Source organism: Manis pentadactyla, chromosome 9, assembly GCF_030020395.1.
Source record: "Manis pentadactyla isolate mManPen7 chromosome 9, mManPen7.hap1, whole genome shotgun sequence".
Classification (NCBI taxonomy): domain Eukaryota; kingdom Metazoa; phylum Chordata; class Mammalia; order Pholidota; family Manidae; genus Manis; species Manis pentadactyla.
In genome coordinates, this window is record NC_080027.1 from 10728827 (window position 1) to 11009743 (window position 280917).

The 280917-nt window shown below is 49.7% G+C and overlaps 11 protein-coding genes and 3 long non-coding RNA genes across 45 annotated transcripts; 7 read left to right on the forward strand and 7 right to left on the reverse strand.

Moving 5' to 3' along the window:
- Positions 1-3476: 3476 nt before the first annotated feature.
- LOC130684785 (uncharacterized) lies at positions 3477-9920 on the forward strand. The gene is made up of 3 exons (XR_008999114.1): positions 3477-3518; positions 6011-6184; positions 9489-9920. It is a non-coding gene; the product is annotated as an uncharacterized LOC130684785 (long non-coding RNA).
- Positions 9921-9923: 3 nt separating this feature from the next.
- On the forward strand, positions 9924-12762 carry GSTP1 (glutathione S-transferase pi 1). The gene is made up of 7 exons (XM_057506785.1): positions 9924-10045; positions 10342-10377; positions 10651-10757; positions 10844-10931; positions 11304-11407; positions 12214-12321; positions 12494-12762. Coding segments are annotated over exons 1-7 (633 nt in total). The 5' UTR covers positions 9924-10044; the 3' UTR covers positions 12683-12762.
- Positions 12763-21416: 8654 nt separating this feature from the next.
- On the forward strand, positions 21417-26696 carry NDUFV1 (NADH:ubiquinone oxidoreductase core subunit V1). Its single transcript, XM_057506782.1, has 10 exons — positions 21417-21592; positions 22652-22734; positions 22808-22978; positions 23641-23824; positions 24595-24784; positions 25196-25408; positions 25578-25744; positions 26023-26104; positions 26309-26454; positions 26552-26696. Exons 1-10 carry the CDS (start codon positions 21521-21523, stop codon positions 26636-26638), a joined length of 1395 nt encoding a protein of 464 aa, XP_057362765.1. The 5' UTR covers positions 21417-21520; the 3' UTR covers positions 26639-26696.
- A 313-nt stretch (positions 26697-27009) lies between these two features.
- Positions 27010-32281, reverse strand: LOC118933172 (double C2-like domain-containing protein gamma). 2 transcript variants are annotated; one of them, XM_057506783.1, is made up of 11 exons: positions 30618-32281; positions 30347-30523; positions 29901-29980; positions 29754-29825; positions 29452-29561; positions 29233-29368; positions 29057-29107; positions 27871-28028; positions 27686-27767; positions 27404-27500; positions 27010-27328 (listed from the first exon to the last, which is right to left on the reverse strand). In XM_057506783.1, exons 2-11 carry the CDS (start codon positions 30399-30401, stop codon positions 27198-27200), a joined length of 972 nt encoding a protein of 323 aa, XP_057362766.1. In that variant the 5' UTR covers positions 30402-30523; positions 30618-32281; the 3' UTR covers positions 27010-27197. The 2 variants fall into 2 exon arrangements, with proteins under 2 accessions (XP_057362766.1, XP_057362767.1); XM_057506784.1 differs by having other exon boundaries at positions 30139-30432; positions 32116-32208.
- Positions 32282-32507: 226 nt separating this feature from the next.
- On the reverse strand, positions 32508-34480 carry NUDT8 (nudix hydrolase 8). 2 transcript variants are annotated; one of them, XM_036927177.2, is made up of 4 exons: positions 34154-34480; positions 33432-33564; positions 32911-32988; positions 32508-32814 (listed from the first exon to the last, which is right to left on the reverse strand). In XM_036927177.2, exons 1-4 carry the CDS (start codon positions 34345-34347, stop codon positions 32587-32589), a joined length of 633 nt encoding a protein of 210 aa, XP_036783072.2. In that variant the 5' UTR covers positions 34348-34480; the 3' UTR covers positions 32508-32586. The 2 variants fall into 2 exon arrangements, with proteins under 2 accessions (XP_036783072.2, XP_036783073.2); XM_036927178.2 differs by lacking the exon at positions 32911-32988.
- Positions 34481-34591: 111 nt separating this feature from the next.
- On the reverse strand, positions 34592-39586 carry TBX10 (T-box transcription factor 10). Its single transcript, XM_057506657.1, has 8 exons — positions 39445-39586; positions 38856-39150; positions 38673-38774; positions 38188-38359; positions 37161-37316; positions 36787-36854; positions 36475-36569; positions 34592-36054 (listed from the first exon to the last, which is right to left on the reverse strand). Exons 1-8 carry the CDS (start codon positions 39584-39586, stop codon positions 35780-35782), a joined length of 1305 nt encoding a protein of 434 aa, XP_057362640.1. The 3' UTR covers positions 34592-35779.
- A 5575-nt stretch (positions 39587-45161) lies between these two features.
- LOC118933175 (uncharacterized) lies at positions 45162-47654 on the reverse strand. Its single transcript, XR_008999115.1, has 3 exons — positions 47503-47654; positions 47307-47390; positions 45162-45274 (listed from the first exon to the last, which is right to left on the reverse strand). It is a non-coding gene; the product is annotated as an uncharacterized LOC118933175 (long non-coding RNA).
- A 3861-nt stretch (positions 47655-51515) lies between these two features.
- Positions 51516-61260, reverse strand: UNC93B1 (unc-93 homolog B1, TLR signaling regulator). The gene is made up of 11 exons (XM_057506786.1): positions 60988-61260; positions 60766-60907; positions 60093-60246; positions 57784-57945; positions 57446-57578; positions 57035-57128; positions 56339-56463; positions 55648-55830; positions 54904-55177; positions 52965-53083; positions 51516-52189 (listed from the first exon to the last, which is right to left on the reverse strand). Exons 1-11 carry the CDS (start codon positions 61081-61083, stop codon positions 51866-51868), a joined length of 1806 nt encoding a protein of 601 aa, XP_057362769.1. The 5' UTR covers positions 61084-61260; the 3' UTR covers positions 51516-51865.
- Positions 61261-67996: 6736 nt separating this feature from the next.
- Positions 67997-85328, forward strand: ALDH3B1 (aldehyde dehydrogenase 3 family member B1). Of its 10 annotated transcripts, XM_057506789.1 has the most exons (11): positions 68025-68140; positions 68672-68823; positions 73365-73527; positions 76549-76659; positions 76765-76885; positions 77156-77241; positions 77676-77757; positions 79536-79922; positions 80529-80695; positions 82884-82983; positions 84615-85328. In XM_057506789.1, the coding sequence occupies exons 2-11, from the start codon at positions 68741-68743 to the stop codon at positions 84803-84805; spliced, it is 1491 nt and encodes a 496-aa protein (XP_057362772.1). In that variant the 5' UTR covers positions 68025-68140; positions 68672-68740; the 3' UTR covers positions 84806-85328. The 10 variants fall into 10 exon arrangements, with proteins under 10 accessions (XP_057362777.1, XP_057362774.1, XP_057362772.1 ...); XM_057506791.1 differs by lacking the exon at positions 68672-68823 and having other exon boundaries at positions 68004-68140; XM_057506793.1 differs by lacking the exons at positions 68025-68140; positions 68672-68823 and adding an exon at positions 69129-69219.
- A 1241-nt stretch (positions 85329-86569) lies between these two features.
- Positions 86570-90701, forward strand: NDUFS8 (NADH:ubiquinone oxidoreductase core subunit S8). 6 transcript variants are annotated; one of them, XM_036927149.2, is made up of 8 exons: positions 86570-86669; positions 87757-87814; positions 87905-87955; positions 88508-88597; positions 88687-88859; positions 89597-89683; positions 90298-90426; positions 90512-90701. In XM_036927149.2, the coding sequence occupies exons 2-8, from the start codon at positions 87757-87759 to the stop codon at positions 90641-90643; spliced, it is 720 nt and encodes a 239-aa protein (XP_036783044.1). In that variant the 5' UTR covers positions 86570-86669; the 3' UTR covers positions 90644-90701. The 6 variants fall into 6 exon arrangements, with proteins under 6 accessions (XP_036783044.1, XP_036783048.1, XP_036783043.1 ...); XM_036927153.2 differs by lacking the exon at positions 86570-86669 and adding an exon at positions 86728-86796; XM_036927148.2 differs by lacking the exon at positions 86570-86669 and adding an exon at positions 86850-86873.
- Positions 90702-92490: 1789 nt separating this feature from the next.
- Positions 92491-103517, forward strand: TCIRG1 (T cell immune regulator 1, ATPase H+ transporting V0 subunit a3). 2 transcript variants are annotated; one of them, XM_036927143.2, is made up of 20 exons: positions 92491-92809; positions 94802-94924; positions 95274-95352; positions 96151-96371; positions 96456-96541; positions 96726-96852; positions 96937-97019; positions 97134-97227; positions 97302-97514; positions 98166-98310; positions 100602-100741; positions 100809-100966; positions 101065-101155; positions 101608-101726; positions 101818-102031; positions 102342-102470; positions 102616-102717; positions 102788-102905; positions 103107-103284; positions 103359-103517. In XM_036927143.2, exons 2-20 carry the CDS (start codon positions 94808-94810, stop codon positions 103435-103437), a joined length of 2493 nt encoding a protein of 830 aa, XP_036783038.2. In that variant the 5' UTR covers positions 92491-92809; positions 94802-94807; the 3' UTR covers positions 103438-103517. The 2 variants fall into 2 exon arrangements, with proteins under 2 accessions (XP_036783038.2, XP_036783035.2); XM_036927140.2 differs by having other exon boundaries at positions 92494-92809; positions 94802-94895.
- Positions 103518-105462: 1945 nt separating this feature from the next.
- On the reverse strand, positions 105463-159934 carry CHKA (choline kinase alpha). Of its 4 annotated transcripts, XM_036927146.2 has the most exons (13): positions 159438-159933; positions 141942-142053; positions 132191-132220; positions 131127-131180; positions 123143-123256; positions 120127-120260; positions 119668-119772; positions 118648-118706; positions 117052-117139; positions 116453-116561; positions 113597-113703; positions 111335-111416; positions 105463-106718 (listed from the first exon to the last, which is right to left on the reverse strand). In XM_036927146.2, the coding sequence occupies exons 1-13, from the start codon at positions 159737-159739 to the stop codon at positions 106659-106661; spliced, it is 1356 nt and encodes a 451-aa protein (XP_036783041.2). In that variant the 5' UTR covers positions 159740-159933; the 3' UTR covers positions 105463-106658. The 4 variants fall into 4 exon arrangements, with proteins under 4 accessions (XP_036783041.2, XP_036783039.2, XP_036783040.2 ...); XM_036927144.2 differs by lacking the exon at positions 132191-132220 and having other exon boundaries at positions 159438-159931; XM_036927145.2 differs by lacking the exons at positions 123143-123256; positions 132191-132220 and having other exon boundaries at positions 159438-159934.
- Positions 159935-160109: 175 nt separating this feature from the next.
- LOC118933157 (uncharacterized) lies at positions 160110-170721 on the forward strand. 4 transcript variants are annotated; one of them, XR_008999116.1, is made up of 4 exons: positions 160110-160695; positions 165726-166014; positions 166259-168440; positions 169371-170721. It is a non-coding gene; the product is annotated as an uncharacterized LOC118933157 (long non-coding RNA). The 4 variants fall into 4 exon arrangements; XR_008999119.1 differs by having other exon boundaries at positions 166259-167968; positions 168235-170721; XR_008999118.1 differs by having other exon boundaries at positions 166259-167631; positions 167802-170721.
- Positions 170722-181272: 10551 nt separating this feature from the next.
- KMT5B (lysine methyltransferase 5B) lies at positions 181273-242513 on the reverse strand. 9 transcript variants are annotated; one of them, XM_036927120.2, is made up of 11 exons: positions 240904-241092; positions 216159-216394; positions 208284-208431; positions 204597-204665; positions 200157-200322; positions 199655-199764; positions 198023-198189; positions 197721-197740; positions 197503-197639; positions 192217-192413; positions 181273-185501 (listed from the first exon to the last, which is right to left on the reverse strand). In XM_036927120.2, the coding sequence occupies exons 2-11, from the start codon at positions 216316-216318 to the stop codon at positions 184030-184032; spliced, it is 2646 nt and encodes an 881-aa protein (XP_036783015.2). In that variant the 5' UTR covers positions 216319-216394; positions 240904-241092; the 3' UTR covers positions 181273-184029. The 9 variants fall into 9 exon arrangements, with proteins under 9 accessions (XP_036783015.2, XP_036783013.2, XP_036783014.2 ...); XM_036927118.2 differs by having other exon boundaries at positions 240796-241092; XM_036927119.2 differs by lacking the exon at positions 240904-241092 and adding an exon at positions 240524-240772.
- Between the last annotated feature and the right edge of the window lie 38404 nt (positions 242514-280917).

A 280917-nucleotide genomic window follows, 5' to 3' on the forward strand; every position in this document is an offset into this window, starting at 1 on the left:
CTCCTTAGGGTTGCAATATATGTCAAGTTCTCAACAATAGACCTCAGCCCCTAAGGGTTTGCTGCTATGATTAACATGGACAGAGGTTGTGTAATAGATTTCAATTGAAATTGCATTTTCACGCAATAAGCATTTTTTTCCTGAGCACCCGTTGTGCGCTGGTCCTGGGGACCCAGCAGCAAGCCAGGTCCTCCGTCCTGGCCATCTGTGGATCACGAGGAGCTTGTGTGTTTGGGGGTGTGTTTGGGGGAGGTGTGGTGACTGTCACGCTCAGTGTGGGTGCTTCTAGTAAAGCCACTGCCCTGAAGGCAGGGGACACCCACGCAGAGGAGCAGGTGGGCCTCTCCGCTCCGCCCCCGCCACACCCAGCCCTGCCCAAGACCAAACTCAGGGCGACTGGGCGAATTCCTGGGATGAGCTGGAGGGAGGTGGAGCAGAGCCGCCTGAGTAAGGTCCCTGGGCTCCTCCCCCCTTCTCACTGGGCTTCCCTTCACTGCTGGCCAGGGAGCTGCACTGGGCTGGGGGCAGGTCCAGGCTGAGCCCCCTTTTCCTAGAGGGCTGACCCCGAGGCTGCCGGCCTCTGGGCCCTGCAGCCCCACGGGGGTCCTCCTTCATCGGCCTGTCTGTCTGTCTGTCTCTCGCAGTGTTGCCCTACTCCCCAGTCTGCTGCCCAGCCTGAGGTGCTCTGCCCCTTCCGGACGGTGAACAGTGCAGACTGTGCCAGGCCGCCAGCTGACCAGGGCCAGAGCTGGAAGGAGGAGGTGGCGACCAAGGGCCCCTGGCTGCAGTGCCCACTCAAGGCCTCCTGCGTGAGTGGCTGTGCCCACACGGGGGTCAGGGGCTGGGCCTTGGGGGACACTCAGTCCACAGCCGCGTTCTGTCCAGGTCCCACACACAGGCCCCCCTCAGGCCTAGGGAGGTGCACACCAGAGGTCTGGTCCTCCCTTGCAGGGGCCAGACCTGGGGTGGGGGCCTTGGGCCATTTGGGCCGAGAATTCAAGTCTCAGGGCCCTGGGGCGTGGCCTAGAAGCAGGCGTGGGCTTCAGCGGGGCGTGTCCCCTTGGGCTTGTGGAGATGGGGGCAGCACACTGGGCAGAACGGGCCCTACAAAGCAAGGGACCTGGTTGCCCAGGCCTGAGGCCCACGGCCTTTTGCGGAAGCGGGGAGCAGTGGGCCACCAGCCTGGACAGAACCTGACCAGCTGCCGGGCCACTGACCCAGGGCTCTACGGCAAAGACCAGCAGGAGGCGGCGCTGGTGGACACGGTGACCGACGGTGCGGGGGCCCTGCACGGCCCGCAGCCTCCTGGCCCAGCAGTTACGTGGCTGCGGCGGGGCTGGAGAGCAGCGCCGGGGCTGGGGAGGCCCTCGGCCAGGCGAGCCAGGCAGGCCGCATGCTGCCCCGGGATGGCTCCCGTTCCCAGGAGGAGGACAAGGCCCGGTATGTGCAGGGGCTGCCGGGGCACCCGAAGCCTTTCGAGACCCTGCTGCCCCAGAGCCAGGGGGCCGGGCCTTCCCCGTGGGTGACCAGGTGGGTGCTGGGCCTGGCCCCCCGGAGGGGCATTTCTCAGAAGGGCAGACAGAGCCAGAGCAAGGCCGTGGCCGCTTCTCTGGAGCAGCCAGTGGTCTGGCTCCCAGCACCCCTCTCTCTCCTGGCCCCTCTGCAGCCCCTTTGTGCCCCCCGCCCTGCAGACCTGCTTCACGGAGTACCACCTGCTGGACTTGCTGCCGAATCGCCAGGTCCTGGCCCGGCTGCCCGGACTCCACCCCCCCCAGCCCACGTGGCGCGCCTCACCTTCTGGCCCCAGCCCAAGGCCTCCCCGGCCTCCCCTGAGCACGTGAACCAGCCCGTTTTTGCGAGCTATGGGCCTGCTTGGCCTCCCCTGGGAAAGGGGCTGACTTCGGTGAGAGGAAAGCTGTGCTGTGCTCACGGAGGTGGCAGGGGACTGGTGTGAGCTGGTGCGAGGTATGGGGTGACAAGATGGCTAGGTTGCGGAGGCAGGGGGCTCCTCCAGCTGGAGAGATGACAGATGACACCCGGGTCTGAGCTTCTCCTGGCAATGCCCCAAGCATTTACGTGAATGAACTCATTTGATCCTTACAGAAGATCAAAGGAGTAGAGATGATTAGAATCCGCGTTTTACAGGTGAGGAAACTGAGACACAGAGAGGTGCAGCAACCGGCTCAAGGACACACAGCTGGAGAAGAGGCCAGGCCAGGATTCGAACCCAGACTCCCTAGTTCCAAGCCCTCTTTGCCATAGGTCAAGCTTGAGCTACTATTTCTTGTATCCTGGTACAGGGTAACTCTGGTGACCCCCTAATTACATGGGGAACAGGAACCCTAGAAGAAAGGTTGAGCGTCTGGCTATCAGAGTGGGGATGGGAGTGGGGCCGGCTCTACTCTGAGGGCTGTAAGTTTAGAGACTGGGGGTGCGGTGGGCTCCCCAGCTGGGGAGGGGGTGGGACGTGCCCCTTACAGGTTGGAAGCTCTGTCCTCCTGGGAGCTCCTGGTTCTCACCTGCTGCTGCTGGGCCAGAAGGGGTGGCGCCCAGGGGCTGGGAGAGCAGCCTGGGGAGGTGCGAGGCGGGGCGCAGGCCGTGGCCCCAGACCCGATGGACCCGGAGGCGGCTCCGGTCCACACAGCCAGGCGGGAAAGCTGCTGCAGGAGCTGCGGCTCCGTTCCCCTCGGGGGTGTAGGTATAGCTCCTTCCCTCTCTTAATGTTCCTGGATTGCTGAGGTCTTTCAGACTGGAGATGTGTTTTCTTTAGTTCACAAAGCGTCTCACACTATTTCTTTGATGATGTCACTTTCTCAGCTCTATTAGTTGGATGTCAGATCTCCTGGTTTCATTTTCCATGTCTCTTGTCTTCGTTCCCTTTTTTTTGTTTAATATTTTACCTCTTTTTAAAAAATATATTTTCCCTCTTTTTAAAATGCTATAAAATGTTTCATTATATTCCATCCCTCCAGTTAGATTTTTATTTCGGCAATCATTTCCAATGTCCAAGAATTCTTTCTTACCCTGTTTTTCAGTTTTCCTAGCTGGGGAGATTCTGTGCTGCACTGCTGAGAACCTTCTGAACCAAAGGACTCACTCCCCAGTCCCTGCGTACACTGGTGGCAAACAGCCCTGGCTGTGTGCCCATGCTGGAGCTGCTTTGGAAAATATTCACCTGCCCAAGGTCATACCCTCCCCTAGGCAGCCCACATCCTATGACTGGTTGACAAAGGAGCATAAGGGCCCAAACGTCCCAGTTTAGGACCATCCTCCAGAAGCATCCAGCCCCCATGCTTCCTGTGGGACGGCTGAGGCCCTCGCTGCTGCCCCACTGCAGCCCCATTTCTCCCTCCACCCAATCTGGTTTCCTCCCTTTTTCTCCGATAGGTGTTGTCTCCAAGGAAAGAGGCCCAAGAAAGCAGACACTGAATGGGAGTTTGGAGCAGGATCAGTCACCACCCAGCTGGCAGTGAGGACTGTCACTGATGGCAGGCTGCTCAGAGAGCTTCTGGCATAAGGTAGCAGAATGACCACCACACTCACTGGGCAAGAGGGACGGGGAGGGCGATGAATGGGATGCCAGTGGGGAGGAAAGGAATGTGCTGGCTGGCACAACAGATCAAGCATGGGAGGAATATGAAGGAAATTGTCCCTACAAGAACAGTAGAATTAGGTGTCCTTTGCTAAGCTTGACTGACACTTTGGAAAAAAGGTGGCAAAGGCTAAGAGTGATGAATTGGCACGAAAAGCTAAGTGGCATGAAGGAGGATAGCCAGGCTTCCACCTCCCAAAGCTAGTGGGCAGAGCGGGAAGACCAAGTCTGGGACTCAATCCTAAAAGAGGCAAGATTAAGGAAGATGAAGCTTCCAGCCAATGTTGATGTGCTGTGCTGAGGTCAGGGGGCCCTACCATGTGGAATGGCAACATCTGGGCTGATACCCCCACATCTTGAGTACCCAGCTTCTCCTGTACCCTGGAACCAGAAATGCCCCCTGTCCTCCATTAAGGGCTAATGCCCACCCACAGCCCACTTACTAGAATGCCTTCGCCCTGCAAGATAATACCTAACCCCTCAGCCTCTCCCAGCCACTGTGCAGATAACCAGGTTAAGTCACCATATGACCTGGTGGGACAGGCTGGCTGATTAGGGAGGTAAGAGACCACATTCGAAGGAGCTGAGGACCCGCCAGTGTGTATGGGGGACAGACCAGGGGCTGGACTCGAAAAGCATGAAACCAAAGGCGGGCAGAAGGCATTGCTGAACCGAGTTTACTTGCCTGGGAGCACTCCCCAGGGACACAGGACTTAAGTTCTCTCAAGGACCCCAGGAAATGGCACAGTGAGGCTGCTAGGGTGGCGCTAAGTAGCCATGGCCACACTCAGTGACACAGGAAGGCCAGGAGTGCCAAACTCAGTGGTGGAAGATGCAAGTAAAAGGCTCGGAGAAGGCGGCACCCTACAGTGGGTACTCTGTGCAAGGCCGGAAGCCTCACATCTCCCAAAGCAGCAAAGGATGTGCCGGTGGGGGGCCCCAGGGTCACTGGGGAACTCAGTGCAGGGCCCCTCTGCAGGCCAGGACTGATGGGGACACTGTATAGAAAGAGCTCCTTACGGCAACCCCCAAACAGTGTAGCCAGGTGGGAGCTTAATCTCCTGAAGGAAGTGGGAGCAGTTACTGTAGAAAACCAGGCAGAGCAGAGGGCAGCCGCACGCCCTGACGCAGAGGCCTCAGTGTTCCTAAGGGCAAAGCAGGCGGCTGACCGACAGGATTACTGCCCGGTCGGGACCATCCAAGGACATCAAGAGTAGACGGTTAGGGGCTGTGGCAGTCAGCCCAGCAAAGTCATGACCCCTTGTCCAGTTTGCAAACTTGAACCTGTTTTCAGATCCAAACACCTTCATTACTAACACGACACCCATTTCACCTTTATGGCTCTAAAGCATTTTCAGGAACTGCGGCTAACGACCACATACATCTGAGAAACATATTTTGCTCATCTGAATGACCAAATACACACTTCCTTACAAATCATTGTATCATCCTGCCCTTGTGGTACAAAAGGCAGAACACAGATACTGTGAGAATTAATTAAGGGAAACCTCACTGACAACAGCACTGAGAGGTCCACAGGAGAGGCTCGCGTGCCGCTCCGCGTGCAGCTCAGGTGCCCCCGCGAGGGAGGGCCGCACGGGCCTGGGTGCCTACCGCCCCGGCCGGAAGAAGGCCGCGCCCCCCTCTGCCTCCCGCCTCAGACCGAGCCAATGAGAGACGCTCACAACTCAGCGAATGAGAAGCCACAATACGTGGGACTCCCAGTCTCCCCCAGGGGCCGGCTTGTTTGGAAACAGCCCCTCCTAACTCCGTCCCTTCCTCTGTATCTACGAAGACTGTTCTTTATTCTCCAGACATGCCTGTGGTTCTGCTGTAGCCGTCCTGTCCTGGGTTGCAGTTCTCTGCTACTCCTGAGTCAACATGTTTTTGCTGATAAGATAACTGACTGTTTTAATTTTAAGGTTAACATTATTTCTAAAATGAACAAGCCTGACTTGGTTCCACTAAAACGTTATTTATAAAAGTAGGCGATGGACGGCCTGAGGTCCATAGTGCACCACCTATGTTTGGATGGTGAATGAGCACGCGCTGCTGTCTCCCTCTCTGATGCGACCACTGGAGAAACTGCAGAGAGAAGTAAGGATTTCAGGAACAAACAAAACTACGGGAATAAGTGAGACATACCCCCTCCCGGAGACGATGGCTGCTCGAACCTACGTGTGTGTGTGTGTGTATAGGATGTGTGGGTAGGTGTACATGTGCATGTGTGTTACGTGTGTGGGCAGGGGCTGAAGTGGCAATAAGAAGATGCCAGGGGGAAGCAGTTTGCCTTTAGTTCTTCCACTCCCTGGAGTTGTTGAGGGGCTGTCATTGCTCCGCCCTGCATTTGTGCCTTTCGCTGGTTAGGTATTGGGAACAAAAGTGGACACCACCGACCTCGGGCTTTCTCCCTTCCAGGCAGCCCACCCCCACTCCTCCTCCCCGCGCTGCCAACACACATTATGAAAATGATCCAATTAAAAATGGACTTGACAGACACTTCAACGAGGAAACACTGATGGCAAATAAGCACATGAGAGGGTTCTCATTCTCATTAATCATCAGGGAAATGCAAATTAAAACCGCAATGAGGTAAGATTACAAACTTATCATAAAAGGAAAATAAAAAGAACCAAAGGTCAATAAAGAACGTTAATAAAACCAAAAGCTGGTTCTTTATAAGACACCAGATTTTTGTGACAAAACTAATTAAGGTAAAAGAAAGGAGGTAAGTAAAAAAAATTTCTTTTATACATTATTCCAGATAATAGAAAGAAGAGAAAACATTTCCCAGAAAATTTTATGAGGATAGTGAAATTAGTGAAATGTTTTATTCCCAAACCAGATAAGGACAAAGCAAAATTACATTTTCATTTCATTTGTAAACAGAGATGCTGAAGTCCTAAACAAAATACACAATATTGTAGTAGAAATAATACACTAAATACAATAAATCAAGTAGGGTTTATTCAAGGAATTCATCAGAAAATGTATCAATATAATTCTCAACACTAATAAAAACGAAGGAGAAACAGCATGTTGATAACATCAAGCAATGTAGAACATGCATTGGAAAAGATGTGTTACTTATTATGATACAAATTCTTACTAAACTAGGAATAGAAGAGTATTGGCTGAACTAGATGCCAAAAAATCTAGCAAATGTTATACATAATGGCCATCAGCCCAGACACCCTGACCAAGGCAATGGCGAGCCTGAGCCCAGGAACAGGCATCCCCTTTCTTCATGCCCACTATGTCCCTTTAAGGTCAGAAACAAGGCAGTACAATTTTGTAAAAGTGCACTTCAGTATTATGGAGGTTCTGGTCACTGTGTTTAAGAACTAAAAAGAAATATAAGGTATAATGGCTGGAAAGGAGGAGATAAATTCTCATGGACAAATGATGTGCTCATTTACCTAGAAGGACCTCTGGAAACAGCACATTATTAGAATCAATAAGATTTCAGCAACATTGCCAGATACATACCTATACAACTAGTAGTATTTCTAGTATTTCTCTGTGCCTCCCATACCCAACTAAAACATAAAATATTCACAGCAGCAAGATACCAGGCATTGAGAATTTATAAGAATATGGGGTGGGCAGAGGGTTCCTAGCACAGACTAGTGACGGCAATGCACTAGGAATTGAGCACATGCATGTGTGCACACTCGTGTACACACACACATACACGTGCAGTCCAGCAGACAGGAGGACTGGCCTAGGACTACCTTGTGACCATACCATGGGAGGAAAGGGGGACAAGTTAAAATGAACCTCAGAAATCTATGGTCCACAAGGCAAAAGGATAGACGTGAGGGACACTCAGGGCAAACAGGGCGGCTGAGTCAGGCTAATGGCCACTCAGAGAGGTGGGAAAGGAACAGTGGCAGGAGGGCTGGGGGTGGAGAAATACTAGCCATGACCAGCCCCCTCCCCTTAATACAGACCCAGGCCCCTACCTGCACAGGAAGACCCTGAGGCTGGCTGTCCTTGTGAGGCCCTGGAGAGGCCTCTGCACTGCCCAGTGAGCTTCCATTCCCTACAGTGTGTGTGTGTGTGTGTGTGTGTGTGTGTGTGTGTGTGTGTGACAGTGTGGAAAGTATGGTGTGAGTGTGAACGTGCGAGTAGCTGGGGAGTGTTGTCTTTGACAGGGCTGTAGATTTTGCTGCAAGGGAGAATGTAGCAGAGAAGGACCTCTTCACAGGTTTTGATATAAAATTGCAACTGTTTCTTTGCCTTGTTTCTCTTTGATTTTTTTGCAGCTCATTGAATACCAGACATTGAGACTGGGAAAAGCAAAGTTCAGGTGGCTTTTGCTCAGGTCAAATGAGAAAATTAAGCTTTTCTGGAAGAGGACGAAAAGAGATTTGTGTGTCAAGGGATAAAGAAGGTGTTTGTGGGACCAGAGGGAGAAGTTTGGGGTGGGGAGGCAGTGACCCTGGCCCAGGCCGCTGGGCGGGAGCCTGGAGCACATTAAGGCCCAGGCACTGTGCTGATGGAGACTTGGCCTGGCCCTCATGTGGGCCTGAAATGCCGGCCCCAGAACAGTGCCTGTCCTTGCCTAGACTACCTGTGGCTGGGTGAGTCCCAGAGGGGGCCACCCTTCCACCCTACCTGCAGTAAAGACATTGTTTTATTGGCCACATAAAAGTTATTGATATACTAATGGTGTTCTTCAGGCTTCTTATTGCCCCTGCAGAATCACTGTTCTAGTGACCCGTTGGGCAGGAATCCAGTTCTGCGCACTCCACCCCACTGCACTTCTGAGCTCTCATCTGGGTTTTCTTTCTGCCTCCTGGAAACCACCCCTTCTCCAGTCCCTCTGATGCCTAGACTCATGAGGCCCAGCAAGGAACAGTGTCCCCCAGGGGCGGCCTCTCCTCCTAGGTCCCCATCTCAGGGAAGGAGGGACCCCTTAGTTTCCCTTGAGGCCTCCTTCACTGCCACCAAGTTCAGAAGCTCCCACCTAGGTGTGTTTTGGAGAACTTGCCCAGGGCCCAGGCCAGGTGAGCCCCGACGTGGGGGGCCTGGCTCCCCTGCAGCCGTGGCTCACTTTGCAGGAGGGGTCTTGACAAAACGCTGCCTGGATGCTCCCCACTGCTGGGCTCTGCATCACGGCCATCAGGGGGTCCTGGAGTAGGGCCTGAACTTCTGGAAACAGGTTCCGAGGCAGACAGATGGGGTAAACAGCACTGAAGCTCTTCCTGGAACCCTTTGCAATTGTCCTCAATCCTGATGACACTGAGGGACACAGCTCAGTTGGTGCTACTGTGCCAGAAACATCCAACACCTGCTAATGGTACTTTTGAAAGGCTTTGGATTGGGTGGAGGGGTTTGTCTAGTGTCTCTTGGTCCAGATAGATTTCTAAACACCATATCATTCTTATTATTTTTACAGTGACTTTCTACTTAAAACAGGTGGTGCCCATTTCCTGTTAGGGGAGTGACAGGTAATGTGTTAATAAATAAGTGTATTTTAGTTGGAGTGAGGCAATTCAGAGAAATTTCAGAAGTAGGAAACATTGAGGTACCTGACAAGAACCAGGAAGGTGGAATCCAGATGACTGGCAGGTATGAAAGACTCTACCTGGATTGTGTGTGTGTGTGTGTGTGTGTGTGTGTGTGTGTGTGTGTGTGTGTTCAGGGCAGGGGGTGTGTCCATCTCTGTGTGGCGTCTATTGTGTCCTTTTCTGCAGGCAAAAATGTCTACATGCAGTGTGAAACAATAAAGGGCACCTCGTTTAAATTAAGACTTGGGAGGCAGTGGGAGGGGCGCACCACCACCCCACGCCAACTACAGACCCCACAGGAAGGGGTCACCTTGTTCCCCAAAAGGCGGGATCCGACTGCACTTCCCGGCAGGAGGATAAAAGATTTTCTTCTTCAGCAGCAGCCGCCCAGTTGGGGACAGACTGTCCCAACTCAGCCAACGCGAGGCCATCGCCACCCTGGCCTCCCAGTTTCCTCCAAAGCAGCGCCGCCCAACTTCCTCCTTTTTCTCTCTTTTATTCTCCAGACTCGCTTGTGATTTTGTCACAACTTGCTTACCCTGAACTGCAATTCTTCGCTACTCCTGAATAAACCCATTTTGCTGATAAAATGACTGGCTGTCTTCGTTTTAAGGTAGACACCTGCGTTTGTCCCTCTGAGATCTGAGACCCAAGCAGGGACAGGGGCTGGACGGGGTGACCCCCAAGGCATCTGGAAGACGCTGGAGCCCGTCCCGCAGCCCCTGCGGGAGCCCCTCGGCCCCAGGAGCATGTCTGGCGAGGCCGACAGGCGACCCGCGGCGGGAGCGGGGGGCGGGGCGGGGCCGGGGGCGGGGCGGGCGGGGGCGGTGCTCCGCGGCCTGACTCACGCTGGGCGGGGCCACACAGCCTTCCCAGGCGGGGCGCCGCCCTCCGGGCCAGAGCTCTGCGACCTGCTGCTGCGTGTCCTCCGCGACCAGTGAGTCGGCGTCCCGGGCCTGGGGGCACTTCTGGGGCTGCGGTGGGCGTTTCCCGAGGGCTCGGAGCGCTCGGCGAGCGCGGACCCCCAGCTCCAAGCGGGGCTCCTGGAGGACCCCGGCGTCAGGGTGGGGACCCACGGGGCCCACGATGCCCTCGGGGGGACGGGGGGAGGCGCCCCCCAGCGCAGAGACCTGCCCGGAGTGCCCAGAGCAGGGCATGAGGCCCCAGGGCGGACTTGTGATGACTCGCGTCACACTCCTCTCCCGGACTAACGAGCCTCTCCGTCTCCTCCAGTGCCGCCCTACACCATTGTCTACTTTGCTGTTCGAGGTAGGGGCCTGTGACTGGGGGGAAGGAAGGCAGAGGGGTGGCGATGCAGACCACGCCCCTCCGCCATCTGAGGGGGGCCCTTACCCCCCATATCCCTTCTTCACGTGCAAAGTGGCCAGTGCCTCCTACCCTGCGCCCCTGAGCTCCCTAGCCCACAGTATCCAACCTCCCCAGCGTCCAGTGAGGTGGAACCCCTGTTCCCATGGCCCCTCCGCAAGGCCCTGTGGGGCTGCGGTCTCTGCCCCAGCCCCACAGCCCTGTCCCCTCCGCCAGGACGCTGCGAGGCCACGCGCATGCTGCTGGCTGACCAGGGCCAGAGCTGGAAGGAGGACGTGGTGACCAAGGAGACCTGGCTGCAGGGCCCACTCAAGGCGTCCTGTGTGAGCGGCTGTGCCCAGACGGGAGCACAACTAGGGTGGGAGGCCACTGAGCTCAGCATCGCTCACCCAGCTTTGTCACCTCGCAGCTGTATGGGCAGCTCCCCAAGTTCCAGGACGGAGACCTCACTCTGTACCAGTCCAATGCCATCCTGAGACACCTGGGTCGCACCCTCGGTGAGTCGTAAGGCTGCACGTGGCCCTCGGCAGGGGTGGGTGGCATCGGCCATCTGCTCAGGCCAGCTCCCTGAGCCTCTTCCATTTAAACCAAACCGCTCAGAGCGCTGCGGTGGAGGAAATGAGGCCACACGGAGATTAGGTAACTTGCCCAAGGCCCAGCCCAGGTCTGCCTGCAGGCCTTGCCCTCAGCCAGGCTGCCTCCCACTGAGCTCCGAGTACCTACTGTGGGCGGGACCACCCCTTCCATCCAGAGCCTTCTCCCTTCTCCCTCCTCCTGGCTGTGGCCTGCAGACGCACTCATGGCCTGTCATTGATCAGCCAGCAGTGTGTCAGGTGCCCACTCATGCCCTCTGCTCTCCTGACCCGCAGGGCAGTATGGGAAGGACCAGCTGGAGGCGGCCCTGGTGGACATGGTGAATGATGGTGTGGAGGACCTCCGCTGCAAATACGCCACCCTCATCTACACCAACTACGTGAGCGCGGGCAGTGCGGGTGGCCAGAGGGATGAACAAAGAAAGGGACTCCCTGTGCTCTCTCCCTACACCATGCCTAGGCTGGGCCGGGCTCTGGTGGGGGCCAGGAGCTGCTACGGATAAGACACAGCACTCACCCTCACTGCCTGGGGGATGGACTCAGTCAAAGGTCAGTGGCAGGACAGCGTAAGGACAGGGGACGTCAAGCCGGAGGTGGATTACCTTGGCTGGGGGAAGTCAAGAAGGCTTCCTGGAGCAGGTATAGGAAGAGGAAAATCTATAGCCAACTTCTGGAAACGGGTGCTGGCACTTTCAGGTGCACAAAGTGTGCAGACAGAGAGCACATCTGGGGACCTAGGGCCAGTTTAGCAGAGGCAAGGCGTATGTGTGCCTGAGGGTCTGAGGGAGAGTGTCTGGTGATGGAGCTGGAGGAGCCGGCAGCAGGCCCAGGTTCCGAAGGCCCTGACCTGGCTGTCTTGGCATTCTCCTGATGGCAGTGGGGAGCCATCGAGGAGTCTAAGCAGGGTGGTGTCCAAATGTGAAATCTAGGAGGATCTGGGTATAATCTAGTGAGAGATCATGGCAGGTGGAAAGGCAGGAATGGGGTAGAGCAGACTCAAAGCCGAAAGGGACAGCATGTGGCAGCAGCCTGGGGGAGCAGGGGAGCCCTGGGGCTCCAGCCGGGTGGGTGGGGGTTCTTTGAGATGAGGCAAACGGACGGATGTGTCTCAGAGGCTGGGGCAGGGGCTGGGTGGGCAGCATTGTGAGGACCAGGAGGGTGATTTGCGGGGCTATCTTTCTGGCAGGAGGCGGGCAAGGAGGACTATGTGAAGGCACTGCCGGGGCACCTGAAGCCATTTGAGACCCTGCTATCCCAGAACCAGGGGGGCCAGGCCTTCATTGTGGGTGACCAGGTGAGCACTGGCCCTGTCCTGCCCCTTCTGCACTGCCATTTTCTTCCAGATGGGACATAGGTGCAGAGAGAGCATGTGAGCCATTGGCTCAGCAAAGCTGGGCTGACTTGGGGAGGGCTCTAGTTCCTGCCCACACCCCCATCCACTGAGACCTGCACCCCCTGCCCTGCAGATCTCCTTTGCAGACTACAACCTCCTGGACTTGCTGCTGAATCACCAGGTCCTGGCCCCCGGCTGCCTGGACTCCTTCCCCCTGCTCTCAGCCTATGTGGCGCGCCTCAGTGCCCGGCCCAAGCTCAAGGCCTTCCTGGCCTCCCCTGAGCACGTGAACCGCCCCATCAATGGCAACAAAAAACAGTGAGTGCCTGTGGCCCCCTCAACAGGAGGAAGGAGGCTGCCTGCTCTCCTTTCCTCAGGACAATAAAATTTTCCAAACAGAAAGCAGTGCTGAGAACATTGAGTTTCCGGGGCCAGGGCTCTTGGGCGGGCCAGGGCAGCTGGCTAGGGTACTGGAACACTAAAACACAACTGAAGCATCTTCCTGGAGAACTCAGCGCAGTCTGTGTTTACTGAACTCCAGAACCAGGAAGAGAAATTACCATGGTCCTTGCCCTGGAGGTCCCCCCGGTCCAGAGGGAGAGAAAAGACTCAGAAACATGCTCTCTTGTCCCAGCAGGCCACCTGGCAGCGGGCCCCAGTCCAGGACCAAGCAGAGGGGTCCTGGCTGAGAGGGGTGGGGCGGGAGCCAAGCGCTCTTCTGCCCTAGGGTAGATGCTACGGCATGCGACAAGGCACCCCACGGCCCCACCGGTACAGGTGGCACCTCACACATCTCTCCTTTGGAACCTCCACCTCCCTCGCAGCTGATTCTGCTGCCCTCTGAAAATAAGCCAGAACAGCAAACGGGTGCAGGCAGCGCTGTTTCCTCAGAGCTAGTTAGCAAGGGGGTCGGCCACCACCCCTTGCATCTGCAGAGACTCAAAGGTGGGCAGAGGGCGGAAAGGGAGGTTCAGGTGCGCCTTGATGGAGGCTGTCAGCTTGGGGGACAGAAGAGAGGCGTCCTATGTCATTGCTTAAAGGAGCAGATTTGGCTTGGAAAGGGAGATAAAAATGAGGGAAACTGCCACTTATTAACCGAGTCCTGGACACTTAGAGCAGTTGTGACAACGGTTATTTTTTGGCTTCCTCGGATGTTTCTAGAGTTGGCAGTTTGACTTCCTATGAGTCTGGCTTATAATGGGCTGGCTTCCTGGCTGGTCTGGTTTCCCAGGCCAGTTGCTGCAGGTGTGGGTCAGAGTTCTGTTTTTGTGCATGGTCTGACCATAGTCAGCTGTGTACCCAGTCACATGGAGACATGTGACCCCAGCCACACCAACTGGATGCCTTTCCTAAGGCATCTGAAACTCGAGTGGAGAGCCATTTGTGGGGAGAAAACAGAAGCCCACACACTCTCCTTTTGGGAAACAGCTCCCAGCTCTTTGCTGGGCCCTGGGAGACTGGAAACTTGATCATGAGGCACCAGAGGGCCAGCCTGAGTCACCCACCAGAACGCCCAGATACAGAGATGGGGTGCCAAACAGCATTGCCGCTAGGAAACGTAATGAATGGCAGGACCTACTGAGCAGGCCCTGAGGCCCTGGGAAACGGAGCAGGTGACTCATGTGGCCAATGTGCCTGCACCTGCCCCAGCTCTGCCCAGAGGGCCCTGGGAGCTAAACCCCAAGAACTCTGCTTTCTCCAGGCCCTGCCAGCTGGCTCCAACCAGGGTGGCAGACCTGAAGGACCCTAGAGAAGGAGCTCAATCCGGGCAGACCTAGTGGCACATCTCACTGTCCACTTCTCCAGGAGAGACAGAAGGCCAAGGTCAGCATCCTCTGCTGACAAAAGCCAGCGATCAGGAACTTGGAAAAGGCAAGACGGGGAGACTGGCATTGGGTTGTTTAAGGGAGGGGCTTGGGGGAGGCCTGGCACACACACGTGCTGGTCCCGTGGGAATGCTCCCCGGACAATCAGCTGCAGAGTCTCCAAACAATCGGGACGGAAGGCACCGGGGGTCTGCGCTGCGCCCCCCTTCCCCAGCCAACCCAGTGCCTAGTCAGCGGGTTCTCAGGCATCTGTTGCCCTATAACAAGCTTGGTGGCTTCAATCACCATCAGGAATGCAGGCAGAGCACGTGGATGCCTGGACTGCGCCTGGTCCCTCGGCGCACTCAGTGGCCGGGGCTGGGCTCCTGCAGGCCGGTTCGGCGTCTGCACTCAACGCCGCCCGCCCCGCACCATCTGCCGGGTGCCGGAGCATGCGCAGGGAGACCCACACCCCGGCGGGAGACTGAGCCTCTGCGAGAAGTGGAAAGGGTCCAGTGGCTGGGCCCGTGTCCAGTAAACCTGGGGTGGGTTTTACAAGCCCTTGTCACCCAGACCTTCCATCAGCTTTCCTGCTCGTAACGCAACAAGTATCAATGGACAATGAATAGCTGCCAGACATTTGAACGTTAACAGAAAACATAACATAAAAGAAAAATAATAAACAGAAGAAAAAGGAAACAGAGAAGATAGAGACCATGTAGGCTGCATAAGAAAACTTCAAATAAACTTGAATCATTATCCTTAGGGAGACAAGATACTATCATTCAGAAGATCAGAAACGGAGGCCATTATAGAGAAGGTCAGAGGAGAAAGAGGACCTCCTGGAAATTAAAAATTGGACAGAAATGAAAACTGAGAGGATAAAGTTGGAAAATACATATGAAAATAGGACAAAAAGACAAAAGCATGGAAAGATAAGAAAACGGAATATTATTTGAGCAGTCCAGAGAGAGGGAGGGAGAAGAGAGTAGGGGGAAAGAAAGCAGGCAGATCATCAAGGGAGTAAGTCAGTAACATTTCCCAGCACTGAGGGTGAGCCGTCTGGGTAAAGCTGGCAGAGTCCTGAGCACGGTGCCTGAGGAAGGACCAGACTGACGGCTAAGCACTCATGACATTCCAGGCCCTCACAAAGAAAACGCAGACGCGGCAACCCTCCAGAGAGAAAAACAAACCACACAGGGATAAGGGATTAGGAATCGCCCCAGATTTCTTGAGTGACTTTGAACGTGTCCACAAAGTCTTGAGACTCGAGTGGCTGCCCTGATGAAGAGAATGCAGCGGAAGTGACACTGTGGGGCTTCCCAGGCTAAGTTAGACAAGGTCACGGTTTCTCTTGAGACGCTCACTCCCATCATCGTGCAAAAAGTCCAGCTACGCTGAGGCTGCCACAGGGAGAGCCCACGTGGAGAGAGAGACCGAGGCAGAGGGGGCGTGAGCCTTAGCTGCGGCAGCCTCCGGCTGTTCTCCCTGCCCCGTCCAGCCAAGAGAGGGGAGAAACCCTCAAGGTGGCCCCAACCACAGCTGTGACACTTCTCTGCCACATTCAGATGCAAGGGGCGCTGTGCCAGGAGGAGGAAATGAGTTTGGGATGTCCAGCCAGTCTCTCCACAGATCCACCAGCAGATGCCTGCATATTCAGGAACTTGAGATAACTTGGTATGTAATAGCAGTGGCATCATAGATAGGTTTGAAAAGAAGCGTTATTTAGTATTAGTAAAACTTACTCATGATAATGAGAAAAATTACTGGATCCTTACCTCATGCCATATACATCAATAAACTCCAAACAGATCAGTGGTTCTCAACTGGGGGATGATACAGTCCCCCCGATTCCATTTGGCAATGTCTGGAGATATTTTTGTTGTCACAACTTGTGGGGTGCCACTGACACTTGGAGTGCTGCCAAACATCCTACCATGCTCAGGACAGCTGCCCACAACAGAGAATTACTCAGAACCAAATGTCAAGATAGAGAAACACCGCAGAACGGGTCACCCACGTATGAACGAGAAAGATAAAATGCTAATGAACAAAATTTAAGAGATTTCTTTTGACCTTGGGCTGGGGATGTATTTCTTAAAACAAGTCCCCCAAATGAGTGAACTTGACTACATCAGAACTGAGGATTTCTCTTGTACAATGCTGGTTCTTATTTATCAGATAATCTAGAAAGATGATAAACACCAAGGAAATATTTGCCACATCGATGAAGGGAGTGAGGATTGTGGTTTATAATGCTGGAGCTGGCGTTCCCACAAATCTTGCAGAATCTCCTGAACCACAAAGTTGACAAAAAAGCAAAACACACTCTGTATCTCATGAAAGGAAGAGACATCTGAAATGATAACTGTTTGGAGCTTCTGTACCCCAAATAACATACCCTGACATTCATAAAGTGAAAGTGAATAGGAAGACAAGGCGGCTGGAAACAACAGTTTAAACTCCACAATAGGAAAACAGAGAAGGTGCTGTCCTTTCAATTGCTCTTGAGACATTTTACTATAACAAGCATATATCATGGCTCAGAGAAAAATTTAGAACATTCCAGAGGGAGGGAGAAATAGTACAGAAAACAGTGTCTTGTTATAAGGCAATAAAACAAAAAGTAACACCAGGAAACAAAAAGATCCTAATGTTTACAGTTATAATACATATTAATGTATAATATTTATATGTGTCTCTTAATATGACTCATGTCAAAGAAAAAATCAAAACCAAAATTGCAGAACTCCTAGAAAATTATGACAAAGAAGCACCACATATTGGAAGCATTGGTCTGCTTGTCTTGAGTACTCTGGCTTTATAATTAGTCTTTTTCATTAGGGCAGGTTCCCCTGCACCTTGTTCTTCTGCAGAACTGACCTGGCCATTCTTGGCCCTTTGTTCTTCTAATGTAAAACATACATTTTAGTGTCTGTTTTCCCAGTTCCATGGAAAGGCTTGATGGGATTTCAACTGGAATTCGCCGTGAACTTACAGATTAATGTGGAGAGGCGACATGTTTATGATACTGAGTCACCCACCTGGTAAGGCCTCCTGAGCAGCTGAGGTGCTGGCTGGAGGCAAAGGGAGAGCTGGACTCTCTGAGGAGGAAGGAAGCCGTAAACGCTGGCCGTGGCATCATGACCCATTGCAGCAGCACAGTCCATACGTCCTTTGTGGCTCTGAGTTTTCTAAATTGGGAGGAAATTATCTTTGTGCGGTGCAAAGTGAGCACGGGAGGAAGAACACGTAACAGAAGACTAACAGCTCAACCTGTTTCTAATAATAAACACTCAACAGGCTTTTTTCTTTCTTTCTTTTTGCTGATTTACAAGATAGGGACTGGCACTTCTAAGATCTGGGCTCTTGAGGAACGGGAAAGATGAGTCTCGCCTTGCTAACAGTGTAGGACTAGGCAAGGGCACTGTAAGCTCCTCTGTCATCCCAAACAGCCATCACAGGCTCCACTGGGTGAAGAAGAGACTAGAGCTGTTGTTCTAAGGGACAAAGGGTATGGAGAAAGGACTCCGAGGGTTGACTTGGGGATGGGCAAAGGATCGACGTGGAGATGCTCCAGATGCCTAGACCGGGTCTGCTGGCTGTCTGAATGTGGGTTTGCTGTCAGGTTGGTTCCGGGATGAGAAGCTGAGGGGACTGTGCTGGTGCCTGGAGCCTGTGCCCAACGGAGACCTCCCAGATCCTCCCTGACAGACACTGCAGACAGTGTCCGGTGCTTCAGGATGAGGATAAGCCAAAGAGGGACCTGGAGACTCTGGCAGGCTGACAGAGAGTGGTTTTCATGCCAGAACTAGAGAGCCGCAGAGTGTGTGGGGTGCCCACCCTGGATAGCAGGAGGGAGACCGGGGCCTTATGCGTCGTTAATTGTGTTGTTTGTGTTTGACCCAAATGCACTCACCTTGTCTTATAGGTACCCCACCAGCCATGAGTGATTGACTTTACTTTCTCAAATTTAATGTAATGGGGAAAAAAATTGGGGGATTTCTAATTCAAGACAGCAGAGTACAACCTAATATCCAACCTGTTCTCCACAAACACATCAAAAATCAGGGAAGAAAAAAATGTAATAATGGGACAGCCACACAGGAATGAAAAGGAGAATTCTGTGTAGACTTAAAATAAGCCTCTCCAGACCCACAGACCAGTGGAACAGAATAGAGAGTCCAGATATTAACCCAAACATATATGGTCAATTAATATATGACAAAGGAGCCATGGTCATACAATGGGGAAATGACAGCCTCTTCAACAGATGGTGTTGGCAAAACTGGACAGCTACATGTAAGAGAATGAAACTGGATCACTGTCTAACCCCATACACAAAAGTAAATTCAAAATGGATCAAACACCTGAATGTAAGCTATGAAACCATAAAACTCTTAGAAAAAAACTTAGGCAAAAATCTCTTGGACATAAACATGAGCAACTTCTTTATGAACATATCTCCCCGGGCAAGGGAAACAAAAGGAAAAATGAACAAGTGGGACTACACCAAACTGAAAAGCTTCTGTACAGCAAAGGACACCATCAATAGAACAAAAAGGCATCCTACAGTATGGGAGGATATATTCATAAATGACAGATCTGATAAAGGGTTGACATCCAAAATATATAAAGAGCTCATGCACCTCAACAAAAAACAAATAATCCAATCACAAAATGGTCAGAGGAACTGAACAGACAGTTCTCCAAAGAAGAAATTCAGATGGCCAACAGACACATGAAACGCTCCATATCACTCGTCATCAGAGAAATGCAAATTAAAACCACAATGAGATATCACCTCACACCAGTAAGAATGGCTACCATCCAAAAGACAAACAACAACAAATGTTGGCAAGGTTGTGGAGAAAAGGGAACCCTCCTACACTTGGAGGAAGTTTCCCTGGGAGGTAACCCTGAGTGGAGCCTGGCTAGTGGGTGCTCTAGCTGGGTGGGGCCTGAGGGGAGGATGTAGGGTCAGGAGACCTCAGGCCCAGTTCTGGCAGCTGTGGTGTCTTGGCCAGGCTGCTCAGCATTGCTAATACACTCTGTCCTCTTCTGAAAGGGGCTCAACATTCCTACACCCTGGGTTGTGGGAGGATTAAGGAAATAACACATGGCAAGTGCTTGGCATGGAGCTTGGCACAGGATGAACAGGAGATCCTGCCCCTCACTCTCCACTCTCTGTCACCCAGCACCTCCTCTCCACAGCATCACATTACCTTTCCCCCATAACCTTGGTGTTCCTCTGACACAGAGAGGATGCAGAAGGAATCCTCGCTCTTCTCCCAACCCAGAGGGAGGGGCCCATGCACTCAGATCTGAGCCCTGGATTAGTGGTGTAATCCCCAGCTCTGCCTGAACAATCTCCTTCCCTTCCCAGGAGAGGGGGCCCGGGGCTGGGAGCCAGGACCGCTGGGCCCTATCTCCGGTACAACCCTACCCGTCTGTGAGACCGCAGACAAAAGTGCGGATACCAGTGACATCCTATAATGACTGTCATGTGTGTCACTTGTTCTGTAGATTTGCTGTGTGGGGGGCACTCTGGGAAGAAAGGCAGGCCTGGGTTTGATTCCAGCTCTACCACTTGGCAGCTTCATGCCCATGGACAAGAGATGAAACCCCCAGGGGCCTGTTTTTTAATGTATAAAATGGAGTTAACACTATCCAGGGCTGTTGTGGGGAGTATATGAGAAAATAAGGGTAAATGCATTTTGTAAATAGCACATTTCTTGAAGGTCGCAGGGCCAAAGGGCTCCAGAACTGATAAAGACTGAGTTAATCAGGTTTTGAAGATTTCACCAGCAGGCAAAGAACGGAGGCCCTCTTCAGGCTAGGGGAGCACAAGGTCGGCCACACAACTATCCTGAAGCTCTAAGAGGAAGGGGCTCAGGAGAGCCATGATGTGGCGTAAACCTGGTGACCCTGAGGATGAGGGGCCGAGTCCGTAAATGCCCAGCGAGGGCCTGACTGCGAAGGCAGTAGAAGCCGCTCCAGGATTTTGAGCGTCAGGGGCCGAGGAGGGAATGGTTGCAGAGCTTAGCAGTGCCTGCAGAATTGAGTGCCACCCACTGACCATCTCCTCCCTCGCAGCCTCACCCCAACCTAGGAGTCTAGGCACAGTGTTGCAGATCGCATTTGTTCTCATCAGTTCTCTTCCCGAAACAAAGAACATAAAGGCAGAGACAGTATCAAAGCAGAACGAAAGTCTTTTTTGAATATACGCCAAGGAGAAGCGGGTCAAAGTCAAGGTAAACAAACAGCACCCCCCACCTTTTAGGGAGGGTCTATTTATCACGTCCTAGAGGGAGGCGCCTCTTTGATTGACAGGGTAGGTCATTCGATGGACAGTTCCAGTTTTATACCCATTCCTCTTGGTGTGCTTGTCTTTCCCCAAAATGTACACAGAAAATGGGGGGGGTGTCCGGGGGAACCGCCATGTAAATTTTAATGAGAGGAGGAGGAGGAGGAGGAGGAGGAGGTGTGGTTTCGTGCCGTCACAGTTTTCTTCGTTTGCGCCTGCATGGTGATGGGGTTGGGACTGATTTGGCCTGGTCCCAATAGGCAAGGAAGTTATCTCCCTGAAGAGCCTTTGTTGTCAAGTGGGACTCCCTAACTGGGCGTGGTTTGGGCGGTTCTTTCCTTGAACCTTATCGTCCCCTTCCCCAGCTGCCCCTGGCAGCTACTTACCACCAGCTCCTCTAGGAAGCCCTCACCAACAGCCCCTTGCCTGTCTCTGGAACTGCCCGGCTCTCCGTGGCCAATGAGCGATCCTTCCCTGAGCCTGGGGGCGGGTGGGGGGTGGAGACCCCAGTCTGGGAGGGCTGGGGCTGGGACAGAGTAATTACAATGAGGATCCGTCTGTTACCGGCCTGATTTCTCCTCCTCCCCCAGACACTAGTGCATACAACAGGGGCACACTAAATACGGAACCTGTAGAAAGTGGAAAACACACCAGAACACACAAAAGGAGACGTTCGAAGTTTGCTCACTTGCGGTTTGAAAGACCTGGGTTCCGGAGGCAAACGCGCAAAAGCCGGGCGGACAAGCAAGGCAGGAGGTGCCGCCCCACGGAGGAAGGAACCCTACCCCGAGGACTGCCGAGGCCAGCGGGACTACATCTCCCAACAGGCTCGGCGTCAGTCGAGCCACTTCCGGCCTCTGCGCTCTCCTACAGGGAGCCAGGGCCGAGAGAGCGGGGAGGAAGCGGCGCAGAGAGAAGCCTGGGCGCGCCGCAGGCGCCAGGACTCCTGACGTTCTTCCTGTGCGCCGCCTAGCGTCTCGGTCGCGGCGGTTCCTCAGCTTCGGAGCTGTGAAGGTGACAGCGGGAGGTGACCGGGCCAGCCCTCGGGATGCTGGCGGCACGGCGCCTGCTCGGCAGGTTGTTCCCCGCGCGGGTGTCTGTGCGTTTCAGTGGAGACACGGTGAGGCCCATCCTGGCTCGGGCCAGGGGTGTTCGAGGGCCGGGTTTCGCTGCCGCGCCTCTGTGCGTGCTGTCCTGTGGGTGCACAGTTCCTTCTGGAGAAACCTCATCTTCCCAGCTCGGCAGGAAGGTTGCCCCTTCGCCCTGAGTGTCGTAGGGGGACTGTCCCAACGAGAGGCCGACTACCCCGCAGCCCTCCGGCTCCTTGGCTTCCCTTATTTAATAGCCGCGCTACCTAGCGGGAAATTTTGCGAGCGGAGGAACGTCTTGTCTCATTACTTCCTTGCCACAGACTTGTAGGGCGCGAAGGGGTCATTGCCTCATTTTACAGTTGCTTTGGAGAGAGATGTGCGCCTCCTGATTACCCACCCGGCGCTCTGCTCCCTGTAGTGGCTTTTAAACGGATGGGGAGTCTGGAAGACAGGTCCTCTTAGCCCACAGCTGGGTTGCTCGCCGCTGGGTCATGTGGAATTCCAGACCCCACCTCTTCTCATCAGTTTTATCTCAAGTGGGTTCCCATCATCTTTGTGTCCCAGACACAGTGAGGTGTTTCTTTTCCATCACTTAAAGGTAAACACACTTCACCTACAGCAGAGTGAGTAATACAAGGTCCTGTCCTAAGCTAATGTTGGTCCAGCAGGAGTGCTGGACAGGTAAAGGGATACGACATCACAGGAGGCTCAGGGAGGTGGTATGGTGCTGTGGTTCAGGTGTGGACTTTGGCCACTGACAGACCCAAACTCAAATTCCAACTGCTGCTTTTGGCTGTGTGCATCTGTAAGTTCATTTGGCTCTGAACCTGGATTTCCTCCTCTGTAAAATGGAGGAAATAATTCTTGTCTCGGGATTATGAGAGTGAAATGGGGTTTGGGGTGTAAAATGCTTGGCTTGATGCCTGCCAAGCAGGAAATGCTTGTGGTGGTAGCTACAATACTGTGAAGGGTTCTGAGGTTTAGGCTCCACCCCTCCCAGCCCAGTCCCCTCTAATCAGGGAAGCCTGAGAATCTATAGCTTCTGGCCATAGAGCTCTGCTGGACCTTCTGATCCTCTGTGTCCCCAGATAGCACCCAAGAAAACCTCATTTGGCTCACTGAAGGATGAAGACCGGATCTTCACTAACCTGTATGGCCGCCATGACTGGAGGTGAGCTGGTACCCTTAGCCTGGTGTGTCCCAGGTCACAGCCTCCCTTTCAGTGACTTCCCCACTCTGTCCAGGCTGAAAGGTGCCCAGAGTCGAGGTGACTGGTACAAGACAAAGGAGATCCTGCTGAAGGGGCCTGACTGGATCCTGGGTGAAGTCAAGACGTCAGGCTTGCGGGGCCGTGGAGGCGCTGGCTTCCCCACTGGCCTCAAGTGGAGCTTCATGAATAAGCCCTCAGATGGCAGGTGTGTGTAGGAAGGCAGAGATGGGGTTGCAGGAGAGACCTTGGGGGTGGCTGTTGCTTACCTGGGCCTTTGGGCTGCTTCCCTAGAAACTAAATGAATGAAGTGGGAAAATGTCACCAGAACTTATGTAGGTGGTACTGAGTTCTCTCTGGTCTTCCTCAGGTGAGACTTGAGAGATAGAGAAATCAACACAAGATTTTGACTCAGGCAGACTTAACTGATTAAGTCCTAGCTCTGCCTTGTAATCATTTGGTGTCGACCAGTCTCCTGGCCTTTTTGAGCCTGTTTTCTTTTTTGTAAATGGATATTATGTTGTGCAGGGTTGAAGAGATGATGTTCGTACAGCTTTTGGCCATAGAGATGTGGTGGAGGTTCAGGAAGGCTCTTTGTGGTCAAGTGCAGAATTTGGGCACTTAGAGAAAGCACAAAGAAAATATGTGAACTGAACAGAACAGAGACTTTTCCTGTGGTCATAGCCACAGGATGGAATAGGCAGTGTCACTGGTGATGAGCCAGCATTGGTGGTGATCATGCGGTGGGGCAGAGGGATTGGCTGTCAGTGGAGACATCTGTAAGGCTTTCCTGGGTGGAGTGGGGTGGAAGGCGGTTGAAGGCTCAGCCCTGGTAGCCCTGTAGCCTAACTGACCTGCCGGCCCCCACAGGCCCAAGTATCTAGTGGTGAACGCAGATGAGGGGGAGCCAGGCACCTGCAAGGACCGGGAGATCATGCGCCACGATCCCCACAAGTTGGTGGAAGGCTGCTTAGTCGGGGGCAGGGCCATGGGCGCCCGTGCTGCCTACATCTACATCCGGGGAGAATTCTACAATGAGGCCTCCAATCTTCAGGTGGGCAAGGGGAGGGGCATCAACAAAGGAGAAGGTGCTTGGTGTGAACGCAGGCTTGCTTCCCTGGCATAATTGTTCTTAAATTTTAGCGCCTGCTCTGTCTGGGGTCAAACCAGCAGAGTGGTGACTATTTCTACATGCATCGTGAGTGGGATGCGGCCCCAGAGCCGCCACCTCAGGGCTCTCCCTGTGTGTTGAGAGGCCTTCCAGGGCTCGGGTACTCACTCGGGCATTTTCCTGCAGAAGGGTCAAGGGGTTGTTTCAGGGGTTCTGAGCTCGGTGGTGCCTGTAGTGATGGGTCCAGGGCTACTCTTACACTTGATGTTAGGTTCCTTCACAACAGCCACAAGGACCGTGGGAAGAGCACCCGAAACAGTTCCTGGCACGTAGTAGCATTATGTGTATGTGTTCGTTAGAACATATTTAGAAATCAGCTTCTAGGGTCTTTTCCTCTACTGCAGAAGCGGTGCCTATTCATTATAAAGATAGGAGGTTACACACAAATCTCCCATAGAGCCACTACCTAGAGAAACTACTTGTTAAAAATTTCATTATTTCCCCTAAGTCTTTCTTTTAAAAATACATTTAGTTGGAGAATTTGTTACATGTTGTTACTACAAAACTATCACACGTTGTGAAAATCCCTTCCCTTTTCCCAGTGTCCTCCACTCATGTCCAAAAGGAGCTTTCACCCTGGATGTTGGTGGTGGGCTCACCAGGCCTCTACCCCTCCCTCCCACACACAGTGTCCTCACACCCCTGTCCCACAGGTAGCCATCCGAGAGGCCTATGAGGCTGGTCTGATTGGCAAGAATGCTTGCGGCTCCGGCTACGATTTTGACGTGTTTGTGGTGCGCGGGGCTGGAGCCTACATCTGCGGGGAGGAGACTGCACTCATTGAGTCCATAGAGGGCAAGCAGGGCAAGCCCCGCCTGAAGCCGCCCTTCCCTGCAGACGTGGGTAAGACCGGGCCTCAGTCCGGGCCTTGTGCTGTGTCCTGTGCAATCGAGGATCTGGCTTCAAGGCCCCACTGGTTGTTCTTAGAGAAGTGCCGAGTTCCCTCTGCCCTGGTGCCCTGCACCAGACACAGAGTGGTGACAACAGAGAGGCTACACCAGTGCCACCTGCAATCCCTCATCCTGCCTCAGCCCCCACATCAACACCCAAGCCCTCCCCAACCCTTGGGGAACTAGGGGTAGGGTGGTAAAAGGTGATACACCTGCTGCTGGAGTTTGGGGTCCAGTGGGGGATGAGAATAATAAGGGGGTGAATGGGGACTCTGCCACTGGAGCAGGGCCCTGGGACAGACTGCACTGCCAACCTTTCTCCACCCTGTGGCAGCCACTGGTTTCTCATGCCATTCCCCCACAGGAGTGTTCGGCTGCCCCACAACCGTGGCCAACGTGGAGACAGTGGCCGTGTCCCCCACCATCTGCCGCCGTGGGGGTGCATGGTTTGCCAGCTTCGGCCGTGAGCGCAATTCAGGCACCAAACTATTCAACATCTCCGGCCATGTGAACCACCCTTGCACCGTGGAGGAGGAAATGTCTGTGCCGCTGAGGGAACTGATCGAAAAGCATGCCGGTATGGCCTGGGGCCAGCTGGGTGGGAGACGCAGCAGGGAGTGCGTGGAGAGAGCTTGCCTGGGAGGCCTTGAGAGCTGGGCAGGGGCTGACAAAGGGCCTGGGTTTAGGACTAGGCAGCTGTGCCGGCCCCGTCCCTGACCATCTCCTTTTGGGGACTGGGGCCCTAGGGGGTGTCACTGGTGGCTGGGACAACCTCCTGGCTGTGATCCCTGGTGGCTCATCCACCCCGTTGATCCCCAAGTCTGTGTGTGAGACGGTGCTGATGGACTTCGATGCACTGGTGCAGGCGCAGACGGGCCTGGGCACGGCCGCGGTGATTGTCATGGACCGCTCGGTAAGAGCTAGCCCGTGCTCCCCACCCAGTCCTTGCCTGAAGCTGGCCTGGTTAGTACCCTCCCTGGGCTTCTGCAAGAACCTTTACCGGCTCCTGGGTCCCCATTCCTGAGAGACAGCAAGGTGGGGGGGGAGGGGAGCAAGGCTGCTCTGGAGGAGAGTGCCCGGCGTGTGGGCAGTGCAGATGGCCCGGAGGGCGGCGGAGGTGGCCAGAATGCCCCTGCAGTCGGAGGGTGTGCTGCCGGGGGAGCCGAGGCTCACCGCCCCCTGTCGCCCTAGACAGACGTTGTGAAGGCCATCGCTCGTCTCATTGAGTTCTACAAGCATGAGAGCTGCGGCCAGTGCACCCCATGCCGCGAGGGTGAGCACCCTGGGCAGGGTGGGGGTTCTCTCTCGGTTCACCCGAGGCTCAGGCCCAGCACAGGACACAGGTAGACTGGGATCTGGACCCTGAATAAACAGCGGCTCCTCCGGGCCTGCCATGGCCTCTCGTGGCCTCAGCCTCCCTGAGCGCCGTCCCCACATCCCGGCAGCAGATCATCAGGCCCTCTTGCCATGGCTGCAGGTGTAGACTGGATGAACAAGGTGATGGCCCGCTTCGTGAAGGGGGACGCCCGGCCAGCGGAGATTGACTCTCTCTGGGAGATCAGCAAGCAGATAGAGGGCCACACCATCTGTGCTCTGGGCGACGGGGCCGCCTGGCCCGTGCAGGTACTCGCTGCCTGCTTTGTGGCATTAGGGTGGGTGCCAGAGCCCGGGCATTGGGGGGTTTTCAGATCCCGCTTCACACGGTGCTCCCCCGCCCCAGGGCTTGATCCGCCATTTCCGGCCAGAGCTCGAGGAGCGGATGCAGCGGTTTGCCCAGCAACACCAGGTCAGGCAAGCCGCCTCCTGAGCCCCTTGCCTGGGACTGAGTCTGTCTATCTGGATAATAAAGCAAGTGCTGCCCACTCTCTTGCTTCTCGCCTGGCCTTGCTCGTCACTGTACCACCGCAGCCCAGTACCCATGGAGGCCCGTGTCCCAGACAGTCAGCTCGAGGTCTGTGGACCCACCCCTGGGCTTCCTGTGCCTCAGTCTGTCCTCGGTCATCCTGAGCACAGGGCCTCCGTGCAGGAAGCGGGGGCAGGGACGAGGGCCTTTTCCTGGTGTGAGGGGAAAGCTGGCCGAGGGTCCAGACCTGAGCCTGGCCCCGTGCACGCCTCTGGAGGGTGGGAGCACAGAAAACAGGGCCCAGTCTGCCCAGGGAAAGAACAGCCTCTGTCTGCTCTGGTTTGGAGGAGAGGTTTATTCTTCCTTCATGACTTGGCAGTGAGGGGAATTGAAAGGGGGAAAAGGAGGGAACAGTCTGACTAGAGAGGTGGGGAAGGCAGCCCCAGGTCCTCCCAGCCCCGTGGGGGCTTCTAGGGCCAGTGTGGGGGAGGGGCAATGAGCAGGACCAGGCCGGGCGCCCCTGCTAGTCGCTGAGCTGGAGGGGCACGCCGTCCAGCGGGTGCCACAGCTCCAGCCGGCAGTCACTGCGGCCCAGGCACTCATGCCAGTGCCGCTGGCGCTCCCCACCGGCCCGGCTACTCAGCTGCACCCCACCTGGGTTGGGGAATGGATCAGGAACTGTATGGGAGCACATTGGGCCCCCCCTAGCGCCCTTGCATTCCCACTCACCAATGAAGTCGTCAGCTGTGCCCAGGTCATAGTCCCATACAGACACCAGCAGCGTCTTCTGGGCCAACTCATCCCTTGGGCCTGCGTAGAAGAATTCCTGCAGGAAGAGGGCAGAAAGGCCGGGAAGGGCTGGTCTTAGTACGTCCCAGCTTCAGGAACAGCCTAGGCTCAGGCAGGTGAGTGGCTCCAGTTTACCAGGCCCTGTGCTTGCTGACCGAGGCAGGACACTGATGTCCCCTACCCCAGAGCAGCCAGGGCTGCCTCTGCCTGGCCCTGGCCTACCTCATTGAACTCGGGGTTCAGGGTCTTCTTCCGAACACTGGTCTTGTACTTAGATTTCTTCCCCACATTCGGATGCAGGAAACTGGGGAGGATGGGGCAGGTTAGGTATGGCCCTGGAGAGGTAAGCCCCAGACAGGCTCTGAGGAACTCCCACTGCCCACTTGTCCACCCCTGTTCATACTCACAGGCGGACAAAGGGGTCCGAGTAGCCATTGGTGTCCATGGGGGCAAGGTGGGCGCAGCGCAGCACCCCAACCAACAAGCCACCCCGCTGAGAGCTGTAGCACAGTGACAGCAGGATGCGCCCGCGTTCCTCCCCAGCCGCCTCCGCTTCCAGCTCCTCCTGCAAGGGCAGCCTGGGCTCAACGCCCGTGCAGCCCAGAGCCTACCCACCTACCCGTCCGTGTTGGCCGGCTGTGAGAACCGATGACTTGTCACGGCTCCATTTCCAGAAACAGTCACTGGCCTAGTGCTCTGGAAGGGACCTTACAGGACATCTACCCTCCAGGGCCTGACTCAGGCCATGTGACTGACCCGTTAGTGCATCTCTGTCATGGAGGGAAGGGAACTGGTATGTCTGAGTGTCACAGTCATGCCAAGAGCGTCCTGAGTGGCCATGACCGCCCTCCTGCAGGCTAAGCCCCGTGTCAGGGGGAAGCTGTTCTCGACCCCAGAACACACAGGTCTCCAGCTACTGCCCAGGGGACCGGATTCTGGATGTCCTTTGCCACACTCAGCCCAGAGGTGCCTCCCTCCTTCGTGGGCCTGGCCTGGGCTAATCGGCAGCCACAGCAACGTGCGGCTCCACTAGGTGGCAGTGCGGCAGCCCCTGGCCCTTCCGTCCAGGAGGAGCTGGGGTGGCCTGCCCTGCTGGGCCCTGCGCGAGCCCCTGCGCGCCCCTTCTCCCCCTCCTGACAAGGCCCTGTCTAGGGCTGCCAGCCCCAAGAGCAGCACCCACACTGCCCCCGGGGCTGACTAGCCAGGGAGCCCCAGCCCCATCCTTTCTCTCCTGGACCGTGGCCTGCTTGGGACAGCTCAGGCTATAGACAAATTCCACCAGTTTCAGCCTCTGCCTCAAGCCAGCCAGCTTCCCTGCCCACCGAGGGCTTTGCCTGTCCCAGCGCCCCAGCTCCTCTGGGCTCTCCCTGCCCAGCCACTGCGTCCGGCTGTTCCTCGGGGCTATGAGCACTCATGGGGACAAGGAGAGAGATGGACTCAGTTTCTCCAAGCCCTCCCGGGCCAGGACCACTCCTGGCAACCCTCCACACCCCACGTGCTCCCCAGCCCACCTTGGTCCCTGGCTGACGCACTTCAGCCTGGGCTGCCCGGGCTTGCCCCCTCACCCCTGCTTGGTCCCACCGTCCTACCCACCTCATACAGGGACATGCCACGGGCTGTGTCCACGCTGTTGGGCCTCTTGGTCTGAAAGAGCAGAGTGCCTGGTCACCTTGCTAGACACCACCCAGGTCCCCCTCCCAGCTCCTCCCCTTTCCAGCTCGCCTGTCATGAGGAGCTGGCCCCCAAAGCTCACCCTGTGCCCCACTCACCAGCCTCCGCTTCTCCAGACACACATCGAAGCTTCTGGCCCGGTTGGGAACCAGCTTCCTCAGGGGCACTCGCAGCTCCCCCAGGGGGGGCGCCCGCCGCCGTCGCCGCAGCCGTGGGTCCTCACACACGCACAGCCTGATGGCCGTCCGGGTCAGACCCAGCCAGGCAGGCCCCCCACGCCCCGGCCCTGCCCCTCCGTGGCCCAGGCCCAGACTCACCGCAGGGTCTTGCGCCCGGCATCCTGGTGAGTGAAGCCATGATAGGTGAGTGTCTCCTCCCAGACAGGCCTCCTTGAGCCCCGAACCGTGCGTGTCCGCAGCTGGCTGGCCTGAGGGCGAGGCAGGGTGGGCCAGGGCCTCCTGGGCTCCAGGGCCCACCCTGACCCACCTCCCTGCCAGGGCCCCAGCTGCACATCCCAGCGCTGGGGATCTCCATGGCTGAAGTCCAGGCTTTGGGCGGAGGAGTATGGTGGGGGCTTCAGGTGGGGTGTGTGGCCGAGGGGCCTGGGTCTCCCCCTTACCTTGCTGGCCCCTGGCAGCAGATTGGCTTTGACATAGGTGTCCACAGAGCCTGAGGCTGGTGGCTTGAGGCCCTGGGAAGAGACGGTGGATGAGGGCAGGCCTGGCGCCCAGGCCCGCGGCCCTGCGACCCCCACCCCCATCCTCACCTTAGCACAGTGAGCCGTGCAGTGCAGGGTACTGTTGTCCGCATCAAAAAGAAGTGTGAACTCGAGGATGCCCAGGGCAGCTAAGGGCAGGCAGCAGGCAGGGTCAGTCCTGACCTCAACCCTCCCATGGCACCATGCCTCCTGCCCTGCCCCTCCCAGGTCAAAGGCCTGGGACACCCCAGACCCTAGCCTGGCTGGGCTGGGCCCAGGCGGTCTCCCTCGCACCCCCCCCACTCACTGCTGTCATCTGAGTCGCCCTCGGGCTCTGGGTTGGGCTGCAGCTGGGGCGCAGTGCAGATAGCGGAGGTCACTGCATGGGGCGGGTCTGGGGTGCGCAGGGTGGGCTCAGCGAAGGGGTAGAAGTGCGGGAAGTAGTTGGAAATGAGGTGGATGGGCCGGATTGGGCCCGGGCTCACGTCTATGGCCATGTGCTCCTGCATGCTCACCCGCTGCGGCCGCCCCCGGCTCTCTGCCGCCGTGCCCGCCATATGGCTCAGACATGAAGGCCTGGACTCAGAGAAGCCCCTGTGGGCTGCAGATGAGGGGGATACACTGAGCCAAGGAGAAAGCGCAAAGAGGCATCACTGAGGGTGCCAAGGGGATTCTTGGGCAGCAGCCGGGACCTGAGGACAGAGCACAGGGTCAAGGCAGGTAGGGTAAGGGCTCCAGCCCGGAAGGCACCCAGCATGCCCGCAGTCAGGCTGCTTGGCTACTCACCTCTAGAGAGCTCCTCCGCCTGGTCTGGCTAGCTGGGTGTGTGCCTGAGAGGAGATGCTGACAGCAAGACTGTGGCCTCGAGGGGGCTGAACTCAAGGGGGGGGAGGAAGGGGCGGGGCTCCTAGGGCGGCACCTTCCCATCCTGAACCCCAAGGGTGTCCTTCCCTAGAGTGGGGGCTCAGCCTCCCTCCTCCTCCCTCAGCCCTCCATTCACACATTGTCAGAGAGTTATTTTTACCACTATCACGCGGCCCTGCTCCCCTGTGAGGAGGCTGGAGGGCCAGAGGTGACGCAGGGGTGTGAGGGGCAATGCGAGGGGTGTGGGGAGCAAGGACTAGGTGAGACAGGAGGGGGTGCCGAGGGCAGGAACAGGTAGGGAGGTGGTAGGCAGGGGAAGAGCACGGGTGCTCCGGGAGGGGTGGAGACGAAGGCAAGATGGGAGAGCCCTGTGGGGAGGGGAGGAGCGCCAGGGAGGAGGGGGGCACCCCGGGGCGAGGGGGACACCTGGGGAGGACGGCGTCTGCAATCGGGTCCCCTTGCAGCCCAAGCTTCTTAAAATATGACTCAGATCACTCTTAACACCTCTGCCCCCTCCCAGCTTAGAAAGTCCTACCCCGTCAGAGGCTCCGGCAGTGGTGGGGCCCCTGCCCCCCATCGCCACACTGCTTTTCTTGGCTTCTTTGAGCATCTGAAGATCTGTGCATGTGCTGCTCCTCCTGCTCAGACTTCCTCCCCAGCCCTCTGGCCTGGCCTGTTCCTACCTTGGTTCCAGGGTCCCTCTCTGTGGGGAAATCTGCCTGGTTTTCACCTGCTCAGTCTTCCTTTCTCTCTCCCTGCAGTAGTCCTTTGTGGGCCACCCCTTCCCTGTTCTCTGGGAGTTTCATGCTCCTCCCCAGGCCTGTGCCCCAGATCCTCCCAGTCAGTGAATTCCAATCCAGCAGGCCACATGACAGGTTCAATAAAGAACAATTCTGGGTTAGACTGGCTGACAAAGAGAAGCTATGCTCTCTGAAGATGGAACGCTGGTGCCGTAACATCCTAGAGCTGTTGTCCTCTCCTCACCACTCACCCCTGAGAGCAGAGAACACCCTGAGAGTGAGGCCAACAGAGTGGAAAGCACAGAAACACAAAGAGCCCCTGGATCCAGCCATACCTGCTGGTGCTTCTCTGGACTTTATAATCACCATTCCTCTTTCAGCAGTCGGCTAGTGCGTGGCATTTTCTCACTTGTCCTAGCTAATAATACTGCCCAGGCCACCATGTCAAGGCTGAAATACCCATCCCAACTCTCTCACAGAACCCTGGTCTACGTAATTGCTAGATAATTCCATGATTACCTGTGATTAAGTAGTGTGCAATCACAGGATTATCTGTGTGACCTGGTCTAAGGTTTTCCCCAACTGAGCCCCCCACCCCTCCTAAGGGCAGGGCAGCATCTGGCTGGTCCGCATTTGCGGCTCCAGCCCAGCACCTGGTGCATGGCGGGAGCTCAGTATACCGGAGATTGGCAGGAATGTGCAGGGCTCCTCTCCAGATCCTTGCAGCCCGCACAGCCAGGCACGGAGGAGGAGACTGGGACTCACACAGTGCAGTGGTTAGAGTCTGAAGTCCAGAGTCAGGGCCTGGATTAAATCCCAGCTTGGGATGACCGTGGGCAGGGTGTCTCCTCCCTGAGCCCATCTCACCAGCCAGGGCCAGCGCTGGCCCTACCCAACAGGGCTGTTGTGTGATGACAGAAATGACATCAAGTTCCTGCACACAGTAAGTGCCCGCTGCTGTGGCACCAGCACGATGCATGACTGACAGAGATGCCCCAGTCAGGAAGCCAGCTGTCCCATGGGGGTCTATCCGAGGTCAGGGCCCTAGTGGGGAAGATGCCATTGCCACAAAGTTGGTAAAGGCTCTTTATTCAGTCCTGAAGTGGAGCTGGCTGGCATAACAAAGGCAAGGGCTGCTTAGAGATAGGCTTTCAGCCCCTGGGCAATCCAGGGCTGGCCAGGTGGGGCTGATAGGTGCCAGGTGCCAGCAGCTGCAGGGTGAACTCGGTGATGATAGCTGTGAGCCCCCAGACACGGTGTGGCCCATGCAGGAAGACAGGCAGAGTGTAGCAGAAGTGGCCACCCTGGCAGAAGTGGGTATAGCCTTGGTTCTGTGCCTGCAGCAGGTGGGCCAGCGGCAGTGCGAACACCTCATCCACCTATGGGCGGGAGGCAGTGAGAAAGTGAGGGTGGACAGAGCTTGCCACTGCAGCCTTCTCTAGTGGCACAGCCTGGCCCCTAGCACCCCCACTCACCTCCTCAGGGCTGGGCCTCAGGCTCTGGGGATCCAACGGGCCCACGCCAGCAAGCACCGGCACCACAGTGGCCTTTCGCTGGGGCAGGAGGAGGGCAGGCAATCAGGGGAGGCATAGCCTCATGGGGCCTTGGGTCTGTGGAGCCCCCCCTACCTTGGGCTCACTCCAGCCATGTGACTGACTCAGGCCTCCCTCAAAGCACTAGACCCATTCAGGTCTCTGGGCTGTTACTGTTTCCTCCACTTAGAACAACTTTTCCTTACCCTAAAACTGCCCGTTTAATTCCCGCCTACCCTGTGAGGCCTTCCTCAACCCTTGTGCACCAAGCTGAGCAGAGCTGGTTCACCCCGGGGCCACCCCCACCCCAGGACCTGAGGCTCAGTATACCCCATGAGAGAGGGGTTGGGTGGGGATGGACCACCACTCACTGCCAGGCCGGTGTCTGGTGCTCCCCTGCACTCTATGCCTGACACAGTCCATGGCCAACAATCTCTGTTCCTTGCGGTAAGGGCCAGGCTTACCTGATCCTGCACAGGCCGCAGGACACCCCACACATGCTCCTCAGGCACAGCAAGGCCCAGCTCCTCACGGGTCTCCCTCAGGGCCGTGTGCACCACATCCTGGTCAGCTGGGTCACATTTACCACCTGGAAAACTGCACAGGCACAGGGAGACTGGTCCTTGATCTGTTGGGGCCATGGAGGAGTGGGGATGGCAACTGTGGCAGAGGTGTCCCTAGTTGGCAGTGAACTTGGGCCTTGGGCCGGTCACATGACCTCTCCAGGCTCAGTTTACCTCCCTGAACGATGGGGATAAGGGAGAGAAGCCCTGGGGCTCAGACACGCACATTCTGCCAATGGTGACCCTAGCGGCGCTGACATTGACCCTCGGGTGTGCCCAATTCCTGTCGGGGGCGGGGCAAGGGCGGGAAGCCAGGCAGCCCCGCCCCCGGGCTTTCTCTGCTCGGGGACCCGAATCTCCCCACAGCGGCCTGCAGGGGGCGGGGTCCTGCCTTTTTTAGAGACGGGGACACAGGTCAGACAGGTGTCCCGGCCCGAGGTGGTACGGAAGGCGCTTCGAACGCGGGCCGCTGAGTCCCCGCCGCAGACCGTGGCCAGCGGGCTCTCCCCAGACCCATTCTAGAGGCGGAGACGACGCTCGGCGGGCTAGGCGCCCTGGCCATTCCCCGTGGTGTCCGGGGCTCGGCGGCCTCCTAGAGGGACCGGAGTTTCCGGCCGGTGTACCTGACTTCACCCTTGTGCCTCCCGACCAGGCGGCTGGACCGCAGCGTGTAGAGCAGCGCCGGGACCCCGCGCACCGAGCACAGAGGCACCAGAACCGCGGCCGCAGCGGGCCGCATGCGGAGCCGGGCCGTGGCTCCCGCCAGCAGCCGCCGGCAGCGCCGCTCGCCCTCCGCGGACAGGCAGTCGGGCAGCATGTCCGGCCAGGCGCGGCGGGGTCACCGAGGGCGCTGGGGACACTGAGGGCGCCGGGCAGCGCGAGGGAAGGGGCGGGCCAGCGCTCGCCCTCGCGGACCTCCAGGGCAGCCGGGCGGGCTCGCGGGAGGGAGCGGTCCCGAGCGCGGCGCCCAGCCCGCCCGGCTCCGAGGCCGTGACCGCGGCGCCCGTGTGAGCGGGGCTTGGCCTCTGGGGGGGGCTTGGGGGCGGGGCATTACGTGGGGGCGGGGCTCCTCGTGAAGCGGTGGTGCGCAGGGAAGGAAGAGGCGTGGTCGGATGCGCCGAGCTTCCGGCAGGGAGGACGGAGCCGGGCCGGGCCGAGCGAGTGTGAGAGGCCGGCGGTTGTCCCCGAGCGCCCGGTGGGGCTCCCGTGGCGCACGACCCGGAGCCTGGACTCGGCCCTTCTGACCACGGGGGTCAGGGTGTCTGGCTGTTGAGGCCCCACCAGGCCTCTTGTCCTTCCGCGCTAGCGTGTGTCGGACCTTCGGAGTCGGCATTTAGGGATCCACTGGGCGCCCCTCCGGGAGGCGGGCGACCACGGTCCCGGGAGGAGGGCCTAGTCCCGCCCTTCCTCCGGGCCCTCTCCTGATTTCGCTCCAGGGAACACCCCGGCTATTGTCCTGCATTTCCCTTTTCCGGGAGCTGGTCTCCCTCCTCCCGTCCCCCTTCCCCGCGATTTCTACTCCTTCAGGTGTTGGTTTAAGTGTCACTTTCTCTAGAAGCTCTCCTGCTTGAGTACTGATGGCATTCGCAGACCCTTCCCCCCCACCTGTCCCGTGTGGTCACTGTCTATGGTGGTGCTGCACCCCTCCGCCAGACCCTGGCCCGTGAAGGACTGGAGGACCCCAGCCTTGCACACAGAGCCTCAACACGGAATGGCATGTTGTCGCCGTGCTTTGCTTTGAGCAGGCGCCTTTCAGATGCAGTTTCAGCCCTCAACTGGACACAAGGCGGGGGGCAGGAACCCCAGCCTCCCACACAGCCCTGCCCAAGGCTCGTCACCACCGTTCCCAGCATGCTGTGCTCTCAAGAATACCAACAGTACTGGGCAGAACTTTGGGATGTTTGCAGCCCAGACTTAGGGGTCTGGGTGTTCTGAGACCCTCCACCCAATCCCCAAGGACAGAAGTGCTCTGACCACCAAATGTTTTAATGTTGAGGGGAAGGGAGAGAGAAAGCAGGATGTGGAGGGGTCATCCCCAAGGCAGAAGGGGGCACGCTGTGGGTTATTAGGGGGCCTGGTTCCAAGCCTGGCACTGTCCCAGCCTTGCTGTGACTCTGGGCCGGTAGCCTACCTCTTTGGGTTTCCACCTGCCCTGCTCTCCTTGTGAAGGGAGGGAGGCGTCGGCAAAGGTGAGGCTGGAGGGGGTGGGGTCCAGGGTAAGAGGAGGACTCTACACAGGGCCCCTGCAGTCACTGAGGGTCCTGAACATGCCTCAGGCATATGGTTGTGGGGGACAGGAGCCCCAGCCTAGCTGGGAGGGGCAGGTCCCCCTGATCCCTGTCAGCCTGGATATTGGGAAGGGGGTATGGTGTTGGTCGGGCCCTTGGGATTCCAAGGGAACTTGAGGTTCCAGGATACAGGCCCTGGTAGGTGGTCCGGCCCAACAGAGCCTCAGGAGGAGCCAGCAGCTGATGGTGGAGCTGAGCAGGGGTCCTGGAGGTGGAGGCTTGAGTTTTGTTGGGGTCTGAAGGAGGACGTGGGGTCTGAGCGGACTCCGCAGCCCCTCTCACATCTTCAGCCCACCTGTCCCCTTCCCTGCCCCTCCCATCCCACGCTGCCCACTTCTAGCCTTTGATCTTGCTCTTCCCTCTGCCGGGAATTTCTTCCCCACCTTCTCCCTCTACCCTTCCCAGTCCTCCAAGGCCCAGCTTGGGAACCACCTTCAGGAAGCCCACTGGACGTCCTCCACCCCAGCTTCAGGCTCTGCTCCCTCGGCCCTGGGTTGCAAATTGCCTCAGAAACCTCTGCCTCCCCTTCTCTGTCCACACAGGCGCCCAGTAGGCTTGGTGGGCATGCCGAAGCCCCTCGTGGAGGCCCTGTGGCCTCGATTCGCTCCTACCCTGCAGGCTCTGGTCCTGCTGTGTCTGTAGGCCCATGAGCTAACCTTCCGCCTGCTCTGTGGAGCCCTTTCGCTGGCAGGGGCCGAGGCTGCTGTGACTCCGGGCAGAGACGCTGAGCAGGGGCCGTGGAGACACAGTGCTGAACGGGGTGGGGGGGCAAGGAGGAATGGGGGCAGGGGTCAAGGTGGAGATCCCGGGCCAAGGGCCATGGAAAGTCAGGCAGTGGGACCCCAGGACAAGTCAGTAGGCCTGACTCCAAGAGAAGGGTCAGGGGCTGTGCCTTAGGAGATGCATGGGGATGGGGGACAGGGACCGGATCAGGGCAGCAGGGCACTACTGTCAGGATCAGACAGTACCAGGAGTCTGGGTCACTCTCCCGAAAGCCTTTGGCAAAGGGGTTGCTGGCGATTTTCAACTGGGTGATCTGCGAGGAGAAAGTGCAGTTATGGGCCAGCCCTGAGCCAGGGAGGACTGTGGGGCCCCAGGCTCAGCCACCCTGTCCTCTCCAGACCCCGAATGAGGAGGCCCTGGGGCTCGGGCCCCTCAGCCCACACCCACAAAGCCAGAGGTTGGGACAGCAGGGGAATAACGGGGTAGATGCCCACAGAGTCCCGGGGAAGCAGAGGAGGGCAGGGCTCCGTGTGCACGTGGGGACTCAGGGCCTCAGGCCTCGGTCTCCATCCCTGTGAAATGGGCTGGCAGCTGCCTCACAAGCTGTGGCCCCACCCACCCGGTGGTTCTGATACGCAGTCACGGCCGTGAACTGGGTCTCAGTAAAAAGGAAGGACTTGAAGTTCTCCTGGGCGTAACGCTCACTGTCCTTGCGTGGGTCCACGAAGACCACATGGAATCGGGGCTGGTAGCGGTGCATGGAGTTGAGAATGATCTGGGGGCAGTGTGGAAAGGGGTGTGCAGGGGCGGCACTGGCAGCAAGGCCTCCCCGACCTGGAGCCCTTCTTCCTGGGACAGCGGCCCTGGCTCTGCCGCCCCTTCTCGTAACGGTGGCGCAGGGTCTGAACCCGAGAGCCTGCGGTTCTGCGCCAAAGGCCCCTTGCGGCCTGGGCCTCCTTGCTGCTCGGCCTCTCACGCGCACATCCCAGCTGCCCGCTTCACCTTCGGGACTCCCCGGCATCTGACCGCCTCTCCCCCGCCCATTCGGCCTCCTGCAGTTCCTGCCGCCTCCCCCACCAGGGCCTTTGCACTAGCTATTCCCTCCACCTGCATCCTCGCTCTTGTGCCTGTGCAAGCTCCTCCTCCACCTCCTTCACTCCGCTCCCACGTGTCTCAGCAGCTCCCTGAGCCCCCCGAGCAGAACAGCCCCCTCCATCTCAGCCCCATCTGGGTTCCTTTCTCACCATCTGGGAAAGGCATTTATCACCATCTGGGCCCCTGCACACAGTGTCTTCTGGATTCTTTGCTTACCAACTGCCCCAACCCCAGGTGGTGAGCCTGCTGAGGGCAGGATCTTTGTGCGTTTGACAAAGGGTTAACAATTCTGTGTCCCTGCACCTACAACACCCAGCCTGTGGGGGTGTGTGTGTCAGTAAACACACCCCCAGCCCACTTCCTGAGCAGTCGCCTCAGCTGTCCAACCCCCAGCCAGCTGAACCGGGCCCCCAGCCTTGCCATCAGCAGCGGGCACCAAGACCAGTGGGCACCAGAGGCACTGCCAGCCCCACTTTCAGGCTTCATCAAAATTGGGCCCCGGCGTCCCCTGCCCTGGCCCAACGCCCTCCCCACTGTGGCCCAGGCCTCACGTGGCCGTTGTCATCCAGCAGGTTGTTGGTCAGCTTGAGCTTGTCGAAGGACACGATCTGGCGCATCCACTGTGCACCCTTGGCTGGCGAGTCAGGGTGGAAGTGCACGCGGCCAGGAGTGGCTGGGTCGGCCTTGCCCGCCGCCAGCCAAGCGGAGCTGTGGAAGGCGTACCTGGGGAGCAGAGCGAGGTAGCAAGGGCGCCCTGTCTGCACCCCACAGCACCTCATCTGCTGCCCCCACTTGGGCCCGTTCTGTCTCCATTACTGCTCACGCACCATCCCTGTCTTGCACGGGGATTCGGAGGCTCCAGGAACGCCACCCAGCCCTGAGCGCCTGTGGCTGCCCCTGCTGCTCTGGGCTAGCCCACCGCTCTCTTCAGACCACCGGCTGTGCTGAGCTGGGTTCCCTCCCCGTACCATGAGGCTCCCTGCGGCCGCCCCAGGGCAGGCCTCCCTGCCTCTGCTTCCCCGGCCAGCTCCCAGACCTGTATCTCTTGTCATCCAGAGGCAGGAAGTCCACCAGCAGCGCATAGTCAGCCAGCGCGTCCATGCCCAGGATCGTCACCTGGAAGGCGGGGAACATCCTCCTGCGAGGCCGTGTGCTCAGCTGCCTGAGGGCTGCTCCAGCCCGGCCCCGCCCCTGCCACATGCACCCCCACTGCGCACACCTGCCTGCCTTGGTGACAATCATCTCTGTGCCCAGCTGGTTGAATTCCTCCCACAGTGCCTTCATCTCCAGCTGAACCGTCACGTTGGACACACATGGGTTCTTGGGTCCCTGCCCAGTGCGCTTGGCCTCGGCTTGGGCCCCTGTGGAGCCAGGGGAGGGGCCTGATGGGAACAGGGAGTCCGGCTGGGGCTCCCAGCTAGAGCTGGCTGTGGGCAGGGTGTAGGTCTCCGAGGGTGCAAGGACCCCAAGGCCAGCGGAGAGAAAGGCTGGGGAGAGAGGATGGAAGTATAGGTCTCAGCTCGCCTCACTCACCTCCACAGCACCCAGTCAGCCCTCATCCTTCAGGCTGCACCCAGGTGTCTCTTCCTCCAGGAAGCCCTCCCTGACTGCCAGGCTTGTGTTCCCACAGTACCTCTGACTCAGCATCACTTCATGAGGTAGACGATCACTTAAAGCTCCTGGAGGCCAGAGACAGAGTATCAGGCTCCCCAGGGAATCTTGGAGCCATCAGGTGGCCCAGTGGCCTGGAGTAAGTTGTCTCACTTCCCAGAACTTCAGTTTCCACATCTGCCACAAGGGGTTCTTACCTGCCTCATAGGGCCAGCGTGAGGATTTGTGAGGACACATGTGGGCCTGGCATACAGTGGGCCCTTCATAAATGGCAGCGGCTGTGGGTGTTGGGACGGGCGAGGCCATGGGGGCTGGAGTGGCCGGCAGTCTCAGCTCCATGGAGACTGCACTGCGCGGAACTGATTAAGGAGCTGAGAGGCGACCCCCAGATCACCACGGATGGTTCCTAACCCATCTCTGACCTTGAGAACACGCCCAAATCCTGCCTCCAGGAACCTGTCCCAACATCTTTCTGCTCTGGCCTCCTCACTTTGTCCCGAAGATCCCATCTTTGGGTCTGCAGTCTTGCACATGCCTGGACCAAAAGCTGTGCCACCCTTAGCCCTTAGATTAGAAAGTGATCCTCACCGCAGTGACATGCTGCTTTACACCTGTGAGGACGGTACTGCCCAAGACAGAACAATGACAACACAAAGCAGGAAATGACAAGTGAGACAGCTTGGGCACTGCTGGGGGGACGGAGGATGGTGCGGCCGCTGTGGAAAACAGCACGATGGGTCCTCAGAAAGTGAAAGATAGAATTACCATGTGGCCCAGCAATTCCACTTCCAGGAACATGCCCAAAAGACTCGTGAGCAGGGAGCAGAGCAGATGTGTGTGCATCAGTGTTCACAGCAGCGCTGCTCACAATATCCAAAAGGTGGAAGCAACCCACGTGTCCACCGACGGGGGACCGGGCGAGCAGTCCGTCCAGACAACGGAACCTGATCTGCCTACACAAAGGAGGAAACCCTGACGCTCCTGACGCACACTCAACACGGATGGGCCTTGAGGACATGATGCGCAGAGAAGTAAGCCAGCCACAAAAGGACAGATCCTGCGTCATTCTATTCCTAAGAGGTCCCTAGAGCAAAGTCATAGACAGAAGGTAGGATGGCGGGCGCCAAGGGCTGGGGGCACAGGGGATGGGGCCTTAGTGTTTAATGGAGACAGAGATTCAGTTTTGCAAGTTGCAAATGTCCTGGAGATGGGTGGTGGGGATGGTTGCACAACAAGGTGCATCTACTTGATCCCACTGAGCTGTACACTTAACGATGGTTAAAATGGTGACTTTTACATTATGTATATTTTACCACAATTAAAATTTTTAAATAAAAAAAACTGAAAAACAGACTATTTGTTTTTAGCAGCAAGGGCCTGGTAAAACCACAGATTCCCTGGGCAGAGGTGGAACGTCGGTGTTGGGTGGATGGACGGACAGACAGATGGGTGGGGGGAGTTTCCTGCCGTGGTATATCTAACAGGTAACGTTGTGATGAGCTAACAGGTGGGCAGTGCCTGGCCAGAGCTGGCACATCGTAGGTACCTAGTGGGCATGTGGGGCCCCATCCCTAGCAAGCCTGAGAGCCACGTGTGAGAAGCAGCACCCCGCTGAAGCCCCTGGGACCTCTGCAGTGTGGGGGTGAGTGGGCGTCTCTGAGACGGATGGGCCACATCCAGTCTGCATCCCCTGAGGGGCAGGAAGGGTGGATGGACCCAGCCAACAGATGGGTGACTGCCCGTCACTTGGTTGCCCTGCTGGGGGCAGGTCCGTCATCCAGGTGACTGAAGCCAGCTCCCAGGGTCCATGATAATGGGATCCCGGGGGAGAGGTTCATGGATTTGCTGGGCCTGGGGGCTTCACAGCCTGCTCTCTGGCTCCCAGGTCTCCTACAAGCCCCCCACCGCCCATCCCAGTCACTGTACTGCCCTCAGCAGTCTCAGGAATTCCAGGGAGGGCCCTGCCCCCTGCCCCCTGCCCCCTGCCCCCTGCCTGCTTCCTCTAACAACCAGCAGCCCCTCACCTCTTGGAGTCAGTTGACAATTTCCCACAGGTAGGGAGTCAGGTCTGGAGGGGAATTTAGAGGCTTCTTGTCCAGCCCTCCACCTTGGCAGTCAAGGGGTGAGGCCCAGAGAGCGGGGAGACATGCCCAAGGCCACCCACCCACACCCGGTAGGGCTCTCACCTCTCAGAACTGGCTCTGTCCCCCTGCCTGTCCGCACCCCCATTCTGGCACTTGTGGGCTGTGAGTCCATCAGCCCTGCCCTGGCAGGATCTGAGGCCCCAGCCTGGGGTGCCCCTGCCCCACCCTCTTGCCCAAGGCCTAGGTCCAGTGGCGTTTCCATGGTCCCCACGCCCAGTCCCTGCTGTACCCCACTTGCCCTGGAGCCTGAGCCCACCCGTGGGGCTGCCTCAGCTGCCTGCACCGTACCTGCCATGGGGATGGCCCGACGTCCATCTCCCACAGAAGCCCTGCTCAGCTGGGGCCAGGCCGCGGCTGCCCCCGAGGGCCCTTGCCTGCCAGGAGGGTGGTCAGCCGCCCCGGTCTCCTGGTCCACCAGCAGCTCAGCTCAGCTCTCAGGTGCTCACTCAGCCCCTTCTCCTGGCAGGACTGTCCTTGCCTCCTTGATTGCCCAGGTCTCGGCTCTACCCAAACCAGGATCCTGGTTCCTGCAGATGGGCGCACAGGGCTCCTTCTGCAAGCCCCCCTCAGACTGGACTGCGCAAGGCCACTGGCTGGGCCTGTCCAGCTCCAGACATGGTGCTGTGTGGGAGGAGGGCAGGTGGGAGGCTCTGACGTTGCACAGCCTCCTCTCCCCCTCCCGTCCCCCGTGCAGCAGCCTCCCGTCCTCGGCCAGGAGCCCCTCAGCCATTCCTGATCAATGGGCTTGTGTGCAGGGCGGGGGCCATCTAGAGCAGGGGCTGGTGGTCGGCAGGGCTTTGGGGAGGTCAGGGAGGCCGCAGCAGTGGCAGGGTGGGCAGGGCTGAAGGGCAGCCGTGGTGCCCTCTCACCAGGCCCCAGACCCCTGACCTGGGGCTGCTGGTGTGGAATTATCCAGGCGGCCTGAGCAAGGAGGCAGCCTCAGCAAGGGGGGCAGAGGCGGGGCACCTGGACTGGGTGGCAGGAAGCCGGGTTGTCCTGGTGGCTCGACCCAATGAGCTGTGCAGCACTGGCATGTCCCTGGCAGGCCTCCTGCCTCAGTTTCCCCAACTGAACTAAGTGCAGCATCTCTTCTGCCTGGGGTGGGCTGGCCCAGCCCGGGGAGAAGTAAGCCGTCCCCACCCTGGTTGACGGTGTCTACATGGTCGCCACAGGTCAAGGCCTGTGGGGAGCTTTGGCGGTCCGGCCCAGCCTGACCGCACGTCTTCTTCAGGTTGCCCCTGCTGGTCCAGGGCCGAGCATCCAGGGACGCAAGCATCGCTGGTTAGGAAGGCAGAGAGGGCTGGGATTCCCCAAGGCTTCTGCTTTCCGTTGAGGGGCTGTTTGGCCGCTTCCGCCTGCCATATGGCCCGGGGGTGGGTGGGGTCATCCAGCTGGACCCCAGGTCAGCCCACCCCAGGAGGAAGCATTCCAGGCTAGCCCTAGGCAAGAACACCCCAGGCTGGGCCGGGCATGCTTGACTGGGGTGCCCAAGGCTGGTTGGACGCTCCCCCCCAACACCTACTCCAGCGTCTGGCACTGGGGATGTGGGGTTGGCAGAGACGCATACCTAAGAGGGGACATGGAGAGGCCAAGGGCCAAGGGTCACACAGACTAACTCAAGGCCCAAAGACCTGCCACCTCTCGTGCACAGGTGCACAAGCTCCCATGTGCCTGATTACTCACATGCTCTCTTACACACACACGTACACACACACCATGCAGACGGCATGTCTCCCTGCACAGCGTCCTCCCCTGCTGGCTTGGCCCTCCTGCCGGAGGCGCCTCCTGGCCTCCTGCCCCCTCATCCATCTTGCCTGCCAGCCCGTCCCTGGTGTCCCTACATCCTTCACACCTTCTCATCTTGCTGCTCAATAGCAGGAGGCGGCATGGCAGCCATGGCCGCGGGGAGATGGATGGGCCAGGCAGGGGTGAGGAGGGGCCAGGGATGACGCCACCAGAGGATGGGCGCTGGTGGGAACTGTGCCCTGCCAGGCTCAGGAGGGGGCGGAAAGTGTGAGGCCGTGCCCAGGCCCCGCCCCACCCCATTCAATTTGGCCCTGCAAGGACACGCTGCAGAGTGTCTGGGTCAGGACTGTGTCCCTGCACCCAAGCGGCTGTCCTGGGTGGCGGGAGCCTTGCCAAGCTGCACCTCCTCCCTAGTCCTGACTCCTCCTGAGCCCCGGGGACACTGGGCTCATTACACACCCGGAAAGCACATCTGGGCTGTTCGCCCAGCCACACGTGCGTCTCCCCAGAATGCAAGGTTACCGAGGCTCTTGGAAATGTGTGTACATGGACGCATGCACATAGAGCATCTGAGGCTGGCACATGCAGGGACGCCCACACACGCGTGCTCGTACATTTCTTCCAGACCGACTCACAGGCCCTGGGAGTGTAGGCTGGTTGGGGCCCCCTCTGGGATGTGGCCTCCTCCAGGACCCCCTCTGCTGACCCCAGGATAGTCATTCTCCAAGTTTCCCCCACGCCACAGGATCTTCCCCTGGGCACCGACAGACAAGTGTGGGCCCAGAGACAGCCACCACTGGCCCTAGGACACAGAGCATGTTCAAGACCACCCTGGGCCAGACCTGCCCCAGGCCCTGAGGTCATGGAGAGGGGCCGTGCGGGATGGAAGACACAAACCGCGGACCCCCTGGACGTCTTCTATTTTATAGAATGGGAGACTGAGGCATGGAGGTGCAGGAGTGTGGCAAAACATCTGATACATAGCAGGGTGGAAGGGGGACCCCAGGCTGGAGATTGTGCCTCAGAACCTGAGGGCTGAGGCCAGACAGGTGTGGCCTGGGTTAGGGGTCCGGGGTGGGGGCGGGGCCAGCTTGGGCAGGGTGGGCACAGAGAATGTGCACCTCTTAGTCTGGAGGAAGGTGATGCCCGTGTTGTAGTAGGTGGCCTCGTTGATGAGTGCAGGGAACAGAGGACTCCCCAGGGGAGCATGTCCTCACCACTGAGCATCTGGAAGGTGGGTGCACCAGGCTGCAGCAGCTCGAAGTCTTGGCCCTGGGAAGAGAGCCACGGGCCAGAGTTGCCAGGGCCAACCTCTGCCCCAGTGGGAGCAAGCCCAGCAGGGGCTGCCCAAGAGATGCCCCCCACAGCCTCACCCTTCACTCCTTCATTCCTCAATTAACGAGACAGGGTGTCTGCTCATATGCCAAATGCCTCTATGTTGAGACGTGGAGACACCAGTCACCTTAGAAAGGCGTTTGTCATTGTGGAAGTAGCATAATGGTTATGGGCACAGATAGTAAAGCCTGGGCTCAAATCCTCCCTAGCTGTGTGACCTTGGCCAAGTCACTTAACCTCTCTGTTCCATAGCTGCTTCATCTGTAAAATAAGAATTATAATAGCTCTTCCTATCATTCTGAGATTTAAATGGCTAATAATACTTAAAACAGTGTATGTCCCATAGCAAATACAATATAAACATTTATTTTATTTTTTTTAATTGTGGGAAAAATCACCCAAAATGGCTGTTTTTCCTAAGCATCTGCAAGGAAGATGGGCCTGTAGCCTTAAACACTGAAAGGAGGGTAATGCCCCCACCACTGTAGTGTTGTTTCAAGTGACAGAACACCTCAAAACATGGAGCTGTAATGAAAGCAAGAAAATCCAACCAAATTCTGCTTTTCCTACAATTTTACTTTGGTCTCTAAAAATCTTTTGAAATATCAAACTTACAACATTTCTCTCTCTTTTGTGCCCACGATCTGCTGTGCCCACAGAGCGTGCTGGGCTTGTCTTCTGGGGGTCCACACTCGCTTGCCTTGGGAGCTGGGCCATGGCTGCCCCTCTTGAGTGGGCAGGGTGGGCGGAGGAAGGTGAAACCTATCCTTGCAGAGGTCAGCAGTACTGGTCACCTGTGACACTGGATGGGGATCTCTGCCTGAGTTCTCCCAGCAGCAGATGACCCTTCCGGCCAGCCCTCAAGGACTCACCATGAAGGAGGGGCCCCGGCTGGTCACTGGGCTCAGGACAGAGCTTTATGGCGAGTGGGGAGGCCAGTGCCAACGGAGCAGGTGGCCCTCTCTGAAGCCCCTCGCACCTCTGAAGGCCATTTGAGGGGCTTGGAGAACAGTTACTGAGGAAGCTGGGGTTAAGGTGCTCAGCCTGGGGGCCCCTGCTGCACTGCAGGCAGGTAGCAAAGGCCAGGAGGGCATGGACCTTGTTCAACAGCGCCCCCATGTGGCAGCATGGAGAGCAGCAGCTAGTGGGAGGCCCAGGGGTCCCAACCTCCTTTCTGCTGGGCAGCAGGATTGCCCAATTCCTATGGCAATCAGGAACTGGAAGCCTGCACAGGGAGATGCTGGACCCTCTGTTAATGTGCATAGGGGTGCTCAAGGAATTAACTGGAAAATAAAGGGGGGGTTCCATGTTTGCACCCCCAAGCAGGTGAATTGGGTCATGTCCCCTCCCTCCCTCTGCCTTTTGCCCAGGCTGTGCAGAAGCCCACTCCTGCCCTCCACAGGCACAGTGAGGATCACTGGCTCCCAGTGCCAAGCCTGCATGTAGGGTTCTGGGGGAGGGGAAGGCAACAGGGGTAGGACATGGGGGGCACAGCCTCCTGCTCTGCTCCTGACTCTGAGGTGCATCTGTGGACCGTCCCACTGGATGTCAGTTTCCCCTGGTACCCTAAGGCCTTGACCCAGGAATATCCCTGCAGCTGCGGATGCCCGGTTCCTGCCAGGTACCTGGCCTCCACGCATGGGAAGTCTGTACCACCCAAGGTTCTATATACTTCCATCTCATAGGCAGGAAAGGCCGGGCCTGAGCAGGAGGCTGGGGGTGGGAGCCCATCCCTCCCTCAAGGCCCAGGACAGAGTGGGCCTCATGGACTCAGAGCCAGTCCTCAGCCTGCCTGGGAGTCTGGCTCCTTGGCCCCTGGGCCAGGCCCTTGCCTCGCAGGCCTGGTTCCTGACAAGTCCCACCGGGCCTCACCCTGGACGGGGAACTCAGTGAAGTCCTGCTACAGGGGGAACACGGCCCCAGCGGGGCGCAGAGCAGGCTCCGCAGCTGCAGGCGGTCCCACAGCCCACCTGTCAGCCCCCACCCCTTCTGTCCCAAGGTCATCTTTTTTTGGTGTGTGGGACAAGGACCTCAGGGAGCTGGCAACTTTGACTTACTCCCCCTTTCACTGCCTCTGTCAGTAACTAACCTTGAATCCGAAAGCGGCTTGTGTCTTGATCAGCCACATCAGTCAGGCCTTGACCTTGGCCTGTCCTTGTCTTGTGTGTGAGCTTGACCTGCTGCTCCCTTAACTATATAAATACTTCCTTGATGCCCCAGTCCACTCCTTTCCAGATGAGGCCTTAGCCACCCTTGTTCATGCCACCGAGAGCCCCTGAACTACTCAGGAGAGCTGCCAACTGTTCATGGGTTTTTGGTGCAGAAACTGCCTGCTTCAGCACCCCGATATACTCCCTTAGAGCCGCTGCTGGCTACATGTCGGGCCTTGTGGGGAACTGAGCTCGCCAGTTTGACCTGATGACCCTTCGGACAGTTGCCCATTGCATCTTGGGTCACGGAGGCTGCATCCTGGGGGCTCAGCCCCGCTGCAGAAAGCTCCTTGCCTCGGTAAGGGTGACGTCTTTCAGATAAAGTCAGGCCTGGGTCATCTGGCGCATTCCTTGTGCCAGAAGCAGCAGTTTCCCCTTGTCCTCAGATCCTTGCCCAAGACTATGATGCCAGGAGAGGCCACCCCTCTCCCAGAGTCACCCCCCGGAGTCACTGACCACTTGGGGGTCCCCAGAACAAGTGAGTAAAGAAGAAAGGGGCTTCATGCACTCTGAAGCTCCCGCCATGGGACCCACTGGGGAGCGGCTGTCCCATTCCCTTGCGGGGCCCTCCCCGATCGGACATGGGACCCAAGCGCCAGCTCAGTTGGCTGAAGTGTGGCTAACCTTAGCATCAGAGCACACCCTGATCAACCAGCCGCCTCATCCGGGCTTTTCCTGACTCCTGGGCTGTCCTCATGCATTGGCCATCTATGAAAACACAGCTACAATGTGTACCGCCTCATAACATCCTAACATACAACACAACATGACTCAACCTGTGCCAGATTCTCCAACCCCGACAACTGTCGTAAGACCTTACCTTCTCACACAGTACAAAAGGCTCATCCCTTGAACAAGATCCTCAGGGAAATCCCACAGTTGCCGCCTTGCTCCCATCGTGTAAGGGATGAAGATCAGATTGAGGCTGGACGGGAATTCCACTGAGCGTGACCCTCCAATTGTAAATGCCAAGAGGACTCGCTCAATCTTAACTTTTGGTGTCCTGCTGATGCAGATCTACCTAAACTGCAAAATGTACCAAATATGGAAAATGCACAACAATCCTAATGAAAATTTCTCACAGGGCTGTTGACGATTAAAATTGGTACATCATAAAGCATCTTCCGGTAGCAGATGCTCCCAAGTCCTCCTGAATATGCAGATGTTAAATGAGGCCCCCAGTGTCTATTGCAAGTCAAGGCCTTCCAGGCCCTCGGGTCCTTAAACACACGCCATTGCGCAGGAACTCAGGTGCTCAGGTTCCTGGCTCTTCTTTGAGTACGGCTCGGGCCTAGGACTCTGCCGCCCACTGTGGGGTGAAATACTCAATGGGCCATCTTTTGGCCTCATTGCTGTCCAGTATCACTTGATTTATTCACTATTCTGCAGGGTCCACAGCTCCTAGGATCTAAGAGAGTAAGTCAATTCTAACACTTTATAATCTGTTGAAATTCTTCAGTTGACCACCTTTTAAATTTAAAAGAGTCATACTTTTGATTAGCTCAAAGGCAACTGATTGGGAACCTAATCACAGGGTGATCTGCCATGTCATTCTGTTGTCCTGCCCACACTCCTGGGAAGGCAGGAGTCTCAGAGGCCCACTTAACATCCTACTTCATGGCCAGACATACTCTCCTTATTAGAGAACAGTCACGAGGTCCCTCTCACCGTCGAGGGCAGGAGATGACACAGAGCTGTGACGTGTCAGGGGCCAGAGACCCCTGGGAGCACTTCAGAAGCTGCCTGCCGCACACGCCTACTCATAGCCTCTTACAGGGAGGGACGTGAAGGGGAGTCTAACCCTGCCCTTTCGGGGTCTGTCTTTCACTCACAGTGACTTGCTTCCCGTGCATGCTGTAACTTAGGACTGCGAGCGCACCCTCACAGGGGCCTTACCTGAGGGAGCCTGGCCTGCCAGGCTTCCGGGACCCCTCACAGAGGTTTTCCATGTGTTTTCATCAGGGGCACCACTAAGCCATGACTACTTTTTAATGCTAACTTCTCGACTTTGGAGCTCCTAGGCTGCATGGATGGGGTCACTCCATTGGAGGGCTCCTCACTCACATGAAGCCCAGCCTGAAAACACCCAGCGCTCATGGGAAGCTCCTCCCCCACACCAAGTCCAAATTTCCTTACATCTTTCTGGGCCCACAGGTGGAATTTCTCCTGCCCACCCTTAAAAGTGTTGCTTTTTTATGGTGCCAGCTTTCTGCGTGGCTTTATTACCAGCCTGCTGCCCGGCAAGGGGCCCAGCCTCAGCGTGTGGCCGTGGTCTCAGCCATCTGTCCACACTGTCCTGGGCTCCAGGGCCCTCTTTGGTTTTGGGCCTGGGGGACTTGGCCGACTTTCTTGAGAGCTCAGCTATATGTTTAAAAAGTGGTTTGTGTCCGGCATCTCTACATGTTTTCCAGAAGGAGACTTTTCAGGCCTAACCTGCTATTGAGAACTTAAAGATAGTTAAATCTTCTACTTAGATTCTTGGAACCATTCAAAAAATCTCTCTGGTGGATTGACAACATCACAGAGCTGTTGGAGCAGTGGTGGCCGTGACACAGTCTGACCTTCCACTCTGGGCTCCAGAGCTCCACCCAGTCACCTTATCCAGAGGTGACAGAGACCAGAAGAGGTGACGCCAATGTCAATGTCATAATATGACCAGGCATTTACATCTAACGGCTCAGTTAGCCCTGCCCCCAAAGAGCCAGGCTTCTGATGGGGGACAGAAACTATGTCCCCTCCCAAGTGGCCACCTTTGTGACTGCTCAATATCAGAGTGTCCAGTATCAAGATGGATGTCAAAAATGACTTTGAGCTCACTGCTTGTAGACCTGCCCCCACCCCCTCTCTAGCCCTGCCTGACACGTCCGGGGGCCCACACTTTTCCAAATGGCACTTGCCCTGCATTCAGAGGCTTATTATCTGAGTGTCTGATCGCCCAGTGCGGGAGCCCAACAGCTGCAATTCTGGAATTCCGCCAGGAGGATATGGCCACACGGTTCTCCAGAGAACCCTTCTTCCCTGCCAGGGGGAGAGCTGGCCCCTTTCTGCTCTGCTTGTCATTCAAAGTCTGAGTGGGAGGGAGGCAGTTTCCAGCCCCTCACCTGTCTGAGTGCACAAGCCACCTGGGGAGGGCCTGGGGGCAGGCTGAAGCCCTCACTGCCTCCATGACCGCAGGACCCCCGAATCTGCCAAAGACACCTTGGCACCTGGCTTACGCTGGTTTGCGGCAGGCCCGGGGGGCTCCCTTCTCAGGGGTCACAGACCATCGGTTTGATCATCTTCCCTAGAACTGGGCCCAGAAAGGACACAGCCAGTCCTCTGGGCAACTGGGGGCCACGGGGGCCCGGGAGGGACTCACTGTGGGTACCTAGGTTAAGAGCTGATGTTCACTGAGAGGTTTCCCTGGGCAGCTGTGTGTTCACACAGGGGTGCCCAGACTTTCTCAGTCCCTGGCACCCTTAGTCTCTCAGCCACTTTCCACAGGGCTCCTGGGCCAAAAGCAGCACCGAACAGTTCCGTTCAGGGATTATTTTAAGTCCAAAGCAGTAAGTACTTATGTTCTAATAACTTAGCGGTCATTTAGAAAATAGAATGCACACTAACAGAAAGATAAAATGGTCCTTCTGTTTCATTCTTCAGTGACCACTACTTACGCATTAGCTGCACGCTCCAGTCAGCTCCTCACACCTGGGAATGGGACTGGACACCCTCGCCTCATTTCCCGACTCATGGTGATTTTCACTTATTATTCCCCAAACCACAGGAAACCCAGCTTCTCAGAGATACCGTGTGAAAGGAGGGTGGCGAGATCTGGTGTGGAAACTGAACTGCTGGAACTGGTTTGCTTGGGGGGACAGACACACAGTGGCGGTTTTAAGCTGTCTTCTGCACCTCTGTGAGGCCTCGGGGACATTGCCCACCGTGCTGAGGGCTCTCACCCCTGCCTTCTCTCCCGGAGAGACACGCTCTGCAGAGGAGGAACCTGGGCCCTTGCCTGAGGCCACAGCGCCTCCGGGGCTCCAGGGGCTGCAGGCCCGGAACGCAGGTGAGGGCGGTGAGGGGCAGAGAGGAGAGACAGGAGCCGTGGCCGGTGCGTGGGAGAACCCAGGAGACCCAGCGCCGAGGTGGGTGTGCGGTATGGGGGGAAGCGGGTGTGCAGTGAGGGATGGTGCTGCCCAGCAGAGGCACGGGTGCACTTAGGGGTCCCATGACCCTCCCGTGGCCCCTGGCTGGCCTCCCCCAGGCTGCCAAAGCTCTTCAGTGAGGGCTCGGTCTCCTCTTCCGCCAGCGGGGGAGGGGCGCGAGAGGGGCGCCCTCCGCCTCCGGGGATCTGCACCGCTGTGGCCTGAGCCGGACCACCGCTCCCCCAGCCCATACCCGGCGCTGTGTGGCCCCGACACAGCTCAGAAGTGGACCCGGCCCCCAAGGAGTTGCTTGGGGAGCTGTGGGCAGGTGCGCCCCACAGACAGGGAAGGGTTAGGGTGAGCCTGGGGGCTGGGATGCTTGGGAGACTACAGGAGGGGCAGGGGAGCCGGGCCTTTGGAGTCGGTATCATTCCCTGGGCCCACGAGGGGCTGACAGCCGCGCCACTTTCCCTGAGGCCCCTGCAGGCCACCCCAGGCGCTCTGGCTTCCGTCCCGGACTGTGCCGGACCAGGGAGGGGAGGGGCTTCCAGGAGGGAGGGCAGCCCGGTGGGAGGGGCTTAGGGGAGCCCCTCCCCCAAGGGAGGGCTCAAGGTCTCCTCACACAGCGTCCCAGTTACCAGCAGCCGGGCAGCCAGGCACACATCTCGGGCACTCTCCGATCCCCGGTGGCCTGAGCCTTGCCAGTCAGGATAGTACAAAATATTTTTATTGCTCATTTTCTATAAAAAGTCGCGCCTCGGGGTGGGAAGTACAAAGCGCGCCCCCTGCTGGGTCCGGGCGGCGGAGCGCCGGCCCTGCTCGGGCGGGACACGCGCTGGCGCGGTGTCGGGCGGCCAGGGCGGCGGGCAGCGGGCGGCGGCTGCCCTGTCTCAACCTCGATGCGAGGCCGAGGGGTCTCAAGGCCCAAGCCTGCCCGGGAGGGGGCTGCGGGGCGGCCCCCAGGCTCCCGGAGGGCTGTCCCGAACGCGGCGGCGGTCAGGGGGTCCTTCCCCAGGACGGCGAGGCGGGACGGCCGCGACCCGACGGCGGCTGCGCCCCTCACTGCTCCTCAGGCCCGTCGCCCCCCAGCGCCTGCTCGTAGGGGCAGGGCCTGCGGCAGGGCCCGGGGGGCGCGGGGCCAGGCCCGGGCCCCACAGGCGGCGCCTCCTCCTCCGCGCCGTTCCCGGGACCGCCGCCGCGCGCGCCCTCCGCGTCGCTCTCGTCCGAGTTGTCCTCCTCCAGGTAGCGGTAGCCCCGCACCCTGTGCTGGGGCCGCGGGATGCGCGGCTGGCGCGGGCACACGCCCCGCCACAGCTTCTGCTCCATGCTCAGGTACGAGATCGAGGCCGCCACCAGCGTCACCAGCAGCACGGCCAGCTTGGCCTGGGCGCAAAGGGCGGGATGCAGGGGACCCGCGGGCCGCCTGCCCCGCGCCGTCCCGCACCGGCGCTGTCGCCTCCCTTACCTCCTCCCGGAGCCGCCCCCACCTCCGCTTCTCCAGCACCCGTCCTGAGCACCCCCCCACGCGCCAGGCTGAAGGCCAGGCTCAGCCCTATATGGTCGCCCTGCCTCTCAGGGCCTCAGTTTCCCTAACTGTAATAATAACCCTTTGCCTCATGGGGTAGATGTCAGGATGTTGACATGCCCAGACACAGGCCTGGCCCCTCTTTACAGGGGCTTACTCTGTCCCCTCCACACCGGGACCTCAAGTAATGCACGTCAGATTTTTCTGCATCTCAGATCTAACCCTCGGTCAGACATAACTCTACTGCATAACTCAGCGCACGCACGCACACACACACACACACACTCGCATGCACACTCCCTGTTAAACTGACACGGCAGTGGGTGGGATCAGAGCTCCAGGAACCTTGTCCCTGAAGGCATGGAGGGAGACAGGCCCTCGACATCCAGTGCAGAACCCCACATCTGACTATCAAATTGCCCACAAGGTGGCTGGGATGTGCCCACAGGAAAGAGCAAACTGACTCGTCTCAGAGACTGTAAACTGAAGGTGCAGGAGGTGAGGCAGGAAGCCAATGGTGCCCTTCAGGGGCTGTGAGGCCAGGGCGGTCACTCAGGAAGTATCTCTTGCCTAGGGGGTGGCGTGAGGGGTGCCTGATGCCCAGGAGTCCTCCTCCCACCCGCGCGGCCTTACCTTCATGGGCAGGCTGGAGCCCAGGTACACTGCAAAGATGGCCACGGCCTGCCACCAGTGATAGATGGTGAAGATGAAGTCTTGCCTCTCTTTGTCCTCATACAGGATTCCCAGGAGTGCTGAAGGCAGGTAGGACAGGGCAGGAAGGGGACAGGTGTCAAGTAGGGCCCAGAGCAGCTGATCTCCCACCTGCGACCCTCTTAGGTCCTGCCTGGTTAAAACCTTTGGCCCCAGAATTCCTAGAGAGCCCTTGTAACCAGGTCGTGGCCTGCTCCCTAGTGGAGACTCTGGTTATCACGCTGCGCTGGGTGCTGCGCAGAGGCAGGAACATGCGAGCCCAGCTGGGGGATGCAGGTAGGCCTTGCTGTGGGCGGCACATGCGTGGCCTCGAAAGTGGAAAGCCCTATGTACAGTCACATCCTGTCCTCCTTAGGACCCCAGGTCTGCAGTGCCAGGGGTTCTTTCTCCTCCTCATTCAGGGCTCAGGGAGGGCAAGCAAGCATTCTGCCAATCAAACCTGAAGCTCGGAAGTTTAGACTTATTTCCCAGAGAATCCTCCCTGGAGTGGGCAGAGAGCACCAGACAGGAGTCAGGAGACTCAGATTCTACTCTCAGGACTGTACACTGGAGAGAGCTGGCACAGAGAGGAGGATTCAAATGTTGGCTCTATGGGTAACTCAGGGTAGGTCAATTTCCCAGAGCCATTTTTCCCACCTGTAAAATGAGATGACACATATATGCTGTGTTGTGAGGTTTTAATGTGAGAAAGCCCGTACGGCACGTGGCAAATCATACCCTCGCCGCCCGGGACATTAACATACCCATTCTAAGGCCTGGCAGTGTGACCGTACCCCCCTGGGGCTATGAATGTACACAGAGCCCCCCGAGTCCCCAAGGAGGAGGCAGGAAGTGGAGCCTGGCAGAAGGGGATGCAGGGACCAGTCCCAAGTCCAGACATATCATGGGCACAAGGTGGCCAGGCTGGATGCTGCCAAGAGCTGGCTGCTCCTGAACAAAACAGCCAGATGAGTGTGGTCCCGAGTGTGGGACGCCAGCCCCATAACAGAGACACCCAACTCTCTCTCTGCTGGTGGGTGCAGGGGTCACCTGGGCCAGCTCCTGCCCTACCCACAGTAACATGACCTCCACCATGCCACACCCCCAGGGGTGATGTTGAAAACTGTTAACAGCACCAGCCCACCAGAGAAGATCCCAATGTAGAAGACCCAGATGGTTGCACCTGTGTGTATGGCTGTGTGTCCCTGGTATATGCCCACCTGTGGGCAGCGACTGCCATACAGCTGAACTCTGACCCACCCCCTCCTTTCTGCAAACAGGGTCCCACTCTCCCCTGCTCCCACTGCAGCAGCCTGGCCGTTGGGCCTGGACTCTCTCAGTCTACAGACCAGTGTTGGGGTTCCATGCTCATTCCTGCTCCTCTCCATATCTGCACTTACACCCTGCAGTGTGCTGTGGACAGGCCACTGCTGCTTCTCATGCTCCCTAGGGTGCAGATCAGAATCAGCTCCCAGTATCTTGAAAACTACGCCAAGGTGGGCTGTGTCCCCTGGTATGAAAATGAGGTATCCCCAACCATACCTACCCCACCAGATCTCACATAGACCTCCCAATGTCTGTAGGGCCCCATGCCCACCCTGGGGCATCCACAGGATGTACATGGCATGTGACCCTTCACCTGACCCCAGGGTGTCCCCTCCACATCTGTCCCTACAGGTCAATGGGACTTGCTTCCATCCCTGGAGTATCCACAGGGATCTCCACCTACCTCCCCCATATCCACAGGACCCCATGGACAGGCCTCCAGGGTGTCCCTGGGACCCCAAGTCTGTCCCTGGGATGTCTGCTCTCCTTACCAACCACTGTGAAGTAGCCACAGGAACCCCTGCCCAGCCACCCCAGTGCCCCCTGCTATACTCACTGCTTAGCCCAGTCTTGTTGAGGGCACTGCCCACACCCCAGAGAACAGCTGCTACATAGAGAATCCAGATGTGTTGCAGAGCCCGAGGCGTGGGGGCCCAGAAGAAGAGGCTGAGAGTAAGCAGCAGGTGCAATCCGGCCCCAGCCACCAGGGGCACCTGGCGCGGCAGCCACAGCCCCAGGAGGCCCAAGACTGAGGAGGCAGAGGCGCCCAGGCTGTAAGCCAGGAGGAGGTGGGCCAGGCGCTCCAGCCCCACTGAGCACACACCATAGCCCTGGAGGAACAGGGTGCATGTTGGAGGGTATCTGGCCCAGGCTCAGGCCTTCCCCACACGAGGCCTCACTTTAGGCCACACCCTGCCCTCTCCGGGACACAGGAGGTCTAAGTCCCTCCAAGGCTCATGGAAGGTTCCAGAGGGGCAATGAGAAAATGCTTGGACAGTGTCCCCAGACACCAAAGCTGTACCTGCGCGGAATCACTTTACGGGCTTTATCCCACCTCAACCGTGTAACACTCTGGGAGTGAACACCGTTATTACACGCACTCCACAAATGAGGGAACTGGGGCTTACAGAGGTTAAAATTACTTTCTGTAGGTAGAGGGATAATGGGGTTAAAGAGAGGGTAATATTTGGGACATACTTGTACATACGTATACATATATTTTAAATTTCATTTATCTGAAATTCAAATTTAACTGGACGTCCTATATTTTGTCTGGCAACCCTAGGCACGCTGTACATACCAGGGCGAGGCCAGTGCAGGCAAAGAGCACCTCGAAGCCACTGTAGATAAAGAAAGGCACGAGGTGGCGCAGGCGGAAGTCGCGGACGTGCTTGAAGGGCAGCTGGAAGATGTTGCCCCAGCCCACGCTGCGCAGGTCGATCTCCTCCGTGGGCCGGTACGCGGCGCCGCACAGGCCCAGCACCTGCCGACCGGCGCTGTGAACGTAGGGCAGCCAGGGACGCCGCCCCTCAGCCCCGCCCCCGCCCCAAGACGCCCTTGGCCCTGTCCTCAAGGCCCCGCCCCTGCGACACCCCGCAGACCCCGCCCCAGGCGCAATCCCTGAGATCTCGCCTCTCTGAGCCTCCTCCGGGCCGAGGCCACGCCCCTAACGTCTCGTTCTGCTTCCGGCACCGCCCCTGGGTTGGAGCCACACCTTCCGACACTCAGCCCTGGGTTCCGCCCCCAGCCCAGGTCACAGCCAATCCCCTCGGACCCTGTCTCCGGCTGGACCCCGAACCAGGCTTGGTCCCCCTCAGTCTGCAGCCATCAGCCGCGTCTCCGAGCCTCAGCCCCAGCTCCTAGGTTCAAGCCCCCTCCCCAGCACCCAGCCCTGGCTCCCGACTGAGACCACAACTCCGGGCGGCACCCCTTCTCCCCGCCCCGGTCCCCCGGCGTCACTGACAACGCCCGACCCCCGTCCCAGGCCGCACCAGCAGCATCGCCAGGAAGGCCACCGCCATGAGCACGCTCTCCACCACTATGAGGTTTCGACTCCGCGGTAGCGTCCGCAGAACAGTTTTGTTGAAGCCGTTGAGGATGCCTTCGCTGTTAGTACCTGAGAAGGGGCGGGTGGGGGACCCCGTGAGGGACCAGGGCACTGTCAGCTCAACCACAGAGAAATGCAGCGAGGGACGGGAGGGCCAGAGGGGATGGGCAGGAGCAGTGCCCGCAAAGAAAGGCAGGGTCTTTGGGGAGCAGTCTGGAGGTGAGGGCTCTGGGGCTGGATGTGCCCCGAAGACAGCAGCACCTTTCCCCTTTCCTGCCTTTGTGTCCAGAAGGCTGGGGAGGAGGGGGACACCCACCTTTGTTCAGTTACCCTGAATTGATTGAGCTCTGAGGGTAGGCTTGGCTCTGAGAGACATCTCATAGGCAGCCACAGCCCAGATGGCACCTCCTCCAGGCAGCCTTCCTTGATGCATTGCCCAACCCCATACCCCTAAGGCTGGGTCAGATGTCCTAACTACCTACTCCTACAGGGCCCCGTGCCTTGCCCATGAGAGCAGTGGGACACTGAGCCCTTTGAGTGAGGGCATCCTTTCTGTGTGCCCTCGACGGCCCAGCGTCTGCTGGATGACCCAGTGTGGGAGGTGAGAAGCCCTGGGGACCCCCTCTCCAAGAGGACTAACCGCAGTTCTGCACATGGTACAGCGTGTGGTTCAGGTCATGGAGGTAGTGGTTCAGGAAGTAGATCATGGGCAGCTGGGCACAGGCAAAGCTTAGCTGTGGACAGGAGGGCAACTTGGGGTAGGCCTGGACCCAGGCAGGGAGCACGGGCATGATCTGGGAGGAGTCTAGGCACAGCCTTGGGGGGACGGGAGCCCTCCCACCTCTGGGGGCAGGTGGAGAAGGGGAGTACCCAGTGCACTGAGGACAGGAGAGGGATGAGGTGTCAGTTGCTAAAGATAAGCAATCAGGGGTTGGCTCAAGAAAGGGTAGCGGGTCTAGAGGGCTCAAAGACTGTGGAATGGGCTCAAGGTATGGGTTCCAGGCCTGGAACCCCACCCTCCACACACACAAGGCCCATGTGTGGCACTCACGTGGAAGAAGCTATAGAAGATGGCTTGGAAGACCAGGAGATAGGGTGCATGGGAGCCCCGGGGTGGGCGCTGCTGGGGGCCCTGCTCATCCTGCGCCTTGTAGTGAGAGTACTCATAGTACTTCTGGGCCATCCTGGACCACAAAGGAGAGAAGACTCCCCATTCTGACCTCTGCCAGACACCTCTGCTTCCTGCACCCAGGGCTGCGGGCTGGCCAGCCCGTCTCACAGATGCAGAAACTGAGGCCCAGAGGGCAAGAGGGGCTGGCCCAAGGTCCCCCCGGCCAAGGTCACTCTGCCAGGTCTCTAGCCCCCTGCCCTGCTGTCCACCAGGCTTACCTAGTGATGTAGTTGCCCATGGAAGCCCAAAGAGGCACAATGGCCATGCCCAGGGCCACAGCTGAGGGCACAAGTGTGTAGTAACGTTCCCAGTAGTTGGTGGAGACGAAGAGGGCATAGGTGCCCACGGCCAGGAACATCATCCACTTGGTACCAAAAAACCTGTGGGCAGTGGGAGGGCTGCTGGTACCATGGGCCTACTGCCATGGCCTGAAACCAGAGTGGCCCCAACTCCTAGCTCACGAGGCTGTGGGAGTAGGGAGCCCCCCGGCCCTGGAGTCAGGGGCCCTAACGTGGAATCTCAGAGATACGGACTGCTGGTGGTCTCAGGCCAACCACTGCATCCACACACCTCAGCTTTCACAGCTGTGGTGCGGGCACAGAGCGACCCATGAGCCTCTCGTGGCCACTGCAAGGATGGGCAGAGATAAGGGGAGGGAGGGAGTCATGGGTCAGGGGCCCATGGGCGCACCCAGCTCTTATTCCTGCTCTGGGCCGGCTCCCAAGCCCCTTCCCTCCCCGAGCTCATGTGCTGCAACTGCAGGGCCAAGGGACATGACCGGGGCTGGGCCCCCTCCTGCTGCCCAGAGGCAGAGCTGGCACCCTGCCTCTCCCTCCTTGAGTTTCCTGCTCACTGGCTCCGAGGATAGCAGGCTTGCTGGCTCTGGGAAAATGTCACACGGTGTTCAAAGGGACAGAAAAAGGGCCCATTCAGAGCATGGAGGCTGGTCAGCCTAAAGGCACTTCTGGAATCTTTGGGGTTTTTTGAGTATTTGTGTTAATTTACTCCTTTCTTTGTCTCGGTTTCAGGAAGCTCAAAGCCAAGTGACCCTAGTTCTTTGATACAATTACTCTTTTCTATTGCAGGCTCCTGGTTCTTTTATCATCCTTAGTTTGCCGTATAATACATAAATAGGCAGCTCCCTCCAATCTATTTGGGGAAGGATAGTCCACAAAAAATATACTGTACATTTTGATGGAGTAAAACAGCAAATATAAAAGTACTGGACTCAGTGCTGGTGAGGCTATGGTTTCAAAATGACACACACAGCTCAGGTCATGCAGACTGGCATAGCCCTTTGGGAAATCACAGGGGTCAAGCATGGGGGCTTGAAGCCACTTTGCCAGATTCAAACCTGCAGTCTGTCAGCTGCTGCCAGGGACCCTTGTAAAAACTCTCGGTTTCTCTGTGTCTAGGATTAGAGTGCTTACCTGGACTGCAGGGACTGAGGTAACTCTTGTATACTGCCCAGCACAAAGGAAGCGAAATAGGAGTTCGCTGTTATTATTCATAGTGATAGGTTTCAAGAGCCAGAAAGCCTTTCACATGCCTCTGACCTAGTAAGGGGACTGCTGGGAAATTATCCTAGGAATTTTTTTTTTTTTAAGAAGAAACCAGCTATAAGCACAAAGTGAACATGTAAGACAGGAGAGGGAGCTGTCATGTCCAACTCTGAGCCACAGCTGGGTGCCGCCCTCTGCAGAAGATGCTACCGTCACAGAATCCTCACCTTGAAGACTGGAGCAGGCCAAGTTGTGTGCAGGGAAAAGAAAGGAAGTAAAAGGCAGCACCGCACACACACTCTGGGGACGAGGCCATAAACATCAGCCACGCATGCTGGGGGGACAACCAAGTTCGCTGACTTACTGCAGGGCTTAGGAAGGATTTTCTCTTGTCTGATTTCAGTTATGATTCTAATGCTATTTGTACAATTGGGGAAAAGGAGTTTGGGGGCTTTTTAATTTTTTTGAGATAGGGGAACTGAGAGCCATCCACTTTGTGCCCTGGTCTCTGGGTCCCATCTGAGCAGAGACCTACCACCTGGTGGGGAGTTCTGCCCTACGGGGAAGCTGGGCAAGATGCCTCCAAGGCCCATGTCTAGTGCAGACCCTCCAGGGCACCTGCTCAGGTGTGCCTTTGCAGTGAGAAATGTCCCTCAACACTGGCCGCAGCTGACTGGGCCAAGGGTGGGTGCCTGAGCCTTACTGGCTGAGCAGATTCCAGATATTCCACAGCCCTAACCCCAGAAAGTCACTGTGGCTCCAGGTCACAGAGGAGGCCAAGGGTAGGAGCCTGAGTGGATTTCTGTTACTTGAAACCCACTGTGCCCTAGGACACAGCTCTTGTTTTCTTCCCCAAACCCAGTTCCACCCTTTCTCGCTCACCCCTTGGGGTCGGGGAGCAGAGTCTCTCCAACCCCCTACTCTCCAAGAACACAGGGCAGCCAGAGACCCCATATTCCAGCAGCCCTTGCACCCTTTCAAGATCACGGTGGCAGCCAAGCCCTCATGGGACAGCAGCGCCACACCTGATGAGCACGGGTGTGTAGAGCAGGGCCGCAATGGGCGTCACGTTGATGCCCATCAGCATCTTCTTGTCGATGTCGGGCAGCCCCATGTTCCCGTACTTCACCTCGCGGTAGGTCTCATCGTAGTGCAGGATCAGCTGCATCTGCAGGAGGCCTGGGGACAGGGAGCAGCCTGGAGGGGGCAGCCTGGCTCTGGGGGCAATCAAGCACAGGCGGGAAGGCGACGCTGGAATTAGCGCCAGTCCCAGAGGGGTCCCCGATACCAACGCCCGTGAGGACGGAAGGGGACGCCAGGATGAGCCAGAGAGTCCCGCCGGCCAGCGGCGGCCCCAGCGACCTGACTCCGGAAGCCCTCGCCGCGCCCCCCATCGCTCGGCCTGTCTCTGGGTTCCAGCGCTCCTGATTCCAGGGCCGGCGGACCTACCCAGGGCGCCCAGCCCCTGCCCGCACCCCCAGGAAGGCGGTGGTGGGGCCTGGGGACGCTGCGCGGTCTGATCCCACCGGGGGAGGGGGCCTGGGGGCGGAGGGCGCAGCTGCGGCTGCGAGGGCGGCCGGCGGGGAAGTGAAAGAGGAAGGCAGGCCGCGGGCCCCTCAGTTTCTCTTTCCTGGAGGGGCCTGGGAGGGGGCGGGAGGGGCCAGGGGGCAGCGCCCCTGGCCGGCGGGCGGCGCGTACCCAGGTAGACGCCGTAGGTGAGCGTGCCGCCCGCGCTGGCCGCCAGCACGTTCCTGAGCACCCCGAGGCGCTTGCGGCGGTAGTAGCGGCGCTCCTCCTCCTCCTCGTTGTAGTTGGGGTACGCGCCCACCAGCTCGTCCAGCTGCGGGGCACGCACAGCGCTCGCACCCGGCCGGGGAGACCCGCGCCCCCGCGCCCCGCTCGGCCCCCGTCCCCGCTCACCGGGGCCTCGGGCCCGTCGGGGACGCAGCACCCGTCCTCGTCGCCCTGCGGCCCCGCGGCCCCCGCCACCGGGTAGAGCGGCGGCTCCGCCTCCATGGCCCGAGCCCGCCAGAGACTCACGGCGGCCCCGGGTGACGAGCCGCGACCCGGGAACTTCCTCCCGAGTCCGGGATCAGCCCCCGCCCGCCCCCAGGCCACCTCCCCCGGGAGGCGTGTCCTGCGCGGGGGGCGGGGGGTGTCGGGGCGCGGGGGCGCCCGTGTGTCGCGTCCGGCCAGGACTCGGTCTCAGGGCGAGGGGACGCGAGCTGGAGTCCCCGCTCAGCCACTTCCTGGTTTTGCAACTTTGGGAATTAGCTCCACTTCTCTGTGCCTCATTTTCCGGTAATAGGGAACATTCAGCACCTCTTCACTTCCTAGAGTTATTGACGGATAGTGAGTGAATACAGACCTGGTATAAGCTCCGCTCAGTGTTACCCCTGTCATCCGCAGCCCCGCCTCCAGGCCCCATTTGCGGTGTCTGCGGGTCAGCAAAGAGCCCGGCAGCAGCCCAGAGGACCCCCACCACGGGGCTCGGCGCCGTGCCCACCTCCCACGCACCCTTCAGCTTCAGTTCTGGCATCTGCAAGTGGGGGCTCTGGCAGGGCCCCTGGGAGGCTGAGGTTGTGGTGGCCGCTGGATCACGCCGAGGCGACCCCTTCACCAGCCTGTGGGAGAGTCCAGAGCCTCGTCCCCACGGGGCATCGGGTCCTGGGCTGCAAGGGTCACCCATGCAGCTCCCGTCTCGCTGGAGCTGGCACCTTAGCGCACTGACTGTCGCCCTGGTTAGAGACACCTGGGCAGCTTTCAGAACGTACGGCTCCTGGGACAGTCTCTTCAGCAGATGGTGTTGGGAGAGCTGGATACCACGTGTAGAAAAATGAAATTGGACCCCTGTCCCACACCACTCACAAAACAGAACTCAAAATGGATCACATTCTCAAATGTAAGATCGGATACCATAAAATCTTAGAAGAAAACACAGGGAGGAAGTTTCTTGACATAGGTCTTGGCAATGATTTTTTGGATATGATACCAAAAGCACGAACAGCACAAGAAAAAAATCAACAAGTGAGACTTCATCAAAGTTAAAAGCCTTTGCACAGCAAAAGAAAATAAAAAGGCAATTTATGGAATGGGAGAGAATATTTACAAACCATTTATCATACAAGGGGTTAATACCCAAATTTTATAAAGAAATCATACAACTCAATAACAAAAAAATCTGATTTTAAAATAAGCAGAGGAAATAGACATTTTTTTCCCAAAGAAGATATCCAAATGGCTGACAGACACATGAAAAGTGCTTCACGTCACTAATCATCAGGGAAATGCAAATCAGAACCACACCTGTCAGAATGGCTACCATCACAAAGACGAGGGGTAATAAGCATTGGCAAGGTTGTAGAGAAAAGGGAACCCTTGTGCGCTGCTGGGATTGTAAACTAGTCCAGCCATTTTGGAGAGCAGTGAGAAGTTTCCTCAAAAAAAAAAAAATAGAACTACGATACGATCCAGCAATCCCACTTCTGGGTATATATCCAAGGGAAATAAAAACAGGTTATTGAAGAGAGATATACACTCTCACATTTATTGCTGCATTCACAATGGCCAAGATATGGAAACAACCTAAGTGTCCCTCCACAGAGGAATGGCTAAAGATGTGATATATATGCAATGAAACACTATTCAGCCATGAGAAACAGGAAATCCTACCATTGCAACCACATGAATAAACCTCGAGGACATTACACCAAGTAAAATAAGTTAAAGACAAATATGGTATGATGTTCTTTATATGTGGGTTCTAAAAAAAACAACCAAGAGCGGAATGGCGGTTAGCAGAAGCTGGGGGGTGAGTGAATGGGAGGCTTGTTGTATAAGGGTCCATACCTGCAGCTAGAGTCCTGGAGATCCAACACACAGTGCAGAGATCACAGACAATGAAATTGTATGATAAACATTAAGCTTGCTAACAAACTAGATAGATCTCAGTTGTTCCCACCACTAGAAGAAATGATAATTATGTGACATGATAGAGAGATTAGCTAACCTAGTAGCTAAAGCTACAGTGGCAATAATACTGCAGTATAAATGTATCGGATCAGCTTGTTGCACACCTCGAACTTACACAATGTCAGGTGCCAATTATATCTCCTCCCTCCTCCCACCTCACCCGTGTTGTTCCTCCTGCTGCTCCCGGAGAGTGTTCCTCCCACTCTCAGCCCTCGGGATAAGAAACCATCCCTGCCAAGGGTCACAACCCCCAGCCCTGACTGCTCCCCTTCGGGTTTTCTGGGGTTTAATTGCCCATGACCCCCACACCCTGGCAATTGCTCACATGTTCCCTTCATGCAGAGGATTGTGTCAGGCACTAAGTAGGTGCTCAATAAATGTGAGTGGACAGATGGACAAGTGAACGCATGGCAAATACCACCCCAGAAGGGCTGCTGGGAAGGCGGACAGCTGGGGGCGTGGAGGGCGTGGTTTCCAGGAGCTCCAGGCTGTGAGGTGAGGAGCTTTCTCCAGACCACACCTGGGTACAGATAGGGGGGAAGCAGACTGGGGAGCCATGCCAGGGGTGCCTCCAAGTGGGAGACATGGAGAGGGCAGGGCCCGAGGTCTGGGGCAAGGAAGGGGTGGGAGAGTGGGGGCGCATGGGTGCCAGGTGACATCAGAGAATGGACGCCTGCTTCGTTACCTGGGGTGACAACAGAGTCCAGAGGGTGGCTGCATCTCTGGGTGGGGAGGGATGAGGAGGTCCAGAAGGTCATGGGGCTGTCAGTGGACGTGGGTGCCCTTGGGAGGACCTAGTCCTGTAGAGCTCAGCGGGCAGCAGGAGACATGGCCCTGGGGTGGGGCAGACATGGCCACCTGAGGTGGGAGGAGTGGCCTCAGGGGCGGGGTCAGCAGGGCAGGGGTGGGAGGCAGTGGCCGGAGCACTGTGGGTAAGTGAGGAGGACACCAGCCCCGAGTCCCTGCCCCTTCCATGAGCGCGCCGCTAGAATCAGAGTGTAAGGGGGCCCGCGGGCCTGGGTGGAGACTGGCACCTGCCCCCTCTCTGCTCTGGGCTGCCAGGGGAGAAAGGAAGAACTCAGCCTGTGCACCTGGCTGGCAGCCGCGGCTCCTTGGCTCCTCTTACGGGAGCCCAGGACCAGCCAGGGAGGACCAGGCTGGGGAAGGGCCCCCTTGGTGTGAGTGAAGCGGGATACCCAGATGCCCCTCAACTGGGCGCCTGGCCTCCCGCGGGCATTGAGCAGGAAGCCCCTCACCTGGCCTTGTGCACACCCCAATATTTCCTCACCTGCAAAATAGGAGAAAGCAGAAAAGGACCCGCACCAACTGAAATTAGGATGGGAGGGGCACGGGGGACAGAAGCTCTCAGGGGCCAAAGCAGTGCTCGAGGCGAGAGAGGAGATGCCCCAGGCTGAACAGTCAGTGGAGAGAGACAGGACGCCGGAGAGTTTCAGCTGTCACCTCATGGGAAAGAGGGCAGCCCACAGAAGTCTTATAAAGGAGGAGAGGGAAGATGGGGTGGTCTGAGGGAAGCTGGGAGCTCTGGGGTGCAGCCTCCTGAAGCTGAAGCCTGACAGCCCACAGTCCGGGGTGGGGCGGGGGCACCGCTAGGCGCCACCGGGCAGGGAGGGAAGCTCTCAGACTCAGTGGGTGCATTTCGAGCTCGCAGGGTTTTTCCACACCGTGTGTGGGTGTGTGTCGTCCGAGGAAGGTTAAAGTCTCTGGGTGGGCTTGTCTGCTCTCACGGGGGGTGGCGGGGGGGGGCAGGCTTGTTGAACAGTGGATGTCTTGGGCAGACTCAGGGCTCATTCGTTTTGTGTCTCCCACCGGAAGGGACCCGCAAGACGAAACCAAGTGGACTGTGTTTTAAGAAACAGCCAGACACAAAGAGAAGGTGGGAGAGGAGCAGGAACTTTGTTCCAGGGAGTGGTGGTCAGCCCTGCATAAGGAGGACACCAGTACCACTGTGTCCCCAGAACGTCCCCCAAGCTGACCCCCACCAGCATGCCAGCCTGTTCTCACTCAAAAGCGCAGAAGCTGCTTCTGAAATGCTGCCTCCCATGGTACCGCATGCTTCCTCTAAGGGGTGGGGAGGTGGGAGAGAGGTGACAGGGGTAAAGCGGCACAAACTTCCAATGCAGAATAAATAAGCCACAGGGATGAAACGTACAGGGAATACAGTCAATACGATCGTAATAACTGCGCGGACAGACGGCAACGCACATAGCTGTCAGATCCCTGTGCTGCACACCTGAAACGAATATAATACTGTATATCAACCATACTTCAATAAAATAAATAGATAAAATCGATTGCTTTATTAAAGCTTTATTTGGCTGCTTTATTTATTACCAAAAAAGATTGCTTTATTAAAATCGGTTGATTTCACATTTGTAGGGAGTCCTGGAAACTTGTTTCAAGACCTGATATTATGGCGCCCAGGGGCTAATGATGTTATTCTAACCTTATAAAAAGGAAATATATTTACGTCTAAATGACACAAAAAGTCGGTTCACTTTTTTTTTCAGACACCAATGCAAAGAACACAAATACAAACGTGCCAGGTCGAGTAAGGAGTACTTTCAGTCCGTTAGGGTTCCCACAGAGTGAAACCAGGTGCCTTTGGGAAACCTGCACTTTCAGCCCCAGGGCTCCTAAAATCTGCTGATGCTCAGTAACTCTGACAATCAGCGAGAAAACAACATCTCACGATCTGTCTGGACTTGGGGTTTGGATGTGACCTCAGGCAAAGTGCTCTTGGAGTCGAGAGCTTTCACGTACTTGAACAACAGGCTCCCTGATTAGATCGACCAATGAGGGGATCTGGTGGAAGGCTGGGGGGGAGGGAAAGCCAGGGCATTGTGCCCCGGGGGGCGTGTGGGCCGCGCCTGGGCTCCTCCAGGGTCTCTGTGCTCACAGGGCGGTCCCACTGCGGTCTAACGTCCCTGGCGACCCTGACGCTCTGGGGCCTGATAACACCACTTCCCGTTGACGCTCCAGCCTGGGAGTGCCTCTGAGGAGACCCACATAAACACAACAGTTGTGCCTGCAGGGCCAGCACACCCTCCCACCCCTCTGCAGGCTGCAGACACCCCCTGCCACAGCCGCGAGAAGGAGCAGCCCCATCCCCCATCACCATTTTCAAATGGTTTTCTCTATAATAAGTTTTGTTTTTTGTTCTATGAAAATAAAAGATGTCCTTACAAAAAAATCAAATACAAGAGAGAAATATTGCTCCCAGTTTGAACACCCTGAAAGAGACCTAAGATGTTGGGGAGCAAGAAAAGTGTGTCACCCCTGCATTGCATCCAAACAGGGCGAGCTGGTTCACTGCTCACTCACCTAACACCACTGCCCTGGTATTGAGCCGTATCTTTAGCTCTTTTTTAAGATAAAAGCCATGGGGATGATGATTCTCACAGACTACTGGGAGGTCCCAGAGCTGAGACGGGCCGAGGACCCTGCCCAGTGCCAGACAAAGCCAATGCCCAGGGCCCTGAGGGCCCTGGGGTGGGGTGACCCACAGGCTCAGGGCACCCTGTGAATGCTGTGGCCGGAAGTCAGGCCTGGCTGGGCTGGAACCCACTCCTCGCTGTGCACCTGGCTCGGCACTGCGCCTCTTCCAGCCGGACATCTCATCTCTAAAGCTCAGACCGTCACGTCTGAGAAGTACATGAGACTTTGTGTGAAGGGCTTGGCACAATGCTTAGCACACAGTAGGTGCTTAGTAAAGGTTTGCTGAGCAAGTAAATGAGTGAGTGCCAACTGTGTCCAGGGCACAGCACCCCAGTGGCTTCTGACTTTGCACCCTGGTATGGGTCCAGCTGGTCTCTAGTGGATGCTGCTGGGTGGAGGGGACACTGCAAGGGTGGTTCCCTCCTCCAGGCAGGGAGAGGGAAGGAAGACACGGGCAGGGCTTCAGGGATCAGGCCTGGGGTGGCTCTCCCTCAGGAGGCTGGGAAAGGGTCAGGAAGACATCCACACCTACTGAGTACCTGCTGCATACCAGGTGCTTTCCAGATATGCTCTGGTTTCACTCTGGCAGCAGCTCTCATTTCAGGGGAGGAAATGAAGGCCCAGAGAGGGGCTGTGACTTGCTCAAGGCCACTTAGCAGGTGGGCTGAGAAGCCGTGTCTGAATCTACTCAGCAGGTGAGGCAGTGACGCGCTCCCTGGCAGGGCTGAGGCCCTGTGAGCCAGGCTCCCTGGTGTCTGAGCGAGGGAGGGAGGGAGGGAAGGAATGCACCCACCTGATGCCATCGCCCATGACCGGCTCACCCTCCTACCTTCTACGCCGGAGAGGGAGGCCAAAGGCGAAAACAGTGGGGGTCTTTTCATCCAATGCTCCAAACCAAACCCCAGAGGACCTGAGGGACCTCTGTGCCCTCTTCCAACCTCCGTGCTTCCCCCACACCCACCCTGGTGTGACCTGGGGTCTTGGCAGTGCCCCCTATGGGGCTGGCTCTACAGGCGCCTCCTGATGGAAGCGCACACAGACAGTGCATTTACCCTGAGCTCTCCGGGAGAGGGCCGTGACTCCCAAGCCTACTGTACCCCTGCATGTACCCCCGGACCGACCCCCAGCTCAGAGGTGGGCGGGGCCGGCCTATTCTTCCCTGTGGTGCTGCACCCTGAGACTGGGTGAGTTCACTGCCTTCACTGCCAGTCCAGGTGAGGACCCCTGTCTCAGGAGGTCAGGCCTCTTTGGCCTGACAAGTTCAGCGGTAGCTCCTGCAGGGGAACCCTTGGCCACAGAGGGGCCCTCAGGATTCTGCAACACCCCTCCCACCCACCTGTACCTCCCCAGGTGGGTCCCTGATATGCTGTGTGACCTTGGACCAGTGGCTGCCTCTCTCTGGGCTTGGTTCCTGGCTGAGGGCTGCCAGGATCAGCCCCCGCCCAGCCCCGCCTGGCGCTGCCTCTGCCTCTGCCTCTGCCTGGCTCAGCTCCAGACAGCAGGGCAGGGCCGTCACATGCTGAGCCACGTGACAGGCAGCGGCTGGGGGCTCTGCCCCACACAGAGGCCAGGTCTCTGTAGCCTCTTCCCCCTGTTCCGACCGGCTGAAGCCTCCAGGTCTACCAGAGCAGGTGTGGCCTCCCAGGTAGGCCAGGGGAGCAGGGAGGGTGGGGGCTGTAAGGAGCATCTCCCAGGAGCCAGGTCGGCCCAGAGGCCCCGGCCCAGATCCCAGGCAGACCCAGGGCACCAAGACAGAGGGCGGGCTCAGGTGATGCCCCGAGGGTGTGCCGGCCCCCACGCCTGTAACCTAATCACTTGCCTGTCTGACAGCAGCAGCTGTTGGGGAGCCATCCCCCCTCTTGAGGGCTCCACCAGGTGTGGGTGGCGCTGGGGTAAGGCAGAAGACAGGCCCCCCACCACCCACAGCGCAGCTCAGACACCTGAGGGGCGGGCCCACAGGAACCACCTGGGGACACCTACCCTGAGCGCTGTCCTAGAGGGCAGAGGGTGGCGCTTCCAAGGGGGGTGGGAGGGGCATCTGGGGATGGACACAGCAGCCCCGCTTGGAGCTGTAAGCTTCTGGGGTGGGTCCCAGCCCTATGCTCACACCCTGTACGGTCAAGTCCTGTCCCCTCTTTGGGGCTCTGTTTCCTTATCATAAAATGTCGGGTTGCAGGGTGACAGGCTCTGAGTGGGGGCCACATACGATGGTGCTGATGGAGGCAGACACGCGGAGGACTAGGGAATGAGCACGCAGCGGGCGTGGGCCGTGGGACAGCATTTCTGGACTCCAGCCACCTTTGGATCTGAGGAGAAAATGAGCTCAGAGTGCGTGGGGGCAGCATGGGGGTCAGGGCTTTCCCTGCTATTCCAGGCCACCAGGACCCACCGCACCCTGTAATTCCCAGGGCCACTGCCCTGGGCTCTCCTCTTCCGGCTGGGCCGGGGTCCCTGTTCATCCGGCCTCGGGCAGGACCCCTCAGCTCAGAGCTCCCTGGAGGCCTGCTGTGTGGCCCTGGCCTGGTGCTGTCCCTCTCTGGGCCATCTCTGAGGGAGGTGGTAGTAAGATGTCAGCTTGCAGCCTCCAGCTGTCCCAGAGCCAAGTCAGATGAGAAGCCAGGGCAGCCCCGCCCCAGGGGCTGGCCAAGCCTTGGACATTTCTTAGAGGCAGGGTGCCGGGCAGAGGAGGACAGCCAGGAGGAAGGCCGCCTGGCGGGGCCTCAGGTACGGGGTCCTGGGCGGCGGGTGGTGTAGTAGTGGGGTCAGGGAACTGGCTGGAGGGCTGGCCCAGTGGCTCAGGCTGCTGGCCCCGAGGCAGGCCCGGCCACTCACAGCGGCGGGTGTGGAGTGGCTTCGCTCTCAAGGGCCCCTCCTGCCCGGGGAGAAAGGGGCAGCAGGGGGGGACTTCCCTTGTGCGACCCGAGAGGTCAGCAGGGAGAGGGCCCCAGGAGAGGTTGGGGGTGCCGCTGGCCGGCAGGCACGCTCGTGCTGCCTGAGCTGCTGTGCCGCCTTTCACCGGGGTTACTGCCTATCCTGCCAGGGAGGCGAGAGCCCCCCTCTGGCCCGGCTGCCCCAGGAGGGAACACACCCCCATCCCTGGGTTGGTGGGGAGGCTCATGAAGCATCCATCTGGCAACGGTATTTGCAGGGCACTCCAGGCTGCGGTGAGGGTGCACAGAAATGGTTCCAGGAGGCCGTGTTCTTGGGAATGGACTCTGCCGGGCCCGGGAAGGAGGGACGGGCCAGGCTGCCTGCCCCACGGAGGAGCTGGTCCTGGGCGGAGCCAGCGGCACGGCCTCTCTGTGCGGTGGGGCGGGGACTGGCTCAGCCACAAGCCAAAGGCTGGTCCCCGGCTCCCCTGGCCCTTAGGAAGGGAGGAGGCTGCTGTCCAGAGCTCAGGGGGAAGATCGTGAAAATTCAGGCAAAGGCCGCATGGAGGGAGGTCAGACTGGGTGCCGCGGGTCTTGGGACCTGAGGGACCTTCAAGATGGGCCCTGTGAGCCCCGCCTTCCGGCAGCCTGATGGGGGCCCCGGGCCCTCAGGCCGCCATGGCTACCTCCGTCACCTTTGCCAGCCCTACTTCCCTGCCCCCGTGTGGGTCTCTGGTTGATGTCCTTGCCTCCTGGGGGGCGGCCACACTGGGCCCCCACCCCAGGGTATCCTTCTCAAGGCCCCCTCGGCACAGCGGCCCTTCAGGCTGGGCAGCTGCTCAGCACGGCCATCAGGAAGCAGTGGTCGCCGCCGCCCCGAGCACTGGGGCGCCGTTGGCGGGTGGAGTGGGCAGAAGCCGGGGCTGCCCGTCAGCGGGCTCAGCAGCAGGACCTGCCGGGAGGGCGGGGCAGGGGCTCTGTGGTGCTTTGGGCCGGCAGACCCACGGGCCACCCGCTCATCCCCTCCACGCCACCGCTCCGGGCCGAAGCCTTCTTCAGGGCCACTGTGCTAAAACGCACGCTGTACCCACACCAGGCTCCCATGTGGGCACAGTGCCTGGCACATCGGTGCTGGGTTGGTATTTTTAGAGGAATCCCCAGGCCCTGGGACATCGTTCATCCTGGCCTGAAACAGGCCTGTCCCTTGCCATCATCAAGTGGCTTAGCCACTCCCAGCCACCCACCCTCCCGCAGAAGCGGTGGGTCCAGAAGAGACACAGCTGAGCGGGTGGCTGGAGCCGGGGCCCCCGAGACCTCAGCGGTTTAGCCTGAGGGAGCAAGAAGGGGAAGCAGGACAGGAACTGTCGGGAACGGCGAGGAGGCCTGGCCCGGGGGGTGGGCACAAACAGCGCGCCTCTCACCCTCGCCAGGCAGCTCCCGACCTCAGCCGCGTGCCACCGCACACCTGGCCCTGGGTGTGCTGTTCTGCCTGGCCCAGAGGTGTCCCTTCTCCTGGGGACCCAGGCTGCCCTGCTCCCCACCGAGCCATGGGTAGCGGGTGGGGCATGGGGATGGGTTGCCCTCTGTTCTGGTTTCCTGTGAATTCTGTTTTCCGGTGTGAGGAAGTGGGGTGGCCATGGGCACGCTCCCTGCTCTCTCTGTGTGTGGCCACGGTCTCCATCTGCCTCAGTGGGAACCACAGTGCCCGGGCCAGGCTGTTGAAGTGGGTAACTGAGTCATGCAGGGAGTGGGATTCGACATCCTTCCAAACCTAGGCAGTGTCAGATGTACCCTGGAGAGGCAGGCTCGGGAGCGCCTGCCCGGCCCAGCCCAATGCAGGAGCCCCTCATCTGTGTCTTTCATGAGGTCACAGGCCCAGGGTCCCCAGACCCTGGGCGGGAGGCAGCCTTAGCTCCTCTGGATGTCTGGGTTGTGCCCAGCATCCTGGGACCCAGTGGCACCCACTGGGGCCCCGGTCCAGCATGAGGGGTCAGGTCCAACCTGCAGGGGTCAGAATTGGGTGAGTTAGCCTCAGTGTTGCTAGGAGAGGCTGCTGGAATGTTCCATCCAGAGCTCCACTCCCACAGAGCTCCCCCAGAGGTGCACCATTCACGTTACGTGCCTTACATTTTTGCGGCTTCTGTGGACACTCTTATAATAAAAGTGCAAGGACCCTGGGTCGGGGTGGGGTGGGTGGTGCGGGAGGGATGGGTGTGTCTGCCCTCTGCCTCCATCAGCAGAAGTCTAAAGGTGGCAGCAGGACAGAGGGAGGACTGGGAGAGGCAGGAGGGACACAACTGTTTGCTGAGCACTTGGTAAGAGTGACCGTGGCTGACCCTGCGGAGCGCGCGGCCTGTACTATGGTAAATGTTTGGCACAGCATGTCGTTCGGTCCTCGGGACGGGGGAACTGAAGCAGAGAGATGAGAAGATGACTGATTTGACCAGGGCCCAAGGCCAGGTGGCAGCTCTAGAGGCAGGCAGCGGGCAAGCCTGCGGCTGGGGTGTCTCTGCTGCCACACTGCCACCCTCTCTGGGGGCCATGGTGCCTGCCCTGGGCCGGAGGTGACTGCCCAGTTTCTCCCACTTGGAGCAGAGGCCTGCCTGTGGAGTCAGCTGGGGCCCCACCACCCCTAAGGAACGGCCCAGGGCTCCAGCCAGCCTCTCAGCAGGACGCCTGTCAGGCCGGCTGGCTTGCTGGCCGAGGCTCAGCCCTCAGGGCCATGGAGCCCTCCAGAAAGCTGAGGACCATGGTGACAGCAGCCACTTAAAACAATAGCTGGTAGCCTTGGGGGCCTGAGGCCCGGGGCCCAGAACTGGACAGCATGGTCTCATCCTTGATAAACACCATGTGAGCTGGTGGGTGCTGTCATCATCCCCCTAGAAGAGGAGGAGACTGGGGCACTAAGACCCAAATGATGAGTTAAGTAGGCAGAGGGAGGCCTGCCTCCCAGTTGGGTGGGTGGGAAAGGGGAGTGGAGGACAAGGGGAGGGCTGGGGTGGTGGACAGGATGAAAGCAGGTATTTGTCACATGGTATGCCTCAGTGTGGCAGGCAGCAGAGCCCAGGGGCCACTGTGAGAGTGTGTGAGGGAGTAATCAGGCAGGCTTCCTGGAGGAGGCATCGGCCAAGCTGAGCTCTGAAGGAAACAGAGTAAGAGAGGGCAGGAGAAGGGTCCCCTGGGTCCTTGGCACCAGACCAAGGAGTGATTGCATCACAGTGCTCCTGTGATGAGCTTCAAGTAGACAGGCAGGGGCCTGAGGGAATGTCAGGGCCCCTGCCCCGCTTGCCAGCCCTGGCTGATAACAGCAAGGAGATATGACTGCCCCTCGGCCCTTGCCCCCCACTGCTCCCCGCTCCTTCAGCACTGTGGTGGGGAGCAGGGCCTCTGGGAGGCCTGGGTCTTCTTAACCCAGGGAGGGGAGGCCACTGCCCACAGTCACACAGCCCTCCGAGCCACCCCCAGCTAGCCTAGCTTCTCTGGGCAGTGTCCCCAGGCTGCAGGCTGTGGGCACACAGAGCATTCTGTGTCTGAAACGTCCCAAAGTGGTGGCCGCAGTGGCAGTTGGTAAACTCTCTATTTACCAGACTCCTCCCAGTTACTCGGCTCAGGCCTGGCAGGCGTGAGGGCTGCTCCATCTCCAGGAGGGGCATGGCAGCTGGAGAGGGGTCGTGGCTTGGGACTAGTTTCTGTGTGGCAGGAAGAAGTGTGGTCCCCTGGCTGCCTCCCAGCCCTTAGGGGCTGTGAGTAGCTGTCCCTGAGCCCATGCCCATGTTGGCAGCGGCCCAGGGCCCCCTGCCCACTGGCTGAGGGGAATGGTCTGTGTGTGTGTGTGTGTCTGTGGCAGTGGGTGGTGTGTGTGGAGGCAGGGGCAGCCTTGGCCCTCTGGGGTTACGCGTGAGTCCCTGTGGGGTGTCTGTGAGCCACATGGATGCAGGCAGGCGCAGGTGGGGAGCCTGTAAGGTGGGGGCCCCAGCCCACACCGCCCCCTCCCGGCAGGATGGACCCCTTCGCGGACACACTGCGGCGGCTGCGGGAGACCTTCAGCACCGGGCGGACGAGGCCAGCTGAGTTTCGGACTGCCCAGCTCCGGGGCCTGGACCGCTTCCTGCAGGACAACAGGCAGCTTCTGCAGGAGGCGCTGGCGCAGGACCTGGGCAAGGTGGGCTGGGAGGCTGGGCGGGCAGGCTGGCAGAGGCGGCTGCACCCTCCGGGAGGGGCAACTAACAGCCCCTCAAACCTGCTGCCTTCCCTATGCCCCAACCCCACCTTCTGCATTTGCCCATTCATTCATTTCTTAGTTCACTTGATAACTACTTATTGAACACCTACTATGTGCCAGGCATACTGTTCCAGGGGACACAACAGAGAATAAAACAAAGGCCCTGTGCCCAGGGAGCTGACCTTCTGGGGAGAGACACAGCCGACAGTAAATAAGTAATTAGGTAGCACACTGGATGGCAGTGAGTGTCCCGGGGAGGCCCTCCCAGTGTGAGCGGGGGAGAGGGGAGGCAGCATTGGGGCAGAGACAAGGAGGAAGGGGAAGGAGCCACGTGGACATCGGGGAAAAGGAGGTGGGCACAGCAAGTGCAAAGGCCCTGAGGAGGAGGTGGTGGTGTGTTTGTGCCTGAGCATGGCTGCAGGGGCAGAGAGACACAGAAGAGAGGCCCAGGGGGGTGGAGGCCACGGAGGACCTGGGCTTCCGTCAGAGTAGCAGGTGCCATGGCCTCGGTCTAAACCCGGAGGCCTGGGGGCACAGCCTCCCCCAATTCCAGCAGCAGCCACACGACCCCAAGAAATTCTCTTCTCTGTGGGCAGCCTCCCCTCATTTCTGCCAATAGGGTGCCCTCCAGCCCCCCCACCGCTTGGCTGCCCTGGGGGTTCTTCTCTGGACAAAATGTCCCCTGCACTTGCTGCAAAGGCCACAATGTCCAGACTCATGCCTGGTGCCCCACGGTCCCTCGCCACCAGCTCCCTGTCAGCGGGTAGGGTGCGTAACACCTGGGCTGGCCCATGGCGCCTGCCGGCGGCTGGCCGGTTCCTGTAGTCACCTCCTGCCACCAGGGACCTCAGCACCCCACGCTGGCTTGCGCTGAGCTGGTCTTCGCCTCAAGCCCTGGGTACACCCCGGGAGGGCCTGGGGTCTCCTGAGCCCCCCCTGTGAGGGGACCCTACATTGACCCCTGGGGTCAATTATACTGCTTACATCACTGCCCTTCTCCGCCCCTCCCCAGCGCTTTCCGGGGGCCTGCTGACCCCACCCTGGCCCAGATAGAGAGGTGGGCCCCCGCAGGCCGGCCTCCCCCCCAGCCTGGCCTCCTCCCGCAGCCTCCGTGGGGCCCGTCCGACTCCCAGCCGCACCGTCCCGAGAACTGTCACGGACTTCTCGGCTCTCGGGTCATGGTGTCGGCGGTCATGGATTAGAGGCCCTGCCCCAAGGGGACAGCAGTGGGGGGCCACAGGACTTGTCTGAACCTGTGGCCTCCCGGTGATGCCTGTCCCCGTCTCGGTGTCCCCAAACATTGTTTACCACGGTGCTCCAGGACTCCCTCATCAGCCATTCCTGGAGTCGTGGTTCTCCAGAAATGTATGCAGCCTGGGCGCCAGAGCCCTCTCCTCGGCTCGCTTGCCCCCGAGGGGATGGCGTGGGGCATGCCCCATTCACTGGGTCTGGCCCAGGACGAGGGGCTCCCGTCCCCACCCGCAGCCCACTGGGCTCCCTGCGGATGGGCCCCTGCACTGAGCCTCTGCCAGCACCCACCTGCGGGCCCGCCACCACCTCCGGGGAGCCTGACCTGACTCTGTCTAGTCCCTTTCTCCCTTGGGTTCAGGTTTCACCTCCCACCTCCCACCTCCCATCCCCAAAGGGAGCTCCAGTCGGTGCCTCCCTCTGGGCTGGGCCACCTGGCCCTGCCTGTCCTGCAGGAACCCTCCCGCTCGCTCCGACAGCCCTTCCAGGTAGGGGCAGGCACCCCAGAAACCCCCAGGGCAGGCTCAGAGAGGGCATGCTCTGGCCTAAGGGTACACAGCCCTGGTTCAAAACAGCCTTCCCCTCCAGAACTCAGGGTGTTCCGCCAGGTCCAGACGGTCTGTAAATCCACCCACACCTCACTCGGGTCTCGGGCCTCCTCACTGGGCGGGACTCAGATGCAGGCGGAAGGCACGCGGACCAGGCTCAGGTCTTTTCAGCACCAGGGGGTGGGGGGTGGCTTCTTTGCCTGAGGTGCCAGCGCTCTCTCAAGGCTCAGCTCTGGCCCTGGCCTTGCTACTGGTCTGCTGAGAGAACCTGGCAGGCCTCTGTTCCCCCTGTGGACCATCCTGGCACCCCTCAGGCCCATGGTCCTCTCCTCTGGCAGGAGGCGCCATGCCCCACAGTGGCCGGATGCCAGGTAGCAGGAAAGCCTGGCTCTGGTGCCCTTGCCGGGGGCCTCCAGCTGCCTGCGGCCCGCAGGCCCGGCCTCCCCCTGCGTGCGGTGGGGCGGGCACGCCAGAGGCAGACAGCAGCACAACATCTCTATCGATTTGTGCCTCCTCCGCACTCCTGCCCTGGGAATCTGCTCTGGCCCCTGAGCTGTGGGAACCGGGGGCATTTACACAGGGAGGCCTGTCCCCAGTTACCCCTGCAGACTGGTATCCACAGAGTGGGCCACACAGGCAATGCTGTTAAAACTGGTTGGATCTTGTCCCTGCTCTGCTTGACAGTGCCCACCCCGGCTGCGTGGCCCCATCACCTCACCCACTCTGCATCTCGCTAATCAGAAATATGCTCCAATGTCACCTCGCCCAGAGGCTGGCATGGGACATCTGGCATAAAATCAAGCAAACACACACATACACGTACACACTCATGCGAACTCCCATGCTTTCACATGCACACTGGTGCACATATACGCTCAGCAGTCTCTGTTCCCCAAACCTGTTTTATCTTTGCATTGCGCTTGCCACATCCTGAGCTGTTCTCATTATCAGGGAGACTGTCCGCCTACAACCTCAGCTCCCACGGGAAGGTTTTCTGTCTCTTAGCCACTGGCACAAGAAAAGCACCTGAGTGATGTACACTCTTCACACACGGAGAGGGTGAACAAATGAATGAATGAATGAGAAAATAAGAGCAAGCCTTGCCTGACAGAGGCCCTGCCAGGGCTCTAGCCACCTGCCAATCCTGGTGCTCCCTCCCCTGCAGCCAGCCTTCGAGTCTGAGGTGTCTGAGGTTGGCATCTGCCACAGTGAGATAAACTTGGCGCTCAGGAACCTTCAGGCCTGGATGAAAGATGAGAAAGTGGCCAAGAACCTGGTGAGCAGGGCTGGGGACAGGTGGGCAGGCGGCCTCTGCAGGGGGTTGTGGGCTCAGGGGCTGGGGGTCTTGGTGCCTCACCGCTTCCCGTGCTGGCCGGCCCAGGCCACGCAGCTGGACTCAGCCTTCATCCGGAAGGAGCCCTTCGGCCTGGTGCTCATCATTGCCCCCTGGAACTACCCCGTGAACCTAACCCTGGTGCCCCTGGTGGGCGCCCTCGCTGCAGGTAAGTGCAGAGCAGTCTCCTTCCGGGGCTGGCGGACCCCTCCTTCCAGCTGCTTAGCCACCCACAGTGCCAGGGGGGAGGGGAGCTGGCCCCAGGCGGCTAAGAAAACTGGTCTCCACCTGGCCCACCCTGCATGGGCTGTGGGGCCTTAGGCCCCAGGCTCCCTCTCTGAGCTGGATTCTCACCTGCAAGGAGAGAGAGGCTGGCACCTGCTCTGCAGCCATGAGGACTGAATGGCAGCTCTCTCCCTTGCCCTACCCCGCCCCCCAGGGAACTGTGTGGTGCTGAAGCCTTCTGAGATCAGCAAGAGCACTGAGAGGGTCCTGGCTGAGGTGCTGCCTCGGTACCTGGACCAGGTGTGCGGGAGCAGCTACAGGCAGCTGAGCCGAGCATGGCAGGGCCCTGTGGGCGGGCAACCCTGGCCCTGGCCCGTCCGGCAAGCCCGGAGTTCCAATCTCCATCCTGCCGCCTCTGGGTTGTGTGGCCGTGACCGGGTCACCCTCCCCTCAGCCTGTTTCCCTCTGAGTGGAACAGTGAGGTGGCAGTCACAGATGCACTCTGAGGAGCCTGTCCCCCAGGGGTTCCTGTCTTCTGGTGGCCCTGCTTGCCCAGCCCCAGTCTCAGCACCCCCAACCTTGACGGGCCCCAACCTTGCACCAGTTGGCTGGGCCTAGCAGTGCCCAGCATCCCTGAGGAGCTCTCTGCTCCCTACCTCACCCCTAGACCAGGGGAGGGGAGAGGGGCCCCAGGCAGACCCCCTCCAGGCCCCCTGAGCCCCCCGTCCTTGCAGAGCTGCTTTGCCGTGATGCTGGGTGGGCCCCAGGAGACCGGGCAGCTGCTGGAGCACAAGTTTGACTACATCTTCTTCACAGGTGAGAGCCTGCTGCGCGTGGCTGGGCTGGGGGCGGGAAGGGCAGGACAGGGGGCCTGAGCCACACACCACTCAGGGGTCTCGTCCCTAACCCTGAGAAGGGCCACACAGGCCAAGGCTGCCAGCTGACACAGACCCGGGGGCACTGGGCAGTGCCCCTGGGCTCCAGGACCAGCTTGCCACTCTCTTCTCAAGCAGGCTGGGGAGCAGCCCTGGACCCCCGGGGACCCTCAGGATGGCTGGGTCCCATCCTTGGGCAGGGCACCCTCCATCGACCCCAACCCCACACGACACAGCATCTGCCCTTGCTGAGCTCCCACTGCCCGTATGGCCTGACCCGCACCCCCACTGGACCCACATCCCTTCTGGAGGGCAGGTGAGGGGACAGAGGCTAGGATGACAAAGAGATGTGGCACCCAGCCAAGTCACCTTGCCGGCCAGGACTGGGGAGAGCTGGATTTTGCTCCCAGGCCTGCACTCAGAATTGATCTCAGAGGTCACCTGCCATCACCGCAGCGTGTGCTCACGTAGCCCAGACACCACCTGTCTTCAAGTGGTGTTACTGGGCCAGGGTCCCGGAGGAAAGAAGACAGACAGCAGACGGCAGGGTCTGAGCCTTCTCCCCAACCAGCCAGCCTCGGCACCGCACGCCCTGTCTGTGTCAGAGCCAGGGACTGGCCGCCCCTGCCTTTCTCCTCCCTGGCTGGCAGGGAGGGTGAGCATGGGCGCAGAAGGGCCAGGTCCTCAGCTGTTCCTGTGGATTCCCGGGGGCTGAAGGAATGGGAGGCAGTCCAGGGGGCACCGGCCGCACCTCCACCATCACACCCTACAGCTCAGGGGCCTTGGTTCTCCAGGAGGCCCGCTTCCGGGCAGGGTGCCCAGGGCAGCCTATGAAGGCCGGCAGCCCAGCCGGCCCCTACTCTGCCACCACCCCGGCTTCTCCAGGCCTCACAGAGAAGCCAGGAGGAGCTAGGATATGGGGGATATGGGGTTGGAGGTGCAGGGGAGCGCAGGGAACAGGCGTGGAGCCTGGAGGGAGGAAGTGAGGCAGGAACGGGACTGAGCTTTAGGCCCCCCACGCAGAGAAAGGCCAGGGCCACCCTGACGGACATGGCAGCATGGACCTGGGCCAGGCATAGCAGGAGCGTCTTGAGGCCCAGGGGGCTTAGGTTAGGGGAGGCTGAGAGGAGGAGGGGGCGGTGAGACCCGGGGGGTGGGATGAGCCAGCAGTGCGCTTAGAGCCGAGGGTCAGGAGGCAAGGCCGTCAGGTTAGACCACAGAGAAGAGAGCCCCAAATGTTGGCCAGCTGGGGCTGGACTCTGCCTTGGGCAATGGGAGTCAGTGAAGATTCCAGAGGAGAATGGAGAGTCAGGCAGGGGTGCAGGGTGGCACGTCAAGAATGACTTGCAGAGGTGAGTGCAGCATCGGAAGCAGGGAGGCAGGGTGGGAGGTGGGCGAGGGGCTTCGAGGCTCCCAGGTTTCTAACCAGGCGGGCCAGCAGGGAGTGGGGCCTGCCGGGCTGCCACCAAGTGCAGACGTCTGCGGTGACCTGCGGTGTTTGGGGTTGTTTTGTAGAAGACCTTGGGGCTGTTTTGTAGAAGACCTGAGCAAGGTCCTGATGCAGACAGGCAGGGGAAGGCCAGCGAGGGCTGGCACCCCAACTCTCCAAGGAGGTGCAGGGCAGGGTGTGAGCCCCCTTGAGGGGTCCCAGGCCCCAGGCCGAGGCCATCCCCCTCGTGGGAATGATTGAGGGCCACTCTGGTTTCTGTCCACAACCAGGGAGTTCTCAAGTGGGCAGGATTGTCATGGCTGCGGCTGCCAAGCACCTGACGCCCGTCACGCTAGAGCTGGGGGGCAAGAACCCCTGCTACGTGGATGACAACTGCAACCCCCAGACCGTGGCCAACCGCGTGGCCTGGTCCCGGTACTTCAACACTGGCCAGACCTGCGTGGCCCCCGACTATGTCCTGTGCAGCCCCGAAACGCAGGAGCGGCTGCTGCCTGCCCTGCAGAACGCCATCACCATGTTCTATGGCGAAGAACCCCGGGTGTCCCCGAACCTGGGCCGCATCATCAGCCAGAAGCATTTCCAGCGGCTCCAGGGCCTGCTGGGCTCTGGCCGTGTGGCCATCGGCGGCCAGACTGACGAGAGTGACTGCTACATCGGTGGGTCCCACCTCCCGCTATGCACAGCCAGGGCCCAGTCTGGAACCCTGGCCCTGAGGCTCCCGTGACTCCGCAGCTAGAGCCCAGCCTGGTCCATGGCTCTGGTGCCACATCCCAATGGTGTTGGGGCTCCAAGTCACCATATCTGAGCCTAAGATCCCACGACTCCCCGCTCTGGAGTCCCTTAGCTCGGACTCCTGCTCTAGGGTGCCTGAGCAGTCAGATCCCAAACTCCCGCCCCATGATCTGCTGCTCCACAGCACCATGCCCCCCGGTCCTGAACCCATGACTGCCAGGTTCTAAACCCCAAGAGCTGGTCCTGAGCATCGCCGTGCAGTGCTTGCACAGCGGCCCATCTCCTGGCCCCTGCAGCTCAGCAGTGACACCACTGCTCTCACAGGCTGGTACGTGGGACTGCACAGGTCTACGATCCCATCCGAACCCCCAGCAGGTTGGGGGTACTCTGGGCCCCTCAGGCTCTGGTCGTACCGGGGAATGCCCCACGGTCACTTCTTGGGGGCTGTGGGGAACTCTCTCCCCTAGACTGTCCCTGAGCCTTGCCCGAGGCCCCATCCCAGGCCTGAGCCATCCCCTGTGCCTGGGCAGCCCCCACAGTGCTGGTGGATGTGCGGGAGACAGACCCGGTGATGCAGGAGGAGATCTTCGGGCCCATCCTGCCCATCATGAACGTGAGGAGCCTGGACGAGGCCATGAGCTTCATCAACCATCGGGAGAAGCCCCTGGCCCTGTACGCCTTCTCCAACAGCAAGCAGGTGGGCCTGAGGCAGGGCAGGGGGCAGCAGTGCACGGGGTGGTGGCACAGGAGGTGGCCCCAGGACGAGTGGATCCTGGGGCCTGGCGGGATGGCAGGGGGTCCTGGCCCTTCTGGGGCAGCCACAGTTCCGGTGGTGGCACTCTGGGCTCTGCCCCCGCCCTTTCCCCTGGGAGCAGCCAGGCCTCCCCCCCCTCTATTCTAGGAGTCATCCTCCTGGGTCCTCAGTGGGCAGCTCCCTGGGGACTCCTCCAGGGCCGAGAGTACCCTCATGGTCAGCCCCCGACTGTCATCCTCATCGCCTGGGTCTGGTGGTCTCAGTGTCCCTTTTCAGTGCCTGGCCCGTGGAAGGCATGCACAACATGGGGTGGGATGCAGAGCACACAGGCCACAAGAGCCCTGGTGCCCTGCCCTCTGTCTCCAGCCCCATCCTGCTCATGCCCTGGGGGCAGCCTGGGCGCCTCAAGGGCACATAGGCAGTGGTCTCGGCTCAGGACACACCTGCCCCTCTTACTCGGCTCTCAGGAGATCCCTCACAGGCTGGACAATGTTTTTATAAACTTTTAATCTTGGAATAATTTTAGATTTACAGAAAAGTTGCAAAGATAGTCCAGGGAGTTCCCATATACCTGCACCCAGTCCCTCCCATTTAAGGGCCCTTGGGTTGGTCAAAACTAAGAAACTGACATTGGCACATTACTGCTAGTGTCACTCTAGACCCGATCCAGTTTTCCTTTCTGCCCCAGGATCTGAGAGAGTCCTAGGCTGCATTTAGTTGTCATGGCTTCTCCGGCCTGTAGCCGTCTCTCAGCTTGAGGGACACCAGCCAGGTCTCCTGCGGTGTCTCCAGTCTCGGTAGTCTGTTGTTTTTCTCATGGAAGAAAACCACAGAGGAAGGGCTGGTCTCCGGCCGCTGTATCAGAGGCACACGAGGTCCGCACACCACCGGGGAGGCCGGCCCCCATCACTCGGCCCAGGTTGTGCCTGCCACAGCTGCCCACTGAGGGGTGACTGTTTTTCCCTTTCCTTATTCTAGTCTTTGGGAGCGCGTCCCTGGGTCTAACCCATCTTCAATGGGAGGGATGTGTTAAAGCTCCACCTGCTGAAGGGGCAATATCTACATATATCACCTGGACTCCGTAAGAAAGACTTGGCTCTTGAATCACTTCCTGCTACCGGCATGGAAGTGTGTGCATCTGCTTTATTCTCAGGGCTACAATCCTATACCTGCTATTTGCTTCCTGGCTCAAGTTGCCCTAGCCTCGGGCGCTGGGTGCTGCTGTGTGGCTGAGACCTGCCCATCTTTCTGTTTTCTCACCACTTCCTTCCTTTCGGTCAGTGAGAATGCTTCAGGCTCATCCTGGGAGCTTCGCCACCCAGCCCAAGAGCCAGCCGTTGCTCCAAGGAGCCCTGGTTTGTCTGGACAATGTTAACTTTAGAAAATGGCCCCCACGGTTCCCAGAATGCATGTGTAGTCACATGGAAGACATGTGTCTCGCCTTGTGTGACTCGCCCCTACTCCGTGCAGGCACAGCTGGGGCCTCCTAGTCTGTCTTCTGTTGTCCTGTTACTGCTGGTCTCAACGTGATTCCGGGCCACTAATGGGGCTCTACTCTGCCCACCATTAGGCAAGGTGCTATCCGAGAGCCACACATTGTAAAAGCCAAGTTTTTGTGCAAGTATTTAGTGTCTCATCTTTTTTCCATCTCCTTCTTCAAATAAACCTATAGACTGAAGCATAAAGGCTTCAGTAAGTCAAGCAAGGGCCAAGCTAATGTTTCTAAAACACAAATCTGATGTCACCATCACAGCCTCCCATGCAGCACGCCACCCAGGCCACCACCTCGTTTCCACACCTGCCCTCCGCTCTGCCTGGGGCCCTTTCAGGTCTCTGCCAGGTGACTCCTGATCCCCCCTTGAGACTCAGCAGGCACATCGCAGCCCTCCCCTGGGCTGCCTCCCTGACTACGGGCACCTCACCCTGCACTCTCCACGTCCCCAGGTGACCACTGGGTCTCCTGCCTCCCTCTCAGCCCTGAGTCTGTGTCCCCAGCACCCTGCACAGGCCATGCACGAGCAGATGCTCAGGAAAAACATCCCAAGTTGGGGTCTCAACCATGCTACACACCCATGCCCCCCAGCTGTCTCCTTCCACAGGGCCAGGCAGCCTCACTGCTGTTTCTCTCCAGGTGGTCAAGCAAGTGCTGGCCTGTACCAGCAGCGGGGGCTTCTGTGGGAACGATGGCTTCATGCACATGACCCTCACCAGCCTGCCTTTCGGAGGAGTGGGTAGGTGACAGCAGAGCCCCTTTCTTTTACTGTTACTTGACTGAATGGCACCCCAACATTCATATCCTGCTTCCCTCTGCCCAGTCTGGAGTGGAACCTTCCAGACCTGCCTCTGCATTTACACATGTCAATCAGCCTGCAGATCTGCAGTTTAGGGTTGGTTTTCTAATATCGCTGTGATCGCCATGTGCCAGCTGCCGCTGCCTTTCTCCTTGAGCACACAGGGCACCCTTGGGTGTTCTTTCCATGGTGAGGCTGCATCTGCTCTTTTAAACCTCCGTGCCCCCTCAGTCCAACAACTGGCATGTCACCACCCTGGAGACGGGCTGTTGCTGGCTCCCCCAACCCTGAGGGAGGCCTGGGTGAGTGGGGCCCACCCCCCAGTCCCAGCAGCCCATTACCATTGTAAAGTCCTGGCCTCCGAGGCCGGAAACCTCAGGGCTGGTTCCAGCAAGCCCGACGGCTGTGTGATCGGGGGCAGCCACAGCCCCTCTCTGAGCCCATCTCCTCCACAGTGGAATGGAAGGGCCAGAGACTTGAGGTCACTCCACCTGTCCATACTCAGCCCCAGCACAAACAACCAGCAGGGCCTGGCAAGCTGCCCTGGTGGGCCTGGACCTTCCCTGGTGCCACAGGAGCACGGGGTGGGCTGAGGGCTGAGCCACGGCAGGGCAGGACCCCCACGGCACAGCACTGCTGCCATCCCGGTTCTGGAACCTCCTCCCCCTGGCTCACCTGGCTGCCCTGTGTCCAGCCTCAGCCCCTCCTTCTCAGGGAAGCGTCTGAGTCTGCGGACAAATCTGATCCTGCTACTCCCCTGACAAAATCCCCCCAGGCTCCCAGCCCTTCCTGGTCTGGCTGTGGGGTCGTGCTTGGGCCTCTCCGCCCTACTTTCCTGTCTGCTACGCCAGCCACACTGAGCCCTGCCCAGGTCCCTACATGCCACAAGTCACCTCCTTCCAAGGCTGTACTCACCAAGCCTGGGTTTCTCTTGCCACTACCACCCTCTTCATCTTGTCAATTCCACATCTCTCAGGCTTCACTCATTCCAGGAAGCCCTCCCTGATTACCCCCAACTCCACCCAGGCTGGGTCCACGGGACTTATAGTGCATGAGCTGCCTGGTCCTTGATTGTCTCCCTACCTAGTGCTGCAGACTTCTAACAATGCAGTACTTACTGTGTCCATGAGTCGGGGCACTCGCCCAATCCCCACCAGGAGATGGGTGCCACAGTTACCCCGTGTCACATTGGAGGATACCAAGACCAAGTCACTTGCCCACAGTGACACAGCTCGCTCAGAGCTGGGATTCAACCGCGGGCAGGGGCTACAGAATCACAGTCTACCTATCTTGCCCCAGCACCTGGTCCCCCCACCATTAGCTGAGCTGGTGGTGGTGCTGGTGCTAGGCTGGGGCTAAGCCCCTTTGCCCACAGTGGTTCATGCTCACTGATTTCACAGATGGGGAAGGAGGGGAGAGGGAGTTTTTTCATGCTCACTGATTTTACAGGCCTGGAGGGGTGGGGGAGCCCACGAAGGTCCTGCTGCGTGACTAGCAGAGCTCAGGTCTGTCCGGCGTCCCCTCAGCTGGCCACTGAAGGCCTGACCGCCATGTTCCATGCCACCATATAGGTGCCAGCGGGATGGGTAGCTACCACGGCAAGTTCTCCTTCGATACCTTCTCCCACCACCGTGCCTGTGTGCTGCGCCAGCCCGGGATGGAAAAGATCTATGCTATCCGCTACCCACCCTACTCACCTCGCAAACTAAGGATGCTGCTGGTGGCCATGAGGACCCGCAGCTGTTGCTGCACCCTGCTCTGAGCCCTCCTTGGGCACCGGGACACTGAGTGACCCCCCTGGCTCACACCTCAGTCATCCGCCACCGCCATCCGCAACCGGTGCACATGCGGCCTGGGGTCCACGACACGACGGGTCAAAGACCCGCCAAGGCTACAGCCCAGCCAGCCCTGGCCCTCCTCCCTCCCGGGGCTTCTCTTTCTGGGCCCTCAGCCTCCTCCCTCAGCTGCCCCCCAAATGGGATGGGCCAAGAGGAGGGCACACGGCAAACTGCGCAGTAGCCTGCCCTCACCCCCATGCTAAGCCGCCGGTGTCCTGGGGGAGGAGGGCAGATGTGCGCACCTCCGAGCCACCCCCGCCTTGTGGAGGGTGCAGAAGGAGCCGTGGCATCCGGCCCAGGTCACACAGTGGACCTGCTGTGCCCGGGCCATCCCTGCCCTTTCTGAGCCTGTTTCCCTACCTGCACAGCAGACATAATTAATGATCGGGGCCTCCTTAGATCATTGTTAGGATTAAATCTGGGAGCTCAATACATATGATTTGTTGACCCCAAGCTCGAGATGTCCTGTCTCCTCACCGGGGTGGGTTGAGGCTGTATCTCTCCCTGTTCCTCTCTCTCTAGGTCAGGCTGATGAGACGCCTGCAGCCGGATCTCCCTTCCCTCCAGCTCAGGCCTCTCAGGGGCTCTGACACACGCCTGTGCCCCAAGTGGCTGGTCTTGGGCGCCTTCCCCCCACCACGGTCCCACTAGACCCATCCACTTCCCTGTCCTGCTCCTCCTCCTCGGCCCTGGCACCACGAACAGTCCCCACCCGTTCAGCCACCAAAGGCAAAGCCCTGCTCACCTCCCAAGTCCCACCTGATGATTCTAGAACACTGCAGAACGTGCCCAATCCACACACTGCGGGCCATGCCCAGGGCCAGCTGTCACCTCTCCCGCCCTGCAGGACTAGCCCTCCTCCACGCCTCCGCTGACGTTCCTAAAGCTCACAGGACTGCGCCACCCCACCCCTCCGCCTGAAACCCTTCAGAGGCTCCCTGCGGCCACAAGCGTGGACCTGTAACAGTCCTGGGGAGGCTCGGTCGGAGCCCCGCGCCCCCACATTCAGCCTGTCCTTGTCCTCTTCTAGGGCACATGGAGTGTCCTCGGCGTGGGCACCACTCCTCCAGGGAGCCTTCCCTAACCACCTCCCACTGTCCCACACCTCCGGGGGCCTTCCCAGTGCCTGCGGCCTCTGGGGTCCCATTGCCACACGATTCACTAGGAGGAAATAACGTTTGGTGGCTGTTGAATGCCGGGGTTCTCTAGTCATGCAGACCCTGATGCAATCCAGGCCGCCGCACTTCGCAGGTATACGGCTTGGGCCAAGTTACAAGTCTGTGCCTCAGTTTTCCCACCTGTAAAGCGACACTAATCGGTCCTCCACACAGGACGGCTGTGAGGATTAAGTGAAGCCGCCTGGGTAAAGGTTTAGCACAGAGCAGGCACGGCTCCCGCGCGTTATCACTGCCTCCTACGACTCTCGTCACCGCGAGGACAGGAGACGCCCGACGAAGCCGGGAGGGTCGCGTCCCCCTCCCGCCCCGGTGCCGGGTGTAAGCCTCGCTCCGGATGACCCTCTTCAGGGACGAGAGTTCTCGCTTATTGGCCTCCAATCCAACATGGCGGCACTCTACGTAACTTCAATCAATTGCTCCCCCTTAACCAATCAGAGAGAAGGTGCCTCGAGCCCACCTTTTTTTCCTGCGCCACTGACCAATCAGAACACACCACAAAGGGTCAGCGCGGACCAAACGAAACCAATCGGCCCAATGGCAACTGTTCCGGAGGGTAGGCTCCGCCTCCCAGCGAGCCGCTCGGCAGGGGAAGAAGCCACAGCACTTTGAGGTGGGTATCCGGGAGTTGGCTGTAGAGGCCGGGTCTGGGCAGCGCGGCACTGGGGACGAACGTGGTGGCCCCGTCGGCCCCTCCGGCTCTGTGCCCGGGCTACATCGCGGCCCGCTCAGGACCCACAGTTCGGGTGTCCTTCAGCTTGCAGCGGGCAGACCGGGGAGCCGGCGGCCTCGGCGCATGCCTGCCTGCATCCGTGGGGTCAGAGGTCAAGTGGAAGGTCCCGAGTTGGGCGCCCGGCACGGAAGGCTATAGTCAAAAGAAATGGGCCCGTTGGAGGTCATAGGTCACGGGAGGGGCACGTTTGAGCCGCTGCTCAGTCGGTCGCTGGGCATGTACAATTCCCTTCGTTTTTATGACCCCCTCATTTCACGGATGAGAAAACAGGCCAGGTGACCTCATCTGCCCAAGGCCACTCATCAGACTGGGAGACAGGTCCAGAAGGGCCTTGATGTTGGGAAAATGAATTTGATCTTGAGGGTTAGTTGAACCTGTGAAGGGTTTCCAGCAGGGATGGCCTGTGAGTGTAATGGGAGGGGTGTGGCCTAATTTTGAATCCTGGGTCCACCCTCCTAGTGTGTGACTTGGGCGAGACACTTAACATCACTTGAGTTGCAACTTCTCATCTGTACCCCCCTGGTGGGGTCCTTTGTAAGGACAAAATAACAGGGCATGTGGCCCCTAGAGTGGTTCCTTGTGCTGTGAGCTCTCCTCAAATGCTGGTGGCTGCTGGCTATGTTATTTGGGTCAGATGTGGGGAAGAAGCACAGTGGACTGGAGAGACGGGAGACAGGAGCCCCGGTGGGATGATTTTAAAGATTGCATAGAAGGTGAGGTAGATGGAACTTGGGGCCCACAGATACTCCTAATCTTAGCCCAGTGGAGCTGGGTCAGATTGGAGGGCTGCAAGGTGCTGCACCCGGGACCAGGAAGGCCATCTCTGCCTCTGACAGGAATGGGGTTAAGTAGGGGACAAGACGACACAGTGGCCCTGCGGTCAAGAGTTAGGGCTCCTGCAGTGCCAGAATTCCTGGGGGAACAGGTCTACCACCCTCCCATGCCCCCTGTCTTTTCATGTCTGCAGATGCACTGCCTGACTGCAGGCACGCTGCTGCGGGCCCTGGCCCAGGCTGCACGTGCAGGTAGGAGCGGGGGGGCCTTTCCTGGGTGTAGGGGAGCCCAGTCTCCCAGCATGAGCTTACAGCTGCACAGCTTAAGCCCCCTTCTTGCAGGGCCTCCCAGTGGCCGGAGCCTCCACAGCAGCGCAGTGGCAGCCACTTACAGTGAGTCCTGGGGAGCCTGGAGCCTCAGGCTTTCCTGTGCACGATCCTGCCAGGGGCAGGGGAGGAGGTCCGGGTTCTCTTTCGGAGTCTCAGTTGCCACTTTGTAAAATGATGATGATGATCAAGATTGAATATGAATCATGGGGCAGAGTCTATCGCTGCAGGAGGAGGGGGACCTTCCCTGTGGCCACACAGTGTGATCTCAGAGCTTCCCTGCGTCAGGTGGGGAGGGATCTGCCAGGTGTGAGCCTTTGGGGCCTGGGCCTCTTCTCCAGGACCCCAATGCCTGAGCCTTTCACAACACCCTCAGCTGGGCTCACACAGCTGCCCAGGCACCGGGAGAGGCAGGCAGGGACCACCCAGGGCCAGAGGCTGCCTCATGGGTGCTTGCTGAGGTGGCAGAGGTTGGAGAATGAACAGGCCCCGGGGGGACCCAGCTATTGCACCTGCAAGGAGGTCTAGGCCTCGTCTCCCTAAGCTGGATTCCTGGGCGTTGGGCATGTGAGACTGGTGAGGCTGCTGCCACGGCCTCTCTGCCCACCTCCCCTTCAGAGTATGTGAACTTTCGGGAGCCCTCGATGGACATGAAGTCAGTGACTGACCGGGCAGCACAGACCCTGCTGTGGACCGAGCTCATCCGAGGTGGGTCCTGGGGGGAGGGCTGGGGAGCTGGTGGGGCACAAATTGTTGGGGAGGAGGGCCCCCACCCACCGTGCCCATGCTGCCCACAGGCCTGGGCATGACCCTGAGCTACCTGTTCCGGGAGCCGGCCACCATCAACTACCCGTTTGAGAAAGGCCCGCTGAGCCCGCGCTTCCGCGGGGAGCACGCGCTGCGCCGCTACCCGTCTGGGGAGGAGCGCTGCATCGCCTGCAAGCTCTGTGAGGCTGTCTGCCCCGCGCAGGTGAGCCCCGCCCCCAGCTAACTGCCACCCTGGCTCCTGCACCCGGGAAACGAGGCCGCAGCCTGCTGCAGAGAGAGGGAAGCAGGGCAGCCCTGGGCCCAAACTCTGCTCCCCCTGTGGGGCGTGTGTCCCTAGGAAAGGCCCTTGCCCTCTCCAAGCCGCCTCCCCCCCCTGTGAATGGGAATGGTGCGGCCTGTTTCCGGGGCCAACTCAGTCATCGGAGTCAAGTTTCCAGCGCTGAGCAGGCCACGTGACACACGAGTCCTGCCCTTGGGGGCCTGGTCAGGGGCGTGGAACCCAGGCCTGTGTGCTTGTCCCAGTGCCAGACCTTGGGCACACACTGCAGCAGGGCTCTTGCTGCTCCACGTGCTGTTCCCCTGAGCCCCTGCCATTCGGTTCTGTCAGTGTCCTGCTCGGACGGCCCGGAGCGGAGCCTCTTAGCGCAGAAACAGAAAGACGCCACTGGGGCTCTCTGGCAGACCTGTCCTGGCAGGAGCCCCCCAGACACCGTGGTTGCTGTCCACACAGCAAGCCCCTCCCAGCAGCCACTCCAGGCCAGAAGTCTGTGACCCACGCCTGCTCCTTTGAGTCCTAGCTTGTCTGCTGGATCCCTCCCGGGTCCTCTAGGCCGTGGAGTACACAGGGGAACCCCAGAATGACAGTGAGAATGATGGCTTCAGGCAGTGGGCACTGTCCACGGAGCGGGCACTGAGCCACCTCATGACTTACCTCGACAGCAGCTGCAGGAGGTGGAGGGCATCTCCTTTTCTTGGATGAGGAAATTGAGGCACAAGGAGATGAGGCTGCTAGCCCAAGGTCCCATCGTGAGTGGTGGGCGTTATTACTGTCCACAGCCGAGTGGAGGTCCTCCAGGCTCCTGGAGGCCCCAGGCCACCCCTTCCCCAGCTGACACAGGCTCTACCAGGAACTGAGACTTAAGGACCTGCTGTTGAGTCTGGGCTCTGTCCCTCACTTGCTGTGTGGCTTTGGGAAGCTTTTCAGCCTTTCTGAGCCTTGGTTTTATCATCCATTAAATGGGGCTAACAACACAAATGGGAGAATTATTCAACATAGACCAACAGTCACTGAGCACCTCACGGCCACAGGTGCTGCAGTGACACAAGCAGGCATCAGCTCTCCCTTCCTAGGACTTCTGTTCTCAGGCAGGAGGTACCAGCGCTTAGCACACAAGTAAACAAAAAAAGCAACTAGAGCAAGTGTGAAGAGGCCGACATAAAAGACGTGGCAGGCAGCCTTTTGGGAGAGAAGTCAGGAAAAACATGTCTGGGCTGAAAGTGGATGACCCAGGGTCAGCTCTGTAGGCCCCGGGAGTGAGTCCCCCAGGAGGGGCAGGTCCATGCAGACATGCGGGTGGGGATGAGCGGTGAGGGGTGCCTGGTGTGGCTGGCAGGTGCTGGGACCCTGTGCCACTCCCCAGGCCATCACCATCGAGGCTGAGCCACGAGCCGACGGCAGCCGCCGGACCACCCGCTACGACATTGACATGACTAAGTGCATCTACTGCGGCTTCTGCCAAGAGGCCTGCCCCGTGGATGCCATTGTTGAGGTGAGTGGGGCCTGGGGCGGAGGAAGCTGGGGCAGAGGCTCCTGGGAGGGGCCTGACTTAGCCATACCTGCACCCTCACCTGCAGGGCCCCAACTTTGAGTTCTCCACCGAGACACACGAGGAACTGCTCTACAACAAGGAGAAGCTGCTCAACAATGGGGACAAGTGGGAAGCCGAGATCACCGCCAACATCCACGCTGACTACCTCTACCGCTGACCCCCCACCTGCTCGGCCCATGGCCCTGCTGCCTAATAAAACAGCCCTGCGTTCCCCACTGCCTCTGTCATGAATCCAGCTGTCCAGCCTGGACCATCCGCAGCCTGACGGGGTCAGGTATTCAGTGGGGCCAGCAGAGCAGGCCCTGGATCTGTGGGACTGTGTGGGACCCGTCACACCCTCCCCGTGGCTGGGCCCTAGCCCACAGCAGCCCCAGTGGCCACACTCCTCCCTAGGCATATTCACCAAGCTCAGCAACCCAAAGTCCACCCAGGTCTGCTGTTCCCGTAATCCTGGGTGTCCAAGGGTCGGGGTCCAGGTCTGCCCTCTCCTGAGGCTCACCCACAGCTCAGACCCTAGGATACAGAGCCTCCCAAGGCCTCAGGCTGAAGTGCATCTAGTGACAGAAACAGAATGGCCAGGAAGGCATCCTTTTTTTGTGGGTGAAGGGAAGCCTGCTCTGTGGGTGACAGTCACAAGGGGGTGACACAGGCTCTGCTGCCCCTGAGCTGGCCTTGCCTCCCTTCAAGCTACATCCTCTTTCCTCCCCAAGTTCCCCATGTTAGGCTGCTGGATTGGCTACTACTGCTCACGACTTCCTGCTTTGCAGTCCCAGCAAAGTGGTATGATTCCCTCTGGGGCAACACACAAGTCCAGTGCCAGTGGAATAGCCAGACAGCCCCCTTGAACGTGGTACCAAGCACTGTGAAAGGGTTTCAGTACATACTCAGCTGTAAGGAAATGCTCAGAGAGGTGAAGTGACTTGTTGAGGAACACAGCATATAGCCAGTGGAAAAACTAAGTCAGGTCTGAGAGATGAGTCCCCTTCTCTCTCATTTCCTGTACCTAGAAGTGTGGACCTGAGGCTCCACTGGTGCTGTTTGGTTGTGTCAAGGGTTCCCCCAGAAATTGCCCTATCTACGATGTCTCAGGATGTGTCCCCCACTTCTCTGAGGACAGTGACCGTGTGACTCAGTTACAGCCCCAGCTCTGGGCTCGCTCCCATCTGCCCCCACTTCAGAGGCCCTTATGTGAGGTCGTTTCCCCAAAACTGAGGGGCCCCTTTCCCTTCTGGTCTCCAGTGGGTATGGTTCCAGCCTGTCCGAAGTGCAGGTAGCTAGGCAGTCGTGAGCCCCAGTGCAGTGACGCTGAGACCCCTGAATTTGCAAGAAGCAAGTTAGGAGCAAGGTCACTGGGACGCCCCCAGCGGCAGGTGGGGCAACAGCTAATGCAGAGCGCTGCCCCGCACCTGCTGGGGGTGGGGCCCTGGGCGGAACAACACAATCACGGCTTGGCCCTCTATGTCCCGCTACAGTCGAGGAAAGAGGCTCAGGAGGCACAGCCACCCACCCAAGGACACAGGCACTGGGCCTGGGGCCAGGCCCCTATCCTGGATGGCCCCGTGCAGTGGGGAGGGGTATCCGAGGTGGGAGAGCGTGCTGGGGACACCCGGGCCCGAGAACGCTGGGTCCCATCTGCCCCTGCCCCAGCGAGCTCTCTAGATGGTGGGGTCCCATCTGCCAGCCGGTAAGGGCTCGGCGCGCTCCCCACATCGGCCGCGTAGACCCGCGCTCCCACCTCAGGGCCTGCTCGCCCCAGTGGCCGAATGTTCTCCCAGCCTCCGCCGAGAAAGTCAAGCCGCGCGAGACCCTCGGCCCTGCTTCCTCCCCGCGGATCCCAGGCCTTTGGGGGGAGGTCGGGGCGGGGCTTCCCGTGGCCCCGCCCCCTCTATGCCCCGCCCCGCCCGGGGAAGATTGTTGCGTGGGCGCTGCTGGGAACGTAGAGCCAGAGAGCGGAGCGGCGCCGCGTGCTGCCGACCTCGGGTGAGTGCCCCCTGCGGGGTCTAAAGAGGCCGTGGCTCTGCCTGCCAACCCAGCTTCCCCTGCACCGGGAAAGGGGGTCCTGGAGCCCCACTCAGCTGGGTCAGTGGATGCCCTCAGTCTGCTGGCTGGCTGGGTGTCGGGGGGCCTCAGAGGTGACCAGCAGGAGGAAGAACGGGGGGAAGAGAAGGTTGGGGTGCTAGCAGCTGCTAGCATCGACAGCCCAGCTCTGCAGGGTGTGGTGGCGGCGCTCAGGCCTTTCCTTTCCTGTGGCATCTTGGAGGGAGGGACCCATTCTACGGATGAGGAAGCTGAGACTCACCCAACCAGGAAGAGGCAGAGCTGGAGACAAGGGGGTCATTCTGACTGCAGAGCCTCCCAGCCTGGAATGGGGGGGCCGCAGACCCCCTCCAGCACGGCTCACCGTCGTGGGCCAGGAGCTCAGGGGACAGGTCTGGTGGGCTCCAGGAGAAGTTCCGCTTAGCCTCAGCCTCCTGAGGGACGAGGAGAGGGCCGTGGGGTCCGAAGTGGGCCGGAGTCGGACCCTGAAGGCCGCAGGACGGAGGCACCTTCATTTGCTCTGTAAACAGGACTGGGGTGGCCCCTGGCTTGGTCAGGGGCCAGAGAGGATGAGGTATAGGGGGTAAACCAGTGGAGACCCCAAGTGCCAGGACCGGGCCTGACCAGGCCCCTACACACCCTTGCCCATCACAGCTTGTCCCACCCAACGGAAGTGTCCAGGCCCAAAGGCCCTGTGAATTCGAGTACCAGGCTGGATTGGCCCCAGCTGCTGCCCAGGACTGCTGCACCCCCAGGCCCCCCACCTAGCTCCCTACAACCCCCCATTAGCCAGCCCAGTCTTTCGGGGTGCCCATGGCAGAGAACAGCCCTGCCCTGAGCACATATTGTGCACTGGGACTTCTGAACCTGCAGTCCCAGGGCCTGGCTCCCGCCTGGCTTGGCTGCCTGCTGACCCTCTGGTCTCAGCCCTCACCTCTCCAAGTTTCCAGTGAGCGTCGATAAGGCCCGGGTTCAGGCGCCCCTTCCCGCAGGCTTGCCATTAGGTTAAACGAAGTAGTATGGGTGAAGGGATTAAATGGGGGCTCTGGTTATTTCTGTCCTCACCCTGCCCAGATCCTCTTTGGCTTGGGGTGGCCAAATGCCATTCACCCAAAGAGGAAGTGGAGGTCCAGAGAGGGCAAGAGTCTCCCCCAAGTTTACACAGCCAGTCACAGCTTGGGCAGGGCTCTGAGCCCTGCTCCCTGGCGCTCTGGGGATGTTGCCCAGCCCCTCCTGCCCACATTCCCAGGGCGCAGCCCTTCTGCAGCCTCAGCCCTTGGCATTTTCTCCTCTCCCTGGCTGGGGACAGGCTGGGGACGGAGCCACATCCCCTCCTTAGACTGAAGTAAACCAGGTCCAGGGGAGGAAGTGACCAACTGGGCAGGCCCCGGCGGGCCCAGACAGCAGGCGGGGCGCTCTGCCCAGCGTTCACCCTCTCAGTGGGTGTGCCTGTGCCCTCCCCCCGATTTGAGAGCTAAGGAAACTGAGTCCTACAGAGGGGAAGTGGCTGGCCCTGGGCCCCAGGAGCAGGAGGCACAGATCCCGGCCTGTGGGTTGGGGCATCTGCAGGGCGCTGGGCATTTGAGCAAGGCCCTGACAGGCCCTTCCTGCCCCGCTGTTTCCAGTTTCACTTCTGCGGGTTTCGACACCTGGAAGGCTGCTCCCGCCCAATCCTTACTGGCTGCTGCTGGCAGCCTCGGCCTCAGGGGAAGTCCCCCCCTTCATCAGCGTCCGCTGCCAGGCCTCTCTGACCCCTCAGCACTGCAGGGCAGGAGGAGGGCTCCAGCTGCCTGTGGGGACAGTCCCAAGCTCAGCCCTGTCATTTGTCACAGATTCCCCCAAGGTAGAGAGACCAGGACTCAGGACTCGACCAGGAGCTGGCTGCTGGGGTCAGCCCTCGGCCTGGGGCCTCCAGCAGTCTGAGCAGGATCTAGGGCACAGGAAGGTGACAGAGGAGGGGCAGTGGAGCAGAAACCACATGTGAGAAGAGCCAGTGTCACAGGGGTCGGGGCCAGGGCAGAGCCAGCCAGGAAAGAGCTTGAGGGTGGGCCGAGGGTCAGGCTGTGGGGTCAGCCCAGGTGGGCTCCACCCCCACTTGTGCTTGTACTTCCTGTGTGACTCAGCACCCCATAGAGGCTTCCTGGGCCTCAGTTTCCCCATCTATCAGATAGGGTGCTGGCAGGACCTTCCAGGATTATGTGAGCTGAGGTACACAGAATTCCTACCCAGCTGGGTACTAACTGTGGCTTGCCCTGAGTTCCACCCCTACCTGCCGCACAGGACCATGGGCTCCATGTTCCGGAGCGAGGAAGTGGTGCTGGTCCAGCTCTTCCTGCCCACAGCTGCGGCCTACACCTGTGTGGGCCAGCTCGGTGAGCTGGGCCTCGTGGAGTTCAGAGACGTGAGTGGGGCCTGGATGGCTGGGGGAGGGGCCTCGTCCTCAGGTGCCCGAGACGGCTCCCCATCAGCTCCCTTCGTGGCCCCCAGGCCCGCTTGAATATTGGCAGTCTGCTTGAATAAGACACCCTGCTCTTAGGAAGGCCAGCTCTCCTCAAGGCTGAGGCCACCCCCTGCCCTGGCATGTCACACCCTTCCCAAGTACACGGGGTCTGGTCTGTCTCCAGCTGGGCATGTGGAGGTTCATGGTGCACTCAGCCCTTTTTGGAGTGGGCGGCCATGGCCTGGGCCCCAGGGTGGGGGCCTCCCAGGCTCCCTCCCCAGAAAACTGACCCCTCTGTGTGCAAACACAGCTCAATGCCTCGGTGAGTGCCTTCCAGAGACGCTTTGTGGTGGACGTTCGTCGCTGTGAGGAGCTGGAGAAGACATTCAGTGAGTTGACTCTAGGCTTAAATCTCAGGCAGGCTTCCTGGAAGAGGTGCTGGTCTGAAAGGAAGAGTCTGGGTCACCCAGGTGTAAGGCAGAGAAGGGAGGTCCAGACCAGGCTCTGCAAAGCCAGGACAGGGCGGCTGGGGTCTGTGCGGTGTTCAGAGAACAGGGTGGCCTTGAGTGAGCTGAGCAGAGAGGGCCCAGGCCAAGGCTGGCTTGGAGGCCTTGAATACATGACAGCCTGGGAATTCAGTCTGTGGGTGCTAGCATGGTTTCTAAGCAGGGCAGAGGCACAGAGCTTTCTCTGCTGGGGTAGGCAAAGGTGAGCATCTAGGTCACATGCTCCAAGGAGCAGCTCCTTAGACCAGGGAAGGAGAGACCCCTGCCTGGGCCCTGCTCTGGCAACCCTTGCCACGAGGAGCCTGCTGGCTGGGAAGATGGAGCACGTTTATGGTTAGCTTGAGTGATAGCTTTTAAATAACCAAGCAGGTACCACATGGGCCTGCATGCAAGCTCTCGTCCCAGGCCCTGCCATGCTAGGGCCGGCCCACCAAGAGGACCCCTGACTCGGGAGGGAGAGCAGCCTGGAGGAGCTCGGAGGGAGGGGATGGATCTGCGGGGTGCAGGTTTGGCCTGGGGCTCTTCTGGGGATGTCAGACCCAGTGAAGTAGCTGGTGTCCTGTGGTGTTTGGGGCGGCATCTGGGGTCCTCTAGATGTTAGCTAACCCTTAGCTAGCAGTGGCCATTAGCTGGTGGTGGCCTCTGAGTGGCCTCCCCTGATGTCCATCCCTGTGCATGCAGCCTTCCTGCAGGAGGAGGTGCGGCGGGCTGGTCTGGCACTGCCCCCTCCCAAGGAGGCACTGCCAGCACCCCCACCCCGCGACCTGCTGCTCATCCAGGAGGAGACGGATCGCCTGGCACAGGAGCTCCGGGATGTGCGGGGCAACCAGCAGTCCCTGCGGGCCCAGCTACACCAGCTGCAGCTCCACTCGGCAGTGCTGGGCCAGGGCCGTGGCCCCCCGGTCAGCCCTAGCACGGGTGAGGGCACAGGGAGGGGGTGCCAGCCCCCGTCTGGGCCGGGGCTCACGGTACCTCTTGGCTCCTAGTTGGCAGCCACGTACACTGACGGATCCTTGGAAAGTACCCCCCTGCTCGAGGCCCCCGGAGGACCCCACCAGGACCTGAGGGTCAAGTAAGTGAGGGGCAGCTTTGTGCCCTGCCCTGGCAGCCACAGAGGCCCGGACCCAGCTCAGACCTGTCCAGTGCCCTCACTCCCCTGCCTCGGGCCCAGAATGTTCCTCGCTGTGGACTGCCCCTGGGGCTGAGGCATGGTGGGGAGGGCGAACCGGCCCAGCCAGCGCCTCCTTGCCTGGCAGCTTCGTGGCAGGCGCCGTGGAGCCCCAGAAGGCCGCCGCACTGGAGCGCCTGCTCTGGAGGGCCTGCCGTGGCTTCCTCATTGCCAGCTTCAGGGAGACGGAGCAGCAGCTGGAGGACCCTGTGACGGTGAGCGGGCTGGGCGTCCCGGGCTGGGGGTGTGTCCTGGGCGGAGCCAGGCCTGCAGGGTCACCTGGGCACCCCCTCCGGCAGGGTGAGCCAGCGACATGGATGACCTTCCTCATCTCCTACTGGGGTGAGCAGATCGGGCAGAAGATTCGTAAGATCACTGACTGGTGAGCCCCCCGGGGGATGGCCATCCACTGCCCCTGTGCCCAGGTCCTGCCCGTCACCTCTGCGCAGCCTGGGCCCCCACACCTACTTACGTCAGCCCTTCTCCCGCCTGCCAGTTTCCACTGCCACGTTTTCCCGTTCGCGGAGCAGGATGAAGCCCGCCGTGGAGCCCTGCAGTTGCTGCAGCAGCAGAGCCAGGAGCTGCGTGAGGTGGGCGTGGGTCCCTGGGCCGGCCGGCCGCTGACGGCCCCTTCTGCCCCTCCTGACCGTAGCTCTGGCCGCAGGTCCTGGGCGAGACGGAGCGCTTCCTGAGCCAGGTGCTGGGCCGCGTGCAGCGGCTGCTGCCGCCCTGGCAAGTGCAGATCCGCAAAATGAAGGCCGTGTACTTGGCCCTTAACCAGTGCAGCGTGAGCGCCACACACAAGTGCCTCATCGCGGAGGCTTGGTGCGCCACCCACGACCTGCCCACCCTGCAGCAGGCTCTGCAGGACAGCTCGGTGAGCAGGGTGGGGGTCTGCACCCTTCTCTGCTTCCAGATAGGCACCTGTCTCTGCCTCACAACCTTCTTCCCCTTGCCATGCCTTCCTTTGCTAGGGCTCTGCCTCCAGGGAGTCTGCCCTGATGGCCCCTGCCCAGCAAGCCCTCCCCCTGCCTTCCCAGCGCCCCTGGGACAGGCCCTCACACCCTGGAGACTACACTCTCTGTCAAGTCAGAAACCAGGTTCAAATGCAGGCTTAGCAGGTCCTGGCCCTGTGATCCGAGCCGTCTGGAGGGAGCCTCAGGCTCCTCATCTGTGGGATGGGTGTGGTGACCCTGCCTCCAGGAGCCACCGTGGTGTCCACACACCACAGGCTGCTGGTGCGTGGTAGGTGCTCACATGTGCAATCTTGCTCTCCTGGGCCACCTGGATGAGGAGTAGCATCCCCCAAGCGGTTTCTGGTCCAGCTGATCTCTGGTTCTCCCTAAGTCCACCTGACTTGGGGCATGTGGGGCTGGTCGTCCTATTTCACAGAGACAGATGGTTGCCCGACTTCCCAGTGAGCCCCCCCTGTGCTCCACATTCCCAGCTGGGCCTGGCTGGGGGCTGAGGGTCCCCGAAGGCCCCCAGCATCAGTCTCATCTGTCTGTCTACCTGCCGGGTGCCCCAGAGTGAGGCAGGTGTGAGCGCCGTGGTCCACCGCATCCCCTGCCAGGACATGCCCCCCACTCTCATCCGCACCAACCGCTTCACGGCCAGCTTCCAGGGCATTGTGGACGCCTACGGTGTGGGCTGCTACCAGGAGGTCAACCCCGGTGAGAGCCCCAGCCTGGGAGGAAGGCTGCTGACTTGGGTGGAAGCCTGGGAGGGCAGCGGCTCCACATGGGGCCTGCCTGTCCTGCTCTCTTGAGGTTAGAGACACACTGCCCGTCCTAAGTGTGGGGCTCAGGTCTGTCCCCAGCAAGGCCCCTTGGTAAGCCCACAGGGAGCCAACCAGGGTCATGCAAACATTAGGCAGCCTTGCAGTCAGATGTCTCAGGTTTGAAGTCTCACTCATAGCCTTGATAAGTTACTTAGCGTCTCTGAGCCTCAGTTTCCTCATCTGTAAAATGGGACTAATAGGACAGGCCTTGGAGCAGTGCCGAGGAAGTTAACAGTCGTCAGAGGTTGCCAGCCAGCAGTCCGTGAAGCCGAGTCACCCTGCCGATGTGTTTTGTTTGGCCACACTGTGAGGAAGTTTGAATTAATTGGGTGTTAGGTCGGGGTCTCCCAGAAGCAGACCCTGAGGTAGAGACACTGATGCAAGTGGTCTATTAAGAGAGTTGCTCCCCGGAGAAACCAGTAAGGGACCCCAGGGAATGAGGGAGCAGTCAGGGGGGAGCTGAGGGGGGAGGAGTGGGGCAGGCAGTGGGGAGAGGTGGGTCTGGGCCTGGCCCTGCAGGGAGCTCTGGAACAGAGATGACACCTCAGTGTGCGGGTCTCAATGTGCTGGCTGACTGGCTGCAGCCGCTTCGGTGCCCTCCCACCCACTGGGGCTGCGGCCCTGAATGTGGCCCATGGTGGCTGCTGTCCAGAGTTGGGGGTGCCTGGAAAGCATGAGAGTATCTGCTGCGAGAGCCACTGTTATAACTGGTTTTTATAAAAGCCTGCATTTTCCTGAGACCTTGACAAAGAGGGAGAGATTTGTCAGCATGGTGCCCGCCCCCAGTGCGCTGGAGCTGGGTGGTTAGCAGGCCCCTCCCATTTGCCAGAGGCATCCTGGGGTCAGGGGCATGGCTGCAAAGGCCCTGGCGCTTGCCCTCTCTGGCCCGTCTGCACCCTGAGGCCTGTGGTACCCGGTCTGTCCTCTGCCCGGTTCTCCCACCTCCAGACACCGCTCCCTGCAGCTAGGCTGGCTGCGGTGGCGCTGTGGCCCATGGCCCAGCATCTGCCTGGTCACTGGGTGGGCGCCACAGCGAGTTCTGTGTGAGCCCAAAGAATGGGTGTGGGGGGTGAACCGTGGTGGGGCCCCTTTCAGGAGGGGTCCTGCATCACCCAGCAGGCAAGAGGCAGGGTGCTGGAGTCCCTAGGGTGGTATAGGCAGGGTGTGAGCGTGGATCTGAGGCTGGGCGGCCATGACCAGGGTCAGCTTGCCGGAACTTGATCTGGGGCCTCTGCCACATCTTCTCTGCCCATAGTTCCTCTGATCACACAGTGCAGTCAGAGCAAGCCTGGCCCCCCGAGTGCCACGGCTGCTGACATGCCACCAACTCCCCAGGCAGTGGGGGGAGTGTACTAGGGCTGCTGGAACTGCCCCCGGTATTTATTGTCTCCTGGTTTGGAAGCTGGAGGTCGAGGTCAAGGTGAGGGCTGGGCTGGTCCTTTCTGAGGCCTGGGAGGGAGCTTCTTCAGGTCCACATGGCATTCTCCCTGCACAGCTGTATCCCAGCTTCCTTTTTTGCAAGGCTACCATTTGCATTGGGTCAGGGCCCCCCCTACTGACCTCATTTTCACTTGATTACATCTGTAAAGATGTCTCCAGGTCGGTTTGTGAGTTCCTGGGAGTTAGGACTCCACCATGTGTGTTTGGGGGGCACAGTTCAACCCCTGACAGGGAGGAGCACTGGAATCTTCCTAACACCCACCAGGAAATTTTCCCATTTTACTGAAGGGAGACCAAGACCTCTGAGATTAAGTAACCAGCTGGGCCTTCTGGAACTTGCCATGTGCCATCCAGGACTGCCACTGGGCTCTGTGCTTTGTGTGCTTCTGCTTAAAGCTCTTGCAAATGACAATAGCTAGAATTATGACTTTGTATAGAGTTCTGGGGTCTGCCAGGTACTGCCCATGGACACTTGTATCTAGTAGCCGAATGAAGTGCTAGTAGTGTTATCTATGTTTTACACATGGGGAATTGGAGGTTCAGAGAGGTTGTCACTACCCTAGGGTCACACAGCTAGTAGGTGGTAGGCTGTTGAAGGCAGCGAGTGGTCTGGCATCCCTGCCTGGCAAACACCACCTTCGAATTGCCTGGGGTTCCAGAGCTTGGGTTCAGGGCCTGGTGATTTGTACAGAGATGTGAAGGTTCTCGGTGGGCCCGGCTGACCACACACCCCTCTGCCCCCAGCGCCCTACACCATCATCACCTTCCCCTTCCTCTTTGCCGTGATGTTCGGCGACGTGGGCCACGGGCTGCTCATGTTCCTCTTCGCCCTGGCCATGGTGCTGGCAGAGAACCAGCCGGCAGTGAGGACGATGCAGAACGAGGTAAGGGCGGGTGGGGGCCCCGCGGGGCACGGCCTGAGCAGGCCCTCACGGTGCGCCCCGCCCCCAGATCTGGAGGACCTTTTTCAGCGGCCGCTACCTGCTCCTGCTCATGGGCCTGTTCTCCATCTACACCGGCTTCATCTACAACGAGTGTTTCAGCCGCGCCACCACCATCTTCCCCTCGGGCTGGAGCGCGGCGGCGATGGCCAATCATTCTGGCTGGAGGTGAGGCCTGGCCGCGGCCTCCGCCCCACCCAGGCGCCCCGGCCACCCCTGGCCCCGCAACCCCTCCGTCCCTGACCGCCTTCCTGCTGTTGCTACAGCAACACGTACCTGGCACAGAACCCGCTGCTCGCCCTGGACCCCAATGTCACCGACGTCTTTCGAGGACCGTACCCCTTCGGCATCGACCCCGTGAGTCCCAGCCAGGTGGCCTGGCTCACTCAGCCCTCCTTCAGCAGGCTGGGGGCAAGGCAGGGGTAGGGAAGCCCTTCAGAAAGGGACATGTGCCCTGGTGAGGGCAGCATCCGGGGTCTTCCACAGCCTCCTCTGTGCCTGGCACTGTTCTGAACCCTTTAGGTGAAATGAGTTTATAGTTAGTCTCAGCAGCGCCATGAGACCCACCTGAGCATTATTCCCGTTTTACAGATCAGGAAGCCACGGCACAGGTTGTGGGCCCATGGCCACGCAGCTGGGACAAGCTGGAGTGCCCAGCTCCATGTGTGCTCCTAACCACTCCCTTCTGCTGTCCCTACGCTGGAGGGCGGGTGACACACTGTGCCGAGGCCCCAGGAGGAGGCAAACGGGCTGACAAGTGACCCGGGCGGGAGGCCCCTGCGTGACCCTTACCCTTTCTGGCACCCTAGGTCTGGAGCCTGGCGGTCAACCACCTGAGCTTCCTCAACTCCTTCAAGATGAAGATGTCCGTCATCCTGGGGGTCACGCACATGGCTTTTGGAGTGCTCCTGGGAGTCTTCAACCACATGTGAGGCCCGCTTGGGAGGCATGGGGGCCAGGCAAGGCCAGGGTGGCCCAGTGACCTGGTGACCCAGTGACCTGGCCCTGCTCCTGCCCAGGCACTTTGGCCACTGGCACAAACTGCTGCTGGAGACGCTGCCTGAGCTGGTCTTCCTGCTGGGGCTGTTTGGCTACCTTGTCTTCCTGATTGTCTACAAGTGGCTGCGAGTCTCGGCCGCCAGCGCCGCCTCAGCCCCCAGCCTCCTTATCCACTTCATCAACATGTTCCTCTTCTCCAGCAGCCCCACCAACCAGCCACTCTTCCTGGGGCAGGTGCGCTGGGGTGGGTATGCTGGCTCACACCCCCTTGTGGGCCCCAGGGGCACTGGGCCAGAGAGCTGCAGATCCTCCGAGAAACAGGGATGCAGGCATTCAGCTGTTACAGCGAGGTGGAAGGGGCAGGGGAGGCACGAGGGGGCTGGCAGGCCGTTTGCCCCCAGGATCCCTTGTGGGACAATGTCCCTACTCAGTGAGGGGCCCTGGGGGAGGACGGGGCTGCAGTCTCCCTGGGCCCTGGGTTGTGTGGCCCATGCTGGGTGTGTGGCTCACAGGGGGCATCCTGACTCGAGCCCCCTCCCTGCAGGAGGTGGTGCAGTCCATCCTGGTGGTCCTGGCCTTGGCCATGGTGCCCATCCTGTTGCTTGGCACGCCCCTATTCCTGCACTGGCAGCACCGCCGCCACTTGAGGAAGAGAGCCGGTGGCCCGCAGCTGGTACAGGCTGGGGCCCGTGGCGGGAGGGCCGTCGGCGAGGTGGCGCCGCTGCTGGGCTGTGCGAGCGGCTGAGAGCAGGCAGGAGGGGGTCGTGCAGGGCCCCTGGGGCTGGGGCCTGCTGATGCTGCCTGCTCCCCACCCCCAGGATGAGGACAAGACTGGGCTTCTGGACTCCTCTGCTGCATCGGTGTCTGGCTGGGGCTCTGATGAGGAGAAGGCAGGGTGCCCAGGGAACCAAGAGGCCAAGGTGGGTGTGGGCCCTCAAGTGGGGATGTGGCTGCCAGCCGGCCTGCCCTCACTGCCCCCACTCCCCGCAGTTTGTCCTCTCCGAGGTGCTCATGCACCAGGCCATCCACACCATTGAGTTCTGCCTGGGCTGCATTTCCAACACTGCCTCCTACCTGCGCCTCTGGGCCCTGAGCCTGGCTCATGCCCGTGAGTGACCTGGCTGCACTGGGTGGGCTGGCCATGGGTCATCCTGGCAACATTTTCCACATGTACACGGTAGCCGCCTGGGTGGGTCACCTGTCTGGGCCTCAGTGTTCCCTTCTGTAAAGTGGGGACGTCAAGAGGGTCAGCTCCACAGGAAGAGGCGCTTCAACCCCCTTGCTCCCCATTGCCCTCCTCCACCCACAGAACTGTCAGAGGTCCTGTGGGCCATGGTGATGCGTGGGGGCCTGGGCCTAGGCCGCAGTGTGGGTGTGGCAGCTGTGGTGCTGGTCCCCATCTTTGCCGCCTTCGCTGTGCTGACCGTGGCCATCCTGCTGGTGATGGAGGGACTCTCAGCCTTCCTGCACGCACTGCGGCTGCACTGGTGAGTGGCCCATGGGCGGGCTCGGTGGCATGGAGTGGGGCCTTCCCCTTACTGGTCTCCCCTGTCACGCCCAGGGTGGAGTTCCAGAACAAGTTCTACTCTGGCACCGGCTACAAGCTGAGCCCCTTCACCTTCGCTGTGGAGGATGACTAGTGGCCACCTATGGCCATGCTGGTGACCCCTGCCCCTTACCTCGCTGAGGCCAGCAAGGAATAAAGTGGAGGGCCCAGGAACTCTCGGTCCTGTCTGAGCACCAGGGTCGGGGGAGGCTGTGTGGCAGTGCCTGTGCTCTGGGCATGGGCTGGTCCTGCCAGCCTCCGTGCCTGTCTTTGCAGCTGAGGGGGGTGAGGGATGCAGAGGTACCAGTCTAGGATCTGGGGCCTGGGCCAGTCAGGGAGAGGGCCCATGAGTACATCTACAATAATCCCAGACTTTTGAGGTGAAGGTGGGGGCAGAACTAGGACCAAGGGGGGATGTTTCTGGCACATTCTAGCTTGGAACGTCTTTCCAGCCTGAGCCAGGGAGAGGGCGCTCTCCATCCTTGGTGTGCAGACAGGCTGTGAGAGTTATGTTTGGGCATGGAGGGTCATGTCTGGCATGACTGCCACGCCCTCGCACCGGCACTGGCTCCAGTCACTGAAGATGCTCTGAAGCAGAGAGCAGGTGGGACACCCAGCCTGACCTCGCACTCCACATGGGGCAGTGGTGTCCACACCCCCACGGCCACTGTCATAGGTAAAGGCTGGCCAGGGCAGCCCAGAACTCACCCATGGCCAGAAGGGCCAGGAAAAATGCTGAACTGGACTCCAGGCCGTGCGTCCCCCTCAGCCGAGGCCACAGTCCAGCCCTCCCTGGGTCAGCAGTCCTCCTGAGACCTTCCTCTGGCTGGCGGGGTGGGGGAATTATCCTGCAGGGCTCTCTGGCCTGGGTTCTCCCACCAGCAGGGCAGCAGAGCCAATGCTTAGAGGCTTTGCTTTCTCTGGCCGAGGAGCTGCAAAGTGGTTCTTCTGGCTGGAGGCCCCAGGAACAAAGGCCACTTTGAGGCCAGAGATGCCCTGGGCACAGTGAACCAGGTAGCCAGGCCCTATGACTGTGGCTCTTATTTGGCCAGCTGCTGGGAGGTGTCCCTTAGATCTGAGACCACACTGTTCAGGGCCCCAGATGCCAGGCTGGGGTATGGGCAGCTCTGTGGTGACCCTACGTCTGGCAGAGATCTGGCTCTGAGAAATGTTGATAGCAGTGTCTGGTTAGGAACAGAGGAAGCTGTACATGGGGCTCAGGAAAGCTGCAGATGGGTCTGGACTGAACCCAGGGCCCCAGGCTTCCACCTTCCTAGGGAGCAGAGCTGGGCAGAGACCCACGGCAGGGTGGGGTTGGGGGGAATGACAGACATACCCTGAGCAGATGCTCAGAGCTGAATGTGTGGCACATTTTGGGAAGAGGCAGGGTGACTCCAGGTGGAGACCCTGCCTTGGTTTTGACACATGACAGCTGACAGCCTGGCTGGAGACATCTGGCCACTGTGAGACTGGCACATGCAAAGGCACTGGAGTAGGCACTTTTGGGGTGTGGAGGTCATCATCAGGTGCCACAGGGATGGGCAGGCCAACTGCACTGTGGACAGGCCTGGCGCTTGCTCACATGAGCTCTGGGTTTAACGCAGGAGACATCTGAGGGAACAAATCGAATTTCAGGAAAAGCCAGGCATAGAGAATAAAAGTGGTGGGCCAGGGAGAAAGTGGGGTGAGGTGGTCTACAGAATGGCACCGCTTCAGATGGAGGGGTTCAGAAAGGCCCGGTGAAGGATGGGAAGGACCCACCATTTGAAGATCTGGCTCCAGAGCATCTCAGCTGAGGAAATGGCACGTGAGCCTGGTGTTTCAGGGAAGGGGGGCTGGAACAGAGCCCTGATTCAGGACCAGATGACTGCACGGCCTTGCGGGCACAGAGGGGCTGGGAGCTCCTGTGAGGAGTGCAGCACCATTTACCTTAGTTCTGTCCCCTGGACATCAAAACACATTCACCTGGTTAAAGTTTTAAATGTCTAGAAGGGTGACCAGTGGAAGGTCTCCCTCCTGTGCTGGCCCGTCATCCAGTTGCCTCCAGACACACTGGGAGCCTTTCATGGGCACGAGAAAGAGAGGAGCCCCCCCCAGAGACTCAGGGTGACATCAAGGGTGACAGCTGAGGAAGGATTTTTATTTTTTTGCTGTCTATATGGTACAATCTTCACAGTAGCAGGAATGTATACACAAAAAACAAGAGTTCAGAGTTAAAAAACATTTATCCCAAAGGACATCTCCTATATACAGATTTCACAGCTGTACTTTGTCCAAGCCCCCACATCCCACATACAGGCTGTTCCCACCAGAACGAACACGTCAGGGACATCAGGAGCAGTGACGGTGGGGAACTGGCCACAGAGCTGAGGCCAGGGTTCCCTCTCCGCACGCGGCACACTGCAGCCCTAGGGCAGTCAGCCTTATCACAGAAGCCCCAGCTCCTGGCTGAGCAGAGGTGAAGGAGAAAAAGCAGCAGAAAGCAGGACACAAGAAGCCTGCTCCCTGCTGGGAAAGCAGACAAGAGGCATGTGTCACGTCCCTGCGCTGCTCCTTGTCCAGGCAGTGGCCCTCTGTGGCCATGGCTCCCTGCCTGCTCCAGAGCTGAGGTTAATACGGCCTGTTCAGTTAGGAGGAGGGCACGGCCGAGGCTGCCTCCAGGGTGAGATTCATCAGCATAACCAAGTATGTATAACAGGCCCCAAGGAGCTACAGTCATCCTTGCTGCGCGCAGGCAGCAGCTCGCGTATGTCATGTGCAGCCTGCCAACTTGAGCGTCAGCCATTTGGACCTAAAGGGTGAAGGAGCAGCTTTTGGAGAAGAGGTCAGGCTGCAAAGCAACGTCACAGTCAGTCTCTGCTCGCTCGCCACTGGGGAGCGGGCAGTGTCTACACACAGTCACCTAGAGGGCCTGGTCACAGTGTTCACCAGCATGTTAATTAAAATACTTTAAAAATCAACATTGGCCAAAAAAAGCACCTGCAGTAACCCTGTTACTCTTGCTGTCTACAGTCTGACTGGGAGCTGCAGGCCCCAGATATTAATGACTTCTCTGGATTAAAAGGATTCTGAGATATTGCACTACTGTATTCTAGTTCTGCTTCCCCATCTCACCGCAGAGTCCCAGTAAATCGTGAACAAGATAGGAAATAAATGTCACTCAGTTGTAAATACAGTCTTTTGTATCATACACATCTGTGCCGGGCAGCAAGCCCCCCCCCCCCACCTTCCAGCCCCAGGTGTGGTTCCGGGCTCAGGCCCGCCGGAGCAGCTGCCCACACCGTCCAGGTGCAGTGCGAGGGGTCCTCCCCACCATCACACCCCGAGCTTCCTCTTCTGGGCGAAGTAAGCATCAAACCGAGCTTGGGCGTAGTCCTAGGAGACACAAGTAGGAGCGGCCTCACCAGCAGTCCTGCCTGCCCACAGGCTGCTGGGAGCCCAGCTGCTCTAGACAGCCCTGCCACGGCCCTGCCCACATGTGCCTGGGTCAGCACCCAGCCAGCCCAGCCTGCCAACCCAGATGGGGGCTGCTGTCTATATCCACCATCTGGTTGACCTAGGACGCCACAGACATAACAAAGGCTCCTCTTCCAAAGCCAGAGTCCTGGGGGTTGGCAAGTGCAGAGCAAAGGTGCAAGAAAGAAGGTGCTGCCCATCTTCAGGAGCCCCTCAGCACGCCTACTAAGGCACCACTGAGCGCAGGGAGGAAATCGCTCTGGAGTCCTGTTCCCACCGGAGCAGCCAAGCGTGGCACTTCCCTGGGTCTGGCCTCATCTGCCCATCGCTGCAGGTAACTCTCTCTTCATGACCCACTCCACACACAAAAGTCTGCACTGCTAACCACCACCATTACATCATCACTTTGAAAAACTAACACTGAGATATAATGTATATACCACAAAAAAGGACTTACTTTAAATATACTGTTTGGCAGTTCTCATAAATATTACCTCTAGTGCGCCAACAGCTTGGTGAACCTGAACAGAGATTCCAGCTCCCAGGTCTCTCTGCAGTCAACCCCATCCCTAACTCTGGCCACAGGTGCCTGATCCGATTTCTGTCACTATGGCCTGTGATAGTTATTTTACATGTATTATTATTATTAATAAGTAAAAGCTTTCACTTAAGTGGAACCATCCAGTATGTGCGCTTTTGTGTCTGGCTTCTTTCACCGGCCCCTGGGATTCATCCATGCTGTTGTGTCCATCAGGGGTTCATTCCTGTTCACTGCTGAGGAGTTTCCGATTATATGGATCTAATGCAGTGTATTTATCTATTCATCTGCTGACTGGCGAGTAGGTTGTTTGAGGTCATTAAAAATAAAGCTGCTGTGAGCATTTGAATATAAGTCTTGGTGTGGGAATATGCTTTCAACTCCTCTGGATCAACAGCAAAGACAGGGATGCTGGGCTGTGTGCTAAGTGTACATTTAACGTAAAGAGACTGGCAGGCTTTTCCTGGCTGATTACACCCTTTTACAATCTCCCCAGTAACATGAGTTCCATTTGCTCTGTATTGAAAACATTGGGTACTGCCAGTTTTTTTAAATTAGCCATCATCATGGATGTGCTGAGTATCTCACTGGGGTTTTAACTTGTGTTTCTTTTATGATTAATTATATTAAGCAGAAGAAAAGATGCTTATTGGGCCAAATCTTTCGTCCTTTCTAAAGTGGTTGTTTGGTTTCTTGCTGATTATGAGTTCTTTATATATTCTACATGAGTCCTTTGTCAGATACAGACTTCTCTGTGGCTTGCCTTTTCATTTTCTTAATGGTGTCTTTCAAACGCAAATATAAAAAAAAAATTTTTTTTCTCTCATTACTGCTTTATGTAACCTAAGAAATCTTTGCTATGGTCACAGAGATTTTGTCATGTTTTCTAGAAGCTTAATAGTTTTAATCTTCACAATGAGGCCTATTACCCATTTCAAGTGAATTCAAGTTATGGCACGGTATCAAAAGTTCATTGTTTTTTTCCCCTATGAGCTATTCAGTTGTTCCCAAATAATTTTTTGAAAATCTAATTCTCTCCTCAATGAATTACCTTGGCCCTTCTATTGAATACCAATGGACTATATATGTGTGAGTCTATTTCTGGGCAATCATTTCTGATCCACCTCACTGACATCTGCTTTATACCAAAACCACACTGTCGTGTAAGTCCTGAAATCAGGTGGTGAGTCTTCCAACTTTGTTCTAGTTTTGGTGTCTTAGTTATCCTAGGGCCTTTGCATCTCCACATTCTAAAATCTAGATTTTTGATTTGCTTGTCTATTTCTACCAAAAAGCCTGTGGGGAAATTGACTGGGATCATGGAGACTCTATATATAGATCAGTTTGGGGAGAACGGTCACCTCAATATTGAGTTTTCTGAATCCATATATAAATTCCATTTATTTAGGTTCTTTTAGCAATTTTTAGTTTTCAGTGTACAGACTATATACATCTTTTAAAAATTTTTTCCCTAGTTTCCTTTTTGCCATTATAAACAATCAAAATTTTTCATTTATAATCATTTCTGGCATGTGCAAATGCACTTGGTTTTTGTAACTGACCTTGTGTACTGTGACCCTGACAAGCTCACTCTGTAGTTTAAATAACTTTTTTGTTGGGTTTTTTAATGTTAGTCTCATGTACATGATCAGTTACCTATAAAATCAGGGCAGTTTTTCTTCTTCCTTTCCATTATTTTTGTACTTTCTTTTCTTGCCTTACTGTACTGGCTAGACACGCTAGTAATCTTGTGAGAGAAGCAGGAGGAGCGAACACTTGACCTACTGCGTGGGGTGGAGGTGGGAAGGAGCGGCCGGTCTTTGACTAATGATTACGACAGCTTTAGGTTTTCCACACATGCTCTTTGGTTCAGGGAGTTGCCCTCTGTTCCTAGTTGGCTGAGATTTTTTTTTAACCACGAACAGGTGCTGGATTTTGTAAACTGCTTTTCTCCTACATTCACTGAGATGACTATATGGTTTTTGTCCTGTTAAGGTTTTTCAAATGTTAAACTGACCTTGCATTCCAGGGATAAATGCCACTTGGTCACAAAGTATTATCCTTTTATATATGTTGGATTTAATTTCTACCAATATCATAATGTTTTTGCGTAATGTTCATGACGGGATTTCATCTGCAGGTTTCCTAAGATGTCTTTATCTAGTTTGGGTGTCAGGGTAATGCTAGTCTCATCAAATGAGCTCCTCCTCTATTTTCTGCAAGTTTGTGCAGGACTGGTATTCTTTCTCTTAAATATTTGATGATATCCACCAGGACCTGCAGTTTATTCTATAGGAAGGTTTTTGATTATTAATTCAAATTTATTTAATAAACATATGGCCATTTCTTTTATGTCAGTTTTGGTAATGTATCTTTCAAGAAATTTGCACATTTCACGCAAGTTCTCAAATCTGCCGGCAAAAAGTTCATAAACTTCTCTTACCCTTTTAACACCTATAGGATCTGTAGTGGTATCCTCTCTGTTCCTGACATTAGTAATCTTTGTCCTTTTTTTTTCCTCACTCAGTTTATAGCCAGCAGTTTGTAAATTTTATTGATCTTTTTGAAGAATCAACTTTTGGTTCCACTGATTTTATTTTTTGTCCATTTTCAATTTCCATGATTTCTGCTCTTACCTTTATTTCAGTTCTACTTACTTTGGGCTTAATTGGTTTTTCTTTCTAGCTTCTTAAGGTAGAAGCTTAGGTCCACTGGTCTGAGAACTTTCTTATCTAATACAAACATTTAAGCTATAAAGCTGTAAGGTTTCTAACACTACTTTAGCTACATCCCACAAATTCTGGTATGCTGTGTTTTCATTGTAATTCAGTCCAAAATATTTTCTAATTATCCTTCTAATTTCTTCTTTGATCTAGGGCTTATTCAGAAACATAATTAACTTCTAAATAATTGAGAATTTTCCAGATATCTTTTTTGAGGTTGTTGACTTTTAATTCCACTGTGATCAGAACATACTCTGTTTTACCTCAATCCTTTTAAACTTGAGAGCTGCTGACAGTCCAGCACATGGTCTGCCCTGAATGGTCCATGCTCACTGGACAAGAATGCGTGCCACAGAAGCGCTGTCCTCACTGGCTGTGCTTCGGGTCCCAGCCACCGGAGAGGTGGCGAAAGTTTCTTGGTGAATTTGCCTCTCTGCTTTGTCAGTTTTTGTATTATGCCTTTTGAAGTGAGATATGTGCATGTGCGCTTAGGATTTCTCACGTCCTCTGGATGAACTGATCTCTTTCTATAATGAAATGCTACATTATCTTAGGTAATATTCCTCTTCTGAAGTCTGCTTTGTCTTAGCATCATTTGACCATGACTCCCAATCTGCTCTAAAAATGCAAATCTCCCTTTTTTCTTTTGTTTATTACCTGAGCATTACCCAGACCTTCTGCCTAGAAGCAGCAATCTTCCTAATACAGAACTGAGCAGGATAAAATCAACTAGTCATTTCCCACCACCTGTCCCAGGGAGTATGCTCGCTATGGTCCTTGTCAAGGAATGCCTTAAGCTTAGAATAAAAAGACAAGTCTGGCGGTACAAACTCACCTACAACAAATAGAAAGCCTAATTCAATCAGCACCAGCTTCCAACTCTAAGCTGGGTGCTGCGGGCCAGAGACTGGACTGGAGCAGATGAACAAAATACTGTGCGGCACAGGCATGCAGCCCACGCTCCTTCACTCTGCGTCCCCGTGTGAGGGGACTGAGGTCGGGGCCGGACCTCTGAGGTCCGGGCAGGGAGGGCAGGGACTGCTGGCACCCTCCAAGGGCAGATGCAGCATCAATAAAGTGGTTTAAATTATGCACCCTTTCTCCCTCAGCTTTCTGGGCTGAGCCTACTATACTTCTGCCAGGTCACCTTGTCCAGATCCTTGTGGGGAATGGGTAACCCTCTGTGAGGAAAGCCACATATCACCAAGCATTCACATACATGCTAACTTTTTTTTTCCTGGGAGCAGAAGAAAAAAACCATCCCCAAAACATACCATGTATCCAAATTCAATGGATGAAATCTTGGCCTGTACAATGGACCAAAGTCCCCAGAAGAAATGGGAGGCAAGAGCAAACCTGTAATTACAAAAGCAGGAAAAGCACGTGAGGTGTGTGGTACCAGTCAGATGACTGTGAGGTCACTTCCTGCTGGACAGACATTCTACCTCATCGGGAGGCACGCTCTGCCTCCATCAGCAAACTCAACAGGCTGCTGAGAACAGCGGGCACACCAAGCCATCCTCTCCCTGTGTCTGGCTGGTGGCAAGTGGCTTTGCAGGCTGAACACAGCCACCACCTGTCCCTGGCACACATCATTCACAGGATGCACACAGAGGCTCTGGTGGCCATACTGCAAAGCCTGGGCTGCACAGAGAAACACTCTGCCACGTGTGAGCAGACTGCAGCAGCAATCCTACCACAAGCTCATTGGCAAGAGGAAAACTCAGGCCTCTGGACAATGGGCTGCCTTTGCCAGGAGACAGGATGACACTGTGCCCTCCTCCCACACAGAACAGAGGAGCAGCAGAACACAGCGTGAGCCACAGCACCGTCTCTAGGCCATATACCACACCCCTCTGTCACCGAGAATCCAAGTTCTCCTCAAAATACCTTTGGGCTTCATTCAAATGCAGAATAAAGAATATGAGTAACTCAAGAGATGCGTGCACAGGAATAAACAGGGGTCCAGACTTTTGCAGAATCTGTAAGGTCCCCAGCCCTGCTGTCAGAATCTGCTGACAAGACAGGAAAGAGCACGTCGTCTTCATTCAAAGCTCTAACCCAGGAAGGAACGCTTTTGCATCATCACACCTGACTGTGTTTCTTGTGGCCTTTGACCCATGCAGCCCCTTGGTGCTTCCCTTTCTTTCTGGGTCTCCTCCTCCTCCATTTTTCTATTTCCATCCATTCAAGAACCAGAAAGGGAAGACCTATGCAGCAGGTGGAGCCAAGGGGGCAACTGGGGTGGCCCCATGCTCAGTGACGGGGTGTGGACACCTCTGGAGGCCATCAAGAAGCAAGCTGTGGTCAGTGGGGTGGGCAGGAAAAGGGGGCTAAAGTTACTGAAAGTCATTTCTTTTTTTTTTTTTTTTTTTTTTGAGAGAGCATCTCTCATATTTATTGATCAAATGGTTGTTAACAACAATAAAATTCTGTATAGGGGGCTCAATGCTCAATGATTAATCCACCCCAAGCCTAATTCTCATCAGTCTCTGATCTTCTGAAGCATAATGAACAAGTTCTTACATGGTGAACAAATTCTTACATAGTGAATAAGTTACATAGTGAACAGTACAAGGGCAGTCATCACAGAAACTTTCGGTTTTGATCACGTATTATGAACTACAAACAATCAGGTCAAATATGAATATTCGTTTGATTTTTATACTTGATTTATATGTGAATCCCACATTTCTTCCTTATCATTATTATTATTAATAAAATGCTGAAGTGGTAGGTAGATGCAAGATAAAGGCAGAAAACATAGTTTAGTGCTGTAAGAGGGCAAATGTAGATGATCAGGTGTGTGCCTATAGACTAAGTGTTAATCCAAGCTAGACAAGGGCAATAAAACATCCACGGATGCAGAAGATTTCTCTGAGAACGGTGGGGTGAGGTTCTAAGCCTCACCTCTGTTGATCCCCAATTTCTCACCTGATGGCCCCCCTGCAACTGTGCCTGTCTTAGGTTGTGAAACAGTCATTTCTACCAAATAATCTCACAGGACACCTGGAAGAACAGGAGGAAATGCAGCCTCTCACTAAAGACATGCATATGTAGAAATAAATAGAGTCTAGACTTCTGTATCTGGAAGGTTCCCAGTCCTGCTTTCAGAAGCTGTTGAAAAGAGTTGAGTAAGACTCAGAACTAATTCACAACTTTTAATTATATTCTAGGAGAAACATTAGATGACACCCTCTACTCCACGGGGATCAGTGCAGAGTGTGCAGGCCCTCAGGGGCAGCAGCCTTGTACGGCTGAGTCTTATGCATGGATTATAGTTCAGAACTCCATCCGAGCATCCTGTCTGAACACAGACCCTGTTCTCCTTACCTACTGTGTGCTCAAATCTGAAAGATCAGAACACACTCAGTCACACGGAGAAGTACCAAATGTTCTGCTTTTGAAAAAGTACAAGTCCTGGAGTTTTATGGTTGTAAAGCAGCTAAAATACTCATAATTGCAAGTAGGCATCCCAAATATGTTCTATAAAGAAGCTAGCTGTCTTTACAAATCAGCAAAGGAAAAACCATTACCTATTGACTTCAATCAACATTTCTTCTTCTATAACAGACTTTTCTTCATTACTGAGGTTTTCAAATTCATTTTGGAATGCAGCCAAGTAATTGGAAATAAAATGGAGCTTTAAAAAAAAAAATAATTTTGTTAGATCAATGACAGTTAAAAGCAGTTCATATTAACAGCTCTTATGATGCATTACATAATGACTCCCCTGGTCACATCGGAGAAGCCCGGAGACCGCCTGGGAGAGAGCGACACGCTGCTGCGCCCAGGCACAGAGATCTGGGAAGCTCACTTTATCTGGCAGTGACCACCAGCTTTTGTCAGAGTGCTAACATCGGCAAGACAAGTATGGGGAACTACTACTGGTTTGGAGCTAGTGAGGTAGAATTGTTTTTCCTCATGTGATCCACTGTCATGTTTTCTTCTGTCTGGTAACAAAGCAGGGTCAGCCCACACAACCCTCTCCCCAGGCAGGCTGGAGTTCGTGCAGCACGGCTGCAAGTACCGAGGCACGAGGCTCTGGGTAGCCTGAGGTTCATCAGCAGGTGTTCCCTCAGAGCAGGAGCTGGACCGGACACCTCAAAGGGCCCTCTCCACCTCTAAGATACATGGTTACTGACACACCTATCCAACTGGCAACATCCAGTTTGGGTTCAAAGAAGCGAGTTTTACCTAAGGTCCTACCAGGTCCCACATGTGAATTAGGATTTGTAAGATCCCTCATTCATCCACATTTCATACTGTATCAAAAGGCCACAGACACAGCAAACCAACACTCATTTTCTTTGTAAATTATTCTCCCGGGCGAGACCCTCAGAGACTGCTCACTTAGTTGGAATAGAGCACCTCTCCCTCTACAGCCTCTTCTACCTCCTTATTCTAAACTCGGCTTTCACATGTTACATCAGCTCCCACCAGAAAGCATCATTCTAGTTCAAGCATTGTCCCAGGCAAGGTCCTGGAAGTGGCCTTTGATCCCAAAGTAAACCTGGCACAGCAGAGATGACTGCTGTACACCTATTAAACTCTACGTAACAGACACCGTTCTGAGCACTGGCTTCTGCCTACTCACTCACTCCTCATAGCCACAAAGTAAATTCTGCAGACGAGGAGAATGACGCATACCAACAGTGGGTCACAGCTTACCAGTGGCATCATCTGGGATTCAACTACAGATTCCTTTTTAAAACCCAAAATCCCACCATCACACTAGATGGGTTAATTTCTGGGAGATGCTAAATGCTGAAATTGGTAAATGAAGACAGAAAATCTGAGTACATTGACACCCTAAGAAACAGTAATTCATGATCCTCCCTCCCCAAAAGTTCTAGGCCCAGACTGTTTCCCAGGCTATGTCTACCACACTTTAAAGAACATCACTTTATATAAGTTTGTTCTAGGAAACAAAAAGGGACACTCAACTCATTTTATAAGACTAGTTTAATTTTTATTCCAAATGAAGATACAAATAACTATTTTAAAAATGAACATTAAAGGTCCCTTTCAGATATGTGCATAGATGTAAAACTCTTAAAATACTGCCTAACTAGATCCAACAGAGCATTACAAAGTAACACAACTCACTCAGAATAATAGTTTATTTCAGGAATTTCAGGATTGTTTAACATTTTAAAACATCTCACTAATGGATTGAAGAGATATAACATGATTATCTCAGCAGATGCAGAAAGGGTATCTTATAAAGACCAACAACTACATGTGTTTAAAACCTCCCAGAAAATAGGAACGGAGCGTCCTTTAATTTCCACGGCTGTGCAGTGCTGGCGGTTACACAGCTCTGCCTTCCATTAAGATGAAATCTGCTCTCTCACTGATGGCAGAACCCCTCCCCCCGATTTGAGAGTTCCCACCAGAGCCCCCCAGCTGTGTAGGACTGCCTCCTTCTCAGCACAGCACCAAGCGCATGCCTGAAGGCTGCTGCACTTCTCTCCCAGGGCTGAGCAGCCCCCCCTCTGCCCTTTGGTCTCATAGAGCGTGACCGTGAGGTCCAGATCCATCTAGTCACTTTGCTTTGGACATACTCAAGTTCATCACAGTCAGCTTCACATGGGGCCGGAAAACAGCAACTCTACATTTGAAGGGCTGCCCTTAGTAGTAGGTCCCCTACTGAAGACTGTCACTGTGCTTGGCTAAGGTGGTACTCATGTTTACAGAGCAGCACCTGATTGCATCCGTCCTCATTCCCTTTGACCTCTGTGAAATGCTTCTGATCAGGCAGGGGGACCTGGGGGAAGAGCCGATCTGTACTGGGGGTCTAAGAGTGGGTGGGGCTGTTGGTCTGCGCAGGCTTAGTGTATTTTCTCCCCAGCCTGCCTGCTTCCGTATTGCTACCTACTTATCCTCAACCCAATGGTTCAAAGATGGGCTGAGGACTGGAGTGGAGGGGGTCCCAGGAGGAGATTCTGCAGGAAGGACTCTACACAGCCACTGGACTCCTGTAATTCAGGACAGATAACGGGACACACAACAGCGACTCAGTCATGGTACCCAAAGGATTACCTGTCTGCACAGAGCAAATTAACAGAGGAGAGACACTGATCCTGAAAAAATAAGGCCAGAAAGCAGAACAGAGGCTGGACTTTTGAGGAAAAACTAGGAATAACTACAAAAGATGCTGCCTCCTCTGACTGAATACAGGCATCCCTGACGCAGGGATCAAAAAGTTTTGACTCAAATGTCAAGTTTGGCTCTTGACACAAAATAACATTTTAAAGCAAAAGGGTCTGCTTAACCACTGCACAATTTACAGTGACACATCTTTAAAAATTAAGATATAATCAAGCCTAACTACCTCAAACTGACTAACGTAAGTTGCCCATGAGCAAGTACATGAACATGACTCCTACCTGTTGTTTCCTGTTGGGATACTTCAGCATGTTTGCTTTGAAAAAAGGGTACGTTTCATAGCTATAATCGTACATCCACTCACAGAAATGATTCCCGATGTCAAATCCCCTGAAAGAAGAGACAAGAAGAGACAGAGAATGGAACAAACTGCCATTCCATGAGGCTCCTCGGAACAAGGTCAAGTCAACAGCATCCCTCCCAGCAAGGGCTGTTCTCCCAGGTTCCTGCGTTTATGACTTCAGTGACACAGACAACCAGCGGGGATTACCAGAACTGCAGCTGAATGCAGCGCAGAGCGGCACCGGCCCCACGTTTAAGAGCGAGCTCCTGCAATCAGTACTTTGTGGAAGGAGAATAATCTCTGAAGCCAACAAAATACACATTTTGAGTTCTGGTTACTCACATCACTGCCCACCCCAACCCAACTGGGATTAGGGCTGTACAGCCTCCCAGCCACTGCAGGCCAATGGGACAAAATGCACCAGCTTCCAGGTGAAGAATGATACTGTGACCTATTTTCTCCTATAATTGCTTTGTAACATATAAAAATATTGAAACATACTGAAATAAGAACATCTTTTCACTTTAATGTTATTACCTGTAATTGTAACTGCTATATTCAAAGTCGATGAGCATCAGTCTCTGTTTTTCAGAATTCTCTCTGCCATCCAACAGTAAGATGTTACCTGCAACAAAGGTTTGGATGACATGACTTTTACTGGGGGAATGTTTTATAATCAAAGGAACAAGTCCTTCAACAACAGGGTGGAGAGTTCTGCATCTCCCAGGGGATCCTAACCATCAGCATGTAAAAGCAGGCCTTCAGACACAGCACAGAGCCAAAGCCCTGCCTGCAATAGAAGCCCCGGGCCATGTCCGCAAGACTCCTCTTCACAGCAGCCCAAGAACAACACAGCCCTGGGCTCAATGGGGAATGAGGGCGGGCACTCCCTTGGCCAGACTGCCTCTCCAGGCCCATGTTCCAAGGCCCCCACGCCCTACATAAAGTCCAACATCTCAGTGGCCTTAGGGCTGGCAGGTGGGTACTGGAGAGTCAGCCTTTTTTGGCCACTCTCTGCAGTTTCTGCGGAGGCACGGTTCTAGAGGCTTTTCGGGACACAACTTCCATGTCCAACGGCCAATTAAAGGAGAATTGGAGGCAGATGTCCCAACTAGCAGAATAAAGTGAATGTACACCCCTACCTCCTCGCTCCTTCACATACATCTGCCATCAGCGGTCAGCTGAGCTCCCCAGACCCGCCGTCTGGAGGCGTCTCGGCAGTTTATTACTTTCCACTAACACACAAAATTGCAGCTGACATGTCAACACCCTGCTTGACTTGTCCAGTAATCATCAGCTAATTAAGAAAAGGTATTTTGGCTCAAACTAATGTCTTATTGAATGACTGGTCTTCAGAAGGGACTGTTGTCAAAATTAAAAACAAACTGATGAGCCTGGCACAGGGTCCAAGGGCCAAGCTGGACCCTAGCCAGGTGGAATGGGGAGGACAGGGACAGCAAGGCAAAGCCGCACTGGAGCCAGCTACACGGTGACATCGGCAGGAGCTGCCCCGCTGGTCAGGGAAGCCTGACTAACCGGTACGTTTCATGCCGGTGCCTAAAGTTTGGTTTTTCTAAGGGGTAATGCCATCATCTTTTTAAAGCAGAGGAACCCGAAGTCATTAATAGCACAGAGAACCCGTAATAAAAGAGGTGGAGGCTTTGATGGGCCATAATGTGCAGGTAGTGCAGAAGGCGAGGACCCAGGACTGACCAAGGGGGAGATCTTCTTTCAATGCCTTTTATTTAACAGTCATACCTGTTTACTGAAGCTAAGCATTGAATAAATATGTGACTTATCGAGAGTTTAAGTCTTTTATCCCAGCTCCCAGTTTAGTGAATGTTCTCATATTTTTGCTATGAATATATTTTTTATAGGAATGAGATAACACCCTACATATTTTTCTAAAACTTTCTTTTTCCCCTTCATGTATCCTGGAGATGTTTGTTGGTCTGTAAAAAACTCGACCTTATTCTTTTCCATGGTTATATAACACTTCATCATGTGGCTGTGCCATGATGACATGCATCTCATCTCATGGTGGACACCTGGCATTTTTCAAATTACTGGAGCCCATCTTTTAAGTATACACACAAACCCCACCTCTGCCATAATAGGTTGAGCAATTCTTACCTTCTTGACAGTCATTATGGCAAAATACAACTGGTGATGGAGTGGATTCAAGTAATGACCTGGAAAAGGAAGGTTTGGCTGTCACTCATCAATGTACTTGCCATCACGTTGAGGTTAGCTGCAGAGTCTGCCTTCTCAGCACGCCTGGCACTGTATTAGTGCTCCAGACAAACACAGTGCCTCCGTGCCCTGTTCTTCACAGTAATTCTGAAAACTGTCATTATGTGGTGACAGTTGTATGGAGCTCAAGCCAGACACACACATGGGTGCTGAGTGTGCCCTGCTCTTCCCCACGGCAGGGCCTCTGCACACACTGCTCCCCTTGGGAGAGCCTTCCTCTTGCAGCAGCTGCTCTTGGCCTGCAGGCCCAGTCTCTGACCTCCGGCCCAGAGTGGACCCCTCTGCCTAATTGGACTCCTGGCCTCTTTCACAGATCTCATCAAAACCTGCCATTAGTGTATTTGTTCTTGAAGAATGTCTAGGTCACCATTTCCTCAGCACCAATCACTATGCCCAGCACAGCAGACACTGAAGTACTTGAGTAATTAAAGGTGTAAATCCTCAGACCTGGGACAAACACTAGACACCTGCATGCTTGCTCCTAAAGACACTACTGTGGCCTCTGCTCAGAGACCAGCATCAAGCTTCTTACTCCATTTCCCCCAAAGCTTGGCTTGAACCACTCCCCTTGTCTGCTGACACCCCCCAAGCGTGCCCCTACAGTTTATTTTGTTTTTCTTTCAGAAAATAATCTGCTGCCCTAGCCACCAACCATTCCTTTGCAATTTCACTTCCTTCATGAAACCTTTGCGGATGACCAGAGAAGTGACAGCACTCGTATAAACGGCAATTCTGGTCACAAAGTTCATCTGCTTAAACTCATCCCGTTAAACCAGTGTACAGTGCCAGGCCTGAGGCAGTGGTTAATTCATGTTCACTAGTAGCAGTTTTAGTGACTAAGAATATTTAAATATCGGACAGATGTACTTACTCACTCAGGGAACAGAAGCAAATACTCACCTCAGATTTTCCAGTTCCAAAGGCAAATTGTAACTGAGGAATTTGTGTAGCTGTTTAACTTTGGATTCTCCCGTAAACTTAATTCTCAGCACTTGGTTTAGATATCTGGCCAAAAATGGGGGAACAAACAATCACTGCTCAGTTCATGGCTTGTTCTTGGGGCTCTAGATATGTGGGGAAGGCCTGGGGCTCAGGGCACCCCAGTCCACAAAGTGTGTTTTCTGCGCATCCGCCCATCAATAGCATTTCTGCCACAGTCTTCTTTCCTGGTTCAGAAACTGATTTCTATATGCAAGAAAGACTATTCAGGAGACAAATGCCCCCAACAAGCAAAAGCCTGCACACCCGTGGACCAGGGGCAGCCCTCCTACCACGGTGGCAAGCAACTGCTCACCTCTGGCGCCTCTGGGAGCACCAATGTCTCCCAGTAAGTTAGAGAGGAGCTGTTTGACCACTTACTTTTCCATTGTTCCAAAAAGCCATTTTGGTTCCTTATTGAATGGCATTTTCATACCATGAAATGTGGCCATTTTCTCAGCTATTTCTGCAGAAATATCTGACAAACTTAACTCTTCCGTGTCTAACCGCCGGCTCTGGAATAAAAAAGGGAGTTAGATAATGTTACTTGTCCAGGTAACCTGGACGTATGAGGTCACAGAATCTTAACAACTAGAGCCAGTTTTTGTCAGGCACCTAAGTCTCATCCAGTGTCCCAAACTCCCTTAAGACTGGGCACTGTGCCTGCAAACTGTGACCCAACAGTTGCTCTGGCACTTCTCAGTGAGGCCAGGCCACCTCCAAAGTCAACTTCACTTTGAACCCTTTTAATCGCGAGAACACCCTTCTCACATATGATCTATAATTCTCGCTCCTGCCTCCTATTCGCTCTGCCCAAAAGGAAAGGTATGCCCTCTTCCCTAGGCTAAAAACCCCAGGTCATCAGTTTACTACAAGCTAGCATCCGGCTCCTTCAACAGCTGGGACATGCCACTCTGACACACCGCAGGTAAGACATGGTATTCAGAGTGGGTCCTAATCAGCAGCAGGTTCCTCCCACTCACGGTGCTGATGCCAGGACCTGGACTGGCAGAGAGCCGGCTCTGAGGGAAAAGTGGAACAAAGAACCAGGCACTGGGGAGGACTCACGCCTGGATCCCACTGGTGCAGCCTGGGAGCACTTGTTCTGGCTGCCCTTTCACAGCTCCCTACAGGGAGATCACAGTCAGCTACAACCTGTTTAACTTTATACATGGACTGCTCCCCTACAGAAACCCTGAGGTGCTTCTCTAAAAATCTAAAGCAGTAGGAACACAGGGGTTCAGAGTTTGCATTCCCAGTTAAGAGAAACGCAAGCTCTAATTCTGGTGTTAATACTCATTGCAAAGCCACATGGCTAAGCGCTCGTTACTTATATGTCTATGTCTAGCTTTCTGGTTCTGGAAAAGGGGAACAAGGCCATCAAGTCCTTGATGGGCTGGAGCAGACAGTGCAGGCAAGGGCTCTGGGCCAGCCCCTAACCAGGGAGGTATTAACAAATGGCAGGAGTTCAGAGCTCACAGAAAGCATCAGGCTCAAGCTACGAAATGATCTTGCCACCGTAAGGACAGGGGAACTAGTGGCTTCTACTGGCAGGATACTTAGGATTTCTTAAGGCAATTCACTCAGCTCTCATTTGGCTATTAAAAAGTACCAGTGATTTCTTTGGCAACATGGAAAATTTAAAGCTAATTTGTCCAAAGATTTAGAAAGCTGAGGATTTCAAATTCCTTTCCCAGCAGAGACAGAGATAGAAGACTATCTACCATTCTTAGAGGTACCATTCCCATGTGCCCTCTAAAAGATGGCTATGAGAATTAGACAGGATGGAATTCACCTCACCCCATGCAGTGGGCAAGAGTGAAGTGCGAAATAACACATGGAATCTGGCAGAGCCTAATGCAATCACCATTTCTGTGGGTCAAAACAGTTGAATACTGGCAGTTTCATATGGTTCAACGTAGTATTTTAAAAGGATTGAAAAAACCTTCACTATAAGGGAATCAGTATGTGCTACAGAGTGCAAAACTTCAGAAGTAGGACAGTATCAATTCCAGACTCTACAACCAATGTGTACTGATCCCAGCTCCTTTTCCCTGTGAGACACTCCCATTATTCTGAGTTGTGTTCATTGATCACCGCCTTTTCTAAAGAGAAGCTGTAACACATGCGTATGTATTAAACAGCTTTTAATATGCCTCTATTGGGCTTTATTCAAATGGTATGACACTATTTGTAGTCTTCTGGAATTTGGTTTTATCACTCAATATCACATTTTTAAGATGCACCCATGTTGCCACTTATAACTATATCAAGTGTATTGTATTTGCAGAACTCTTTCAAATACTTCCTTACTTCATTTGATTCTTGTTTAGACAGATGTTACTGTCTTTACTGGGAAAAAAAAAAGAAAAAAACGCAACCAGGTGCCAAGACAAGTGCCAGAAAGGAGACTGAACGTAGCCCGGTCAACATCCGTCCAGTATGCGAGGTCAGCACCCATCCATGACAGCCCCAGAATGGCAGCTGGCACTCTGGCGCCACTGTGAGCACTAGGAGAGGCTCTCACCCCTGGGACCCTCTCTTCCAGCCCTGAGCTGGATGCAAGTGGAGTCCTGGTGAGCAGAGCATTCCCTCAGCCAGGTGTCCCTGTGCTCCGCGCTGCCTGCAGACACGGGCGGTCAGGACACCATGTGAGGCAGGACAAGGCAAGGCAGGGGCCACCCATGACCCTGGTCCTCAAGGAGCTCATGCAGGTTAACAGGGGGACCCTTCACCTCGGCAATCCTGGCTGCCAGCGGGAATGCAGGCTAGCAAGGCTCAGCATCTCCACCCAAATGGGCCGGCTGGAGGCCCAGAGGCCGGCCTCAGGGCGGGAATGGGGCACAGCCAGGCACATGTCACTAAACAAGGCATGAGACGTTACAGCAACATCACTGCTCCCTCAGGACAGCCAGGACTGTCCATCCTGACTCTTTGAGAACAGGATTTGAGCCTTGAAATGCGACAGGAACTTGTTGGAAAAATGGTGATGGGGGAAGACTCTACACAGAAGAGGACAGTGGGAGACAATGAACAGTGGTGGCCCCCACAGGGCAGAGACCTGAGCCAAGCTGTTCTGTGGCAAGTTCTAAAGAAGGCTCAGAAGTAGAGAGAAACAGGTTAAAGGGGAAGGTTCCAGGGCAAGCAGCTTAAGGGGACAATGGACGCTAAGTTTCCTGTATATTTTTGATTTGGATGAATATACCTTTGCAGGAAAGACAGAGGTTCTGACGTGAATTCAACAGAAATTTGGTTCTTCTTCATTTCCAGTAACGCTTGATAAAATAGGTCACATTTACTATTTCAGACCACAGCATCTCAGGCGCTTGTAGTGCCAAGACAAAGAATCCTGTGATGTCTGTGGCTCTCATCACTGACAGTTGAGAACACATCTTACCGGGATAAACTGCTCCAGGCGGCCTTGGGGAAAGATGCCGTAGAGCTTTGGTCCGAGTGACCTCTCTGCAAGAATGGCAAACATAACGCTCTCCAGAACCATGGCCTCAGCACCCTGAAACAGACAGCAGCACAACAGAGGTGTATTGAGTGCTGACACGGCCAGGCGTGCATGCTTCCACACGAGCACGGCCATCCAACCCACAGCAACTCCATGACTGGGCTTTATTATTACTGTTCTTACCATCCCCATTTTAATATGAACAAAGAGGTCAGCAGATCTTGTAATCTGCAGGATCCACGCTTGCAAGCATACTATACTGATGAGATTTAAATTTCAAGTTTAACTGAGGTCACTGATTCCAAAAGCAGTACAATTAATCTATCAGCATTTTACTGCTTCTGTTTATTTTACAACTTATCAGAGTCTCTCCCTGGGCATCCCATGAGAGGCCACAATATCAACATGCTGGTGAGGGCTGGTGTGCCTGCCGAGTGAGAGCACCGATGGTGTGAGTATGGCCAGGGCCACCTGCCTGCTCACCTGGTCTGTGTGTCCAGATGTTTGCCAATCACTGATTTCGACTGGGGGGTCTGGGTTCTTCCTGTCCACAGGGCACCCTAGCACGGAGCAGAGCACTTCTGCTTGTCTCCCCACTCTGCCCCTGTCCTTTAATGTTTGTCTTCTCATCAAAATCTAGGATACTCGTATCTTTTGTCTTCGATCCTGATAACTAATGCAGGCTCTATCATCATTTTGCCTTCAAAATCTATCTTTCAGTCTCAATTCAAATTTATTCCTTAGTCCTTTTCCCTAACAGCAAATTGAAGGTTAAGCACTCCCCTCTGTAAGGGTGAGGAGGAAGGAGCCGTTCCTGACGAGACGCGCACCCAGCTCTCTTACAGCACTTTTCCAAAGGAGCTTCTGGGCCCATGTGTCTGGGGGCCATGTTTCAGGCATGGTCTGAAAGTGCTTTCAGGTGATGTTGATTCACCCTGTGTTAAGAAATGTGCTTTGGGGGAATATGATCCTGGAGGAACATTGTTCAGAATGAAACAGAGCTCTTTAAAGCACACACATGCTACAAAATGAACTGAGAGATGGAACAGGCCCAACTCATTAGGCAGTGACAGACTAAAGTTAGTGAGAAGAAAACAAATGAAAAAAGAAAAGCTACTTCCAAAGGATATGGGACCACATTCAAGGGAAGAGTAATTCAGTTACTTTTACACTTTGTGGGGGAAATAGACTTGTTGGTAATCCCCCATAATTATAATCGAATGTAAGCCCTACAATTATGGTCTAACCTTGTGAGGCCCATTATCTAATTTTTAGTTTTGTACATAGGACATCCTTAAATCAAACTTGTGTCCTCCCCAAATTCCTATGTTGAAGCCCTACCCCCCAGTGCCATGGTACTTGGAGACGGGGGCCTTTGGGAGGAGACTTGGGTTTAGGTGAGCTCACGAAGGCTGAGCCCTGCTGGGCTCAGAGTCCTTACAAGAAGGGACACCAGAGAGCTTGCACGCTCTCTCCCTTTGCCATGTGAGGGCTCAGGAGGGACAGAGGGCTCTCCCCAGAGCCCGACCATGCTGGCACCGGATCTTGGACCTCCAGAACTGTGAGAAATAAAAGTCTGCTGTTTGTGCCCCTGGGTAGCATGTTATGGCAGCCTGAGCAAAGACAAGGACAACACAGACACAGCACTGACCTATCAAGTGAAGGATTTGAGAGCAGGATTTGCTATTAGACAGGCTTTATTTCTCATTGCCTTAAAGAATGACAACAAACCCTAACATCTCTACTTAGCTGGCAAAATGCTTTCACTCACTCATCTGGCCTTACAGCAAACTTGTGTGGGAGCCTGGTCACTGCTGGCCCTATTTTACCTCCAGTACACCACAAACACCCCACAGAAAAGGGTACCCAAAGGTCTGCAAAGCAGCTCTCCGCGTGGACACACGTCCTGCTACCTGAGGCAGCATACCCAGGCACTCCAGAAGCTGCAGGCCGCTGCACCCAGGGACATGCTGAAGCCAGGCGGGCCAGGCACGGCAGGCCAAGGTGCTATGTCGGACACCCAGCCCCAGCAGTCTGCATCGCAGCCCTGTCATTTGCACAGTCTCCCACTGCAGAGTCCCAACCAGTCCCTAAGTGCTTCCAAAGGCTATGACCAGGATTTCTTTGGTCTACATCTCCAAAATGTTGTAAGAAATAAGTTTCAACTTTCCTCCATAGAGTGACTAAGCTGAAGTGTACTGCAGATGGCACTACATAAAATACACATGTATCTGAGCCCAAATATCCCCTAAAGTCTGAAGTTTCAAATGTCATAGGGAAGATTCAAGCCCCACTTCGTTATTTCAGGAAGCGCTGCGTGGGCACATTGTGTCCAGCCAGCACAAAGGCTACAGGAGCTCACTCCACACACAGCGCTGTCATGGTCCTTGGGCTGTACACTCTGTCCAGAACCCTGCAGAGACGAGTCAGCCTGTCACCAGGACAGTGCAGAGAGGACAGAGAGGAACGTAAGCACTTCCCGATTCTCTGCAGCACTGTGCTGAACACTGTAAACGAGAAATATCTTGTTCTTACGTAATACTGCAGTTCAGTATTTATTCACAGCGGGTGGCGTGTGGAGGAAAGAATTCGGAGAGAAACACTATGTCACAAGCAAGAAAAATGGAGAGGTTAAAAAGACAGCAGGAATCTCAGGATAAGTACATCAACTATGGATGGTCTTTCTGTAGCCACCAGGTCTCAAACACCTTCTGGCTGCTACTTCAGGAAGTGAGGGGAAGAAGAGGGGGCTAATGGACACACCCCAGTCTACACCCACCATGCCTGGACTGGCCAGCCATGCTTAGCAGAGAAGATCAGTCCCTCAACTTGAAACTCTTTACTCTGGTTTCAGAAATACTCGTTCATATATTCATCCCAAAGGTAGTAACTGAATGTCTACTAGGTACAGGCACTGTGCTAAGGCCCAGGGAAACCACCAGAACAAGACCATATGGTCCCTGCCCACATGAGCCTACATTATAGAGAGAGAAACAGGGCATACTGAGCCAGTCCCACACAGACCAGGATAATGCCATGAAGAGACAGGGGTAAAAATGACTGAATGCAGGGCAGGGCAGCTATGTCCCAGGACAGAACACTGACACCCGAGCAGTGAGGAGGGACACAAAGGCCCTCAAGTGGGAGTAAATCTGGCTCACTCAAGGAACTGGGGAGGGGGAGGAAATCAAGGAAGAAGAGAGCAACACCAGCCTGGAGAAGCTGGAGGGTCTGCTGAAAGGTCTGGGCCAGACATAAAGACCTCAGTGTAACCAGTGTTCACAGCTAGTGCTCCGGATGACGAGGAGGAACTGGTACAGAGGCTGAAAACTCCCAGAATTTACAGTAATGGCGTCACTGACTGTCCCCATGGTAAGATACCTACCATAAACACCCACCTGCCCCTAAAACCAAGCTTACAAACTCACCACCAGGCAGCAAGGCTTTTTGCATTTTCTACTCCACTTGATTAAAAAATAAATCAACAGAAATGCTGACATCTCACGGCCCATTAGAGGTTCACAACTCACCATGTGGAACCTGACTGAGATGGGGCAGCAGCAGGACATCTGGCGTCCTGCTGGAGAGAGGCTGGTGTTCCATCAGCTGCTGCCTGAGCCACTGGCTTCAACAAGAGGAAAGGACTTAGTGACAAAAACAAGAACGACTGCAAAGGAGCCACCAGAGGTGTCCGCCCAGCTGGTGGGGTGTGAATGGGAGAGGGTGTATAGACAGACTTTCCACTTGACCTGTAGTTTCTTTTATAACAATTAAAATTCAGTCATTCCAAGGATATGAACCTCTTGAGAAGACATAACAACATTTCTGTGGCGTTGTCAAAAATGCACAATCTCATTCCAGTCATGAGAAAAGATGACACAAACCTAAAATGGGGGGATAGTCTATAAAATAATCAGTGCCCATCATGAGTATCAAGAGCATGAGTAACGAGAGAGCAGAACTATACAGACTGAAAAAGGCAGAGGAGAGGCCACCACCAAATCCAACTGTCGGGATCCTGGCTAAATCCTGGGACAGAACAAAAGAAAACATTAGTGGAAAAACCTGAGAAATCCATATCATGTCTCTAGTTACCACTGTACCACTGTTGGCTTCCTGGTTTTGATCACAGTCTTTGTTTGTGTAAGATGTTAACATTGGGAAGCTGAATAAGGGGTGTATGGGACTCTTGGCACTATTTTGCAATTTTTCTGTAAGTCTACACTTAGTTCGAAATTACAAAAAGTTAAAAGTAAGTGCATATGAAAAAGCCTGAAATCACAACATGACAGAATAAAGTACTAATTCTGCACGCTGGGAATAAAGGTGTTTATTATGTTATACTTTTATTGCCCCATACTTTCAAAGTTTTTTACAAAAAAAAAAAAGAGAAGAGAGACTGGGAAGTGAGAAAGCAGACGGTGTATGTAAATTCTCTCTGAGAAGACCTTGCTGGTCGAGGGAGCAGACACAGGATGAGGCCCAGGACGGCTGGGTCCAGCAAGCAGGGTCACCGTACAGAAGGAAAGCACCTCCTGTGGGCAGGGGGCAGCCACGGACAGGGAAGAAGAGCGGGGTCTGGAGCATGGGGACGAGCCAGAGGAGGAATGGGTACAACGCAGAGGGTCACAGGTCTGCAAGTGGAAAGAGGGACAAGAAAGAGGAGGGATAAGAAAACAGCAGCCATCAAAGAACAGGTTTACTGGCCTGCTTCAGGTGCGGAGGAGACGAGCTGCTTCTCCTGCGCTGCTCAGGGCAGGAGACGAGCCTCGGCCGCCTCCTGATCGCACCATTTCCCTCTAATCATGTTCAGAGGTGCAAGCACAGAAAGGCAAGTAGGCGGCTGGGTCAAAAAGACAGGGCCAGATACAACCATCCTCACCAAAATGAGGGAAGCTGCAGGGTTGGGGTGGGGGGTGTTTGCCAAGGTGTGAGGCTCAGAGGAACTGCGGTTTCAACAGAGGAGAAACGGCCTGGAAGCAGGAACAAGAGGAGGGAGGAACAAGGGGACACCAACACCACCAGTAGCTCCAAGGTACCTGAGAGGTGATGGAAAAAATATCTCGAGAGGGCTGCAGGGAAGGGCTCCCCTGGGACAGCAAGTCTCCAGGCAGGGCGTGGGGAAAATGGAAGCGCCTATGGCCAGGATCCTTACCAGACCCAGAACTACTTGATGATGTCAACTGGCCTACTGCTAGGCCACTGCTTCCGCACCTGTAGGCAATGAGCTACTATGGACTGAGCCATTGTATAAAGAGCTCTGCCCAGTGCTCTGGGTGGAGGCAGAGAGGAAGGAGGATGACAGACCTGCAGAGTGTTGGATGCAGGTGTGATTCTAATGCTCGACCTACTGCCAAGAGAATGAAGCTGGGTATAAACCCTTTTGCCCCAAGAATGTTCCATTGTCATTCCTCGGTTTCACGGAATATATAGTGAACTTGCCTGGAGCTGAAACCCACTGGCAAAGACAGAGGGCCAGAAGAGAGACATTCAGAAGAGAAGGGACAAAGACTGAAGACAAAGGCGCCATTCAAAGGGGCTCAAGGAAGACAAACCACCTTCCTTGTTCTGACAGCCTAATGCCTACCTTTTGACTCAAAAGGATCATAATGTGTATGATCAGAGCATCTACTGTTTTCTCGTGGGCCCCGAATGGAAATCTAGCAGGCAAAGGAGGAAGACGTTGGCAGTGACAAATGGGTAACCTGAGAGGAGGGGATGAGAGGGGCAGGAAGTGTGTGTGCCCACAGGCAAGGGGCAGAATGTTCCAGAACTGACCACTGGTGCCAGTTGTAGCCAGCACTCTCAACAATTATATATTATACCCAAGTACACAGCAGGCATTATAGCTGCAGCGAGCCAGCAAAAGAGGCGGCTAGATGCTGCACTGAATTCAGAACCTGACAGATGGACATTAATCACCTAATGCTGAAAATCTCTAGCAATAGGAAGTGCAAAGGAGAAGTATACGGTGCCAGGAGGGCATGAAAAGGGGGAGAACACCTGGTCCAGAGAGCAGGAAGTAACCACTGAGCTGAGTAGTAGTAGGAGGTGGGAAATGGGTGACGGAGCATTCCAGCCAGAAGATCTGCAAAGGCTCTGTGGCAGGAAGAAAACCACAGTTGGGGACAACATGGCTGAGAGCAGGAGTGGGAAGTACACTGTGAGACGAGACCGGACAACTCGGTAGCATCAGACCACAGGGGCCTGCTTGGATGAAGCCCACCTAACACAGCCCAGGGCCAAGGCAGCACTCAAGGGGGCCAAGCAAGAGCTTGACAGGACCAGATGAGCAATTCAAAAAGATGGCTCTGGTGATGGAGAACGGTTTGTGGGAAACGGGAATGGAAGTGGGAGCCTAGGGAGGAGACAGGGGTAGCTTGGACTAGAGAAGTGAGTGGGAAGACGGAGGTAAGTAGGCAGATCCAAGGTGTAGTTCAGATGAGGGCCGACAGACTGGTTGGTGGCTTGGATATGGGGCTGAGGGGAAAAGGGCATCAGAGAGGACGCCCACTCTCCAGCTCACACAGAAGGAGGGATGCAGACTTTGCTGTGGAGGCCTGGTTTGAGACCCCCCCAAAGGTCAGACGGGTAGCAGATGGGTTGTTTCCATGCAGGGGTCGAAGACGGAGGAGAGAAGCGAGGAACCCTCTTTGGTCTCCAGGAGAGTGGCAAGGATAAGGTTTGGATCAGGTAGCCCAGGGAGAGAGGGCAGCCTGGAGAGGGTAGCACTTAGGACAACGGGAGGGTGAGCCCAGAAAGGAGGCCAGGAAGACTGGCAGGAAGTAGGGGTCTTCCCCTGTGCCTCTGGGCCCTGGCTGCCTTAGGGAAGAACGAGTTCAAAAAGGGTGGAAATCATGTCAAATGCTGTTGCAATGTCAAGATAAAATGAGAACTGAGAATATACTTTGGATTTAGCATCACAGGGTGTTCCAACATTTCAGCTTCCAGGCCTTACAAAGGTCTATACACAAAAGCTCAGGATGTTTGAAAACAGAATGCCAACCACTTCCCACCCAATGACTTCTCTGTCCCCATCACCCTGGAGCACAAGGTCTAGATCCTCTAGACCAGGGTCTCCAGAGCAGGGCACATGCAGAACAACCCACCAAAACATGAGGAAAGAAAATCAGTAGTTTTATTCCTTTCTAATCTCACCTCTTTTAAATTTCTATTTCTTGATTATTTTAATAATCTGTATACAAGCAGTAAAACCACTCCATGTGTGTGTAGGTGTTTTATATATTGGTGTGTGCATGTGTGTGTACACACACCTGCATATACTGGGAAGGGATGCTCAAAAGTTGTTCATTCCCTGAGTGTGGATGGAGATCACTGCTCCAGACTCCCCACTGCTGAGCCTCAGAGGGGCCGGGCAACACATCAGGGCCCGCAACCTCACGCTCTTCTGAACATGTGCATTTCAAGGAGTGGGGTGGTTTTGACTCAAATCTCGGAGTCTAGGAGGAAGCCTTTCTGACCTGGGCACCATACAAAGGAAGAACATTCCTACTGGCCCCAAGGGGTGGCCACGGCCATAGCCAGTGACCTGTTTGTGATGGCAAGTGTGAACAGCTGGGGGGAGGGGGGTGGAGAGACACAGTGCAGCAGTGGAAGCCAGGGCGCCTCCACATCAGAACGTCATGCACAAACATCACCCCCAACTGCCAACTCTTAGCCCCCAAAATGCTGTTTAGGTGGCTGTAAGGACAGCACACGCCCACTACTACGCTCTCAGGGGGAAGTGGGAAGATGCTTGCTGCACACTCAGTCTTCCCACAGTGGTTCCTGATACACTCAGGGCTTGTCCTCTGAGACAGACAGACCAGGATTCTCCAGGGGCAGGTAAGAGGCACTGCCAAACCAGAGCACCCATGGGTGGCTAATGCCAGGTTATAGATGCAGAATGGACTTAATTACTTACTTGGAATTCATTTTCTTTCTGAGCTTGTTCGGATTCCTCTTTATTACAGGACCTCTATGAATGAGAAAAAGCAAACACTTCCAGTAAGGTGGGGAATACTAAGCAGACACTAACTTTGCAACCACCAGAACAGTCAGGGTTTACAAAACATCACAGATCCTTAATGAGTCTCTCAGCCTACCGATGTCATCAGTAGCAGTCTAAAACACACCAGCAGTGCCCAGCACTAGTATCAACACCCAAGGAATCGCTTCATATCTTTACAAGGAAAGGGACGTGGTGTTGAGACAAAAAAACTGTGAGTCTCACAAGCAGCCCCAGACAGCTTTTCACGATTTCATTGTTCAAGGACAGTCAATAGAGGGCGCTCTTCCACCAGGCCTTCCAACGACAAATGGTGGGTCAAGTCTCCCACCAATTTAGCTAGGTGGTAGCAAAAACAGGGAGTATACCCGTGTCACGTGGTCAGCACAGAGCTCAGACAGAGAAGAAAGCCCTGTACAGGCAGGAAACTTGGCACAGAACCTGCGCAGACGAGCCTGCCCACTTGCCACTTTCACATTCACCCTCCTCATTCAGCCTGTCACTAACTCAGTCTGAATTCTTCCTCCACCAAAAAGAGGACTGTGTGAATTCAATAAAGCCCCTAAGCTTACCTCACATATTAATACATGAAAGGACACTTTTACATCTCTTTCCTCAATGAAATTGCCAATTACTGGTAACCAGGAGTCTAGCAGTAACAACTAGGTCATTCATTAACTACCATAAGCAACTTCCTGACTCTTTTCTCTGTTCATGGCATGGACCATTATCTTAGAAGCAACTCCCACCCCAAGTGCTTTAAAAACCTGCATATTCTTTATTTTATAAGGGGATAGGGAAAAGCAAGTCAGAAACTAAAATGTCATGTCAAAATTTCATACTCAAATATATTCTCTAGAAATGTTATTTGTTACAGTTAAAGTAAGTCTACTTAAGCCAGACACAGAAGTAATCCCATAAAGGAAGCTCTTTAAAAAATTTAAAGTGAAAGATTCTTGAGCATCCCATGAAAAACATACCTTTCCATTCCACAGCTTTATCAAAAATACCTGTACCAAGGGTGGAAATGGTGGACAGGGAAAAAAAATGCCACGTTAAGCAACACCAGCTACTCTAGTACCATTTAAAAAACCTAGGGACTTAAAACAACCACTCTCTTCCATCATACACAGAAATAACATTTCACAGATATTTTAGTGTGTTTTGTACAAACAGCACATGTTCTGTTTAATGTATGTTTTGTATAAACAGTATGTTTATACTCAATATAAAAGTAAACAAAATAAACATCCAGGTTCATAAAGCTATCTGCATAAGACTTGCATTTACATATACTCAATACTATCTCTAAACACATAGTTAAGTACATTTTATACAAAGTACAGGGGGATATATCATGTAATCTTCGTTTCTCTGGTGAAACGGTGTTCCAGGTTAAATCCCGTTACGAAAGCTACAAAAATGAAAATACTATCGATATACTTTTAGACCTTTGGTGTGGCTTTACGTATGATGTGATAAACCTCAAGGAGGGGCGACTGGGCACCACAAGAACTTCCTCCTCCCTTAGCTCCAAAATACTCCCCTAGCCGCAGTGTTCCTTAGACTTGCACTTCCGCTGTTTCCTCTGCCAGCGGACCGCAAGCTCCTAACACCCAGGAACTCCATCTGCTGTTTATGGGCAGTCTTCCGCGAAGGACCAAGCAAATCCCGGTGCTCACTACACTTTAGGGACAGCCTGAGGAAATGAGCAGTCCCGTGCTGGGCGACTCGTGGCAGGCCAGTGCTGGGTCATGCAGCCAACTGGCTGTGGGCAAGCTACACCCATGGTCCAAGCACTGGGCAGTGTGGCCACACCACTAATTAGAATGCTGCAGGGGGCCTGAAATGCCCCAAAACATTAAATCCTCATGCTTTTTTTTTCTCCCCAAGGAAAATTGAGAACAAAAAAAGTTCTACAATTCTGTGTGTATTGCATATTGATAGTGTTGCAGGAAAAGCTTTAAGACAAAAGAGGAATTTGGGTATCTTACTGAATCCAAGTTGCTGTAACGGGATTTGACCTGTCGAAAACTCTAAATGCCTGTGGTTATGCCTATGCTGTTATTATCCAACTGTATCTTCATAGAGAGATACAGTTAATGGGTTATTTAGTCAACAGTAGTCCCTTTCCCTGATCTAATGGTGCTCTCAAAAGCAAGTCACTTTATCCAAAGTTACAAATTGGCTTAGCTCCCAAGGCCATTCTTTTTTAACATATTAGCACCACTGAGTGGAAATAAATTCCATTAATAATTCCTCCCACCCCAGTCCACTCCATTTCACCCCAAATGAATGCATTAGTTACACCATGAGAGCACCATTACAAAGGCAAGACGGACTTCTGCTATACCCAACCCTCTGTTCTGTTTCCTCAGTACAGAATGTCCAGAGTCCCTCAATCCTGTAAACAGTGTGACCAGGAAATCTCAAACCAGACAGACATTTATGAAAAGGTGAGAGGAGGCCTCCTCCAGCGGTGAGTCAGATGCCAAAAAAGAGGCCAGAGAGCTGGTTGGCCCAGGAAGATTGGGAATGAAACACGCCTTGGAATCTGTGGGGTTTTACTTGAGAGGCAAAAATTCATTTGAAGCAGATATTAAGATAAAGTATACAAGTATTTAGCAACTCCAAATCTTTTGTCAACTAACTTTCAGGTTAAGATTAGTTTTTGTAAGTTATAAAATAAAGCTAGAAGTTACATTTATTAGAAATTTGAACACTGGTTAATATTATTAAAATTTTTTCATTTAGACATTATTGCGGTGTGTTTTTTTTAACCATTTCTACAGATACAGACTGAAGCATTCACGGAAGAAATATGATGTTTGGAAAATGCTTCAGAATAACCTGCAGAACAAATGAGGGCAAATGTGAAAGATGGTCAGTAGGGAAGATGGACACTGGGCATCTGGGGTTCACTATATTCTTCTGGTCTACTATTATCTGAAATGCTCCTTATGAGAAGTTTTTAAAAATAAACACTGAAATTTCAAGATCTAAGAAGTCAGAATGCATCAAATATGCTTAAGAAGACACCCAACTCTAAAAGCCATTGAATTATATACTTTTAATGGATGAACTGTATGGTGTAAAGATGTTACAAAAATAAAGAACACACACACAAAGACATCCAACAATAATTAAAATTAAACTGCCACTGGCTTCCTTCCATCTGCCTCGCTCTTTTCTTCCTATTTTGGGCTTGGTATTCAAGAGAATCTGTAAGTATTCATTATAATCCATGTACTGACCAGACCGTGATGTAGGAAATAAAATAGTCTAGATGGTAGCAATAATAAAGGGAATACAGTTTATGTTTTAAAATTATAAACTTTAAAAGCTGAAACATTTTTGGCCAGTTTTAAACCCAAATTCCTAAAAGTCTAATATTAGCTAAGCAGTAATAGGAGAGAATAAAGAAATTTCGCTTTTTACTTTACGTACTTCTATGCTTTAGAAAGTGTTTAAAAGTATATGTTATTTTTATAATATATCTGGTATGAGGTTTCAAATGTTACTTTTCTGAAAAAATCACATTTAAAGTTTTTGTACTTTAAAGATGACTATGAAGAAAGTAAATGTTCATATTACAGATTATTAGTTTTCAAAATATTTATTTTAGGCTTTGAAAAGAAAAAAATTATGTAGTAAGATAACTTTAGGGGTTGGGGAAATACCACTTGATTTCATTTTGTCTTACAAAATTTTAGGATTCAAAAACACTCTATTTTAAGTTACCTGATATTCCACAATATAACATATTTATCCTTTAATTTGTTTAAGCCATTGAGCAGAATAATAAACTCTTACCATTTGGCCAGTTCTTAATAAAGGGTTCTTCTAAGGATGAGGGCCTAGTTTTATGACTAAACTACTTTAATAAAGCCACACTGAGATGAAACCAAGCCACCCTTTGGCTTTCCCCAGAGTCTGTAGGTGTGCCTGTGGCTATGTAAATAAACTAGTCAAAGTGGCATGAAAATGCATGCAGCTAGTTAAAGGTCACTTCTAATACCTGAAGTATTTATTTTCAAAGTAACTTTAAAGCCTCACCACACTGCAAGAGTGGCTTACAGACAGGCTGGGAAGTGATGAAATCAGCTACAAAGAATGACATGTCATCAACAGTAAAATAAATGGGAAATGCTATTTAAGAATCAAATTATGGTCAATTACAGACACTGTTATAATAAGGAGGAAGTAGCCACTATGTTAAATATAATGGTGGCTACAGAAATGAAAAGATGAAAGTAACAGTGTTTTGTAGAAAAGTGGAGGGCGTCCTCTTCTTCTCACCAACATTTCCCTACCAAAAATCAAATACATGGATCACTCAGCTATTGTTTTGTGTATAGAAGAGTAAGCAAGTGGCAGCATTTTTAAAATGCTTTGGGATCCATAAATGAGTGAGTAAGAAAGAATTATCCAAATATTATCTAGACTCAATTTCTAGGGCACCTAAGATTTGGTCTAGGAAGAATCATCCAACTCTCTGCTAACCTGACATCATCCTCAGGTCTTACCAGTGTTCATCCTAACAGGATACGCTGTACTACTCTGAGTGCTCAGTAACTGTGACACTCATTTGGTCCAGGGGTGACATGGGCTTCTATACTGGGAAGTATGTGGCTTTGAAGATCCCTAAGATCCACCCTGGTTCTTTGACCATACTCAACTCCCTAGGAGAGAAAAGACTCACTGTGCTGGCACCTGTTGCACCCGTTAATGATGGGGCAGGGAAAGCGTGCAAGGCCCAACTCTGTGGAATGCACGGTAGTCATATGGCTCTTAAAATAACATTTTGCAGTATGTTTTCAATGTTATCATGGATCCTAACCTTCTGCTCCCTGATTCCTATGAAAAAATTCTGTAGTTATTGCTTTTATGGTTTCTCACCGCACCTTCTGAAAATATTTTACAGAACACATTAAAATGTGAAATCACAAGGCAATGATTTAAAGTACAGCTTATGTGATTATCTAATGAGCACATAGGAATTACAAGAATTTAAACCAATGACTTTTAACATTTTATAGTAGTCTCTAGAATATCTTCAATTATTCCAAGAGCATTCTAGAACAATCTGATCCTTTGAAATTGTAAAATCAGATGACTTAACATCAACAGGAGACTATAACTTCTAAAAGGCTCTAGGCAGACATAAGCCAGCAGAAAGGCAAGTAAGTGGAAATCCAGGTAAGAAGGATCTTTTTAGGACTTTCTCAAAATTTATGTCTGATCCAGGGTAACCCGCTGCCCCAAGACTCCTGAGGGGTTAGCTTGCAAGAACGTTTCCAGGAAGAATGCCCTTGCTTCTCCAGCATTGCCGACTTTCATGAGGTATGGGTGGGGCACAGGCAAGGGTGGGAGGTGATAGTAATTGATAAGGACAAGAAAGAAAGTGTGTTTCTAACTCTGACCAAAAACCAGTATGTATATGGTGTTTCCTTAATGTTGAAAGTGGTAAGAAATAAGCGGCAGCTAAACTCTTCAAATGCATTTTCAAATACAAGCCCATAAGTTTCTAAAGTTACTAAATGTTTGTCATTTTCTACTGAGGAAACAGAAGGAAGAGATCTGATATTCCCTGGAAAAAAAAAGTGATATATTCAATACATAATATTCTGAAACCTTAATCACTGTGCCTCTTTAAGCACAGCGCAAGCTGTAGCTGGTGCTACTTAACAAAAGCATTGCAACTTTCTTTTTAAAATGCATTTCTTGAAACCATAAACTAAAAGAAAGAAATTAAAGCTGTAGAGAATGCTCCAACTTCAGAGGACTCATACTATACCGTGAATCGTGTCTGTCACCTGGAAACCAGGGTGCTCCAGGCACGATCGCATGGGCAGCCTGCAGCAGAGAACACATGCACATACAGCTAAGGTGGTACATTACCCAGCGCCCTTCAGCCCCCCCACACACAGACATTCCTTCCCAGGAGGGGCGGGCTGCGGTCACACCGTCGGGCCAGGGACCAGGAGAGTCTGTACTGCTTCATGCTATAAATCCCGAACATGGAAGACCAGCAGGACGGAGACACTTGGCATATGCAAAATCAGACACAGTGGTCTGTAGTGAATTTAGTTATCAAAAGAAGGCACCAAAGCAGGTATGGAAGGATGGTAGAGAGGAATTTGGCAACTATCTTTGGAGAGTATTAAATAAAAAAACACTAGGTGAGACCAAATGGGAGCACACAATACTAGAAAGATGTTTTACTTCCAAGAAGGAAGCTCTGACTACCTTAGTAACAGATATAATTACACCATCTTCAAAGTATAAGGGGACTTTTTTTTTAAAACAGTACACAAAACGATTTAAATTCATGATGACCCTAATACAATGGGAAAATAAATACAGAATTCGCAGTATTTAGTCACCATAGACATGTGCTCTCACAATCTCCTGGGACAAAACACAACTTCGTCATGAAGGAGCATGAGTCATACTGTCTCTGGACAGTGAGTGTGACCTTAGTTCCAGAGAGAAATGTTTGTAAGTAGTCAATTTCTCAGTAGCCAATAATTTAATATTAAGTATCTATGGGCTGTTCCATATTTTACTGTAGTTTAATTTTTAATTAGACTGGGGTTAAGAGAAAACAGGGAAGACATTTTGTTTTTTGGATTCACAAACAAATGTGTCCCAAATTTTACTCTTTTGAATACATACATATCTGCGTTGTGCCTTGATGCCTTTAATTTTTTTTATGGTTAGTACTCAAACAGGCACTAATATTAGCCTTCTATTACTCAAAGAACAAAACAAAAACATTTTCCCCGGCAACACTCGAGAGATCTTTGAGGTATATTATAAACATTCATGCCTGTGAGACCGTTCAAAACGGCGAGGCCAAATCTCTCCATTCATGCACAGAAGGAACTGGCTCAACACAGAGTCACTGTTCTGACACAGGGACAAAGCAGTCCTCTGAGACTTCCGCCAACTGGCACAGGTTACATTGAATGAACAATACGTACTGACATTTGTGTCTTCCACAATTCATGATAAATAAGCAAACTGGTTATTTGTAATCAGCCAAACTTGCTTCTCTGAAAAGGCTGCTACTTTTCGGACGTTGCAGAGCTCATGTTCCTTCCCAGTATCAGAAAGGAAAAAAATCAAGTTACATTTATAGCTAATTTTATAATTTCAAGCTCTCTTTTAGCAATTATTACCTCTTTCCACAACGGCAAAGACTAACCTAGCATTTCTTCTCAAAACTTCTATTTTACTACTTTAGTTAGGGGTGATTTTACAGTTGAATTTGGTTTTTATCATCTATACAGCTAGTAAAATAACTTCCTTCTCATTAGAATTAAAGCCAGTCTATGTGACATAGATAAACTGTATTGGCATGTACTGTTTCAAGATCAGACCCATATTTTTATTAAATAATTTCCTAAAATAATACTGTATAGCAGTTTTTCAAAGCTGTGTCTTATCTTGTTCATATTCTCAAAAAGACCCACTTTTCTCCTTGTCCAATACTACACTGTTCATAAGCCCCGTAAAATTAACACAAATCAAAACAAACTCCCTAGGATACAGTTAGGAAGTATCCTTATGTCTCATCGTATACAGATAGAGGGGCTGGAAGAGACAGATGCCTGGGGGACAGAAATTGTGGGCTTTAAACCCAACCAGGAGGTTTTTACCTTGGCTTTCTACTAAACTCCTAGTGAACTGCACCAAAGAGCAGTTGTATCATTGCCACTATGGAAATAAAGTTAGATGACTCTCAACACCAAGATGAAGAAAAATAAGAAGGTTGAGAACCGTCTACTTATTTTAGACCACGTCACTTGCAAATCATTATAAATGTAAATCAAAGCAATATTTCTACTTGATATTTGATTCTCACAGAGGTTAAAAAATTTTTTTAAGCTTTAAATAAGGAAGAAGGGAAAGAAGGGACATACTTAACTAAACCAGTCTATCATGTAATTAAGCAAAACAACAAAATAACCTGAGGAAATACACAGGTCTATCATTCCGTGTAGTAGTCAATTCACATTTTTCAAAGGAGGAGTTTATTCTAACCCACCCTAAAAGGCTACAACTGCATTAATACAATTGATTCAGGGGATACCAGCTATATATGCACAAATGCACATACATGTATAGGAATGTGTTGTGTGTGCGCTTTCCTCTAAGGAGAGTGAAAAAAAAAAAGGAAAGCTTAACATTTGAGTTGTACTGTATTTGTTTTTAATCCATACATTTATGAAAGAAATGTGATTATTTGGGCTCCATATTTGCTCAGCCACATCTCTTAATTAATGCAAATCCTGACAAGTGTTATTTGTGAAATTTGTAAAACTGACAGCAATTTTTTTGTTGTGATGAGAGCAGCAGCCTCACTGTAGACTATGAACATTCATCCTCATGATCGGCCAGATGCAGTCCAAAGAGTTGATCAGCAATATGACTGACCCCACACCCCAGCAACAAAATAAATATTTTAAATCTGAACTGAAAATATGTGAAAAGGAATTTAAATCTATGGTACAATCCCTGCCACAGTGTTATGAAAGCTCAATTTTAAAGCCAGTGGCAGCTGCTGCCTGGCCAGCATCTTACGGCTCCTGAGTCTCTGCCTCCACTTGCCTTCTCTCTTCTCATGGCTGCTCTCAGAGTCCCTGGGATTTGGTTTTCCTTTTCAGGTGGTCAAAGTATTTGAAATGTCTGAAGTCCTAACTGGTAACAAGTGCTCTTGCAAACCCTGACGAACTTGGGAACCAAAAATATTTAAATTTGAGGCAGTAGGTTTCACAGTTCTACTAAGCTCGAACTTCAACAAATAAAGCATCCTGAACTAAGGACTCAGTTGAGTAATTACATTGAAAATACAGATTGTACTGCTAACATTTCAAAAAGGACAGTATTAACTACTGATAGTGGATCTTTTTTAGGGGAAAAGATTAACTGCTAATTCTCAGGCTGGGTTATAGCTGGCTTCTAATTACCTACCCAAATAAGGCAGCACATTTTAGAGCTGTGCTGTGGTCACCAGCTACATGTGACTATTTCTATTTAAACTCATTAAATAAAATTTAAAATTCCATTCCTCTGTCACACTTGCCACACTTCAAGCATTCGATAGCCACATGTGACTGGTGACAGGTGTCCTGGACCAGCACAACCCGAGCACTTCCCTCACCTCCATCATCGAGTTGCTGCTCTAGACAGAGAACAGGCTTGACACCTAGCTTGTCTAGCACCTGGGGGAGCAAATAGTTCACATATAAAACATTCCTATTTAAGTTACAAAGAGAAACAAGAGACTCATAAATAAGAATTAAACAACAGTCTTATATCACATGCAATTCCAGCAGTGGGTTATTAAAGTACTTTAAAAGTATTGCTTAAATGAAAGCACATAAAACAAATAAGCAGAAATGGGACTTAATTATAAAATAGAAAAGTCCTCAAAATAAAAAATGGCTAAAGACTGATTTCATTGTGTCAAAGGACATTGACTGGATATTTCAAAACTGTGCTTTGAAATTTCAACTTAATTAAAAAAAAACTGTATGGTAAACATAAGATCTTTTCTGCTCATAAATTATCAGCAAGGGGTCAAGGTCAACTAGAGTCAGCTACATGTACCTAATTACAAAGCAGCCTTGGATCACTGCCTCAGCAAAGGGCAGAGACCTCAAACATGCTAACTGGTTCCTAACACTTTCAGATCCTAACCACTTTCACAGCTTGGAAGGGTCAAGGACAAATAATCCAATGGAAAGGTTCAGTCACATCGTGACAGTTTTTTACATGAATTAACATCTAGAGTGCCAATTTTAACTTAAATATTTCTAAATATATAATTGAATTATCATAGACTTGCATTTTATAGAGCTGAGACTAGTTTTTTTTAAAATTAAGAAAAAATTAAGTCAGGAAATTATTCTTCATTTCATTAAGATAAAAATGGGCCCTTCCAGAACCTAGTAAACATAATATTCTTTCTGTAATTGTAGATTAATGATACCAAAATTAAAAAAAAAAAAAAAAAAAAGGGCCCTTCCAAAGGATATCAAAATGCTACCATAGAAATATATTAACCAAACATTTTTATGTTTGTGTATATGTGGTTAGTCAAATGGTAAGTTCATGGTATAAATAGCTTAAAAAAAAAAACCCAGACATTCGGGATATCCTAATAGTTAAGACAATTCAGCAAATAAGGCACTTTAATTAAAAATTAGTTTCAATTATTTAAGTAATATAAAAATTTAGAAAGATTATGCATCTAACAAACTTAAAGTTTACAAGCAATCCCAAAGGGAGGTAATTAATTCAGCCTCATTGAAATCAACTGTCTAGTGGGACTACCCTGAAAACCTTTCTGAATGTGCTATGAAAACATTACCTTCTCTACATTAGAATTTAAAACCTAAGTCTGAGCTGTACACTTGAATGTGTGGAAAATACAAGCAACAACAAGCACTACGGAAGATTTAACCAACATCATACTTTGTCTTGATAAAAAGCTGGGAATATTTGTACTAGTTTACTAATAAACAGTAAGTCAAAGTAGGAATTCACTTTGAATATAAACAAAAACCAAGTTGCGCAGCCCAATTAAAATATAAGCAACATATTTTTAAATAGCTTTAATAACACCACTAAAGTACTTAGAATCTCTTCCCAGATAATTTAGGAAAGAGGATTAAAAACGTTAAGAGGTCCCTCCCATCCCCAAGCAGCCTATGAACTCACCATCTTTAAAATTGCCCCGTACAGCCGCAGGAGCACTTTCCGAGGCTCATCGCCAACAGTGGCCATGGTGTCGGGTAAGGAGCACTGGAACAGCATGTTACTGAGGCCGCCTCTGTCAGAAATAAAAGGACAGTAAGTACCTGCATTTTAAAGGTAAGCTAAGCCACTCTTTTCTATTTTTTTTTAAGCCACTCTTCTTAAATAACTACGGATGAGAAGTCAGGATCCCACAAGAATTCTCCTCCTCTGAGTCTTCATTTATTACACCTCAGGATACCTGCAACAAAAATGAAGAACTCCACAGCTTTCCAATCAATTCCATGAGTCACATTAAACCCAATTGGTCCCTCCATATTAGCACTGGGGTGAGTGTTTTTAATTGCACATGTGCTCCTGCACTTTACATTGGCCTCTGGTGAATGATGAAGACCAAGGTGAACCCTCTTCACACTAGGAATGGGGGAAATCCTAGAGAAACTCCTTCTGGCCAATGTTCTTCTATGACCCCAAATTTCCGTTACATTCCCATAAATGCCAGTGAAAATCTTGGGGAAATACCTAAACTGCCTGCTTCAGGACTTCCTGTTTGAAGTACACCTCCAAGATCCACCTCTTCCATGCCTATGTTAGTAGAAATTTCTCAACTGATTTTGACTAACAGCTTTTCAAAACACTTGCAACATTAACTGGTCACTGGAGCTTTCAGAGGCAATGGAATACTTCAGTATCCTCGACCTCCCACTCTACCAAAGACAAGAAACAAGTTACAGGAAAGTAACAGCCTTTGTGGACAAATCACCTTCCTGGGTTGACAATGATTAGGTACAGAGGAGGGCCACTTAGTGCAGGGGAGTGGAGATAAAGGAATGCAAAGCACTGTATACCTGGGATGACAAGGAGGCCCCACATCTATAGTAGAGTTGAGAGTCCTTAACTCATTCTTATCTAGTCAATAAATCTTAACGAACTATGACATAAGCAAAGCCCTACACTGGAAGTTAGGTAACACAAAACTGAATTATGCTCTGCTCTGCCCTCAAAAACTTCCATGCCAATGAAGAAAGACAGAATTCAAAATAACAGGACAGTGTCTGAAGCCATGTGCTCGGCAAATCATGACTTTATATCCACCATCAGGTGCCTCAATATCATATGGCAGCATATATGAAACTTCGGGAGAAAAAGTTATCAGCTACTGGGACCACAGCTTTCGAGAGTGACATCTCCCAGTCACAGGAACCACCAGCCTCTTCCCCCATCCACAAACAGTCCCATCTAGTTAAGCTATGCTCCTAAAAGGGAGGCTAAAATTCAGAGCTAATTTACATCGTGTGTACAATTATACAGGGATTATGTATACATTGACAAGTACTGCCAAGAAACACAGATCAAGAGAAACCATTTAATTTGTGCGGGGGAGGAAAGATAACTTACCTGGAAGCTTGTTAAAGGTGCTACATTAACATTAGCATAACAATTCTGAAAGTTTGGCTGCTATTGCAGCCCTCCTCTTCCTCAGTAAGAGAACCCAGACTTTATTCAGGCAGCAAAATGCCTAGTATCAAAACTAAGTTTACTAGCTGTCGTATTTACAGCTAGATGTGCCCCTGGAACCAAGTGCTATAAATAAAATAAAATGTAAATAAATAAATAAAATGTAAAAGGAAGTGTTCATGTGACTTTTAGGAAATCAACTGGAGACATGCACCCATGTGCGATGCCCCTTTCTCCAGTCCTCAACCTGCTGTCCGCAAGAAGGAGACGGTGTAGCAATTACTAAGCTCCTGGTCCTGAGCTCCAAACCCACACTTCAGTTTTGCATTGTTAACACTGGTCAAGGACTCCTTTATCATGGGCTCAGGATTAGGTTCTACATCGGGGGCCCTGGAGGCAAGGCCAGGGATGGTCTGCTTGCTGCTCCTGTCCTGGGCTGCGGCAGCAAGGCGCCAGCCCGGCAGAGGCAGCTGTTCGGTCGCCATTTCTTTCAGTAACCCCTGAACCAGCCTCATGGTGCCCTCTCAGGAGTGCCGGTTCAGGTTCCACGGGGATGCTCCTCAAGTTCAGACACGCCTGGGGACCCCTGTCCTGAGTTTCCAGGTTCTAATAATCCCAACCTCTTCCCTCGGTCCCCTAGCCAGAGGGTGGGGCTGCTCCTGCAGGTCTTACTTAAATCATGTCCGTGTTCCTGTTTGGCTTCTTCAGTTCTCCAACACATGTTTATGTGGTTCCCTATATAAATGCTTCTATGGTGAAATACCTAGTGTTGATTCCATTTGCTTACCAGGGTTCTGACTGGCACACATGGCCAGAGCTTTAGCAGCTTCCTAGATCATGAGAATAAGGGCCACGTTCTAGTAATCACAGAGCCGTTAGCGGAAAGGAGCCTGCAGCACCACAAGCCCATGGAGCTGCTGCACCTGCCTGACTGGACTACTTCTAGACCTCTAACACAAAAGGGAAATAAATTTCTGTGCTGTTTAAGCCTCTCTGGGTCTTCTGTTATCAGCAGGTAACCATGTACTAACTAATACAGCTTATCATCACACCCACTTACTTGTTTTCTTCCCATGTGGAAATCCCTCCTCACTCTTCTGCTATCTAAAAACTACCTACTGTTTAAGGCCAAGTTCAAGTCCACCTCCTTGAGAAGCTTTCATCATCTGCCCTGCTAGCACCTTCAATTTTGAAGGCCCACTGGCCCCAAATGGTGGGTGCTCAATGAGGATTTTCTGAAAATGACAGTAACCAGCAGCACTCTTGTCCCAAAGCCTCTGTTCTACAAATTCTTCTTGTTGTTTGGTAACTGATAGCCTTACATTGTTCTCTAACAGATTTGTGCGTTACTTGTGGCTTCCTAATTAGATTGCAAGCTCCCTAAGGGATAGTCCGTCTTCCTGGGGGAAGGCATCATGCTAAGAGACAGACCGTAGGTTTCAGAGACGGGAAGCCAGGCATCCCACTGCTGCCTGTACTAGCTGTGCAACCTTGGGCACACCACTAAACCTCTCTGACCCTCAAATTCACTCCTCTGTAAAAGAGTAGTAATCATGGTAAGAGCTCCTTAGTATTCAACTCCTAAGTATTTAACAAGGATTAGCTCATTTCACCCTCCCAACGATCCTACAGGGTGCATGTTGGCACTACCTCCAAACTTTACACAGGAGGAACTGAAGCACACAGCAAGAAGTGGCTGAGCTGGCATCTGAATGAAGACAGATGGCCCCAGGGCCCTTGCTTGTGGCTCTGACACCGTGAGACACAGAGATGAAGCAGGAGAGCACTAGGCAGAATGCTAAATACGCAGGAGGTGCTGGGAGCACCGTGATCAATCACCAGAGCCTTACATGAGGACTGTATGTACAGACCTGCATACAACATAGGGCTGCTGTAATATGACCACAAAGTTGGTGTCATAAAACAACACACACTTGGTATCTTATAGTTCTGGAGTTCAGACACCTGAAAATAGGTCTTATGGTGCTAAAAATCAAGATGTTGGCATAGCTGTGCATCAAAAGGACATATATGACATTCCAGGAAACACAAAATAGCTAAAAACAGATTTGGATTAGCTGATGAATTTCAATAGAGATTACCAGCAGGAACTGGGAAATTAGTCTTTAATGGGCAGTTTCCAACTGGGAAGATGAAAACATTCTTGGGATGGATGGTGGGGATGGCTGCACAATAACGTAAGCAGTTAGTGCCGCTGGACTGTACCCTTAATGGTTAAAACAGTAAGCTTTCTGTGTATATTTTACTGCAATTTTGAAAAAAATGAAGGAATGAAATACTTACACAAACTATGACATGGAAGAACCTTAAAAACACTGTGCTAAGTGGAAGAAGCCAGTCATGAAAGAACACATATCGCATGATTCTATTCATGTGAAATGTCCAGAACAAGGAAATCTATAGATAGAAATTAGATTAGTGGGTACCTAGAGCTAAGATGGGAGGTCGTTAAAAAGGATAAGGTTTCCTTCTGAGGTGATGAAAATGCTCTAAAACTGATCGTGGTGGTGGCTGCATATACCTATGAAACTGAATCGTATAGTTTAAATGGGTGAATTGTATGGTATGTGAACTAAAACCTAACAAAGCTGTTTTTCAAAAAAGAAAAATGATTTTTTTCTTAAACAATTAAAAATCGTGATCTATACTTCTATGGAAACAGTGTTTCCCAGATATAAATAAGTCATACTTACGAATCTTTTTCAACAGCTTGTTTAAAAGAAAATCAATCGCGAGTATTAGGAACTTCCTCAAGAGCAAGGCCCTATTTTCCCCACAGATTAGTTGTCCACCCCAGTTGAGGAAGACTAAAAGACAAGGGAACCTGAAGCTCTGGTTTTTCTCAAATAGGATGGAAGGAAGGTGTGTTGACAGAAGGACCCAAGGAGCCTTCATTTTTCTTCTCAATTCAGGGCAGTGCCTCACATGCGACAGCTTATGAGAGCTGCCCTGCCACATCCAGGCACAGCCAACCGAGGCTTCTGGCTACCAAGCAACAGGACAGGCATTACACCAGTTAAAAACCCTGGTTTTCCTTCCTGTCACACACTCCTCAAGGCTCAGTCAACGGCGAGAGCAAACAGATGAACTACTGTTCTACGCTGTGTAACTCTATTCAGAGTTTAATCCCGCGCTCCCAAAGAAGGCAGGCAGGCCAGCTGGGCCAGAAACAGTCCCACAACCTGGAAATCTTTCATCTCCTGCATTATCTATAGCCTCTTTTGTTCAAAAGGCTCTAGTGGGAGGCAGTAAACTGTAGATTATTTTTTAGTGACAAAATAAATGAAACAAGGTCATCATCATGAGTGATACAAACTATGAGAAACCACCAAAAAAAAATACCAGTTACCAATGAGCCAAATGATATGACTAGGAACAAGAAGATATGCCACAGAAATGGTAGCAAAAAATACAACAGCCCAATTATCCTCCTAAGTAAAACCCCAGGAACTCTCAAGGATTTCAAATGAGTTTCAAACTACAAACGTTTTTTAATCATCTGGCAGAACAGCTTTACAGTAAACATACATGCCATAAGTAAATTTAGGAGGCACAAGATACTCACATAAGCAAAATATCAAATAAAATGAAAGTAACACATTCAATTCATGTCGTTCAGTATGTGTGAGCAACCCATGGCAGGTAGGAAACTGAAAATTCAAATCAGCACCCTCCTGACCTGGCTAAGTATGCATCGCTGATCTGCAGCCCACAAGCCTCTAAAGCAAAGAGATGAGCTGAACAGAGCTGCTTTTATATAGATTAACTTTAACTTACAATTAAGAAAGTCTTGACTGATGAAATGACCGCAAACAGAAATGTGGATATTTGGGGGAAAAAAAGCAAAACAAAACAAAGAAAAAAACCCCAAACTAAAAAATCACAGCTGTTATACACATTTAGCAGAAAAGAAATTTGTGAAACTGAGCCACACAGCTGCCCTTAGCAGCACTGTGCAGTTCATCCTATTCAAGGTCTACCTACAATCACGAGAAATGAAGAACTTTAGGTGACCTGGGTATGTTTTTAAAAACTCAACTTAAGTTTTATCAGTTTTACTGAAGCAACTAAAGTGGGCTGCTTATAACGTGCATTAAATTGTTTGATTTTCGGATTTTCGAATCTATGTTCCAAAAAACTGAGGTCACACAGATCTGAAAGACCTAAAAAATATAAAAGATAACTAGATTCCCAAATTCTATCATTCAAACATAATACCACTTTGAACCTTTTGGTATATATTTTTTGTCATTTTTCTGTGCTCCTTTTTCCTACTTTTTTCTTTTTATTGAAATTGGGGTCACACTGAATATATTGCTCTACAATGTTCCTTTTCTACTTATATTATGAGCATTTTCCATCAATTTGGCATTAGGAACATTTTTAATCATGGATGGAATTTCATCTTAAAGATATAGCATGGTTTAAACAACTGCCTACTGCTAAAGATACTGTTTTACTTTATTTTTTGTTTTACTATTAATTTACTTACTATTTATTTGTTTTACCATTTTATTTTACTTCTATACATGACTCTATACTATGGATATCTGTATGTCAATCTTTATGCACAACTGATGAGATCTGTCTGGTAGAGCTAATCCAGGGTTTTCTAGGTCAAAGGACACTAACATTAAAATTTCTTGATGCCTATTGCCAAAGTATCCCACAACAGACCCACACCAGTTAGCTCTTTGCCCATCAATGGTGTCAGAAGTGCCTCATATCTCGACTGACTTGTTTTTTTGAACAATGAAAACCTGATGTCAATATAATTTTTCAAAATATTACATTGCTAGTGAAAATAGCTGAATTTTTTAAAATCCTCAAGGCAACCAGTTTAAGTCTACAACATACTTAAGGTTAATAAATATTTTAAATGAAATGTTTTAAGGTTAAAAAACTGTTGCAAAGGAAATATTCGTAAGCACATCAATAGCAAAAATAGTTAATTAAAATAAACTAGAAAACATGCTGAGAGCAACTATATTTAACTAAATTTCTTGAAGATATGCCTTAGTGATTTATGCTAAGTAATTTCCCCCAAAATTGATAAATGTCAATTCATTACCCCCACCAAATAAAGCCAATTAACTGCACTAATCACTAAGAGAAAAGAAAATTGTAAAATGCAAAATAGCAGATAATTGAAAAATTTAGTTGAACCAGAAATGGATCAGAGATACTATGTCACAGTAGGCAACACACTCATTAACAATAAATGTAAAAAGAACCTTGCCAAATGCCATATAAGTCATTTCAAAACAAAATCACTCTATAAAACTACGACCAAGCATTGATGCTACTTCCTCTCAAAGTGCCTTACAAGAAATACCATGCCTTCGTGTCAAAGAAAGGTCTTCTTGAAGTAGGAGCCTAGATGATAACAGGTTCCAGGTGGTCAAATATGAACCAAATGTCCCCAAACACAGAGGATTATTAATCCTCCAATAAGTGAGCTATTCTATTACAAATACACCTAACACTAAAAATGCTCTAGTGCTTCATAGCTCATACCAAATACACAGGTTATAAAAGATTTCCAAGTTCTGATTTCAGAATGAGACAAACAGAATTTCAACACCAATTCAAAATGATAGCTACCTTTGGGTGGAACCCGAGATTAATTGGGCAAAATGTTTACCTTAGATAAAGCTTTTTTATTCTTTACTACTTATAAATGTAATTTTTAATGAAGAGAGCTATTACACATGAAACCTTATGGCATCTAACACACAATCATCAGCATACACTATAATGAACTCTTCTCAAGAATCAGTTGGCAATTTAGTATACAAATAAAACCAAGATCACTGGTAGGAAAGAAAAAACGGTGCTGGAAAAAGATCACAATGGATCAAAGCAACAACCTTGTCCAGAACCTTCTCCCACAATGGAGGATATCTTAACACCTGAAATTCCGGCAAGCTGTTCAACCTCTCTGGGCGCCTGAGGTTGAGAACACCTCTAACCCTAGCCTAGGTCCCTGGAAGATGAGCATGATCAACATAGTGTGTGGCAACAGTAGGCCCTCAGTAAATGGAATCTTTTACTGTAGTGATTAACATAAGAAAGCAGAAATCCTAGTATTTACAGTTTTGAAAAGATCACAATGTTATTTAAATTAAAACATAACATCATGTACTTAAAAGGGTAAGGCAGCTCAATAAATACCAATGTTAAACAATCTTTAACGTATAGTGCTGCTTTTGGTGCAAAAAAGGAGATTTTTATGTGCTGAAAGCAAGAGGGAAAGCTGCATACTCAGCCCCTGCATGGTGCCTACACACAGCAGCTCTCGGCTCTCAGTATTTTCTGAAGGAATGAATACGCCCATACACACTAATGCAGGCACAGCAACTCTCCCAAGAATGTTTAAGAACACAGGAGCCATGCTTGCCTCTAGGGAGAGGCACTGGGGGTCACAGGTGGGAGAAAGACTAACAGTTCTGAACACCTTTTTGTAATGTTTGGCTTTTAAAACCAGCACACAGATTACCTATTCAAAAAAAATTTTTAAACAAAGTGAACAAAAATAACCCTTGTTTTTCCTGACTGTCCTTTGTAATTGCTTCACACACACACAGAAAGGAACGCTCAGGGACGGAGCTACCCGCCTCAACTGAATTCCTAGTTAATTCAGGTGGAGGGGGGAGGGGAGGTGCAGACAGACATAGAAACCCAGACCTAAACTGCTCCCAAGGCATACCAGGGAATACTTTAAATTCTTAAATAATCTTTCTTTTTACATTTTCTCTTAAAAGAACAAGGACATTTTTCAGTAAATTAAGCTCCAGTTAACTGAATCTTTACTGTAAACTTCCTTCTAGTCACATAACAGTAACATCCTGGATGCTTTTTCAGGACTTCTGTGCCCAGGCCTCCTTTTCAGCCTGAATTTCCTGATCTAGCCCTCTAAGTAGCCATAAAAAGACTTTTTTCATCCATATCAATTTATAATAAGGACTAATTTGCTTCTTGGTGAGTTTTACAACCTTCAACTTAGAGAAAGTTCTAGATTTAGCCAACTTGATCCCCACCTCACCTCCCTCTCTCTCCATTAGCCCCACTGTTCCAGAGTTGGCAGCACAGTAAGCCGACCTTCTTAGTAAGCCTCTGTGGAAATTTACATGTTACCTACACCCAGGACAAACCCACAAAGCCCAAAAACCTGGCAAGGTGCAAAATGAATCAAGGTCTTCTTAATGTGTTAGTAGGTCAATACCGCTCAAATTCTAACATGTCGTCATACATAAAGTACAATTAATTTCCAGACCTAATAATGGTAGGCTGGAGATTTTCAGGGAGACAGAAGAAAAATGGACTTTCCCCACTACGAGGCAAATGAAATACCACTGACTTCAAAGGCCTACCAGCTCATCTTTTACAGCACAGCTGTACTTCCCCTGGGAGGCAAGGGACAGCAGGAGTGTGCCCCACAGACACAGCCCATGCCAGGAAGTAAAGGAAGGTGGCTGCGGCCGCAGCAACTATAAAAGCTGTCCTCCTACCTCCTGCTTTCTAATGTCCAGTCCATCAGGATGGGACATGACAGCACAGCACAGCACAGCCCGTAAACTCATCCTCCCTCTCCAGTCACAACACAGCAGGAGCACAGCACATACAAAGGAAACAAAGGCTGCTTCACAGATTCTTCTAGATTTTCCACCCACCTTACCACAAATGTTGACTATTACCATCAGGAGTTGGCTATGAACAACTATTATTCAACTTTGGTTGCTCTGAAAAGTTCATACAGACTGTAAACAAACTCCATGTGTAAAAGAAAGTCAAATCCAAGTGGATGATGTCATCAGATCCTTCTCAGCCCTGTGAATAAGCAGACAGTCTAGTAGACATGACTGACTTGAGCTGTATCATGTGACCCACTTGAATATATCAGCAACACGAATGGTATAGCTCTTGGGCACTTGTGAATGTCACATCCGGGCTTTAAGTACTCCATCTGTGGTAGGTAGTTGGTAATTTTGCTGCAGAACAAGTTTTAACTGCAAATTCTAAGCAAATATATAGGAGTGGGCTTGAATCTGGGAGTGGCTTCAATGCTTTCAACCTTTATCCCATGGGAAGTAACTTTTTAAAGTTCTGGAGTAAAATCACTTTACTAGATAGTGGTTTGCTGACATTCTAGTTCTGATTTTAGTAACAATATATATTTAAATAGCTTTACAAGTGGCTTCCACCCTTTATTCATAGACTTAGCAAGTCTTAAAGAAGTTACTTAATTTGTTTTATTCTATAGCAGTCTAAATGGGGAAAAGTTCATGCTATAAGCATAGAACTCAGTGGGAATGAAATATGACAAGACCCAACAGTCTTGAAATACGACATTCCTCATGTCAAACATCTATATATTTTTTCCAGTTTTTAAATTGTGGTAAAATATACATTCAATTTACCATCTTTACCATGTGTACAGTTAAGTGTGCAGTTTGGTGGTATTAAGTGTATTTCCATTGTTGTGCAACTATCACCACCATCTTTATCTCCAGGACTCTTTTTATCTTATTAAGCTGAAAATCTGTCCCCATTAAATACTAACTCCCCATTCTCCCCTCCCATCCCCTGGCAAATATCCATCCATTTCAGTCTTTGAATTTGACTCTCGGGACCTCACAGTTGAATCATACAGTATTTGTCCTTTTGTAACTGGCTTATTTAATTTAGCATAATGTCCTCAAGGTTCATTCACATTGCAGCATGTGTCAGCATCTCCTTTTTAAAGGCTAAATAATATTCCAGCATATGTAAATACAATGTTTTGCTTATCCATTCATCCATCAAAAACATCTATACATTTTTAGTCATTTGGAAAAGATTCCTATCAAGACAGTCAGCTCATGCTCAATGTTAAACCTGAGAAACTGCCAGCTCCACAGAAACACTAATATTTTTCATCTGCTAAATTAAGGTAAGTTATCTGGTCTGCATCTAACGAACTGTATTTTGCTGAAAAACAAAAAAGCCACTGAAACCTCTGCAAACTGTCCATAAGTAACACGACATGAAGACTAGCACAAACAGACTTAGTCTCCTTAGCGCTTATGGCCTGGACCTAGAACTTTCAAGAGCATCATCTAAAAGTCAAAATCATTAGAAAGAAAACAACTTACAATGAACCAGTATCTCAGCAGAAAAACAATCTGTAAGACCAAAGGACTGGATACATGGAAAATAGAAGACAGCATAAAACTGCTACTATACTGAATTTAGAATGTAAGTGAAACATGGGAAAAAAAGTGAACTTGTGCAAAATTTCTTATGACCATCTAAAATTTAGCTTGAAACAATCATGGCTCAGGTTAAAGAAAAAAAAAAAACCTTTAATAAAATGACAGCATCACCATGTAGTCATCAGGACTGTGTAACCCCAAGCCCAGAGGCAAAGTTAAGGAAACAGCCTTTGACCCAGTGGAATGCTGGCTCCCCAGTTACGTGGCCTTGGGCAGGTTACTCAACAGCTCTGAGCCTGTTCCCCACCCCCAGCCCGCCCCATAACATCGGTATAGTAGTGTCTAATGAGAGCTTCTGTGGAGAAGATGGAAGATAGTATCAGTTGCTCATTACCAACATCAACTGCAAAGCAAAGGTTAATCTTTGAGAGTATGCCAGATGGACAAAGTAAAGCTGGCCGTCAGTCCTCTACCCGAGGGTTATTCAGCCTCAGCACTGTTGACGTTTGGGGCCTGATAATTTCTGTTGGCGGAAGGAGGAGGCTGTCCTGGGCTGTAGGGTGTTTAGCAGTATTGCTGCCCTCTACCCACTAGCTGCCAGTAGTAATGCCACCACCCAGCCGGACAATGAAAAATGTGTCCAGACATTACCAAATGTCCCTCCAAAAATGTTCCTAAAATACCCATTTCAAGCCACTATCCTCAGCATCCTTGGAGCATTGCATGCCTCTGGCCTACTCTTCCCATGTGAAAGGTTTTGTACTGTCCAGAGTTGGCATGCTGCCACTGTCTCTGCAAAGTGCTCCACACCCCTTCTGGCTCACACTGACCTCCCAGGCCTTACTTTATTGTTTCACCATCAGCCTCTGGGCTACTTTGACACTCAAAGAAAGTGCTAGCTAACATGAGATGTGTGAATATGTCATGACATACGTGGAGATCCCAATTTCACTGTGGATGCAATACAGACTCTTGCAAAACTAAAGACAAGGGCTGTCCTTGGGTAGGACAAGATTCCCTGCCAGCTGTAGAGGACAGTGAGATCATGGGGGAGACTGGGCTGGCTACCAGGGTTCTCCTGGAAGGAAAATCAGCACAGGGGACACAGGCATCAGTATCAGAGCAAGACTCGCCAAGAGACTGCTGGAACTAATAAGCAATTACAGCAAGGTTTCAAAATACAGAGTTAACATGCAAAAGTCAAACACTTTCCTATACACCAGCTATGAACAAGTAGAAACTGAAATTAAAAACATATTACCATTTACATTAACAAGCAAAAAATTAATTAGGTATAAATAACAAAATAGGCACAAGATTTTTAAGAGGAAAACAACACAACTCTAATGTAAAGCTATCAAAGAAGAACTCAATAAACGGAGAGACATTCTATGTGTAGGGATAGGAAGCCTCAGTATTGTTAAAATGCCAGTTCTTCCCTACCTTGATCTGTAGATCCAACACAATCCCAATCAAAATCCCAGCAAGTTGTTTGTGAGAATCAACAACCTGATTCTAAAGTTTATATGGAGAGGCCAAAGACCCAGAATAGCCAACACAATAGTGAAGGAGAAGAACAAAGTCCAAGGTCTGACATTCCCCAATTTCAAGACTAATCAAGACAGTGTGGTACTGGCAAAAGAATGGGCACATCAGTAGAACAGAGTGCAGGGCCCATGAATAGGCCCTAAATGTAGTCAAGAGGCACATAAATAGGTAAAAAATAGGCACATATAGTCAACTGATCTTAGCAAAGAGCAAAGGAAATTCAACAGAGAAAGGACAGCCTTTTACAACTAATTATGCTAAATGAATCATACTCCTTAATGTAAATAGCAAAGCTATAAATCTAGAAGATAACATTGAAGAAAATCTAGATGACCTTAGTTATGGTTTGGCATTTTAGATACAACACCAAAAGCACAATCTATAAAGAAATAATTGGTAAGCGGAACTTCATTTAAATTTAGTTCTGATAGAGCTGCTAAAAACACTATCAAGAGAAAAGTGGAGAAAGTGCTTGCAGAAGACCTTTCTGATAAAGGACCACTATTCAAAATACACAAAGACCTCTTAAAACTCAATAGTAAGAAAATGAACAAACTGATTGAAAAATGGGCCAAAGACCGGAAGATGACTGGTTAGCCAGAGACGGGTAAGATTCCTCAAGGGAGGAACAACCTAAGACAGGCACAGTCGCAGGGGGGCCATCAGGTGAGAAAATGGGGATCAGCAGAGATGAGGCTTAGAACCTCCCCCCTCATGTTCTGAGAGAAATCTTCTGCATACATGGATGTTTTATTGCCCTTTTCTAGCTCAGATTAGCACATAGTCTACAGGCACACACCTGATCATCTACATTTGCTCTCTTACAACACTAAACTCTGTTTTCTACCTTTATCTCCTATCTACCTACCACTTCAGCATTTTATTAAAAATAATAATAGAGAAATGTGGTATCCACATATAAATCAAGTATAAAAATCAAATGAATATTCATATTTGAACTAACTGTTTATAGTTCATAATGCATGAACAAAACCGAAAGCTTCTGTGATGACTGTCCTTGTAATGTTCACCATGTAACTTATTCACTATGTAAGAATTTGTACTCCATGTAAGAACTTGTTCGTTATGTATCAGAACATTGGAGACTGACGAAAATTAGGCTTGGGGTGGATTAATGAATGTGCATTGAGTATTGACCCCCCTATACAGAATTTTATTGTTGTTAACAACCATTTGATCAATAAATATGAGAGATGCCCTCAAAAAAAAAAAAAAAAGGGGCCAAAGACCTAAACACACACCTCACTGAAGAAGATGTGTAGATGGCAAATAAGCACATGAAAAGATGCTCCGTATGATATGTCATTAGGGAATCACAAACTCACACAAGATACCACTACACACCTATCAGAATGGCCAAAATCTAGGACATTGATAACACCAAATGCTGGTGAGGATGTGGAGCAACAGGAACTCTTAGTCATTGCAGGTGGAAATGCAAAATGGTACAGCCACTTTGGAAGACAGTTTGACAGTTTCTTACAAAAGTAAACACACTCTTACCATACAATTCAGCAGTTACACTCCTTGGTATTCACCCAAAGGAGCTGAAAATGTATGTCCACTCAAAAAGCTGCACATGAATGTTTACAGCAGCTTTATTGACAGTTGCCAAAATTTGGAATCAACCAAGATGTCCTTCAGTAGGTAAATGGATAAACTGGTACATCCAGACAACAGAGTATTAAGTGCTAAAATGAAATATGCTATCAAGCCATGAAAAGACATGGAAGAACTTAAATGATAATGTGAAAGAAGCTAATCTGAAAAGGCTACAGACTGTATTATTCCAACTATGTGACATTCTGAAAAAGGCAAAATATAGACAGTAAAAAAGATTAGTGGTTGTCAGGGGTTAAGTGAGAGGTAGGGACAAACAGGCAGAGCATGAGGATTTGGGGGCAGAGTGACACCGTGACACTGAAGCAGTGGACCCAGGTCATTGTGTCCATCCAAGCCCACAGCATGGACAAGACCAAGAGTGAGCTCTACCATAAATTGTGGACCGGACGGTTACAGTGTTAGTGCAGACTTCTCCGTTGTAACAAATGGCCACCATGTGGGGGGTGGATGTCCATCGTGATGGAGTATGTGGTGGCAGATAGGGTATATAGGAACTCTGTATGTTCTGTACAATTTGACCGTGAACTTCAAAGCTGCTCTAAAATCAATTTTGCAAATATATCTAAGGACTTTGCTGGTCTTTTCAAGGACTTTTCTCTTTTTTAATATTTAAACAATTCTGTTTTAAAGGGCCCATAGTTATCACCTTCTCCGGCAGTTTTCAACTGTTAGTGGGTCTGTCCTCTGGGATGCACTGTGTCAACAGATGAGTGTGTGTGAAACTTTAACAGTTCTCAAACCTTACTTTCATCAAACTTCATGAAATCTTGCATCTTTTGCAAGACCTGCAATTTCATTTCACAACCAATTTTGACTGTTGTCACTCAGCAATGAGAGTGGTAACAACCACCCTTGATTTAATGGGCATGGACAGAAGCGAGTGTTAAGTTGTGCCTGGACAAAATTTTCAAGTGGTCAGTTCATTAATAATAATTTTCATGTTATGATAATCTTTACCTTTCCCTACACCACTCATAGCTGGAGGGGCTCAGGCAACCAACAGTCTGATTACAAAGACCCCCCCACCCATCACATCAGGAGGAGAGCAAAGGGGCCAATTTAAGCTAAAATCCAGGGCCTACTATTAGGTGCTATTCTGTTGCTGGAAATACAAAGATGAACACGACATGCCCTCCAGATATTCAACCTAACGTGACAGTCAAATAAATACACACAGGTGTGGTGAGTGCTATGATATGAAGGTGTGTATGTATGAAGTGCTATGGAAGAAATGTAAATGAGGAAGAAATTGATTCTGTCTGGTTCTCTCGTAGTTAGGCCTTCAAGTAGGAATATTAAAAGTAGATACTGGACTGCCAAGCAGAGTACAGAAGCAAAGAAAGGCCTAGAGAATGAAAACACAAAAGCTCATTCAGGAAATTCCGGGTCCAGAGTAACTAGCTCACTGTTAGTTGCTGCTGGTTAGGAGGAAGGAACAATTTTAAAACAGTAACATGAAAAGAACCACTCTCAAAAGGGAGACCGAGGCCCAAATTTAAAGCATGCAGACAAGTTTAGATTTTATTCTCTAGTTAGAGGAAGTCACAGTAGACTTTTAAACAAACGAGTAAGGATATCTGAGAAATACCTGCAACAGGATACAAAAGGGACTAGAGGGGGGGCGGGTTAAAAGCACAAAGATACCCACAGGTGCCTCCTGTTACAGGGCCTAAGCAAGGATGGAAGGCCTGCACTCCTGGCCTTGGAAAAAGCAAAAACAGTTCACCAGGGCTTGTGGGAGAAGGAGCAAGACAGAAATGATTCCTGGGCTCTGGCCAGCTGCTGTTAATAACTGAAAGGGAGGAATCAAGAAAAGCATATTCCAGGGTCAGGAGGAGGAGCAAAAGGGTTAAATGTGGGACAGACAGACCAGATGGACTGAGTCGAGGCGGTAAGGTCCAATAAACCACTACTGATGTGCCAGCACTCAGCGAAAAGTGAAGTGTCAGTAATTATGGGATAGCTAGAGCCACAGTCAACGCACCTGCCTTTGGAGGGCTGCAGAATTTCAGCCGAAGGCCATCCTCTTCCCTAGGCTGAACTACCACTTTCTTAAGCTAGGCTTACCCATTTTCCCATGTCCTAAATCACCTTTCTTCGTTATTAAACCTATTTCATAACTACATTTTATTCCAGAAAACAGGAGAGATAAGGTATACCATACAACTTTATTTGAAAAGGTCCTCCAAACCAAAAGGAAAGTTGTGTCTTCAACACTATTAGTTCCTGAAGAAACAAAACATCTTCAATGCTTTTAGAATGACAGATTTGTGCCAAACGCAAAGGTTTAACTCCTGAGTGACACCAAAAACAGGCTACAAAAATGTCTGAAGACTGTATCCAGGGTGGCCAAACGTTTTTATAGGCAACGGGCAAGAGGACTGCAGGAGAGGGTTACCAGAGACCTGCTAGTTTGGGATCAGCAGGTAGCCCGTGACCTTGAGCAAGTCATTGCCCCTTTGGGTTTTTCATTTTACAGACTGATTATTAAATGACCTAGAATGATCTTTTTCACGCTGAGAATTTTGAGGCCTAACTAAATGTGATAGTCTTGAAGAGCGTTTCATTTATAAAAAAAAGTTTCATAAGGCAATTCAGGGATTACCTGAACCCCTCCGGTCTTCTTCTGTTTCCTACCTTTTTTGCCTTTGACTGCTCGTATGTGTATCTGTGAGAGAAGCCAGAGGCATAAAAAAGGAAGTGAAGTTCAGTTAATTTTGTTGCACTAGCAGCACTGGTGAAAGACTGGACACAGAATCAATGACTAAAATCGGATTTGGGGATCATCAGGGGCAGCCAGCCAGGCTCTAGATACTGTACTCAACCTGCTCAGCCAATCAAAAGAAAACTATCAGGGGGAAAAAAACCACATTTTTTAAAAGTCTAAACAGAACCCACACCAAATGCTAAATGGTTATCTCATGGGAGCAGAGTGGCAGTAAAAATCAAGGGAGTCTTTTATGTTTTCCTGTTAGAATATGTACACACACATATGTTTTGTAATCTACGACCAAAAATTTTTAAGTTTAAAAACGGGGCGGGGGTAATCTCTTTACCTTACTCAGTTATTTTTGGAGCCACACCGCCTAACTTTGGCTAGTAACACACCTACGTGTCTAAACATTGTTAGGGGATAACGAGCAAAAGTTACCCCTTCGACACTAACAAATGACTCAGAAAAAAAAATCAAATCATGGACTCCAAGAAACTAGAAGTGAAGTTATCTAGTGAATTTTTTTAAGCCAGCCAAAACATCCCTCCGTTCAAGGCCCTAAACCGCAAAGGGACTTTCAAGACATATTTTAAGCTCCTGTACAAAACGTGCTTTGTGACCGAACGGTATTGTTCTCCTTAGAAAAGATCGTTTTCCCACGAAACGGGTATTTTCTCAACAGCCGACCTCTGGGAGGGCCTGGCCGGCGCCGGGCCCCGTTCGCGGCGTTTGGCTTGGGTTTCACAAGGGCTCGGGAGAGGGGGCTTCAGGCTACCCCGCGCCCCCGGCTGCAGCGCCCCGGCCCGCCCGCAGGCCCTGCCCCGCTGGCTGCGCCACCTCACCCGCTAGCGGCCGCCCGCCCGGGGCGGCGCCGCCACCGACCTGATGACACTGATGTGGAACTGGTCCTCGCGAAGGCCCCGCCAGGCGCCGGGCAGAAACTCCTTGCACCACAGATAGGCTCTGCGCCGCGTCCGGGGCTCGGGCGGCTCGTCGGCCGGCGGCGGCGGGGGCAACGCGAGCGGCGGCTGCCGACCGCCCAGTTGCTTGGGCTCGAGGTCGCTGGCGGCGTCGCGCTGCTGCCCCAGGCCGGGCGCCGGGGCCGCGCTGCCGCCGCCACAGCTCAGCAACAGGCCGAGCGGCGAGGGCTCCGCCTCGCCTCCGTTACAGAACTTGGTCTTCATGCCGGACAGGCGGCAGAGGAGGCGCGGAGGGCCGCAGCGCGCGAGCGCGAAGCTCAGGGTCCGGCCAGGCGCCCCTCTCACGGAGGCCGCTCTCAGGCTAGCTGACGGGCCGAGCGGGCGCAGAGTAGCGGTGGCGGCCCGGAGGCGGCAGACTCCGAGCGGCGGCGGCACTCAGCTGGCTGTACTCACCGCGGCGCTCGTCCCTATACCGCCGCCGCACGAGGAGCACCGCCCGCATCACAGCCCGCCCCCGCGCTCGCCGCTGATTGGCCGTTGTGGGCTGACCGACTCATCGCAACCGCACGGGCCTCGCCACGCTGCCTACCCATTGGCTGAAGCACAATCCCCCGCCTCCGGGCCCTTTGGTCGTGGAGGCGGGGCCGGCACCCGGGGTTGTGCCGTTGGAGGGATAGGAGCGAGGCGCGGGGTTTCCCCGCGAGCGGCCCGGGAACCGGGTGGGTCGGGCGCCTGGCAGCCACGGCCCTTGGGCCTCCCGGGACTCTAGGCGAGGCTTTGGGATACGCAGCTTGGCTTGGACCCTTCGGAAGCCCAGGACATCAGAGGCCCAGGCTCGGCTGGGGGCAGGCAGGAAGTTAGTGCCTGGAGGCTGGCTTCTCTTTCCGCATGACCTTGGGGCGGAGCGCTGCCTCCTGCAGCTCCGCGGGTGTGTTTTTATAACATTTCCCAGCGCCGGCTCTGCTCAGTGCGAGGCGCAGCCACGCCCTGTCCAGCTCCGAGCCGTTGGACTTAATGTCCCCGGGTCGGGAAACGAGGCCTGAAAGGGGCAGGGGCGACTGGCCAGCGGCACGGTCTGCACAGCCCTCGAGCCTTCGGCGGGGCGGGGGTGGGGGGTGTGGGCTCAGTTTCCCTGTCCGTGGTGCTGAGGACGCCGGGGCCTCGCGGCTCGGGGCGGGCTGGACACCGGCCCCCGCAGCGGCCCGGAACGCTGGCCTAAGGTGAGTGCCACGGGGTCGCTGGCTTTGTGGACACCGCCCTGCCCGCCCCCGCGCAGGAGGAGCCGCGTGACCGTGACTAACGCACCTTTGCCCGCGAAGGGGGGCGAGGGCCCCTGCTCCCCTTACAGCAAGCACACCGTCCCATGCCCCTCAGCCCTCTTTGACCCCGATGCCCCATCCTATCTGGAAACAAGTGGGCTTCAGATAAATAAAAATTACAGATCCTGTCTCACCGGACGTGAGCTGGGACAAGAGGTTTCCCTGGCTGCTTAGCTAATGCAGCACCTGGTGCACAGGAAATGGCTTCTGTGTGGGAATTTCACCGTCTGCCGGAAGCAAAAATCTTTTTAGATAGCATGTACTTGGCTGAACTTGCTCCAAGAAAAATGTTTTTAAAAAGGATTATAATGAAAGGGGGCTTTTGACAAGCCAGCTCTGGAGCTGAGCCTGGACATTGAACTGGAGGGAGCTGAGAACCACCCAAGCAGTTAGGAGCCAGGAGAGGTGGGAGTCCCCTTGGATGTTTGGAAAGCTGAGAAATCAAGGTCTCCGGTCAGGTCATTTAGATAAGGTAACCAAGGACTTTGTCTAAAAATACCATCCTGCAGGGAGGTGGAGTGAGTACATGGCCTGCCCAGGGGACAGACCCTTTGTCCCACTGTGTGCTGGCACCAGCCTGGTAATCTCAGAGGAATGCAGGAAACCTGGCCACAAAGAAGGGCCACTAGAAGTAAGGGTTGGGCCTCTATCATTAGAAAAAACGGGTGCCGGCCAGTTTGAACTTAGAACGCTCGAGCACCTTTATGGGATGGCAGTTCCCTGTGGGAGTAAAAGGTTGCCTCATTAAAAATGTTGGGAAAGTCTTATCTGTTATCATTTGTGTTTATTAGGTGTGGAGACAGCCCCGCTGAGGACCCTTGGCTATGGTGAAGGGCAAGGCAGGTGTCCTGGCTCCTTTGTGTGAAATGCATCACATCCATAGGGATACAAGACCCTCCCTATAGTCAAACTAAGGTCCTGAAGGTTGCTCTCATCAGCCCAGCCTTGGCTTGGCCAAGCAGGGCCCACTCACTGCTGAGGCAAAACCACTAGGGCTGAGACTGAAGAAACTTGGCACACAGTGATGCTAAAATAATAGGTTTTACATGAAAAAAGACAATTCTCTCCAGGGACGTGGGGAAGCCCTGCCTTGGGTGTGTGAGCATGGCTTTGAAAGGTTGCAAAGGCATTCATTTACCAGGCAATCAAGAGTGTAGGGCTGCTTACCTCTGCACTGGGCATAATAGTACCACTTCCTAGAGTCATCTGTAAGGATGTGTAATGAAGGCAAGGCCTGGCCCAAAGTGGGTGCTTAGGAAGAGTGCCAGCTGTCTCGCTCTCCAAAAGGAGAAACTCAGAGCGATAAATATGCTCATGACCCTTGAACCCCATTCCCAAGACTCCCAAGAAGCCCAGGCATAAAAATGTTGCCGGAAAGCTGGAAATAACCTAAATGTTTGTCCAGCACCCTGGACTGGGCTGTGAAGGATGCTGGGCCCACGTCTTGGTGTATCAGGCAAAAGTTAAACGTGACCAGGCTGACAGTCGTAGAAGAGGTCATTTTCCACACACTTCTCAAGTGTCTTTAGTGTGCACCGTCGGGCTCAGCAGCACTGGGTAGTGAGGAAAACAGCTATACCTGGCTCCTGCTGTGAACTTGAATAGCAACCCAGTCCACCTGACAGCCACCCCACCCTTGTTTGTTCATTGTGTAATGTCCAACTACCCACCAGACTGGAACCTACGGGAGACTGGGGACCTTGAATACTTTGTTTTCTATCGCAGTGCCCGGCAGGCCTTGGTGTTTGTAGACACTCAGAAGTATTTGCTGAATGAAGTCCTGGCTCAGCACTTGCTAACTGGATGACTTTGGGCTGAGCTTCGGTCTCTTAATCTGTAAAACAGGGAGCACAATCCCCAGGGCACAGGGTTTTTGTGAGGGGCGAACGAGAAGATGTATGCGAAGTGCACAGCAGCAGGCAGCAGCCGCATAATGCTGTTCCGAGCAGTGCGCCACATGGCTCCGGTGGCTGGTATTCCGTAACAAATAATGCACACACTTGTAAAGCAACTCAGTCCAGGAACACAATGTTGTGTAAGAGAAAAATTCAAAGTGGAATGTACATTCTTACCTCCAAAATGTCGACATATGTGCACAAGTGGATGGGGCTTGGAGAGATTTGCTACAACTGGTACTAGGAAGAGAGTGTTTCAATTACAAAAGCTTTTCTGAGACATAAAAAAATTTCCAAAAGCCCTTAGATTGATGCTAAATTCAGAGACCTTGCCCAAAGTTCTTTGATTGTGAATTCTGATAGAATTCTGAACAGAGGGTGTGGGTAAGGGCCTTAGGAGGCATGGGTGGGGAAGATTGGTAGGTCCCTATCAGTCCCTGGCATTCCTGCAGGCTCGTTACTCTGGTCTGGCTTGAGGTTGGCCTGGGGAGTCTTCAAGGCCACCAGGCAGACCCATAGGGCACAGAGGGGTCCACCCATAGGCCCTAGCCCTGCCACCAACTCCAGGGCCAAGGCCTGTCCTGAGGAAGGGCTTTGTGAGTCTACCTTCCCCCAAATGGAGAGACCACTTGTCGTGCACTTGGCAGGAGCAGGCCCATTGCTGAGCCCTTTACCTGCATCCACTGTCTTCAAACTACTGCAAGCAGCATTGAGGGCAATATGACTAGCACTTCCTCTCCCAGGTGAGAAGGCTGAACTTCACCCAGAAATGAGACCATTTGTCCAAAGCGGGCAGCTAGTAAGTCAGAACCCAGGGACCCACCCAGGACTCCTCCCTCTAAATGTACAGGGCCTTGTCCTTCCGCACCAAAAGGACCTTTGGCCTGGCAAGCACTGGAGACTCGGCACAGTGGGGGTTCCTTAGAGGGCTGGAGAAGCAGAGCCCTGACTGGGCTTTGCTCACACCCCCTCCCAGGTTCTGTGTGGGACCAGGCGCTCCTTCTTCAGTTCTGAGCCTTAAAATGATGTGAGTGCAGAGAGGCTAACAGGTGAAATCCTACATATTCAAGATTGGGTTACAGACCTCGCCAGCAGACTGACATGGAGCTGGGCCCCTTCACAGAGTGTCTAGGTTTGGCCCCACCCCAGGATGCCTTATCAGCTAGTTAGAGAATAGACAGGCTCAGCAGCTTTCTGGAGGGCTCTCAAACCAAGTGTGGTGTTACCTGGTGGCATCCTTCCACCATACAGCCTCAGTGACTTGGAACCACAGGCCGGGGCTAGGGCCCAGAGGGTTTAATCAAAGCAGGTGACTTGAACACCCCTATGTCCAGGTAGATAGGACCCCCCTGCTTTGTAGCAATTCTGATTTTATATTTTTGTATATATATATGAGTGTGTATTTTATATATATGCATATATATATATATATATATAATTAAGCATGAAAACCTGTGTTTGGAGCTTGTGCCTCTACCCATTTGTGACCTTCAACAAGGCATTTACCTCTCTAAGCCAGATGGAGATAATCATTCCTGCCCTACAAGTATGTTGTGGGGAGTCACTGAAACCAGTAGGGAAAGGGCTGGGCAGAGTCAGAGCCCCACAGAGCGGAGCTGTGTCTTTCTGTGGGTTGCTAGCTGGATTCCCAGAGGCTGGCAGGGAGCAGCCATCACCTATTAGGAAGGGACCCTGCAGCAACTCATCCCAAGTGTTACTGAGAGAGCAAAGCCTGCAGGAGCTCTGGCAGTGCAGGGCCTCCCAGAGGCCTAACAGGGCCTGGGGCCTTTTCCATTCTTTGAGGCTCCTGGTACTTTAAAAAAATGAGGAAATATCTCAACAAGATTGTCAAAATTGGGGCATATTTGAAACACTTAAATTGAACCAACTGATGCTTGTAACATACATGCAATAGCTCCCATACAAGATAATTCTACTGTTTACAAGCTAATAGTGGAAAGAGGTATGCTGTAAAGAATATCTTTCATGCTTGACCATGTATGTCTGTGACAGTCTTATTTTCCTTACTTAGAGGTGATATCAGCAAACTAAATCTGCAGCCACAGGGGCACACGAGGCCCTCCGGGGGCCCTTGATGTTAGACCCTGAGCAATGGCTCTCCATCTAGTAGAAGTGTCCATCTGCTAGGACCCTGGAGTGCATTTCCTGTGTGACCATAGCCTGTGCTTAAAGCAGACCTTCCAAACTTGCTTTCCAAATTCAGTGAAAATCTGCCCTGTGTTTTTAGGCCCTATATGCATCACTTCGTAACACAGTAAGTGCATTTTAAAAAGACCCCAGTTGTGAAGGAACAAAATAGCAGCAGACTCAGAGACTCCAGGAAGGAACTAGTGGTTACCAAAGGGAAGGGGTGTGGGAGGGCGGGTAGGGAGGGAAGGAGAAGGGGATTGAGGGGTATTATGTTTAGTACACATGGTGTGGGGGATCACGGGGAGAACAGTGTAGCACAGAGAAGGCAAATAGTGGGTCTGTGGCATCTTGCTGCATTGATGGACAGTGACTGCATTGGGGTATGGGGGGGACTTGATAATTGGGTAAATGTAGTAACCACATTGTTTTTTCATGTGAAACCTTCATAAGAGTGTATATCAATAATACCTTAATAAAAAGTTTTTAATAATAAATAGATAGATAGATAGATAAGTAAATAAATAAAGACCCCAATTGCAATGGAAGACACACTGGGAAGGAGACTCCACCCCACTGGGCTGCTCCCTCCTCAGCCCTGGGCCCTGCCAGCTGCACTTAAGCCGGGTGGCCTTAGGCTCTCCTTTCTGTGGACAGCCATCAGCAGCTCCCAGGGATCCCTTGTGCAGATGAGAAGCTGAGATCGGAGCTCAGGCAGGAGTCAGTGGCTCTCCTTACCCAGGAGGCTGGCTGCTGCTGCTGGGCCATCCCCACTCCCCATGCCCTCAACCCAGGACCTGGCTCCCACTTCCCAGAAGGGGCTCTCCTCCTAGGGGCACCTGCGATCTCTAGTCTGGATGCCCCTAGCCCTGTCCCCAACCCTCTTAGGTGACCTAAGTGGCAACAAGGGAGCTGGCAACCCCTAACTTCACCCAGGCCTGAATAACCACTCATGTCTGCGGCCACACCACCCCCGGTGACCCTGTGAGACCTTGGCCGGTCCCAGAGCTTCTCAGAACCCACCTAACCAACCAAGCAGGGAAACGAAGAAGGGGTAAGGCAACCTTGGAAGATCCTCTGGGCTCTGGGAGTATGCGGCCCGGACCCTCCTCCCCCACTCCCCCACTCCCCCAGCACCGCTGCCTGGTCCAAATTCCAAGGTCACTTACTGTCTGAGGTAAGGAATCTGGCCTGACAGGATTCTTGTGCCTCTCCCTTCAGTGAAACAGGGCGTGGGGGCCCAGTGGCAGGTGGAGGAGGCCGAGGCGAGGACATGGAGCCGCCTGCCCAGGGGGACGGGGGCGGGGCCTGTGCGGGGAGGGTGCCCAGGTTCCTCACTGCAGGGCCTCTGGGGAGCGCCCAGCTGGACCACAGCCCCAGTGTGGGGAGCTGCTGACTGCTCTACCCTGTTCCTCCCGCAGGCTCAAGCGGGCTGGCTTCGCCATTGGAGCTTACATTTACCTTGACAAGGACGCGGAGCTGCTGAGGCTGCAGCAACGGCTGGGCCACGGGAGGGAGGCAGTGGGCCTAGGCGGGCAGCCTGTGCCAGGCAAAGGTTCCCCGTCCCTCAGGCAGCACTAACCTGGCTGCAGTTCACGGGTCAGCAGGCCCTCCGGAGAAGCCAGACCTCCCCAGAGCCACGCCCTTGGGTCCCTTGCCCCTCTGCTGTGGTGAGACCCCCACAGTTCCTGTCCTGGCCACCTGCATGCACCGTGGTGCAGAAGTGCTCTGCCCTCCTTCCTCCTCCAGGGCCTGCATGCTGTGGGTTCTCAGGGAACTCTGAAGGAATGTATGAATGCACTGAAGGTGCCTGAGGAGGTGGCCCACTGCAGTGAGTTTTAATCCCCGTCCCATCACTATTTGGCACTGGACAGGGGATTATTCTCTCTGTGCCTCTGTTCCATGCCTGTAAAATGGGGACAATATGAGCACCTACCTCACATAGATGTTAGGAGAATTAAATGGGTGAAGAGTTCAAAGAGCTTGGATCAGAGGCTGGCACACAGCCAGAGTGTGAAGAGAAAGGATACTGCATTCCAGGCCATTGTCATCACATCTACCTGCATGAACCCTGCAACACCTGGCCTCTGGGCCTTTGATCATTGACTTGTGCCTTCTCTTCTTCCACAATGCCAGCCACCATGCCAGCACTTTCTTACCCCCAGAAACAGCCCCACCCTGGGATTTGGGACCATCCCTCCTTGGCTCCTGTCTTGCCAATGGGTTTCAGCCCCAGGCAAGTTCACTATGGATTCAATGTGACCAAAGAAATGACAGTAGAATGTTCTTGGGGTGAAAGGGTTATACCCAACTTTATTTCCACGGTGGCGCGTCAATCACTAAAATCCCATCACTCAGAGCGTGTCTGCATACAGCAAGCCGGTCTCTGCCTCTGGGCCTCTCTACCTGCACAGCCTTTCTCTGGGCCTCTCTGCCCACACAGCCATCCTCTGAGCCTCTGTCCTCTGTTCTGGTCTCCTGCAGCCTCGCAGCCGTGCCACCCTGTCATGCAGAGCACTGGGCAGGGCTGCTTATATAGAGTCAATAACAATGCATTGCCCACATGTGTGCAGTGAGCTAGCCAACCAGGGCCAGGTGAGAATCCTGGCCACAGGAACCTTCATTTTATCCACAGGTCCACCAGCTCCCTTCCTCTGAGCTTAGGGCTCTGAGCCAGGACTCTCTATTTACCCTCTTTCTTCCGGCCAGCGTTCACCTCCTTCTACCCCGTGTGTAGATTCCACCCCCTCATAATGGGTTAGGAGGATTCTTCTCCCTCTTGGCAGAGACACTGGTGAGTACTTCCCCTATCAGGAGCACTTCTCTTCCGCGGGCGCACAGGAAGGCCACATTTCCCAGCCCCACTGCCTTGTAGTGGGCCAGGACCACATGACTCCTCCTCTCTAGGTCACTTCTCCCGGGACAGCCTCTCTTCCCTCCTTCTTCCCTGTCTCTGATTAGCAGCAAAGGATCCAAAGGAGCCCAGGGAAGAAGCCAGGGCAAGGTGCTGGTCCCAAGGTGCCTGGATCCCTGCATCACCACATGGAAGGCTACCTGCCCACCACGCGAACAGACTAAGACATGAGGAGAGGAAAATGTGTCCCTTCCCAGCCAAGGATGTTAAATATCTGGTATGCCTTCCCCAAACTCTCTTCTCCTTCCACTGTGACCCAGGGAGCTTCCACGTGAAGATAACAGCATCACACGAAGGATCCCAGAGTTACCACGTGGAGAAGAGACTAACCGGGAACATCTACAGGGACCGTACGAGCCTGAAGCAAAGCTTTACAGTGTTCAACTGCTGTGATCTGGGGCCTATGTGTAAAAGCAGTTGGCTTTTCACTAGCATGTCACTCCCTTCCCCCTATTGTATTCACCTGGCAAACCCCCACCCTAGGTGAACCCAGCTGACTCCTTTTTATCTGCCCTTCTCAACTGCCACTGAACAGCTGAATGTTCCTCGAGAATCTACTATAGCTGGTTCATCTGGTTTTACTTAAATTCCTGAACATGAGCCAAGGAGAACCTGCACACAGTCCTACTGCCTGTGCCAGGAAGCTGGTTTTTCTCATCTGAGATGACCAACTTGAACATCTTAACTACGTAGGTGTGCCATTCAGTAGGTTAAGTAAATTGACATTGCTGTGCAGCCAACCTTCAGCATGCTTTTCAGCTGAACTCTGTCCCCATTAACCAGCTCCCATTCCCCGCCCCCTCCAGCCCGTGGAAACCCCACCCCCACCCTGCCCTCAGTCTACTTTGTGTCTATATGAATTCCTCTACTCCAGGGACTTCCTGTAAAAGGCATCATACAATATTTGTTCTTTTGTGTCTGATCTATAATGTCATCGAGGTTCATCCATGTTGTAGCATGTGTCAGAATTTTATTCCTTTTTAAGACTGAATAGTCTATTGTATGCATATACCTGTTTTGTTTGTTTATTCTGCCATTGTTTGGTTGTTTCCACCTTTTAGCTATTGTGAATAATACTTCTAGGAACACGGGTGCACAAATATCTGTTCAAGTCCCTACTTTCAATTCTTTTGAGGATGGGGGTGCACCCCAGGGTGGAACTGCTGGATCGAATGGTAATTCTGTATTTCATTTTGTAAGGAACTGCAGACTGTTTTCCACAATGGCTGCACTGTTTTCCAGTCCCAAGGTGCACAAGGGTTCCAGTTTCTGTACCTCCTAATGGGTGTGAAGTGGTATCTCGTTTGCAATTTCAATTTGCGGTTCCCTAATGATTAGTGATGTTGACCGTCCTTTCATGTGCTCACTGGCCATTTGCATATCATCTAAAGCTTTTCATAGAAGTAAGCGTCTGCATAACACAGTACCCTTGTCTCTTTCTCCACTGCCGGCTCCCAAATTTCATCTTCAATAATGTTTGTGATGAGGGTCTTCCCCTTACTCCGCTGACCTTCTCCAAGCCTTTGGGGGGGCCCTCACCACCCTTGCTCATACTCTGGGGGTCAGGTGCTTTGCCTCTGTTCTGCTTCCTTCGGTCCCTCCACCATTTCTTCTTCCAGGGAGTGGAGCCGCATTTCCAGGACTGAGCTCTGATCCCCATATTCTGGAAGCCCTGCAGGACTCAGAAACCACCGACTGGCCAGATCGCTCAGGGGCTGCCGCATCTGGTGCCGCATCCGTTCTTTCTGCCCCTGGGGGCCCTTGGTAACTGAAAGGAAGGGAGCGACACACAGCAGCAATTCACCGGAGAATTCCGCTTTATTAGGGAAAGGTGCTGGGTTATATAGGAAGGGGCATGGGGTGATTGTGGTGTTACTTCTACGGGGCTGGTGGCTATTGGCCAGGTGCTGGGATTGGGGTGGGGAGAGAGGTGATTGGGCTTCAGGTGGCGCCAGCGGGAACCGAGGACTCGGAAGAGAAGCAGGAGGTTCGCCATCTTATGGGTGGGGGCCCTTCAGTAACCACAACCCTGCCTTACAGAGAGGCTGGCAGGAGCTTTGACCAGAATTTATGGTCTTCCTCCAACCTCCTCCCCTTCTCCGTTCTCCAACTGGTACCTGGTTCTGCCTGGGGCTACTTTACAGGGGTGCAGCTGTCCCTTCCTTCTCCCCACCCGCGTCCCTGCTCATATCTTCATTGCCTCCCTTCTCCAAAGAAATTCCAATCTTATAAAAGACAAATCTCCATTTTTATTCAAAATGGATTTTTTTGCTCCATCAAAATACTTAATAGCAGCTCACTGCAGAAAAGTTGGGAAATATGAAAAAGAAAAAGAAAAATTCCTACCAGGCAAGGTGTGGATAAAATGAGAGTTCCTGTGGCCCGAATTCTCACCTGGCCCTGGCTCACTGCACACCTGTGGGTAGTACATGGCTGTTGACTCTATATAAAGAGCTCCACCCAGTGCTCTGGGCGCACGACATGGTGGCAGGGCTGCAAGTGTGCAGGAGAGCAGAGCAGAGGCTGGAGTGGTGGCAGTGCCGAGGACAGAGGCCCAGAGGACGGCTGTGCAAAATGACTATGCAGAGAAGCCCAGAGGACGGCTGTGCGGACAGAGGGGCCCAGAAGCAGACCGGCTTGCTGCGTGCAGACTCGCTCTGAGTGAATGGGATTCTAGTGACTGACCTGCCACCCGGAAATAAAATTGGGTATAACCCTTTCACCCCAAAGAACGTTTTCCTGTCAATTTCTTTGGTCACACTGAATCCATAGCGAACTTGCCCGGGGCTGAAACCCATTGGCAAGACACAGAGATCACTGTGACCATGCGGATTTGCTGCATTTCCTTCTAATCTCTCTGGGGCTATGGCTTTTGGACAATTTTGTATCCTGTCTTTTCTTTTTTCCTTAAAATTATACTGTGGCACCAACACATGTAGATTAATGTATGGCTTGAGGGATGGACACATGGACAGACATACAAGGCACAGGAATAGCAGAATGTTAACTGAGGCATCCAGCCGGAGCCTACATGAGATCCACTGAACGATTCTTTCAGATTTTCTATAGTTGTTATAGGATCCCCCAAATATCAGGGTCTTGAGTTTCAATGTTATAGAAATGAACACTGAACTCGAAAGCAAGCAAGCAAACAGGCAGAGTTCATCAGACATAGCTTGTATACAAGGGAGCTACAGGAAGGAGCGGTCAGGCTGCCCAGAAAGGCGGCTGAGTGGGGCCTATAAAGCGGTCTTTGAAGGTCCAGGGGCGCAGAGGTGTGACAATGATTGATCTTTCCTGATGATTTCATGCCAATATATCTCTGGGTGAGGCACTACTTTGATGTTTAACAGACATCAGTTTATAATCTCACAGTCTGTTAGTCGAAAGGTTTCTTTTGATGCCTGAGAACACAGGCTTTCAGGGAAAAAAATTCATAATAAATTGTCACAGGTCAAGTTAACCTAAAACTTGTGCTTGATCAGGAGCTATTCTAAGAATACGTTTTTGAGTTCTGTACACATCCCAAGATGGACGCTCATCCAAAATGGGGTCCCTCTTGTTCAATCCCTGGCTGCTTCACTGGTATGAAATTTTTCATAACAAAGTGTGGAGAAGCAATTGGATTATGACCATATACATATCTTAAGAACCAGTAATCACATTCTTGGAGATACACCTGATACAATGAGCACTTATGTCTACCAACAGACATGCGAACCATGCCCAGGCAACGCCATTCATAATGGCCCCACGTGGGGAGAACGTGAAAACAGGCTAACACATGCACAGCGTGGCCCACCGCCGATGGTGAAGAGAGCACGCACCACGGGGACGTGACTTGGAGCGCAAGGACACGGACCAGAGCACACACTGTCTGATCTGTTTCTGTGACACTCCAGAGCAGCAGAACTAATTGATGGGGTTTGAAGTCAGGATAACGGATTCCTCTGGGGAAGTGGCCTTTGAGAAAGGGCACTTGGGGGCCTTCTGGGGCTGGGAAGGTCTTGAGCTGCATAGTAGACAGGTATATAGCTTGTCCAAAATAATTGAGTTGTATGTTAAAATTCGTGGACTTTAAATTATGCTTCAAATGAAATGTTTATCATGAGTATTCTCCCAGGTGATTTGATGTTCTCTGAAGACACCACCTTGGGTGGCCACATTATCTCTGGGCTTACTCTCACTCGTCCACACATCTGCCCCCAGAACTGATGGGATGGCCACAGCCCTTAGCCACTGGCTGCTCCAGGTGGCTCTCCTGGTTGCAGACAACCATCCCTGATTCAGGTTGACTCAGGAGACAAAAGAATGTATTGGGAGACTCTCAGGGAAGGGTAGGAAACCTGGGTTGGAGAGAAGGAGAAGCTGAGGAGTCTTTAGGGGTTCCCTAGGCTGCTCCTGGGGCCACTGTGGCCACTGCTGACACATGGATGCCACCAAGAACAGTGTTGCCATGGCATGCTACAACCAGCCACTAGAAGAGCTCCCAGTGGTCCCTGGTCGTTTGTGGAGGAATGCAAGGCTTGAGTCTACAGGCTGGCGAGTGGGGGGAAGGTTCTGGTCCCCATACCCCCAAGGCCTTCACAGTGGGGAATTCCACACTGCAGAAGGCCCAGACCCAACACCAGTCAGCTAAACCAAGCAGCCCAGTGGCTTCTACCGAGAGAAGTGCTGCACAATGCCAATAGCATCTAGTGTTCGCTGAGCACTCCTGGGTGCCAGCTCCCTGTGTGGGGCTGTCTGCACAGGTCACTGCACAGAACCTTCCCATTAGCCTTGTGGGGGGTCAGCAGACAGGCACAGCAAGCTGGCGATTGGCCCAGCAGACAGCAAGTATGCCATATGCAAGGCACCAGTGTGCGGGGGCTGTGTGGCCCTCCTAGAGCCAGGCGGTGTGTCTCCAGCCTGTTTTCCCCTCTCGCTGCCCTGTATGCAGGGGCCCTGAAGACCGAAACTACATTTCCCAGAGTCCCCTGCAGTGGGGTCCAGGTTAGCGTCTGGCAATCACAGGTGTTTGGCTGGGATCTGGGAGGCTGGACAGGGGTGGTGGTGGCAGAATGGCTTTGTCGGATGTGACACTTGGCCAGTGACTTCCAGGGGTCTTCTGGTAGCTCCCGCGTCTATGCTTCCTGATTTCCCAATGCCAGGGTGCTGCCTGCCCTGTGCTCTCCAAGCTCTGCCAATGGTTTTGAAGCCCTTACATGCCTGAGTTCAAGCCCTCTCTGCCTGAAATCCTGTTTTCATGGCAGAACCTTGCCCGGTCAGGATGGCACACACTGCAGTTGTTGGGAATGCTGGCTTCAGAGCAAAATGGCTGGAGTTCAAAGCCCAGCCTGGTCATTCTGTGGGTCCGTCCAGTCACTTGGAGCATCTTGGTCTCATTTTACTGTTTCCTCACTTAGAACATGCAGTGGTGAGGTCTCCCTCAAGCGGTGTGGGAAGAAACCAAGAGAACACATGGAAAGTTCAGGCCACTAAGTAAATTAGTCACTATCATTGTTACCATCCCCATTTACCAGATGAGAAAAGCGAGGCTGGAAGAGGTGACATCATTTGCCCCAAACCACACGTCCAGGTGGGTGGGTGTGGATTCAAACCCAGGAGTGTGAGGCCTCCGGCTCCTCGGTTTCTCCCACTGTGCCTCAGGCCTTCAGCACTCAGCAAGCCTGGGCGCAGGTCAGTATCCCACAGAAGGTGCAGCAGGGTGAAGGGAGACGGGCCACTGGCCTGCCTCTGCTCTCCCCTGGGGCTGCCAGGAGGAGCAGTGGGCGGTCATGACCCTGGCCTGTCACCACCTCTTCGTCTCACCTGCGGGCCTTGCTCGCCTGTGTGCTGCAGAAGGCAGGGGTCAGAGCCTGCTGTTGACAGAAGCTTGGAGCAAGGCCGTGCCCAGCCCTGGGCCAAAGAGCCCTGCGCCACAGAGCAGAGCAGTTAGCAGGCTGGCCTCTGGCCTGACCTCCAGCTTCCCGATCCCGTCACCGCGCCCGGCTCACCTGGCATGGCAGCAGGGCATCAAAGGCCTGGAGGCTGTACCTGGGGCTGTGGACGAAGGTACTGGGGGTGGCAACATGGTCCAATCCATCCTTCTCCCTCAGCGGTCTTGGCCTACGGCGGCAAGAAGGCAGGTGGCAGCCCCAGGCTCACGTCCTACCAATGGAGAGAGAGGCCCCTTGCCTTAGGGGCCCAGCTAAAGCCCCAACGTTGCATTTCATTGGCCCTGCGTGGCCATATGTCCATCACTAGACTGATAACAGTGCCAGGGACATGCCGTCTGAGTCTTCGGACTCAGGCTGGGGTGGCTGTGGAAGCTGGTTGACCCTGAGCCATAGGGGCCAAGAATAGGGAAGTGACCTTTTCCAAAGAAGGCGCCAGCCTCTAGCAAGTGGACCTGGTGAAGGACCACGGCTGGGGACCCAAGGACCCCAGCCTGTCCTCGGTCCCACCTCTGCTGACAGTGGCTGTGCTTGCCTCCCTTCCTCCCTGGCAGCAGGTACTGGGGGGCTCTGGGACGGACAGGTGACCTTCAGTGCAGGTCCAGGAAGCCACAGAGGAAGGAGTGTCTCTTGGGAGGGGGAGTATTCAGTCTCATCCCCGATGCAGGCCTGCGGGCCAGCCTCCGTCTCGTGGGCCTCCAGCAGCTGGGAGAGCTGCTCAGCAAACCCCAGGCACCATGATGACCACAGAAACCGGTTATCTCATTCAATCCTCACCAAAGCTCCATGGCACCCATTTTACAGGGAAACTGAGGCTCAAAAAGGCAAAGGCTGTGGCTAGCAGCACCTGAGCCCAGGCTCAGCCCAGGCCTGTCTGATCCCAGAGCCCGTGTCAACAACTGCCCTGTGAGCTCCTCTTACTTCCTTTCTGAAATGGCTTCGACATGCTATTCAATCAGTGCCACTTTAGTTGTAAAGCCAGGTAGTATGTGGTCAGGGCATGTCTGAGGCCTCAGCTGTGTGTGCGTGCATCCCCGTTAGACTGCAGACCACCTGAGGGCAGGGGGGGTGTCTCTGGTGCCCACTGTAGATCATGGCACAGAGTGGGTGCCCAGCAAACACCCAGGAGTGAGTGACTGGGGAGTGAATGAGTGCATCAAGTCACAGAGTGAGGGGCCTTGCAGGGCTGCAGGCGCTGGGTTGGTGGGTGGCTGAGCTGGTGGAGGAAGAGTCCAGTCCTCAGTAGCTCCCCATAGCCAGAGTCCAAGGTCAGCCATCCTGACCCTCTCAATCCAGCGAACACTAGGCCTCTCTGGAAGCCATGTGGCCAATAACACGCCGCCACCTCACTGCCGTCTATCTGACCCAGTGCCCAGAATGCCTGGCATGGCAGGGGTGGGGTTGACGCCTCTTGGCTCACCCCCGGGGCAGCCCGGGTACGCCTCTTCTCTGACCCAGGGCCAGAGGCTCTCCCAGCTGCCCCACTGTGTCCTCCTTGTGCCACTGTCCACGGGGTACTGGGTGGTGGAAGGGGCAACTTCAGAATTGGGTGGCTCTGGATTGAAGCACCACCTGGGCAGGCAGGTTGACAGATGGGAGGAAGGCTGCCCCCGGGTCCTTCATGTTCCCCTGCTCCCACCCCTTACTCCTTCTCCTGGTGGCAGCCGGGGACACTCAGTCCCATTTCCTTCTCACCCACCGGGGAAGCGGTCAGCCACGGAGGAGGTCCTCATGCCTGCTCTGCCCCCGCCCAGCACGCATCCTGGGCCTGCCCCTGGGCCTCAGGTTCCCTCTGTGCATTTCCTGGCTTGACTGGGGTGGATCTGGAAGGTTCCCTGAAGCTGGAGGAGGCAGGGTTCTTGAGCTCAGCGCTCCTGGGGCTCAGCCTTGGGGCTGTGGGGGGGCCCTCAGGAAGTGACAGCTTCTGTGCCTGGAGGTGGGGCGCAGGGCCCGCCAGAGGATGGCATGTTCCCGCCGGTCTGCTGCGTTCTGGGCGTGAAGCTGTCGCAGCAGCGGGTGGAAGTGAGGGGCTGCTGATCCTGCCCACGTCCCCCTGGCCGTCAGCCTTCCCCATCCCAGACCCCAGGCCCTGCTCCCCACTGTGGCCCTTCTCTGCTGGGAGTCCCTTGGTGGGCTGGGCACAGGTTGGGCACAGCGTCCTGCCCAGCATGGCCTCCTGGGCCTTCACTTCACGGGGAGGGAGGAGGAGAGACCTGCCCAAGGGCTCCCATGCCTGGTGGCAGCCGGCCTGAACCCTGCCCCACCGACCTGCGACGGTAGGACGCTGGAGGGCCTCAAGGAGGAAGCACCTCACTCTCAGCCCGTGGCTTAGCTTTGCCTGCCTGGCTTGGCTCCTGGGCCTCAAGGACCCCTTGGGGCTGGAGGGCTCAGGCCGAGCAGAGAGAAGATGGGGGTCAGAGAGGGGTTGGGGGTGACATTGCACTGAGACTTGAGGGGTGAGAAGTAGCCGCATGACTAAGGGGTGGGGTGGAGAGAGGGTCCCTGCAGAGGGAGAAGCAGGCAAAGATCTCCTAACCCGAGGGAGCCCTGGGGCTACTCATCAGCCCCACCCCCATGCTTCAGGCCACAGCAGCTCGAGGCTTCCAGGGGGTCCCCAGCCCAGCCCAGTGTGGTGGAGCCCTGGTGTGGCACTGGTGATGCCATCCCACTCTGGGCCTCAGGGCTGCCCTCCCGGAAGTGCCAGCCCCCCGTGTTCCCAAAGGCCCAGGGGAGACACTTGGAGCCTTTACTGGTGCTCTGCGAGGTGGACCTGACTCAGGTCGGAGGACGGGCAGGCAGCACCCCTGGCGCTCCCCCTACCCTGTTCACTGGCTGGAGAGAGGCCAGCGCCAGTCCCTCGGCGAGTGCCTGCCGCTTAGGAGTGCGCCTTATCGCAGGCCGACAGCCGCCTCCCTCCTGGCCTGGCAGCTGGCTGACTTTTTTTTTTTTTTGCATCACGGTTTTATTTTGAAATCACAAGCAATTCAAAGTGACCATAGTTGAAGCCTCTGTTGAGATTGTTCAGCAGAGCTGCCCAGTTTTATGACTAAACAGTGCTGCATTTTTCAATGAACTAACTGTCAGGACCCTCTTCAAAGAAGAAAAGTATTGCTTCCACCTGGGCTTTTCTTAGACTAGAAACACAGGGTGGAAAACTCTACTTTAAACATCGACATTCCCATCCTGTCTCCTCAGAGCTGCACGCTGGTCCCCGCCTGTTATCCCTTTTTAAACGTCCTAGATTGGCCACCCGGACCTTCTCACCATCCTTCCCGGAGGACATCCCCATCTCCCTTGCCTCCAGGACTTCGCACGCGGCAGCTGCAGCCTGACTTAATTCCTCAGCAGAAGGGGCCCCTCCTCTGTCCTCCTCAGAGCTTCTCACATGCATCCATTCAAGCATTTATCCCGCCTTCTTGCTGGTTCTGTATTTGCCATTTTTGAGCAAAGGCCTGCATTGGTGTCACCCCTGTAGCCCCTGTGGCTGTGGGTGTCCAGCACTGGTTTGGTGCCTAGTAAGGAAGGCTGTCAAGGGAGCAGATGAATCCGGAGACGCGTGTGGAAGCAGGAAAGGAACGGGGACAGAGCAGCACCTTCTGTTTAGCTGACAAAGAGGCAGTGGCCCGAGGAAGAACTGGAGTCGGTTTGTGTCCATGTCAACGGTGGAGATCCTCCAGTGGCCTCGCATTTTTTAAGTTGAGTTGGAGAAGATCCTGATTAAGGCTGTTTGACCAGGTGACAGTTGGAGCGGACAGAGGGAAGAGGAGAAAGAGGAGGCCCATGGGGTTGGGGGTGCCATGCCCAGGCTGCTGAGGTGGTGCACTCCGATGCCAGCCAGCACCAACCACAGCCATGGGCCCTGGGCCCCAGGTGAAGGCCCAGCCAGCACCCTCACTTAGTCCCACCAGCCCCAGGGCAGGGCTCGCACCACCATTCACAGGTGAGGAAACAGTAGGGAGAGGAAGTGTTGTGTACACACTCCCATAGCAAGGGGTGGCAGAGAGAGGGCACTGCTCAGCCCGCTGTGGGCAGCACAGCCCAGCCCCAGGCAGCCAGTGCCAGGCGCCACCCCAGGCCGGGCCACTCCCCGCGTCAGCTCTGGTCCCTGGAGGCTGGCAAGGCTCAGTCCTCTGCTTCCCCTCTTCCTCCAAGAAGAAAAATGTGGTTTGACTGGCAAGAGGAGGAAATAAGTATCATTCTGTGTGGTTTGTGGGAGAGGGACCCTGAGAAGGGCTTCCTCCAACCAGCCGGAGGCTGGGAGAGAGACAAACGGCCACCTGCGTGTTCCTGGCCACTTCCCATCAGCAGCCAACTCACCACCCCCAACAAGGGGGTGTCACGGAATCAAAATGCCCGACCTGCTGCCCGTTGCAAAATACCCATCAACAGAGGAGCAGGTATCTTGGTTCACAGCGTCCTGTCTGTAGGACGCTGCTTCTTGTCAGATGGCTACAGCTTGCGTTTGTCCCCAGGAGAACCACAGCTGCACTTTACAGGACAAACAAGAAACCTGCTGGGCAGATACGATCCCTCCTTTGCACCTGGATTACGTTTCTGTAAAGTCACTGTTAGAAGAGTGGAGTGGGCAGTCCTCCAGGCTGGAGGAAACCTTGGACTTTTCCCTGCTGTGCCAAGGCATCTTTGTGTTTGACTTTTTCAGATAAAGACAAGGCCACACCGCTCGGGGCCCAGCAAACACACAGGCATCTTGCCCACTTTCAAGCTCCCCAAGTGTATTTGTCTAGTGGGGGTGGGCCACCCTGTTTATCTGCATGGTAACCTTTGGACAAAGTTCTGGCTTCATATGACTGCATGGAAATGAAGGTAAAAAATGATGATTGCTTCCAAGAATGCCAAGGGAATTCTTAGGAGACAAAGAATTTGAGAAATAGTCTGGCCAAGGCAGGGCTCGTGACTCAGGCCAGCCCCAGTGAGCCTCTCTGTGGCCCTTGAGGGGCTTGCAGGGTGCGGCTCCAAGCCAAGCCAGGCCTGGGACCCGGCTCCAGAGCCCCCAGCTGTGTGGCCTCGGGCAGGCTGACTCCCTCAGCGCCCCCCACCCGATTAGGCTCTCTCCCTGTGCTTGCCCCTTAGGGACTCGGCGTCTTGCTCCTGCTTGCTTGGTCCCCAGGACTCAAGGTGAGGCTGTCTGCCGTCACCTTGGGCGACCGCAGATCTGTCCATCTTGGTCTCTCAGAACCAAGACCTTCACCCTCAGGCTCCTTCTGGGAACTGGTCATCATGGAAAATGCCTTTCAAACTTCTGAGAGTTCACCCTCTGACCTCCACCTCCTGTCCTCCCTGTGTGCTTGTCTGACTACTGCTGGATTCTTCTCTGGCCTCTAGGCATCGAGCGCCTCTCCCGTCCCTGGTCAGGGGTCCGCTCAGGTCATGTGCTCGTCTTCTCTTCCCCGGGTGCTCTCCAGGGTTCTCCACTCAAGTCCTCTCCTGTCCACCTGCGCCCTCTATCTTGCTGTCCCCTGGAGTCCCCTCCCCTCTGGCCGAGAACCTCACACCCGGGGGAGAAGTGCTGCTACCTACCAGCTTTGGCTCTCACGGGCATTTGGACCACCGACTGGTACCTGGAAGGTGACCAGTAAGTTTCTGTAATGAATTATACTGGCTTCTATAATCGTCGTTTCCCTTTTTCTATTTTAAATCTCCTTCATGCTCCTCAAGCTTTGGGACCCCTTCTCTCTTCCCTCTGCTCAGATGATCTTGCCTATTTGACAGACAACAGAGGCCTCGATGTTGCGACTGGATCTCCCTCCACACCCACCACCTCTTTCTCCTCGTCACCAAGGAAAGTGGACCCATGTCCTAAGACCACCCCCTCCTCTAGATCCTGAATAATGCCATCACTTCCCTTCTCAGAACCGGTCCGGGGGAAGCTGCCGTCTCCACGCCAGACATGCTTGCCCCTCCTTAGCCAAGGGAAGTCCTCCCTGACCCTCCTCCCTTCCCAGCTCTCACCCTCCCTCCTTCGCCAACTTCCCTCTTCCTTCTCCCACCCGCCTGGCTCCTCTTGCAAGGGCAGCCAGCTTTGCGCCCCCAGGTCGCCAGGGCCCACGTGGGAAAGCCCTAGGGCTGATGTCCTCTTTCCCTAGTTTATTTTGCCTGCTCCCGTGGCTTTAATTACGCAGTGAAGACGCTGGCATTTTGCCTCCCCACCCCCAGCACCTGACAGGTGCTAAGTAGTCAACAAATACGAAAGAAAACGCAACTTGCCTCCCTCCACTCTGGGTCTCTGACCAGGGGACACAGTTGCACACTCCCCGCCAGGTTCAGGGTGCCCGAGCAGACCTGGCGACGCTCTGCTTCCCTGCGGCAGGTGGCTTATCCTGAAAAGATAGAAGTCACCGTCTACTGCAGTCAGCACTTACCAATCTGACAAGGAGGAAGTAGGATCTGGGGCAGGGTGACTTTTTGTAAAACGAACATTACCAAAGTCATCTCTCTGACACTGCAGGGCATCCTGCGTCCTCCAGATTAGCAGCTTCCCAACGATTTCCGCCAATAGGGCCCTGGGTGGGTGGGGATGGCAGGGGTGCAGGAAGAGCCTTGGTGAGACCCCCTTCCCAATCCTGCCCATCCACCCACCCTACCCCTTCCCAAGGAATCAGAACCCATATTTTCTCTAGGCCGCATCACAGCAAATACAAATAATGCCAAAGATCTTAGGACCCACGGGGACACAGAGGGCCGGAGGGCCCCCATGCTGCCTTGTACACCAGGGCTCCCTTCACCAGACCCTGGCCTACGTGGTGCCAAGCCCAGCAGTGTGCCAGCGTCCTGCTGAGTGCCACTGGGTTCTGCAACATGATGGGGTGTGTGTGGGGGACAGACGACATTTGAGAAACTAATCAACAGTGGCTGTCGCTGGTATTTGGAAGGCGTTGACTCACTTAAAAGTAGAGAAAACCTGAGAGGGACAAGATCTGAGTATTTCACAGGCGTGCCACCATTTGATCTGTTTACATACTGTGCACTGAAGTTTGGGCGGGCATTCGATGGCTCCTGGTCACAGTGCCACTCACCCTGCTTTGCAGGTGGACACAGCTCATCCCGCAGCTTGGCTGGCGAGCAGACCAGGCATTCCGCTCAGTCCTAGATGCTGGAAGGGTGGGTCCCAGGGACGAGCAGCTTGCTCAGGGCCACTTGGTGCACAGCAGGGCCAACTCAGGTTTCCTGACTCCTAAATCTGGCATGTTTCCTCTTTCAACTAGGTTTTGCTAGTAGCTGGGCAAAAAAGCCTCCATACAGTCCTGTCCCATTCAGTGAGGGAGAATAAACCAATTAACCAGGAACCATTCATAACTGCGTTGCTCCAGCCTTCTTGGCCTTGAGGGCTGGGAGGGAATGCACTGAATATGGTAAAAGCAGCCTCCCCACTGAGGAGGGCTTTCCCCTGTCCTCTTAAACCCCACAACACCAGAAGTGGGGGACCAGGGCTCAGACAGCTCAACCCTCGCAGACACTGAAACACTTCAGAAGCTCTGATTTTATAAATTCTACTGGAAATGAAAACCTTGTGGACCAAGTCACCACTTCGATCTTTCCTTCTCAGATACAGGCAACACCGGCCAAATTGTTTTAATTTCCGAATTTATTAAAATGATTAACCTCAATACTGCAAGTGCATGTACAAAATATTTGTAAAAAATGTTTTTAATGAAACGTTAAAGAACTTACCTCAAGTGCTGAAAAAGTCCTTTTTTCATTCTTTCAGTACAAGGAATACATTGTATCTCAAAAGTATTACAACTCAGCAAAACAATTTAAAACAGTAATTTGAAAAGCGATTGAAAATTGAATACATGTATTTTTATGATCATTTCCTAATTCTTACAATGCCAAAATTGTTACCAATCATTGCATAAGCTCAAGCTAAGGGTTTTATTGAATGCAACCTCACCAGAGTGTGAATTTTGCCACGCCACACAGTGAAGTTCTACAGCAGAGCTGAAACAGCTCCGAGGCCCCTAACTTTGAAAACGGAAATTAGGTTTCCCTGGAAGGCGCCAGCAGGGGCCGCTGAGCGCTTGTGCACGCCGGCTCCTGAGGCAGTGACCACATGGGATGTCACAGCTCAGACCCATGGGAGGTTGGCCTCACAAGATAAGGCCGCAATAATATTAAAAGAAATGTCATAAATAAGTTACTAAAGTAAGCTTAAAAATGGAGAAAAGTGGGAAATGTGGTGTTTTGTTACTTCTTAAGATTGAAATTCCTGAAATGGGTATTGTATATATTTCAAGCAACAGTTCAAAAGTTAGTCTCTTAGCCTCTTCAGAACACTTCAAAGTAAGGTGGGAACAGAAGAGGCGACCCACTGCTCCCGGGATTTCCTAGACGCGGGCTCGGTGTGACCTTCCTTGGTAGCACGTGTCTCCTGCTTCTCTTACACAGGGATCCCGTCAGGACAGGACGTGGTCTGTAAAGCGTTCTGAATGCCTCGGGGCACAGACCTGGGGGGCTGCCCCAGGTCACCAAGTGAAGAACTATAGAACAGGGGGTGCAAGAAGTCGGCTGCATGGCCCACACTCGTTCCACCTGAGGGATTAAGCTGCACTGGACAGACCAGGATGCGATGGCACGAGACCATAGAAGCGATTCCTTGAGGAACATGAGAAAAAAATTCTCAATTTAAAAACCTCATAAGAATATTAACTTCTATTTGGAACCTACTAGCACTAATTCACTAATTTTAAGGAACTTAATTTAAATGATGTCCTCGGAACTTGGAAGCAGGTAGGAATCAACTGGTAATAACAGGAAGCACTAGGGGTTTTCACCACTGGACTTTTCATTACCTGCAGACTCCTTTTAATATTTTAAGACATGGGCTACTTTTCTACAGATACTACACGAATCCCCTAAATTGATTTTACTTAGGAACACTGTATATCTGAAAGTACATGTACACATTTCCCGGAAAGAAAGAGACACACTGGTGTCAAACACCTGTTACAGATTTATATTCCCAAATTCTTTGTCCAAGGATTTGTAAAATAATCCAGAGAAACAAAAGATTGGTATTGAACATAATCAAAAATTTGGTCATTAAGTTACTTAAAATTCTCTTCTCAAAGTGCTTCAAAAAACAAATTAAATCTGACTCCTCTCTTTAATAGTCAAAAAAATCTTTGATATTTTCATACATAAACTAACATAAGCCAAGAACTCCCACTGATGCAGTGCTTAAAACTATATATTTATAATTTCCTATTTTATTGGCATGAATATTTTCTAAACTTAAAAACCTTCCTGGTAAGTTCTTTTAATTTCTTATGACAAAAATTTCTCACAACACACAAATATTTACAACATATACATTGTTTTCAGTTCTTTACATTGAATTTCAAAGACAGACATTTTTATAGGTTACCACAGAACAAAAGCTGTGACTCATGTTTTTATTTCATAAACTATTATAAGTTAAAGTGAATAGTTTAATATTCCTTGTAGCATTTTACAAGTGCAACAGAAATCTTGACCCAAATTAAGATAGCTGTAGTTCGTTAGATAAATGTTGTCATCACATTGTTCACAGCAAATTTTTGAAAAAATAAGCACCAATCATTCTTGCAAAGAACAATTTTATCTAAAAGAATTGAAAAGTGTTAAATACAAGGTCTTTAATTTACATGACAAGCAATAAATACTCTGTATTGAAACTCATCCTGCACACTGCCACCCTTGTACACATCATGTACTGAAAAGGGAGCCGTCAGCAAGTAATTAATTGTACTTAGAAAAACGAACAAAAAAACAAACCAATTTGACTCCCAACCTATGTTTGCTATTTTGACCAAGGCCATAAACGGTGCCCCTGGGCTAGCAAACTGTGAAACTGACAGAACTCCAAGGGGGGCGGATTATCTAGCAAATAAATCAATAAGCCAAGATCATTGCTGGTGATATTAGCATATACTAGAAAACCTTAATATGCTGCAACTATGATTTGTTTTTAAATTATTGTTTAGTTACATATTAAAGAGCCAGTTGATGCTCTTAGTTAAAAGAAAAAAATTGTGTAGCCACATTATTGTTTTCAACGTCTGGTGTGGAGACTTGCTATCACTGTACAATTTTGCTTGAGTCTTTATTTTACAACAGGGCTTTCTTTACCTCTAACTCAGAATTGCACGTAAGAAGGCTATTTAAAAAGTACAATAAAAATCTGCACAAATCAGACTTAAGAAGAGTTGGTACGCTGTACACTTTCTACAGTATTATGCTGATAAGTGAAGAGACAACAGAAGGGCTGCCACTAAAAGGTTTCAGTTGAGGAATAACTGAGTGGAATTTCTTTATTATCTCAGGTCAAATTAAGACCAAGAGCTTATGCGTTAAGCCTCAGAGACTGATCATCTCTTCTCCGGGAAGAAATGTCAATATCTATAGAGTCTTTCCCAACTATCAGCCTCAGCCGCTTAGCTGGAGGAAGAGGAATGAAATCATCCTCAAAGTCATCGTCACAGTCCTCCTCCTCCTCATCCCCCTCTGAGGAGTCGTCGTCTGTACTTTCCTCCTCGTACTGACTGTAGTCATCGACTTCCATTCGAGACTCCAGGAGAGAGAGAGGGTTGCTACAGCACACCCCATTTTCATGAAGCCCTTCTGCACATGGCCCCCTACTTTCCTCGTCCCGTTTTAGCTGGATTTTTAATTTTGTAGAACTATTGCCTGATCCTGAGTTAAATCCATTATTAAGCTTTGCTACATAGAGATTGTTATCGTTCTCGTGGTCTTTACTTAACTTGATGCTGATTTTTGAAGAGCTCATCCCATCGCTTTCTTGGTCATTTGTCTTGCTGCTGCTATCGTGACGCCTGCGCAGAGTCAATTTGGGAATCCCAGAGTTATTTTCTAGGATTAACTGTGCATCATACCTTGTGATTCGCCTCTTCTTTTTACTTTTTGCAGTTCTGAAGCTGTCTTTCCTTTTGAAGCTCTCTGATGTCACAACTGAACCGCCAACTGGTGAAGGGGCCCAGTCCGCGTAGCTCCCAGGCCCGCCCTCTGCGCCGCTGTGCTCGCCCCGGTCAGAGTGGGACCCCGTCATGTCTGGCACCACGCTGGCCCCTCCAGGGGAATCATGCCCTGGAGTTGATTCCTCTGCTTTTGGCAACTGTCTCACAAGTTTGCCTTGTCGGGCTTTCTTTCTGGACATGCTGATGTCACTCTTATGACACTTGGCTTCCCCCTTCTGGGCAGTTTCGAGAGCCTGTTCTTCCCACACTGCAGAAGCTGGCTGCTCGCGACTGTCTGGGCAAGATTCCGTCAAGTTGTTTTTATAGCCATCCAATGTATTTGGTTCAAGCTTGATGTCAGAGGTCTCCTTCAAGTTCATTCTTGTCCTCATCGACCGCCTGGTTGTGTAGGTGCAGAGCATGCCCTCCCCGGGTGAAGGCGCCCCTTGCCCAGAGTTCTGTTTGTGCTCTCTCGCTGCGTGTCTAGTTAAGCACCCACTAGCTACTGTGGCTTGTACTGGTCCCTCTGGCTCCTTATCTTTTTTGATGGGCAAATTTTTATATAGAACTACTTTAGGCTCTTTAAGTACTAAGTTTCCCATTTCGAGTTTTCTCGAAGCACTCTTTTGCTCCAGCCGCTTGCAATGATTTCGTAATTTTATCTTTGAAAGTAAAGGCTTTGTAGGCTTTTTCAGTTTCTTTGGTACCCTGGAGTTATTTACATGAGTTAGCTTAGATGAGGTAGAGTCGGAAGCAGCTGGAACTCTTGACATAGACTGCCGTGTTAATGTTCTGCTCTTACTGTTCTTTTTCACACCAACTGAAGATTTTCGGTTAGAAGCTGCAAAGTTAAAAAAAAAAAAAAAAAGAAGGGATGAAAAACAGCCTTGGTCACACAGTAGTACAAAACAATGCCAAAAACTGCTGGCTGTGAAATGTTTGGATCACACAAGCATATGGCAGGCAGATCCCCATTTGGTTTTTGCCAGTACTAAGCATTCCTACACTCTCCCTAGTTCCCAAATTTCTGCCTCACTTATGGAGCACCTATTCATCCTCGAGCTAAGTAATTTTATGGTTAAAGAGCTCTTGGCACAGCAAGGACCTAGATTTCACTCTAAGTTTGTTCTTAATCTGTCATAATGCTAGTACAAATGAAATATTTCTTTTCCTGATTTGATATTTTACCACATAAAAGATTTGAAGTAAAGCTAAGTAAAAACCATAGCTCTTTTCCTCCTCACAAGTTCTAAAAATCATCTTTAGATAGGTTCCTAAAATCCATTCCTCATTAACTCCAAGTGTGTATCACTTACACAATAAACCTATTACTAAAAGGCTCTGAAACAAATTCTCCCTTGGTGGTTTCAACAAGGCAGAAATCCTAAGGGCCATCCATTGTTATTCCCAAGAGACAGTCACCAAGCACTGCACTGGTCTGTCCACGGTGCTGTTCCCTCAGCTCTGCAGGGCCCAGCAGATTGCGAAGGGCCACAGAGCTCACTAGGCCCCGGGCCTCCAGAGCCTGCCCGCAGCCAACACGCACATGGGAAGAGGGGAGCAGCACCCTGCTGGGTTACACTCGCAGGACAAAGGGGGAATCCAGCATCCTTCCTCCTCGAAAGGACACCCAGGGACTGGATGACCCTGCTAGGGCAACATCCTAAGAACTACCGTGACCGTTGAATGGCTTCTCCAAAGGCTTGTATGTGACTCAAGTTTAACCTACTCCCAGTGAGCCCCTGACCCTGCCACTGACTTTCTCTGCTTTTCTCTACATTTACACTGTGAACCTGTATTTGTAGTGTTTTATGAGTCAATTTTTCAACTACTTAGTCCTTCTCATTGCCCCCGCCAGAAAAACTCTACCCCATCAAAATACCCCTTTCAATCATTCACTAGGAAAGTGGTGATGAACCGAGTTAATAATCACCAGCTCTCACCAGGAAATAGCATACAGTGCAAATACTGTGGGTAAGGCCAGCACGCCACCCAACAAAGATTCGGCGGCTCACCCCATGCCTGAGGGTTGCCAGGGCAACTGCTGTTCCTTCTGCGTGGCTAAGCAAGCAAGCTGCCATTAGATGTTACTGAGAGATATAAGAATGTGGTAACAAGCATTCCAAAAATATCAAACTACCAAGAACAGAAGGACCCATACCCAACAGAATGGCTCACAAATGGCTTCAGGGTGCCCAGACCAGCAGAATTCCTGGGAATGCGATCCAGGGAACCAAGGTGCTTCTCCGTGTGGGTTGCTACCAAGGAGGCCACTTATTTTTAGTAGAGTTTGGATGCCATTGAATTTGAGAACAACCAATGTGTTATGTACTGGAATTATGCAGAACTAGCTAGAAATTATTTTTAAAATATAAGGCTATTCAGGGCATTCCTTTGCTAAAGGATTTACGTTTACAAGGCTTTTCTACACTGAGGTAATGGGCTTACCAATGCAAACACGTTATTAGTGTCCAGCGCTTTGCTTTCTCAATGTGGCCATGAAATCCTTTGCTCAGCCATGACTCTTCGAAGACTCTTCCATGACCAGTCTTAGTGGTTCTCAACCTTATTTTTCCTTTTCCTAACCTACTCGTTTCGTATCTGCAGTAGCTCCTGCACAATGACCACACGTACACCGTATTCTCAATAGCCAATCCCCCGCTATTTGGATCCAGCCCGTGCACCCCTCAGAGACGGTCTTTCCCAATCTCTGACAACCTCCTTGTCATGAAAGCCAGCGAACACTTTTCAGCCCTTACCTTTCTTCCTTTTTCTGTAGAATGTGACATTACTGACTGTTCTTTTCCCTGAAAACTCCTCTCCCCTTGGCTGTCCACACCGGGGGCCCTGTTCTGCCATCTGCCCTCGGCTGCACTGCTCAGGCCTCTGCTGTCCGAGGCCCTTTGGAACTGCACACACATTCCCTGGATAAGCACCTGCTCTCTTATGGTATCACCATCTACATGCGGGCAGGTGCCAAACCACTTTCTCTAGCCTGGCTCTCCCCTGAATTACAGCTCTTATTGCCACACACCCTCCAGCATCTAACTCTCCCCCGAGGGTCTCAAGAGCCCTCACAGTCCACATGCCCAAACTGAGCTCGCCAGCTAGGTTCACAGCTGCCCGCTTCTAAGTTCTCCATCTTGGTCAACCACACATCTGTCCAGTTGCCCAAGCGGAAACCGAGAGGTCATCCTTGACTCTAACTCTCCCTCACTGCCTCACTCAGTCAGCCACATCCCCTGAAGTCCACTCCTGTAGTGTCATGAGAACCGTCTCCTCTCCACTGCCAGCGTCACAATCTCCTGCCTGAATGGCAATAGCTTCCTGCCTTTTTCCATTGCTTCCCCAACATCCCATTCTTCACCATGATGTCAGAATGATTTTCCTAGAGCACCACGTCACTTCTGGGCTTTGAACAATTTAATACCCTAATGTCCTGAGAATAAAGTCCAAAATATAAAAAAATGGCAACATCCTCTTTCTCACCTTCTACTCCAGCCATGATGAATTTACTGCCTCAAGTTCTACAATCATCCCCAAACCTTCATTTATGAAATCTCCTCTGCTTTGAATATGCTTCACTTGCCCAATATTTTACCCCTTTAAGCCTCAGCTTAGGAAACACTTCTCTCAGGAAGCCTTTCATGACTTTCTGTATCAGACAGGTTACCCTTCCTATATATTCTCAGAGCCCTGGGGCTCTTTACTCTGACACTTTGAGTAATCCATTAGAGAAATCTCATTTTACGGTAATTCTGAATCTGGGCTCTTTTCCCTCCCCCTCCTTCCAAGAGACTCATTGTTAGCTGACTGCAGTGAACCTCTAGCAAACACTTTCATGTGTCTGTGCTCTAAACAGCACAAACTAGACTGGATCTAATACTACATATTATTTCAACACAGATTTCACTTACATGTTTACATTTATTTATCAGTGTATTCTAATTTTAGCTGAAAAGCGTTATCTCTTATCAAAAGTCCAGCTAAAAGGTGTGCTCATCAAGGTAAAGATAAAAAAAAACATAGATAAGCTGGGCAAAGAGAAATGTGGGCAATGTGACTTCAATACAAGTCCAGTAATGCCAAGCGCTCTTCACTGTCCGAGAAGGTCTGTACTATCTTGGGGCGGGTTTGAGAATGTCAGTGACAGAGGGCCAAAGGAGGAAGACGCTGGCCACAAAAGCCAACTAATAAAATCTATCAAGAGCCTAAGGATTCTGATATAGTATAGGTAAGATATGCCTATGGCTACCCTGGCTTCAGCACTAATACACCGTATGTGACTCCTCCCTTAGTGGCTGGGACAAATCCCAAATGCATAACCTAGTCAGGAATTTCAGATGGAGAGACACATTCTTAGCAATTGTTACATATTAGGTACTGTAAAAAACAGCCAAATTAGTGTGATCTCTACTCTTAAAAGCATTCTTTGAAGTAAGAGCTATTACACGTATGTGAAAACCAAGCTGTCATGGACTGGCGTGCCTACAATCGTCCATCGGTTAAGTGACAGACATGGGATTTGAACTGAGGTCTGTGGCTCAAGATCCCAAGTTTAAACCACTCTTATTACAGTGCCAGTCCCAATACATGGGTGAAGGACCCATGGCATGGCTGTCACAACCATTTCAGGATGTCCTCAAAATCCTAAGGCGGCCCTGCATGGGCATCCTGAAGTACAGCCTGGTGCAGGAGCAGCAGGACAGCAAGGTCGTCCTGAGCGCTCAGACTGCACCCACCTTCTGTCCCGAAGTCACAGAAATGCACTAGGATGGGAACCAAAGGGGTAGGAGGGTCACCCACAGCTCGGCACCTTCAGAACTTGAGCATCCAGAAAACCCTCAACAGTACTTTAGAGAGATTAGTTCAAGTTTACCAGGCAAGATGAACAGATTCCATCTTATGTGATTGACACACACGGGCAACAGCTGCCTGGGACACCTGCTGGAAAGGATTCCCGGGGAGCCTGTAGGTTTAGCAGCAACATGTTCAAATCACTCAATGACATCTGTGACAGGTGACAGTGAGAAGTGGTGACCCAGCTGTTATCTCTAGGACAAGTGCTCCTTAGTTAAGATAAACCTGGTCCACTGGCCAGGTCATCTTGGTTTTGCACAGACTCGCAACCTTTCTAGTGACTCACATCCTGTATCACAGCATGGGGGGAGGCCTAGCCATGAATGCACAAGAGGCCTAAAAAACCAGAACCTCTTAATAATGGCATTAAAATTCAGGTTTTTGGACTGAATTTGTGGAAATGGACTTCTTGTTGTCTCCTCTCTCTGCATGCTGAAGTGAACAGCCAAGCTGTGACTCTTGAGACACCTTTCAAAATCAGATCTGCATGGAATGAAGAAATAATTTTTCTTCTAATTAGGCAGCAATGTTTCTTTAAAACGAGTATACATGCTGTTCAAAGAAAGCAGTTCCCATTGGCTACAAAACTCTACATGAACAGCAGGAAAAAGGTAGGCAACGGTGCATGGAGAACATGTTCTGAATCCACATACACCATGCATGCCCCCTTCCCTTGGGGGAGAGCCTCTGGCTTTGCTACCTGCTGCAGCTGCAGAGTATTCTTTCAAATGGGTAGAAGGGTATGGTTGAGACACAAACACCAAAGAACTACAGCCTAAAATACATGGCAGCGCCTGAGAAAACACTGCTGCTGACATGATCTAGCACACCATGGTCTCAGAGATGACTAGAGAAGCCTCTAGCTCCTACAGAGCACTGGGCCACGTCTATCAGCTCTGACCTATGACTCTCAGAGTTAGTTACACCAACTCCTGAATTACTCAAAACAATCATTCTGCAGAGAGGTAATCTGAATAAAGTAATCACCCTAACATAAGCAGTCCCTGGAAAGTGCAGTTATTTCTATCCTGTAATGCTGAGAGCACAGCTCAAAGGGATGACTTGCTCCCTTCCAACTTTAGGTAACGGCATTTACAGTCTGCTCTGCAGTCTGTGTGCCCACGCCCTCCCTGGAGCAAAGGCATAAACCCGGGTCTCACACATCTTTGTACCTCTTTAACAGTAGGCTTTTAGTAGGTATTCAGTTTATTAGTAAATATTGCCTAGTTATTATACTCAACACCTCCCCCCAAATATTTATATTCTGATCTTTAACACTAAGTGGTGTACTGTATTTAGTATCTATACACTAGTAATATAGTTAATGCAGAAAGACACAAACACCCCTATGAATGTTACAGAGCCATTCAATGTGGACCAGCATGGCGGCGGTCTCCCTAAGTGTCTCCATAAATGTATACATTTATAAAATGGGCTCACAAGTCTCCAGTTTCACCAAGGAACCAGACTCAGAAAACAAAACATTGATTATGCTGCATTTATTATTAGAACCAACAGTCAACAGTGAATGACAGACTAACTGCCTTTTTTTGTTCACTTTGGACATTAAAGACTAGAATAGGAACACAGTATTGCTTTTACACTACAGCGGTTATGCTTGGCCTCTGGCTCCAAGCAGCAGACAGATTGAGGAATTCGTGGCAGTGACATTCACCAGCACAAGGATCACCTTCCCTGTTCTCTGGGATTTTCAGCAGGGGAGGGGTGCCCAAAATCATTGGGTCTCAGAGGGTGCTTAGGTGCTAACAAGTATCTACGGACATTTACAGTGCCAAATCAGGTGTAACTGGGCACCACAATGTCAATACTTTTAAACTTTATTCCTGTCAGAGACAAGTCAGACTACAGAGACTATTACTTCAGTGGCCACTAGAGAAAACGGGTGTTACTGAGATGAAAACCTGTAGCAACTGGAATGGTTTCAGGACTTCAAAGCTCCACAAACACGATGTGTTTCTTTTGCGCATTTAGGCTTTCTTCTCTCTTTTCTCTTTATTCTTCATTCTCGTTTTCCAGTTTCCATTAGGTCTTGCCCCGACACACAACTGGTATCTTAAGGCTTGCTTCTTTCTCCTTCTCATCTCTCTTGCTACTTCAGTGGCGGCTAATACATGTCATAGTGTAGCGACATCCTATCACAATTCTGAGTCTGGTAACTGGTGGCTTGGTGAATTGTATCAGGCAAGCAGGTAGTAAAAAGGTGGAAGCCTTGAGGCCAGAAGCTATGAACTGCCCAGGCCCATTATCCATCCTACCCGACTGGCTAGGTGCAGGAGCACGTATGTGCCCAGTAAGACTCTACCCAGTCCTTTGTCTTCTTGCAGGCTAACATCATCATTACAGTGAAACTAATGCTTTGAAAATGTTTCTCTCACACACATGATGACCCTGGAACATATGATGATGAATTTTATATCCAGTTACTAAGTACTCAAGAAAAGCAGACAATTCAGTCTTGAGTACTGACCGGACCGCATCTCCAGGTGGATACTGACTGCTTTTATGCTCACATCACTGCTACAACTTTGCAGTGCTGCTGATGTGCACGAGTCCCAGAGTTTCTCTCAATATTTAAAAGATCAAAACGACTGAAACAAGCTTTAGAAAGCAAATTGTGTGAAAATATTTCAAAAAAAAGAAAAAAAAGACAGGCTTATGAAAACTCCCTTACTTACTTGCGTTGGGTTTTTCCTGAGTGGGGTCTGCATCAGTGTTAGAGCTGACAGACTGACTGTCTGAACTTTTGCTGCTGTCACCTAACTTTTTAAGCCTATTTAAACGTTTATCTGTTTCTCTGAGTCCGTATTTGCTATTGATAACAGGAGCAGGCGCAGGCAGTCCCACTCTGGATTTAAAAGCACCAGTTCCTCGTCTGAAAGAGAAAACAGCACAGGTTAAGCAGAGAGCACGCTTACTTACAACAAGCTTGGCTGTTGAGGGACTGGGGCCACACTGAGAGGCGATGAGCTGCTGGGGCCTCAATCATCACTCGAACTGACTCTCAAAGGAAATGAAATATGCATATAAAATTAATGCAAAACCCCCTCTAAACTTAAAATAACAAAACAGATTGCTATGACTACTGCCAATTGATTATTAACTGCTGTTGAGAAGCTCTTGGGCCCTATAGAACTTCATGTGTAGGTAAAAATAGAATGAATTCTCCAACTTCAAATCTGGTTAGTACTAAAATAATCCACCTGTTAATTTATTCCAGCTCTGTTCTGCACAATTTAAAACCACATTACTGAACACTGAGACTTAAGGAATTTAAAAAAAAAGGAGAATTTCATAAATTAAGTCATTACTTAGAACACAATGTTAGATGCAAAGAAATTCTGTATAAGAAGGTGAGGCTTTGTAGTGAAAATCTGACTTGTGGAATAGTAATTACATCATTCCCTTAAAGTTATTGAAATAAACATGAATGACCAAAAATAACAAAATATTACTAAATAAAAGAGTTGCTTTTACCATTGGAGAGCTTACTTTATTTATGTTTGTATAAAGTCTTCTGATGTGAGGGTGCTTAATAAGAGTGCTTACCAAACTTAATTAAGGAATCTAGCTTTGCATCTTGGATTTATTCAGTGTATAAAGATGTATTTCCACTTAGCTCTATTCAAAAGATTAAGTAAATTATAAATTAACAAATTTTAAAAAAGGCATGACATACTGCATGTAAAAAAATGAGAAATCTCTTCAGCTAAAGCTGTCTTCACTGACCTGGCCTTAGCTTGTTAAAGCCACATAGTAACAACTTCTGAACTTGTGGCAAAGTTGCCAACTCCTGTCATCACCAAAGCACCCCTGCCTTCTTCCCTAAGGCCCCATGGGATTGACTACCTTCAGGACTGAGATGGAAAGAAGGCTACCTTCTCCCCCAGAGAATCAGAGTGCTCTGCCTTTCGTTAGACAATGATTTTATTTTCTCTCCCTACTCTCTTACCTTTTAATGCCGGGAGCACAGAGCTAAACCTACTGGAAACTATTTTTGGCAAGTAAGGTGAACATTCTTGCTCCTCACCTTCCTAGAGTGGGTTTGGAATTCCATTTTATTAATACTGCTGTAAAAACAACAAACTTAATGTGTGGCTGCCTCAGTTTTTTTTCTGGAAGGTACATTAGAAATCATTGCAGACCCCCCAGGTCATCCTCACAAAGGTGAGAGACCAGTCATACTCCACATCACCTTAAATACATGCAGAAAGGGAGAGAATACATCCCAAAGGCAAGTTCATTTCATCTAGATTAAGAATATAATTTATTTTCAGATATTCCATTCCTTTTACCATAACCTGTAACATTTCTGTGTGATTTCTAGAAAGAAGGGCTATACTTAAACACAAAAATGATCGTGGTAGAATTATTTTTAAATTTTTTCGGTAAAACTCTACCATTTATATGTTTCTGTATGTCTGTCTTTGTAACATATGGAAGTAATACATGCTGTGCTTGCTACCACAGTGCAACAATTCTAGGACTGATACCTGTAAAGCAAGTTGACAGTACTTCCCATGCCCCAAGGTATCTGGGTCAACCATCTGCAATGCCCTCCCCTGCTCCTCTGACCACAAGCTACATACTGATTTATGCTATGGCTTATTTTAAGCAAACAAAACCAAAACAGGATAATTACATTTTATCTAGCAACCAGTTTTTTATCAGTCCATCATGAACAATACATCTGCACTGAGTATATTCTGAAAGTCGTACTTCTGACAGCAAATGAACATTCAATGATTTACTGACTCCCCGTGGTGACTACTGACAGTTGTGCGGCTGTTTTTTCTCTGCCACCACAAACATTGCTGCTATGCTGCCCTTGAAACCAAATCCTGACTCACTGGTGCTCCTAATTCCCTAGGTCAGATTCTTCCCAATGGGACTGCCTGCCAGGTAAAAAGGGTGTGCTTGTATTAACAATATTGCCAGATTACTTTCTCAAAAGGTTAGAGCAGTTCATAGTCCTCCCAACATTGTATAAATGCCTGACACAGTGTATTTCTTAAAGTTTACCAATTTGACAGTGGAAATGAACGCCTAATTATTGCTTTAGTTTCCTCATTTATAGCCATGGTTTTCTGTGCAGCATCCTCCTTACCTTTCTTTTCTCCTGGGGTCCGTCTTTTCCTTACATGCTTATAGGAGCTTTGTGTTATTAGGAAATCAACTCTGCCATCCTGTACTTTTTTCTCCTTCGGTTTATCATTTGTCTTTGACTTTATTTACTTTAAGCCATTCTTAAATTTTCAAACAGACCATTTCTTGTCTTATGTCTTTTCAAAGGATCTCTACTACCCTAATATTAGACATAGTCTCCTCATGTTTTTCCTAATAGTTTTGCATTGTTTTAAAATTTAAGTCTTTAATCCATTTTGAATTTAGCTTGTATATGGTATGAGATGGGGGTTTAGCTTGGTTTCTTTAGGATGCATAATGAATTATGGCAGCATCACTGACTAAAGAAGTCATTTCCCTACACATGGTACTGAGATCTCATAACTCCCTCAATTATAGGACTATATTTGTGCTCTCTTACCTACTTGTCCATTTCTGGGCCAGTATCATCAAGCTTTGACCACAACTGTTTCATAGTAACTTTTAATATCTGTTAAGGCAAATCTCCCCTAACTATGCTTTAGGTATTTTTCTTGGTTGTCATCATACTTTCATATAAGCGTCAAAATGATTTGGTCCCTCAAATTTTTGGTCCTTCGTGAGTTCACCACTCATGCTGTCTAGAGGGAAACCTGCACCACTTACGCACGTATTGCAGCAGCTACTGTGTTAGGGTGCCTACAGCCCAGAGGTGGGCACCAATGCTTTCCAGACACCTCACGCACGATCTCAGGGCCTCTCTCCCTTCTTTCCTGGGCCACCTCTCACCCTTCACTCCAAGCACATTGTGTGGTGCATTCCCTCTCGGTGTGCTGTCCCCACAGGGCAGTGCGTTAGTCTTGTCCACCTACAAGACCTGGCCTGAGGTGACCGACTATCTCATGAATAACTGGTGAGCTCCTTTGGCCAATCTCATTATCTTACCTGATTTCTGGTAAGGCAGAAACAATTTGGTGTTCTTAAGATTTTCAAGAATATTCACAGCCATGCTTTGAATCAAAATGTTCAACTACAGTCTGATAACAGCAATGCACTGCTCTGGATTAGGCCTTCCCATTAAAAAAAGGATCTACCCATGTTTTTATTTGTTACTCACACTAACCTTGTGGAGTAGGTAGGATCTGATTGTGAGAAACTAAGGCCCACTGGAGAGAACTGTCTGCCCGAGGAACATGACCACATGTGTAGTTCTAAACCAGTTAAAGAGCGGTTTCAGGGTTGGTCTGAAATCCCGAGTATGTGGTTACATTTTTCAGGACAGCCTCCAAAATCTTATTTAGCATATCACTTGCTCCATTCATTCATTCATCAAGCACCTACAATGTACCAGGTACTGTCATGGAGGCTGGTGATATAGCAGTAAAGGAAAAAGATAAAAATCTCTACCTTCATGGGGATTATATTCTAATGGGAAAATAACCAAAACCAGAAGATAATTTTATAGCTAACATCTGAGTATGCTGTTTTAGATGCTTTATTTATAGTACATTTAATCCTCACAGTAACCTGATCAGATAGCTTCTGATACTATCCCCATTTTACAGATGGGGTAATTAAGGCACAAAAACAGCTTAGGTTGCCTAAGATCACCTAGCTAACAAAATGCAGTCATAGGATTCCAACTCATGTGGTCCGACTCCAGGTGTTGGACACTTAACTGCTATACTATGTTGTCTCTATAAAATGATTTTGAAGCATTATTCACCTATAATTGAACTATGTCATGGATTAAAGGGTCTTTTTGTGGCTGGTCTAAGATTCAATCACTGAGCTACTTTCTACCAGAGAAACAGCTATGGTAGTACCATGACGCTATACCTCTGCTCTCTCCTGATACTGGGGAAAAGCTCTGGCCACAGACAGAGAAGGGCTATGGGACCCCTAGGGACCCACCATCCCTTGGCTGGCTGGCTACATGGGTATTTTCAGTGGAAGAAATAGCACTACTGGGTATCTTTGCTCACACTTACAAAAGCAATATGGAGTGGAGAGAATGAGGGCTTTGAAATGAGGATCTGAACCCAGGTCAGCCTATTGAGCCTAGCACAGCCCTTTTCTGCACTCACAGTGTGAGCACAGTACAGTTCTCTTTTCCCCAGATGGCCATGAGGACTGAATGAGTCAGGGCCAGTAAAGTGGCTAGTATAGTACAAAGTATGTGAAACGGGCTCAACAAATCCAGGCTTCCTCTGCTCTGTGGCTTCTTCAAGGCTGCACTACCTGGGCAAAGGGAGCCTGCCTGCAGCACCAGCCCGGGCAGGTGTGGGAGCTGCCTCTCTGAGCTCCAGTACGCACAAGTCACTGCAATGAGCAGTGTGAACAAGCAGTCCTGCTTAGTCACATTTGGGGGATTTCTACAAGGACTCTAGAATCTTAATGAGTCACAAAAAGAGGTTCCTCACCAGGTTAAAAGAACTTGGGAATTATGAAGAGTATGTGCATTAAAACATAAAAACTCCAAAAGACACAGCTTGGTGATACACAGGACAACTTCAGATTTACATGATTATCAGCAGTGAACTTCACTTGCCATTTTTGGGGCAACTCCACCCTGGCGCCTTGTGTGTGTGCGTGTGTAAGGTATTTCCCATTCTCTCCTTAAGGACATTTGTATTTAGATCCCCTCTTATGATTAACAGCTGGTGGTTAACAACTGTAAAGCGTCAGGTTTCAGGGCTCTATGTAGTTCTGCATCCTTCAGGTTTGCTTAATCACACTGTGCAGGTGCATGCTGCAGACAGTAAAGACCACCCCTGCATTTTCATGGTGAGGAGTTTATGGCAGTTAGTCATCAAGTGGTCGGAAGAATATAAAGCTGAGCATCTTACTCGATACTTTACCTTTCACAAGTGTAACATTCGCAGAACTCATTATTTTCTCCAAAAAACCCATCTCCATAATAACAAGAAATTTCTTCTCCAGGTTCAATATCTCTTAGAGCCTTCACACATGCTGTATCTCGACCAGTGGACACAAACTGAAATAAAATTAACTCATTAAGAAACTCAAATCTGAAGCAGAAACAAAATACCTGAGATAAAAAAAAGTTTATGCTTACCTTACAGTTAGGTCTGCAATCTGAAAAATGTCCAAAAGATAAAGTCAATTAACTGTAGGTTAGATCTGAAACACGAACAGTTACAGAAATCTGAAATAAGCTTTTCGTATAATTTTACAACTTCTGATAGAAGTTTAGGTCTCAAGTTAAAGGAATCTTTATTTTAGTAAGTTTATGAAAAAAAGGTATTTCCCAACCCTCCTTTAAAGGAAGATAAAGGTTTTTCTCAGTTTGATAAGGGCACTCTAAATTTTAGCAGCCCCACCCAACCCCAAGTGCTAACCGCTAGAAATGTTGCTTACCATGGTTTATAAACGCAGCAGGACCGAGCCAGAGCTGAGCACAGTTTTTCCGTGTGGAATACATTACACTGAAGTCGTTTTCTCCATGTCTAAGTAGCATGTTCTCCTCAATTTCTGAAAGTTCGGCAATACAACCCACCAGTAATTCTATTTTGTCATTTCGTTTCCTATTTAAAATATGTGATGTTAAAAATTGGTAGTAATTATAAATAATAAGACTTCTCTTAATAAAATAAGCCTGTCCACTAAATACAGGACTTGGGAAGACCTGACTGCGAGTCTTTCAGCTGGTTCACTCCACCCCCGCCCCTGGACAATCACCTCTCAGGAAACTCCCCAGCTCTGCACCCCAGGGACCTGTGCAGCTGCCTCACCCCTACGGGAAGCTAGAATGTCCTCCAGGACAGGAACCGGGCTACCTACACCTCTGAGTCCCCTGCAGCACCCCGAGTGCAGTGCTTTGCAGGTAGAGAGGACGCAAATACCTGCTGCACTGAGCTCAACGTGCTGACACTAGATGAAGGAGACAGAGACAGAGAGTCGTGAAGGGCCACGGGGACCCAGAATTGGGATCCCATCCTCCAGAGCAGCACCACCCAACAGAAATGCAATGGAAGGCAAACATGGGATAGTCAATGGTCTTGTAGCCATAGGCACAAAGTGAAGACAAAACAGGTGAAATTACTTCCAGTAACCTATCTCCAAATACTACTTCAGCAGGTAATCAGTGTAAGAAAGATTAATGAGAAATACAATATACAATCCGGCATGTTGATCACATTTACAACATTTCTTAATTCAGACAGGCCCCATTTCAAGGGCTCAACAGTCACATGTGGCTGGTGGCTACTGCACTGAACAGGGCAGCTCTGGAACCCGAGATCTCAAACCTCCACAACTGTCTGTAACACAGGGAGCGACAGAAGCTGATGGGCAGGCCTGACGCATCCCAATGTACACTCACGTACACACACCTGTCTGGAAGGCTGGGTGGGAGTCATGCTCTTTGCCCATTCCATTTTTAGTTCCCACACCTAAAAATTTTTGCCATAAAAAATACTGGGGGTGTCATATGAAAGGGAATACCTGTTTCTTCTGGGAGACAAGATAGGGAACAGGTATTAGATGAATGATATATTCATATATTCCCTCTTTCATGTATGGTTTTTATCCCTCCAGGCTGGGCTCACCCTTACTACTCTTATTTAAGCCAGCGCACATACGTATTTTAGGCAGGCAGTGCGCTGGGAAGTTTCCACCTGTGAAATCCCTAGGATCACAAAGGCTTTTACCCAACCTTTCTTCCAGGTCAATAAAAGACTGACTCTGGAAGCCAGGTTACCCATCCCTGGCATCCCTAACCTTCCAGCAGTCCCATCACTGAGCAGGCATCCAATTCAATAAAAGGAGAACAAAGCACTTTGGCTTAAAGACAGGACCTGGCTCAGGTCAGACTTCCTCATCTCACCACCCTGATGGGGCTACTGAGCCAAAGCACTGGCACAGAGGTGGCTCCTTTGGGGCGAGCTCTGGCTTCATCCCTTCACATGACACTCTTAGCACCTGAACAGTAATTTAAGAGAGAACTTTAAATAAAAGTACTTGATGGGTTTATACTAGTATAATAGTTACCACTCTTTCGTTGCAACTATTTTGGCTCCATTTTGTTCTGATGAGTATCTATTACAAGGCAGTATTTCAAATCCACTGTCAGTTGCAAACATTCGCAAGTAAATAAATACCTAAAACAGAAAAAACATTGATATTCACTTCATATTAAGTTGCTTATTCTGTTAAGACTTTCTCACAATTATAAAAGCAAACCACCATCAACAATGTACAAAATTTAAGACCTTAAGTAACAAACTTTGTTGTTATTTAAAAACTTCACATATTTGTGTATCCATGGCTGAGTTACATTACTCTGAGAGTTCACAGTGCATTTCATTTCGAGATGTCAGTTTTCTCTTTGGACTGTCATATAAATGATCTTATGTGTTAATTAAGTTTTCATATTGATTAGTTTTATAAAAAATTGATATAAAATGTCAGTATTCACTAAAATTTAGCCTTTAAGTTTCCTTTACTCTTAACCCAAACAGATAAATAGTATCAGTCTTACTAATAAACCTACATGTTCCTTGAATAATTTCTCTTGCATTTTGTTCTTGTTGAGAAAATAGTGCCGTGCCCATTCGCCCGAAGTTAGACATTTGAAGGCTTTCTCCAAGTGCTCGTCTTTCTTAAAACGTTCAATTACTTCCTTTAGTTCTTCTTGCCTTCCTTTAATTGGCCGGAATCTGAAAGAAGTCCGAACAGTAACTTTAGCTGCCTGCCATCATCCTCAGGCCTACTGTCAAGAGAGCATGAGAAGGAAAACATAACCTAAAAACAACAGGCCTAACAGAAGAGAGGGACTGGTTATCTTGATAATTACCACTCAAGTCATGCTGACTACCAAGAATAACTTCTTTCTTCAAATTGTACTTTAGTACCTTTATTTCACTGTTCTCACTGACTGAAGGTGATCAGATGATTTAAATGAAAAACTGCCTGATTCAGGCTTTTACTAGTCATCTAACTTGGAAGGCACAAAATGAAGGCTCTAGAATAAATCTAATCTAATTAAGAATTAGAATGACAAGAATTTTTTAAAACATGCAGATTCAGGCCAGAACAGTGCAAGGCAACGAGCTTCAGAAAAATGATGAAGCAAAACAAAATCATGCCATAAACAAAAACATTCTCCATGTAGACAGAAAAACCTCAAACTAAGTGTCCCAACAGGTCTTGAAACACACCTTGTCAATATCCTTAATCAATTTAATCTTTGGTAACTGCATTCAGAGAACATTAAGAGTGCAAAAAGTCCAACTCTAGCAGCAGTGATGCCATATTAGTGATGTAAGGAAAAACCGGGTAGAATTTTAAAGGTTCCTTTTGAAAATCAACTCTAATGACTTCAGAATAGTACATTGCTAGACAGATAACACAGGATACAATCATGGTCCATATAAGACTTAATTTAAGTTCCTCATTCTAAAGCTGTGTTCTCAATAAAATGTGTATGATTAAAGATACTGGGATCTCAATTATCAAAATTTCTTCTCATGTAATTTCATTTGGCTTATTTTCCCAAATAGTTTTTTTTTTTAAACATCCAATAAGAAAATAAATTATAGACTGCTATTCGAATGAAATACATTGACAAAACAATATTAGTGGCTCAGGAGAAAAAAAATATTTGAACTATGCATCTTACTCTAACATTTAAAAATGCATATATCATAGACTTAAAATCTAAAACTGAAATACATCTAGCACAAACTCCAGCAAAGGAAGCCTTCAAGCATATTCTTTTCTAGATAAGCTAGCATGAATATGATTCATAACATTTGAGTAAGATCTTAAGCCACAATATTTCACCAAAAATTATTTATTATGTGCTTTGTACACACGTGCTATGGTGAAAAATCTAAGTGATAGAGAAGACATGGCCACTGTTCTTGAATGGAAAATTTCATTGGGACTAAAAGACATACACGTGCATCAAACAGTTAAGCAAGGCATCAGTGTGCAAATGCATGTTAATATGGTGCAAACTAAATTGCTACAGCACTTTACAGTACGGAAATTATACTAAAGTATAAGATTTGTTTGGGAAGGGGTTCTGTAGTTCATACTCATACAGGCAATAGGGAAGTGGGTAATTCACCTTTCTAAAGAAAAAGCAGAATACTTGTACAGGCAGGAAAGAATCGAAAGAAGGCAGGCAAAGTGAGAGGAAGTCTAAGTAGAGGATCCTAAAAAGCTGGATTCAGAGATGGGCAGCGCTGGGAGAGTCAGCTGGCAATAGTGAAGAAATACTAGAACAAGGAAGAGGGAAGAGATGAGGTCCTGAATAGGTCTAACACAGAACTGGGCAGGATCTCTAGAGGATGTTAGCTATTTTCATGCATGCTGACACCTTAGGAACTTACTATCTTAAGACTTCATTAAGCTCTCAGTGCTCTTAGGCAGAACTACACATTCTAGAGATACCATATGAAGAAATGGACAAAGCCTTATTTTATTTTCCATTTCAATCAATTAGCAAACCAGCCCTCACAGAAAGATGAGTGCAAGTCGTTTAAACAATTCAGAATGTCGGTAACAAGGTTGTCAGAATATGGTGTCAGAGAGCCACCACTAAAATAATCTAAACATCTGCAGAATAGTGTAAGTATCCATACTTCCACAGAACTGTAATATAAAACTACCTACTTGTAGTCATCACAAGTGATTTTGTCCATCACTTGGAGAATTTCTTAGAAAAACCCAATCTAAACTCATCTTGCTGTAACCCTACACTTTAGGGGGTTATATGAAGGACAGATAGAACAATCAAGCAGCCATTAGCTAAGACATACCACTTTAAGCAATACAATATGTGAAATGGCAGGAAACAGTTAACACGTTTTATGCAGTGAACAGAAAAGCAACAGTTCACTCTGAGCAAATATGATGCATAATCCATGATGTTAAGTGGCAGGGCTACCAATGACAGAAGAGCCAATCAATCTTTAATGTGGAATTAACCAATGGTGACACTGTTTTATAAAAACTGCATGGCTTGACACATTAGAAAGCAAGTCAAAATCAGGGCTAGATTCACCTAAAGCTCTTAAAATGACAGAAAAATAACAGACCTGAAATGGCCACTAGCTATTCCTGATAGACTTTATGCGAGCTCTCCACATCTGAAACATGCTGCTTCCTATCTAAAAACGTTTTTCAACTATTCTGTTTTGTTTGTTCATCCTGAACTCTTTGCTCACAATGCCAAACAATTTATATGCTAAAACCCATACAAAACAATCAACTCTTGATTTAGTAATATTCTGCCTTCCATGTTTCCTGCGCTTTTGTTTTTTTTTACCTGACCACTAGTGCCTCAAACACAAACCCCCTGAAACTGTCCCTTGCTACCCACTAGCAAGAACTTCCATTTCACTTAAAATTTACTGTCAACACTTACTGTCACAAGTTGGCTGCTATAGGTGTGAAATGGTAGTGAGGCAAAGGAGGAATAAAATGGTTCTAGGCGCAGACAGGAAGGGGAAGAGAGACAGTGTTTTCGATAATCCTATAGAAGTACATCAAAATCACTTGGCTAACAGTTCAAGTCAAATCCCATTATAACAAATACTGCAGGGGAAAAAGAAATTATTTAAATAACATAAAAGTATTACAACTATTAGGGCCAGAGGAAAAGGCACTGAGGACCTTAGAAAAAATTAATTTTCTACTACTGAGTAGGAAAATACCCTCTGCCTTCTCCTCAACCAGTCATTCTACATCTCCCACACAGAATGAACAAAGCTATGCGCACATTACAGCTAGATGAAAAGTTAAGTTATCTAAAGCCCTCGTTTCATAAATGAGGAAAATAAGGTCCAACAAGGGCTAATTAATGGAAGGACTGGGACTAGTACCCAGGCCTTCCTTGGTCCTGCTCTTATCTGGATTCTGAGGGCCCCCTCGAGTTGTTTCACGATCAGAATAGGATTTGACTTGTGTTTGCCGTCGAGCACTAGCAGGGAGCTCAGCCAGAGTCAGCAACGGCTGACGAGCTGACAATACAGTGAGAGAGGTGGACACAAATACGTATTTTTAAATTTAGTATCTAGGGTGGGGAGGGGTGGCAAGGGAGGCAAGAGAAACAGGTACTTGGCATTTCCAAATCAATATGCCTATCCTCCCTCTTGAATACAAAATTTATGACTTTAAATAAACCAAACATTTCTTTTTCCCTTCCCACACCTCTGACCAATAGCTATATAAGAAAAAAAAGTCATTTAAATTGTTAATCATTAAAAAGGGCAGGAAAAAACATGAATTTACACTCCCACACACCTGTTCCCCACTCTTTCCAGAGACTGACTTCCCAGGTTTTCTTGCTATTTGGTTTTCCTGTTTCCAAACCCAAGAGACCACTGTGGCAATGAAGGAAAGCTGTAGGTTTGTATTAGCTGTACTACTGTGCCCTTCCATGACCATGTGATCAAGAGCTGACTGGAGGGAAGGGGAAGAGGAGGGGAACAGAAAAAAGGGAGCAAGGGGAGGAGAGAGGAAGAGAGAGAAAAATGCTCAAATATTTAAGATATAAAATAAGAAACCATGAGGCAACATTGTGAACACATCTCCCTCTTCACAGGAGTTCAGCTGCAAACTGGTATTTGCAGTTGCTGAGAGGAGTCGTGCTAGAACCACAGCTCTTCATTCCTTCTTGACCTGAAATAAACAACCACCAGGAACACACCTGGCTGAGCCCTGCAGTCAGGGCCCAGCTAATCCCATGGACTGACTCCTGATCTTTTGATGAGTGATTTCTCTTGAAATTACCCTTTTATGGAGTACAAGTGGTTATTCAAATATAGCTCTAAGACCAAACTATTTTAAAAGGTTTGCAAAATGTTCTAAAAATCATGTTTATGCTGACACCTCCAATTACTTAACACAAAAGAACATTATAAAGGCTGAATGAAACAGGTTAGTTGGTATCTTATTATTGCTTGTAATGCACTCTACCTACCTCACAGGGTTGTTGTGAGGAAAACTGTCAGATTTTGAAAAATGCCTTGAGCTCCTCGAAGGAAAGGCGCTACATAAATGCAAAAACAACAACAATAAAAAACTCTTTGTATAATTTGTACTTTTAATTTCTAAACAGACTTACAATATCAGTTATAGCAGAAATCCCTAAAACACTGTGATATTCAAGAAGTTTATGAAGTTGTGGGTGGACTCAGGATAAGAAAAGCAAGGACACTAAAATTCTTCCCTTCCCATGTGTCATTTTACCCCTGATTATATTAAGTTAGAAGGTCTATAAACTTAGGTTTTCCAGTCAAGCACTTAACTGAAGAGATACTTCAAGTGATTTTATAAATTCATATCCAACAGTGGTAAGAATACTCAAATGTATAAAAAAATAAAACAAAATAAGATGGCTACAGCAGTGGAATGATGAATAAGGACTATACAGGCTGAAGTTTAGATAAGTCAAGAGACCCAAAGAAAAAGTCCCCTGAGATGAGTCTTCTCATTTCTTTATATTATTTCCTGCTCGGCTCACTGCTCATTCAAGTCTCCCCTACTCCTCAGGATACTCTGAAATCTCTGGATCATGCAGCCTAAACAAGGGGGCATTACTGAAATCATCCATTCCTGCTTTACAATACCCACCTCCCCATTTGCTTTTTAAAACATCAGTGGTTTTACTAACAACTCTATTCTCTGATTTAAAAGGAAGACTTTAAGCTTTATAATAGACGAAAGTCAACTAAATCTAAGTATTTGTTTATACTGTTTCTAGATATTCATGCTTCAACTCTGACTTGTTTGTAAGTATAGGGATTGATCAAAATTAAAACATCAGCATTCATAATATAGCCAGTTTGGGTAATACTCAAATCAGTAAACATCTACTATTCATGAACACTGCTCCTGATGGTACAATGAAAGAAAAAGAAGGGAGGAAAAGGGCATAAAAAGGAGAAACGAAAAAATGACAATCAAATCACAGATGTACAAACATAAGAAAGCAACCACTTAAACAAGTAACAGGAAGTTGGAGAATTAAAATCCAAGCTCCAATCACACCTCCCAGTCACTTCTTTTGCACCCCAAAGGCAGCAAAGTCTATAAGCTAATAATTTAAGAAATGCTTACAGTTATTCAAATAAAGCAGTACAGATTTTTTCTTATTTTCTAGAAAATGATAGATATAACTGAAAATGATGTAAGGCAACCTTCTGGCAAATTCTCGCTCAAAAGACGAAGGCTTAGAAGGGATAGTTTCTTTCAAATTAAGTCCACTAAGATTAAAGGAAAATATGTACATTTTGCTAAGATTAAGAAGCTTTATTCATCAAATTTCTGTGTATCCCCCAAATGGCAGTTGCAGGAGAGTCTGTTAAAATGCCTCCCGGGCAAAGCTTGGAGGAAAGGTAAGCGCAGGGTGGGTGCAGCTCCAGGTACTCCAGCATGCCACCCATGGGCCAGCGCCACTGCAAAACCACACCGGCCCCACCAGGGGACAGGAGGCAACCCCCAAAATCCAGGGCGACTCAGGGACTGGGTGACTAGAATTAAATGCTGCACTGACAAATATGCACAAATGTTTTATTCTGCGTGTTTAACTACAGTTTTATTTTTAGATTCTTCCATTTGTATTCTTAAGGAATTTCAGGTACTGGATGCCTTTTAATTTAGGGGTACTTGGATGTAGAAAGGTCTTGAGTTTTAATATTTGTGTGGTAATCCTAAAATCTACATTTTGGGTGAATTTGCACGTTTTTAAGTGAGTCCTAGGAAACCACTTACAAGCAACTTTTTATCCACTCAGTGCATCGCAGTGACGCTCAGCAGGCCACATAACTTAGGGCCTTCTATGTAGTCCAGAGATTGTCAGAGGAGAGTCTCAGGTCCCAGCCCACAGCTGCTGAATCAGAATCTGCATCTTAACTAGATTCTCTAAGTGCCTCACATGTAAATTATGAGAAGCAGTTGTCAAGAATGATTTTTATAGAAAATATGAGTTACTTCCTATTGCTGAAGCCAGTAACAGATAACCATTTATCCTTTGAAACAAAGAATGGGGGTTTTTGAATACATGGGAGTTTTTTCCTAAGCCACCACAACTTTTGTTGTAATTCTAATGAAACACTTGCATAATTCATATACAATTAACTCTTTCTTGGTGACTCCAGGTCATAACTACAAGCCTGTGTAGCAATATCCTGAATACCACCAGGCTGCTAGGAGAAACACTGATTTACATTTTACTCACTGAGAGAGAAAGAGAGAGAGAGAGAAAAAAAAAAAAAGAAAAGAAAAGGTGGCTAAAGGAGCACTTAAACACCACCAGGATCCTCCAGGAGGAGAGCAAATGCCGGTCTCTCACATTCACTGGGAAAAAAGGGGAATGGACTTAAAATAGTGCAAACTACATTTTAGCTGGACACTAGGGAATCCAATCCTGCTTATTTTCCATAGAACAATTACCCATATGCTTATTTAGAAAATTTAAATATTTACCCCTCTGACAGTAGGCACTATAAATAACCTTTCAAGTCTGTTCCAATTTTTCACTTTATTTTAATAAGTAAAGATATATGATGGCAAATTACATGAAAATACCAAAGGCACTTTTTTACCTGGATTACTTCTTTCTGGATTTAGAATGTAACTGATACATGAATCATACAGTATTTTAATTCTAGCAAGGTATAGAATTAAAAGGGGGTAAAAGGACACAAGGACTTCTTCTAATTACCTTTACTTACTAATTCCTACCTCCCAAACCAACTACTGGCGACCATCCCCCCGTGAGCAAGTCCCTCTGGGGTTGTCACCAACACGGGAGCTGTGGAGCGCAGTGCTGGTGTGGGTGACGAGAGCGCGCCCAGCAGCCCGGGACTTCCTCTACATACCACGTCCCTGCTGGCAGGCTTCTTCCGCCCCACCTGAAAACCCTCTGCCAGGCAAGGTAAGAGATAAAGAGAAGTTGTACACCTATGACTTAAGTGTTTGGTGGTAATCACGATACTGTCTAAGAGCCTTTTTTGGGGGAGAGATGATGTTTCAGAGAATCAGAATAAAGAAATGTAAAGGATGACAGATTTCAAGAGCAACCCAATAGTGTTTTATACAGATGGCATTTGGGGCTCAACAAAGCACTTCCACATCTATTTTCTTAACTGAATACTGAATGTAAACACATGTCTTTAAAAATATTCACTCTTACCCATAATGATTACCTGAATCTCCAAGATTAAACATGATGGCAAAACTCCCTATATACAGTGGCAATTATTTAAAAGAAAAGTCTGTAATAAAATAATGAAAAAAACCCCTGCTTTAACCTGATTAAATAGGAAAAAAATCATATACTTTATCAAGATTTCACAGAATGCTTATAAGATTTTCCTTTCAGCTGAGATAATTATCATCAACATTTAAAATAGAATATGAAGATGCTCCTCCAGCTTATATTTTAACAGAAATATCCTGAGGTAAAATAAGAACCCAGAACCAGAACTGACAAGGACCCCAGAAGCTCCTGCTGTTTTTCTGGCTCACATATAGAAAGCTGCTTTATAACAAAGAATTTTCCTTTAATGCCATTTGAAATTTTTGTCAAAGTAAAATTAGCCATTTATTTTCCTTAAATTCAGCATCATCATCTGTCCTACTCAGGATAAAGACTTGAAATTACCTAGTATTCATTTTGTGTGTTTGAAAACCTAAATAGGGATCAAGAACCAAACTGGTTGCTAGGTCATCATTTTCACAGAGCTCCTTGGCGGACATTCCAGAAGATGGCACATATCGACTCTGTCCCTCGAATCCAGAATTACCATTACCTGTGAAATGAAAAAGAAAGAAAGAAACTCAAATTGAAGCCACTTAAATCTACCTTAAACAGCAGTTAAGCAATTAAGAAGTGAAATTATTTCAATAGATTTTAGTAATAATTGAGTACCTTTTACATAAGAAAACCAAATGCAATAAACTAATCCAATTATTGAAAGTATTTTGATTAGCAAATAATATCAGGTTTCCTGAAAACACAGTCTGGACAGCTGTGAGAATCTCTGACTCCAGATGCCTTCTCACCCATCCAAGGTCAGAAATGGGATGGGTGGATGTTTATCACTGCAGCATGAGAGCACAAAGGGCCATTACAGACAGGGCAACAAGAGGAACACAGGATACTCTGCAGGAAGGGCCAGAGGGAGTCCTGAGGAGTTAACTGCAGCTTCCTGCTTTCGGGCAGCTGAGTGACTATATTATTTCCACTTTGCTGGTAACTGAGCCCCATGGGTAAGAAACTTGCCTAGGATTACAGAGCTAGGTCATAAAAGCGGGGAAGAAGTAGAGAGAACATCACAGACCTATTTCTAACCTGCTTGAAACAGATTTTGCATGAATGGATAAAAATAGGGAAGTAACTGAAATATGTAATTAAAGTAACTGGGTGTAACTGTGGAAGAAAAGCAATGTAAAGATGGATGGAGTTTCATCAGTGCTGATTTAAGTTTGATGAATATGTCACTGTCTTTTCATGGAGTCAGCAGTGCAATTGAAAGGATGCCCGCAAACTGTAACATAGGTGTCCCGAAATGAAGAGGCGTGAGTGACAGTGTGAGGTGTAGCCTTCTTTTCACCTGCTCTTTCCAGAGACACAATAAACATGTACATGTAAGTTATGTTTTGCAATTCAATTATTACATGCAGGTAAGTGAAAAGCTATCAAGGTCATTATATTTTCTGTAACAGCTTTATTGAAATCTAAATCACATGCCATGCTAATTCACCACTTAAAGTGTACAATTCAGTGGTTTTTAACACATTCCCAGGATTGTGTAACCATCACAATTTTGGAACATTTTCATCACCCTCAAAAGAAACCCCATACTCATCAGCAGCCACTGTTCATGTCTCCCTCCCATTCAGCCTCTGGCAACCACTAATCTACTTTCTGTCTCTGTGGATTTGCCTGGTCTGAAAACTTCATATAAATGAATATACAGTATGTGGTCTTCTGTGATATTTCTTTCACTCAGAATAATGTTTTATAGGTTCATTCATGTTGTACCTTGCATCAGTATTTCATTCATTATGGCCAAATAATTTATTCCACTGTATGGACTTACTGCATTTTGCTTATTCATTCATCAGTTAATGAACATTTAGGCTGTTTCCATTTTTTGGCTTTTGTGATTAATATTTCTATGAACATCCATGTATGAGTTTTGGTTGTATATGTGTTTTCAATTCTCTTAGTTATGTACCTCGGAGTGAATTGTTGGGTCATATGGTTACTCAGTTTAACCTTTTGAGGAACTGCTAGACTGTTTTCCAAAATGGCTGAACCATTTTACATTCTCAATAGCAGCAGCGTATGGCGGTTTTAAATTCTTCACATCATCACTAACATTTGTTACTACCTGTCCTTTTTGATTGTAGACATCCTAGTGGTTGCGAAGTGGTATCCTGTGGTTTTGATTTGCATTTCCCTGATGACTAATGATTCTGAGCATCTTTTCATGTACTAGCATTTGCATGCCTCTAGAGAAATGTCTATTCAGATCCTTTCCCATTTTTAAGTTGGAGTTTGTCTTTTGTTGTTGACTTTTAAGAATTAAATATAAAAATATATCCTTTTATCAGATGTGATTTGAAAATATTTTCCCCCAATCTGTGAGCTGTCTCTTCACATTCTTGATGGTATTCCTTAAAGAACAAAAGTTTGCAACTTTGATGAACTTCAATTTATCTTTTTTTCTATTGTTCTTTGTGACTTTAGCATTCTATCTAAGAAACCACAGCCTAATCCAAAGTTGTGAAAATTTTAGTTTTCAATTTAGGTCTTCGATCCATTTTACATTAAATTTTCACATACAGTGAAGACAGTTCCAATTTTGAGACAGGGATTGTGGGTGTAGTCAAAGTAGGGTGAGGCCTCCAAAAAAAGACCCCTACCAAAACTCTGTATTAAACAATCAAGTTTAGAGAATTAAAGTAAAATTTCAAAGTGGGAATATAAGCATTCTTCAGTGAGATGAGTTAAAAATAAAAAGCCAGGAGACATCTTAGCTGGCCTGTGCATACAGTAAAACAACAAATTTGACTGGATCTATACTGTTGGAACTCAACCAAGAATTAGGAGAAGTGCAAATTGTAGCACTCCAAAATCTTACAACTAGAGACTATTTACTGTTAAAAGAACATATGGGATGTGAACAGTCCCCAGGAATGGGTTGTTTTAATTTGTCTGATTTCTCTCAGACTGTTCAAGTTCAGTTGGACAATATCCACCATATCATAGATAAGTTTTCGCAAATGCCTAAGGTGCCTAACTGGTTTTCTTGGTTTCACTGGAGATGGCTGGTAATTACAGGTATGCTTTGGTTACGTAACTATATTCCTATTATGTTAATGTGTGTACGCAATTTAATTAGTAGTTTAAAACCTATACATACTGAAGTTACTCTACAAGAAGATATGTCAAAGAAATAATCAATCTTCCCATGTTTTCTTCCGCCTGCTACTTCTATAGCTTTTCTTCTTCCTTCCTAATTACAACCCTTAAATAGAATTCGTGCCTCATATCAAATTTACCGAGTATCATAATTCTTCCAAGTGGTAAAGATACCTCAAGACAAATGCTGGGCATAGAAGCCACAGGGCATAAATATGCAAAGAAGTAAAAAGCTAACTTTTTCAAACAATAAGGCTTCTCTCTCACTTACCAACTCTACACTTCCCTGTATGGCCCCGGAAGATGACTGGTTAGCCAGAGACGGGTAAGATTCCTCAAGGGAGGAACAACCTAAGACAGGCACAGTCGCAGGGGGGTCATCAGGTGAGAAATTGGGGATCAACAGAGGTGAGGCTTAGAACCTCACCCCCCCTGTTCTGAGAGAAATCTTCTGCATACGTGGATGTTTTATTGCCCTGGTCTAGCTTGGATTAACACATAGTCTACAGGCACACACCTGATCATCTACATTTGCTCTCTTACAACACTAAACTATGTTTTCTACCTTTATCTTGTATCTACCTACCACTTCAGCATTTTATTAAAAATAATAATAATATAGAGAGAAATGTGGTATCCACATATAAATCAAGTATAAAAATCAAATGAGTATTCATATTTGAACTGTTTATAGTTCATAATGCATGAGCAAAACCGAAAGTTTCTGTGATGACTGCCTTTGTACTTTTCACCATGTAACTTATTCACTATGTAAGAATTTGTTCTCCATGTAAGAACTTGTTCGTTATGCTTCAGAAGATTGGAGACTGATGAAAATTAGGCTTGGGGTGGATTAATGATTGTGCATTGAGCACTGACTCCCCTACACAGAATTTTATTGTTGTTAACAACCATTTGATGAATAAATATGAGAGATGCCCTCACAAAAAAAAAAAAAAAGGTGCACACTTCCAATTGTAAAATAAATAAGTAACCGGGATGTAATGTATAGCATAAGGAATATAGTCAAAATATTGTAACAGCTTGGTATGGTGATAGCTGGTACCTAGAATTATCATGTATATAAATGTTGAATCACTGTGTTGTACACCTGAAACTAATGTAATACTGTGTGTCAACTACCCTTCAATAAAAAATAATTATCTACAAAAAATAAATAAATAAATAAAAAGCCAGGAGTAACCTGGCCTGGAATGTTTGAACATCCCCCAGATAACAAAGTACCTCAGCAGAGTCCCTGTCTTCATTGTGTCAATTAAATGAGGCTATTGTAAAATTTACTTTTGCCTGAGAAAAGGCCCAGCTGATCCTCTTTAACTTTGCCCAGATGCTGCTTTTCCTCCTCCAGCCCCTAATCAAGTCATATATAACCTGGGCAATTAAAATAGCAAGCAAGCCCAGCCGTAAACAATATAGTAAAAACAAGAAAGATTCCATCTTATAGATAAGATTGCATTTTAAAACCCAAAAAGAAAAAATAGGTTTCTTAACATAACAGACAACTGAGCCCACCCTGGGAGAAGGACAGGCAGTCTTGAATAATGTGCTCCTAAACCAAGAAGCTGCTATTCTGGGAAAGACTCGGAGCAGTAAATTTCTTGTGTTAACTCTGCAAAATAACCCAGAAGACTGATAAGAAACTTAGTGTCTCTTCAAAGATAAACATTTGGGGACCATTCAGTGAGTCCGCATCCCTAGCCCTTTCTCTCTCAACAGCCTATAAATCCCCTAGAGAACACGCGACCATGGGCAATCCTGTCCCCTCCTGGCGTGAGCCAGAGGCCCTGTCCTCTCACTGTATCTCTCAATAAAAGCCTCTCCCTGGCTCTCCTACCTTGGGTGTTTACTAAGTTCATTCTTCAACTCCGCAAACAAGAACTCCGGCATCAGTTTGTTCATTTGAAAAGTATAAAAGTACAACCAATTTTTGCATACTGATCTTGTATCCTGCAAGCTTGCAGAACTCTGTTATTAGTTCTAACAATTTTTTTAGTGGATTCCTTTGCATTTCCTATATAAACAATCACATCTTCTGCAAATAGAGATTTTACTCCTTCCTTTCTCATCTGGATGCCTTTTAGTTCATTTTCTTGCCTAACTTCTGTGGTAACAACCTCTAGTACAATGCTGGATAGAAGTGCTGAAGACAGATGTTCTCGTCTTGTTCCTGATCTCAGGGGAGAACCATTCAGTCTTTCACCATAAATATGACATTAGTTGTGGGTTTTTAGTAGATATCCTTTATCAGGTTGAAGAATTTCCTTTTATTTCTAGGTTTTTGACTGTTTTAATCCTGAAAGGGTATTGGATTTTGTCAAGTGCTTTTTCTATTGAGATGATTATATGGTTTTTATCCTTCATGCTATTGATAAAGTATATTACATTAATTGATTTTCAGATGTTAAACCAACCTTGTGATCCTGGGATAAATCCCTTTGGTCATGCCATCAAATCCTTTTCATTTGTTGCTGGATTTGGTTTGCTAGTATTTTGTTGAGGATTTTTATATCCATATTTATTAAATACATTGGTCTGTAGTTTTCTTGTGATGTCTTTACTAGCAGGAAGTTACTGGCCTCATCTAATGAATCAGGAAGAGTTCCCTTCCTAATTGTTTGGAACAGTCTTTGAAGAATTGGTATTAATTCTTCCTCAAATATTACCGGTATTCACCAATTAAGCCATCTGGATCTGTGATTTTTCTCTGTAGGTAGTATTTTTTTTTTAATGACTGATTCAATCTCTTTGCTTTTTATAGATTTATTCAGATTTTGTATTTCTTCTTGAAACAGTTTTGGTAGTTAAGAGTTACCTTCCAGGAATTTGTTCATTTCCTCTAAGTTATCTAATTTGTTGATATATAGCTGTTCACAGTACTGTTACTATCCTTTTCATTTCTGTAAGGCACAGTACTGCCTCATCTTCCCTCTAGATTCTTGAGTCTTTTTCTTGGTCCATTTTGCTTAAAGCTTTGCCAATTTTGTTGATCTTTTCAAAGAATCAAGTTTCAGCTTTACTGGTTTTCTCTATTGCCTTTCAATTCTCTATTTTCTTAATTTCCACTGTATTATTTCCCTCCTTCTGTTTGCTTGGGCTTTAGTTTACTTTCTTTTTCTGGTGTTTTAAAGTAAGTTAGGTTACTGATTGAGATTTTTCTTAACACAGGTGTTCACAACCATGAATTTCCCTCTAGGCATTGCCTTAGCTACATCCTGTAAGTTTTGTTATGTTGTATCTTCATTTTCAATCATCTCAAAGTATTTTTTCATTTATCCTTTGATTTCTTCTTTAACCACTGGTTGTTTAGAAATGTGTTGTTTAATTTTCACTTATGTGTGGATTTCCCAAATTTCTATTATTAATTTCTAATTTTACTCCATTGTGGTCAGATAACACACACTGTATGATTTCAATCCTCTTAAATTTATTGAGGCTTGCTATATGGCCTAGCCTGTGGTCTATCCTGAAGAATGTTTCATGTACATTTGAAAAGAGCATATTCTGCTGTTGGGTGGAGTGCTTCACAGATGGCTGCTCGGAGGAGCTCGTTTACAGTATGGCTTGTTGGTCTTTCCTTGTTCATCTTCTGCCTCACTGGTCTACCCTCTACCAGAAGTGGGGAACAGAAGTCTCCAAATTATTGCTGAATTGTCTATTTCTCCCTTCAATATTGCTGAATTTCTGCCTAACGTATTTTGTAGTTCTGATGTTAAGTGAGTTGTTGCAGTTTATCTAAGAATTGCTTTGTTTCTCTTCACCACTGGCCTCTTTTTGCACAATTCTTGCTAAATAACATTCAAAGTGATGCTGTCCATGTTCACACTCTTTGGGTTTTTCCAACCTATCCCTCTAAATCTGTCTATACTAGACAAAGTGTAGCCCATGCAATGGATCAATTTCTAAAATCTTATGTATCTCCAACAATTTAACTAATTAAGACCTTTTGCACTATGAGGCACAAAAGGAGACCAACAGCAATTTGCAAAAACAAAACCAAAACTTAAAAGATGCCTAATTTACAAACCAGAGCCAATATCACTGCTAAAGTCACTATGTTCTTCAATTCCTTCAGGTTCCCATCGCAAGCCAAGGGGTGAGGAGTGTCCACGCACAGGAGAATCCACTCAGTCTTGGGCTCTCTCTTCCTATTCCTATCCCAAGCAGATTGCTGCCTTTTTCTAAAAACAGTGACCTGATCTTACATGGAAAGGTTAAGGGCAGCCAATGAACAGCATAAACCCCTAAAAGGTAAGAAGGAAATGAAACACAGCTGGAGCAGTCTATCTGAAACAGTAGCAAACCCCAGGCTACTCCCAGTCTACTGGGAGCAGGCTGATTCTAAAGGTAACAGGCTGTTCTGTAACCTAAATTAACCTCAGGGAAAGTAAGAGAAAAATCTATCCTCCTCAACACAGCCATACATGTTTGGACAATCTTCACATAAACTGCCTGCTTAGGTTTACATTTATCCTGGGGCATTTTACCCCTTCTAGAAGAACTATGAAACATATCAAATCTATTTTCCTGAACTCTCAAAAAGAGTAGCCTATTCTCACCAAGAGGTACTTAGGTAAAAAAGTAACTGATTATAACAGTACTTCACTGTCAGGATAAATGACTGCTTACCCTAGATAAAAAGAAGAAATGGCAACAATCTGCTAAGCTGCCCTCAATGCCACTATAAGGTAAATTAGAGTTGACTTTATTATACATTTTCAAAGAAATATGTGCTTATACTTAATCAAATATAAAAAATACAGTTTGAACTTGCAAGAAATTCAGTAGCAACACCTTAATTTTTCATATAGAACACATTAATTATTCAGGTGTAAATTCTACAAAGTGTAATTCAAAGTTACGGATATAAAAGCATGACTGAAGTTATTCTATTAAGCATTAAATTTCAGTTGTACATGTTGGATAAGAATAAAAAATGATGTAACTTTTAAAGAGTAAAAAAACTATACTGTTAGTTGTAAAAACATAAAAAATTGCTTTGAAAACGAGAGAACAATACACATTACCAACTGGAAAGAATTACCGCCCGTATCACAATCAAGAGTGAGTTAATAAGCATGTACATACATCTGCTTGACCTCCTCTCGACTGCGTTTTTGCCAGCCTTCACGGTGTCCTTTCCCGTGTGCTGTAACTTTGATTGATTCTGCTGATGGTCATTAGACAACTTGCCTCCACTTCTCCTGCCATTCACCACCATGTTCTTGGATTCTCCCAACCACTTCATACCCACAGACAGCCTGACCCAGGTGCATTTAGTCACTCTCTTCAAATAGCTTAGAGAATAATTTCAACGTCCTCTCCTAACAGAAACAAAATATAAAAAACAAAACAAAACGGGGAGGTAAATACATAAAAGACCATGCCACACAGACCCTTAAGAAGGATACGAGGCAGTAACAGTTTCCACTCTTCAGAGACTATCTTAGTGCTCCCAGCCATCCCTGTCATGCCAAGGTCTGCAGTGCTCCCAGACTCTGTGGAGGGACACATTCTGTCTTGCTCATTGTTTGTGCTTCAAATAGTGACTGGTAAACAATAAGTGCTAACAAATATTTACCTTTCAGTCACCGATAAGCATCATCTTTGCTCCTTATTATGCTGATATTTCGGTAATAGCTCAGTAATCTGCGTTGTCAACGTACACATTCTGGTAACATTCTACTAACTGTGAGCAAACTACTATGAAGTCACCGCTTATGAGGAAAGCTTAAGAAAAGGCATCTAAGTTAAGCTTTGTCCCCAACAGCTTTGTTACATCTTTTTGTTGTCTGAAGTCAATGTTCAAGGTATTCAAATGTCCAAGTATTGTCCATCATGAAAGTCCGTGCTAGCATTCCTTCAGGATGGCAACACAAATTCAGAGATTATTGTATTTGCTAATACAGAGGTATCCCTCACCATCGGAATTTTGATTAGCAGAATTTGGTAACTGGATTTGGATAATGAGGGGTGCTTGTAATTTATAAGGACCTTTGGAAGTGAAGGTGTAATACATTACATCTGTTGGTAATGAAATGAGGAAAAGGATGCCCGTGGCATCACCTCGTAATGGACTCATGCTTTAGCATATAAGGCAGACCAAAAAGGCTCTAGGATAAGAAAGTGCAAAAACAGAACTTTAAAGCTACAGGGGCTTCCAGATCCTAGCACGACTCCTTCAGTTTGCAGCTGGACTGAGGCAAAGTGCCCGACACCACAGAGTCAGCCTGCAGAAGAACCATGAGAGGCCAGCTGGGGCCCAAGGCCTCTCACCACACCAGACTAAGGTCAATTCCCCTTACTTTTCTCACACACACAGAAAAGTGCACATGTAAATTATTTTGAAGAACTCCCAGAAATGTATACCTGAACACACCTTCAATAATACCCAACAAATATAAAACATTAATTTTCACTTGACCTCATGTCTCTTTCATGTCACAGGAATTTGGTTTGAATTCAGTGGGATAAAATGTGTGTACCGGTGACATGCTTAGGTAAAAAGGTAAAAAATAACTGATCCATAACAAGGATTACCTTTAAAAGTGTTCTCTAATGTATTTTTCTCCTGGTTCCATCACTTTTAAAATTCAATTCGTATCAACGTCATTTAAACTCAGAAAAATGCTGCTACTTAAGTAACAGGAAAGGGCAGGTAAAACCATTGACACATCAGTTATATACTACAGATTTTTCAATTATTACATTATCAAATTAAATCTAAGACCTCCTATTGATGATCAGATATCCTACATTAATACTTAGAAGAAAAGGCATGCAACTCGAGCAGGAACTTTTGAAACATAAGGCATTTCTTTGCTTGCAAAAAAGGCAGTGAATGCCCCTGGCACTCTTTCTCCCCTGACTGGGGTAAAACAACCTGTCTTTCTGTCTGGCCATCAGGTTCCAAGAAGGCATCCTTGATCCTCCATGCCAAATCCACACAGACGTCCCTACTGCAAAATTTAGGTAAAAGCCCTTCTGTCACTATATAATAATGGTCTGCTTCCTTAACTGATTAGAGTTCCCCAGGTCAAGAATTTATTTCTCTTTTCTTTAGCACAACACAGAGTAGATCAGAGGCACTCATAGATAAATGAGGTTGTGGTCTAAACCACCTAACAGAACCTGTATTTATTTTTTTAAACTGTAAATTGAAGTTATAGATTGACTCCTTCAAATCCTCAATTCTTTCACAAAATGGCCTGTGTTATGAGAGGTGCTGAGAGAGGCCGTGCAGGCAGGCCCAACAGGGACCACACTGCTGCCACTGTAACCTCCACGCCACCTGCCAGCAGGCTTTCTGGTCACCCCCCACATCGTGCACCTCCAAGGAGAAAGAACTAGAAGAAGGGCTTTTTGCCCTTTAGGAAGCCCATCTCAATGCCCACATTTAACACACAATGTATGGATAATGACAGAAGAATGGTTTTTTTTAAAAGACTCTTTAGGAGTCCTGATATTCCTTGATGATAAGACACAAAATGTTAACTATATGAAATAGAAAAGAGCAATGTGGCTTTAAAACCAACAGACAAAAAATAGCAAGTTCTCTCTCCACAGAGAATCCTTAAGGGTCAACCAACATTCCCAGAGATATATTTATTTTTATTTTTTATTTATAAGTCTTTGCATTTTTATAGGGTAATGTGAGTAGGATGTGCTTTTAATTAGGATCCACTGGGCCCATTCAGAGACATAAATAAAAAAAGAAAACCTGGGATGAGGCCCAGCCATCTATGTTTTAATAAGTCCTCCATGTGATTCTGATTCAAACTCTGGTGTGAGAACTATTGTTCTAAGTTACTTATTTACTCACTTGCTCATCTGTTAGGGCAAATAACTGATACTGAATTCTAAAGAAAAACTACGGAATAAAAAATTTTAATTTGAGGAAATTATCAACTTAATTTTTCTCCTGAGAATTATGAAATTTCACCAGTAAATCATTTTAGTAGCACACTTCAGCCAATCACTAGACTCCCCCCATCATCACCAAGTCCCCCCCAACAAACCCCATTACAGTCACTGTCCATCAGCGTAGTAAGAAGCTGTAGAATCACTACTTGTCTTCACTGTGTTGTACAGCCCTCCCCGTGCCCCCCACCCACTACATTACATCTGCTAATAGTAATGCCCCTTTTTTTTCCCCTTATCACTCCCTTCCCACCCATCCTCCCCAGTCCCTTTCCTTTTGGTACCTGTTAGTCCATTCTTCGGTTCTGTGAGTCTGCTGCTGTTTTGTTCCTTCAGTTTTCTTCTTTGTTCTTATACTCCACAGATGAGTGAAATCATTTGGTACTTGGCTTTCTCTGCCTGGCTTATTTCACTGAGCATAATACCCTCTAGCATCATCCATGTTGTTGCAAATGGTAGGATTTTTTTTCTTCTTATGGCTGAATAATATTCCATTATGTATATGTACCACATCTTCTTTATCCATTCATCTGATGGACACTTAGGTTGCTTCCATTTCTTGGCTATTGTAAATAGTGCTGTGATAAACATAAGGGTGCATATGTCTTTTTCAAACTGGGCTGCTGCATTCTTAGGGTAAATTCCTAGAAGTGGAATTCCTGGGTTAAATGGTATTTCTATTTAGAGTTTTTTGAGGAACCTCCATACTGCTTTCCACAATGGTTGAACTAATTTACATTCCCATCAGCAGTGTAGGAGGGTTCCCCTTTCTCCATATCCTCGCCAACATTTGTTGTTGTTTGTCTTTTGGATGGTGGCCATCCTTACTGGTGTGAAGTGATATCTCATTGTGGTTTTAATTTGCATTTCTCTGATGATTAGTGATGTGGAGCATCTTTTCATGTGTCTGTTGGTCATCTGAATTTCTTCTTTAAACAAGTGTCTGTTCAGATCCTGTGCCCATTTTTTAATTGGATTGTTTGCTTTCTGTTTGTTGAGGTGCATGAGCTCTTTATATATTTTGGATATAAACCCTTTATCAGATATGTCATTTATGAATATATTCTCCCATACTGTAGGATGCCTTTTTGTTCTATTGATGGTGTCCTTTGCTGTACAGAAGCTTTTCAGCTTGATATAGTCCCACTTGTTCATTTTTGCTTTTGTTTCCCTTGCCCGGGGAGATATGTTCATGAAGAAGTTGCTCATGTTTATGTCCAAGAGATTTTTGCCTATGTTTTCTTCTAAGAGTTTTATGGTTTCATAACTTACATTCAGGTCTTTTGATCCATTTCGAATTTACTTTCGTGTATGGGGTTAGACAGTGATCCAGTTTCATTCTCTTACATGTAGCTGTCCAGTTTTGCCAACACCAGCTGTTGAAGAGGCTGTCATTTCCCTACTATATATCCATGACTCCTTTATCGTATATTAATTGACCGTATATGTTTGGGTTAATGTCTGGAGACTCTATTCTGTTCCACTGGTCTGTGGGTCTGTTCTTGTGCCAGTACCAAATTGTCTTGATTACTGTGGCTTTGTAGTAGAGCGTGAAGTTGGGAAGCAAGATCCCCCCTGCTTTATTATTCCTTCTCAGGATTGCTTTGGGTATTCAGGGTCTTTTGTGGTTCCATATGAATTTTAGAACTATTTGCTCCAGTTCACTGAAGAATGCTGTTGGTATTTTGATAGGAATTGCATTGAATCTGTAGTTTGCTTTAGGCAGGATGGCCATTTTGACAATATTAATTCTTCCTAGCCAGGAGCATGGGATGAGTTTCCATTTGTTAGTGTCCTCTTTAATTTCTCTTAAGAGTGTCTGTAGTTTTCAGAGTACAGGTCTTTCACTTCCTTGGTTAGGTTTATTCCTAGGTATTTTATTCTTTTTGATGCTATTGTGAATGGAATCGTTTTCCTGATTTCTCGTTCTGCTAGTTCATCATTAGTGTATAGGAATGCAACAGACTTCTGTGTATTAATTTTGTATCCTGCAACTTTGCTGAATTCCGATATTAGTTCTAGTAGTCTTGGAGTGGAGTCTTTAGGGTTTTTTATGTACAATATCATGTCATTTGCAAATAGTGACAGTTTGACTTCTTCTTTACCAATCTGGATCCTTGTATTTCTTTGTTTTGTCTGATTGCCATGGTAGGACCTCCAGTACTATGTTGAATAACAGTGGGGAGAGTGGGCATCCCTGTCTTGTTCCCTTTCAGCTTCTCGCTGTTCAGTATGATGTTGGCTGTGGGTTTATCATATATGGCCTTTATTATGTTGAGGTACTTGCCCTCTATACCCATTTTGTTGAGAGTTTTTGTCATGAATGGATGTTGAATTTTGTTGGAATGCTTTTTCAGCATCTATGGAGATGATCATGTGGTTTTTGTCCTCCTTTTTGTTGATGTGGTGGATGATGTTGATGGATTTTCCAATGTTGTACCATCTTTGCATCCCTGGGACGAATCCCACTTGGTCATGGTGTATGATCCTTTTGATATATTTTTAAATTCAGTTTGCTAATATTTTGTTGAGTATTTTTGCATCTATGTTCATCAGGGATTTTGGTCTGTAATTTTCTTTTTTTGTGGGGTCTTTGTCTGGTTTTGGTATTAGAGTGATGCTGGCTTCATAGAATGAGTGAGTTTGGACGTATTCCCTCCTCTTCTACGAATGGGTATTATGTCTTTTCTATATGTCGGATAAAATTCAACGGTGAATCCATCTGGATCGGCAGTTTTGTTCTTGGGTAGTTTGATTACTAATTCAATTTCATTGCTGGTAATTGGTCTGTTTAGATTTTCTGTTTCTTTCTGGGTCAGTCTTGGAAAATTGTATTTTTCTAGGAACTTGTCCATTTCTTCTTGGTTATCCACTTTGTTATTAGCATATAGATTTTCATAGTATTCTCTAATAATTCTTTGTATTTCTGTGGGGTCCAACATGATTTTTCCTTTCTCATTTCTGATTCTGTTTATGTGTATAAATTCTCTTTTTCTCTTAGTAAGTCTGGCTAGGGGTTGATCTATTTTGTTTATTTTTTCAAAGAACCAGCTCTTGGTTTCACTAATTTTTCTATTGTTTTATTCTTCTCAATTTTATTTATTTCTTCTGTGATCTTTATTATCTCCCTCCTTCTGCTGATTTTGGGCCTCATTTGTTCTTCTTTTTCCAGTTTCAATAATTGCGACTTTAGACTATTCGTTTGGGATTGTTCTTCCTTCTTTAAATAGGCCTGGATTGCTATATACTTTCCTCTTAGAACTGCCTTCACTGCTTCCCACAGAAGGTGGGGCTTTGTGCTGTTGTTGTCATATTGCTTGATCTCTGTTTTAATTTGGTCATTGATCCACTGATTTAGTAGTGTGTTGTTAAGCCTCCATGTGTTTGTGAGCCTTTTTGTTTTCTTTGTACAATTTATTTCTAGTTTTATACCTTTGTGATCTGAGAAGTTTGTTGGTACAATTTCAATCTTTTTTAATTTACTGAGGCCCTTTTTGTAGCCTAGTATGTGGTCTATTCTGGAAAATGTTCCATGTGGACTTGAGAAGAATGTGTATCCTGCTGCTTTTGGGTGTAGAGTTCTGTAGATGTCTGTTAGGTCCATCTATTCTAGTGTATTGTTCAGTGCCTCTGTATCCTACTTATTTTCTGTCTGGTGGATCTGTCCTTTGGAGTGAGTGGTGTGTTGAAGTCTCCTAGAATGAATGCATTGCATTCTATTTGGTCCTGTAATTCTGTTAGTATTTGTTTCACATGTCGGTGCTCCTGTATTGGGTGCATATATATTAATAATAGTTATATCCTCTTGTTGGACTGCCCCCTTTATCATTATGTAATGTCCTTCTTTATCTCTTGTTACTTTCTTTGTTTTGAAGTCTATTTTGTCTGACACTAGTACTGCAACATCTGCTTTTTTCTATTATTTGCATGAAATATCTTTTTCCATCCCTTCACTTTTAGTCTGTGCATGTCTTTGAGTTTGAGGTGAGTCTCTTGTAAGTAGCATATAGATGGGTCTTGCTTTTATTATCCATTCTATTACTCTGTATCTTTTGATTGGTACATTCAGTCCATTTATATTTGATTATCGAAAAGATATGTACTTATTGCCATCGCAGGCTTTGAATTCGTGGTTACCAAAGGTTCAAGGGTAGCTTCTTTACTATCTAACTGTCTAACTTAACTCTCTTATTAAGCTATTATAAACACAGTGTGATGATTCTTTATTTCCCTCCCTTCTTATTCTTCCTCCTCCATTCTTTATATGTTAGGTGTTTTATTCTGTACTCTTTTGTGTTTCCATCGACTGCTTTTGTGAATAGTTGATTTTACTTTTTGACTTTAGTATTTGGTTGGTCTGCTTTCTTTGCTGTGATTTTATTTTCTCTGGTGACATCTATTTAGCCTTAGGAGTGCTTCCATCTAGAGCATTCCCTTTAAAATATCCTGTAGAGTTGGTTTGTGGGAGGCAAATCCCTCAACTTTCGTTTGTCTGGGAATTGTTTAACCCCTCCTTCATATTTAAATAATTGTGCTGGATACAGTATTCTTGGTTCAAGGCCCTTCTGTTTCATTGCATTAAATATATCATTGCATTCTCTTCTGGCCTGTAAGGTTTCTGTTGAGAGGTCTGATGATAGCCTGCTGGGTTTTCCTTTGTAGGTGTGATCTTTTTTCTCTCTCTGGCTGCCTTTAATACTCTGTCCTTGTCTTTGATCTTTGCCATTTTAATTATTATATGTCTTGGTGTTGTCCTCCTTGGGTCCCTCGTGTTGGGAGACATGTGGGCTTCCATGGTCTGAGAGACTATTTCCTCCCCCAGCTTGGGGAAGTTTTCAGCAATTATTTCTTCAAAGACACTTTCTATCCCTTTTTCTCTCTCTTCTTCTTCTGGTACCCTATAATGCGAATATTGTTCTGTTTGGATTGGTCACACAGTTGTCTTAATATTCTTTCATTCCTGGAGATCCTTTTATCTCTCTCTGCCTCAGCTTCTCTGTATTCCTGTTCTCTGATTTGTATTCCATTAACAGTCTCTTGCACCTCATCCAGTCTGCTCTGAAGTCCTCCCAGAGATTGTTTCATTTCTGTTATCTCCCTCTGGACTTCATCTCTTAGCTCTTGCATATTTCTCTGCAGGTCCATCAGCATGGTTATGACTTTTATTTTGAATTCTTTTTCAGGAAGATTGGTTATATCCATCTTACCAAGCCCTCTCTCTGGGGTTATCTGAGTGATTTTTGACTGGACCAGATTCTTCTGCCTTTTCATAGCGATAGAAGCAGTTGCAGGCAGGTGGTGCATGTGTCAGCTGGGAGAACAAAGTTCCTTCCTGCTTGCTGGTCGCCTTGCCCTTCTCCGCTGCCTGTGTCAGTTATCCGCAGACAGGGAGCACTCTTTGGGCTAATCTCCTGAGCTGCTGTGGGCAGGGCATCCTGCAGGGAGTGGCAAGCACACAGGGTGTGTTCTCCTGCGAGAACGGCACCCCTTCGTGCCTTCTGGACCTTGCTCTGGCTTCCTCCATCTGTGCTGGGTAGCTACACGCTGGCGGCAGCCTCTGGGTCTGTCACGGTTAGCTGCGCGCTGGGAGGAGACTCTGTGTGGTTGCTGTGGGTGGGGCCACTCTCTGGCTGCTCCACTGTTGGGGCGGGTCAGCCGGTTTGCTTGCAGCGCCAGCTGGGAGGAATGAATGGCGGGCTGCTTATTGTTGTGAGGGGCTTCGGGGCTGGGTTACCCCCCAGGGGGTTGGGGCACCTGAAGTTCCTTAGGATTCCCAGCCTGCTGAGCTGAGTGTGCTGGGATGATTTTGTCCAGCTGTTAAACCCTTGTCCCTTTAAGACTTTTAAAAAAGCACCCTCTTTTCTTTTGTCCCAGGGGAGCTCTGTGGGGACCCACTCGCAGTCTCTGTCTCCAATTTTACCTTTCCGTTTCTCTAATATCCAGTACACCAAGCAATGTGTGTCTGTGCTCCTGGTGCAGATTACTAGGGCTGGTTATTTAGCAGCCCTGTGCTTCCACTCCCTCCGCACTCTGATTCTTTTCCTCCTGCTAGTGAGCTGGAGTGGGGAGAGTGCTCGGGTTCCACCGGGTTGTGGCTTTGTATCTTACCCTTTACGTGAGATGCTGAGGTCTCGCAGATGTAGATGTAGCTTGGCTGTTGTACTGTATCTTCTGGTCTCTCTTTTAGGTGTAGTTGTATTTGTTGTATTTTAAAAAATACATATGCTTTTGGGAGGAGATTTCCGCCGCCTTACTCATGCCACCATCTTGAGCCCAAGGTGCAGTTTTAAGGGCTCATGCTAGCTGCCTGCTATGGCAAGAGCTCACAAATGAATGCTTCAAAGCAAAACAAAAAACAGATCTAATGAAGCCACTAATAATTTGGGGGGCAAGACAGAAGTACTACTTAAGAGACTATTGCACTAAACAGAAGCGATACTGGTGGTTTGCAGCAGTAGAAGTGGGAGAAGTGGTTGGTTTCAGGATTTTTCCTGAAGGTTTTTCTGATAGGTGAGATCTGTTAACAGAGCATATGACAGAGTACTCAATCATTCTTCCAAACGAAAGATTGGGAATAGCATGTATGGAGGCCAGAGACTACCAGAGGACCAGGTTTCCACAGTGGATGGGTGCAGAGTCTGGTTTCGGTCATGTCTGAGATGGCCACTGGAGTCCAAGCAGAGATGCTGAGTAGGCAGATGGATACAAGGGCCTGCAGTACAGGTCTGGGCTGGATATATGAACATGGAGTCAGAGCACTAATGCTATTTCTAGCTATGGGACAAGAAGAAATCACCCAGGGAGTGAGTACAGATGAAGGCAGTCTAAGGACTAAGAAGACACCCAAATATTTGGGGATCAAAATGAGGGACCAGCAGCAGAGGACCCAAAAGGAGCAACCAGTGAGGAAACAGGGGGAGCCAGAACAAAGCTGCTTCAGGAGGGACCCTCGCTTCGGGAAGGGAGGGGCCAGCTCTGCAAAGGGCTGCAGATGCTGAGAAGGCAGACCTCTCTCTTTCATGAGAGGAAACTCAAGGACAGAATGGGCCACTGACGATCTAGAAGCCTCTCTCAGAAATGACAGAGACCTCCTAAAATGGGCATTTCTTAGAACATGGGCTTTGGGCAAAGAATTAGATGGCAGAGAGGAATATAAGGAATAAAAAGGAGTCTTCCAAGTTCTTAAGTTCATTTGTTTCAAATAAGAGAAAAAGACTAGACATTTCATGTGCCAGAAAAGACATATGTAAATTAAATTCAGAGGGTGGGAGATGATAGGAATAGGTGAGTTAATCTGAGAACAGTATGCTTTGAGAGTTTATAAATGGATCTTTATTAATAATTTTTAAATGAATATATATAAGATTAGTTAATTCTCTGATTGGAATAATAAAGACCATCTTAGTGTGCTAATGGGGTGGAATTCCTGAGGGTACTGAGCAAGGCTTTCCTCCCTATATTTTTGAGTATTCATAAAAAATGATGTGAGCAGTCTCTACGGAAACCCAGTGTAACTGTGCTCTGGGATGGGCAGTACCATTCTCTTGAGAGGTTTGTCTGACACTAAAGTCAACAGGAAAGGAAGATCTACCTTATGTGGTGTCACTGCACCAGGAGGTGGGGAAACCAGCATGTTACCTCAGATTCTAGTGCCAAACATAAGTGAAAGAGCAGACAATTTATGATAATATAGAACATACTTGAAAACTGCTAAAGTAAGAGTTGTATTTAAAGAGGAAAGTATTTAAGGAATTATTTAGAGTTGTATTTAAAAAGGAAACTTCTGGTCATATTATAATATCACTAAGGTAAAAAGCACACATACCATTACCACCATGCATTCCAAATCACCAACAGCCATGGCCATCTTTGGGGATTAACATTAAAAAATTTTTGCCCCCAAATGTTTATTGAACCTCTGAATTTGTAATTGGAAAATGAACAAAAAACTCCAGATGCTTGAAAAGTTTTAACAGAAAGCAGAACTGTTTCACAGAAAATGTGCTTGGTTCATGTAAAGTACAGTGATGGACTTCACATTACCGGTAGTGACGGGCCCTCAACAGATGTCAGCGTTCTCCTATCCTGCTACTGTCCTTTATGGACACACATGGGATTATAAACCGTTTGGTAACTTTTGAGTTAAGTGCTCAGTGCCCAATCTGAGAACTCTGGTTCCAATCCCTTTTGTACTTAAAACTTTTGGACCACAGTTTTTTGTTGACTGTCTTAAACACAAACCAGGGTTTAAAAAAATCTGTTAGAAAAAAGGAAACGTGATTCTGAAGAACTATCAAGAATGTCACCATAATTTCCGGCTAGGACCAAGGACACTCAAACCAGTACACAAAGTGGAGCTGTTTCCATTTATCCTAGAGAAATTATCCAGTGGCAGATAAACAATCCTCAAATGGTTGAAAGGAAAAGGTAACACACATTCTAAAAAGTAGGTTCTAGCTTGCTAGAGGACTTCAGGACACCTTTATGAAGAAAAAGCAGAGCAAGTATTTGAGAGTGGTTCAACTATAATTTGCTAAGAAAACAAATAAAAAATAAATGGTTAACAGTATTATCTCTGGAGAATGAGATAAACAGCAATTTTTACCTGTCACAGGAGATATTCTTCAAAAGGTTCAACTTTTCAAAATGAGCATGTATTACTTTTGTAATAAAAATTTAAATATATATATGTATATACATTATAAAAGGAAACTAAAACAGACTTCACAAAAATTCTCTGCATCATTTATATATAAGTTAAAGCCAATTTCTAAAACCTTAAGTACTGCAATTCAAAAATCTGACTTCTGGGGTAACAAGAAGCCTACCACGTCACTGAAACTTTCACAAGTTTCTGACACCTTCACTTGTGGGCTTTGGGATGCTCACAGGGTCACAATCCCACGCTTCCAAGAACTTTATATTTAAAATAAGCACAAGGAAGACAAACATCAAGAAAAAGCATAGAAATGAGAGAAAGCACTGTCCAAAGAGGAAACACCCCCTCACCCCCACCCCAACACACCCAAGAACAAAAGAGGCCACACTGGCCCAGGAGTGAGAACACTAAGGCTGCCATCAGTTCCAACACTGCCCCAGTGGCTAAGCAAAAAACCAGTTTCCCCTTCTGGGCTCTCACATGTCTGGCCAGCCTATCTCACATGTGAAAATTACACACAATAGCAAAAATAAAAGTCCTTTGAAATTGTGAAAAGGTCCTGCATGATCCAGCCCTGCCCGACTCTGCCCTTGCTCCAGCCAATGCTCCAGACACAGCCTAACTTACATCCCCTGGTGTGCTCGGTGCCCCGAGGGCCTTTGTACTTGAGAACTGCCAATCTGCCCACCATTCCCCCAACCTCCCAGTCCTCCATCCCACAGACTGCCTTGTGTGGATAAAATGAGAGTTCCTGTGGCCAGAATTCTCACCTGGCCCTGGCTGACTGGCTCACTGCACACCTGTGGGCAATACATGGCTGCTGACTCTATATAAAGAGCTCTCTGCCCAGTGCTCTCGGCGTGACATGGTGGCACGGCTGTACCGCTGCAGGAGAGCAGAGCAGAGGCTGGAGTGGTGGCAGCACCGAGGACAGAGGCCCAGAGGATGGCTGTATGGGACAACTGTGCAGAGAGGCCCCAGAGGACGGCTGTGTGGGACGACTGTGCAGAGAGGCCCAGAGGACGGCTGTGCAAGCAGAGGGGCCCAGAGACAGAGACCGCTTGTTGCATGCAGACTCGCTCTGAGTGGTGGGATTTTAGTGACTGACCTGCCACCTGGAAATAAAGTTGGGTATAAAACCCTTTCACCCAAAGAACATTTTGCTGTCAATTTCTTTGGTCACATCAAATCCATAGCGAACTTGCCCGGGGCCAAAACCCACTGGCAAGACACTTGTTACACACTTTAACATTCCTCCTTCACGATGCTTATTACAACTGTACCCACTGCTTAATGTAATTACCCAACAGCACTTGTCTTCCCTACTGCAGTGTCCACAGGCAGAGGCACACCTTCTGATCGCTGGAAGCCAGCGCTAGGCCCAACATGCTACAGGCCCAATCACACCACACATCCCTTTTCTAGTCTGAAACCTAACTGCTGCATATAAGCCCATCTGGTTATAAACTCTTTTCCTCAAATCTACAATTACAAAAGGACTCACCAATCTATCAAAGAATTCCAAATCGGTCTTTATCAATGGCTATTTCAAATCTATCTGCAATCAGTCTATCTCCAAGGTTCCACAGAATCTGTTAGTAATAATTCATATGATCAGGTCAATATAAGAAGCCTTGCAAAACTGCCCAAAGCATTCAACAGTCTATTAAATACTACAACATACAATTTGACAGGGCAGTACTTCAGTTGCCAATGTGTTAGAAAACTACCATGAATTCGTGATCACACCTGTTAAAAATCTGCTCCTATAAATATTGTCAGAAATGTATCTCATTTGAGAAGTTAGATGACTTGTCAGAGTTCAATTAGTGCTGCAAGAAAAGCCTGGGGAATTCACAATTGAGCTTTTACCTAAGGCAGAGCTGTTGCTCTAAGTCCAGAGCTGTCACACAAATTCAAATGTGAATCTGAGTATTTAATACCAAGCTCCAAAGCAAAGTAATTACTAATGTCATGTTATTATTAAAGTATAATTTCTCTCCCAGCTTTGTAGAGTCAAACTCACACGTAAGAGCTTCCAAAGCAGCCTCAGGTGGGAAAGGGACCTGCACCTGATCCCCCGCAGTTTCCCACCTCTGTACAATAATGCTTTGCTCACCCCTTCAGGACAAAATGGTGACTAGAGACGGCATCACTAATCATGCTGGGCTGGTTGTGCTAACTGCTGCCGAGGAGACTGTACTAGGCTAGAAACAGCCTCCAAAAGATACCAGTCCTAGTCTGGAATCTGCACATGTTCATTTATAAAGAAAAGGGTCATTGGAGGTGTGATTAAATTACAGATTTTGAGATGAAGCTGACGACCCAGGTGAGCTCCAACTGCCATCACAAGTGCCCTTATAAGAGAGGGGCAGTTGGAGATTTGACACCACACACAATGAGAGGCAAAGACTGGAGGGATAGTCTCAAGCAGGGAACACCTGAGCCACCTAGAGGCAAGGATCAATTCTCTCCTAGAGCCTCCAGGGGGAGTCCTGCTCATACCCTGATTTTGGCCCAGTGAAACTGATGGGGAACTGGCCTCTGAACTGTAAGAGAATACATTTCCTTTGTTCTAAGTCTCCAAGTTTGTGTTCATGCGTTACAGCACCCACAGGAAACTAATACAGAAACCATGAACAAGTAAACCAGAAATGCTTTAGTACCAGACTCCAGAAATACACAAAACTCCAACATGTCACAAGAAAGACGATTTTAAACACCGTTAAAAAGTTGTTTTAAATGCATTTAAAAAGAAAAGTAATTCTCCCCCTTCAATTGTAGGTATGAAACATGGCTACAGAGAGCTATATAAATTTTGAAGATAAAGCTGACATCTCAGTTACACACCTAATTAAGTCATACACTGTGCTTAGATAAGAAGACCATACTTAGAAGTGTTATGAACACTTTTATGTTTATATAAAAATTCTAAAAAAGGAAACTAAAACAATCAGATAGGATATTTCACTTAGAACATTTTAAACAGCAAAATAAGTCTATGATCAGGCATACCCAACATTTACACTTACCTACTGGGCCACAGATCTATGGCTGGGCATGTACTAAACTCCTCTCTCTACTTGCCTCATTACAGAAAATATTGCTTCCTAGTTCCTTATTTATCCGCATCCAATATGTATCACAACAAAGGATTTTATATAAGCAAGATCCACATCTCCAACTGTCTCAGTAGCTATTTCTAAAATATGATTGTGGTTGTTGAGGGAAATTCCTCAACAAAATAAAACACAACCACAAACCTTCCTCCCATCTTTCTGTTCCTGGTCCATCTGCTTACCTCCTAGGGCCTATAAATAAAATCAAGAATGCTTCCTTCCTGGACCCAAACAGCATTTTATTCTTTTTATGAACAGATGCCACCTAATGTCACTAGTCTGTAAGTACAGCCCAGAGTTCCTCAGAAGCTGTTAAGGTAGGTAAAGCCTAACAAAGAATAATCAATTCTTACTGGGCAAAGACAAGGGTGAGGAAAAACTTCCAAAAGGTGCTTTTGGGGCTGGGTCTTAAAGGCCAAAGCTGAGTTTGCCAGGTGGTAGACTTTTCAGGAAGCAGCACACCCAGTGGTTCAGGATGGAGTCCAAAGGCCTGGGTCACACCATGCACCATTCATTACTCTCTAGTGGTACGGCCATGGACAAGTCATTTAACATCACTAATGCCTCATTAGTAAAATGAAAATGGGGCCCACCTCATCAGTCTGGCACAAGAACTAAATGGGCGAAACTGCTAATAAAATAAAGGTTTCTAACTGCCTCTTCAAGTAACTAAGGCAGAAATGTAGGGCCAAGTGTGTTGAGGTATTATTCATAAAACTTTAACGTCTGTTTAAAGAAACTTCCTTCCCTCCATGCCTCATCCTACTATAACTACCATAAGAAAAAAAATCACATCAACTTATCTATTTAAAAAAGTACCAATTTTCAAGACAGTAAAAAAGGACTGGGGGTGTTCATTTTTAACACAGAGTGAGATCAACGTTGCATTCCCTACTGCTCCTGCAGAGAAGGGGCTGTGACTTTTGGCAACAACATACAATTACAGATCATACCAGGCTCCACCTCATACATCAATATTCAGAGGGACTATATAGATTTTGTTACAGTGGAATTTAGATTGTTATGTCTCTGGTAAAATGTTTTTTCTTACTGTTAACTCAATTTTTAAAGCAACAATTTAAATAATAGCTCCTCCATTCATTTAGTGCTTCCTATATTCATATTATCATTTAATTATCACACCGAGTAAAGTAGGTGCTTTTCATTGTTGTGCGGATGAGAAGTTGGGGAGTTTGCTCAATCGTACTCTAGAAAAGGATCCCACTGGTAGAAAAGCATGTGACTGGAGGCAGAGAGAAACTCAAGTTCAACAGTAGCAGTGGATGCAAAGGGAGAGAACATCTCTGGGATTTCAAATACAAGGTTGGCAAGACTTGGTAACAAATTAGATACAGTTAGTATGGACAAAAAGGAATTCAAGATGAGTCAGAAATCTCTAGTTGGGGCAAAAGCTGTAGTTGGGGAGACTGCAAGATTGCTATGAACTGAGTTTGGGACTAGAGAAGGGCCAGGTTTGCAGGAGAGATGGATTTCCTAAATTAGAAGAGGGTGGCACTACTCAGGTGACGCTGTCATACATAAGATGTTAGAACTCAGAAGAGAAGTATGGACTATGAAGCAAGTAATATTAATCAAAGGACTACTTACCAAGCATTTCAATATTCTCTCAATTCAAAGAATCACTGCTTTCCAGAGCAAAGGTCTTAGTTTAAAAGAAACAGGCTCAGGGAGATAAATTACCTAGCCAAAGTAATTAACATCTTCTGACATAATATGCTACCAATACATGAACCCCCACCTCCACCCCCCAAAATCTGAGTTTTATCACTGGCACTTAAATGGAAGGAAAAAGGGGAGGGAAGAAGGAAGGAAATGAAATGAGCAAGACACACAGAGAGGCACTGTGGGAGACACAAGTCTTGCAAAGTAGCCCCTCACTTAGGGACTGTCTCAGGCTATGTGCTGTCAAGTGGGCAGCACAGTGTCCAGCGCGTAGCTCAGTAAATGTCCAAGATGTGAGTGAAGAACTGAATGCCACAGGGACAATCTGGCATCCTGGGCACAAGAAAGACACCTCTTAGCTCTAGTTTTCTGGGCACCATTTCACAACATTGCTCTTATAATGATCCATGAACTGTGCTGATAACCTTACATGCATCCTTTCATTTACACTCATCAGTCCTTTAACATATACAATTAAACACATTTAATATTTAATGTAAATATATGATATATAATTTATATAGAATGAAAGTATTAAATATATACAATACTACTATTACCCACATTTTACAAATGAGAGCAAGTCTTAGAGAACTAGAAAAAAATTAAGCGTAGGCCAGGATGCAAGACTGGACACTCTTGACACCACATAAGAAAGCAATACGATTTTGACTGAAACAAAATTTTAAACATACTTTTGCCCCATATTTGAAGGATAAGACCCTAGAACAAAACAGACATGGATCCTAATTCCAGGAAGCTCAGAGTGTAGTGTGGGATGAAGAGACGAACATCCAGTAAGTATGAAACTGTAAATTCTGGTAAGAGCTATAAAGGAGATAAAGAGGACGTTAGGAGAAAGAATAATGTGGGAATGGACTTTAGATTGAATTATCAAGGAAAATAAATCAAAATCATAAATATAGAAATCATTACCTTTTTTTTGGTTCAGGAACACTCCTGGTATCTATTTATATCCACCAAACTTATTTTCTGAGGCAACCAGCTTTGTTTAAATTCTCCTGGACCCCAAATGGGGTCTGCTTCTGTTTTTAACAGGTAAGGAGAAGAAGGTGTCCATTTGGCCTCTCTGCCTCACTGCCTCACTGGCTTAATCAGGCCCCCTTTACACCTCTTCCTGAGACATAAGTTGGTTTTCTTAATAAAAATCCCGCATCAAACACCACAAACATGAAAATAAAAATACTCCTCAAAGAGATAATTAAGTTGTATCAGATATTTCAAACTTGTTACAGAAATAAGACAAAAGAAATCATTCTGCAGACCTAGAATCCACTCAATGCAACATTTATCAAGAACCTACTGGGGAAAGAATCAATGAAAGCAAGAGCTGGTTCTTTGAGAAAATAAACAAAATAGATAAACCCCCAGCCAGACTTAAGAAAAAAAGAGAGTCTACACATATAAACAGAATAAGAAATGAGAAAGGAAAAATCACTACAGACCCCACAACAATACAAAGAATTATTAGAGAATACTATGAAATATTATATGCCAACAGACTGGACAATCTAGAAGAAATGGACAACTTTCTAGAAAAATACAACTTTCCAAGGCTGATCCAGAAAGAAACAGAAAATCTGAACAGACCAATTACCAGCAACAAAATTGAACTGGTAATCAAAAACCTACCTAAGAACAAAACGCCTGGACCATGGCTTCACCACTGAATTTGATCAAACATTTACTGAAGACCTAATACCCATCCTCCTTAAAGTTTTCCAAAGAGTAGAAGAGGGAATACTTCCAAACTCATTCTATGAGGCCAGCATCACTCTAATACCAAACCAGGCAAAGACACCACAGAAAAAGAAAATTACAGACCAATATCCCTGATGAACATAGATGCGAAAATACTCAACAAAATATTAGCAAACTGAATTCAGAAATGCATCAAAAAGATCATCCATTATGATCAAGTAGGATTTATTCCAGGGATGCAAGGATGGTACAACATTCAAAAATCCATCAACATCATCCACCACATTAACAAAAAAGACAAAAACCACAGGATCATCTCCACAGACGCTGAAAAACCATTTGACAAAATTCAATATCCATTCATGATAAAAACTTTCAACAAAATGGGCATAGAGAGCAAGTACCTCAACATAATAAAGGCCATATATGACAAACCCACAGCCAACATCATACTGAACAGTGAGAAGTGGAAAGCTTTTCCTTTAAGATCAGGAAGAAGACAAGAATGCCCACTCTCCCCACTTCTATTCAACATAGTACTGGAGGTCCTCGCCACGGCAATCAGACAACACAAAGAAATACAAGGCATCCAGATTGCAAGGGAGAAGTTAAACTGTCCCTGCCTAAAGCAATCTACAGATTCAATGCAATTCCTATCAAGATACCAATAGCATTCTTCAATGAACTGGAAAAAAGTTCTAAAATTCATATGGAACCACAAAAGACCACGAATACCCAAAGCAATCTGGAGAAGGAAGAATAAAGCTGGGGGATTATGCTCCCCAACTTCAAGTTCTACTACAAAGCCACAGTAATCAAGACAATTTGGTACTGGCACAAGAAAAGACCCATAGACCAATGGAACAGACTCCAGAGCTCAGATATAAACCCAACCATATATGGTCAATTAATACATGATAAAGGAACCATGGACATACAGCAGGGAAATGACAGCCTCTTCAACAATTGGTGTTGGCAAAACTGGACAGCTACATGCAAGAGAATGAAAATGGATTACTGTTTAACCCCATACACAAAAGTAAACTCAAGATGGATCAAAGATCTGAATATAAGTCATGAAACCATAAAACTCTTAGAAGACAACATAGGCAAAAAACCTGAATATAAGCATGTGCAACTTCTTCTTGAACGCATCTCCTCGAGCAAGAGAAACAAAAGCAAAAATGAACACATGAGACTACATCAAACTAAAAAGCTTATGTACAGCAAAGGACACCATCAACAGAACAAAAAGGCATTCTACAATATGGGAGAATATATTTGTAAATGACATATGTGACAAGGGTTAACACCCAAACTATAAAGAACTCACATGCCTCAACACCCAAAAAGCAAATAACCTGATTAACAGATGGGCAGAAGATATGAAGAGACACTTCTCCAAAGAAGAAATTCATATGGCCAACAGACACATGAAAAGATGCTCCACATCACTAATCATCAGAGAAATGCAAATTAAAACCACAATGAGATATCACCTCACACCAGTAAGGATGGTCAGCATCGATAAGACTAAAAACAACAAATGCTGGCAAGGATGCGGAGAAAGGGGAATGCTCCTACACTGCTGGTGGGAATGTAAGCTATAAGCTAGTTCAACCATTGTGGAAAGCAATATGGGGGTTCCTCAAAAAACTAAAAATAGAAATACCATTTGACCCAGGAATTCCATTCCTTGGAATTTACCCAAAGAATATAAGTTATCAGATTCAAAAAGACATATGCACCCCTATGTTTATCGCAGCACTATTTACAATAGTCAAGATATGGAAGCAGCCTAAGTGTCCATCAGTAGATGAATGGATAAAGAAGATGTGGTACATATACACAATGGAATACTATTCAGCCATAAGAAAGAAACAAATCCTACCATTTGCAACAACATGGATGGAGCTGGAGGATATTATGCTCAGTGAAAATAGCCAGGTGGAAAAAGACAAGTGCCAAATAATTTCCCTCATTCGTGGAGCATAAAAGCAAAGCAAAACTGAAGGACCAAAACAGCAGCAGACTCACAGACTCCAAGAAGGAACTAGTGGTTACCAAAGGGGAGAGGTGTGGGAGGGCGCGGAGGGACGTAGGGAGATGGGGATTGAGGGGTATTATGTTTAGTACACATGGTGCGGGGGGATCACAGGGAAAACAGTGTAGCACAAAGGCAAACAGTGAATCTGTGGCATCTTGCTGCACTGATGGACAGTGACTGCACTGGGGTATGGGTGGGGACTTGATAATATGAGTAAATGTAGTAACCACATTGTTTTTTCATGTGAAACCTTCATAAGAGGGTATATCAATAACTTAATAAAAATATAAAATTAAAAAAAAAAAGAACCTACTGGGAAGCCCCTGGGCACTGTTCGTGGTGCTGGAATACTGGTTGTGTCCAGGGAACACTAGAGGGCGCAAGAGAGTTTCGGCTTACAAGAAAATCGGGCAGAGTTACTAGGTGAGGGGGGTTGGTGGGAGGAACTTGCCAACCCAAAAGGAAGCACGTGAAAACCGGTCTCTGAAGACCTGAGCAGAAGGGTGTAGAATAGGAGCAGAATGACCCTCCAACTGAAGGGGTCTTTCTGCTTAAGACCTGAGGGAAACGTTGTGCTATTAGCAATGGGCTAACCAGGTGTTTGTATTCACTAAGATGCCCAAGTTAGAATACAGGTGTTTATTTCACCCTGACACACACAACTAAGGGTTCACCAGCTTGGCAATCCTATGAGGGAGGTGAGACAGGTATTAATTATCACTACAAATGAAAGGGCTAAGGCTTAGAAATGAACATGCCTTCCTGAAGTCAGATTGCTGTTAAGTAAGGTTCAGTCGAAAACCCTACCACCGTTCATACTACCGTCTGGGGTTTACTCCAATACTTAAGCCACATATGCATCACCTAAACAAAGAGGGTTACCACTAGGGAATGCTCCCTAGATCTATTTACTTCTTCCAACAGTGCCCACTGGCTTTTTTCGTTAGTGTGATATTATAGTACAGAAAACAAGATATCTTGCAGAGATGCAACTGGCCATTCAGAAAAAGGAAGCCAGCAAGCAATTTGGGGGCCACTGATCTACTCTAGTTTCTCAATTCTAAAATCCAACTGATTGTAAGCTACAGTATCAATTTAATAACATTCCAAAAAAAGGAGGAAAAAACTACACAGACTACACAGCTTAACTATACAGAGAGATGTCAAAATATGATTAAAATAGCTCTTAGAAGTGAGAGAACAGGGTGGCTGTTAAGTGTAAAAGATGAAGTATAATTTAGGATTGGAAGTGATCTCAGAGATTGAAGTTTACTTTACAAAGAAACTGAGGCTTGGTCCTGTCAACGTCCTATGTAAATATGAAGGAGCAGACTGGAACACAGGCATTGATACCTACTCCAATGGTCTGAATTATGAGAATGAAAAGGGGTTTATAGTAAGAACTAAAGTTAAAACAGATTTGTAGAGGGTTTTTTTTTGGGGGGGAGGGGTGCAGAGTTGGCAGAAAGAATTTAAAGAAAGCTGTTAAACTACCCCCATTAAAAAACCTTTAGACAAAGCACTAGCACACTCACTCCCTACTTCTTAGCCATTAAAACTGCAGGGTTTAATTTACATTTTCAACTTCAAACAGAAAGTATCTATTTTAAGATTTCAAAGTTAGCAGTCTATCCAATTAAGAAATTGCCTTTCAAATCACTGTGTTTTAATGCTTGCAATTTGAAGTGCATTGGCTAGTTTTAAGTTTATGTTGTAATAATTCAAGTTTGTGCTTCTTAGAGTGATGAAAGTCATTTCCTACACCAAGACATATTAGTAAAATAAGCTTTTGCCCCAAAATAAAAACAACTAAAAATCTGGCTGAAAAACTAAGCTACATCTTATATATAAACCTTCCTTCTATTGCTCAGAGCCATATCTAAGATAAACTACGCCACACTCTGCCCACATTTACCTAGTACATTTGTGTAACCAACAGTGCCTCAAAGTCACAGTGGCAAAGACGTCTTGCATGCGGAAGACTCAACAATTAAGAGTACCCTAGAGCCGACACAGTCCTATAACTTTGCCAATGGAGAAAGATTCTGGAGACTGGAGAATAAGTAATGCTCATATATAATAAACGGACATATAAAATAATGCAATCTGTGTAATTTATCTGCAAGAATTTGCTCTTGTAAGCCCCAGAAAGGGCATTCCAGTGGACAGGGAGCTGTTCAGATGCTATACACACACAAATGTCTTTGCAACACAGCCAGGCCATATACGTATGTCCTATAAACTCACAAATTGATACATAAAGCAAAATCAGATTCAATCCCAGATTTATATGACCCAAGGGAATATTTACAAACCAACATTCCCCAACCAAAAATCACTGCTCAAACCACCTGCTACCACTTCCTTCACATGCATATTCTGCTATGCCCCCAACCCACTCCCACCTCCCCACGACTGTCTACTGGTATCTGGTTCAAGTATGGAGAGTTCAAAGCATAAGCAGTTTCGTGTGTAGAAGACAGATGAAAATACAGATGAGAGACTTGGAAATGACTTTGAAAGAGACGGTTTCAAAATTTATGGGTAAAAAATTGAGCCCTACTCTCCTGTCCTCTTGTAGAATAAATATCCATAATATTCCTCTCACTCTTTAAATTGTTTTGTTAGAGACATCAATGTCTTCAAATGTTAGGACGGACACATTCTGAAAAACTAAATACAAACTATTAAACTCCGTAACACTGAGATTAATAATAAATTAACACTTTCATTAGGTGTCTATTGAGCACGTGCTCTGTACCTGCCCCTGGGTGGAGGAGATGAATAACAATAAGCTCACCGGAAAGCTGAGGGGTGGGCAAGTAAATAACCAAAAAACACTGTGACAATTGCTCAAGGAACACTGAGGAAGTGTGCATTCTCTAGATTGGGCCGGCCCCTGCACTTGTGTGTGCAAGGGTTCACCAGTTAACACTGGCACTGCGTCTTTCTGAAGGACCAGCGTGGAGGAGGGGAAAGGTGTAGGAATGCTGCGCAGGATGTCACCAATAGGCACTAAGAAAAGGACACCAGTGGGGTTAGAGTTTAGCAAAGGGAGAGTAGAATGTAGGATGCTTAGAGATTAAAAACTCGGCTATGGACCTGAATTCCCATAAATGCTGGGATTAAAGCGTTTGTGGACTTTAATCTTGGAATACAGGGAGCCCCAAGAGTAACGGCTACAGCTGTGGTTCAAATTGCTAAACGTTCGGCTACAAAGTAAACGTATCCATAGCAAGTAACTCTTCAGGTACGCCTTTCAAGATGGACAAATTATCTGTGACTGTTTCAAAAATGATTTCACGTTCGCTTTTCAAATTATTTATGCTTTTACTGCTAATCATCAAAAGTTACAGGCGTGTTCTCAATATTAAATAATGGGGAAAAGTTTCGTCTGGTCACTGCTTCCTCTAACAGATCTACACAGCAGTCTTTACACCTACAGGGCCATGGTTCAACTATACTTTAAATCAAAATAGTTAAATCTAAAAAGGTCCTGATGGAAGAATCACGATCACAATCAGTCAATTCATCTGCCCTCTATTCTAGGTAAGATTCCCTTCTTCCCGAGTGAATTTCATTTGGCAAGTTCTTAAATATTAGCTTCAAAGAACACAGGTCCACCTCCTGAGTATTCCTAAACTTTCCCCACTTGATGGATCGGAAGGGATCGCTCCAGAACCGGGCCAACTCAACCCGAATGGAGAGAGTGAATTTCTCGGAGTCCAACTTCTACACTTTACTATTACAGCAAGCTGGGTCCAGCTGTCATCCTGAAAACGTGTTTCCCTCCCTCGCAGAAGTGGAAGCGACGCCGACACACATCATCTTCGGATGTGTGCACGGACCATCGAGTCGCCCGGGGGGACGGTGGGCAGAGCGAAGGGGACAGGCCGACGCGCAGGGTGTCGGGCCAGGGAGGCGGCCGCGGCCGGCGTCCCTGTCCAGGGAGGACGAGGCGGCGGAGGCCGGCCCGCAGGGGCTCGCCGAGCAGCTCGAGCCCAAACAAAAACAACCCAAAGTTGAGCGCGGCCGAGGTAGCAGATTGGGCGAGACCGTTCACGGCTGCCCATTGGAGAAGAGAGAAAACAGCGTCCCCCAATCGCGAGCGGCGGGGCTGCTCCCCTCGTGCGGCCGCGGGCTGCCCCGGCGCTGCCCGGCGGCCGCTACCGCTCCCTTCCGGCGGCGGCGCCCACTGCAGGCCCGCGCCCCCCGCCGCCGCCGCCGCGGCGCCCCTCCCCCGGTCGCCGCCCGGCCCCGGCCCCGGCCGCCGGCCCGCCCCCAGCCCGCCGCCCCCGCTCACCGCCGGCGACGCTCGCTCCTCCCGGGGCGCGTCGAGGCCCCGCTGTCCGGCCGCCGCGCTGGGGGGCCCTCGCCGCCGGGCGACACCTCTCCGGCCCCCAAGAAAATTAATCACCAAAAAATAATTCCAGAGAAAAATGGAGAGTAAAAATCCAAGATGGCGGCCTTGCCGCAGCACCACCCGCTCCATCCGCTGTCGGGAAATGAGTCCCAGTCGCGGCCGGAGCCCTCAGTGCGCCCCGCGCCCCCGCGCCCCCTCGCCCGGGGCCTCACCTCGCCGCTCGCGCGGCCGCGGGGTCCCAGAGGCAGTCGCGGGCCGAGGACTCTGCGTCCCGCGTCCTGACGCCGCGCGTGCCGCCTCCGGTGCCCGGGCTCCCTCACCTCATAGCCCCGGAGCTTCGCCGTCCGCGCCGCAGACGCGTCGCCGCCCCCGGTGAGCCGCCCGGACGCCGCCCGGGATCGGTGGAAGGACACGAAAAGGAGTGCTCTCGGACGGGCGGAGGGACACCACGTCGGCTTGCGGCGTCCCGGCCGCTTCTGTTGCTTGTACGGGACTCGGTGGGGGGGTGGGGGTGGGGGGGGAGGCGGAGAAACACGAGAAAGAAATGAGTTCCTGCCGGGTGCTCCCGACTGCGGAGGGACAAAAAGCGATTTTGAGAGGACGAACCGAGTCGTTTCCTCGCGTCTCTCGTTGCGGAGGGATCCGCGCTGAGCGGTCGGCAGGGATCCCTCCGCCGCTCGCTGCCCTTTAAATCGCGGCTGGAGGCGGTGTCGCCGCGCGCCCTTCGGTGCCGCCCTGACGTTTGGTTGTCCCTCGTGCTTGGTCCCCGCGGTGCCCGCGAGCTGGGCTCCCCACACCCGCAGGGGTCCCTTTGCGCAGCTGCGCTCACGGGGCCCGCGTCGGGACAGGGCCACCCCTGAGGAACAGGCAGGCTCTCGCCCGTTGCGCCGATAGGAGGTGGCCCCACGGAGGCGAGATCCTTTGTTGTGGGAATGGGTGTCGTTGGAAACAGATACACCCTTAATGACCATGTGGGCAGCCGGAGCATTCCACCGCGTGGTGCGGGCGAAAGGACGGAGTGCGGGTGCACTGATCAGGCCACTGGCTTCCCAGTGTCGACCGGCCATTTCTTGAGCACCTACTGTGTGCCGGTTTTCCGTGAAACGGGTATTCACGCCTCCCTCCCTAGTTGGGCAGTGCCAGCACCAAAGGTGCAGCCCTTCCGGAAGCCTAGGCAAGTCGGGAAGATGCCGAGGGGCTTACGTGCGACAGGTGCTGCTCCAAGGAGAGTGCTCAGCCCCGCCCTGCAGGGCGTGCGGGCTGATGATAATGACTACAAACAGCAATAGCGAGAGTAACAGGTATACAGCCTTTGCTGCATACCGGGCAAGGATCTCAGGGCCCTATCATTTACTCCTTACAACAACCCCCAGGAGGTGGGGACTACTGTGGTTCCTAATTTACACTTAGGGAAACTGAGGCACAGAGAGCTTAACATGACCTCTGATAAGGCTTGAGCCAGAGCCCTTATCCAGTACTCTGGTGAAAAACGTAGACATCAGGCAGAAACAGGTTGCCACAGGTTGGCAGATGCACCGAAGGCGTCCTTAGGGAAGCAGAGAACTAAAAGGTGGCTCGGAATGTGTTCGGAAAAGAGGCTGGTTAGGAAATGTGGGACCCGCAAGTGTAAAGGTCTGGGGTTGTTGGGGGTGCTGTGGCTTCTGGAACTGAGGAAGCCCAGTTTTGCCTAGGAGGTGAGCAGGTCTGGCAGGCAGGTAGATTCCAGGAAGGGACCCATGTCTGCCTTGGTTTCCCCTGCATCCCCAGGGCCTGGCACAGAATAGACACGCTATAAGGGACAGTTCAGAGGAGAGTGGATGGCCACCAGGACTGTGGTCCAAATAACACCAAACACCTTGACTTTGGGTGGCAGGCATAATGCTTTTTATTCCTTCTACAGATGGGAAACGGGGGAACGGCGATTTGCTGAGCACATGTGTCTAACAGGCAGAGGCAGAGGCAGGTGGAGGTCTTCAAAACCCCAGCTCCTCCCACTGAGGGAGGCTGACACGGGGTTGGGGGTGGGAGCCCCGTGGGAGCCCACCCAGGCACATTGCTCACACTTCCTGCCCTTCCGCTAAAAAGCCACAGAATTCACTTTGCCATGTTCCTCTTTGCAGACACAACTGACAAATAATTGTTTTACTTTTATTAGTTTCTGATTTGTCACTGAACCTTCTTTCCAAGATGTTCATAGCGCTTGGTTCCAAATACTCAAATTGCATCCCAGAAACACTGAGACTGGCTTTGTCACCCCCTTACCCGCACTGGATGCCCACAGGAGGCACTCACATGAGGGAAACCATCTGCCTCCAACGGACAGCCACAGCCCTGCCTGGACCATTCAGGGTCTTGGTGCCCAGGTCCCAAGTCCAGCCACACCTGGGCAGCCCTCCACAGCCTCGAACACAAGTGTCCTTCCCAGTCCAAGCTTTCCAGAGTCCCCCCAACACAGGTCCCTGGGCTGACACCCAAACCCCCAGCCCTGTAAAGCCCCCAGACTCCCAGGATGCTGGCCCCCTCCATTTATTCACTACACAATGACTTGCAAAGGAGCAGGCCAGGCCCACAGCCTGGCAGTGGAGACAGAGGAGCAAACCCAAGCACAGCTTCCTTTTTTTTGGGCTCCTCAGGTCGGGGTCTATGCCTCTCCCAGCCCCCACGTTGCTGGCTGCTCTTTCAGCCTCAGCAGAGAGGCTGGGGTGGGCGGGGCTTGGCAGAGCTGAGCAGGCGCTCTGAACCTTACTGTGGCTGTGCTGAAGGGAGGCTGGGGCTAGGCTGGGCAGCCCAGGGTGGTGCTTCAGGGGGAGACTGGAAATTTGACTTCCCCAGAGTGAGTGTGGCCAGCTGGAGGCCTCCCCTCCTGCCAGCTGGCAGGAGAGGGGCGGATGGGGGACAGGCACCTGCCCTGCCCCCACAGGACAGGAGCCATTGGCATTTACACTGTGATGCCTCTGGATGTCCCCAAGTGGAAGTGCTAAGCCACAGAGGCAGGGGGACCCACCAAGCCTGGACAGGCAGGAAGGCATTAAGAGCTCTATAAAGAAAGACTGAGTCTGCATAAGGGGTCTGGCCAGCTCCGGAAGCCCCAGGAGTGCCAGCCCAGCCTGGAGCTGACCTGGGAGCCATGCCTTTCTCTGGGCACTGCCTGAGGCCATGGAACCTATTCCAGTCCCCCTAGCAGGGCTCAGGGCACTCCAGAGCCCCAGCCTGGTGCCACCAGCCCTGCACCACTCTCAGTACCCCCCTCCCCTTCAAAGGCCAGGTTCGCCCAGCAACTGTCTGGCAGGGATTCACTTGCTGGGATCCTGTGCCCACAGGTCATTTGACCCCAGAATTCCAGGCTGGATGGAGGGTGGTTACTTGTTGTAAAGTGATATGTTGGCTTCGGACTTTGCACACGTCTCACTGGGTCCCTCACCCCTGCCCAGAGGAAGGGATATTCTAACACGGCGGGGGTCCAGGACAGGCAGGAGAAGGGCAGGGGCACACCCAACACCATTCCCGTGACCTGGCTGGACAGCTGCTGGCTTCCTGGCCACCTGTCCGGGTCCCACCAGGCCCCCTCCCTGTTCCTCACTTTCTCCCTGCCCCTCCACTGCCTATGCCTCTTTGACAGATGAGGAAACCAAGCCTCTGAAAGGTCAGGTGACCTGCCCAAGGCCCCACACTCAACAGCAGCAGGCCTTTCTGACACTGAACCGGCTTGTGGTGAGCCTGACCTGGGTGTGAACCCCCGCTCCACAGTGTACCAGCTTTGTGATTTTGGACAAATGATAGAGCCTGTCTACATACCATCCCCTCCACTGTGAAAAGGTGCAGGTGCCTGGACCTGCCTAAGAAATCTCATTCATAGCTTTACAGTCATTTATGTAATTAAGATGCCCAAATGCCTGTGGCCAGCCTAGATTTCTCCTCTGAACTTCCAACACCACTTTTAGAGGTTTAATAGGCATTTCAAATAGAGCTCGGCTGAAACCGAGCATACACACACACACACACACACACACACACACACACACACACAAATTTTCCCCAGTCGTTCTGTTACTCAGCTCCCATGCCTACCGTTCATTCTCCCTTAGTGACCTTTGTTTTGCTCCTTAGCACGTTTCTCTGTCCAACATCCTGTATCTTACTTGTTGGGTCTACTAGCATCTCTCCCTTCCAGATTATAAGCTCTTTGAGGGAAGGGAGCTTTGTCTGCCTTGCTCACCACTGTACCTCCAGCACCCAGAACAGCCTGAGACTCTAGAGAACATGCTCAATACTTAAAGGATGGTGTGAACCTTCCAGGGTCACTACAGGGGTAAAAAGAGGTGCAAGTGGGTCTCCACCCACTCTTCTGGCTCCCAGCTTCAGCTGAGGGGGCTTCTCCACTCCCACCCCCGGAATGTGCAAACCCTTCCCTGCCTTTCAAGATGAGGGGTGCCCCAGGATTTGTGTCCACCTGGGTTAACCAGATGGGCCCCAGGTGCAGCCTCGTGTCCCTGAGGGACATCATACTTTTGGGTCCTCACCCCCCTGCAACAAAAGAAGGCTGGCATGGTCACCCCATCCTCTCTCCCATGGCAGAGGTAAAGACAGAAAGGGCTGATGGCAGCCCGCTGAACATTAGTTTTCTTAAAGGCAGGGAAAGCTTAATCTTATTATTTTTTTAATAATTTCAAACTTTTAGGAAGGTTCCAGGATAATCCAAAGAATTATTTTTCCAGAACCATTTAAATTGCTACCCAGTTGCTCCATGACTTCTGAGTAGGTTAGTGTCTGTTTCCCTTCCAACGGAGACAGCCTCTTACAAAACTAGATGGCCGTGATCAAAGTCAGGAGATTGACACTGACAGGTCCCTGCCATTTGGTCTCCTTACTGGATTCAGGTTTTCCCAGTGACCCTGCTGATGTCCTTTACAGCAAGGGAATTTGTCCCATAGCCTTCATTCCCTTGTTTGTCTCATCTCCAGCTCCCTCGCTCTGGACGAGGTCTTCACTCGCCTTGACTGGCGGGACCTTGGCACTTGCGAAGGTTACAGACCAGTGATTAAGTAGCAGGCCACTCAGTTTGGGTTTTTCTGATGGCTCCTCATCGTTAGATAAAGGTCACGTATCTTTGGCAGGAACGTCACAGAAGTGAGGCAGCATTCTCCTCACATCCTTTCTGGTGGCAGAGGATTCCAATCTGACCCAGAGCTGATGATGGTCACCTGGGCTGCTTGTTTTGCGGATGTCTGCCAGGCTTCTCCACTGGAAAGTCACTTGTCTTCCCTTTGTAATAAGTAAATATTCTGTGGAGAGGTACTTTGAGAGCGTGTAACATCCCATTCCTCATCAGACTTTCAATATATTAATATATTTATATCCATATGGACTTAGGGGCTCCTATTGCATTCAATAGGTTATAATCTGTTTCTCTCTCTCTCCCCCTTTCCCTCCATTTCTTTCTCTCTCTCCTCTTCTCTCTCTTTCTTTCTTCAAAAATATTTGTGGCAGCTTTATTTACAATATCCCCAAACTGGAAACAAGGCAGATGCCAAATAGCAAGAGAATGAAAGACAAATTGTGGTTTATCTAGGCAATGAAATCTCACTCAGAAATAATTATGAATGAGCTACAACATGGATGGATTTTAAAAATGTGACATTGAGGTTTAAGAAGCAAGAAACCATAGAGCACAAATTGTTTGATTGCAAATATATGATGTCCAAGTGCAGAAAAATCCTACTCTGTGGGAACAGAAATCTGAGGAGTCATTGCCTCCTGGCACACGGGCTCGACTAAGTTGGGAACAGGAGAAACTTGCTGGTATGACAGGAACATCCTATGTCCGGCCATGGTTACCTGGGTTACGTGTCTTGTGAGAATTCTTAAACTCTAAGTTCTGTATAAATTACTGCATGTAAATTATACCCTCAAAAAAGAAGGGGGAAAATCTGGAAAAAAAGGATGAATTGAACTGAACTACTGCTCAGTGCAAACTTCTCCCGTTTTTCCATGACTGGTCTCTCGGCTGAGTAAATTTTGCAAAATAGTCTTTCCTTGGGTGTTTCCCAGAAGTTGCTTCTGGGAATGACCCAGGTTCAAAGTGCAAGCTCCAGGTTCAAGGTGCAGGTAAGGGACCTGAAGGCTTTTGCCCCTCCGTCTGGGCACTGTCAGCCCTGGCTGTTGCGGAGTGACATTTAAATGGGACTAAAAACTGCTCCTGTTTCTAACAGGCTTGATGGAAACTTCCAGCCCTTGGGCCACCTCCCAGCCACTGTCTGGCCTGCACTGGACTGGAAGCCTCCAGCCAATTTTACACGGACCTTGGTCTCCTCTGGCCAGGATATATGTGCTGCATGTGGCGTCAGCTTTTTGCTGTGTCTTGTCACCCTAAATTCCCTTGTCATACCTCACAGATGCACTTGGGGCTCTTGGCTTGTCCCCTAGTAAATTTCTAGCGGGGATGTTTCCTGAGTCAGAAGTAGAGATGATTTTTCTCTAGGGCATTCTGGGTGGCCAGCCAGGGAAGGTGACTGGGGCATCAGCCCTGGCATTTGGGGTAGAAACCCTGGCTTCAGAGTTGGGGGGTCTTAGAGGCTCAAGAAGGCCTTAGTGTGGTGAGGGAGCTAGCTCACTAACAGGGAGAGGAGGAGCTTGGACTCTGTGTGACCATTCTTGCTCTTCAAGTAGAGCAGAAGAAGTGTGACAAGTTCCCAGTGAGCCAGCTGGGGATAAGCAGCACAGAATCAGAATCGTCCTTTCCTTTGTCCCCACAATTCACAGGCACAAACTTGACTCTGGCACCCCCAGGTGTGGCTCACTGCAGTGCCCAGGCCTGGGAGGGGACCTCAGGAGAGTGTACGCTCCAGTGCCTGCAGCCCAGACTGAAGTTTGTGGTGGGGCTGTGCATTGTCCAGACAGGGGAACGGTGAGAATGGCTGGAGAGATGGAGGCCTCTGATGAGAAGGCTGTGCTGGTGCACCCAGAGCGGGCAGTGGGCAAACGTGCCCAGGGAGTTGCACCGGGCATGCCGTGGCCCTGCAGCCCAGCACGGTCCCTCCCACACTCCTAGTGTCCAAGCCCCGGGATCCTGCCTCCAAGCTTCTCAAGCAGGAACTGGTTGCCCAGGACGCCAGGCCAGCCTGCGCCCAGGCACAGACTCTTCTCAGAGTGTCTTTATGAGGCACTTTAAACCAGGCGAAGGAGAGTCATCGGCCTGGGAAGGGCTCAGCCCAGAGGGAGCAGTCTGTCTCCTCATTTGTTTTAGTTTCCTGTGGCTTAAAACTACAGAAATGTATTCTCGCGCAGCCTGGAGGCCCAAGGTCCAAAACCAATGTGTCACAGGGCCATGGCCCCTCTGGGGGTTCTGGGAAGGCCCCTCCCCGCCTCCCCAGCTTCACGGGGCTCCAGGCATCCTGGGCTGTGGCCGTGTCCCTCCAGCCTCTGCCTCGTGGTCACACGGCCTTCCTTCTGTGTCTCTTTATGTCAGATCCCCTCTCCTTGGTCTTACCACCCTGTCATTGGATATAGTGTCCCCCTCTCCCGCCCCCACACCCAGGGAATCCAGGTTAATTTCATCTCGAGATCTGTAACTTAAAATTACATCTACGCAGAATCTTTTCCTAAACTAGTCAACCTCATTATTTATTTTGATGCTCAAATGGCCCCAGACTGGGAACCTCTTCAAACTGGCTTCTGTCCATTTTTATACGTTTCCATTATTCTCTGAGCCCCAGCCATGGGCTCAATCATTCTCCACGGAGCTCTGGGTGCCAGGTGTGCCAGGGCCACTGTGTCACTGCTTCCTGCCCTCTTGGGGGACTGAGCCAGAGAGTGTGTGCACATGTGTAAATATGTCATCCACACACGTTTGTATGTGTGTATGTATTTAAATGCACATCTACATCTATATTTCTGTATGTATAAAGGCAGGTTTCAATCCAAATACAGGCTAACATTACAGGCTTGTTTTAGTTTTCTCCTTTTCCACATTTGCAACTCCCTTTACCAACAGTTGCACTCCTGCCATAACACAATGCCATGGGCTGGGAGGCTTAACGACACGCCTTTATTTCTCACAGTTCTGGAGGCTGGAAGTCCATGATCAAGGTGCCAGCAGATTCGGTGTCTGGTGAGAGCCCACTTCCTGATTCACAGGCGCTGTCCTCTCGTGTGTCCCCATGGGGCAGAAAACCCTCAGCTGATACCATACTTAATGGTTAAAGACCATTAGGCTTTGCGCTGGACCAGAAGCAAGGTGAGCAGTCCGTTCTGCTTCTACGCAACACTGCACAGGGGGGCCGAACCAGCACAATAAGGGAAGAAAAAAATTAACAGTGTAAAGATCAGAAGGGAAGAAGGAACTGGTCCTATTAGTAGGCAGCATGATTATTTACAAAGAATATCACATAACAAAACACATAGTAGAAGTAATAAATGAATTTGGAGAAGTCACAGAATATAAGGTCAATATAAAAAAGTCATGTGTATTTCTCTATACCAACAACAAACAATTGGAAAAGAACATTTAAAAAACAATTTCATTTACAAGAACATAAAGCAACATATAATACTTAGGGCTAAATTTTTTTTGTTATCATTAATCTACAATTACATGAAGAACATTATGTTCACTAGGGTCCCCCCTTCACCAAGTCCCCCCCCACAAACCCCATTACAGTCACTGTCAGCATAGTAAGATGTTGTAGAATCACTTCTTGTCTTCTCTGTGTTGCACAGCCCTCCCCGTGTCCCCCCATTATACATGCTAATCATAATACCCCCTTTCTCCCTCTGCCCTTATCCCTCCCTTCCCTCCCATCCTCCCCAGTCCCTTTCCCTTTGGTTACTGTTAGTCCATTCTTGAGTTCTGTGATTCTGCTGCTGTTTTGTTCCTTCAGTTTTTCTTTGTTCTTATATTCCACATATGAGTGAAATCATCTGATACTTGTCTTTCTCCACCTGGCTTATTTCACTGAGCATAATACCCTCTAGCTCCATCCATGTTGTTGCAAATGGTAGGATTTGTTTTCTTCTTATGGATGAATAATATCCCATTGTGTATATGTACCACATCTTCTTTATACGTTCATCTACTGATGGACACTTAGGTTGCTTTCATTTCTTGACTATTGTAAATAGTGCTGCGATAAACATAGGGGTGCATCTGTCTTTTTCAAACTAGACTGCTGCATTCTTACGGTAAATTCCTAAAAGTGGAATTCCTGGGTCAAATGGTATTTCTATTTTGAGCTTTTTGAGGAACCTCCACAATGGTTGAACTAATTTACATTCCCACCAGCAGTGTAATTAGGGCTAAATTTAACAAAGGTTATGCAAGATATACAACCTAAAAATCACCAAACAGATCTAACAGAAATAAAAGAAGACCTAATTAAATGGAGAGACAGATCACATTTATGAATTGGAAAAGAATAAACAACTCAATTTAACAAATGGGCAAAAGATCTGAACTGACACCTCACCAAAGATCTACGGGTGACAAATAAGCATATGAAAAAATGTTGAACATGATGTGTCACTAGGAAATTGCAAGCTAAAACAATGGCTACCTATTAGAATGGCTAAAATCCAAAAAAAACGGATGATACTAAATGTTGGTGAGGATGTGGAGCAACAGGAATTCTCAGCCATTGCTGGTGGGAATGCAAAACGATACAGCCCCTTTGCTAGACACTTTGGTAATTTTTTACAAAACCATAGATACTTTACCATACAACTCAGCATTCACATTCCTTGGTATTTACCCAACTGACTTGGAAACTTATGTCCACACAAAAACCTGTACATGAATGTTTACAGCAGCTTTATTCACATTTACCAAAAGCAGAAGCAACCGAGATGTCTTGCAATAGGTGTAAGGATAAAGAAATGGAGGTACATCCAGACAACGGAATATTATTCAGGGATAAAAAGAAATGAGATGTCAAGCCACAAAAAGACAAGGAGGAACGTTAAATGCATATTGCTAAGTGAAAAGCCAACAACAAAAGGATATACCCATATGATTCCAACTATTGGCATTCTTGAAAGCATAAAACTACAGTAAAAAGATCAGCGGTTTCCAGGGATTTGGGGGAGTGGCGAAGTATGAATAGTAAGTGGAACAGGGCAACCTTGAGAGCAGTGAAGCTGTTCTGTATAATATTGTGACGGTGGACACACCAGACACACAACACAAAGAATGAACCTTAATGTGAACTGTAGGCTTCAGTTAATAGTAAAGTATCAAAATTGTTCATTAAGTATAACAAATGTACCACATTAGTGCAAGATGTTAATAATAGGGGAAACTCGGGGGTGGTGTGGGAGTGAGGTGTGTGTGGGAGCTCTTTGTACTATTTGCTCAATATTCTGTAGATCCAAAACTATTAAAAAGAAAAAAAGTCAATTAATGAAAAAGGCAACTGAACAGAGGATTTGCATTTGCTAATCAGAAATGCCCTCTTTCCTCTGCTAGCTCCCTGAGTTAGGGTCCCGTATGCTAGGCAGCCCCCGGCTGGCCTCCTGATGCTGGGTTGCAGGGTGAGTGGAACAAGGTGACCCACTGAGAGGAGAGAGCAGCGTTGCAGAGAGGGGCGGAAATAGAGACGGGGTGCGCAGAAGTGGGGGGAATGGGGAGGGTGGGGCAGGGGTGGGGTGTTAGAGGGGGCAGGGGGGAACCCCTGACAGAGCTCGGAGAAGAGCCACTCCTTTTGCTTTGTCTTTCCAGTTTCCTCTTCCAAAGTCTGGGCCAGCCAAGCAGCCCTTTCTCACCTGTGGGTTCCATATGACATCTGAAAAAAAAATAAGGTAATATGGTTCCTACTTAAGAGGGTGACTGTGAAGATTAGGGGCTGCCTATGTAAGTGCTCGGCAAGGCTGGCTCTTACTCAGCCCTCATTGTCTTTCCTTCCAGTTGTTCCAACCAAGCCTGCCTTGGACCCTACTTATTTGGGTTTGTCTAATATTTCCTATGATTTAAAGAGTTTGACTGAGATCACCCTATTCAGCGAGGAGTGGCTGAGCTGATGGACCTCAGCTGCAGGCCGGAGAGGGAGAACTGGAGGCCGGGATGGGGTCGGGGTGGGTTGGAGGCCTCCGGAGCCAGCAGGAGGGACAGCCCTCAGCAGGGCAGCCCCAGTTCCACGTCCTGGGGACTGTCCTGGGTCCTGCAGTGTAGGGGCCGGCCTATGGCCGAGGCTGAGTCCCACTATGGCTGAACACCGCCCTTCCACTCTAGTTGACCAATGCCCTAAGATGGCGCCCGCTTCCTGGGCGCCACCCTGCCTGGTTTGGTGGCATTAGCATAAGGAAGTTGCTCCTATAGGCTTGCCCCATGCTTCCGCGCTCGTGCTCAGCTCATGCAGAAGGCATGCTACCAATCAGCTTAAAGGTCACGCATGATCTTGATCACCGTAGGCCAGCTTCCTTTATATAAGGCGTAAGCAGGAAAGAGAAGCACTCTCTCACTGACTCTCACTCTCTCTTTGTCTCCTCTCATTCTTCCTCTCACTCGCTCCCCCCGGCTGTTGCTTCTTCTCACTCATCTTCTCTCGGCCTTCCGAGCAACAATAAACAACTGAAGTGAACCAGGTCTGTGTACGTATCGCTGTCGTCACCGCCACAAGGGGCGAACGCGGTACTGCAGGATGTTCAGCAGTATCCTACCCACTCCGTCCCCAGTCATGACAACTGAAAATGTCTCCAGACAGTGCCAAATGCCCTCTGGGGGCAAAAATCACCCCTGTTGAAGAACCACTAGCTTAGAGAGTGGCTGGCCTGAGTTCTGGAATATTTCGGAGGTACAGCAGGCGCCTGGTAGCAGAAAGGTCTGGGCTGCGGAGGTGGCAGTGGGCGGCTGGATGCAGGAGGAGGGGGGCCCCGGAGAACAGCGTTCAGAGTGTCAGAAGTCGCCTGGTTCCAGCAAGGAGGTGGTAGAAGATGACCTGAAAAATCCTCAGCCTACAAACACTTGGAAATACTGGATAAAATACCTCAAAAATCATTTCTGATGGATAGCTGAGTCTTTTTTAATTAGCTGCAGTTTTGTTTTGTGTCTTGGTATGAAATCCAATTCATCAGATTTTTCCTTAAGGATAACGATTTCTTTGTTGTAGCTGACAATTCTTTGCCTGACTCAAGACTGTGAAGATTTTCTCCTCTTTCTTTCTTCTAACAGTTCTGTAGTTTCATGTTTTACCTCGAACTCTGTGCTGCATATTTGGTTCATTTTCACGTAAGGTGTGAGGTACAGGTTAAGGGTCATTTTCTTTTTCTTATCTCTCTTTCTCTCTCTTTTATTATATTTTCTGGACATGGATGTCCAATCGTTCCAGCACATTTGTTGACTGTTCTTTCTTCATTGACTTGCCTTTTCAACTTCCTTATTGATTTCTCAACCTTGTTCTTTTTTTTTTAATTTTTTAAATTTTTTATTGAAGGGTATTTGACACACAGTATTACATTAGTTTCAGGTGTACAACACAGTGATTCAACATTTATATACATGATAATTCTAGGTACCAGCTATCACCATGCCAAGTTGTTACAATATTTTGACTATATTCCTTATGCTATACATTACATCCTGTCAACCTTGTTCTTTTTAAAATTTGTTTTGACTATTCTAATTCCTTTGTCTTTCCATATACATTTCAAAACCAGTTTGTTGATAATTACAAAAATATCCTGCTGGGATTTTGATTGGGATTGAGTGAAATCTATAGGGCATTTTATAGAGAATTGTCATGTTAATTCTATATATATCAAGGCTTCCAAACCATAAACACATTGTATCTCTGTTATTTAGGTTGTCTCTAATTTCTTCCATCAGTGTTTTGAAGTTTTCAGCTTATATTCTCGCTAGATTTAAATGTAAGTATTTGAAACTTTTGGGAGCTATTTTAAGTGGTACAGGTCTATTGTTGTTATTTGTTACTAGTGATCCCTGAGGAAAAGAAACAAACGTAGTGAGCCCTAGTGATTGTACCATCTTACTGTCTAAAGAGAGTTCCCAGTTTGTGGTGCGAGAAGAACTGGGGCACCGCGTGACAGCTCCCTGAGTTAGAAGATGGAGCTGGGCGGGTGGGGAGTCTCAGACTAGAGTTCACAGGGCAGAGGGCTGGAAAGGAGGGAGAGAGAGTGTCGGGGGAGGGAGAGAGGAAGAGAGAGGAAGAGAAAGGGAAAGAGAAAGATGCGCAGTGGTGGGGAGAGAGAGAGAGAGAGAGAGAGATCGTACTTTGGAGATCCGCAAGCCCTTGGGATGTAATTAAGCTGAGTACATATCAGTACATGCATGTGAGGAAAATGCTAAGGCCAGGGAAAGAAACACCCAAAATGATCAGAGGGAGCATTCACAATAGCTCCAAATGGGCCGGGAATATATTTCCTGTTCCACCAGCCAGAGCGGAAACCTTCTGGAGCTTTGGTAAAGTCCTCAGAAGGGTCCCGCCAAAGTAGTGGAGAAATGAGCCCTAGACAAAACACTGCTTGGATCTCGCCTAACAAAGCCAGACTAGAAACAATCTAACTGTTTCCAAGGAACTTAACTGGGACCCAGAACAAATTCAAGAACACTTATATGAATACAAAATACAAAAATAGCACACAACAGAGCAAAATCATTAAAAAAACTAGCATAAATGGTACATGGCATCCAAAAAAAGGTGCCAGGTATGCAAAGAAGCAAGGACCTACAAGTCTTTAGGAGGAAACATTCAGTCAATTGAAATGGAACCAGAAATGACACAGATGGTAGTTGGTAGACAAAGACACTAAAATAGTTATGAGTTTATCCCATATGCTCAGGAAGCTGAAGGAAAGATTAAGAATGTTAAGTTAAGACCTGGGAAATATTTGTGAAAATACCTGAACTGAACTTCAAGATATTAAAACTGCAATGTCTGAGATGAAACATACATTGGCTAGCTAATGCCTGATTAGGCCCAGCAGAGGAAAAGATCAGGGAACTAACATGTCAAAGGAAGTCCCCCAGGCAGAAGGAAGATGATGTCAGAGAGAAACTGAAGCTATGCAAAGGAATGAAGGGTGCTGGAAATGGAACGATGTGGGTGAATATATAAGATTTTTTTCTTATTATTTAGATCTTATTATAAGGTAATTGTTTAACCAAAAATATTAAAAATTTGTCTTGGGATTATGTAAAAGTAAAATAACAGCATTAAAACTACAAGGGAAGAAAAGGAAACACACTACTGTAAATTTCTCATGTTATAGGGGAAGTGGTATAATAGAATTTGAAAGTGAACTGTGATAAAGATGTAGGCTACAAAGCAACCACAAAATATAAAATCAAAGGATTTTATATGTATGTTAAAATAGCTAATAAGCCAATAGAGGAGGTAAAATGGAATTCTAAAAAAAAATTAATATAAAAGAAGTCAAAAAATTAAAAAAGAAACAAAGAACAGATGGGACAAACAGAACACATATAGTAAGATGAGGGATTTAAACCAAACCATCTCAATAATCACATTAAATTTATCCAGACTTCCCAGGTAAAAGGCAGCGATAGTTCAATGGTATTTCAAATGACCCAACTATACGCTACCTGCAAGAAATCAACTTTAAATATAAAGACACAATAGGTTGTTACACCAATAGGTAAATATCAAGCCAGACCATATTCTGAGCCATAAAACAAGTCTCAGTAAATTGAAGAGGATTGAGATCATTCATACACACTATCCTTTCTGATTACAATAGAAGTAGATAAGAAATGAGTAATAGAAATAGCTTTGAAGATTCTCCAAATATTTGGAAACTAAATAACACATTTATAAATAATGGATGGGTCAAAAAATCAGAAGGGAATTAGAAAAGGCTTTGAAATAAACTGAATGAAAATGAAACACCATGTATCAAAATGTGTGAGAAGCAGCCAAAGTAATATCTAGGGGAAATAAAGCACTAAATTTTATATATATATATATATATATATATATATATATATATAAAAGAAGAAATGTCTCAAATCAAAGACTCCAGCTTCCACTTTAAGTAAAAAAAGACTAAATTAAACCAAAATCAGCAGAAGAAAGGAAATAATGATGATCAAATCAGAAATCAATGAAATAGAAAACAGAAACAATAGGGAAAAATCAACTAATCCAAAAGTAGTTCTTTGAGATCAATAAAATTTATAAATTTCAACCTAACTAAGGAAGTCAAAGACCTATACTCTGAAAACTATAAGACACTCATGAGAGAAAGTAAAGAGGACGCTAACAAAGGGAAACACAGCCCGTGCTCATGGATAGGAAGAATAAATATTGTCAAATTGGTGATCCTGCCTAAAGCAATCTACAGATTTAATGCAATCTCTATCAAAATACCAATAGCATTCTTCAATGAACTGGAACAAATAGTTCTAAAATTCATACGGAACCATAAAAGACCCCGAATAGCCAAAGCAATCCTGAGAAGGAAGAATAAAGCTGGGGGATTATGCTCCCCAACTTCAAGCTCTACTACAAAGCCACAGTAATCAAGACAATTTGGTACTGGCACAAGAACAGAACCATAGACCAGTGGAACAGACTACATAGCTCAGATATAAACACAAGCATATATGATCAATTAATATATGATAAAGGAGCCATGGACATACAATGGGGAAATGACAGCCTCTTCAACAGCTGGTGTTGGCAAAACTGGACAGCTACATGCAAGAGAATGAAGCTGGATTATTGTCTAACCCCATTCACAAAGGAAACTCAAAATGGATCAAAGACTTATATGTAAGTCATGAAACCATAAAATTCTTAGAAGATAACATAGGCAAAAATCTGAATATAAACATGAGCAACTTTTTCCTAAACACATCTCCTTGAGCAAGAGAAACAAAAGCAAAAATGAACACATGGGACTACATCAAACTGAAAAGCTTCTGTACAGCAAAGGACACCATCAACAGAACAAAAAGGCATCCTACAATATGGGAGAATATATTTGTAAATGACATATGTGACAAGGGGTTAACACCCAAAATATATAAAGAACTTACATGCCTCAACACCCAAAAAACAAATAACCTGATTAAGAGATGGGCAGAGGATATGAACAGACACTTCTCCAAAGAAGAAATTCAGATGGCCAACAGACACATGAAAAGATGCTCCACATCACTAATTATCAGGGAAATGCAAATTAAAACCACAATGAGATATCACCTCATATCAGTTAGGATGGCCAGTACCGAAAAGACTAAGAACAACAAATGCTGGCGAGGATGCGGAGAAAGGGGAATGCTCCTACACTGCTGGTGGGAATGTAAGCTAGTTCAACCATTGTGGAAAGCAATATGGAGGATCCTCAAAAAAAACTAAAAATAGAAATACCATTTGACCCAGGAATTCCATTCCTTGGAATTTACCCAAAGAATATAAGTTATCAGATTCAAAAAGACATATGCACCCCTATGTTTATCGCAGCACTATTTACAATAGTCAAGATATGGAAGCAACCTAAGTGTCCATCAGTAGATGAATGGATAAAGAAGATGTGGTACATATACGCAATGGAATACTATTCAGCCATAAGAAAGAAACAAATCCTGCCATTTGCAACAACATGGATGGAGCTAGAGGCTATTATGCTCAGTGAAATAAGCCAGGTGGAAAAAGACAAGTGCCAAATGATTTCCCTCATTTGTGGAGTATAACAATAAAGCAAAACTGAAGGAACAAAACAGCAACAGACTCACAGACTCCAAGAAGGTACTAGGGATTACTAAAGGGGAGAGGTTGGGGAGGGCAGGTGGGGAGGGAGGGAGAAGGGGATTGAGGGGTATCATGATTGGCACACATGGTGTGTGGGGGATCATGGGGAAGACAGTGTAGCTCAGAGAAGACAAGTAGGGACTCTGTGGCATCTTAGTACACTCATGGACAGTGACTGCAATGAGGTATGGGGGGGACTCGATAATATGGGTGAATGTAGTAACCACATTATTTTTTCATGGAAACCTTCATAAGAGTGTATATCAATAATACCTTAATAAAAAATTTATAAATCTATCCATACTGATCAGGAATGGAAGAGAGAAGATATAAATTATTAATTTTGGGCCTGAAAGAGATGAATCACTACAGGATCCTACAGATATTGAAAGAATGATAAAGGAGAATTATGAACAACTTGCCAATAAATTCAACAATGACTTAGATGAAGTGGATAAGTTCCTTGAAAGACACAAATTACCAAAGCTCATACAAGAAGAAATAGGTAACCATAGGTCTATTAGACAAATTTAATTTATAGTTAAAATTCTTCCCACAAATTAAACTCTAGGCCCAGATGGCTTATCAAACATTTAAGGAAGAAAAAAACCCACCAATTCTATACAAAATCTTCCAGAGAATTGAAGAGGTGAGGATATTTCTCAACTAATTTTTTGAGGCCAGAATTACTCTGACACTGAAACCAAACAAAAATGCTATAGGGCAGGGGGGTTGGGGAGAAGCAGCCCTGCAGACCAATATCTTCATGAACATAGAACACAAACATTCTTAACACATTTCCAGCAAATCCAATCCAATGATATATTGAAAGAACATATCATGACCAAGTTGTATCACTCCAGGAATGAAGGACTGCTCTGACATTAGAAAATTAATGTAACTCACATACTAACAAACCAAATGAGGAAAAATATATTATCATCTCAATAGACACATAAGGCATTTTACAAAATCAAATATCATTTCTGATAAAAACATTAAGAAAACTACCATTAGAAGGGAACTTCTTCAACCTGATAAGGGCATCTATGAAAATTCTGCAACTAACATCATGCTTAATGGTGTTAATCCATCATATCCAAAACCAAAGTCTCATATCAACATTGTACTGGAGTTTCAGGCCAGTGTAATCAAGCAAAAAAAAATAAATGAATGGCATCCAGTTCAAAAAGGAAGTAATAAAACTGCCTTTATTCACAGCTGAGCTGAGTGTCTCTGTTAAAAATCCAATGGGATCTACAAAAAACTACAAAGTAATAATATAAGCTTTCAAGATGTAAGATGAATGTCCAAAAAACAATTGTATTTCTATCTCCTGGCAAGAAATAATACTATGTACAATAGTATAAAAATGAAATATTTAGGATGAAATGGGACAGGAGATGTGAAAGACCTGTACACCAAAAACAACAAAATTTTACTGGGAGAAATGAAAGAACACCAGAGTAACTGGAGAGACCTTGTTAGTGGGCTGGGAATTTTAGTACTGTTCAGATGTCAGAGTTCCCCAAATTTATAGATTCAACATAAGTTCAATCAAAATCTTAGTAGACTATTTTGTAAGAAATTGACAAGCTGATTCTAAAATTTCCCTGGCAATTAAAAAAACCTATCATAGCCAAAACAGCTTTCCTAAAGAACAACAAAGTTGGGAGACTAAAATTATCTGATTTCAAGATTATAAAGCTTTAGCAGTCAAAACAGTGTGGTATCAGCATAAAAACAGAGCAGCGGAACAGAATTTAGATTTCAGAAATCCACAAATATATATATGTACAATTTTTGACAAAAGTGCAGAAGCAAATCAGTGAGGAAAGGATAATCTTCAACAAATGGCGTTGGAACAATTGCACATCTGCATACAAAAACAAATTTCAATCTATATTTCTCAACATATACAACAATGAACTCAAAATGGATCATAGACCTAAATGTAAAATGTAAAAATACAAAACTTATCAAAGAAGACAGAAGTAAAATCTTTGTGACCTTGAGTTAGAAACACCACCAAAAACATCATCCACAATTTTTAAATTTGATGCCACCAAAATTAAAAAATGGTGCTATTCAAAAGACATCATTTGGAGAATGAAAAGATAAGCCATAGACTAGGAGGAAATCTTTGCAAATCATATCTGATAAAAGACTTGTATTGAGACAATACAATACTGCTCCCTAACACAGATGCCCACATTACCATACTCAGACTCTGACAACTTATGTTGGGATGCATACAGGCAGTCGGAAGCTCTTTTCAACCCCCTTGCCCTGGCTATCTGTACTGGCCTTCTACCCTTCATGAACACCCTCCTCACCTTTCTTGAGGTCCAACCCCCTGCACCTGGCCACTATGGGTGACCTCTTCCCCAAGCTCCGGCTCTGACACTCTCCACCAGGGTGCCTCCTGTGAGGACATCCTCCTCATTCAGGCTCTGAAACGCTATGCTGAGCTGTCACTCACATGGGCACCCATGAATTCTAGCCATGATACCCCATTTTGGGCCATACTCCCCTACCATGAGCTGAGGCAAAAGAAAAAAATCAGTAATACTAATCCTGAGTTTAGTATTTTGATATTTTACTCAATATGAATTTTTTTTGCATTCATTTTGACTTTTTAAATAATCCATTAAAATATGATTTTCTTAATTACTGTTTTGGGGCAGCCTCTTAAATTTTTCGCCCAAAGTGAGTGCCTCTCTTGTCTTGCACTGGTCCTGGCTCTGCATCTTCACCTTGCTCTAGGATGTCATAGCTCCTCTTCCACGTACATGAGCACCTTCTGTCTTCTGCTCTCCCTAATGGTTTTTGGACTGAACTGTTCAGAATGGGAAGGGAAAGTGGAAGAGATTGATAGCTTCTAAGTATTTAGCCTCAAGTTTTCTCTACTTCCATTTTCATTCTTGGACTGGTCCCTGCAAATGTTTGGGGCAAAGGGAATCACTGCAAATTCTTAAGCTAATAGATATTTCCCTCTTCCTAAAGAACTCCAGACTTAGTGCAAATATTCTTCTATTGGAAGGAAATGCTTACAATTCCTTAATCATTTTTCTGTTAATACTTGAATATATCTGCTTAAAAAAAAAAAGGCCTACTTCCTTACTTCTCCCCATCCCCTGAAAAAAATTCTTGTGCCTCTCCTTCTATTATTGAAAGTTTACTGCATCATCTTCCAGAACTTTTCCCATTCTTTTGTGTGTGTTGGGGTTTATTTAGAAATAAAAATATTATATAAGCAGTATGGTAGATAGACATAGGTGGCTCCATAGTCCCAGCCTGCTGGTATTCATAACTTTATGCAATCCCCTCCACTTGTGTGTGGGCAGGACCTGTGACTTGCTTCTTCTAACTCATAAAATGCAGCAAAGGTGATGGGATATGTGAGATTACATGTAAGTTATTATACTACATACGATTTTGATGGAACAGAAAATGACAGAGTAGGGAGCTATAGCAGCTGATATCTCCACTGAAGCAATGATGGAGCAGGAAAGAGTGATTGGAGCCAACCATTTGGGAACTCTGGAACTTTAATAGCCATTTAAAATAATCAGAGGAATGTTTAATGAAGGGAGAAGGTTCTGTCCTTCAGTGAGAGAGGAGTGTGCAGTCATCAGCTGCCGTCCCCTGTTCCTCGGTCCCACCGCAGCTGGGACATAGAGGCCCATGTTCCTGGAGAGGCTGGATGGTGTAGGGTGCACAGTAGTGTCCTTGTTGTCCCAAAACTTGGGGCTGTACACGTTGGCTGGCCTGGCGGTTACCTGAGGGGCCCGTGCAGATGCCCGTCCTGATTCCAGCCCTCTCAGCTACAGAAGCTACCCCTGCCGGGATCTACTGAAAGATTTCAAGAGACAATACCTTCACTTACTTGCTGGGGAGAACCAGACATTTAAGATCTTTGTCAGGTCACTGGCTGGCCACAGATTTAATGGAACAGAAACTTCCATCACCATGCACAACAAGGAATACACAAATATAGTTTTAAGAAGTCACAAACAGACTATTCCAGCCCCCAACAAACAAAACCCAGCAATCTCTGAGAGGTGAGAGAATCAGATTTACAGAGTTACTGCACTATAATTTTCAAAATATCCAGTTCTCAACTAAAGCTACAAAACATGCAAATAAACAGAAAAGTATGGCCCATTCACATGGAAAATTTTTTTTGACATACTAGCCATTAGACTTGCTAGTCAAGAATGTTAAATCAATTGTATTAAATATGCCCAATGAGGTAAAGGGAACTATGGACAAAAAACTAAAGGGAATCAGGAAAACAATATTTGAAGAAAATGAGAGCATCAGTAAAGAGAAAATATAAAAAGGAGCTAAGCAGAAATTCTGGAATTGAAAAGTATAGTAACTGAAATGAAAAATTCCCTAGAGGGATTTAACAGCAGATTTGAGCAGGCAGAAGAAAGGATCAGTGAACAACTTAAAGATAAGTCAATTGACACTATCCAGTCTGAGAGGCAGAAAGAAAAAAAGAATGACTAAAAATGAACAGAGCCTAAGGGTCCTGTAGAACACCACCAAACATATGAACATATGCATTATAGGCATCTAACAAGAAGAGAGAGAGAAAGGGGCAGAAATATATTCAAAGATGTAATGGCTGAAAACTTCCCAAATCTGAAGAAAACATGAATATACATATCCAAGTAACTCAACAAATCCCAAGCAGAATAAACTCAGAGATCCACATTGAGACACATACTGAAATTGTCAAAATCCTAAGACAAAGAGAAAATTTTGAAAAAGCTGCAACAGTGAGGCAACTCTTTGCTTACAAGGGGTCACCAATAAGATTAACACCTAATTTTTCCTCCAAAACCATGGAGGCCAAAAGGCAGTGGAATGACATATATAAATCCTGAAAGAAAAAAAAATCTGTCAACCAAGAGTTCTATAGCCAGCAAAACTCTCCTTTGAGAATGAAGGAAAAATTAAGATATTTCCAGATAAACAAAAGCTGAGGGAGTTTATTACTGGTGGACCTTCCCTACAAGAAATGCTAAAAGGAATCCTTCAGGCTGAAATGGAATGACACCAGACTGTAACTCAAAAGCCTTAAGAAGAAACAAAGGACATTGGTAAATTAAGTACATAGGTCAGTATGCAAGCCAATATTATTGTACTTTTGGTTTGTAACTCATCTTTTTTCTTATATGATTACAAAAAAGTTCATGATACAATAACTATAAATCTATGTTAATGGGAAAGTATAAAGATGTAAGCTGCATCAATAACCATATAAAGGAAAGGGATAGGGATGTACAGGAGGAGAGTGTTGATATACTATTGAAACAAAGTTGGTAATATTCAAACTATGTTGTTATAATTTTAAGATGTTAATTGTATTCCCCAGGGTAACCCCTAAGAAAATAACAACAACAACAACAAATTGCAGTAAAGAAAAGAAGGGAATCAAAATGGCTTTCTACAAAATATTAACCAAAAAAATAAAAGGCAGTAATGGAAACGTTGGAAAACAGAAAAATATGATAGGAAACAAATAGCTCAATAGCTAAGTATTCTTCCTTATCAGTAATTAGTTTAAGTGTAAATGTATTAAAAGCAGAGATGGGAAAACTGGATATAAAAACATGATCCATCTATATGCTATCTATAAGAAATTCACTTCAGATGCAAAGACACAAAGGGGTCAAACATAAAAGGATGGAAAAGATATTCCATGCAAATAGTAGCCAGAAGAGAGCCGTGCTAGCTATGTTATTTTCAGACAAAATAGACTTTAAAACAAAAAAGGTTATAAGCAATAATAAGGACATTACATATTGATAAAAGATTCAATCCACCAAGATTTAACAGTTACTGACATATAAATACCTAACAAAGGAGGCCCAAAATATGTGAGGAATAAATTTACAGAATACCATAGTAGTTGGAGGTTTCAATACCTCACTTTCAATAGTGGATAGGACAACCAGACAGAAGACCAACAAGGAAATAGAGGGCTTGAACAATATTATAAAACCATTATACCTAGAAGACATATACAGAACACTACCTAAAAACAGCAGAGTATATGTTCTCAGGTAGACATGGAACATTCTTGAGGATAGGTCACATGTTGGGCCACAAAACCAGTCTTAATGAATTTTAAAAGATGGAAATAATAAACTGTATCTTTTCTGATTACAATGAAATGAAACTGGAAATCAATAAGAAGGAAAACTGGAAAATTCCTAAAAGGTCGAAATTAAACCACACACTCTTAGACAACCAATGGGTCAATGAAGAAATCACAAAGGAAATGAGAAGATACCAGAAGATGGGCTGGAGATGAATGAAAATGAAAACAGCACACCCAAACTTCTGGGAATGCAGAGAACTCAGTGCTAGGAGGGAAATTTACAGCTGTCAATGATACTCTATTAAAAAAAGAAGAAAGATATGAAATCAATAATCTAACTACACCTCAAAGAACTCTAAAAAGAAGAGCAAACTAAACCCAAAGCTAGCAGAAGAAAGGAAAACAATAAAGATTAGAGTGGAAATAAACAAAATAGATAAAAGAAGAACAATGGAGAAAAGCAATGAAACCAAAAGTTTGTTCTTTGGAAAGATCAACAAAATTGACAAGCCTTTAGCTAGATTAAGAAAAAAAGAAAGGAAGTGCACATTACTAAAATCAGAAATGAAACGACAAATATTGTATGGTTTCACTATATGATTCCACTCTATCTAGAATAGGCAAATTCTTAAAGACAAAAAGTAGAATAGAACTGGCCAGGGGCTGTGGGAGGGGAAAATGGAGAGTTATTGCTTAATGAGTACAGAGTTCCTGTTTGGAATGATAAAAAGTTCTGGAAATAGTGGTGACATTACACAACATTGTGAATGTACTTGATGCCATTGAACTTGGACACTTTAAAATAGTTAAAATGGTAAATGTTATGTTATGTATGTTTTGTCACAGTAAAATAAAATAAAATATTTTAATGACTATCTTTCTTGGAGACTCTCTCCCTGGTTGGCTTTTAAGAAGCAGGCTGCCATGTGGTCAACTGCCTATGGATGTGGCAAGGAGGTGAGAGAGGCCTCAGACAGCAAGGAACAGAGGCCCTCAGCCTGCCAGCCTGCCAGTCTGAATGCTGCCAACAACCGTGTGAGCCTGGAAAGCAGATTGTTCCCCAGGTGAGCCTCGGATGAGAGCACAGCCCTGGCTGGCACCTCGTGGACCCCGAGGGGGGAGATCCAGCTAAGCCATGCCAAGATTCCTGACTCACAGAAACTGTGATAATGAATGTGCATTATTTTAAACTACTAATATGAAGAGTAGGCAACTCCATAATCTAAGCAGTATGGTACTGCACTATTGATAAGTTTTCCTTTTATGCTCAATAATACGTCTTGGAAAACTGTTGATTCTATTGCAGATAGCTCTAGCTCATTCTTTTTAACTGCATTCATTCTTTGTGGTAGTATTGAAGACTATTTAGTATTTTCAGTTTACACCGCTACCAGGAATGCTGCCAACACTGTTCTAATATGCACCTCCTGTGTAAGGAGATGTGTAAGTGCACGTGCGGATTTAATACCACTGTCAGTTGCCCTGCAAAGTGGCTGCACTGAGTTGTGCCATGAACCTGGATGGCTTGTCACTGTCCACCTGGATTCCCCACCAGCCTGCAACTCCTGGAGGCAGCAAGCACATCCTTCCCACCTTTGTGCCCTAGAGCTCAGCCCAGGGCCTGGCATGTGGAATGGGAACCCACTGAGATGTGTGGGCATCCTTTCTTTTCTGTCCACACCCCTTTACTAACAGCTGGGCTGTACCCACAGCCCACTAGGAACAGACTCCTGGCCACAGTGGGCTGGACCACGGGGACCCTGGTAGTTGGACATTGCCACTTAAATGAGAAACTCTTGGTACTGAGGTTACAAGCCCCTTGGAGACAGCATACCCTGGGCCTTGTAAAGGTAAGGGCTCTGCAGGGGAAGCGCAGAGAACATACAGAGAGGAGAGGAGATGGGAGAGGACAGCACAGCTCCAATGAGTCCTGGCTCTTCTTCTCTGTGACAAACCCCCTTTCTTTGGGAAGGGCCCAGGTTCCTGTTCCTTGCAATCAAAGGTTGCCTGAAGCAAAGAGCTGCTCAGGGGTTATGGAATCAAGTGGATTCGTTCTCTGGGGTCCTCAGAGATGCTGAGCTGGGGGGCTTCCAAAGATTAAGAGGCCAGAGGCAGGGGTGGGGTCTTCCTCTTTCATGCACTGCATTCACAGCCTTGGACCTCCGGCACTGCCCACCCCCTTGGAGCCTGCTTTGTGGTTTCCTGCTGCTGCCCTGGATACCCTGTACCTGCTTCCCTGGGCAGGGCCATCACACTGGCTAACTCTACAGTCAGCAAGGCAGAACCCAGCCCCTGCTGTGTGCCTGCTCCTGGGACACAGCAAGCTGATTCACCCAGAAGGACAGACTGGCCAGCAGGGGTGTAGCAGCCCCCCTCTCCCACCCCCAGCAAATCTGCTGCTTTAGGTCAATTCAGAGGAGGGAGTGTGGATTCGGAGCTGGGTGGACCAGACTTGAGGCCTGGCTCAGCCTGGCTCACCTGTGTGCGGCTTTGGGCAAGCATCTGACCTCCCTCCCTCACTTTCCCCACCTGGAGGTGGGCCTCACAGGGGCTCCCAACAGGGTGGAGCCCTGCTCTGTGCTGAGCCCCTTCCTTTCTCCTTTGCAAAGCCTTTGCACCGAAGTTCTTAGCCTTTGACACCTTCATCAGCAGTCTCGCCCTCTCTACTGGCTCATTCTCATCACAAAAAAAATGTGCCCTAGAATCTCTGCTTTTAAAAATCCCCCTTGGGACAGAGAGGGGCAGAAGATGGCGGCGTGAGTAGAGCAGCGAAATCTCCTCCCAAAACAACATATATCTATGAAAATATAACAAAGACAACCCTTCCTAGAATAAAGACCAGAGGACACAGGACAATATCCAGACCACATCCGCACCTGAGAGAACCCAGCGCCTCGCGAAGGGGGTGAGATACAAGCCCCGGCCCCGCGGGAGCCGAGCGCCCCTCCCCCCAGCTCCCGGCGGGAGAAGAGCAGGCAGAGCGGGAGGGAGACGGAGCCCAGGGCTGCCGAACACCCAGCCCCCGCCATCCGGGCCAGAGTGCAGGGCACTCGATACTGGGAAAACAGGGCAGCAAGAACAGTGAGCAGGCACTGGAGGCTGGGCGACAGAGGACATAAGAAAAGCGCGCGACCATTTTTTTTTGCTTTTTTGCTGTTTTGTTTTGGCGAGCGCTTTTTGGAAGTCTTAAAGGGATAGGGACCCCAATACTAGGGAAACAGGGCAGAAAGACCGGTGAGCAGAGGCCTGAGGCTGGCACCGCAGAATAAAGAAAAACGAACGACCACCTTTTTTTTTTTTTTTTTAATTAAAAAAAATTTTTTTTCTTTTTTTTTGGTGGGCGTTGTTTTGTTTTGGCGGGTGCTTTTTGGAAGTCTTAAAGGGGCAGGGCGGGTCACTTAATCCAGAGGTAGGGAATCCGGGATCTCTGGGCACCCTAACCCCTGGGCTGCAGGGAGCAGGGAGGCCCCTTACGGAGATAAATAGCCTCCCAGCAGCTCCTGCTCCAACGCGACTCCACCATTTTGGAGTAGCTGCCCGAGCCAGGCCACGCCCACAGCAACAGCGGAGATTAACTCCATAGCAGCCGGGCAGGAAGCAGAAACCCTGTCTGCGCGCAGCTGCGCAGCACAAGCCACTAGAGGCCGCTGTTCTCCCAGGAGAGGAGGGCCACAAACCAACAAGAAAGGAAGTCCTTCCAGCCGTCACTCGTCCCAGTTCTGCAGACTATTCCTATCACCATGAAAAGGCAAAGCTACAGGCAGACAAAGATCACAGAGACAACACCAGAGAAGGAGACAGACCTAACCAGTCTCCCTGAAAAAGAATTCAAAATAAGAATCATAAACATGCTGACAGAGATGCAGAGAAATACGCAAGAGAAATGGGATGAAGTCCGGAAGGAGATCACAGATGCCAGAAAGGAGATCGCAGAAATGAAACAAACTCTGGAAGGGTTTATAAGCAGAATGGATAGAATGCAAGAGGCCATTGATGGAATTGAAATCAGAGAACAGGAACGCATAGAAGCTGACATAGAGAGAGACAAAAGGATCTCCAGGAATGAAACAATATTAAGAGAACTGTGTGACCATTCCAAAAGGAACAATATCCGTATTATAGGGGTCCCAGAAGAAGAAGAGAGAGGAAAAGAGATGGAAAGTATCTTAGAAGAAATAATTGCTGAAAACTTCCCCACACTGGGGGAGGAAGTAATCGAACAGACCACGGAAATACACAGAACCCCCAACAGAAAGGATCCAAGAAGGGCAACACCAAGACACATAATAATTAAAATGGCAAAGATCAAGGACAAGGAAAGAGTGTTAAAGGCAGCTAGAGAGAAAAAGGTCACCTATAAAGGGAAACCCATCAGGCTAACGTCAGATTTCTCAACAGAAACCCTACAGGCCAGAAGAGAATGGCATGATATATTTAATACAATGAAACAGAAGGGCCTTGAACCAAGGATACTGTATCCAGCACGACTATCATTCAAATATGACGGTGGGATTAAACAATTCCCAGACAAACAAAAGCTGAGGGAATTTGCTTTCCACAAACCACCTCTACAGAACATCTTACAGGGACTGCTCTAGATGGGAGCACTCCTAGAAAGAGCACAGCACAAAACACCCAACATATGAAGAATCGAGGAGGAGGAACAAGAAGGGAGAGAAGAAAAGAATCTCCAGATAGTGTATATAACAGCTCAATAAGCGAGCTAAGTTAGGCAGTAAGATACTAAAGAGGCTAACCTTGAACCTTTGGTAACCACGAATTTAAAGCCTGCAATGGCAATAAGTACATATCTTTCAATAGTCACCCTAAATGTTAATGGGTTGAATGCACCAATCAAAAGACACAGAGTAACAGAATGGATAAAAAAGCAAGACCCATCTATATGCTGCTTACAAGAAACTCACCTCAAACCCAAAGACATGTACAGACTAAAATTCAAGGGATGGAAAAACATATTTCAAGCAAACAACAGTGAGAAGAAAGCAGGGGTTGCAGTACTAATATCAGACAAAATAGACTTCAAAACAAAGAAAGTAACAAGAGATAAAGAAGGACACTACATAATGATAAAGGGCTCAGTCAAACAAGAGGATCTATATCTAACCATTCTAAATATATATGCACCCAACACAGGAGCACCAGCATATGTGAAACAAATACTAACAGAACTAAAGGGGGATATAGACTGCAATGCATTCATTCTAGGAGACTTCAACACACCACTCACCCCAAAGGATAGATCCACTGGGCAGAAAATAAGTAAGGACACGGAAGCACTGAACAACACAGTAGAGCAGATGGACCTAATAGACATCTATAGAACTCTACATCCAAAAACAGCGGGATATACATTCTTCTCAAGTGCACATGGAACATTCTCCAGAATAGACCACATACTAGGCTACAAAAAGAGCCTCAGAAAATTCCAAAAAATTGAAATCCTACCAACCAACTTTTCAGACCACAAAGGCATAAAACTAGAAATAAACTGTACAAAGAAAGCAAAGAGGCTCACAAACACATGGAGGCTTAACAACACGCTCCTAAATAATCAATGGATCAATGACCAAATCAAAATGGAGATCCAGCAATATATGGAAACAAATGACAACAACAACACTAAGCCCCAACTTCTGTGGGACACAGCAAAAGCAGTCTTAAGAGGAAAGTATATAGCAATCCAAGCATATTTAAAAAAGGAAGAGCAATCCCAAATGAATGGTCTAATGTCACAATTATCAAAATTGGAAAAAGAAGAACAGATGAGGCCTAAGGTCAGCAGAAGGAGGGACATAATAAAGATCAGAGAAGAAATAAATAAAATTGAGAAGAATAAAACAATAGCAAAAATCAATGAAACCAAGAGCTGGTTCTTCGAGAAAATAAACAAAATAGATAAGCCTCTAGCCAGACTTATTAAGAAGAAAAGAGAGTCAACACAAATCAACAGTATCAGAAACGAGAAAGGAAAAATCACGACGGACCCCACGGAAATGCAAAGAATTATTGGAGAATACTATGAAAACCTATATGCTAACAAGCTGGGAAACCTAGGAGAAATGGACAACTTCCTAGAAAAATATAACCTTCCAAGATTGACCCAGGAAGAAACAGAAAATCTAAACAGACCAATTACCAGCAACGAAATTGAAGCGGTAATCCAAAAACTACCAAAGAACAAAACCCCCGGGCCAGATGGATTTACCTCGGAATTTTATCAGACATACAGAGAAGACATAATACCCATTCTCCTTAAAGTTTTCCGAAAAATAGAGGAGGAGGGGATACTCCCAAACTCATTCTATGAAGCTAACATCACCCTAATACCAAAACCAGGCAAAGACCCCACCAAAAAAGAAAACTACAGACCAATATCCCTGATGAACGTAGATGCAAAAATACTCAACAAAATATTAGCAAACCGAATTCAAAAATACATCAAAAGGATCATACACCATGACCAAGTGGGATTCATCCCAGGGATGCAAGGATGGTACAACATTCGAAAGTCCATCAACATCATCCACCACATCAACAAAAAGAAAGACAAAAACCACATGATCATCTCCATAGATGCTGAAAAAGCATTTGACAAAGTTCAACATCCATTCATGTTAAAAACTCTCAGCAAAATGGGAATAGAGGGCAAGTACCTCAACATAATAAAGGCCATCTATGATAAACCCACAGCCAACATTATATTGAACAGCGAGAAGCTGAAAGCATTTCCTCTGAGATCGGGAACTAGACAGGGATGCCCACTCTCTCCACTGTTATTTAACATAGTACTGGAGGTCCTAGCCACGGCAATCAGACAAAATAAAGAAATACAAGGAATCCAGATTGGTAAAGAAGAAGTTAAACTGTCACTATTTGCAGATGACATGATACTGTACATAAAAAACCCTAAAGACTCCACCCCAAAACTACTAGAACTGATATCGGAATACAGCAAAGTTGCAGGATACAAAATCAACACACAGAAATCTGTGGCTTTCCTATATACTAACAATGAACCAACAGAAAGAGAAATCAGGAAAACAACTCCATTCACAATTGCATCCAAAAAAATAAAATACCTAGGAATAAACCTAACCAAAGAAGTGAAAGACTTATACTCTGAAAACTACAAGTCACTCTTAAGAGAAATTAAAGGGGACACTAACAGATGGAAACTCATCCCATGCTCGTGGCTAGGAAGAATTAATATCGTTGAAATGGCCATCCTGCCCAAAGCAATATACAGATTTGATGCAATCCCTATGAAACTACCAGCAACATTCTTCAATGAACTGGAACAAATAATTCAAAAATTCATATGGAAACACCAAAGACCCCGAATAGCCAAAGCAATCCTGAGAAAGAAGAATAAAGTAGGGGGGATCTCACTCCCCAACTTCAAGCTCTACTATAAAGCCATAGTAATCAAGACAATTTGGTACTGGCACAAGAGCAGAGCCACAGACCAATGGAACAGACTAGAGAATCCAGACATTAACCCAGACATATATGGTCAATTAATATTTGATAAAGGAGCCATGGACACACAATGGCGAAATGACAGTCTCTTCAACAGGTGGTGCTGGCAAAACTGGACAGCTACATGTAGGAGAATGAAACTGGACCATTGTCTAACCCCATATACAAAAGTAAACTCAAAATGGATCAAAGACCTGAATGTAAGTCATGAAACCATTAAACTCTTGGAAGAAAACATAGGCGAAAACCTCTTAGACATAAGCATGAGTGACCTCTTCTTGAACATATCTCCCCGGGCAAGGAAAACAACAGCAAAAATGAGTAAGTGGGACTATATTAAGCTGAAAAGCTTCTGTACAGCAAAAGACACCATCAATAGAACAAGAAGGATCCCTACAGTATGGGAGAATATATTTGAAAATGACACATCCGATAAAGGCTTGACATCCAGAATATATAAGGAGCTCTCACGCCTCAACAAACAAAAAACAAATAACCCAATTAAAAAATGGGCAGAGGAACTGAACAGACAGTTCTCCAAAAAAGAAATACAGATGGCCAACAGACACATGAAAAGATGCTCCACATCGCTAATTATCAGAGAAATGCAAATTAAAACTACAATGAGGTATCACCTCACACCAGTAAGGATGGCTGCCATCCAAAAGACAAACAACAACAAATGTTGGCGAGGCTGTGGAGAAAGGGGAACCCTCCTACACTGCTGGTGGGAATGTAAACTAGTTCAACCATTGTGGAAAGAAGTATGGAGGTATATCAAAATGCTCAAAACAGACTTACCATTTGACCCAGGAATTGCACTCCTAGGAATTTACCCTAAGAACGCAGCAATCAAGTTTGAGAAAGACAGATGCACCCCTATGTTTATTGCAGCACTATTTACAATAGCCAAGAATTGGAAGCAACCTAAATGTCCATCAATAGATGAATGGATAAAGAAGATGTGGTACATATACACAATGGAATACTACTCAGCCATAAGAAAAGGGCAAATCCAATCATTTGCAGCAACATGGATGGAGCTGGAGGGTATTATGCTCAGTGAAACAAGCCAAGCAGAGAAAGAGAAATACCAAATGATTTCACTTATCTGTGGAATATAAGAACAAAGGAAAAACTGAAGGAACAAAACAGCAGCAGAATCACAGAACTCAAGAATGGACTAACAGGTACCAAAGGGAAAGGGACTGGGGAGGATGGGTGGGTAGGGAGGGATAAGGGGGGGAGAAGTAGGGGGGTATTAAGATTAACATACATGGGGGGGTAGGAGAAAAGGGAGGGCTGTACAACACAGAGAAGGCAAGTAGTGATTCTACAACATTTTGCTATGCTGATGGACAGTGACTGTAAAGGGGTTTATAGGGGAGACCTGGTATAGGGGAGAGCCTAGTAAACATAATATTCGTCATGTAAGTGTAGATTAGTGATACCAAAAACAAAGCAAAAAAAAAAAAAAAGGGCAGTTCCTGTGTGGTAACCTCCAACGAGTTCTACACAAGGGTATAAAGGGCATATAAAAGTGTAGGCAAAGGGTCTGTTTGTGTTTATACAGAGGATGAAAGCCTAATTGGGCTACCCCGAAAATGAACTAAGATACGATATGAAAAAGAACTTCCAACATCTGCACCCTCTGGAAGACTCATGCCAGAAGATGGTCATCAAAAAACCCCAACAAAGATCCACGCACTGCTACAGCTGTAGATGCACTCATCCCACCAGTTCCTGGACTTGCCATGGGAATGAGGAAGGAGATATCTAAGCTGGCCTGTGCATACAGTAAAACAACAAATTTGACTGGATCTATACTGTTGGAACTCAACCAAGAATTTGGAGAAGTGCAAATTGTAGCGCTCCAAAATCTTACAACTACAGACTATTTACTGTTAAAAGAACATATGGCATGTGAACAGTCCCCAGGAATGGGTTGTTTTAATTTTTCTGATTTCTCTCAGACTGTTCAAGTTCAGTTGGACAATATCCACCATATCATAGCTAAGTTTTCACAAATGCCTAAGGTGCCTTAATGGTTTTCTTGGTTTCACTGGAGATGGCTGGTAATTACAGATATGCTTTGGTTATGTAACTATACTCCTATTATGTTAATGTGTGTGCACAATTTAAGTAGTAGCTTAAAACCTATATATGCTGAAGTTACTCTACAAGAAGATATGTCAAAGAAATAATCAATCTTCCCATGTTTTCTTCTGCCTGCTAGTTCTATAGCTTTTCTTCTTCCTTCCTAATTACAGCCCTTAAATAGAATTCGTGCCTCATATCAAATTTACCGAGTATCATAACTCCTCCAAGTGGTAAAGATACCTCAAGACAAATGCTGGGCATAGAAGCCACAGGGCATAAATATGCAAAGAAGTAAAAAGCTAACCTTTTCAAACAATAAGGCTTCTCTCTCACTTACCAACTTCACATTTCCCTGTATGGCCCCGGAAGATGACTGGTTAGCCAGAGACGGGTAAGATTCCTCAAGGGAGGAACAACCTAAGACAGGCACAGTCGCAGGGGGGCCATCAGGTGAGAAATTGGGGATCAACAGAGGTGAGGCTTAGAACCTCACCCCCCCCTGTTCTGAGAGAAACTCCATACTTTCCCTTGTCTAGCTTGGATTAACACTAGTCTACAGGCACACACCTGATCTTCTAGCATTGCTCTAGCTTGGATTAACACATAGTCTACAGGCACACACCTGATCATCTACATTTGCTCTCTTACAACACTAAACTATGTTTTCTACCTTTATCTTGTATCTACCTACCACTTCAGCATTTTATTAAAAATAATAATAATAAAGAGAGAAATGTGGTATCCACATATAAATCAAGTATAAAAACCAAATGAGTATTCATATTTGAACTGACTGTTTAGAGTTCATAATGCATGAGCAAAACCGAAAGTTTCTGTGATGACTGCCCTTGTACTGTTCACTATGTAACTTATTCATTGTGTAAGAATTTGTTCTACATGTAAGAACTTGTTTGTTATGCCTCAGAAGATTGGAGACTGACGAAAATTAGGCTTGGGGTGGATTAATGATTGTGCATTGAGCATTGACTCCCCTATACAGAATTTTATTGTCGTTAACAACCATTTGATCAATAAATATGAGAGATGCCCTCACAAAAAAAAAAAAAAAGGACAGACTTCCAATGGTAAAATAAATAAGTAACCGGGATGTAATGTATAGCATAAGGAATATAGTCAAGATATTGTAACAGCTTGGTAGGGTGATAGCTGGAACCTAGAATTATGTATATAAATGTTCTACCACTGTGTTGTACACTTGAAACTAATGTAATGTAATACTGTGCGTCAACTACCCTTCAATAAAAAATAATTATTAAAAAAAAAAAATCCCCCTTGGAAATAGAAGCAACCTAAGTGTCCATCAGTAGATGAATGGATAAAGAAGATGTGGTACATATACACAATGGAATATTATTCAGCCATAAGAAGAAACCAAATCCTACCATTCACAAACAACATGGATGGAGCTAGAGGGTATTATGCTCAATGAAATAAGCCAGGCGGAGAAAGCCAAGTACCAAATGATTTCACTCATATGTGGAGTATAAGAACAAAGAAAAACTGAAGGAAAAAAACAGCAGCAGAATCACAGAACCCAAGAATGGACTAACAGTTACCAAAGGGAAAGGGACTGGGGAGGATGGGTGGGAAGGGAGGGAGAAGATGGGGTGAGAAAGGGGACCTTACAATTAGCATGTATAGTGTGGGGGTGGCACGGGGAGGGCTGTGCAACACAGAGAAGACAAGTAGTGATTCTACAGCATCTTACTACGCTGATGGACAGTGACTGAAATGGGAGTTGTGAGGGGGACTTGGTGAAGGAGGGAGCCTAGTAAACATAATGTTCCTCATGTAATTGTAGATTAATGATACCAAAAAAAAATCCCCCTTGGTCCCCTGTCCACCTCCTGCACTGCCCTGTCCCTCCTCTATCCCTGTGGAGGCCTCTCCAAGTTGCTGCCTGTGGTCACGGCCCACTTGCTCACCTGCCTTCCCTCTTTGTCCCCCTACTGGACATCGCCCAGGCTGCCCTCACCTGGGTTGCCTGGGATGTCCACCTTGCCTAAGAAGCCAGTCCCTCCTTTGTCCCTTTCTTAGCCAGCCCTCGGCAGCATGTGACAGGCTGTCTGCTTCCGCCCCTGCAGCCCCTCCTCTCAGAGTCAGGGTGCCACCATCATGGTGGATGAAGCTGCCCTTCCTCTGCCCTCCCTGCTCAGCCTCGGCCCCTGGCCACACCGCACCAAGCCGTGCGTCTCCTCCCACACCTCACGTGGCCTCCCAGCTTCGAACTATCTGTTGGTGGCTCTGATGTCTTTCTTCTGGGGGACCTCACTGAACTTCAGATGTGTGTCCCACGTCCTCCTCACACTGACAGGTATCTCAGCCTGATGCACCCACAGAGGAGCTTTTCCCTGCCACCTGCCCAAGCCCTCCCTCCTCCTCCTGGGAGGAGGAGGTGACATCTGATGGTAAAGTTGGCAAAGCCAGGGGAGACCCAGTGTTAATTGGACTCAGCCGCCAACTAGCTGACATCTGTCAGGTTCACTAATTCTCCAGGCTCAGTTTCCCCTCTGTGAGCTGGGGGTGATGACGAAGAGGAAAAGGGTCCACAGGTCCTCTTCTCCCAGGAGATGATGCCACCAGCACCCTAGCTCCAGTCCAAACCGCTGAGGTCGTCCGAGCCCCGCTCTGTATGTGGGTGTGTGATGAAAAAGTCAGTCCTGCTGGCGCAGCTCCCAAATTACATGCCCCAGTTCCCCTCTCCATCTGTGAACACCCCGGGCCCAGCCGCACGCTGCCCCGGTCGCCCTCCATGCTGCTACCAGAATGATTTTTACTGAAGAGATTTAAATCCCGACTCTACCTCTCACTTCCTTTTTCTTTTACCTCTTCATCAGGGAGATTTCCAGACATACACAGAGAGGGGCTGGGAAAGCTGAACTCGATGAACCCAGCAGCCAGACTGACAGCAACAGTGCGTGACCTGCAGCTCTGTCCTCCCTTCCCTCTCCCCAGGCTCGAGTTTGTGAGCGGGAATCCCAGAGGTCCATCACCTCATCTGTCAATCAGATGGCCTTACTCATCCGGGGCCTCCTGTCCTCTCCTGCTCTGTGCTGGCCCATGCCCCCAAGCCCTGGTCCTGGCCGGCCTCTCCCCCCGTTTGCCCTTCTGTTCCCACATGCACCATGCTTCTCTCTGCCCTGGGGCTCTGCCTTCACACCTCTCTCTGCCTGGATCCCCCTTTTCCCTGATTTTTCATGAATGCCTCTCCTTGGTCCACATGTAATGGTGGTGAGAAGCCTTCTGAGGACTCCAGGCGGGGGAGTATCATGACCTGGGTTATGTTTCTGAACTATCGCCAAGGCTGCTGTGTGCAGGCTGAGTTGGGTGGCAGGAGGGACCACGAAGGCCACAGTCTGGGACAATTAAATGGGATGATGGCCATAAGGCACTCAGAATCTGGTACATAGCAAATGCTAAAAAATATGAGCTATTGTCAGTCCCTGTGCCTGACGGATGTTGGTCCCTCTTATCTTGAAGCAAAGTTGTACATATAAAAATTGTGGCCAAGTATGAACATGACTTGCCCCAAACGACCCAGTGGACCGGGTTCTGGGACGGAAGCCCAAGGCCCTGGATGTGAGGTCACTGCATTCTCCCTGTGCTCCTGTCCCTGATCTTCCCGATCTCCCACCCAGAGCGTTCGGTTCTACAGAAGAGATCCCGAATCTAGGAGCATAGAGGGGATGAGTTCCCCAGTGTGGGGTTACAAGGAAGGCTCCCAGGGGCAGGGGGAGCTGAGCAGGGTGGGAGTTAGATTCCTCTGCGGAAAGGTTGGCGGGGGTGCACGTGCGGGGCTGACAGCGGGACAGTGACTCTGGCCAGTGCCAGCCCCGGGGAGGGAGGGAGGGAGGCTGAACTCTCGGCCTTCCCTGGCCTAGGATGCAAGGTTGCCCCAGGAGGAAACCGCCACCTGGGCACCTGGAGGCTGGAGTGGCTCCTGCAGCCTGCGCTCCTGCCCTACAGCCAACGTCTGAAGACAAGTGACTCCCATCCTGCCAGTTGCTGGGAGGGTGATCTCGGGGAGGCCACTCCACCCTGGCCACCCTTCTAACTCATCCATTGAATAGAGACCCTGCTTCTGCCATTTGTCAGTTGCTCCGGGCACTGAACCAGCCACGGGTCCCTGCTACCAGAGCAAAAAGCCCAGAGGAGAGGCTCTGAGCCTCCTCTGCCAGGCAGCCTTCCCTGAGTTCCCAGGTGTGTCAGGTGCCTCCTCTGTGTGCCCACCGTGTGCTTCTCACGTCTCACCCATCACACTGTGAGCCCCTGGAGTGCAGGGAAGTGATCTCTGAACCTCTAGTTGGTTGGCAAACTGTGGGTGCTCAGAAAACCTGATGAGCTAATGCTGAACACCCACAACTCACCGGCCAGGGCTAGGGTTAGGGTTGCGCTTTTCCTAAGGTATACTGAGAGGATAGGTTTAAGGGTACAGTTAGGGTCTGGGTTTAATGTTAGGGTGAGGGTGAGCTTGCGGTTTAGGGTTATGGTGCGGTGTGGGGGACGTAGATGGTGATGGTGAGGTGTGGGGTTCAGGGGCCAGGGCTAGGGTTATGGTTACACTATTCGTCAGGTGTACTGAGAGGATAGGGTTAAGGTGAGAGTTGGGTCCTGGTTTAATGTTAGGGTGAGGGCGAGCTTGCAGTTTAGGGTTACGGTGTGGTGTGGGGGACATCGATGGTGATGGTGAGGGGTGGGGTCAGGGGTCAGGGCTGGGTTTAGGGATAGGCTTTTGGTAAGGTGTATAAAGTTAGACAGTAATCCAGTTTCATTCTCTTACATGTAGCTGTTGGACCCTGCATTTTTAACCTTGCTGTTAAGTTTATCTCCTCTCATTTAGAGTCCACCAAGCTCCAGAAGGTGATGCAAATGGAACCTCATATGACACTCTCTAATGACTTCCACCATGGGCCACTAGATAGGCCACTCAGAGAGTGACCCCAGGCTGCCGTTACCCAGCCATCACCAGTTACTAGCAGGAAGCAGATCAAGTGGTTGTTGCCCTTTTTCCTAACAGCAGTTAGGGTTACCTCTTCTGAAGGGGGATTGAGGCAGCTAACAGAGGGAGGCAGGCAGATAGAGTTCAGAGCCCCTGTAAGTTTCAAAGAAAGGTCCAATCCAACTAAGTCATCCAAAAGAACACTTAAATAGACCTCAGCTCTGATTGGTTAGGCCCTATGCAAATGCAACCTTGTACTTTCAGCCAATCAAGAGTGGACTGTGATATTATCAGTTCACTTTTCTATTTATTCTGGGGAGGGTGGGACTTCCTTGTCTCAGGTGGCAATATAAACCCCAGTCACAGTAGCCCTGATGGCCTCCTCTCTTGGAGCCCCTCCTAAGTGGCAGGAGCTTTATTTTTCATTCATTGAAAGAGCTTAACTGGTTGCTTTAAACTCTTGTCTGCTGGCTTCATTCTTCACTGCCTCCAAGATACAATTCTAGGAAAAAACAGCATTTCAGCAGGTAGCAGAACCAAAGCCCTAACCTAAACACACACACAGTCTACATCCTCACCCTCACCATCAACTACCTCTGTTACCCTAAACATAAACCCAACCGTAATCCTAAATGCTAAACCTAAATACAAGTATAACCATAACCTCACCCACACTGAAACCCAAAGCCTAACCCTAATCCCAAACCCTATCTTCATCTTAACCCCAACCCTATTCCTAACTGTAACCCAACCCTAATCCTGAAACATCACCCTCACCCACATCTAACCATGACCCTACACTTAAACCTAACCCTAACTGTAACTAGGACCTTGCCCTTACCCAAGGCCTAACCCTATCCCTCACCCTCACCGACATCTAACCCTAATCCTAAACCTAAACCTAACCCTAACCCTCACATCACTGTTAGCCTAAAGCTAAACTTAACACTAATCCTAATCCTATTCCCTAATCCTAACTCAAACCATAACTGTACCTTCCCCCTAAACCAAACCCAAACACTAATACTAACACTAACTCTTACCCCTAACCTGGACCCCGAACCCAAACCTTGAACCGCTTAACCCAAACCTCAAACTTGAACCCGAACCTGAACCATGAGCCCCTGAACCATAACCCAATCCCTAACCCCTGAAGCCAAACCCCAACCCTAACTCAGACCCCTAACCCTGAAACCCTGAACTCCTGAACCCAAAACCTTGAACCCTCTAACATGAACTCAAACCCCAAGCTCAAACCCAAACCTGAATCCTGAGCCTGAATCTGAACCCCTGAACCTGCATCTGAACCCTGACCCTTGAACCCTAACCCTTGAGTCTCACCCTGACCCCTGACCTGGACCCTTAGGAATCCAAAGAAACAACCATGTCCTGCTCAAGCCCCAGTTGCATATGCCAAAGGACTGTGGTAGGATCATCATTTGAGTCCTTAGAGCTGTTCTTTAGGTGCATGGCTCTCGCTAGCCCCACCTTTATGCATATGATTTCCTTGAGGGACACTGGTATCAACAGAAAGGAAATGTTTTCCACCAAATATTTGTTCCTAGGAGACTGGGCTATAAGTCGGGTGAATTGAGTTCTTTTGGGTTTTTATTTTTAGTTTCTTCTTTTCTGTGGCTTCTCCTGCCTCCCATAGGCCTAAACTTCCAGCACCTGATCCGCATCCTGAGTGAACCTGTCCTCAGACTGAGAAACCTGTGTTGGTTAGGCCTCTTGCAATTTTCAGAATGTTGACTTGTGTAGACACATAACCACCAGGCTTTTGAGAAAACTACTTCTTCCTCATAAACAAAGGAGAAAACTTTGTTGCTTTGTTCTGAAACCTCAGGCAGTACACTCCTTGGGCTTCATGATCCTTTTGCCAAAACAACGACTTCATTGGGACATCAGTTTAGAGCTGCCCTTTAGTCCCTGTGGATAAAATGAGAGTTCCGGTGGCCAGGATTCTCACCTGGCCGTAGTTGACTAGCTCACTGCACACCTGTGGGCAATACATGGCTGTTGACTCTATATAAAGAGCTCTGCCCAGTGCTCTGAGCGCAACATGGTGGCACGGCTGCAGGAGAGCAGAGCAGAGGCTGGAGTGGTGGCAGCGCCGAGGACAGAGGCCCAGAGGATGTCTGTGTGGGACGACTGTGCAGAGAGGCCCGGAGGACGGCTGTGTGGGATGGCTGTGCAGACAGAGGGGTCCAGAGGACGGCTGTGAGGACAGAGGGGCCCAGAGGATGGCTGTGCAGACAGAGTGGCTCAGAGGCAGAGACCGGCTTGCTGCATGCAGACTTGCTCTGAGTGAATGGGATTCTAGTGACTGACCTGCCACCTGGAAATAAAGTTGGGTATAACCCTTCCACCCCAAGAACGTTTTGGCTGTCATGTTCCTTGGGGCAAGTTTTCTATAGATTCAATGTGACAAAAGAATGACAATGGAACGTTCTTGGGTTGAAAGGGTTTATACCCAACTTTTTTCCCATGGCAGATCAATCACTAGAATCCTGTCCATGCATAGCGAGTCTGCACGTAGCAAGCCAGTCTCTGCATCTGGGCCTCTCTGCCCCCGCAGCCGTCTCAGTCTCTGTCCTTAGTGCTGCCACCACTCCAGTCTTGTCTCCTGAAGCCTTGCAGCTGTGCCACCATGTCACCCAGAGCACTGGATGGAGCTCTTTATATAGAGTCAATAATGATGTATTGCCCACACATGTGTAGTGAGCTAGCCAACCAGGGCCAGGTGAGAATCCTAGCCAGAGGAACCTTCACTTTATCCACACTCATCATAAAATGTTTGATCATGACAAGGGACCACTTTCACACTTGTTACACACTACAGTGGAGCTTAGCGTTGGCTATGGGTGGTGGCATTGAATTTTTAGAAAAGTGCATTCTGTGAGTGGCTACTCTTATGAAACCCACTTTCCATGCCAAA

Bases quoted from the DNA above. Each gene is read 5' to 3' on its own strand.
- GSTP1 (XM_057506785.1), top strand. The intron at 10,378-10,650 runs GTAGGGGCCTGT...CCCCTCCGCCAG, and splicing joins TGTCTACTTTGCTGTTCGAG to GACGCTGCGAGGCCACGCGC. The intron at 10,758-10,843 runs GTGAGCGGCTGT...GTCACCTCGCAG, and splicing joins GCCCACTCAAGGCGTCCTGT to CTGTATGGGCAGCTCCCCAA.
- NDUFV1 (XM_057506782.1), top strand. From the start codon at position 21,521: ATGCTGGCGGCACGGCGCCTGCTCGGCAGGTTGTTCCCCGCGCGGGTG. The intron at 23,825-24,594 runs GTGGGCAAGGGG...CCTGTCCCACAG, and splicing joins ATGAGGCCTCCAATCTTCAG to GTAGCCATCCGAGAGGCCTA. The intron at 26,105-26,308 runs GTGAGCACCCTG...CCATGGCTGCAG, and splicing joins GTGCACCCCATGCCGCGAGG to GTGTAGACTGGATGAACAAG.
- LOC118933172 (XM_057506784.1), bottom strand. From the start codon at position 30,388: ATGGCGGGCACGGCGGCAGAGAGCCGGGGGCGGCCGCAGCGGGTGAGC. The intron at 28,029-29,056 runs GTGGGTAGGACG...CTGCCCTTGCAG, and splicing joins GTGGCATGTCCCTGTATGAG to GAGGAGCTGGAAGCGGAGGC. The intron at 27,329-27,403 runs GTGAGTGGGAAT...TCCCCAACCCAG, and splicing joins CACAGCTGACGACTTCATTG to GTGGGGTGCAGCTGAGTAGC.
- NUDT8 (XM_036927177.2), bottom strand. From the start codon at position 34,347: ATGCTGCCCGACTGCCTGTCCGCGGAGGGCGAGCGGCGCTGCCGGCGG. The intron at 32,989-33,431 runs GTAAGCCTGGCC...CTCCTGCCCCAG, and splicing joins TGCGGCCTGTGCAGGATCAG to CGAAAGGCCACTGTGGTGCC. The intron at 32,815-32,910 runs GTGAGTGGGGGT...TCCCGCCCATAG, and splicing joins TGAGGCCCAGCCCTGAGGAG to GTGGATGAGGTGTTCGCACT.
- TBX10 (XM_057506657.1), bottom strand. From the start codon at position 39,586: ATGGAGCTGAGACTGCCGGCCACTCCAGCCCCCATGGCCTCGCCCGTC. The intron at 39,151-39,444 runs GTAAGAACCCCT...AGGCGAGCTGAG, and splicing joins ACGCTGGCCCTATGAGGCAG to ACCTATACTTCCATCCTCTC. The intron at 37,317-38,187 runs GTGAGGCCTGGG...CACTGCCCCCAG, and splicing joins TGCTGGATGACAACGGCCAC to ATCATTCTCAACTCCATGCA.
- UNC93B1 (XM_057506786.1), bottom strand. From the start codon at position 61,083: ATGGAGGCGGAGCCGCCGCTCTACCCGGTGGCGGGGGCCGCGGGGCCG. The intron at 57,129-57,445 runs GTGAGTGCCACA...TCCTGTCCACAG, and splicing joins TCTTCTATAGCTTCTTCCAC to CTAAGCTTTGCCTGTGCCCA. The intron at 55,831-56,338 runs GTGCGGCCTGGG...GCCGGTCGGCAG, and splicing joins CCTTCCTGGCGATGCTGCTG to GTGCTGGGCCTGTGCGGCGC.
- ALDH3B1 (XM_057506787.1), top strand. From the start codon at position 68,839: ATGGGGGTCAGGGCTTTCCCTGCTATTCCAGGCCACCAGGACCCACCG. The intron at 77,758-79,535 runs GTGAGAGCCTGC...GTCCACAACCAG, and splicing joins TGACTACATCTTCTTCACAG to GGAGTTCTCAAGTGGGCAGG. The intron at 80,696-82,883 runs GTGGGCCTGAGG...GTTTCTCTCCAG, and splicing joins CCTTCTCCAACAGCAAGCAG to GTGGTCAAGCAAGTGCTGGC.
- NDUFS8 (XM_036927148.2), top strand. From the start codon at position 86,853: ATGCCTGCCTGCATCCGTGGG. The intron at 88,598-88,686 runs GTGGGTCCTGGG...TGCTGCCCACAG, and splicing joins GTGGACCGAGCTCATCCGAG to GCCTGGGCATGACCCTGAGC. The intron at 90,427-90,511 runs GTGAGTGGGGCC...CCTCACCTGCAG, and splicing joins CCGTGGATGCCATTGTTGAG to GGCCCCAACTTTGAGTTCTC.
- TCIRG1 (XM_036927140.2), top strand. From the start codon at position 92,766: ATGAGGAAGCTGAGACTCACCCAACCAGGAAGAGGCAGAGCTGG. The intron at 96,372-96,455 runs GTCAGCCCTAGC...CTTGGCTCCTAG, and splicing joins GCCAGGGCCGTGGCCCCCCG to TTGGCAGCCACGTACACTGA. The intron at 97,228-97,301 runs GTGGGCGTGGGT...CTCTGGCCGCAG, and splicing joins AGAGCCAGGAGCTGCGTGAG to GTCCTGGGCGAGACGGAGCG.
- CHKA (XM_036927146.2), bottom strand. From the start codon at position 159,739: ATGAAGACCAAGTTCTGTAACGGAGGCGAGGCGGAGCCCTCGCCGCTC. The intron at 117,140-118,647 runs GTAAGAATTGCT...CCTTTGTTGCAG, and splicing joins CCATAATGACTGTCAAGAAG to GTAACATCTTACTGTTGGAT. The intron at 116,562-117,051 runs GTAATAACATTA...CTCTTCTTTCAG, and splicing joins TATAGCAGTTACAATTACAG to GGGATTTGACATCGGGAATC.
- KMT5B (XM_036927120.2), bottom strand. From the start codon at position 216,318: ATGAAGTGGTTGGGAGAATCCAAGAACATGGTGGTGAATGGCAGGAGA. The intron at 192,414-197,502 runs GTAAAGTATCGA...TTTCTCTTTCAG, and splicing joins GAATGTTACACTTGTGAAAG to ACGAGGAACTGGTGCTTTTA. The intron at 185,502-192,216 runs GTAAGTAAGGGA...TTAACTTTGCAG, and splicing joins TCAGGAAAAACCCAACGCAA to CTTCTAACCGAAAATCTTCA.